The following is a 288358-nucleotide window of genomic DNA, read 5'->3' on the forward strand; positions in this document are numbered from 1 at the left end:
GTCTAGGGACGCCCCGTAAATCAGACGCGTCTTCGTTTGGTTAATCGCTCCTCTTCCATGATACACGGCGTTTCGCATTATTGCCAGTGACCTTGTTGAATGGAACAAGGTTGTATTTTTCTGTCCTTTTTTCATTCAACTGGGACTGTAATTCAAAACACACCAGATTCTTACCATTAAGCTGCCATCTGGCCAAATGTAAAATAAAGATCTGTTTAATGGCTACTGTCTTCCATATCTGTACTGGAGAGTCACCCCTCCCCAGTTTATCTTTGTTTAGTCACACTGTGGGATGGCACTACATGCAGGGGAGGCTCATCTATAGTTAGGCAGTGGGGGGGGGGGTCCCAAGTCCCTTGTCCTGCTGTGGAGGGTAACAGGGGTGATTGTAGGATTTGATCCTTAGGGTGGAAATACCCGCTTCCTCTCGGCAAATTTACTCATGGGGAACTTGGGAAGGGGGGACCCCAAGCAGGGGGTACGAAGACGTACAGGAAAACACTGGACAAACTGCTAACTGGTTTCAGGGGGGCCGACACGATAAACAGGAGGACTGAAGCTGCCCTAAACAGGGTCTCGAACCCCCTATGTGCGGCGACCGTACTGGGCTCACATTTCAGCACGTGCCGGATTGCCGCGGGTAACAATAATTCATTACCGACACAGCGCTCTGTCCGACGAGCAGAGAGTGAGAGTAAGCAATACTGGTTTAATTAGATTTCAGGATGACTCTGGGCTTTTAATACCGCAGCTCTTTAAACGAGAAGCTGGCCTGGCCAGCGCATACATCAGGAAACAAGCCACGCCCCCACAATGAAATCTGTATCCACAGCCGTGGGTGACTCCCGGACCCCACAGCCAGAGAGGGGGCGGCGGGAGCACTCCCCGGAAAGACATCGGCACCTGTGTCGTGTCGAAACCCCGGGAAAGGACAGACAGACCTCATGACCCAGCAGAGGAAGACGGTGAATGTGAAGGGACTGTACAGGCAGAGTAATGTAAAATGAATGTCAAATGCATAACTTACCGTGAGCCTGCAGGAGTGCACGTCGCGGTCCGGTCCTCATCTACAACTATTTCACATGGACACAGACCTTCTCAAAAGGTTATGTCTGTCGCATGCATAAATCAGACTCTGGTAATTTTTGTTATGAAGACATTGTTAGTAATTTATGAATTTTATCGATGTGCGCTCTAGCTAGGCTAATAAATACTGCTGGTTTTCCTTTGCTCATTAAGCCACAGGATGAAATGAAATCTGTCATTGTGGTTAAATTTGTGACCCTTCTACAAATCTGCTGCTGCAATCAAAAGGTTCTTTATACATTATACTACATACAAAGGGATATAACCTGCTTACACATCATTGATTAATTAGGGACGGTGAATTCGATATACAGGCAGTCCTCGGGTTAAGAAAGCCTGACTTACAGACAACTCGTACTTAAAACGAACCGCCATAAAGCCTATTTAAATATAATGGTTCATCAGCTTGAGGTAGAATACAGTACTGTATGTACTTTTATTATTACTGTATAAAAATAATTATTATGGGCTGTATTATTATTTTGCTTACTTACCTACAAGTCGACTTAAAGACAGAATGGATCTTGTTCATAACCGGGGGACCGCCTGCACTTCAAATCAGTTCTTATGGCATTTTATTTGACTTCTAAATGAATTCTATTGGCTTTAAGTCACTGTACTTGCAAAACAGTACTAATTACTTAAAAAATGCCAGTGTCTTTTCTAATCATTGTTTAGCAAAAACAATAAATTATACTGTATTACAGTTTAATGTTCAATATATAAGCATACCCTATTCATTTACTTACACAATTCCATATAAATTTACATTCTTGATTTGTTCTTTCACATAAAACAATGGGAAATTGATGTCCGATATATGTCGTTTCGTTATATCGTGCTTTTTAGGCACGTATCTGCAACGTTTCGAGGACCCCCCCCCCCCTCCCCACCCTCGGAGTTCATATGTTCTGCACACACAGATGAATTCCGTACTCAGCATGTCTGCATCGAGCAGTAGACACTTCGTGAGAGAAGCAGAGAAACCGTGACCCAAACCATCAGGTCGCTAAAGAACCAGTGACCTGTATCCGTCTCCTCATTGCATTGTATTGCCCTTGTTACTAATATTCCATTTCTGCGCTTTACCACCTCTGTGGTTTTTTTGTATGTCCCTCTCCCCACTGCATCACCTACTTATTGCTTATTTATTGTCTGCTTGTTCTTATATTGCACTGTCTTGTCACTGCACTGTCTGGCCTTTTATTGCGCTGATGTTTGTCCTACCCTCCCGCCCCTCCCCTGCAACTCTGCCATTCTGTGGAATTTCACCGCGTTCTTCCGAATACAAACGACCATAAAGCTTGAAACTTGACCAATGCAGACCTCCAGTCTTGACCAGTACTGATCCAAGGTGAATCTCACCTCCGGCGATCGGCTCGATTCTTCGGCAGCTTCACACTCTTACGCTGGTCAATTTGGTTCGGTTTAATTTACTGTGCCGCCCATTGGACTGGCTGGTGCTCTGGAGCTCAGCAAACACCAAAACCTCAGGAATAATGACCGCTACGGACAAACACTCAAAGAAAAAAACAAACGAGTTTAGTATCTCCATACTAATTATGGGCTCTCCTAAGGGATGGAATTCCGCAGGTTTTGGTGGACAGATACGCTGGTAGAAGTCTAAACTTCCGGAAAATTCCCTTGCAGCACATCTCTAAACATTAAATCGGTGCCGACGTGGATTCGTATGTGCGACATTGGGTCGGAAACAGATTTGAACAAGGACTGCACGTGTGCCACGACCAACATCAACCTGAGGGCACTGATTGCACAGAGCAGGTAGAGTTGAAGAGTTTATTGGAGAATGGAGAACATGAGAATATGAAAACATGGAAAGCATTAACCTCCAAGCAATCCACTGAATCCTCTCCACATCTAAATTAAACAACATCCTATCCCTATGTCCAACCAGGCCGAAACAGTTAGTGGCATTATAGTTAAATAAATACATTTTAAAAATGGTGTAGATGGAATCCTGTGCTTTATGGGCCACGTGGGTTATAAGAAATGAGTCGTACGCTAATGTTACGTTCTGGGTATATTAACCATGAACATCATCGTATCACTACAAGTAACAACCAAATTAAAAAATACCGATACTGAACAAATCTAAGCGGCCTCGTTAGATGGATTGGGGGAGAAGCTGACAGAACATCCATAAAACCAGCAATGGCTGACATCAAGGTTTTCATTTGGTTAATTTGATATATTTTTAAATCATTCATACACACATCCAGCCAAATCATTATTATAATCATTATTACTATCATTATAGTCGATCACTTTACGTGTTACTGTTATGTCACAAGATTCAGCGAGGCTCAGAGATACCTGACAGTTTTGATTTCCCAGTGAACATCACATTTTTCCATCCTTGTCTGTTTTCTGTGATCAGGTGCCTGTTCACTGGGCCAATCTAACATGACTAATGGCAAAACTCAACCCCCAAACCCACCCACCCACAATCCGGACTCCCCACATCGACGCTGGCGTCCCAATCCTAGCTAGCTATTGTAGAGATACACGGACACGGAGGGGCCTCACTGCCGAACCTCGATCAACAAATGACCCGAAAGAAAACAGAAAGGAAAGATCAGAAGGAATCCGAGAGAGCAGTATGGGGGGGGGCCTGTACGGCGTGGCGGGGGTCTAGAAGGAGTCCATGGCCTTGAACTCGCTCAGGGCCTGCACAGGCGAGATGTGCTTCTTCTGTGAGCCACGGCGCACCCGCATCTGGCACTCCTCGGGCTTCTCCCGCTTCACCAGCGGCTTCTTCTCGGGCACCTTCATCCGCCACGACACCACGGGCGAGTTGACCGCGGCTGTGCCGTACACCTTCTGGTACTTGGTCGACGCCACATAGGACGCCTTGACGGTCAGCACCACCGCGTTCATCAGGTTCTTGGCGGCCTGGATCAGGGAGGTGGCGCTGTCAAGCTGGTGGGGGGGACAAGACAAAATCAGAGACGAGCGTCACAGGCCGGACCGTTATTATCCGCTAACGTGCTAACGGCTCATTACTTAATAATAGTAGCAGTAGTATTAAGTAGTAATATTGCTGTTAGTGCTACTATTATTAGCGATATTAATAATAAAAACAATTGTAATTATTATTTCTCTTATCCATATTATTCTTCAAGGTAATAATGTATTAATGGTCCGGAGAATTAATATTTATACTGAGAAGAAAGAGAAGAATATGAATGAATTTCATTTTTTTCCCCCAACATCCCCGTTTAGTTTCTGTCGCCTTTTTTATTTGTTAGTCATTCAGACTCAAACTTAATTGTGGTTCCTGGTCTTGCCTCTCCTGGATCCCCGGTTAACTATCCACAGAACCTTAAATCCACCTCCCTGGGGGGGGGGTTTTACCAGTCTCCCACTAACTGTCTCGGTCTGGAAGCGGTCAGCTCAGCTTGGGCCACCTGCTGTTCTGAAGTCTTCTTCTGGCGCACCTGCTCGGGGGCGCCGTCACCGAGACGAAAGGGTAAAACGTCACGCTCGCCACACAGAGGTTTCTGCACATCCGTAATTAACACGTACGCCGGTCCTCTGTTTCCTCGTCTGCCTCCTCCTCTCTTGTTCCCGGACATTCCCCGGCGGAGCCTGTATCCCGAGCGGAGTCAGCTGGACGACATAATGGACTCCAGCCCCAGATGGTGAGCGGGAAGAAGAAAGCCCGTCACCCTCCAGGAAATCCGCGGACTCGGTAATCAAAATCAAATAAGCGACAGCGAATCCCGAGCGGAACGCGGGAGGGCATTAATGATACGATGGCGCCGGGCGGAGAGGAGGGGACCGCGCCGGGCCAGGGTCCAATTACAGAAGCTGGGATCCCTCGTTAATCCCAGGGCCGCCAAATTTGGCAGTGGTGCCAATTTAACGACCTGGGGGGAGTCCCTGGAATTCTGAGGCCACCGGTGACACCGTGAATGCCTTTTCCCCTCACCACCAACACGGAATAGGCCCCATGAACACGGCCCTGCCAACAGGCTTTCTGCCTGTCTCTGTCTCGTTGGGGGATATTCAGAAGCAACAGAAAAACAAAGTGAGGTGGGGGGGGGGCAGGGAGGAGCTTTTAGGTATTTTTAACAGGTTCTGCCAGGTGCCGCAGACTCGGAAGTCGCCGGATCTGAATCTGACAGCCGCTTCACACTCGAGCGCTGATTGTAACCCCTAGGAAAACACACTTGCCGCGCTAATTGAAAGCATGCACCAAGGGAGAGGTTATCATTCGTCAAACCCAGGTCATATGGGCGAGATATCGGCGCGTGCGGGGAGAAAAACCCTTTGAGGATACATATCAGCGCGGCGGAAACGCGAGACAACAAACATCTAACTGAAATCTATTTGAAATATGGACACAGTTTGAAGCTTTCGCTTTGCTGTGCCCCCCCCCCCCCCGGCTGGGTAATGATGTTCATGTGAGGGGAGGGGAGAGGGGGGGAGGCATGATCTCCTATCTTTGTGTGATGAAAGCACATGGAACAGCCCCCCCCCGCCCCATGATGATAAACACACAATGCCGGAAATTCCGGAATCAAATACGGCACATCACAGCATGTCGTACGCACTTCAACAGGCAACATTTTACACCTCTGCAGTGTTTTCTGTCAAATCCCAAATGATCCATGTTTACCCCAAAAAAAACAGATGGGGGATAATTCGTCAGAAGCCGGCCGGTCAAACGATGTTTACAAAGGGAGACGGACAAACAGAGAACTCTGGGTTCACCCAAAGGCTGTCTGTCTGCTGTGCGAGATTTGTGTAACTTTCAAAAAACAGACACTTTTGTGCTGTATCTGCTTAGAGGATGAAGCATAAAGCACATAAAGCACATGACAGGCTGTGTTCAAAACGCCACGATCTGAGGAGGTAACAGATGACGGAGAAAGTGCCAGTTCATCACAAACACACACAAGCGGCAAATTACAGATCCCAAATAATCTGAGCCATATGTCTACTGACCATGGGAGTGTACCCACGTGAACAACCATATGATCATGCGGAGAGCATGCGATCCCGAGCTGGGGCAGGAATCGAACCCCTAACCCTGGACATGTGAGGCCACAGTGCTGAAGCACCTGCCTGCTTCATTCTTTAAAGGGTAAATATATCATTAGCCGACTGGAGAAACGTGGGGAAAACCATGATATTTCTCTAAGAGACACATGTTGTTCTCAACGTGCCGTGGAGCTTCAGAGAAAGCGTTTCCAAGGAGATGCGTGGAGAAGGTGCTTCAGCTCCTGACTGGCGGAGCTGCCGCTGACAACCGTCAATAGCCCGCTAACCGCCGTCCCGGAATGGACGTACCGCGGTACGGGATGGAGGTACCGCGGTACGGGATGGCACCACGGCATGCACCACCTGAGCTGGAGTCCTGGTTCAGTCCCATGGAGGAGTGACATCATGGACATGACTTATGAACTGTAACATCGTGGGTGCAGCCTTCAGTCTGCTACCCTACACAGGGCGGCATGGAGACTCATCCATGGTCTTTGGTTTTGACCTTGACTACTATTTCTCCTCAGCCTGGGGGGGGGGGGGGGGGCTGGGCAGCCTGCTGACCTTGGGGCCCCCAGAGGTTCTTTTTTCTACCTGCTTGGGAGTTTTTGGTTCATCTCCTCCGTTGTCCAATGGCATTCGTTCTTTCATTTCGTTGTCTTTCCTTTTCCCTGTTTTTGTAATATTCTGTCTTAATGATGTTATAATGCATCACAGCACATGTAAAGCACCTGGGGGTGACTCAGTTGTGAAAGGCGCTATACAGAAATAAATTGAATTTAATTGAATTGAAAATTATTGTAGGATGAAGGGAGACTGGGAGAGTAATGGATGCGAGGAGCCGGGTAGGGGAATGAAGCAGTGCTGGTGTGAGTTTTTGGAATATTCTAAGAAACCAGAAAACCACATCCCACCAGCCAGTCATATGATCAGCCACACCATTATGAAATGCACAGAGAGCATGCTGTCACTTTATACGGTGGTAAGACATGCGGGCAAAGTGCTGTGCAATGCCAGTTATCCGTGAGGCGGCACTGTAGCAGAGCACACCACATAGTACTGTTCTGGTATACTATGGTTTGGCATACGTCAGTGCGATATGCACTGTAGCAGAGCACACCACATAGTACTGTTCTGGTATACTATGGTTTGGCATACTTCAGTGCGATATGCACTGTAGCAGAGCACACCACATAGTACTGTTCTGGTATACTATGGTTTGGCATACTTCAGTGCGATATGCACTGTAGCAGAGCACACCACATAGTACTGTTCTGGTATACTATGGTTTGGCGTACTTCAGTGCGATATGCACTGTAGCAGAGCACACCACATAGTACTGTTCTGGTATACTATGGTTTGGCATACCTCAGTGCGATATGCACTGTAGCAGAGCACACCACATAGTACTGTTCTGGTATACTATGGTTTGGCGTACTTCAGTGAGATATGCACTGTAGCATAGCACACCACATAGTACTGTTCTGGTATACTATGGTTTGGCATACTTCAGTGAGATATGCACTGTAGCAGAGCACACCACATAGTACTGTTCTGGTATACTATGGTTTGGCGTACTTCAGTGAGATATGCACTGTAGCATAGCACACCACATAGTACTGTTCTGGTATACTATGGTTTGGCATACTTCAGTGAGATATGCACTGTAGCAGAGCACACCACATAGTACTGTTCTGGTATACTATGGTTTGGCGTACTTCAGTGAGATATGCACTGTAGCAGAGCACACCACATAGTACTGTTCTGGTATACTATGGTTTGGCGTACTTCAGTGAGATATGCACTGTAGCATAGCACACCACATAGTACTGTTCTGGTATACTATGGTTTGGCATACTTCAGTGAGATATGCACTGTAGCAGAGCACACCACATAGTACTGTTCTGGTATACTATGGTTTGGCGTACTTCAGTGAGATATGCACTGTAGCAGAGCACACCACATAGTACTGTTCTGGTATACTATGGTTTGGCGTACTTCAGTGAGATATGCACTGTAGCAGAGCACACCACATAGTACTGTTCTGGTATACTATGGTTTGGCGTACTTCAGTGAGATATGCACTGTAGCAGAGCACACCACATGATACTGTTCTGGTATACTATGGTTTGGCGTACTTCAGTGAGATATGCACTGTAGCAGAGCACACCACATAGTACTGTTCTGGTATACTATGGTTTGGCGTACTTCAGTGAGATATGCACTGTAGCAGAGCACACCACATGATACTGTTCTGGTATACTATGGTTTGGCATACTTCAGTGCGATATGCACTGTAGCAGAGCACACCACATAGTACTGTTCTGGTATACTATGGTTTGGCGTACTTCAGTGCGATATGCACTGTAGCAGAGCACACCACATAGTACTGTTCTGGTATACTATGGTTTGGCGTACTTCAGTGAGATATGCACTGTAGCAGAGCACACCACATGATACTGTTCTGGTATACTATGGTTTGGCGTACTTCAGTGAGATATGCTCAGCAGCCACATCTTTTAAAAGAGATTTTGTGGACAAACAAGTCAAAAAGACATTGGCGGTGTGGTGGTACTTTTTGCAGTTTAAAGTCCGACACATTTATTAAACATAAGGATATGCCGAATTTATACTGATTACTGACTTTTGGGCGTCATAAAATGCCTCATTAATATTTTAGGCACACTACTAATCTGCTTAAATTGTGGGTGCAAGTAAATGTCCGTATAGCACCGAAAAGCTGGCGTCCAGACTTACGTGCTTATTGCATTTACACGATATGATATCGATGCGATATCGCCCAGCCCAACTCTGATGCCAGCTGGGAGGACCATTCTCTGGGCAGAAGGATGTGTTATCTTGTCTTTCCGAAGATCACTGCATGGAACATCCCTCAGTGCGCTCTTTCACTGGTAATCATGCTCGTCAAGAGTACAGCACTGTGGGTTAGAAGAATATAAGTGGCACCCCCGAACATCACCCACTGCATCCGACGAGACTGGGGGCTCGGGTGGGGGGGCTCCTTGCATAATCATGAGCAGGATTTGTGTGCCCTGAATGCATCTTTGGTTCTGGTATTGTTCTCCTTCCCTCCCCTCATCCCAGAACAAGCTGGACATTTGTTACAGGGGCTGGGGGGGGGCTGGGGGGGGTGGGGGTGCCGTCTACATGGGTCTTATTTCAATCACAAACTCGCCACAAGCATACCTAAAAAATAAAAAATTAATTTGGAAAAAAAAAATCCTCTCTCTCTCTCAGGCATACAAACCGTCATAATAAATTCACATCATGGTAATAAATTCACATCAACCTGCTTTTCCCCCCAGTCATCAAGCTTTTTGTTTATAATTTAGTCTTTGCTCATAGCCCAGGCATGTTCGGAATAACATTACCGGCACTTTCTTTCTCTCGCTTTCCGCGCGCTGTAATCAATCTAGAAATAAAATCATTTGTAACCACTTTCAAATTGCTCTGCCTGGCACCAAGTCTCCATCAGCGTCGCTCTTTAGACGCAGAGACGGATTGTTCGCCAGGGTCAAACATCATGAAGAACAACAATCACATGACATGAAATAAAAAAAAAAAAACACAGTCACAAAAAAATCTCAGAAAAACAAGACATCTCAGAAACGCACGAGCGCTAAATTGTGTTGTTTCTTGCAACAAGATTCTGCAATTTCAAGTTCTGAGAAAATTATAAGAATAATCATAAAAATAGTGCAGCACGCTCACGTTGATGGCGGATGGAGGCTTCCTATGTGTCAGACCAGGAAGGATGCATGGTGGCACACACACGTGTAAAGGGGCAGTCACATGTCACAGCGAAGCCGCCCATGTGTCAACCTGCTGTGATTTTAGACATGAGCAGGATGCAGGTCTACGAGCCCCGAGAATGTCACCCTCCTCCACCAGACATACATCCATCTATCCTGTCCCAGACACCCATCAGGCACCTTGCTAAACCTGAAAGTCACATGGTCAGTAGAGTGCTCACGCCCAGACAGGTGTGGCCTTACCTGTCTTTACCAGGAAAACTGGGGGAAGAGCGGGCGGATATTGCCCTGAACTGACTTGAAGGTCCCCAAAACAGCGAGGTGTGTAGAAGGAGCTTTTTGTAACGGAAATGGCAGCCGTAGCAGACACGGCGTCCAGCGGTTTGGCAGCGGAGGAGCCGTAAAGGGGACGGTGTTCGACTGCATTTGCCGGCTTGGCAGCCTTGAAGCCATAGCAGGGATGGTGTTTGGTGGTTCCGCGGGCGTGAAGCCATAGCAGGGGCAGCATCCGGCAGCTTGGCGGCCGTGAAGCTGTAACAGGGACCATGAAGCCGTAGCGGAGACGGCGCTCGGCCTCAGAGATGCAGCTGAAAGCAGGTGCCTCACTGTACAGGATAATTATCCAGGGTGCTCGTTAAGATCTGGTGGAACTGGCACCGAAGTTTGAACAAAAGATGCTTTGAAGTTTTAAAGAGAAGGAGACAGGGAGGGAAGGCGAAGCTGTGATTGGTGGGGGGGCAGGTTTTGACTCACTCGGCATTCTCGCCACGCTCCCACCTCCTCTCCAGCCTCCCACCGGAGCCAAACAATGACCCCCCCCCCCCAGCCAGGGAAACCCACTGCTCCTCTTGATAGCTCCACTCCATTGACCAGAGGAACACGTCCTCAATAAGCCCCCTGCTGGTCACACATATGATTTATATATAGAGGGTGGGGGCAGGTACTTCGGAGATGGCTGACTGGGGAGGTGACTGCCGGAAGCTCAGAGCCACAGTGTCACCACCCCCCTCCTGGTCACCTGCTCGTGATTTGGCCTGACAGGAGGGGGGCGCGACTGACCGAGGGAATTGCGGTGAGGTGTGAGACGGCCTGACACCATGGCCTGGGGGCCCGGTTACTGCAGGGGCACGTTCTGGGTCAGGGGGGTCAGGCAGCCATCTGACTTGGACTCCCAGGGCTGACATTCCCACTCGGGATGGGGGGGGAAGTCAGGGAGGGGCTCCACAGACAGCCAGTCCTACGTCCAGCCAAATGGGCCATTTAAAGCCCAAAGTGGTGTGTGAGATGGTATCAAGCGGGTCGCCTAAATGGTGGCATTAACGATATTCTCAGCAGGTCCCCATTCCAGAACACGCTAGGGATTTCGCCAGCAACCTGTCCACGCGCACCCAGTTACTGGGAAGGTCACGGCCATCCTTAACTACTGTTAAAAACGACGTGTCCTTTCACGTTAGCGGTGGCGGCAAACGCCTCGACGAATCCGTCAATACGCCCCAGCTCCTAGCGCTGGGGACGTTTACCGCCGCCGGAGCCTGCTGAAGGTCGAGGTCACGCTCGTTTACACAAACACGCTCGTCACAGCCCGAGCAAATGACTCGGTACCACAGAAGCTAAACAACAGTGAACGGTGAGAAGCTAACAGTCAAACTATTAAAGTTACACTTCAGTTAAAGTGCAACTGAACAGTTAAGTCAATGATTTTCTTTAAGAACTGATCAGCCTCGAAAGATGGGACTCAGATGTATGACCCTACTGTGTGTCTCAAACATACTCATCATGCAAGGGTATTTGTGAGTATATGAATATGTTATTTTCATTTTAAGTGGCTAAGTCTGACTACGAGGCTTTAAGGATGGAGGAGCTCAGAGAATAGCCATGTGTGACCTTTACTGTTCGTTCAATGATGTACTGGTCATCGGCCTTAATCCATACCGCCCCCCCCCCCACCCCCTGGCCCCCTAGAGGCTCAAACACACATCGATCCCTCGCTACTCCTACGCCGCCTGTCAATGGAGATTACCAGTCACGCTCTCCGGAGTCTGAGGCGAGATTACTGGCTCTCCTCTTCCCCAGCACTGATTAACCTGCCTCCGGTATGTACTGGAGGTGGGGGTGGGGGGGGGGGAGGAGGTTGCAAGACGGTGGGTATCCCTGCATAGGCAGTGTATCCTTTTCCTGGTTTTTGACATTGCAGCCTGTCTGTCGGCTCATCCTGACAGTCATTAGGAGAGTGACATTTTAACTTAACCCCCGTCCACCCCCCCCCAGCAGGCGGGCCCTTGAATGGGTTTTGAAAGCGATCCCCCAGTGTATCATCATTTACCGACTGTATATATAGCACCGCCCCCCCCCCCCCCCCCTTTTGTATGACCCGCGTGGCGCTTTTTGTCCGCCTGACAAACGCAGGAAACCAGGACGGGGAGGCTTCACGCCCAGTAAGATGCGCACAAGTCAGCGCGGCTGCCGATTACTGCCCGTTGCCACGGAGACGAGTGGCGTACCCACGATACCAAATCCAGGGTGTCACCTGAGTTCTTGTCAACTTTCCATGCCGACAAGCAGAGTGATGCAGACACCTGTGGAATCCCATCTGGCTTCCGGGTAGGACCGCATCCCCAACACCCCCCCGTCCGGGGGTGGTACGCGCCAACTTACCCCCGAGACGATGAGCTCTCCCCCGAGGTTCTGCACCTCGGCCTTCACTTTGCTGCAGATGTTCAGCTGGTGACAGTAGAGGGCAATCCGTTGCAGGTATGCCAGCAGGTCTTGCTTACAGGCCGAGTCGGGGCACTAGAAAAAAGAAGAGGAGCTGTTCATTAAATTACCTTTTAATTAACTGCTAATTATCAGCCCTTCCTACATTCCTACATACATGCTAAACGGGTTGAAGTCTTTAGCATTCAAAATGACCTTTAAATAAGGCATGGTGTGAATTTGGTACCAGCACTTCATAGGGCGGCGAGGATGCAGAGAGTGTAGACCCAAGATCTGTTTGGGGGCCATCTGTTAAAATCAGCAATTTGCGTACATCTGCGGACGTGGCGTGATGTTTCAAGCACCACGTTTAGGAGATGTGACTCTGAACGGGGTGATGGAGGCACCGAGGGTGTCGCTCAGAGCGGGCGGGACGTGAGCCAGGCTCCGCTCCGCATCGCAATGAGGCCGGCGGACCGGAAGAAGGGCGGGGGCCCAACCTGAGTCAGCGGACAGCTTTTGGATCAGCGTGTCGCCCTCAGACCACCGTGGCTAAACCCAAGATCCTCAGACAGCAGCCCCCGCAATTATGGAAAAAGCCCACTGCCGTAAAAGCGCTTTTTATGACTTTTTAATACTGCCATAAAAATAAGCACACCAATAAATAGAAAAGGAGAACAAATCAATATAGAAGTGAAAGGAATCTTGAGACCCTTTGTTCTTTTGTTCTACCATAGGGTGGATGAGACGTACCACTGGGGTAATGAAATCTGACCATGAAATTCAATTAAACTCCACAAAGTTACACCTCCTTTTTACTCTGTAATATTTTAGATGGGGTTCAATGTTAACCGTATGGAATGAGGCATTATGGGAAATGGAGTCCTGAGACAGGCTGCCATTTTGCCCAGCACTTCCTGTACTGTGCCGGCCTCCTACAGATTTCACCTGCAGCGCCACTCAGACTGCAGAAACAGAACAGCTGTCGTTGCAGTATTCGTGCAGCCCAAGGTGCCAAATGCAGCTTTTCTCCCTGTTCGATCAAATGAAGGCTCTGTCTGTCTGATGGTCTACGAGCTTCTCCTTCGGTCACGGTTGATCTGAGTGCCGCAGAGAAAGTTAAACAAAACTCAGCACAAAGTCCAGGCCCCGTAAGGAACAGTATGGGCTACCGTGTAATCCTTGTGGAGTGTGGAGGCCACTGCTCGTACGCAGTTCTGGACTCCTGAGAGACAGAGTGTTTCTGTTTAGATGCAGTACTTTCTGCCTATGACCTTGTGTCACGCCAAGCTGTCATACCTGATTGGTTCATTTTATCCTTCGATCTTGAGGTGCCTTATCAAGGCTGAGACAGAGTGTGTTTACAATGCATAAAGGAGCCCTCCCCCCCCACCTCCCCTCGTTAACCTCCTTGTTAGAAAACCTGAAGCTGCACTTCAACATTAGTTTTCATTTTTTAATTGAGTAAAAATATTACTTGGCTGTAGCTTAAAGTCGTCACTCATTCTGTGGTTCCTCTGCCTGTAATCATTCAGGTTGTGATGAGTAATATGATTACCGATGAGCGGCCAGCTCCACATTTACTTTAATAAATTAATTTCCGTAAACATAGAGACTTGGCACACCAACAAACATGTCCGACAGATTCCTGCATAGACTCCGCACTATAATACAGGCTATCTGACACTCCAAAGGACACAATCTACTTTGTTTTACTCGAGGAATGTCTGCTACGAACAACAAGGTTTGTCATGGCTCGGTGGTCTATGATTCACGTGGACAAGGACAGGAACAAAGACAGGAATCTCAATGCTTCTCAGTCAAGAACAAGATCTCAACTCTTCACATTTGACATCAAGAAAAATAACTCAACCAATAACATAACCTCAGCTCTTTTTAATCAAGAATAAGAACTAAACTTTTCACAACCAAGAACAAGATCTGTACTCTTCACAACCAAGAACAAGATCTCAACTCTTCTCTGATGGATTCTGTTTCTGATGGCAAGAATGATATGGAAATAATTCCAGAAACTATAAGATCACCCATAGGACTTTGTTTACCAACAACCTCTCCTTTCCTTGTGTATGTCCGACTATTTGCATGCAAGATGAAATCAGTGGTGGCCTTCGCTCTGTACCTGCAGGACAGGATTTAATGAGCTGAACTTGCTCAGAAAGAAATGCCCAAGCCCTCCCTCTGCATGAGCTCACAGCGTGCATGTGAGCTCGTCAAATGCAGCACGGGGAAGCAGAAGGACGTGAATATTCAAGTCAAGGAATCGGTTAACGCTTGAATTAAGAATGGCAAGCCACCTGTTCAATTCATTAAAGCAACTGTTGATTCTGTTCGGGACCCGCTGCTTTGCACTGCATCAGATTCCCACTGAAGCGATTCTGCACAATTCCGTGGATACGGTTCAGTAACTTCATAGCCCAATGTGGTGGGAGCATGTGTGCATGTGCCGTGTGTGTCTGTCCCTGTTTTTTCTCTCCCGAAAGCCTACTTCCTGCTTGATACCAAATTTCTCATTACTCAAAACCGGCAGGCTAATTTCAATATCAAACGAACTTCCTTGCTCGCAAGAAGAGATGGGGGCAAAAAGAAAACAACAAGCCAGGTCCTAATGAATCGATACCTCTTTGTGAATGGACATGATACTCGACTTATTAAATGTTGATGAAGCAAACAGGCTCCCCTTCGCAGATGACACATCATAGCCATCATCGCCACATACATCTCCCTCTTTTATTCAAGGGGCCAATTTGATTGACTAGATATTGAAAGAGGCCCATCAGCACATCGCAGAGGTGCCTCAGAGGGCCTAATTATATTAAAGATGGGCCCTATTTGAACTTGGGTTCACAGTTCCTGAGCGGGTTGTGAGGAGCTGGATAGCCTGTTTTCACATTGCTGCGGCACCTAGACCTTCAGAAAAATGTAAACAAATAAGCAAACAAAAATCTGGCATGGGTAACCCGGCTCTCCTGGAGTACCTTTGGAGCCCATTTGCGTAATAAAGACCTTTACCTGGTCAGCAACGGCACGGGCCAGTTTGTCCATCCTGGAGCCGGCCTCTGCGATCTTCTTGGCAGCATTGATTACGTCGGAGGAGTTCTTCAATGGACCTTTGCCCCTGTTACAGAAGCCCGGGAATGAAACTGATAGTTGGTGACCTTTGTTTACCAAGGATGAAGGGGTGACCTTTCATCAGCGACACTAAGACCCTATTACAAGATCCTATGGCATAGTGCCAGTACCTCATCACATGCCACGATTTATTTTCCCATCACCTTAGCGACGGCCCAATTATGGCCGATGATTGATTTGGCGTTACACTAGACAGAGCTATCTTAGGAAAATGTTCAGTGGGTAACATTTTTGCCTTGGTCTTTCTCAGTCCGGTATGGAACATCCCGGAACACACAGCCGATACCACATCAACCGACAGGCTGGCTGTCCTTGACTGACTAGCATTTATATATCTGTCAAGGTAATTGGTGTGTGCAGGCAATTTGCAGGAAAGGTCCATGTTCTGAAGACGAGGTAGTTATAAATCCAATAGATTGAACATCAAAGTTTGAAAACAGACGGGAAGTCAGAAGCGGCAGGCAAGTTAGGAACAGCAGACGGAGGTGGCTTGCGAGTAGATCAACACGAGGCCACCTCGGTGAATAATTTGAACAGTTTGTCAGGAGCAGCCATAGCGATGACACAGATTTCCCTGCTCACTGCAGCCTGCGTACCTGGTGAAGTCAGTCATCTCCATCATGATCATGCACATCTGCTTGGCTAGCACGATGATGTCGTTGCCGTTGTCGTCCCATTTGGCTACCTCGGCGTCCAGCTTGCATTTCTCTTGCCGGAAGCTCTCCACCTGTTCGGCGATCTTGGCCTTCTCCTCCTGAGGCAGCTGGGCCATGATGGCCTGGGATGGAGGGGAAGAGAGCGGGGGGTGCGCAGGAGGAGAGGGAGGGGGAGGGAGAAGGCGCGGAGGGAAAAGGGCAGCACGGATGGGAGGAGAGAGAGATGGCACAGAGGAAAGGATAGGGAGAAAGAGAGAGGTGTATAGAGGAAAAAATGGACAGTAGGAGAAAGGCAGGAAGGTGGTAGGAGAGGAATTTGAGAAAATAAAAGATGGAGAGAGGTGATGAATGGAGCAGGATCGAAAGAGAGGAGCGGCAGGATGATGTATACAGAAGGCAGGAAGGGTGGGAGAGAAGGGCAGATGGAGGGATGGAGGGGGGAGAGAGAACATGAATTGGGACAGCGAGCATTCCAGGAAATCCCTCTGCCCCCAAACTCTGCATCAAGGCCTATTAACATTGTTTAACCCATGGATACTCCACAAATTACTTCACGTTACTCATATACACGTGTAAGATGTGGCATATGCCTGGCCAGCAGGATAACGGTCCACAGACTGCAGAAATCACACCTTCAAGGTCATAAAATACTGTGGTGACCTACAAGATCCCATTTCTTTATAACTACAGGGAGTGAAAATATTTACATGTGGACCCTTAGAATGGTATCTCTTTGAAGTATAATACAGCTTCTTCAAAGAGCTTGGAATAAAGAGATAGATTTTTCCATTAATCAACCGGACACACACATGCTTAAAGACCAAAGTCTACGTTTCCATTTTGTCGCCAAGATGGATGAATTCTCTTCACGACGATCCGAAGCGCATCCAAGACTGAATAAATCTCTCAGGCAGGTCACAGACACATAAAAGTGTGCGAGGCAGGCGATGCAATGATGATTTAAACATTTTTACTTCAGCTTTATTGTTTAAAAGACAAAATAATGAGAGAGTTCAATACAATCCTCAGCTGAAATGTAATCCTGTCCAGAAAATTACAGAACATGAGCACACTCAAACAGAAGACTCCCCCCCACCACACACACACACACACACACAGCTCTCAGTCGGGGAATCCTCGCCCCACTCAGGCCGGATGGTCGGAGAGCAGGGGGTCGCAGGAGAACGGAGGGAAGAAGTGCGTCACCCCCTCCCCTGCCATTAAGAGGCGGGGGGACGCTCCCAAAGCTGCCCCTGTAGCCTTCCTGGAGAGGTGGGAGCGGGGGGTGCATTGCTATTATTATTATTATTCACGTTAACTGAGGCAATTGAGGCTATTTCCAAATTTGTGCTCGTTCCCACTATGGAGGAAGGGTGTTTTACGGGGGACGGGCTCGGTTTGGGCTGGCTTCGGGCTTGCAGCACAGCGCCACCTGCTGCCTGGCTCTGGCCGCCATCTGGCCGGGACTCAGCCCAAACGCCAGTGATAGCGTTTGCTCCTCACTTGTCCCCCTGCTTCCCGTGGCCCCCCTCCCTCAAGGTTAGCCCTCCGGTTTGCTGGCCACTCCCCCCCCCCCCCCGCCTGCCCCCAGCATGATCCCCCACCATCCGGCACAGCGAAATGGTAACTAGAGCAACAAGCTCCACGGTGACGGCTGCTGGCGTCCTGGTAACCGAGCAGCTGACCTTCCCGCTCGTATTAATCACTTCCCATCATGACTAGCCAAAAAAGGAGAGATTCACTGAGGACGCTGAGGATCCAGAAACTGCCTTTTAAACAGAGGGATGTTATTGGGGGCAGGGAACGACCGGGCAAGGGGTGATTAAGGCGTCACCAAAGCTGGTCCCCAAAAGCATTGCAGTCCCTGACACAGATTGCCACCATGTCACCAAATCAATTACTTGTTAATTACCAATTACAGAGCTTGTAATGACAAACATGAAAAGACAGGGGGAGCCAGAGAGGCCCGCTTAGCCCAAGCGTATAAATGAGGGTGACTCACAAACACACTGATATGACCCATTCCTACAATCCCCGAGCAAGATACGCGGGACAGCAAAGTTAAGAGAGGTCAGAAAAGTAAAGTGAGGAATCGAGAGGAGTCCGTCTATCCGATGGTGAAATTCGTCACGCGAGGCGTTAAAAAAGCGCTTCTGGAATTCACTTATCCCCAAAACCCTCCCTCGCTTTCCGATAACAACAAGAGCGGATGCCCGGTGTTTAATGCGGCCGCAAATCCTTCCTACATGCGGCGTGCTCGGCCGCGCGCGGCAGGATTAAGGCCCGCGTTGGGTTTCTCCCCGCGCCAAAAAGCGTCTCGAAACGGCTTTAATTTGTTTCATTCGAAATAAACGGGACAGTGGCTCCAGAGTTCAATTTTACAGCTGACTTCTCCCGTGGGGTTACCTCGGCGGGTTTTCAGTTCCGTGACGAGCACGTGGACCGCACTACGCACCAGGCGGGGGGAGGGGGGTTTGTCCTGTTCTTACTGATCGAGTCGTGGTCTTGTTAATGACTTGAAGCGGGGCGAGCTTTATGTTCCCAAATAATAGATCTGACAGGCAGAGTGGGAGAAGCCGACAGCGTGACGGAATTATTCAGGGACCCTCTTACGAGAGTCACCCCTGCGGACACACAGGGAATGCGGCGCGGCTGACGACAATGGCAGGACGCGGTGGGATCAGATCGGCTTAGAGGCCGATGGTGGTCACTGTAGCCACATCAGCCCCAAGTGCACCAAACCCTCCACACCGTCAGTCCGCTTCCTGCCATTGTGGGACATGGCTGTAGATCGTTCCACTATCTAGGCTATGCACCTGCACTTCCCTTCGGCCATGACTGCCCCCCCCCCCCCCCCAACAAATCTCCATCGACCTACATTTTTCCAAGCGGATGGTCCTGAGAGGGATCAGACAGCAGCACTGACCCCGGTTCTGCGTCCTGGCCCGCAGGCATAAAGACTTCCCTTTGTCCGTGTTTTTCAGGTCGGCAAGCCGACAAACGGGGGGGGGAGTACATCTGAGAAAAGGCAAGTGGGGGGTAATGAAGGGCAATTACTCATCCTTCTCCTCAGACGTGTGACATACATCACAGTACGTCTTCCACACCTGTTGGACTCCACCGTTGCATTGGGTGCACCTAATACTATTGGGCGAGCTTCCTTGGGGAGTCTCTGGACCCCTGTCGGACATAGAAGCGACAGTGCCAGTGCTTCTCTGACCGCTTTCCCAGGCATCACCCCACGTCGCCCTCTGCTGGCAGGGGTGGAAGATCACTCATTTCCTTGTCTCTGATAATCTCTTCAGATTTCTGATTCCCGGCAGAAGTTCACCTTGAGCTGGCAGCGCCGCACCACAGTTTCTGACCACAAAGCTGTGGTTCTGGGCCGGCCCAGCAGAACAACGAACATGTTCTTCTTTCGGGTCTCTGCGTACACAGCTTCTCTCAAACTTTGGGTCCATCACAGGCATGATAAGTTGACTGCTGCGTAGGTTCCCGAGCCAGACCCAGACCTCACTGACTATCCTTAATTCAGCCGGAACCTGCTACCATTCCTGTCCATGCCAACTGGCTCCGGGTTCAGCTCAATTTTCCGCTCAGTCTTTTCCATCCACGGTTCTTCCTCCTGGGGACTTTACAGCAGGGAAAGATAGCGAGAAATGGGGCCAGAACGGTCCCATTCTCCAACATGCCACCATTCATCCGGGCGTGGGGGCCTCCCGGCGAGCAGTGTGAGGCACTGATATCCTGCTAATGTCCCATAAGCAGACTAGCGATCTCAGTGGGGCACACCGAGCCAAATGACCAATTATATTACGCAATTACTCAAAAGGCATTCTGGGTAATGTCAAGGGGGGGAAGAGGCAATTGTTCTGCAGGTTTGGGAAATTAACATAATTGATGGTCTTATTGTTTCCAGTGGGTCATAATTTTGATGACGTAATGCATCCCACCCCTGGTTAACAGGATGTGACCTCTTTTGGGATATACTGTATATCACCCCTGGTTCAGGTAGTTACTGTTGGTACCCCGGGTTGGTTTGGAGCAGTCCAGGTGACATCTGTACTCACTCTGGCACTCTGCCCAGCGATCAGCTGATCGTCCTCCGTCTGGATGCTGGTACGACTCCGGGCATCGTAGTCCTCCTGCTCAAAGTCCGAGTCGTCCTCCAGCTCTTCCGGCGTCTGTTTGGGGGGGTGGAGTTAAAACATGGAATGGCTAATGACAGCTCCCTCATCAGGTCACTAAGGGAAACGAACAATAAACAGTAATGCATGGTTTTCATCCCGAAACCCAAGTAAACCTCAATCAACCTATTCTGGTTTGTGACAAACCTAAGAGACAAAGTAATAAACGATTAACCTGTATTTCTGCAAGTCTATTCTTGCTTTTCGTCATCTGCTTTTGGGTAAATGTAACATAGTGCTAAAAGCCCTCTAAAAATGAAAAATGATACATTTTCGTGTATGTTTTTGCCACGTCCTCAGAAAGCAAATGCTAACTGGGCTATTTTCATATCAGCCAGGAATTAACACGGCTACGTTCTCTGAATCAACAGGAAGCCGGAGATGGAACATAATCAGCATCAGAGCGGCGGCTGTCTGTCATCACCGCCAGAAACCGCCCCCCTCCAAGACTCTCTGGTGTCGTAGCTCTTAGAAGCTGTCCCAGATCCTCTGTTGAGAGCTGTCTCGAGTCTCCCGCACACACACACCCCTGGTGTGACAGCGGGGAGTGCACACACACACACACACACACACTTAAATGTTCCTCAGAGCTGGCAACCTCACTTTCTGCTGGGCCTTGTGTGTGCGTGCGTGCTGGGTATGTGTGCGTGCGTGCTGGGTGTGTGTGCGTGCGTGCTGGGTGTGTGTGTGCGTGTGTCTATGCCTCAAGAGGGAGTATGACCGTGAGGTAGTTCATCTTCAAATCAGGCCAGGTTCCACGGAGGGGGAGGGGGCAGGGTAGGCCTGGCCCACCCAATCACAACCTTGGCCCGCCTCCAGGTTCAGCAAACAGCAGCCAATCACTGATTTTACTTCTTAATTTTTGTAAACAGGAAGGAAGCAATCCAATTTGCTTAGAAGACAAATGTACTTTCACTCTTACACCTAAACACCGATCCCCGGAAAATCCTGTGACCCCCCCCAAAACCTTAGAGCTAGAGCCTCAGACAAAAAAACAACAAAAGGCAACATCAAAATCACACAGGAATAAAATCAGAAAAGTGAAAACAGGTCGGAGGCTGTTTGATCCTGGGGGGCGGTGGGGGTTGCCTTTGTGTGGGTTCTTATTACAAACCGGGTCTGAAGAACTGTCAGAGGACTCCATGAGATCCCCAGAGCACTGCATGGGCTATGTAGCATGCCGGGGTATACTGTACCTGCCATTCCCCATTCCCTTTCTAGAAGTTTACAAACAGGCTATTTAACTCCGCCTGATACACCATCCGTCATGGGGTCAACTGCGGGGTTGTTTTCAGCGTGAAGCTTCACGGGACAGAAATCATGGCATACCAAAGACCCCCTGTTATGCAGGCGGGCAGCTGGGGGCCTGGCATGGGGGGGGGGGGGCGAGGGTGATGAAGATGAGGGTGAGGTTCATGGGGCCTGTTCACCATTATTTACCAACATCAAATTATTTCTACGATTTGATTTCGCTGCCAAACTGGGAATGGTTCCAGAGGATTAATCTTCAATGAATGAATTACTGCTGCGGCGGCGGGGCGGAGGCCTGTGGGAGTCTGGGAAACGGAGGGGGGGGGAGGGTGCTGGCGCGGGTGTTTGGGCCTCCCCACGGGTCGCCTCTGGGTCCGGGCACAAACGGACCGACTCCATCCCCTGCGAGACCCATGGTGGGTAGGAGGGCGCTGGATGCCACACGTGGGATTGGCATTAGGGAGCGAGACGGATAATAAAGGCATACAGGACTGGGGGGGGGGCAGAATTCACACATTTAATAGGCGCTGCACTGGGAGCAGTATGGATATTACACGCATTATTGCATGCTTTATGCATATTGTATATTATGTATTGTATGTATTGTGGCTCTTCAGGGTTACATGCTGCAGGGAGGAGCGCATGCAAGTATTTCATTCTATTTGTACCTGTGCAAATGACAATGAAACTTTTGAATCCTTCAGTCCTATATAACGACATTTTATGTGCAAACACAAACATTGATTATCTGCCAAGGTGAATCCCTTTTGATTAGCATTTGCCAACAGTGTTGATTTTTGGTCATTTTTGCCTGCACATTTCGGTCATTTACCGTAGGACACCCAGATCACAAAGTAAAGCTCGTACGGGTACCCTTCTGTCCCGTGTCAGTCACGTTCACGTTCACGACCCCTGTCGCCTCACCCGAATCATGAGCACGGCCTTCCTGATGTCGCGCACGCCATCATAGACCAGGCGGGAGGCGTCGATGAACTCGTTCTCTTCGAATGGCTGCGGGGGGCTGGTGCTCAGGGCCTCGATCGCCACCTCCACCTGTTCGGCGAAGCGGGGCATCACTGCCGAAGGAGGAAGACAAATATTCAGGTTATCAGCCATTTCCTCACCCCCCCCCCACCCCCACCCCCGGCTGGATGCAACCAAGGCGATATGAGGCAGCCAGCCAAAGCTGTGTGTTGTATGGATGGATATTTCTCTCTAGGGGGACCTTGTCCCCAAAAAACGAGGGAATGCGATGACTTCACAGGGAATATACTCATTCCTGCCCTGGAGAATATTTCCACAGATAAAAAATAAAGAAGTGCCTTTCTATTGGGACAGTTTCTGATCTGCAGCAGGAGATCAGATGCCGTCATGTGACCCCCCCCCCACAACACGCGCACCCCCACGACCACCACCCCTGTGAAGTAAAACTCAACTGAGTCTGTCATCCCCATGGCCGCTGTACTCACATGATGCCCCATATTGCGTTGCCCTGACCCACATCTCCAACACTCACACCAGATTATCTAAACCTCAAGTCCGGGTTTTGCTGGAACCTCGAACCCCTGAACCGGACCGGGCAGATTTGAAGGCCTGTGCCTCTGAGGTTATTTGCTCAAGACGTGCCTGTCCGTGTGTGACCGCATGCAAAGGCGGGCACTGGGACCCAGGGGACGTGGCAAATCGGCTGACAGGGACAGGGAATGCTGGGAAATGCGGTGCAGTGGGACTCAAAGGCAATATAATAACGGAGGGAAAAAGACCTTGCCAACGTGAAGTAAGACTCAAAGGAGGAAGGGGGAACTAGGAACCAGCTTAATGAGGACTGGGAAGGTGGAATGCACCAGTGCTTTCCGCTGGGCATCCGAGACTCCCCCCCCACCATCCGCTTAACCCGCTCTCATTTATTTATTTCACTCTTTACTTTCAAACGCAAAGAAATCCAAATCAATTACTGGCTTTAAGATTTCCCAGTCAGAAGCAGAAGGTATATTACAAAGACATAAAAGCAGTCAAAATAACCAACCCCCCCCCCCGAAAAACATTTTAATCCACTTAGCCGAGCGGTGTAGAATAAGCTTCTGGGAATCACACAGAGGTGTTAAATAGGAATATTTAAATGTTCTCAAAGCCGGTAATGAGCATAGCTGCTGATGGTAACGAACAATTTCACTCAGGCCCGCTGAAAAATGACGAACGGAATGAAAGGCGACTGAGCCGGAATGGAGTTTCCTGGAGCCAGACTATAAATTTTCCGGTAAGTATGAGTATAACGTGTGTTTAAATCAACACAAGAAGAAAGAAAGTACTACCCAAGGCAAAGTAGGTAAATGAAAATGTGCCGTGTGTAAACACAGTCTGAAAGGAGACATACAACCTCCCCAGGACAAAAGATGGACAGGGGCTTAATAAAGTGCATGGGAATGAGCAGCGTGTTTATTAATTAATCATGGTAGGTTTACATGCGATAGTGGCATGATTTACACCAAATCAGCCCAGTACACACTAATCTTCTGACCAAGTGACGTTGACCGGGGTGGGGAGTCTGATCCATGGAGGGTTGGCGTGGATGTGGGATTTTGGGATGACCTCTCAGTCAGCCAATAATAAAGCTGGGGTTCTCAACTCCAGTCCTGGGGACCCACTGTCATTGGCTGATTGAGAGGTCATCCCAAAATCCCGCCCCCACAGCGGCCCTCCATGAATCAGGCTCCCCACCGCTGATGCAGACGAAAGTATATATTGGCGGGAAGGAAAATGGCAGCACTGACCTCTCCTTTAGAAAGTACACCAACACCCCCATCCCCCACCCCGCTCCAAAGTCACCACAGCCCCTCTTTGACCCACCTCCCCCCTCCAGATTAGCCATCGCTGTGATACACCATCAGAGATCCGGTTACACATGTATACCTCATTCTTGTAAGTTGAATCAGAGTCCAGTTTGAAACACCTTTGAAGTTCCAGGAAATTGTAAGGGGGGGGGGGGGGGTGAGTGTGGGGTAAAAAGCAATGAGAAGTGGGAATTTGCATGTCCGTTCGATATATGCATCATTAACCAGCTGGGTCCGGTTTCATGTTACAACCTTGAGGTTGGCCCTGGAACAAGGGATTCTCCCACTGAATAGATGGCTTTCAAAATATGCTTTGACACTAATGTTTGACCTGATCATTTATGCCGTCATTTACACTGTCAGAGGCGTTTAAAGGCCTTTATATTTCTGTAGGGAACAGGATCTGAGTACTCCATTATTCCTCATCAACGCCCTACCTCTGGGGGAGGGGGGGGGGATACAGACCCAGGAACTGGTGGGTAAAGCTCAGGTATCGTCATGGAGGTCATCTCAGATAGCTCTGGTCCACAAAGCACGGGCCTGCTCAGGATTCAGTGATGCCTTCACCAGAAGATCAGCCTCAACGAGGGGATGGGTGGCACTGGAGAAAGCAGCCATCGCCATTTTTTCGATTAGGCCATCTATCACCCCACCCCCCCTTTAAGATCAGCCTGCGCCTGGGGGGCTTCAGTAGTGACAGAAGATCTCAGCGGCAATCGGCCGTGACAGTAGGCCAGAATCGCCCTCACACCCAAGGTAGTGCCTTACAGTCAAGTGATTCTGCTTGATACCGCAGAACTGGAGTTATCTAGAAATATCTCATATTTTTCTGCCAACGCTCTTATTCCCAATAAAATCTTCACCCAACCCATCAAGGATGCTAATACAAGTCCTCAGCCCACTCAATCCTCATTGAAAATGGGTAATATATGAGGCTAACTCAATTGACATGGAGGCTGCGGTTGAATATTATGTCCTATGTCCTTCTCCTAACCAGATTTCTTTGACCTTGATGGAAAACATCATGAGGTGAAGGAAAGATATGAAGGAAAAGTCATAAGAACCTAAGAAAAGAGAGCCGCGGTGCTAAGAGAATCTGACCGCACTTACACTAGCAAAAGAGAACCGCGGTGCTAAGAGAATCTGACCGCACTTACATTAGCAAAAGAGAACCGCGGTGCTAAGAGAATCTGACCGCACTTACACTAGCAAAAGAAAACTGAAATATATTACTTCGCTACCAAGGTTGGAATTGAAATATCCTGGTCAGGAAGCCTGTGCATCTCAGGAGACAAGGCAGGGGGACAAATATGGCCGATTATCCTAAGTACGTGTCTAACATCAGCTCTCCTGACATTGGGAAGAAATCGGAGCAGCCAGAAGAAACTCACAAACAAGAAGAGACCAGGATTTGAGTCCCCGGATCCAGAATAGAGAGCCAGACTGAGCTCCAGCATGTTCATGGGACGTGATCACATCATTAATACCTATGTGGGTACAAGTCATGCTATTCACATTGCACGTCGCCACCCCCACCAGGTAAACCACCGAAATTTCACCCCACAGGTCACACGTCGTTCCTGGAGTTATGAATCTTGACAGTAGTAATCAGCGACCTGCTGGCACACATGTCACGCTGTTCTCATAGAAGCAGGAACATCTTGTACCGACCCAAAAAAATAATTAGAACGAATAAAACTCAGGGACACACTGATTAACTGCTATGTCCAGCTGAACACCAGTATAGCACCCGGACGACATCCCCTCGCCCCCCTGCCCCCACCCTATTGATGGTGTATGGTGAGATATGGACCCCAGCTGGAATTAATTGCACGGTCGAGTTCGCTAACGCCTTCAAAGACGCGCTGGCCCACACAATCACGGGGGACTTAATTGCTGCACTTAATTACTGCAATAAGAAAAAAAATTGATTTCCTGGCATGCTAAATATGGTAAAACATGGGGGGGCATTAGCCGTAGCGGAAGACGCCGGCAGGATGGGGGTCAGGCCTGGGACAGGGCTGTCACGCTTGCCTGGGGCCTGCCGCTCCATTTACGCCCCACTTTGAGTTTGTTGTTTCTTGCTTAAAAAAATATTAATTCTATCCATTTGTCAGGTGTTCACTTAACTAATTTTGATTATTACTGCTTCATCGATTCAGGAAGTAACTCAAGGTGTTTAATAAGAGGAGGTAAAATGCCCTTTGATAGAGTAAAATGCCCCTAGGGCTCATTTTCGAATATAAAACATGACTTTTAATCTTGATTAAATGTCCTGATATGGAAGTGTGTGCTTCTATGCAGTGGACAACACTTTTGGTCTGCACGGACAGGCGGTCCAGTTCCTGAGGGAGGGGGCAGATGGGTTAGGGGGCTGGACCGAGGGGCAGGCTGTTGTGTCTATACCCATTCCCCCAGAATGCCGGCTAATTACGCTCTGCCTACACGTCAGTCATGTGACTCATCGCACCTTTGTTTATACCATACAATCTGCCTCCGACTCTTTGCGCTGTATTGACTGTCTATCACCGTATCTAATGTGCCTTAACTAATTACACCGCTTCAGCTTCTCTGGCAGAAAATTAAAACTCACAGAAATAAAATTTGAGCAGACAGCGTAAAGGCGCGTGTTGCCTGGGAGAGATGCATCCATCACAGATATGAGACGTACAGTTATGGATGTGAATTATACAGGGCTGACTGCTGTAGATGCGTGAGGGGGCGGGGCAAGGGATGATGGGCAGGGCAAGGGGTGGAGTAAGGGGTGGACCTAGGTAGTGATTGACAGCCAGGCTCACCAGTCTCTGAGAGCAGCTTGAGTGACTCGAGCACGCGTTCTGTGTACACGCCCGGCTCGTAGTTCTCCATCTCGGCGTTGATGATGTGCACGACGCGGGCAGCGCGCCCGCGGATGGCGCCGGCCGTGCGGTCCAGCGTGTCCACGTCACCCTCCTGCAGAGCAATGACGCACTTGTTCACGTCCTCCAGGATGTGGTTCTCTGGGGGTGGAAGGCGAGAGAGCAGGATGGGTGCCGTACTCGGAACGAGGTAAAACTCAGAATGGAAACCTATACTTTTGACTCAAGGACATTATATAAGCTGGCATCCATTATCCACTTCACAGGCGTCTGGACAAGCCTAAGCCAGACTGACCAGCTTCGTGACTCACTGGGGCGATTGGGAAATGTAACACTTACAGTGAGGCCAATCAAAGGCCCGTTATGCTTAGCGGAGAATCTGCATAATCTCAACGTGAGGCTGTAGGTCTCCCATAACCAAGTTTATCTTCAACAGACACGTTTTGTTTAAGCAAACAGTACATATTTAGTATTCCAAGAAACCTCTGTCGGTTTCTTTACAAAGCTGAACTGGCCTTTATTTACGCAAAGGTGCAGAATAGCATCGTTTCCGAGAAACGATGAACGATAAACGCATCATAAAGACAGACGATCACGACGCTTTAACAAATGGGTACCTGAGACGGACAGGAAGTCGTCCACGGAAGTGATGTCATCCACAGCCTCGGTCAGGATGCGCACCTGCTTCTCCCATTGGTCCTTGAAGACGTCCATGTTGTCCTGTGCCACCTTGCTCTGTGGCCGTGCGGCCAAGGTCAGCGCCGCATTGATGACCTGAGGAGCGGGACCAGGGACCCACAGGAAGCTCAGCTTCAAGTGGCTTCATAAAGATCCTACTCTATTGGCCCTGAATCCCAAATCTAGAGAACTATTTCTGCAGTCCTAGATCCTACAACTACTCCATTGGTTATCTGGATAATGGCCTAGATATATGTCACAGCCTATAGCCTTTGGCCGAGAGGTACATCATGGCTTCTGGGGTTCTACTGTTTAAGACACGGGATTTTGTAAGATGTGGCCCATAAATATGGCCATAATTCAAACAGAGAGAACAACCTGCTTTAAATCAGTGAGTGACAGGGGTAGGGCACTTCAGGGACCAATCAGCTTTCAGCTGAGGCAAGTGGCCCTGTGGCCCCACCCTTGTATGTACTGGACTAGGGATAGGTTTGTGAGCCTGAATCCCTAAACAGATCAGTAGCTAAGAAGACGCAATAGCTCAACTGGGGTAGAGAGTGTAACTGCTTTCGTTTGCAGAAGAGGAATTTATACGCGGCATTTAGAGAATGTATAATGTTGGTGAAATGGGATTCGTCGATGGTGGCAGCAGTCGAAACAGCCCGGGATAACAGCGCTGAATGGGGGAAACTGGAGCAGTACTATTCCCAATCTGAGGGGGGACATTAACGCTAAAACGTGCTGCCGCGTTTTACTGCCCGCGTGCATTACCTGGTTTACGGTGCACACGGGTACCGTCATAAATCCCGTCCACGCCAGAATGATGACCTAGCATTGTGCAAAACTACAGCAGTCAGCTTGTGAAGTCAAGATGGGCGCCACGTGATCAAGCAAGCTGTTCTGCCATCAGAAACGGCCAGCGCCCCCTGGTGTCTGAGGTGCGGAACTGGCCGATTCGCAGGATGCACGGTGTTCAAAGCTTCTGAACTACAAACGGGCAAGATGGGGATTTGGGCGATTTAACATCGGCGCATGTTCATTATCATTTCAAACAGGCGGCTTTCATTGCCCGGTGTGTATGCGTGTGTGTGTGTGTGTGTGTGTGTGTGTGTTCCCCCAATGGCACTTTGGAGGACAAAGCCGAAATCGCCCATTGTTTAAATTCATTCAGGGCCGGACATGAAAGTCGCTCCAGTGCTTTGCTGAGCTACATAAGAAAGATATGGAAAGAAACTCTTCAGCTCAAGGTGGGGGGGGGGGGGGTTAAGAGGATGGAGCTTGCAGAGGATGGGATAACAGAGAATGTCGACTACAGAGGGTGGGGCCAGTAGAGGATGGGGTTATAGAGAATGTAACCTACAGAGGGGGATATGATATGATATGATATAACTTTATTGTCAAACACGAGTCTGAAAATTTTCTTGCGTTACAGCAGTTCTACTTGTGGCATCACAAAAAAAACACTTAAAAACACAAATAGATACATTTAACATACCATCACAAGGATCCATTCAATATACATTTAGTCTTGAATTACTGTAAGTTCCATAATTGGTTTTAGGATTGACTGATGCACAAGACAGAGCTTCAGTCTATGAAATTGTGGAACTCTGTATCTCTGGTTTGATGTGAGCGCAAACAGAGCATACTGAAATGCAGAGCAGCTGTGCACACTATGGTTAAGGTTAGGGCTGGGTAGGGGTTAAGGTTCTCTTTGTAGGGATTAGGGTTTTGCCCACAGAAATGTCCCCACAAAGATATGAACACAGGCTTGTGTGTGTGTGTGTCTCTGTCTGTGTGTCCACATACCTGGGGGCACAGGCTGTCGATCTGGGTGGCGGCCATGCGGACCAGCTTCACACCTTCCTCGTTGTTGGAGATGGAGCAAGCGAGGTTGGCTACCTGGGGAGGGAAATCAGGGGTTAGACGGTGTGGCATGGGGGGGGGGGTATCCTGCAATTCACACACAATCATCATTCCTTTACACTTTCCTTTCCTTAATTACCCACACTTTTTAGGTCTCGACAGCAACCCCCCCCCCCCAACACAATGTCCCATGCTGCAATCGAACTGGAATTACTGGGGCAGCATATGGGCCGCGGGTCACGCTCGTTTGCTCAAGCTCTCGGGTGTGGACCCGTCCCCTCGCCACCAACCCGCCCCCCCGCCGCCGAACCGCCCCCTCGCCGCCGACCCGCCCCCCCGCCGCCGACCCGCCCCCCCGCCATAGACCCGCCCCCTCGCCGCCGAAACGCCCACCCGCCGCCGACCCGCCCCCCTGCCGCCGACCCGCCCCCTCGCCGCCGACCCGCCCCCTCGCCGCCGACCCGCCCCCTCGCCGCCGACACGCCCCCCTCTCCACTAACGCTCCCGTTTAAAATAGAGCTGCACTTTTGAATTATTCAAATCACGCAAAGTATAATTTAAATTTCCAACTGGACAATGTCAAGGACGCATTAAAATGGAACGACGGTACTTATTTTTGAAAATTTCTTACAAGAGAAAAAAACGAGAGAACACGTGGTGAAGATGGCAGAGGGGCACACGGGGCAGTGGTAATTCAGATGCGTTGGTATAAGAAAGAGGGCCTCTTGTCACCGTGGTAACAAGTCTCGGAACACCGCCCACCCGTCTGCCCCCTGGCTTTGACTGACCGCCTCATTTCCACTCTATATCCATCCATCCACAGCATTTCATACATCACTCCCCGGTCCTAGGCAGCTCTCTCATCAGTGTTCAACATCAAGATCTCTTTCTGTTCATTAGTGGGTGGCTTACATCATTAGCCGGGTTAACTAATGCAAAAAAAAGAAAACGGCTCCGCTGTCTAACGAAGCAATGAGATGCCCCCCCCCCATGCCAAATGGAGCACCTCTCCAGCAAATTTGTGTTGGCTTTTGTCACTAGAACAGGGGTGTCAAACTCCAATCTGGGGGGCCAGAGCCCTGCACAGTTTTGGGTTCACCCTCATTTAACACACCTGATTCAACTCCTTGTACTAATTACCACACAGCTCTTCAGCTGAACCATTTGTGGTGGAACAGGGAAAGAACTAAGCTACACAGGGCTCCGGCCCCCCAGGACTGGAGTTTGACATCCCTGCACTAAACCATTGGCCCCGCCTCCAAATGCCATGCTCTGCCGCAAATTGCTCCTCCTACAGTGATATACATGCACTTATTGGCTGGTACAGCTGTCCATCAGAGGGATCATGGGGGACGGCTCACTGTTGGAAGTGACAAGTGCAGGGCATGAACCATGACCACCACCCGATCACCCTGGTGACCCCACTCAGGATAAGCGGTTACGGGGATGGATATTAACTTACGACGACATGCATGAACTGGTGGAATTCCTTTAGACCGAAATATTTATGTTTACATGAAATTAAGTCTAAAACGCAGAAGAGCATGCAGAACAGAGAAGGTAAATAGCTCTGCTCCACAAAGTCAGGTGTTCCTCCGAGTGTGAGACTAACTTAGAGAGGCTTTTGTCAAAGCAGAAATGTCTGTCTGTGTCTGTGACAGCTGTGGGGTTCTTAATGATGCCTCGTCCCTCCTCCACAAGTGAGCTTCCTCTCGGGGACAGGAAGGGCCTCGCCCAACTGTGACACAGCCCCCACCTGCCTGCCTGTCGGACACCTTCTCTGGGACACCGTGACACGCGGTGTGGGTGAATGCCCGCCACCCCACGGCGGGGCTCGATATGTTGCCATGACGACCGTCAACATCCACTGGGACACCGAACCATGAGACAGCTTTGCCAATCGGAGCTTCTCATTTTCCATGAGGAAAACTAAAACTCCTAGACTGCTGCTCCTCCCCTACTCTCTGTAGTGGAAATTATTATTCATGCTCAGCTCAGTTTTTACCCAAAACCAAATATTCATCTCTTAGAGGGCGCTGTGATGCATAATAATAGCAAGTAAAAAAAAAATTGATTGCGGTTTCAATAACCGCTGAGAAAAAATGATGACGAGTCCAAATTCTTGCAGATTTACCATGTAGCTTGTATCCTTACAGTATTACACCAAAATGGTGCTGTTTGTACTGTGTAAAGCTTAGGCCAAATGTAAAAGTACCGCTTTCATTATCGAAAACATCACATGCCAGTCTGAATCATTGCTTACTCAACTGTAAGCCAAAAATAGATCCTGAACTGATACAGAAACCGGTTATTCACTTCCAGAGATGAAGAAATCCAAACATGTTTTATAACGTGCTTTTAAATATGTTTTATACAGTTAAATTGTGATAAACTGTGATGTTCCTGCCTGGGAGTGTTGGTAAGACACTTCCCCATGTAGGTGAGCTCTACCAATGGGCGGTCTGAAGCGGGCCTAGGGCTCCACAAGCCTGGCCAGTGCCTGGCATGCAAGGATAAATCAGGCCCAGGCTCTTGGAGCTGAATCACACCAGGGCAGGGGCTGCTAGCACGGCCACTGTGATTAAGTGGGGAACGTGGAGGAAAATGGCTACTATTTCTCCCGGCGGGGAAACGGTCGATTCTGTCAATGGCGCTAAGCTGCTAAGTGGACGGACTGGAGTCCGCGGCTGAAGGTGCACAAAGCTAATACCTCTTGTGCTAGCGGGGGAGAGTGAGTGTGCGCCTGATTCCGCTCAGCGCTGCCTCACTTGGGGCCCTGGCGGGGGTACCGTGCCCCTACTGACGGGTCTCCAGCCCTCCCCCTGGAAGATAAAGATAGCCGGGGGCCTCCTGGGATGCCACCCTCCCCTTACTGCTGGGGCTGCCCCACGTCTGCCCAGACTCATAATGCCGTTTTTAGCGCCCTTGCTGCAAAGTCCTTAGCGCAGTCAGAGTTCACTGACGCTCTCCAAGCAGCAGCACGTCGTCACTTTTTACCCGCCGCAGAAATCCCATGGATCTGGCGAATAGAACAGGAACAAAACCGATTTCCCCTCTCGCGCTGTCTGGTGCTCAGGGTACAGGCCGGCCCTGCCGAATATCTATCATGCAATTTGAGGAGAAACACGGATTCGGAATACCGTACTGTATGTCTCTGATGTCTGCCTCTGCTAGTGGGCTTCAGCCCGTGATGTCACATCCTGGCGACTGCAAAACAGGGATCCTATCAAAGCCTGTACTGGAAGTCCCGCCCTTGGGAAGCCATCCGCCAGCTCCATCACTGGTCACATGACATCAGAGGTCACATGTCAGTTCTAGCACAGGTCACATGTGAGCTTCATAAAAGTTTACATGTCAAATGCACCACCAACCAAACCTCAATACCAAGACCGGTCATGCTAACTAGCCTCCCAATAATGAACTTGTGGCGCAATGACTCATGGGACTGGTCTCACTTGGCAAGCATGCAAGGACTCATGTATCCTTGATATTTGGGGCAGGGCAAGAATGACATCTGTTTTGTTTTTTTTTCACCATCCTCAGTTCTTCTGTTCTTGAATATTGGGACTGGTCTTCGCCAATGGAAGATGACATAAAACTAGTTTACGAGAACACAAGTGCAGTCAAGTGTGCTTACTGAGAAATACCCCGAATGTCAGTTTCACCACAAGTCACATGTCAGCACTGCCTCAGGTCACATAACCAGCCTCTTTACTTTTTATCTTCCAGGCTCTGAATTCTCCTGTTTTCATTTTCGAGCAGGTTAGTTTCCCCGGACGCCCCTGTTATTCCTTGCGACTCTGAAAGACACTTCATACTTGTCATACTCCCGAGCCTCTAGGTTTTGCTTAACAGACACAGAAAGAACCACTGTTCCATCAGCCACGCCCCTATGTTTTGTTAGCCACGCCCCAATGTTCAATCAGCCACGCCCATATGTTCTGTTAGCCACGCCCCCATGTTCCATCAGCCACGCCCCTATGTTATGTTAGTCACGCCCCCATGTTCCATCAGCCACGCCCTTGCATTAAATCAGTCACGCCCCATGTTCCGTGAGCCACCCTGCATTCTATCAGCCACATCCCTGCATTCCATCAGCCATGCCCCAAAGTTCTGTTTAGCCATGTCCCCATGATCCGTGAGCCACACTCCTGCATTCTATCAGCCACATCCCTGTGTTCCATCAGCCACGCCCCTAAGTTCTGTTTAGCCACGCCCCCATTTTCAGAGAGCCACACCCCTGCATTCCATCAGCCACGCCCCCATGCTCCATGAGCCACACCCCTGCGTTCCATCAGCCACACCCCTATGTTCCATGAGCCACACCCATGCGTTCCATCAGCCACACCCCTATGTTCCATGAGCCACACCCATGCGTTCCATCAGCCACACCCCTATGTTCCGTGAGCCATTCCCCTGCGTTCTATCAGCCACATCCCTGCATTCCATCAGCCATACCCCTGTGTTCCGTGAGCCACTTTCCTGTGTTCCACTAGCCTAGGCCCTGTGTTCCAACAGCCACACCTCTCCATTCCAGCAGCAAGGCTCCTTGCATTTCCCATGGAGTGCGAATCGATGGAGCTTCTACAGGCGGTTTAACCGCAAGACTTGGCTCCCCTGGGACAGTCAGATGTTTCCTTTGTCTCAGGTCAGCTCCACCACAGGTCACAGGTCAGCTCAGCCATAGATATCCGTGAGCCAGGGGGCCATAGGTCGCTCCACAGGATGCTTTCCTTCGGAGATACTCACACCCTAGGAGACACAGACCACTCTACGCTGTGGAGGCATAATCGAGTTGCAAGTTTATTACAGCAGATCAGGCCCGATGGCCGCCGTGAGCGCTCAGGCTAGTGACGGGCCCCCCCCCCCCACTTGTGGCTACGTGTCCAGTCACCTTCACTCCTTTGTCCTCCAGCTGCCAGCAGTGTGACTCCGGCTTGCACCCCCTGCCACCCCAAAGAGACGTGGAGGGGTGGCTATGGATACTGATTGATGTGCTAGGTGATTAAAGAAATAAATAAAGGCAGGTGCCTCTTTGGGAGGGTGTGGCCGTGCCCGAAAAGGTGAGAGCCCAAGCCGCAGGCCGGCCGGCCGTGGACAGACGAGATGGGATGAGACAGCAGATCAGGCCACTTCAACTGAGGCGCCGAAATGTCTGTGAAGCACACGGAACACGCGTGTGGTATTTAACACGCCTCGCCTGAGGGGTACCGTGCCGTAACAGGGAGCTGGACACTGTTTCTTGCTCCGGCAACGGCCTCGCTGAGTCACCTTGGCAACCGCTCTGGAACCAGAGCGCCCGCCCGGCCGTGTCAGGAGGCTCTGTAGCTCTTAGTTATTTACACGGTGTCAGGGCTGACGTGCACGGCCCGCCTCAGCTCCGGGGGGAGGCTCGGGGCCGGGCCGGACACGGCTTAGCGCACTGCAGCATGACAGGGAGTGGGGCAGGGACCGCTAAATACTGATGGGGGGGGGGGGAGGAGCGGGGAGAGCGTGCAGCTCCTGACATGCACAAACACTCACACAGACACAGAGATGCCAGCACAGGATCGACGCACTGAAAACATGCAGCAAACACACACAGACACAGAAACGCCAGCACAGGATCGACGCACTGAAACACACACACCAAAAAACATGCACACAGACACCAGCACACGATCAACAACAGGTCCCACACACAACAAACACACAGACATATACACACCAGCACAGGATCGACGCACTGAAACACACACACAAACACACAGACACCAGCATGGGATCAACAGACTAAAAACACGCGGCAAACACACGCAGCCACAGAGATGTCAGCACGGGATCAACGCACTGAACACACACACAACCAAACACACGCACCAAAAAACATGCACACAGACACCAGCACACGATCAACAGCATGTCACTCACACACAAACACTCAAAGACACACACACACACAGACACAGGTTACCATTATCCCTCTTCTCCAGACTGCTGCCAGATGTACCTCATTCATACTCTCGTTTCGCCGCGCCCCCCCGCCTTTCATTCCCGTATTTCAGAATCCCACCCCCAATCCCTGAATGCGACATGCAGAGAGTGCGTTGCCAAGCGCACATCGTGAGAGCGCTGTTTACATACACGGCGGGATGCCATGCCGCGTACCGCTCCCTGGCCCGTCCGCCCCGTGAATAATCACGCGTAATTATAATTACACGCGATTGTCCGCCAGAGCCGGCTGAAGAAGGGCCCCTCCTCACGTTCGGGGCTCGTGGCTGCACGGTTCTGCCCCCGGGGCCTACTTATCGGCTCCGTATGGGGGCGTGAGGGGGGGGCATCAGAAAGGGGGCATTAGACAGTGTGAGAAGTTGGCAGCTTTCATTTTGACCTTGATGGGCGAGGGAAAAGGGGGGGAGGGATTAACTCTGTGTGAAGCAAGATCTGTCGATACTGGGGTGCATGCGGGCGTGGGAAGGTGGGCGGAGCCTCCGGCGGGCCGTAACTCTGGATGGAACAATGGCATGAAACGTACACGGGAGGGGGTGTGGGCGACATTGACGCCACGGGGGCGTGGCACGCTTTGCAGAGCACGCATGCATCAGCAGGGACCACCTACTCTCCTGAAACGCCCACTCCATCCCTGCTGGGTATCGATCTACACCCCCTGCAGCTGTGAGTTGAGCACTTCTGTTTGCCAGTGTGACACTATTATTAAAAGGGACGGGGGGAGGGGGCGGGTGTTTAGCTTAAACGAATATTTATCCATCCCGAGGCTTCTCAAAATTACCATCTGAATAAAACAACCGCGGCAATAACAGCTTTTATCTGTGATTCATTTTAAAACGTTTGATGGTGGAATGTCACAGGGCACATTGTTTTTTTGGCTCCTAAAAGCCAGCATGGGGGGACGGCATGATTTTCGGGGAGGCCGCAGACCTCATTTATGGCACGCCGGAAACGGAACAATTTGGCTGCCTGGTTACTCGGGTACCCCCTCCTCGGAGTCCGGGAGGGAGAGAGAGAGGGAGAGAGGGGACAGGGTCTTCCCCCAGTCTATGCATGGCCGCTCGCTGTTAGGAAAGCAGGTCAAATAAAATGAGGTAATTAGCCCCTCCCACAATTCCGTGGCATACCCACTTTCTTGTGCGTGATACCACTTCTGGTCTTGTAGTCTGGTCTCCTCAATTGTAGAGCACGTAATATACATAAGGAATGCTTGCTGGACATTATGGTCCTGAACGGAAACAGCTATGAATAAATAAAGTGTTACATATTATTATTATTATTCTACCTATACACTCCTTCGGTTTAGTAAGGAACACCGGGAATAACTCCGCCCCTCGGGGGGTAGGTTTGGCTGTGCCCTAGGGGTATCAACCCCCCCACCTCCCCGATAATAGATGAGTGTTCCCGGCTAAAGGTTGTGGGTTGTCAGCACTTAATTTCCTGACCTTTATACCATGGAAGGTGGAGAGGGGGAAAAAAAAAGTTGCTTCAGATTCATTAGAGCCTAATTCTCTGGAGGATCTAATGAGCGTCAGCAAGCTGGAGCTGAGGAACCTCCTCCCAGCTGGCGCCGTCCAGTTCGATGCTCCCCTGCATCCGACTTGTTCTGAGGACGTCTGCGGAAGACGTAGAGCATCCAGGTTTGGAAGCAAATCAACTCGGCTCCACACTCCGTTTCTGACGCTGCCTCCACCTCCCAAAATAAACGGATCCGAGGCGGTCCAGCTCTGAGCCTCCGCAGCCTCCCAGGACCGAGCGTTTGGGTCGGTGGCGGAATCCGCACAACGGGGAGCGGCTCTAATAGCTAATCGAGTCTGTACGCCGTTTCTGCTGATCCACATGCTGTGAAAATCACACAGCCACAAGGCCGCAATTACCCCAGTGCACGTGTGGGCATCCTGTCCGCTGTCCTTTTCTCCGCAAAAAGGACCTCGAGCCAGACCACGGTGCCAAACCGTAGGCGGACCCGCAAACGGAATCCAAAACAGCACCCCGTAATCAGACCTAACTGCTCCATTAACCGGACATATATAACATTTGTCCAAGGTCCACAATTAACAATTAGGGCCCGATTCAGAACGTTTTTCACGTGGGATTTCTCTCCGTGCAAAGATAAACTATCAATTCTGTGTCCAATTAATTTCGTAATTAGTTCAATTAAGCCGTGGTGGAAGATCGTTAACTCTTTGGGCGGCAGCGCGGGAATACCTCAAGGAGAGTAATATTCAAAGCTGTGAGATACAGTGATGACCAAATGCCGTAATGAAAGCTCACAGCATATTGATATATGGCTATATTCGGCATATGCCTCCTATAAGACACCTTTCCAGTTTAGCGACCACGCTCAGGTCCCGATATAATTTACCGCCGCCTCAGAATGTCAGCTCTCTCTGTGCAGCGGGAACAAACAGCAGCGGCAAACAAGCTGGTATTTACAACCTGACCTTGCAGAAAGTGCCTCGCTAGAGGACAAGCAAGACAAGAAGTGCACCGCCTTAAAGCTCCAGAGAGGGGCAGCACCGGCATCAGAGCTGGGACACCCGACATGACCCGACGGGGTAAACTGGGAAGGTTAACTTTAATTGGGGCTCCATGAGGATGCTATCTGTCTCTGCTTCCCTGGCACGTCGAACGAGTCAATTCACTTTGTGGAGACTACAGCGAGGATAAGTTTCGCCATGAGGCCAAACCTAATTCTTTTTCTCGTTTACTGGTAATGGGGGACTCCAAGGGGGGCGCGTGAGGGACAGTTTCCGAAGGCCGCAACCAATAATTCAAGGTTTCCTTGGAGATAAGGACTCCTGGAAAGGAAGAAGATAAAGGCTCCTCAGAAAGGGAGAAAGGAAACCAGCAGTTCCTGAAACAGAACACAAGATTATCAAGTGTGCCTTTACACCAAGACCCCCTACAGACCAAAGAAGCAGAACCAATTTAATCGAATATTATCTAAGGTATCATCTAGCTATCATCTCTCAACTGCTGTATCAGTGCAGGGCCTGTTATATCATGCCAGCATTTCCCTAAAAATGCAAAATAAATAAATAAATAAAATAAACTTCACCGAAAGTTACAGATCAGTAATTACCAAGTAAAGCTAGCTGTGGAAAGTCACTGCAATCCTTAACGTCATCCAAGGACACGCTGGTCAACCACTTCCTTGGAATCCTTGACTCTTTCTCCAAACCCCGTAAAAGCGCTTGTATACGTTTTACAAACCAGCCCTGTGTCAATATGAGTTCCATTCATTCTAAAGAAATGAATCCATTTCTGCTAAACAAAGGTGCTAGTTCGCACTGATACATCGTAAATAACAATCCCCCGCTGTGTCAGGGAAAGCCATTACGACATCATCAATGAAGCAACCAATAACATGTCCCGGTACAGTAAATGCACGGAAGCATGCGCTCTCGAAACCTATTACAGTCCTACACAATCGCGAGTATTTCTCAGCGAATATACCGCCTTTGGCTTAGAGCCATTACATACACAGGCCGGCATCAAGTGCTTAAAAAAGACCAGGACGTATCCCACAGTAGCCATCTACCTTTGGAGAGGCAGAAGCCTCTATTTTCATGAATCTATTTATTATACACGAATTTCCTATTTGACTGTTTTCCTCAGCTAGGATCCTTGAGCATTTTAAGCCATAAAAAAAAATCAATGACGCAGACAGCCCCTCCCTCTCTGTGGCTCACCGAACTTCAGACTGCAGCAGATAGGACCCAGAGCTTCGGAAATGACTAGGGAGGTGGGCAACGCCAGTGACGGAGAACCGGGTACCTTTCAAGGACGAGTCCGATTCTGTGTCAGCGGATACAGGAGAGGGGGTGGCAGGGGATGAGATGTGGGGGGGGCGGGCTTGAATGTGCCGTGATCTCCCCCCCCCTCTCCAGTGGCATAGAGCGAAGGAGGGCGTTCATGGGAAATCAACAGGACGCAGTGGGGGGGGGGTAACGGATCAGCGATGAACAAACAAGAAATTACGGGTGGGAGGAAATGGCAGCTGCAGAGGAGAGCCCCCCCGACGGACGAAACTTGATTTATTTCTAGAAAGAGCATAAGTCACTAAAGGTTAAACGCAGCCAGGAATCTCAGGCACGGCGTTATACCCGCTGCCTTCGCGCTGTTTGGGTCTCCGGGACACCTCCCGCATCTTGCTTCCTTTTGCAGGCTGGTGTGGGGGGGGGGGGGGGGGGGGAGAGCTTCCTGGTCAGCAGTGTCTGCTGGGTTCGAGACGTTTTGGCCAGAAGGGATGGAATTAGGTGATCAAAAAGACCAGAATTAAATTCTGATATTTCTGTGCCCCGCTGACCTTCCTTGGCAAGTAAAATCAGGACCAGAGCCATGGAGTGTGAATGTGGCCTTCAGATGCATCTGTCCTCCACAGTAATCATTATAATGGAGACTACTGTCATATCAGTATTATTTGTCTGTTCTTTGTATTTCACTTTTATTTACATTTCATATACAGCCTATTCATGTTCCTCGCCTCGGGCTAAACTCCCCCACATCACGCAAGGTAATGTGCTAGGCTCATCTGCTTAGTCTACCTCGCTCACGAGGAAATGCGTTGCATTTAAATTACAAGCGTAAAAAAGCTTAACTGCCGCCACCGCCGATGGAGACGGGGGGGCGGGAGCACAGCCACGGGACGGAAACCCAGGTGCCGGCTAAGGGGGCCCACGCAGCAGAACAGTGCGGCACGTTAGTGTAGCCGTCCACGGAAGTGCCTTTCTGATGTCGTCTATGATGGGACGTCGCTGTGATGCCCCCCCCCCCACACACACACACCGCCCCTGGCTGCTACGGTGTGCGGAAAGGAGCGCCAAAAAACAAATAGCGGACAGGAGAAGCGGGTGACGCAGGGATGCGGCGTGGGCGGGCAGCAAAATTGCAAAATCATATCGACGGAGGCTGAGTCATCTGTGGCTCCCTGGAAGCGGACTGATAACTCAGTGGGACCATTAATCTAATAATCCGACGGGCGAGACGGGCCACGCTGCCGATTCCGCACACACACTCCCCCGACTTCCTGGGCACCCAGCGGGGCAGCGTGGTCGGCCAGGCCGGTCACCATGACGACCAGGCGACTCCACCCCCCCTCCCTCTATTTAAGGTAGATTAATGAGACATAAATCCGATGTGCCAAACACACATCTTCACCTTGAGAGTGGATTACATGCGATTAACATCGGCGAGGCTGGTTTAGACGCGCGTCAGCCGGCAGGAACTCTCCGACGGACGGCGGAAAAATGGGGAATCCTGCTGGCCGGCCGGCTGATGTGACGGACAGACCTTTTGGGCCCCCGGATGGCGCCATGTCACCGCTCCAGCAGAACGCCGGCATGTGCATGTTCACCCACAGTGGGTCCACCTGAGTCACTGGGGTGTGACTCTGCCATCGCGACCCTGAAGAGGAATCTCACACTATTTTCACAGCGTTTTCACCCATTTACAGAAGCAGTATGTATATCCATACTGACATCCACAGAATGATACTCCGGATAATATCCTAAGCTGCCTATTGACTGTGTCTCTCTGAATAACCGACACATATATATATAAAGATGTTGCTAAAGCCTTCTGTCTTTTAAAGAATCACCCTGCATGTGTAACGATGGCTAATAGACCAGCGCTCTGGCCCCCGGCGTACCTGCACTGCATGGGTGTGAATAAATGACTATTTCAAAGGAATCCACATGTGCTCTGTAGAAAAAAAATAATAAAAAGAGGCATATTTAAGTGCCAGCGCAGGCCAAACGTAGGTGTTCCTGCACTCAGAGCATCCCCCAAAGCTGATGTAAGAGGTTTACATTAAGCAGGCTGTCAGCCAGTTAGGTGAAGGTGGCAGTTCTGGCCCTTTCCTACTGTACGGTAGGGGTTCTTAGTCCTGTTCCCGTTCTGGAGGTGGGGGGGGGGGGGGGGGATTTTGTACTAATGCACTGACATCCGGCCCAGGGTGCTCCCCCGTCTGGGACAGACTACAGAAGCATACATCCCAGATTCCGGATTCCTTGAAGAGAAAACAGATCAGAAAAACTCGGGTACTCCACAGCGCCCCCCTGTGGTCATAAGGGGACATGATGCTCCGCCCATACAATGCAGTTTGGTCTAAGTTCTGCACCAAGCAGTGCGAAAGAGCCTCAGCGCCACAGGCTGGCCACCACCCCCACATCTCCAACCACCTTGGAAATGTCACTGATCGAGACGCTTCTGCCTGGTATGAGGGAATGCAAGGTCCTAGAACTCTCCTTCTATACAGCAAGTCTTCCTGCCTAACACGCCAAGACAGTTACTCACAGGAAAAGGCTCTTGTTCATCATAAGGAGAGCTGTAAATTTTATATTAAGCCAGCTAATTAAAGGAACACGAGGTATGAGTGGCCTATCCTGTTGCGGATTGGCTGTCGGTGCTGTCCGTCAAGCGCATCTGTGCGAGGGGGCGGGCTTTAAGGCTGCAGTCCTAAATTAGTGTCCTTGGGAGGAACACTAGTTCGATTAGTCACCCAGGGAACTATGGAACCAGCAGCAGGATGCGGGAATAACTCGGCTGTTTACGTGAGTGCATACCTCCATTGTCTCAGCACGATGCTGTGGACGCCGTGATCGGCGAGAAAAAGGGTCTGTGTTTAACTCGGGACGGGGGGTCAATCCTGCCAATTACTGCAAGGGACAAAAAAAACATAAGGGGAAAAGTGTGCCTATTTTCAGGCCAGCGCAAGTGGGCTCGTCCTGGTCCATCAATCATGAAGAAATTCACATCTGTTCCAGTTTATACGGCCAATATATCAGACATAATGGGCCACATCTAAAACACCACATCCAGAGCTCAATTTGGGGGAATATTATCATTCATTCACCAGCGGAGCAGCATATGTCGGGGGGATGTGTAAACATCGCCCTTTGATCCCGGCAGCTTTTACCCACTGCTGCTGTGGAGAGGGGGATTGGGGGGGAGGGGGGGCTGTGGATTATAGGACTCAGCCATGGGTGACAGAAGATACATGAGGCCAGGGGGTAACTGCATCGTCATCACGTATATTCATGGCTCCGAGCTCATCACGTTCGATAATCTCTTCGGAAAGCCTGAGTCTGTTGGCGACAGAGGTGGGAAATTCAGGTCCAGACCAAGTTTTTGTTTAAACCAGCCAGCTGAGTACTCTGTCACTGTGACTCTTTATACTCAACTGGTTGGTTGAAACCAAATCTCAGTCTGGATTTTCACTCTCTGGACCTGAACTAACAACCTCTGGTTGGTGGCCATTTAAAATGACGTCTGTTCTGAGCAGGGTTGCGGGGCGGTGTCTGGCTCAGTAGGATAGGTTGCTGTTGCTCTGGACAAGAGGGTCACTAGTTCAAATCCCTGAATCTGCAGACTCATGTCACCGTTGAAGCTCTTAACGCAAACTGCTCCTGGGACTGGTGGGTCCAGTTCTGTCAGCTGTACGTCACTAAATAAATGTAACACAGATGACAGGTTCCAGAACCTGACTGACTTTTCGTTCCTCATCAAACTGACGTTAGAAGCTTTCGAGGCAACCATCCTGGTTTCTACTGAGTGGCATCCAGTTTACAGTTAATTCGGGGACAGAGGGGGTCTTTGGGAAGATGGATGACGACAAGGAACTGACAGCCCAGCATGATGTTTTAACGGGGAAAAGACCAACTGTCAAGCGGGCAGGACGCTGGCATGGCGGCAGCCATGGGCTTATGGCAGGCAGTACAGTGTCTGACATTTCTCAGCCTGCCTGTCCCTTCGAGGGCCCCCACTTAACGAAGAGTGATCTCTCTGCAATGACGAAGTCTGGGTAGGTGGGGGGGGGGGCACAGGAGAGGAGGGCAGGGGGAGGACAAATACCCCTGAAATATTAAGGCGAAGGGGGCAAATTCTGGTGACGCTGTTACGTTTCCAACCTGAGAGCAGCTGTGGTATTTTTCAGGTGACTTGACCCCGGGATAAATTACTCCTCGCATTTAATAAGCTATCTCCGGCAGAATCACCACTCCTCAGCACTGTGCCATCGGGCTAATTAATCAAGGAGCCTCCCAGCCACCGTCGCCTTGTTAAATCCCGTACCCGCACCCCGGTAAAAAGCCCGGCCCTAATTAGGAGAGATGATCTCTTCCCAGTAATGAGAATTGATGGATATTCTTATGGTCTGTGCGCCATTCTCTCCTCCTTTCTATCTCGTCCACCCCAAGTGCAAATCACCCCCTTATATTAAAAAAAACGGAAAATGAAACGGGGGCTGATTAATGGACTAATTTCCAGGGGATTTAACTAGACGACGACAGCCCACTTCACCTCTAAAGCTTTCTGATGATTAGATTTAGGCTGTGTCAGTAAGTCAAAACCGCTTTAAAGACACGAAATAAGCCCCTCCCCCCCCAAGCCCTTCTAAACTCGGGAAAATCTCACATTTAAGTCCAGCTGCAGCTCAGGTTTCTCTGTGCTGATCCTCCCGCCAATTTCGGTGTGGCTAAGCGACACACAGCACGAGAAGCTGAAACATGACCGCGGAAACGCACGTAAGTGGATTAGGGTGATGAGGGATCGGCGTGTCGTTACCCATTTAACGCAATGCTGAGAGTCAGGTGTTAGAGCGTCACCCGTATTTCTCTCGTGACCGTGCCGCAGTCAGCAACGTGTGCACGGTTACTAATGGACCGCCGTGTGCATGCATACTATTCATTTTTATACCCACCCTGAGAGAAACATATTCATAGCACGTACACATTACATCGTATCTTTCATCCACCATGTTTAGTCTGTTTAGCTCAGGTAATATACAGTAGTTGGACCATACATAACTCTTCTGGAAAGGCAACCTTCTATGAAACAATTAATACTGACTTATTTAAATATTCAGTTAAATTTTCTGATGTCCCAAGCAACCAGTATCGTCAAGCCCTAAACACTTTTTTCTAAGAGTATCCCTGGCCAATTTGTCATTTTCCCCCCCCCCATTTCACAAGGGACGTTGGTGCCAGGCTAAATTATTTGACATCTGGGATGAAAGTGAAGAAAATGAAATGTGCAAACAAAAAAAAATCCCATCTATCGACACAATAAATCATACAAATGCTCAGAATATGAGCCAATGCACAGTAAAAAAAATTACTGAAGGGAGTTTGAGACAAACATAAATAAACGGAACTTCTAAAATTTGAAATCAGTGTAATCACCCGACCCAGAGGGTCATTTGCCAAGGTCTTAATATTCACCACACACAGCTGAAGACTTTTATCTCCGTGGACTTTGGGAAGACTATCAAACATTGGGTTATATACTGTAGCCTTTAGATAACGATCAAACACCTTATGATCGGCCGTGGTTTCAAGGGTGGTGTGGTGAGTGGGTAGAGGTGGGTTGGGGCGGTACGTGACTGGGGGGGGGGGGGGGGGGTACACACACAGGCTTTGCGGAAGCCGATGCAGAGCTCTGAAGGAGCTAATTTTCTCTGGGCCGACGAGAGGGTCGTGGCAAACAAAGGTGGCAAAGTCAGTTGAAATCCTGAAGGACGCATGTAACACTACAAAAGTAGTTTGTGTTACTGTAACAAATAATGTGATTCTCTAAAAACACTTTTTCGCACTGGAACACGTAAGGCAAAACCCACAAGTATGGAAGAAAAAAAATTCCAGAAGCATCGAAAGGTACAAGAGCACGAATTCCAAAGTTACCCCCAAACCCCAGATTGAACCCTAACTCAAACCCTAAGTAGGACTTGAAGATTTTAAATCATCTGCCTTTACAGAGAGACTGTTAGTATCTCACTGCAGTGTGCATATTCTATCATACACAGCAAACCTCTTTAACCACCTCAAAAGAAAACAACCGAAAGAGTATACTGTTATTTTTTGTTATCTTATAGAGCTATATTTTTTTAAAATAAGGGAATTGGTTTGATCGCACTGTTCAGTAATTTGCAAAATAGCCTGAACCCACATGAAAAAGAATCGTGGATTGTGGTCCCGCCTTAAACAATTCGGGATATTTTTCCCGTATCGTCCATCCCTCACCCTAACATTACCCCTAACCCTAACCCTAACCCTAATACCATCCCTAACTCCAGCTGATCACATGACCAAGGGAGCGGACAGGACCACAGTGACACACCTGCTTTCTGAATAAATTCCAAATTCAAATCACCACACCCTGGATTCATCTGCTGTTTTGCTAACGAGAGCTAATCCGTACTTCTTAAACACCCCAAAAGACCTACTGCTCCTGTGCCATCGCACCATCGCAGTTCTCTCTTGTACCCCTGAGCACATCGCTAAATGCGAGTCGCTTCACTAAAATATTCAGCTGCACAAACGAGTCCAGAGTACAATTAGTCGCTGAGCTAGGCGACCCAACACCTGACCGGGAATGGCTAACATTCTGCACAGGGCGTTAACACGGCCCAGCGTACGAATTAGCACCGGGTCGAATATGGGCAAGGAGTAGAGAGTGTGAGGGGCGAGAGCAGCGGACGACTCTCCACACCGCCGTTGCTTCGGGGTGTCGCAGACGTGCTGCAGCCGCGCTACAGGTAGTGCACGCTAAACAGGGGCCCACGGGCACCACTTACTGGACGTAAAGTGAGCTTAATCACTGACACGGGGCTCTCGTGATAAAAAACGCGCCGCGACAGCGCCGCGCGGCCACCTGGAGCGCACTGCGAGTGGTACAGTCCGTGTACGCGGGGTTTCAGAAGTGGCACGGGAAAAGTGGGTCATGTTTTTCAACAGGACAACGGCTCCGCCCAGTCTGGACCTAAGCCGATGACGCTTAAAAACACAGAGGCGGCCACACGGGCTCGGGGGGGAGGGTTAGACCCCAGCCTCCGGGAGCTTCCTTGGACTGTCACCTGCTTCAAGTCGTCCCCACACTGACCCCGGAACAGCCTCCGGCACCTGGGTTCACCTCCAGTGGCAGCCGGGATGCAGACGGCCTCTCCTCCAGCTCTGATGACTTCATTTCTATCGCTCACACGTGGGAGGGGCGCAGGACGCAGACGGCGGGCTTGCCATAAATCCACTGGTGAGATTTTAATGAGGCTTGGGCAGCAGATTAATTTTCCATTCAATATTTTTAACCAAGTAACAGAACCAACAGAACCAAACACGCAGTAAGACCCGAAGGTTTTACACCTGGAAGGCGGGGTCCGTAGCACATAAATCACTACTATTGGCTGACCTTCCGCAGCCACTGGATGACCTCACCGCTATTTAAATATGGAGACTTAAACAAAGCAGCCCCTAAACTGGAGAGATGTGCCCATATAATGGAAAGAATTGAAACACATTAAATTATTTTTAAATATGAATATTATTTTCTTCTGTGGCACGGTGGCTGACTGGGCAGCACTGAAGGGTTTGGGGTTCGATTCTCGCCTCTAGCTATGTGGTGAAGTCTGCACATCCTTTATCCAGGTTTCCTCCCACAATCTACAAGGAAACGGTCAGGCAGGCTGATGTCCCAAACCTGTGCTCCGCTTGTGTGTGTCCTGCAAAGCCGTGGGCCCCGTACGTCCTATGATAGGCTCCAGGCGTACTGCGATGCTCTACAGGATAAGCAGTATGGAAAATTAATGGATGTTCTGTTCCTCCTGTCAAAGAAAAGGCCCTGGTGATGCCAGCAGGAAATCCACGGTGAGGCGGAAGTGAGGCCTCCTGCTCCAGGCAGTGTCCAGAGCAGCAGCGGAGGCGCACAGGGGTGGGAATGCTGGAGGAGCGCCCCCTGCAGGTCTGGCAGGGAACAGCGGGGAGAGTTTGGCACTGTATTTCCTCCCTGGCTGGCAGCTTTTTCGCTGTGTTCCGCTTCTCGGTTTGGTGTCATTGTGAGAGAACCCGTAGCTTTTAGAGGGCTCTTAAATAAGCAATTCATGACATGCAGAACCCACATTCTTAGAAAAACTGCTCTTTCAAAACTAGCAAGTCACTGAATAATACTGATATACTGGGATACTTTTTTGGTTCAGGGTTATATGACCATAAAACCTAACTGTGGTGCCCTTTTATAACGTGGACCATGCGAGTACAGTATGGATGCTGATTAGGGACAAACTGCATTGTTAAATCAGCTTTGCTGATTGAGAGGAGACTAATACCAGACTACAGAAGAGTAATTAGTGATTAACCAACAATCAAGAATCCGCATCCATATTCCATGAGTGTTTATTACGCTGTCTAATTAGTATGAGAGTAAAAATTGTACACTAGGTTCTAGCTTTTGGGCCGCTAAACGTTTCTCATCATACAAATTGAGTTTTAGGCAAAAAAGCAGAACACTTCTGACCACGCCAAACCGCTGTAAGAGTCTACATGAGGATGCAAAAGATGCCAAGTACAGAAATTAAACTCACAGTTCCAAAACAATGAGGAGAAAAATAAAACGTGGCAGTAGCTTTAGGGCTAATTCCGCAGACGTGTGGTGTAATGAGTTTGAACGAGCAGAGTGCGCACGGTGTTACACAGCAAAGGGGGCTTGTTGGGGGGCTTGGCGCCCGGGGCCACGGAGCTGTGTCAGCCTCCCCCCCCCCCTTTGTCTCACTTAATCTCCCATAATCCACTTAGCCCGCTATCTTAGAAACATGGCAGGGATTCCTACAGCGCGACGCCGCCCTGGCCTGCCTGTCACCGGGCCTCTAGGGGGCGCCCTGGATTTGCCTCCGCTGTTGAGTGAGTCTGCCCCACTAGATAAAACCCACAAACTACAGTGTCAGAAAGACACCCCCCCCCCGCCCCCACCTTCTGGTGCTGGGGGCAGTTCCACCAAAACCATGTAGAAGAGCGCCTCCGTTGGCCGCAAGGGGCAAGTCGCTGTGACTCCACGGACCACGGAACGCATACAAAGGGACCCAGGATATAAATCAGGCTTTTATTAAATAAAGTTTTATCTGTTTGACTGAGATTATTTGTAGGATTTTTTTTCCGTGATTGTTCATCACTGCAATCTTAAAGACGCTCCACACTTTTCCCGGACTCTGCACCCCAGGTTGTGAGGCCCATGCACGATACCGCGTCACATGCCGATCCCTAGCCGTGCGGCTCCGTGTTTAATTACGCATCGACGCGGGGGACGGAAGGCGCACGCCGGCCTCCTCCAGCTCCGCGCATCCCGATGCGAGGAAAATCACTGTGACCTGCCGCTCCTCCCGTGGACGCTCCGGAATGTCATAAGGGACGGTTGTCCCGTTAAAAGGACGGCCCACTAACGCCGACCTGCACTCCCAAAACAGCCCCCTCACTTGATTATCCAGGAGATTACCTGAGGGCCTTTGCACAACTGACATTCATTCGATTCCCGCTTGATCAACAGCTCTATTTGCAGTACCGCCACCACCGATCGCTACGGGACATCATCCCCATCGCCAGACACCACTTCAGACCTCCCTGGTCATATATAATGTAAAAAATAACCACGGAGACCACGGACTGGAGCTGTGCCGCTGAGCATGCCGGGAAAACGGGCGAGCTCTCAAAGAGGACGCTACGCATCTCTTTCATTCCCTGTCATTCTCACACATGGCTATTTCAGAAGCAACCTGTCAAATAAGCGGCACTGTTCTCGTGTTCTGACCACCCTGCCACCTGCTGCCAAAAAAAAAGTACTGCGGCAACAGAAAGGGGTCTTCCATAAAAGGAACAGCGCTTCCCATCATGCCTTGGGGGAGCGCCGGATCATGCTCTGGCAGCAGGTGTCGAAGCGGCCGCCTCAGTAAACATGGCTGAACAGGCCTCGCTCAGAGTACACAGATCGGGCTTTAACGGCTAACCGTCAGCATACTGGATGATAAAAGGCTTAAGATGGACTGTGGGAATGGGCAGGCTCTGAGTCTGAGTCTAGTCAGCAATGCCAGCATATCTGCTAAACTGATCTTCGTCATCATCTCGGATTGTCGAGTACTTCACAGCCGATCATCTTTCGTAAGTTTATATAAAATTAGGCAACGTATAATTTTTTTACCCGGTGTTCAAAAAATAAAACACCAGAAGACATCTCTGGCTCGCTTGACACACAAATTATTAGCAAATCCTAAGCTGTATCGACCCACCTGTGCTACATCACACAGCAATCACCATAAAGCACCGTCACACACACCTCCACGATGAGAGGGCTCCCGCCCGGAGCTCTCTGACGTCTCCGCGAAAGACGCGTCTACGTGTCCGGAAAAAGCGTTATCTCTGCGCTTTTCCAACGTACCCATTAGCATGGATAAAAATAAAACCCCACTTCAAAGGTCACTGCTCCTCGTGACATGCTTCCAATTATTCCCGTTAGCATAACAAGAACTAAAACCGTCCTTTGGGGTGAGGGGACATAATGTATCAAAGCCCCACCCCCTCCAAAACCTCCAGCACATGCGATTTCCTCGGAGACTCATAACTCTGGTGAGAAGGGACCAGTCAGCTCAGAGGTCTGGGTCATTACAAATAGACTTGTTCCAACAGCAATCCATCCATCGCCCATGTTCCAGAACACTCCGTAATGCACTCACCACAGGGAGATATTTACTGCCCTGCCTGGACCACTGTCAGGCAGCCCGAAGGCCAGGTCGATATCCGTTATGTACAAATCGCTAGCGCTCTAGCATAAGCTTTGGCAGTATTTATTTAGTGTATTTATTTTATTCGTTTTTTCATTCAGAGTACTATTCTGAGTAAGCTCATTGCCACTGTTATATATTATAGTTTATTAATGAACAGATGCAAGTTTCTTTTTCATAAGCTGTAAGGTGGCATTTCAGAAGAATAAATTGACTTATTTGTGTAACTTGTTTAGGCGTCAGCTAGAGACATCAATCAAAATTTCACAAGTGTCGCCACTTATTTCGGGACTGATAACTGAATCAAAGTGAGAGCAGGTGGTGGACGAAGAGAACACCCCCCCCCCCACACACACCCGCCATGCCATTCCACGAGAATCGCTTTAAAGCCCTTCGAAAACGCAGACCAGACGCAAAATGCCAGCCAAACGTCTCTCCTTATTTTCTTTGAGGATCTGTCTCTGTTAGCAACATTTTCCTTCCCACCAAGATGCAGAGAGAGTCTGGAGCATTACCCTAAGACTGGCCCAATACTAACGACGAACTCCACAGAACCTGCAGGACTTTGATTTCCCTAGAAAATGGACAGAAAATAAACGCTTTACACCCCAGGGAAGAAAAAAGGACAGAAAATAGGAACCCGGAAACAGAGCTCTGTGGGACACCTACTAATACAGAATTAAAAACTGATCATTCGTGCCGGCATGCTGTTTTCTCTTAAAATAATTTCCATGAAAATTGCCCTGACGTTTCCACCAAATAATTTTCTCTAATAGTTTAAAGTGCAACGTTTGGAATTCAAGTTTTTAAGATTAACATTAGGAGCCATGGGGGTGGGGGCATTTATTCACAGCATCTGGGGGCAGACAGGCCCCAAAGATGAGGAGAAAAAATGGACGTGAAAGGTATTCCAGAATAAGAAGACTACTGAATGCAATGAAAACATGCAGACGAAAAAAAGTGTCTGTTAATTCAGATGAAATGTGTAGTTTAAAATGCAGGAGAAATTTTTTGCTGAACGTCACTGCCAAACTGTTATAACACATTTCAGAGTCTCAGAACCTTTATAAAAATTCCTCTGGAGTTTATACAAAACATATTTAATCAATAAGACAATGACAACTAAACTGTTTAATGAGGAATAAAAGATAAAAGTGTGGCTGGAACACCTGTCTGAAGAACCGCTACTCCTAGAGGTTCCAAGCCAGTGTCGGTAGCCCTGAATTTCCTTCAAGACAGGAAGCTATTCCTAACATCTCCCCAGAGCAGAGCCGCTGGGAGGAACGGCTCAATGTCAGAAGCGTGACGAGGAGTATTTGGAGAAGGGCCACGTTGCCGAGGGGCTGTCCTTTTATGGGATATCATAGGCAGATGATGGATATCCGGATGGCATGCGGGAGCCTGCAGTTCCAATCCGACTTCCGCTAATTAAGGTCATCCGGATGGCGCCGTAAATATTTTCCTCCTGAGCGGTACGGTGGCCGGCCCGTTGATTTTCTGCCTAGCTATCTTCTCCAAGCCTATAAAGTAATCTCTTCGGTAATTAGCGGCTTCCTCACCCCCATCAGGCGGCAATAAAGAGAATCGAAAGAGAAAACCTGCGGCCCTGCTGAAGAAGCCCGCCGCACCGGCCTGCGCAAGAGAGGCCCGAAATCCGAGGGCCGCAGAGTGGGACAAACAAACCGAGCAAAGTCATCTTGACCCGAGTGTGCTTGCAGGTCCGGGAGAACCAGGGCAGGGCAGCGAGTCCATTCATGCGTAGGGTAGGAACAACGGAGCACGGCCCCGCGGCGGTCACCGTCCTAGACCCTGCCCTCTCCCCACGACCCAAAGGACTGCTCAGAAGCCCCAGAAATGGCACCCCCACTGGTTCCCTGGCCAAATATGGGTTTTCTTGACCCGTGAGGTGCTACTGACCTCCAGCCAAATTGGCTGCTGCTCTTGCAGGGATCGTGAAATCATGTCATAAAAACCGTATCATAACTTCACTGGAGGCTCTCCCACTATACCGCCAATAAACCGGCACTCCCGAGCCAGGATATTTTTGAGATGAAGGGTCCCCCCTGAATGCATGTGTACACAGAGTCTATATGTTGACTTCCATTTTTGTCCAGGGAACCTGCTATCTCCCCCTGTCATGTGACACCATCACCCCCAGTCATGATGTGTCAGGATCTTTCCATAAGTATAATTCAGGTGCTATCTGTCTGCAGACATGACTACACACATACCATCTATTAATTTAATTTAATTATTATTATTATTATTTGTATTAATTTGGTGATCAGTGGTCATTGTTAACACACCACAGCACACAGTGCGCAACAACGAAATGTGTCCTCTGCATTTAACCCATATGTGACAATGTGACATAGCAGGGGGCAGCTAATTCAGCGCCCGGGGAGCAGTGCTTGGGGACGGTACCTTGCTCAGGGTACCTCAGCGGTGCCTTGCTGGTCGGGGATTCGAACCTGCAATCTTTCAATTACAAGTGCGCTTCCCTAACCATCAAGCCTCCACTGCCATATTATTTATATATTTTCTTAGCATTCCTTTTTAGAATTATCTGTTTGTGTCCTGTGTACATTTTTTTTTTAATTTTCACTAGTTACTTGTCTGCTCTACGTGTTCTTTCACTTTGTCTTGTCTTGCAATATATGCATATCTGTCTGCACTTAATGTACCTTGCTCCAGTCTGCATCAGAATTTCCCCCTCAGATCAATAAAGTTCATCGCATCTATGAAACGGTTTAAGCCCTTTGAATACATGTACAAAAACAACACCGCCATAAACAACATTTAGGTTATTCCAAAATCTGAACTGATCAAGCGGCAAAGGATGCAAATTAATTATTCAGCGATGATTTGCGGTTTCGGAGCTCCGAGTTTTCGTTAAAAAGAAGAACAAAGCCCTGTCTTGCCTACGTGCCTGCGCTTTTGCTCCCAGGCCACAAGCAAACCCTCCTACGCCCACGTGATGCTACTCGCTACACGATGACACGAGACTCCACAGGAACGTTGCGGCTGCCACTCAATTGGAGCCGCTCAACCGCTCGCAAAGCACAGGAATGGCGGACTCCACTGCCTCCATTTTTAGCTGTCTGCCACATCACTCTTGGGTAAGCGCTAAGCATTTAGCAAATGAAATGCAAAGCAAATGCGATGTCTCATCACAGGCAGAGGCCTCACGCCCAGAGTGGGGACAGGGTACCATCAGACTGAAGAAGACCAAAGGATGGGGAGCTGATTTGCCAAATGGGTGGGAGTCCGACTGGATGGAGATGGTAAAGAAGGAGCTTAAAACGATTAGACTGAGCAGGAAACCTCAGGTGGAGGTGCAACCAAAATAAGGCCAAACCAGAGAGCGTTCAAAATAAAACCACACACCCAAAGAATAGCACCCAAAGACAGAAAACCTCTCATACCATCTCAAACACAGATATTCATATCACAATGCTAATATCCTACCTCCACCAACTTGTTGGCATGCTCGCGGAACACCTGCGCATACTCCTTGACCTCCTTCTCATTGCCACTCTTGGCTGCCTCGATGAGGACCAGCAGTGGAACGTTGGTCTCCAGGAAGGAGTCTGAGATGTGATCCATCACCGCCTTCCGCAGCTGCAAAGGAAGCAGAGAATGTGGGGGTTAACAGACCCAAAACCCATCCCTGCATAGTATCACCAGCGTACTCCATCTGCAAACAGAGATCGCCTCATGAAGCTCGTTTAACCGCATGATAAACAAACCCGTCTTTATTGGCCAGCAAGAGGCTAAACGTTTACTGAACCCTAAGCTGAGGCTGTTTCACAAACTTGGCCCCTCATCAAACCTGACCTAAAATTTACGGGCCATTCTTACATATATTAACATACATTACATTTACAGATACAGATACATTGCCTTGGCCCAAACTGATCAGGCCAGGATTAAAATTGGTATCGCCCTGTCTCTAGGGAAAGGTTCCTTTCAACGTTTATGGTTATAGGTTAGCGGAGCAACAGCCTGGCTGCGTTTCATCAACGCAGGAGACCTAACTCACCAGACACTGACCACAAGGGAGAATAGGCAGGGGGGAGGGGCTAGACGTTCCACGGTGAGGAGGGGTCAAGCGACGAGCCCATTCATTTGCTGTGCCTTACTACCTGTAATACAAAACTAGCTTCTACATTCCATCTTGGCCCAGACCCTGATGCCACAGCCCAAACCCCGTCTTCGCCCATCCTAAAACCTGCCGTTTGACGTCCCCAACCGGCCCACGCATCATGTCGTTCTGTCCGGCGTCCCACCCCGGTGCGAGTCTCACGCGGCCTTTTCAAGTCGTCAAGAGGCGGGGGCTCAATCGCCCTGCTGCAGTCTGAGTCAACGGCGTCCGTGGGAGCGGCTGCATTCTAGCTCCCGCTAATGCACTACGAGACGTTACGTTAAGATTTCCCTGTTGCTATTAGAAAAAAAGCCGACAGACAGGAGGATGAGGAAATAATGGATGACTGAAGGGTAACCGTTCCTAACCTGTAATAATTACCTGCCAGTCAACCGCACCGCGGAGATCACCTTTTATGACTAACCAAAGGCTACCAGACTAGTTTATTGACCCAGATTTCAGGAGACAGTTATTTCATCACAAACTGAATATAACAATACACAGTAACACTATGTGTTTACCTTCTTACAGTCTCTATTAGCGATTTATAAAAGTAAATCAAAATTTACTGCAGGAATCTTTATGCTGTGAGTTTAACAAACTATATTTTAATGTTAGCTGCTCTGATCAATTACAAAAAAATCATGCGGCCCATTTTCTCAATTACAACAAAGCATTTTGTGTAAGACGGAACTTTCCAGAACAAACCTAATTGGAGTTAGACTGCAGAGTCGTTGAGGAGCAGGAAGGCGGCACGCAGTGTGGAGCCACCCCCCGCCTCCTCAAGCACCCACACGTGCCGGCGTTTCGTCTGGCGCGCTGCGCAGGCCAAAGAGCCTCCGTGGCAATCTGCACAGCCCAAACGCCGTAATATGACTTACCTCCGCTCCCTAAGAGCCCAAACCCCTCTCCGCCACTGCAAATAGCGGTTTGCCAAACAGAAACACTGATTAGAAGATGGGGAGGGGGGACTCCTCTTAAATTGCTTTTGAGACACTCACAACATCCAATCCAATCTGCCAATAAGGTCCGTTTTTTTTCCCACTCGTTAATTTATTTACTTATTTAGCTTTCTAATTGTAATCCAGATGGTGAGTTCATGCAACAAGAATGCGTGAGTGTAGGACTATTAGGGAATAATTATTATGCAAACAAAACAGCTCAGTGACACAGTCACGTCTGTTTGCGCGTCGCACTTAGTCGAAGGCGACAGAACCATTATCCTGCAGGTAATTGAAGGACTTTCCCGATCTCCAAAAATGAGATTAGGAAATATTTTGCAAATTTGATTTTAAGGGTAAAGAATTGTTTCTTCTTTCCTTCTGCCTTTCTATCTATCTATCTGAAATGAAACACCTGCTTGAAACACAGAAACAGATGTCTGGAGATACTGTCACCTGCCTGCCACTCGGCTCTTAACAGGACACGGAGCGTCAAACCCGTCAACCGTCAACATCAGGCTCAGAAGCATCTTGGGCAGATCACGGAGCCCTGCGGGCACCCGGGCAAATCTGTCTCTGCGACATCTGTTTGCTTTAAAGTGAATGAAATGAATATATGAAAAAAACATTCCATTAAATGGAGGGAGATCCTATTATGTCATAAGGAAGCGTGGTTCCGAAATCTCCCCTCATTCCGGTTTTCGGCTTCACACGGGTAGTGGGGGATGCCGCCCTGCATGACGTCGGCATCTGTAGGAAGGCCCAGGGTTCGAGCACTCTGTCTCACCTGGGGCTTTCAGGATTCCCCTGTGGGTTTGTGTGCGGGTGTAATGTTAAGGTGCACATGGGGAATCACAGAATCCAGGCCCCCACATCAAAGGCCAAAGATATCAGTTTGGTAGACTGGTAACTTAGAACTGACACAAGGGTGATCCTGGAGTTCACCTGTCCCCCTCATGCTCACGGAATGCTAACACGAGGAAAAATGGCATCCGCCTAGCGTAACTCAGGCTTAAGTGTTTACGGTAACACTTTACTTAAGGCCTTGTTCTTAGTAATTTATAAGCACATTCATAATGCATTATAATACATTCATAAAGCATGGCTAAAACTATTTATATAAAGGCATAACACATCACAGCCATGTTTATTATGCATTATGAATGCCTTATGAAGCTTTCATCTATAATGCACTATAGATAGCTTCATAATGCAGTACAAAGCATCCTAGATGCTTATACCAACAATTATAATGCCTTATATAGGTTTCTATAGTGCATTATAGATGAGAGCTTTATAAAGCATTCATAATGCATAATGTCATATGCATAATTCATAATGTCTTTTGAGAAATATTTATAACCATGTTTATAATGCTTTATGAATGCATTATTATTTGTTATGAATGTGCTTATAAATTACTAAGAACATGGCCTTAAGTGTTACTGTGTTTTCTTGTTCAAAATAACAATTCCGAGAATCATATTGCAATAATATTTTGCAGAAACTTTGGTCCTTCTTATCATGATTTTGGAAACACATAACATTTTATTCTTAAGATATTTATACGTTGACTTAACACTTTAATAATAGTAGCACTTTATTTTTTAAATCCTCTAGGCATAGAGCAAGGGACCGGGGGCGACAGATGCTGCACGTCCAGCGGTGAACGTTCAAGACCTCTGCACCACAGCGTTGTCACAAGCCACTTTGACCTTAATTATGCTTAACGAAGTCGCACAAAGAGAGGGAGGCGGGGAGAAAGCAGAAAAACACACAAGCTGCTAAGCAGAATGTGCAATTCCATATGCATTTTGGACACCAAGCTGACGTAATTAAGCCAGGGGTTAATGAACACATTACATGAAGGCGACCATGAGCACGGGCTGTATGGACGGTCTGGAGGACCCTGACGGGCTGGTGTGGGGGCGGATCCGTATTTGGGAGAGCATTCGCGCCAAGACTCCGAAGGATATTAGCTCAGCCTCTTCAGCCAATTCCTCCCAATTAGTCTTCTTCTGCTGGAAGAGCTATTTCAATGCCTCTCCTAACTGACGTCTTACCCCCGTCATCATCACGGGGCATTTATACCTCTGTCCGCAACCCCACAACCAAAAAAAAATCTCATCAAGGAGTTGTGAGTAGGCCTGGTGAACAGTAGCTTGTCAAAACTCTGGGTCAGTCCTGACAAATGGCGGCATTAAGGTAAAACTAAAACAACATTCTAAAAAACAAAATAAAATTTAAAAACACGAAAGAAACTTGAAGCGTCTGACGGCAGCAATCGTTTCGAAAACACGCCGACACCTAATAATTAACGCAAATTAAAATAGCTAGAAATTAGTCACTGGATTAACATACAATTACGCGTCATGTGTGACAGAGATGAAGAAGGGCAGCGGTTTGAAAGAGAGATGGCGGGTGATGATCCACCCCTTGAGTGTCTGCCTTTATTTTCCATGTCTCCCAGATCCAGCGTGATAATAGTTTGTAACCATCGAGCTTCAGGGAACAAAAAAAAAACTAGAATAATAATAATTATTGAAAAAAAGCATCCCACGAAACCCAGAGCGGACTGGCTGGTTAATCATTCTGTCTTTGTGTTAATGGGTTTGCGCCGAGCATTGTGCCAAACAGCGCAACCGATGCACCTACGCGCAGAGCAGCAGGCGAGAGTGACTCTCTCCATGTGTTTTAATTAAAGTTCCCACTCGTCAGCGTAGCCAGGAATGTCAGTCGTGCAGTTTGATGCGTGCAAATCAATAGCCCTCCTGCGAATTTTAAACTGAAACACTTCACTGGCAAATAACACTTTTCACAGTTGCAAATTTATTATGCACTTTTTAAGCATATGAAATGTATATAATACCAACAATGACAATAATAACTGCAAATTATTGCAACAATGTCACTACAATGGTCTTGGATTATTTTTCGCTGCTCTGATATATGCCATGTTTTTATTCAGTTTGACAGGCTCTGTTTCAAAACTGGTGCAAAAGTTTTAATTCCGGAAACTTCCATCTACCCAGCTGTCCTCCTGTCCCCATTGTTGAATATTTTCATCCCTTGAATTACTTTCGTTCAGTTGGGCTAGACTGCAAATACTCAAACTGGCTCTAATTATTTTCCCAGGGCAAGAAATTAAATGCAATATTTTTTCATTTTAATATGACACATGTTTTAATTGCGTCCACTGTCAGATGGTCCACTACAGTACAAACCAGCTATTTTTAAAGCCCATGTAAGACTCCAGTAAGCTTCAGGATTGGCACTGAAGTAGGTATAAATAAGTTCACTGACATTTATTGGGCACGTAAATTTTAATTAAGCAACCACATGGGAACGGGTGGGGCCCACAAACTCTCACAGATGGTTGCTGAAGGAGTTTCCTCAACACTAGTAAGGAAAGATGAGCAGTTTGTGTCGCCGAGCTGCATCTGGGGTCTAAAAATGTTGTCATACTGTCCACTTTTACCATGATAACCATGTTCCCATAAATAAGAGCATCAGACTAAAGAAATGTAACACGTAAAGGAACTCAAAAAATACAAAAAATAAGATGTATCTGAAATAAAGCTATGAATGCCGGCATCCATTCAGGTGGTTAGGAGACGTGTGCTATCAGCGCTTTAAAAGCTAAACGGCCTGGAACGCAAGATGACACAAGTGCCCCGGAAACACTGACCTGGAAATGGATCCGAAGCGACGGTCCGAATTACTGGAGAAATTAAGTCCGCAGAGGAGTAAATCAAGGTCATTAAATGCTTTTCATTTCCTTTTTAACCACTTTACAGTACCATAAAACCCAAGAACCTGCTCAATAAGCGTCTCGTTGAATTTTATACTCCGGTAGATAATGAAATAAACGTTGACGGAGGATTAAAACAGCCCCCGACTCTAGAATTCATAAACAGTACACATGCCGAGTCCGGTTAGCGCTTTACAAACGCCGGTCAAACTGGTTTGGCTCTGGAGATGTGATGAAATCCGTGTCGATGAATCCTGTGCTTGAGATTGATTATGTAAGAACTGCTTTCTGTCGCCTCTTGCCCAGATCAAATACGCACAGCCTGAATCCCAATCCTCCCTGGTTTGGTCGTTCCAACACCCTGTTGTGCCGACACCAAGATGGCCACCTTCTGTTTCCCTCCCCCATGTTTTCTCTGCCCTCTGAAGTTCACCCTTTCTCCCATCCCGATGTCACACGGTACTTTTCATTGTCTTGCTATTACATTCTGGAGCCAGGTCACAGAACAACATGTGCCTATAGGGCGTGACGACTGGGGTGTTCAGGTTAGAGTCTGCGATTCCCGACAGTGAGTGCACGACAACTACCGTTCTTAGGGAGCGGATGCTGGTTTGGCTCAAAAAAAAACAAACCCCAATGATGCCGGACTGCCTGCCTTGGCCCCGCTCCCAGGGGAACAAGGGCTGGCCACCAAGGGCGACATCAGCGGTGGGGGTGATGGATCTCGCAGCTGTGGCTTGCAGGGATTGATCTATGTTAGCGCTCGCCTTCAATTATTTCAAATTCAAGCCTCTTACATTAACCCCCCTCCCAGTGATCCATTCACAAATCCTCATATGGCTCAGTTTCCATCTTGTGTATATTAAGCAGCCTTAAATATGGAACACCGTCAAACACCGGGAAGAGTTAGAAGAAAAACGTGACGCTAAACCGAACCAGCTACAGAGATGTGGCGATGTGTTGGGTTAACTTGAGGCTGGCGAGACTCTGGTTTTGGCGTAACAGAAGAGGTGGGCACCTGCGAAGACAAACAGGCCGCTGCCCGATATGACTCCGTGTTTGCCTTGAGTAGATTTCGGAACGACGACAATCTGCGGGGGCGAAGAACAGAGGAATGTTTGCCGGCTCTTCCATTAACGGGAACTACGTCACAGGCCAAGTCCGTTCTTCCAGAAAGTATGTGTCCCCACGCGGATGTCACCCTTCGCAAGTTGAAAAGGAGACACGCTGGCGATCACGACCAGGGCTGCGCCGACCCCAAAGAACACAGTGGAAAGTATTCACTGGAGGATGATGGGAATATCAAATGTGAGTTTACCCAGCACTTTCAGGGAGCTGGAGCTGCTTTTGCATGTGTGTGACAGTGCTGTTTGTCTTCATCTCTAACTGCATTGGGTCAATGTAATCTGTCCTTTAGTGGATGGTGCCCTGACCGGTAAACATACACTGGAGAGAAGTGCCAGTGAATGCAGCCTCGAGCTTCCAGGGAGATGGAGCTGTTTAGCTGTAGTTAACTTCAATTTCATTACATTACATTGCTTCTCCTCCTGTATTTCCGGCCCTACGGACAACATCGCCACATTAATAATAGAACAAAAGCAGTCAAGGAAGTCTGACTTACATTGTCAGACATGAGAGATTTTTAAGCGTGAGAAAACAAGTTTGCCAAGCAAGCAGCATCATTAGCGCCGTAATTAAGCATCAGATTAGTCTCAAGCTCCGAGGAGGGGATCCAGCTACTGGCTTTTCACACCGATAGCATGCTAATATTAGCATGCTAAGAGCACCCGCTAATCAGGAATTTCAAGTCCGTGGCAAAACCAACAAGACGTCTTCAGGAAGAACGGTTCCAAGTACTTTCTTCTATATGGTAAACCAACACCCACTGAAAGTATAAACAAATTATATAGGCTGGATTAACCATTTGCCCAGTTTATCCCATTGTGAAATATGGATAAACTCAGGGGTTAAGCCAGTTAGCAATATTAAAGAACGATGATCCAACCTGACGTGGGTTTTGAAGGCAAATTTATCAATGCTACCACCTTTTAATGTTCAGAAATCTCCAGTAGCTCCTGGTTCCTGGAATTAAACTGCACGTATATACCAAACATTACTGTAGCAAGATTATAGTGCCATTCTACATCTGTATACTGCAAGTCAGCAGGCTGTCTGTTAGTCAGAGGACGTGGACACACCTGTCTGCGAAGGTCCCGTGTCTTCTTCGTCATCTTGTCTATGGCGGTGTTCAGAGGGTCGCCCTTCTCCTTCCGGCCCGTCTATTGGGACAGAGAGAGAAGCAATGTCACACGCTGACCCACACGGGCACCATTGCTGCCCACACGGGTCACACACATGTACGTGATCCAGAAAGCGGTGTCCATATCGCCTCCGGCGAAACCCAGGCTCCAGATGCTAAATAACTGTGAAGGAATGAAAGTAATGAATACGGTCCTGGCTTATCTTGGCGTGCGTGTGTGTGGTTTAGTGGTATATTCTTTGCTTAAATGATACAACAGTAAAAGAAGGTGATCTATCAACTGGCTCACCGTGGGAGTAGGATTTCAGTGCTAATGAGTATTTTTTAAGTGCTGCAGTAAGGACTGTCACTAAGGCGATGCGATTAATAAAATAAATAACTAAATAAAAACATGCTTCACAATTACAGCAGTTCACAGACTGATTTTCACGGCGCTCCAAAGACATGCATCACTCCGTGAAGACAAGCATTTTAATCGTGTACGAAATTATCTTGTAATTACCATTCTGATTGGTAATAAATCTAATCTCATGAATAATGGAGTTATCTCAATATCACATTTAGCATTATACTTGATGGTAATATTGTCAATCATTTATTAAATGTGATTGACATTATTATTGTTTGATCATGCCGATTAACATAATTGTGGCGCTTTTTAAATAGACATTTGCACAACAAACTCAGAGGATATATTTACTGACGATGCACACAAATGTACTATGTACGCCAATTTTTTTTTTAATGAGTCATTTGGCATTGCTGTTAGCCTACAGGGCTTCTGTTCTCAAATGCTGAACAATATCCGTCCATTTTTATGTCAGTTTGATATAACAAACCAGATCTGGCTGGTCAAGATCCACAGCACTGCGTGCCAGAAGCTTCCGTGAGGCCAAGGGCTGCCATTAGCAATAAGAGGGAGAATAAATTGATAGCTAAGCTAAAGACAAGCATATTACGAGCAAATGTGACGGACGAGAGCAATGTTACTCACGATGTGCTGACGGGGTAAAGACACGCTCGTGCTGATTGGTCATGTACCTTATAATGAGACTGCTTACCGTAGCGGTCGTTACGCCGAGGCCATTAATATTTCCAAAGCGGCCTTCTAATTACCCCGCGCCCCTTTAATTTCCAGAATGGCCCTCTGAACACTTTGAAGAAGGTGATGAAAGCCATTCTAACCTTTATTTTGACTCCCAAATAGAAACTTGTAATTAAATTTGTGTATGAATTAGTTTTTTTTTTTCCCCCCCTGCACTGGGAAGCGCAATTAGCTGGGAGATTTATGTTCAGGTTTCAATGGGACGGGGTTATGAGGTCACCCCTCACCTGGTGTTCTGCCGCTCAGGCTCAGAGAGGGCAGCCGATGCCCCAGTTACTCTTCTCTCTGGGGGGTGGGACTCATCAGTGAGACCCCCAGCACTACGCTGAGAGCAGTGGAGCGAGAGGATCGGGTGATGGCACGATCTTGGGGGAAAAGGCCTCGGGCGCTCGATGGGAAAGCGATCAGGTAGGGGTGGGTGGGGGGGAGTACTGACAGGAAGTGGCTTCTACACACACTGAAAAACCATACATCCATAAATCCAGATTGGGAAGGTCGATGAAGACAGTTCAAAGGCCCCCATCGCCCGAATGACACCTGTTCCACCGTCTACTCAGGCAGAGACAGTTACTGAAAAGTACAGCCATTACTCCACTCAGAGAGCTGAGCTCCTCGAACATGGCCGCGCTGAATGATGACATCACTGCCGACACAGTTGAGGCTAGAGGCCAATGAGTCGAGGCTTTGTGCCGGCCTGAGTCGCCTACCCTCCCGGTCATGCTGGAAAATAGCATCCGCCCCATTGAATAAATGACATCTAACGCTAAAATACCAAAATTGCAGCCCTCCTGCGGCTGAAATTTCAAGAAGACATGACAATAAACCTGCGTTCGCCTCACAGCAGATGGTGCTGGGCGCCTTTTATACGTAGGTCTAAAGATATGTGTATGCAAAAATCAAAATTTAGATTGTGTCGTCCGCTGTTACCTTCTCAGGTTAACGTTTTCTGTCACTCCAAATGTGTCTGTCGCTATCAGGCCATAAACGTTATTGTTTCCCATTAGCTTGGATATTGCCTCTCATCAAAACAGAAACACCCCGCAGAACCCTTGCATGGCGTTCCCAAGTAAACACGCAGCGACACATTTGCACCTGCTTGCCGTAATCTAGCCTGTATTTGTAGGGAGGTCTGGGGGGTTGTTCCTCTCTCAGCAGAAGGTGAAGGACAGTAATCAGGGCCATAGCCTTTAGGATGTAGTTACAGCAAATTAGCACGAGACCTTTGGAGGAGATTTTTCTTCAGGGGAAGGCTGGAGATGGTAATAAGCGCTAACGTTAAGGAAGGCAATCTGGATATTTTAGCAAGCACTAATGTTAATGATGGCTATTTGGAGATGTTAGCAAGCGCTAATCTTAAGGAATGTTATCTGGAGATTTTAGCAAGTGCAAATTTAAGTGAACGCTATTGGGAAATGTTAGCAAGCACTAACATTAATGGATGCTATCTGGAGATGTTAGCAAGCACTAACGCTGATGAATGCAACCTGAAGATGTTAGCAGGCGCTAAAGTTAATGAAGGCTATCTGAAGACGTTAGCAAGCGCTAACATTACTCTACATTACGTGGCTTGCCAGTAGTTCCTCATACCCAAAGTCACTTGTAAGGCTTCTAGTTTAATATCATACGCATTTACACAGCAGGGTACTGGCCCTGGTGTACACATCTGGACAATCACTCCTGAAGTCTGGTTAAACGCCCTCTTCAAGCACATAGCAGAAAGGACCTCTGGGAATGGGGATATTATCTTGGGTACACGCTATGAATTCCCATGCCTGGCAGTCTAGTGACCATATCGTTATGCTACTGTAGAGCAGGGACACCCTGTACCGTGTGGCGCAGGCTGACGCCAGAGGAAGCACAGTATGAATGGCGGCAGGGCTGAGGATAGGGTGCCATAATTCATGCCCCCCGAATGCTGGTATGTCACTAATACTCTTAGGGGAGCATTAAGTAGCGTCTTACTCAAACAGAATACTGCTGGAGGCAGAGCAAGGTGACCAGCAAAGTTTGTTTTGATTTGTTTCACCTGTCCCCCGTTCTCCCTGTATATATCGTGGTGTTCAGTCTGACCTGAATGTTAACACATTGCCTGTCTTTCATTTTCCCCATCCTGCCGAAACAGCGATTTCACATCTGTGGTCCCGGGAAAGCTACCTTTTTTTTGCTTCCTTCCCACGTCCATCCACCCCCAGAAAAGCAGAAGGAAGACTAAAACAAAGTTCGGGTCTGTCCTGGAGCGATGCGGTTCGCTTCGCCAAGCCTTGCTGGGCCGTCCCACGCCACAGAAACCCCCCCCAGGTCCTTATAGGCAGCGTGGAGCTCGAATTCGGATCCGTTTGTTTACATGCGCTGTGGGCGAGGCCGGGCTGAGAGCAGAGCTTTCTGCAGCCCCAAAAGAGATTCACAGCCGGACGCGCTGACCGCGCAGTCAGGGGCTTAGCTAACATGTCCCACAAAAAGCGAGCCTTCTCATCTGACCCACTGTGCTTGGGGAAGTCCTGTCGGCTTGGGTCAGGTCAAGGGGATTCAGAAGGAACCACAGAGCTGGGACAGGTGTAGGGTCTCTCTCAACGCCATTACTGCCACAACTGGCAAGACTCCGCCTTCCTAGTACAGTCTCCTCAGTTTTGGCATCGGCGGTATTCCGCTTTCCCAAACGAGCCATTCATCACTATAAAATACTGCTGTCACTGGTGTGTATCAGTGTGGTGCACTTTTTTCTGGGGTAGGGGGTGCATCACTTCTTGCTGAACAGGGTCGAGCACGAGGGTCACCAAAAAGGCACGTCCTGAACAGCCACCGACAAGATTGGCTGGTCAGGCCGGAGTCTCCCAAACCCTCTGCGTTCAGTTACTGCTCCCGCAAAAACAATTCAGTTTCGTTTACCTACAGCGACAAATGACCTTTTGCTGCCGTGGCGACTGCCACCCGTGTCACCGTGTAATGGCCCCCGCGCGCGAGTTACCAAGGCGCTGGGCTGTTTGTTACGCCGAGGCTGAGTGCCGTGGCCCGTTCTGTCTGTGAATTGCTAATGCCGCCTAGAAATCGGTGCCCTTATGGCGCGATAAAAAACCCAGGCAAATGGGTGGAACAGCACATGGGGAGCAGGGAGCCCTGCCCCCCCCCCCCCCCCCGACGCTTTATTGAACAAACAGTCACACAGCAACAGTCCCTAAAAAGATACAGTCTGTGGGTCTGCCCGCTATCTCTGCTGCTGATCAATGTGTTAAGTGATATCAATGGCAGCACCCTGTCAATTTGATTAGCATTAGGACGAGAGGCACGATTACCGAGGGGGGGGGCATCAACACCATCAGCCCCCAGGCAGCTCCAGGGTGAGGGGAGGGGGTAAGAGCATTGCTGGGAGGATGGAAACTGAGAGCAGGTTTACAGTACACGACAAGGAGCAGATCCTAATTAAGATAGAGCTCAGCTGTGCTGGCTGAACCACTCTGATGCGGGAGGTGCTTTCTGGAAGGCTGGGCGCAGGCTGAGATTGGGCAGCTAGGCCAGGCCACAGCCAGGATGTCGCGGGTTCAAGTCCCGAAGAGAGGCATGCCTCTGCCGCAACGAATAGGATATCAGGTGATAAACAGATCAGCGCAAATATAATAACCAACAGCAAGAGTTATTCAGAGGACAGTTTAGCCCGGGATTAGGCGCTCAGTTCCATGAGTTGGACATGTGACACCTCCCATCGGCGCGCGCGATTGGCCAGAGTCCCTGTTCTCCTTTCTGTCTGAAACCCCCTGACAGCTGGCCAAGCGCATCAGACTCGCCTGCGTTTTTATGCACAAGCCAAGAACCCAAAAAAAAGCATGTCGAGACGGTCTCTAAGGAATCCACACACACACAAAAATCAAGACAAAAACTTTTCCCTAAGTGGATGCAAATTCAGAACTCATATGCAGATTAGCCTTACAGCTAAAAGCAATTAAATCTAATGAACAATAACAACAAAACAAAGACATTTGTTATCTGTTACAAAATACACCTAGTAACAACAGCAATGTATTTTATGTAAAAAGGTCAAATACACGCCACTTTACGATTACAATAAAAAAATCAATAAGATGCCTGATTAATAAAAGGAATTGTGGGTAGTGTTGAGGGACAGCTGTAATTGAACCGCGATGAGGCTCGCCGGGGCTGTATACCAGCTCGGGCATATTTAAATGTGCTGAGTTAATATTTACAGTGCCCCGGTCTTGGGGGCAGATTAGCTGTGAGAGTAGATGAGATGAGCGACAGATTCTGCTGAAGGTCTAACCCACCCGCTTTCCAGACTCCCACAAGCCTCCATTTGCCCCCCATGGGGAGTGGCATGTATTCCCCTGAGCAGTGACACGCTGATCCAGGCAGGGTGACAGAGGTAATTAAAGTACAATTAGAGGGATCACACAGAGCTTTACACACGGCGGCCACAAGCGCACACCCCACGTGGGGGCCCTCTTCCCCATGAACGCCCAGGTCGTCGCATCGATCACGAGCGTTAAGGGAGGGAAACCGTCAGCAATCCTGGGATGTCATTTAATCACTAGCTACTGGGCGCTCTGAAGCTGGTTTATTCTCCTACTCTACAGAAAGTGTGGCCCCCGCCTGTCCGCCTGCACCCCCAACCCTTCCCCAGCTCCGTCCCTGACGCCAGCGCGGCCCCTGCAGACTCTCGAGCACCCGTCGGGAGTGGGCGGATGCCCACAGGCCCTGTCTCTGATGTTCGCAGGCCGACGTGCGGCCCGCCAGCCTGCCGACTCACGCTATTCCTACCAAACGCGGCGGGCCTTTCTGTCAAGATGTGCCAGACGCCATGCCGGGAAAATTTAAACAGGTAACTCCACCTGCAAGAATCCTAAAATTAAGCTGCATGCGCACAGCTATAACACCAGCTATATACAGTCAGACATAGTGTTAATATTATATCTATATAAAGGTATAACATACTGACATCTGCACACATCACAGCAGATGCTGCAACATCTCCTGAAGCTGAAGTGGTCTGGACCAGCCACTGATTTGCCACATATAACCCGCACATATAACCATGTAACCCCCACCCTATACTTCATTCACATATAACCTACACCCTACATTTAATCTACACATAACCTGCACCCAAGATTTCATAAACATATAACCTAAACCCTAACCTTCCCCCAAACATAACCTGCATCCTTCATTTCATCCGTAACCTCCTGAGACCCCACCCATTCATTTATGTCCATTGCAGTGGACATTTTATTTTTGCATCTATCTTTTCACTAATGTTAGGAAACGTATTTATTCCTGTCGTGCACTAAAGAGGACATGCTGTGAAATTAAAAATAAAAATAAATTTGAAAAAAATCTAAATTGTAAGATGTCTTATTTCCTCCAAAGTCAAATAACCTAAAATTGAAGGACACTTTTTTCCTTGGGTCTCAGGAGGATATATATATATAACCTACACCCCACATTTCATCCGCATATAACCTACACCCCACATATAACCTATACCCTACATTAATACCCACCTACACCCTAAACTTCACACATATATACCATCAACCCTAAACTTCACCCAAATATAACCTGCACCCTACATTTCATCCGCATATTATAACCTACACTGTACATTTCATCCACATAAAACACCCCACACTTCACCAATATAACACCCAGTAACTTTTGCACCTCTTCCTGTCCCAAGCTGTGATCACAGGACCTGTTCCAGACCTGCATGCCATGGCAGAGGGTAGAACAGCAAAGGCATTCAGTCACATGGGTACAGAGGCGCGGGCGAGGGTTTGCGACTCACTCACTGACCGCCGTTAGCACAGCGATGGCGGGAGGCGGGCAGATCTTTCAGACTCATCTCTTTATTTGCCTACTTACACATTCATTCACCTTCTGCAAAACAGAACTGAGAACCTACACGTTGGGGGGGAAAGGCTGCCGGAAGATGCCACCCCCCTCGGCGACTCAGACAAATCGGACAGGCACCCCCCGAGGGTACTGGAAGCCGCGTGCATGTACTGTTAACCGGAGTGGACCACTGAGTCCCCAGGGGGGGGGCATCCAAAACTAGACTCCCGCCCCCTCGCCTTTGGAAGATCACAATTGAAGGCCCTGAATCTCTGTCACGACTTTGAAGTTCAGCGGCTTGTAAGAAATGGTCAGATTCTCTCCGGAGTGGAGAATGCTGGTTGTGTGCTTGTCTGTTTGGAAACATTCATACCCCTCGGCCACTGCAGGGTGAGCAGCTTAACCACAAAAGTCAGGGTTTAGCAGCAAACCGCTCTGCTGGAAATGGGCCCCACCCCCGTTTACCGCACGCATTGAACGACCCCGCATTGGACAAACCCCGGCGGAGCGGCCGTCACTAATGGCGCCGGCTGCCTCCATTGGAGTCTCCGTGTTGGAGAAATCCGGGCACAAGCCGCAGATGGCGTTCGGAAGGGTGAGATCGCCGGAAATTGCTCCGAGGTCTCCTGGACCCTCTGTGCGAGATAACGGACGTTTCTCCCCACAACTATCATCCGACGAGGCGTCCAGATCCTGACCAGACTCTAATCCCAACACTTCAGAAAAATATGGGGGGGGGGTGGCTGGGTGGATTGGACCACTGCTAGAAGAATAGAACCAGGAGCCAAACGCAATTTCAGTCTTGGCATAGAAGAGGTTCTACTAAGAGAGAGACGCCGACACAGTGCTGTGTCTGTCTGGGGGGGGGGGCGAATCATTCATTAAATCGGCTCCTCCATCAGCCGCTGGAACAGCCTGCTGGGTCCATCAACATCTGCCCAGAGGTTAGGCCCTAAAGCAGCTGACCCGTAGCTGGGGGCGCATGTCTGCAGGGTGTAAAAATGAGGGGGGGGGGAACCCTGTAATAAAGCGAGCTCCTCACAGGCCAAGAAAACGTCAAGCCAGGAAAAGGAGAAAACAGAGAACCCTGGCCGACTGCTGGCGGGCTCTACGAGAAGCTTCCCATCTTCTCACGCAGCCCCCCCGTACAGACGGCCCGCTTAGCCAGGAGCCACCTGTTGCCTGTGGGCCCTCGTCCGTTTGCCGAAATGGAGCCGTTCTCCTAATCTCCCTGCCGTCGCTGTTGCGCCAAGATTCCGTTGGTGGAGACCATGGAAATGTGACCAAGGGCGTGGATTATTGTTGCTTACAGGGTGGGTATGACAAACAGAAACACATGGTAAGAGGCCAGGAGACGGGACTTTTATGGCTGAATGAGAGTTGTTCACAGTTGTTTCTGGGTGAACTATTCAATCTACAAGATGGCCGCCGTTATCTTATTTATCTTCTGACCGCGGAGAAGCAGTGTGTCGTGAGGGCAGAAAGCACAGAGAAAGCATTTATGTGTTAATTTCAGCAGCATGGATTTCAAAGGGGATGCTCTGAGGCGAGGGGCGTGACATTTTAGAATGGGACGGGCTCACAAAAATGGGGGGAGGGGCATCAGAGGTGTGCGAGTGTGCGAGTGTGCGTGCGCTCTGTCCACTGGCTGTGATAATTGCTGTTTGTCAGGCCCGCTGACGGCCAGCGCAGCTCCACTGAGAGGTAGCTGAACTTGACATTTCCACCCACTGGAAATTTACAATTCAATGCTGGATACTGCTTTGCACAGCCAGACCCTGCAGTCCAAGTGACAGGCGAAGGAGTGAATGTTCCCTGACCTGCTCCCGCCCTGCACGCACACACACACACACACACACACAGTCGGGTATGTTTTTGGGGACCGCTCATTCATTTGTATGGGAAAAATGCTAATGCTAACTATGACAACCTTAACCCCTACCCAGCCCTAAGCATAACCATAAGTAACCAAACAAAATGCAAGAGTTTTTGCATTTTTAGTTTTTTCATTGCAGTCACGGATTTACATAAAAGGAATCTGGTCATTTGGTCCTCACAAGGTAAGGTATACCTGGACCATGCACGCACACACACACATGCATGCACAAGCACTCTCAAGCACGGACTGACACGGACCTACAAACATGTACACAAACACCCACATGCAGGAAGGCACAGGTATGTCTTTTGTGGGTTTTGTGTATGAGGCTACAGGTTAACGTGCCATTTCTGGCTGCCAGCAGGGGGCAGTGCGGTTAAAGCCCCCCCCATTTCCAGCTGTGGCTTTGATGCCACGTGAGTTTCCAGACACCATGGAGGAGGCAGGGACATGTGGTTGATGACACAGCGACGACAAGCACCTCCCCTATTCTCAGCTCCGCCCCACGCCCCACCTCAGAAGGCGTTACCCTCTCAGGCAAGTCTGGCTCCCCGGCTGCCATGGCAACCACATCTTGTTTATTCTGTGAGTTATTTACTTTGCAGGCAAACCCATCCGTGGGCAGCATTGACAAAACACCCCCCTCCCCCCAGTCTGCATGACGGGTGACCTTCTCCGGTGTCCAGACCGCCCGCCATATACCCCCCCCCCCACCACAACTCCAACATCGGACGAGGAATTCGGCCCCCACCTGCTGGGAAACAGCCTGCCGTCACGTCACCCTTAGCCTTGTTGCTGCTCTCCGATATTTTAATTCACAAAAAAGCCAGTGCTCTGGAGAGCCTCCATCGAATGCAACGCCCCCCCTCCCCCCCACCGCATTATCTCACTGCGCTCGTTGCTGACCCATTAATGAGACCGCTCCATTCCGCCGTAAAGCACTTTGCTGAGCTCCTAATTTAAACCCCACTCGTCCGATAAAGCGTTCAAATAATGGATCTCTAATCAGATGGCAATTAATTACCGCACCCAAAAGCCCCCCAGAGACCCCCCCCCCCCCCGTCCCCACCTCAGGTGACACAGCAAAGGACCCAGAGGGGACAGTGACAGACACTCGGGCATCTGGACACGGGGTGCGGCGCCGTGTGAAGGTAGAGCCGTCACGAGCTCTCGCGGCGTGAGCTAAGCAGGTCGACAGGGAGCATCTGTGTCTGTGAGGGACGTTGTCGTGGCTGACTGGCCGCACCGAGCCGCCGGGCCCACGCCGCTCTGCACTGTCAGGTGTTATTTGCGTTTCATCTTCTGCCTAATTGATGGCGTCGTTAAGCGCACGGCTTTGCACATGCGTGGCACGTCCACCTTGCCAGCCCGCCACTAACCCCACCCCCATTCCTTCGCGGCCAGTTTGATGAAAGAACATGTCACTCAAGGATTATTCCTGGGCCGGTGGTGTGGGTAAGGAACCGCTTCTGCACGGTAAAGCTTCCTGGCCCGAGTCTCGCCACCCGTTCAGGTACCAGGATGACCCAAGCAGGTCCATTAGAGAAACTCTGACAGAAGAGTCATCCTGTTTATAGTGAAGTAGAGGGGGGAGGCTGGAGATGACCTTGGTGCAGTTGTCCCATAATTAAGGTAATGTGGGTCCTCGAGGGGATGTGGGCCCACGTCAGCGCTCGCATCCCGACCCAATCAAAGCTCTCAAAAATTGTCAAGAGGGCTCCTTCAGCAGATCCTGCTTGAGGACAGTGTTTAGTACCTGTTGCTGAGAGAAAGCATTTAGCACCTGCTGCTGGGAAACATCTTAGTAACTGTTACAAGGAAACAGCACTAAGTATCTGTTGTTGGATTTAAGGTAGTCTGGGGAAAACTGTGGTACCTTAAATTCGACAAGTTACCCCGATAAGCCAGTAACCCCACTTTGTAGTACAGGCCACCGGTTCTGGGTGATATCGCTTAGTGTCTGTTGCCGGGAGACAGCACTTAGTGCCTGTTGCTAGAAAATAGCACTTTGTACTTGTTGCTGGGAAATAGCATTTACTACCTGCTTCTGGGAGATACATCGTAGTACCTATCGCTGGGAGATTGCGCTTAGTACCCGTTTCTGGAAGATACATCTTAGTACCTGCTGCTGGGAGACAGGTCTTGGGATATGTTGCTGGGACACTGATCTCAGTACCCATCGCTGGGAGTCCTGCTGCTGTGGAACACATCCCGACCCAATTGTCAAGTGGGCTCCCTCAGCAGATCCTGCTTGAGGACAGTGCTTAGTACCTGTTGCCAGGAGACAGCGCTTAGTACCTGTTGCCAGGAGACAGTGCTCATCACCTGTTGCTGAGAGAAAGCACTTGCTGCTGGGAAACATCTTGGTAACTGCTGCTAGAAAACAGCACTAAGTACCTGGTTTTAGGTGATGGAGCTTAGTACGTGTTGCTGGGAGATTGTGTTTAGTACCTGTTTCTGGGAGATACATCTTTGTACCTGTTTTTGGGAGACAGGTCTTGGTATCTGTTGCTGGGACACTGATCTCAGTACCCATCGCCGGGAGACCTGCTGTTATGGGACAGTAACCGACTCCTGGAAAACAGGTCTTGGTACCTGTTGCTGAGAGACAGATCTTAATATCTGTTGCTATGGGACAGCTCTTAGTATATGTTGCCATGGTTACAGCTCTTGCTTTCTGATCCCCATGGACTTAGTACCAACTGGCACGGTTTATGTCCTGTCAGCACTGCACTGTCCATTTAGCACACAGGACCCTGCACTTTAAAACCTAATGTAGCAGAAAACTTTACGGAGATATTTAATAGGCTATTGATCAGAATATCCAATGTAAACAAAGAGAAACACACACACACACGTACACACACCGCGGTAACAAATCATCAGCGTGGGGTGGTCTCCCATCAGTCCCAGTTCCTGGCCTGGCTTGAGGGACACGTAATCCCCATCTAGATAGAAATGAAAAACAATTCCTCAGTGAGGCAATTACTCTGACAGCAGTGGACTGAGCAGAAGCGAGGCGTTACCCCGCAACATCGTACCTAAAATAACCGAGTTCATTCAGCGCCAGCGTTTCTAACAGACATCTGCAGTCGTCCGAAGGGGAAAAGTGCAGCCTTTTATGGTGGAGTGAAAACAAGGACAGGCAGCGTGCCACAGACAGCAGCCGAGAGCTTCGGGATATAAACACAGCACAGGACTCCTTGGGGTCTGGGAACAAACCATGCACACCGCCCCCTATGTGTGGGCTGAGAGTTGGGAGGCTGTGTCACCTGTGTGTTTGTTTTTCTGTTTGTGGGGCCGTGAATGGAAAGCCCCCCCACCAATTCCCCAAAGTGTATTTGCTCTCATTAGTTCTACCAAGCTGACTGATCAGGCCCATTTGTTTAATTCGTGTGGGTTTCCAGCTTCAGACACACTTCTACTGGTTTCTTCATCTGCGGTGAAGTGCTTTCACGTCCTCGTAAAATCCTGTCCCCCACCAACTCACTGTATCCGCTCAAATGGGTAAATGGTGACCTAATGAGATGCCCCACATCCAGCGTGGGTGGAGAATAATGCATTCAGAAGCTTCCAAAAGAATATCTTGGGAACATCACAGAAAGGAACATCACAGAAAGGAACATCATGGGAAGGAACATCACAGGAAGGAACATCATGGGAAGGAACATCACAGGAAGGAACATCACAGAAAGGAACATCATGGGAAGGAACATCATGGGAAGGAACATCACAGGAAGGAACATCACAGAAAGGAACATCATGGGAAGGAACATCACAGGAAGGAACATCACAGAAAGGAACATCACGGAAAGGAACATCACAGGAAGGAACATCAAGGGAAGGAACATCACAGGAAGGAACATCACAGAAAATCATCATGGGAAGGAATATCATACAAAGGAGCATTGTATGAAGGAAAATCAAGGGAAGGAACATCACAAGAAGGAACATGACGGGAATCTTTGAGCTGTTCCTGGCTTACGAAGGGACTCTTTTTTCAAAGCTGTGATCAGACTCTGCAAGGCTCAAAACAGACACATTTCCCAGAGACCCCTGCACCTGCGGTGGCCAGCAGCAAACACCCACAGGGTGAGATGTCATTTCAGGGGCATGGTCAGGAAACAAAGACCAATCATGAGACATGGAGACGGAGTCCCTGTCTTGGCCGGTTTGGCCCAAGAAACCAGGATGAGTCGCGTCATACTGACCCGACACGGAGGTAATCATTGGTGGCAGGAGCAGGCAGTTGACAAAACCACAGAAACCGGCGAAGTAGCATAACTGTGTTAGTGAAAGACGTGGTGTTCTTCTGTGTCTCCGTTCCCGCCGATGCCGCTGGGTTTTTAACACCTCCGACGGCCTCTGAAAAAGTCTGACAATAAAGCGGTACATGGGGTTTCTACAGCAGAGCCAGGTCTGTCCACAAACTCCTAACAGCCTCACACACACACGCACACACACACACACACCTTCTCACACATTCACAGCACATCTCAGTCTTCAGTTAATATCCATCAATCTTCCTGCATTCTCAATGCAGGTCCTAAAAACCCTAGATAACGTATTCATACATACAGACACAGTCAACGCAAAGCCGCGCTCACACGCCGCGCTGTCCGATCCCACTCCCACTCCCGATAATCGCACGGCGCATAAAACGTTTTTTTTTTTGGCCACTAGCTGAATATTAATGCATATTAACAGGGAATGGGGGGATTCTATCTGTGACGAGGCCATGTGGCTAGATATCGAAGGCATGTTTCAATTCATTATAGAAAGAGAGAGACTGAGAGAGAGAGTGAGAGAGCCAGAGAGGGAAGGTGTTGGAGTGGTGGACGGGGGGGGGGGGAGCATGCATCAGTCCTGTGCTCCATTAAAGCTTCAGCTTAAGCCCCGCCCACCCTCCTGAATATGGAAATGTGTGAGACACAGAGAGACCGAATGGCAAAGAGAGAGAAAAGCAGTGAGGCGGGCGGATGAGAGAGAGAGAGAGCGAGCGAGCGAGAGAGAGGGAGAGCGAGCGAGAGCCCAGGCGCAATCGTGAGCGGCTTACGACACTCAGTGAACAGAAGGGTCTTCTGCAGGCGAGCCGAAGCGCCCGTCTGCTGCGAAAGGACCCCAGCGTCTCCCCTCGCCAGCCAGCCGGCCGCGGATGCCGGGGCCCGGAGACCCAGGGGAGACGACAAGCGGCCGCCGCCGCCACAGGAGAGAGCGGCAGCGGAACCGGGGAACCACCGGGATAAGAAGCCTTCGGAGATCCAGACAAGGGGGAGATACCCTTCATATCGATACATGAATGCACAGCCTGACACACATCTGATTCGCCTCCTCGTCGCGGAGCCGAACAGTGCCGAGCGACCCTTTGGATTAGACGCCGCGCCTCTCGAGTCCCGGACAGAGAGCTGGGCTGACACGCCACCTTCCGAAGTCTTCAAAAATATATATATATAGAGGGAGTGGGGGGAGAGACAGAGCGGGGGGGGGAAGAGTTCCATATTTCCGAGGGATTTGGTTTTTTTTGTTTCCTCCACCCTTCTTTCTCTCTTTCTTTCTTTCTTTCTTCCAGGGGGATTTTTTTTTTTCATCCTCTGTGGGACCATCGCAGCAGTCACTGCGGAGGAGCGGTGCGAGAGAGAGAGAGAGAGGGAGTGAGAGAGAGAGAAAGAGCGAGGGAGGGAGATAGAGAGTGAAAGAGCGAGGGAGAGAGAGAGCGAGCGGAGCGCTCCGACTCCGATGCAGTGAGGGGAACTTGCACTTCCTAACAGCCCACTGAAAGGCCACTTGGATTCTGCCCCTATCCAGGGCTCTTTCAAGCGGCTAAAACTAAGACATTGTACCCCTGCCAAGATCGGGTGTCCGCTGAAAAGCGGGGCCTTATGGGGGGGGGGAGGTCCCACTGAATCCATTCCACAGTGGGGTCTTTCTGAGATCCATACATAATTAGCGGCATCACAAAGAGATCGGCTAAATAGGGGCTGTCACTCGCTGCGAAGGGGGTGAGTAGGAATCCTTTGAGACGGAGCTGGCTCGCGGGGGACAGCGTCTCGGCATCGCTTGCCTCCGAATCGCCGCGATTATCGAACATGAGCCCCGCAACTGGCCTTTCATCGCCGCCGACTCTTTTATTTTTGTTGTGCCAGGATTCCTGATCGCGATAAGTAAACAAACAAAGCACGTCCGAGGAAGGGCGAGAGAGAGAGAGAGAGAGAGAGAGAGAGGGGGAAAGAGAGAGGGAGGGAGAGAGAGAGAGAGCAATAGAGACCGGGAGAGAGAAAGAGAGAGAGGTTTTCGCCTGGGAGTTTACACAATACAATGTAATATCTGAAAGATTCAATGGACTTTTTCTCCGCTACATCCAGGGATATTCATGCTAATGGATTTCCTCCTGATTGGTCTCTGTCAGAAGTGGCCACTGCGGACACCGGCTGGATTGATACTGTGCTCGCTGGGGATCTTACTGGAAGCGGTCCCCATGGCGGGGGGCGTCTGTCCGCGGCTGTGCCGCTGCGACAGCAAGCTGCTGTACTGCGAGGGGCTCAATCTGACGGACGTGCCGCGCAATCTGAGCGGCGCCGCGGGCCTGTCGCTGCGCGAGAATGCGCTAGCGGAGCTGCGTGAGGGCCACTTTGTCGGCCTACAGCAGCTCACATGGCTCTACCTGGACCACAATGCCATCGAGAGTGTGGAGGAGGATGCCTTTGACAAGCTGCGGCGCGTCAAGGAGCTTGACCTGAGCGCCAATCGCATCGAGAGCCTGGCCAACGGGACGTTCCGGCCCATGCCCAACCTGCGCATCCTGGACCTATCGTACAATAAGCTGCAGGCCCTAGAGCCGGACCTTTTCCACGGCCTCAGGAAGCTGACCAACCTGCATCTACGCTACAATGCCCTCAAGTTCGTGCCAGTACGTATCTTCCAGGATTGCCGGAGCCTGCAGTTCCTGGACCTGGGCTACAACCAGCTGCAGAGTCTGGCGCGTAACTCATTCGCCGGGCTGTTCAAGCTCACTGAGCTGCACTTGGAGCACAACGAGCTGGTCAAGGTCAACCTGGCCCACTTCCCACGGCTCATCTCGCTGCGTGCGCTCTACATGCGACGCAACAGGGCCACCATCGTGGTGAGCACGCTAGAGTGGACCTGGCACTTCCTGGAGAAGATCGACTTCTCGGGGAACGAAATCGAGTACATCGAACCGCATGTCTTCGAGAGCGTGCCCAATCTGCGGTCGCTGCAACTCGACTCCAACCGGCTGACCTACGTGGACCAGCGCATCCTGGACTCCTGGTCGTCACTACATAGCGTCACACTGTCGGGGAACCAGTGGGAGTGTGGCCGCAATGTCTGTGCCCTGGCCTCGTGGCTGAGCGCCTTCCGGGGCCAGCGGGACAGCGGACTACTGTGCGCCAGCCCGGACACGGCTCAGGGCGAGGACGTACTGGATGCCGTCTACGCGTTCCAGCTGTGCGAGGACCGTGGCGACGCTGCCACCACCAGGGCCCACGCCGTCACCAAGGACAGAACCCGGGGCCCCGCCTACGGAGGCCCCACCGGCGGCCCGTATGACCTGCAGGAGACGGAGAGCAGCGAGGTGTCTACACGCTCATTCACCGTGACGGAGGCCACTGACGACCTGGACAGCACCATGCAGATCCACAAGGTGGTGACTGGCACCATGGCACTGATCTTTTCCTTCCTGATCGTGGTGCTCATGCTCTACGTGTCCTGGAAGTGCTTCCCGGCCGGAGTGCGGCAGCTCCGGCAATGTCTCGGCGGCCAGCGGCGTCAACAGAAGCAGAAACAGACCATGCAGCAGATGGCTGCCATGGCCGCGCCGGAATACTATGTCGACTACAAGCCCAACCACATCGAGGGCGCCCTGGTCATCATCAACGAGTACGGCTCCTGCACCTGCCAGCAGCAGCCGTCCCGGGAGTGCGAGGTGTGACTGCCCCCGGGGGCCTGGAGGACCAACTGGAAAACCGTGCCGCAGCTGCTCTCCAGAGAACCGATCGGGACTGTGACGGGGTGTGTGGGGAGGGAGGGCGGGTGTTTGTGGGGACGTGAGGTGAAGGGAATGGGTCGGAAAGGCGGGGGTGGAGGAGGAGGAGGAGGAGGAGGGGGGAGTTCACTGCTGATTAACAACCCACAGGCTGATTCAGGGACCTTCTGAATCGCTAAGGAGAAGCGCTGGCTTGTACAGAGGCTACTCACCCAGAGTGGATATTTGAGCTTTAATGTGTCTTCATACTTCAGGATACTCAAAGGACTGCTGATCACAGTTTGTATTGTGGTATAAACAAAATTAAAGAAAGCAGGGGGAGAATGAAGTCTGTGTAAAATATGTAAAAGAAATATAGAGGTTGGAGAGATGAACAAAAAAAAAATGCAAGCTATTCTATTTCTTTTGTAAATTAAAAATGTTTAAATAAATGAATTGCTATTCACAGTGCCCGAGAGTGGAGATTCTGGAAGCATAAGGGAGGCCTTTGGGAATGCTGGGGAGTATCTGGGAGCGTGTGAGAGAGCCTTGGGCGCATTCGGAGCAGGTGGACATTGGCGTAGAGTTAGGGCAGCGGCGGACAGAATGATTTTACGGAAAGACGGCACGCTGGGTCTCTTTAAATGTGACGCTTGTCTTGTTTATCGTTCCTTGAAGAGGAGAGGAGGGGGGTCCGGGGTGCTGCGTGGGGGGGGGGGGGGGGGTTGCTTTTTCCGCTGGCTGAACAGATCACATTAGCAGATGTAATAAATTCGAGCTCCTGCGCTGTGGTCAGCTCGGCACAGTCCGTGGAACCCGTCCCCCTCCAGTTTCAACTAAATCAGCACCTCAGGATCAGAGCGTGAAGGAGGCCCTGCTCGGTCTCCGTGCTAAAAAGCCCGATCACGTCTGGTCAGCGATGCTCGCTGTAATCGCCGGGCTCGGCCGAAAAGAAGGCGACGGCTGCTCTCTAGCGTCCTGCCGTCGAGTGCAGAGAGAGAAAGGGGTTAGATCTGCTGGGTCCCAGAGAACACACACCCTTGCAGGCACGCACACACACACACACATACATAGACACACACAGACTCGCTTTGCCGACTCCAGGAGAAACAGTGCTTGGTAACACTGTCTATCTGTCTCCGCTCTGATTGCTGCGTCTCGCCTGCTAAGGTTATTACCGTGAGGCTGTTTGTTTAGGAGGACGGCGCGTGTGTCCCGGTGTGTGCGCATGTTTGACGTGCGTCTGACTGCATGTGTCATCCAGTCACAAGGCCATCGGCTTGCTCTCGCGCTCTGATTAAGCGAGCGCCTGCGATTCCGAGCAGAACGTACGAATGGCGGCGCACCGTGTCAGGGGTGCGTCACGCACCGTGAATCTAAATTACTGCGGCGCATTTGAGGAGAGGGCGCAGTCCGTGCCTGTGCGCCGGGGACAGGGCCAAACACGCGTGTGCATGTCAAAGATGAGACAGGGAAGGGGTTAGGGGTAGTGACACAGCCTTGTGGCACTCTTTTCCACTTTTGATCAGCGAAGCTTTTGTTATGCACCTTTTTTGGGCCTCAGGTAGCAAAACCCCCAGACAAAGTGAAACGACAACAACTAACACAGACAACTCATCAGATTCGTTTTCACTCTCTCAGAAAGTGTTACGGTGTTTGTGCCCCGTGTGACTCGCCGTGTGCAGGGTTATACGGCCCAGCAGTTTGCCGCGGGTCGAGATCAAGTCCCGTTATCCAGAGAATCGCTCCAGGGATCTGAACCAGCCTCCGGGCTATGAGATTGAAACCTTACCTACATGCCAGGATGGATCTCGTCTGCTGTTCTTCCTAATTGCTAAAATGCTGGTTGTGCCCCCCCCGTTAAATTATGACTCTTTCCTGTTTTTGCCAATGTCTTATATGACTTACGGCCTGCTGTTTCTTGTGTGCCACGTGCCAGACCGGGTCCCGCACTGCCCAACCCCCCACAGCGGGACCCCCACCCCGATCACGTGATCCCGCCGTCAAGCAGACAGCCTTCCGATGGAACAAGCAGCTTCCGCGTAAAGTAGCATTAACGAGGGCGCAGATTGCGGCAGCTCCGGAACGCTCGATAACGACGGCTGATTGCCGGCTGAATGGTGGAAAATTACCGAAGCGTTTGCTTTTCATGAGTCTTAGGGTGGGGGGGGGGGCACTGAGGCTGACTGAGACGGGAAAAACACAGATGGTTTATTTACCGTTTGCGCCTGATATTGACATTTCATCTAATTAGCAAAATGCTAGGCTCCCGTCTTGTTTGCGACACGTTACATTTAAAGCAGGATGCCGACTTTCTGACACCGGGGCTCGTGTCTGTAATCAGATCTGTAGACGCGTGATTGGCTCATTATGTTTCAGCCGTCCTGGTAGCTGCCGGAGGCTTGCGGCCTGGGCGGCACGTGTACCCGTGTCACGGTGGAGGGGACGTGGGAAGCGTCGGGTTTCTGGCGGCACCGGTGGGGGGTATTTACGACCCCGGGAAACAGCAAGCCCGACCTCAGTACTGCCAACTCTGCCTTCTGTTCCCACGGCGATTTGGTGACGGGCCTTTGCAGACCTGTGTCCTGGATGTGGCTCGCAGAGACCCACCGGGGGCCACATGGCTGATATATATAATAATTAAGTCGGTTAATTGATTAACCTGGCTTCCTGAATGTAATATCGATCGAATCCCCCACAGTGCTCGCTCCTTCCTGTCACACATTAATAATAAAGCAGTACCCGCTCATAATTAGATATTCCGTTAAACCATAATCATGGTATGGGGGGCAGTAAGGGGGGGGCTCTGATAAACGACTGCAGCAGAAAAGGTCCCAGAACATCCGGGATTATTTATCTCCCAGCCTCCCCCATCGCCTTGGATGCCCCCCTAGCTGGCTCATGATCATGTGCCAGTTTTCGTGGCAGGGGGGCTTGGGGGGATAATTCTGGGTTCTGACTGTGACAGGAGAGGTTAAGGGGCTGGAGTCGGAGAGTCAGAGTTATGAGGCGATTTGGTTGCAGTGGCGTGGCGTGCCCCCCCCCCCCCCCCCGCCATAACATGTGATACTAGACCAGCCAGTCTGGGGAGACAAAGAATGGTGATGATCAAGAAAGGAAACTGCAGAGATAAAAAGAAGAGAAGAGAGGGGAGTCCAGACCGTCACCACGGAAGCGTCTCCGAGCCGACGGGAGCATTCCGGCCTCACTGGGAACGCCGGCAATTTGCACCCGCCAGCATGTAACATTGTGGGGTCTGTTCCAGAGTATTAAAGGGAGCTGAATAAGTGCGGCTGGGAGGGGGGGGGGGGGGTGCTGTAATCGCACACCTCACAGACGGTACTAGTGACCGGTGCAAACGACGACGCCGTCCCGTCCTCCTGGGCGGAGCACACGCGCAGATTGGACCCCGGGGAAGATTCACGGCCAGGAGAGAGAACGCCAGCGCCCCCCTAGGCCGCACCATCAGACGGGCGCGTAGAGAGACACCTGCAAGCGTTTAAGCAAACAGCACCGTGTTGGGGACGATAAATCCGACAAATGGCTTTCGATTAAGTCTCCCTGAGTGAAGGTGATGCGACGGAAGGCATAGTTAGCACTTTTTATCTGTTTTGCCTGGAAATACGATTTATTATTCAGGCAAATAAATTGATACAGATATCTATCTCCTAGTTCAACCGTGGATCAAAAGGTATCTTAGAATTTCCATTTTCTAGGGTCCATTTCTGGACTGTTTGGAGGGAAACAGGTGAGCAACAATGGCACGGGCAGTAAGAACTGACGCTCGCATCCCAGTGGTTAAAAATCCAGTTCCCTAAATAATACAGCACAATTTAGCCAATCCACGGCAGGTGTTTACTGGCTCGACGGTCTCTCTTTCACTGCAACAAGCCGTAAGACTCCCAAATGACCCGATTAACAGCGACCGACACGTGTGACCCCAGTAAATGGTAAACATGATCTGTTAATTAAATCACAGCATGGATGAGGCAGAAAGCAAGCCCGTGTTTGACCTCCAAACGGTCTACAAAAGGAAAAAAAACTCTCAGAAAATTGCCGGTACTTACACGCACCGCGTGAAAAATGGCTGACTGGGAGGAAAAGACCCAGTACAACCTGAGAGAGATGAGATACGTAGCAGAACCTTCACGTACTTCCTCTCTGTGCCAAACGTGGTTTTGAACGAGGGCAGCCACATTCACACCTGTGAAAAAGGGGATGTTACTCAGATCCACTCGAGAAACTAACCGGCGCGAAGCGTGACTCACCGTCCACGTTGAGAGTCCCAGTGTAGCTGCCGGACAATGAAACGCGACGACATGCAAACCCCTTTGTGGCCAGCAGGGGGTGCAGTGGAGCATGGAGGCAGGCTACAGGTCAGGGCAAGACCAGCGAAAGCCAGCAAGTCGGCACAGTTCTGGCGTGCGCGGCAGGCGCCGCTGACGGGGGGGTGACAGAGCGGTGGCGCCAGCTCATGTCCTCTGTGAGCCGGCTGATTACATTCACCGCGCCACGCAGAGATCTATAAACACGGATGAGGCAGGGGCCCCACACTGTGAATAATGGGCGACCGCAGGACGGCGCTGCACTTCTTCTCCTCCCAACCAAAATGGGGGGAGTTCCAATAGCGCCCCCTGTAGCACAGCTGTAAGCGAAGCAGGCCTGCCGCATCTGGCACCCCTAAGCCGTTCCAAAATCGAGACTGGGACTCGTGATCGGCGCCAAGAGCCCAGACCAAGCAGGATGGGGGGGGGAGGGGGGGCATTATTCACAAAAAGCACCTTTTGAAGCAAATGCTAACTGCTACGTAGATTAGCAGGGGGGCCTGCCCCCCTCCCCCACATTCACACACATTTGTCTCTCTCACACACACACGTAAACAGAGCGCCGATTCCTGCTGGGGGAGGGCTCTGCCACTAAGGGGGTTTGGTGGTGCAAAAACGGAAATGTTATCTGTCATTCACACAGACAGCGGACATAGGGGTGAAAATGAGAGCAGCCACATTTCGACGAGAAGACAGAGTCCCATTTGTGAGTGGGAATGAGGAATTCTGGGAAACGGTGAGTCAGGCCGGGCCCCCGCAGTGACCCCCCGGTCGCTTTCTGGCTCCTCAGATGAGGCACATTTGGCGGCTTCGGCCGACGAGGCGCCACGCGGCCCTGCGGCCCCCTCCACCCCCACCCCGCCGCCGCCCCACTCCCAGCCCCGAATACCGCTCGGCTCGCTAGTGACACCTGTGGCGAAGTTTGGCGAAGGCGACTTCCGAAAATAAATAAAGATAATAAAAATACACATATAAAAGCGCACCCTTCCTGACAGCTATGGCGCTAAATTTACAGCACTAAAGGGGCGTCGTGAAGGATCTTGTGAATCATCCCGCGAGAGTGACAAAAAAGAAACTTTTTCCCAAACAACAGAACAATTTAGCTTCTCAGCCAAGGCTTGGCTAATGACAGGCGCATTGAGAGAACAAACATTTCGCCACAAATGGCTCTGTAACACCTCTTCAGACAATTGTGCAAAAAGGAGAAAAAAAAAAAGTTAACAGGATTTGCATGATCAACTGGTGTCCGGGACTGTTGGAGGGATTCGTCATCTGGTTAACAGGGGGCCTGTCTGCAGACCTTTCTCCGTGAATTAGCATCTGACGTGCCTAGCGAGGCCGCCATTCGCATATTAACTACAAAGCCGACGCAACGGATGTATCTGAGCGTATGTCGTGGAGGATGCATTTGCCGCGTGAGATCGGTGTCCTCTGCAGTGGCAGGCAGCAGCGCCGTAGGATGGAGTAGCCACCCCGAAGTTGTCGATTACCGAGGAAAGACCCTGGAATTGAACGCAAAGACATGGGCACCAGACTGCACCCGCAGCCCAAGTGGCACCAAAGACACACGACTAGAAGGTCGGCACCGAATGCACAGCCAGCCTCGGTGCCACGGGGGGAGTGGGGTGCTTCTCTGCAACCCATGTTTGGGTCAGGTGTGTTAGCATTAGCGCTCTCCGCTAAATCTCACATGAGCCAACAAAATAAACAGAAACAGCAACCCCCCCCCCCCCCCCACACGGGAAGCTGTCAGACATACCTACACACAGCGGCACACATATAAACCTGCACTACTATGGAGATCACGGCAGTTTCATGCAGGTATGGAGCCATACAGACACACGACACAAACCCCAGTTACTTGAGGCGGCCATTTTCTCTTGATTTCTGAACAGCCAGCGCCGGGAAGGCGACATGGACACGACGCTGTCTGACAGATGTTAAATCGCTCGTTTGTATATCCGTTTTTTTTTTCCCGTTTTCGAGCACAAAAACCGAAGGTCATCTCGCAGGAGGTGGAGGGGCCCCCCCCAGCATCCCGTCCCAGCGGCATCGCGGCCAGGAGAAGCCAGAAGGCTGCTAAGTCAAATCCCAGCCGAGGGACGCCTGTTGTACCTTAGAAGCACACTGTGATCACTTCGGTGAGATGTGCTTGTCCCTACGCAGGGGAAATGTAAGTACCAGCAAAAGCTGCGTAAATAAAGAATAACCACAGGCTTCAGCAGAGCAACGCGTCGCGTCTGACAGTGCGTTTCCAGTCCAGAAGGCCGCTCTGTGAGACACTCATGCTGTCAGCTCCGATGATGGATTAGGACCCAGACTCCCTGCGTTACAGCCAGCACCAGTCACACTGAACACTATAAACACAGGTGTAGCTCCACCATTCCACCCATATCTAGCTCCTCTGAGGCAAACACAGACTTCCTCTCCTTAGAAGTGTTAACGGTTCTGCGAGGTAACTGCTGGGTCAAACGGCTACATGCAGTAAACGCTTAATCATCGCTTGCTAATATGCGGTGACAAGTCACATGACCTCCTGCAGCGTCATGACAACTGTGATCCATTGGAAGGGGGGCAGGGGGAGCCAGGGGACCGGCTGTAGTGCATTAAATCAGCCCACACTGATGCTGCATAATATTTCCTTTAATCAAGTATGAAAGGTTGGCAGTATGTAACTGTAGGGGGAGTAATGTTACTGTGGGAGGGAATAATATTACTGTATGAGGGAGTAATTTTACTGTAAGAGGGTTATGGGATTGCTGGAGGTATGTACTGTAGAAGGGGTGGTTAAGGACACAAACCTACACTATATGGACAAATGTACTGGGACACTTACCCATAGCACCTACAGGAACGTTCATGACATCCCATCGTAAACCCATAGGCATCAATATGGAGCTGGTCCCCCCTTTGCAGCTATAACAGCTGCCACTCTTCTGGAAGGGATTTCCACAAGATTTCAGAGTGTGGCTGTGGGAATTTTTGCCCATTCATCCAGGAGAGCATCTGTGAGGTCAGTCACTGATGTTGGACGTGAAGGCCTGGCTCACAATCTCCATTCTAGTTCATCCCAAAGGTGTTTGATAGAGTTGAAGTCAGGGCTCTGTGCGGATCAGTCAAGTTCTTCCACACCAAACTCACCCAGCCATGTCTTTATGGACCTTGCTTTGTGCACTGGGGCACAGTCATGCGGTAACAGAAACATGCTGTAACAGAAACATGCTGTAACAGAAACTGTTCCCAACAAAGTTGCAAGTATAGAATTGTCCAATATGAGTTGCCTTCACTGGACCTAAGGGGCCTAACCCCATACCATCATATCCCTCCTCCATCAAACTTTACAATTGGCATAATGCAGTCAGGCAGGTAACGTTCTCCTGGCATCTGCCAAACCCAGACTCACCCATCAGACTGCCAGTCAGAGAAGCGCGATTCATCACTGCTCCATACACAAGTGGTGATGTGCTTTACGCCTCTCCATCTGACGCTTGGCACTGCGCTTGGTGATGTGAGGCTTGCATGCAGCTGCTCGGCCATGGAAGCCCATTCCATGAAGCTCCCAGTGCAGTTTTTGTGCTGGAGTTAATGCCAGAGGAAGTTTGGAACTCTGCAGTTATTGAGTCAACTTTTACGCACTGTACGCCTCAGCACTCGGCGACCCCGCTCTGTTACTTTATCGCTTCATGACTGAGTTTCTGTTCTTTCTAAACACTTCCATTTTGCAATAATACCACTTACACTTGACTGTGGAATATCGAGCAGGGAAGAAATTTCACAAACTGATTTATTGCAAAGGTGGCATCCTATGACAGCACCATGCTTGAATTCACTGAGCTCTTCCGAACGACCCATTCTATCACAAAAGTTTGCGAACCTGACTTCAATGATTAAGAGGTGTATCCCAATGTTGTGTCCACACAGTGTATAACCTGAAGATTAAGGATGGGCCTACTGTTGTACCTTTAACCAAGGAGCTTAACTTTCCAGCAGAAGCTTCCAGATGTGTGAATGGTAAGATGCTACAGGTCAGCTAAATGCTAAAGCCTAGCGACACCGAGATTCATAGCAAAGAAGCGACTCCATAAAACAGGATAAACAGACAACTAATAATCAGGAAAGGGGCTCGACAGTGACGATGATGCGTCATAAAACCATGGAGGGATTCTGTCCCCCACGTCCCCAGGGCCTTGGTACAGGACCCCATTATCCAGCACAATTATGAACAAAATTAATCATTCAATCACATTTTTAATACCCAGCCCATCTTCCCTGCACACAAAAAATTACATCATAAAAGCCATTTAATTAAATTGAACTGTAATTCAATAAGTGTAATCGTTCACAAAATTAAAACAAAAAATATTTCATCCGAAAGCCCCAACCCTGTCTGATAAGTGTAATAATTCTGTGTGGCCTGGCCATGGGGGGGGGGGGGATGGGTCATTCATGTTGTCGGCTTTACCTCCTTTATCACAAGAAGGTCATCTAACTTCTCAGTAAGCAGTAAAACTCCCCTAGAGGAAAGCTTCACTGCTGGGAAGTGGGTTTGACACCTCTGCATGCTGTGGTCTGGTTCAGCCAGTCATACTGTAGATGGTAAACAGGGCAATCAAACCCAAATCCATTCATGTTTATGGGCATAACCCTAACCTTAAGTATGACAGCTTTAACCCCTACCCAGCCCTAACCTTAACTATAAGTAACCAAACGAAATACAAGACTTATGGCATTTTCAGTTTTTTGATTGCAGTCACAGATAAACTAATAGATTATAAAATTGAGGTTTATACTGTAAGGACCTGAAAAATGTCCCCACAAAAATGTCCGCCATAAGAGCGCCTGACATCTGGGGAGATGATGTCCGAGTTAACCTCTTCTAACAGGTTTTACCACAATGTGACAAATACAACCCCCCCCCCCACACACACACAGGCAGTTTTACAGACACCTTTCCAATACTCCTGTAAGCGGAGGTTCCCTCTATAGGACCCCCACTACAAAATGGAAATCAAGATCGGATGGAGCAGTTTGGGTTTTCCCAGGTGAGGGCTGTGCCGCAACAGCGCCAGTTTTTCAATGCGTTCTGTTATTATTATTTTTCTTTTGTGGGGACTCGAGAGCACCCCGCCCCGCCCTACAGCACAGAAACACATGTGTACACGACAGCATGCATACACAGGAATATGCAAACATAGACGCAAGCGCATGCAGACATGCGGGGTTGCCCTGACAGATTCAGAACCCTCCCAGCAGGTGAGAACCCTCCCCCCCACCCTCAGTACTCTATCAAGAGCCGTGCCTCCGCAACCCCCCAACCAGCGATGCTTCCTCGCATCTGCTTCCACCCCCCACAATGGGAGTAATATCCTGTCCCTCCCGTGCTAATGAAGAACTGCTCGGGGGGTGAGGGACGGGGGCCAAGAATAGCCCACAATGCAGGGTCTCCAGATGTGCCGAGGCAGCTGAGAGATGCAGCACCCTCACTGCGTCTGTATCCCCATCCTGGCACTCACTGCACTCCCTCCGAGGCTAACTGCACTGGTTTCAAAACTCACTGCACTCCCTCTGAAGCTCACTGTGCTCCCTCTGAAGCTAACGGCACTCCCTCCAAAACTCACTGCACCTATTCCAAAGCTCACTGTCACACAAGGCCCACTGCATTCCCTCCAAAGCTCTCGGCACACCTTCCAATGCTCACCGTGATGGTTCTAAAGCTCGATGCATCAGAGCTGCCGCTAACTGCACTGATACCAACGATGCAGTGAATGGCGCTTTAAGCGACACACTCATCAATGCAGTGACCGAGGCAGTGACCGGCACACTGGCCGACGCACTGACTTGTAAAATGATCAACACTCCAATGGACCCAGGCGTAAAATAAACGCCTCTGCGGGGACAGTGATCCGCACAGATATTACGTGGGCGGCATGAAGCCGCTCGCTGGCATTTTCACAGTTATGTAAATCCACAGCTAATCTACGCACTCTGCTGACCCTTTCTCCCCTGCTGGCCAAATAAAGAAAAGCATTAAAATCTCTTTTTTTAAAGAAGAAATTAGAAAATAAGCCTGTATGAATCTGTACCGTGCCAAGTCCCAGGCTGAGCTAGACCAGTGTTTCTCATACTGGTCCTCGGGGAGTCCCTGACCATCCATGTTCTTACTCCCTCCCAACTCCCAGAGTCAGGGAAAGACTTTTGGATTATTTAGTTGTTTTTCAGAGTGCCGTGAACCTCTCCACACAGCAGAAGACACAGAGCAAGGACGGAAACACCTTAACAGCAACCGGAAGGACGTGCACTCGGACTAGATAGACGGGTGGAGAAGGTATGAGACCATGAAATTAGAGATGGAGAAATCTGTCCCAGCGATGTCCCATGATTCATCATAAGCAAATTATCTGCATGAAAAAATGTACAACAAACATTTTAATAATTAACAGCACAAAGAGACATGCAGGCATTTTCTTCCAAGATTAATAACTACTGACAACCTTTCAATATTTAGACATGTAGAGAGATAATGAAAAGCTGGAATGTTCTTGGTTCCCAAGGTGATCATATGGACCACAATTCCCAGCATGCACTGCACCGTGATGAACCCCTTCGAAGATGATCTCCGAGTTAACCTCTGCTAACCAACGCAGACGGGACTTGAGTGCCCAACGCAAACACGACACCTCTCAAAAATCAGTCCCGTTTAACTCGTTAAAGAGTCCAGATGACAGCTTAATGGAGATTCTCCAACAGCTCAGAGCTCTCTAAACTTTTTATGTGATACAAAGGAGCATGTAAAAACATTACTGCTAATTGCCGTAAGTGCGAAGAGACATCAGGGACTGGCATGCGTGGGGGACTCCCCTCGGTATATTCGGAGATGAGGGAGCGTCGGTGCCGGTCGGAGCCCAGACACCAAAAATCCCCCCCCCCCACATCCATGGGCCATGGTTTCCAGAAGCAGTGGAAGCTAAAAGCAGCAACTAAACATGAAAGGAGTCCCAGAAAGCAGACGCCCACATCCCACCCGGCTGGACTACTGTAGCCCTGGCCTGAACCGAGGACCCATCTTCGATAGCTGCTGGTATTTACGACACTCTTTCTGACGCCGTTTGGGAGATTAAAACCTGGACGGGGGAAGGGGGGCTTAGCATGCTGAGTCAGCAAGCGGGTGACATCGCAGTACAACGTCAGCTGGAAGTTGGCCGCTCCAGGCCCCTAATAAGGTTTCCCGGGAGATTAATTCTCATTACCTCGCACTAGAAAAAAGGCAGGCGAATACAGTGGATGCCTATACTAAATCAACGGACTTTTCATTTCCGGGTCCTCGCATTCCTTCCAAAAAAAAAAAAAAACACCCAGGAATCAGAATTTTCCTGGCCAAGGAGGAATTAACTTGGCGCTTCCTTTGCCTGTGAAGAAAGCATGTTTTTTTTCCTGGCACGATCAGAGCCGTGAAAAGGAACGCGGGCATTGGGCGCCCACCTGCGTACAGCGGGATCCGCGGAGCGGATTCGCATGGGCCAGCTACATTCTCCCAGACGCACCTCCGCTGCTTCTGCAGCAGCCGCCCTGCGCTCTCTCCGGCTTCCGGCGCTTCCGAGGAATAACTAAGCATTTCGAGCTTTGATATGTAAATAAGAATCCATCCCTAATTTGACAGCTCTATTGGTAATTATTCGTGTCGGAGTCACATTTTAGGACAGCAATACAGGTTTGTGCCTCTGACGCGAGACTGTGGCCTAATTCTGACCTTTTTCAACACCCGGTGGGTGTGGAAGTGTCAAGTTTTACAGTATGGCACATTCCCACAAGGCCCCGCCCACAACAGGTGGAGAACAGAGAACAGACTAAATGGTCTAAAACGACCCAAGCTGGTCCTCGCTCACACGGAGATGGTCTGTGTCCTTAATTCACCGAACGTGTTCTATTCCACCGGAAGGGAACCTCAGGATACGGACAGAAGGTGCCGGGTGACATCATCGCCGGCCCGACATACGGCACAAACCGTAATAATAGTGCTTATTGTGACAATAACCAAGGAGGGGGAGGGGGGCAGATACGCTACTGCTGGTTCAGGTTCCAACAATAACACAGGCACCCTCCCGAGCCAAGCTGAGCCCCCAGGACCCAAAAGGAGCGCATACAGGGTATGAATATATTATGTCACCTAAAGGGGAGCTTTCAAAGAGGTCTGTCAGTGCATAGAACGAGGTTTGTAATAATCCCGGTCGCTCCCGAACTCTATCGCTCCCCGCTGGTGGAGAGGAGATTGAGGTTGCCGCTGATTGACACGCTTGTGCTAAGTCCCATTATAGATTAAATTTGCGATCTCATTTATGGAAATGGTTAAGCCCCGGAAATGCAATTACTATCACTAAATCGTTTCGTCGGTCTTCTCCCTTGACTCCTTCAAATGGTTGGGGTCAGCAGGGCCATTTCGCCAAGGGGTGCGAATGCTGGTGGGGGGGGGGGGTTGAGTGGTTTCCGCAAATCTCATCACGGCGGATGGGGCCCGGCGGATGGTCTCTGCGTGACCGCCAGTATCGCGGGACACCCATCTGGGTCGTAATAATAAAAATGACGATAAAAATAACAGCGCAAAACAAACCGAAAGCTTTTATCAGGGGCAAAGCAGACAAAAGCTGGGCACCAGTGGGTAGCCCTGCCGTCCGTGGGCAGGCCAGGCTCATCAGCCGCGGCACTGCACACTCGCACCTGCATTCGCGGCCCCCGGGAGAGCCGGGGGCGACACAAAGCCATCTGAGACCCCCCGACAGAGACCTCGGCATTGGCCGGCTCATACCGGGGACACCGGGATCATTATCTCGGCGGGAATTCCCGTTTTTTCTACCATCTCGGTCGCCCAATTAGCAGGCGCCGCCGCTTCCTGGTGGCAGGATGCCGACGGCCAGTCCCTTGTTTTGCAAATTTACATACAGGGTTTCATTTGCACCGGAGGTTGTTAGCCACAGTGCATCACTTACACCAAATGTTGGGGGAGGATCAGGAGCCAGTCAGGTTCATTAGGATTCCTGTGTAACTGAGTATGTTTCTAAGTGGGTGTGAGGCCGGCTACGACCTCCCGTGGGATTGGCTGGCCAGCTCTGACCTCCCACAGGATTGGCTGGCTGGCTCCATCCTGGCGCAGGATTGGCTGGCTGGCTCAAACCTCCTGCAGGGTTGGCTGGCCCACTTTGTCCTCCCGTGGGACTGACTGTCACACGACTCGTGACGTATTAGGACAGAAGGAAGACACGGGGAACCGATCGAGACTTCTTAGGAACATCAAGTCAACGCATCCAGCCAGACTGAATCGACTGAAAGTGCCGCTTCTATCATCCCTTGGTGGAAATAACAGAGCCAGTATTGTCCATGAGAGAGGGGTTGGACCCATCTTCCGCTAATCAGACGTAGTACTACATGCTAATTCCACTGCACCCCTGTTCAGAGGTGGAACTGCGCTGCGCAGGTGCTCGATCCAGACCAGCTCCTCCTCAATCTGTGCCAAATAACCCAGCTTTGGCTTAAAAGTTCCCTTCAGAAAAAAAAGGCGTCATAATAATCAAAGAGTTTCTACTCTAATACCTGCCGACGTATGAAAACGGTATCCAGTGACAGAGACATCAGGCAACGCACGCGGCCCCTGGGGTTTATGCACGCCGGAGCATCGCACACGCAGCTTAATTGCAGCGTAATTACAGCTCCGTCCCGCGCGGCCGTTACTTCATGCCTGCCTCCTGTTCTTCAGCACCACCTAAGCCCCTGGTTTGAGAGCAAAGCTGCAAATCATACACATTGACCATACACGCCTGCAAGAAGCACCTTCTCTTGGGAGGTTCCAGACGCTGAAGGAACAGGGTGTTTGATAATGGTTTGGTGCTGCATGTTTGTCTGTGTTGGGGGGTACTTTTGATTGTCTCTATATTCATGTGTATAGCTGAGGGGCCATGAAGACATCGAATTGGCTGGATGACATTCCCCACCCCCCTTGGGTAATCCCCCCACACCCTCAGAAACTGCCACCATATTGTCTTTCTGGTGGAGCGTGAAATCGGCAAAAGGTTTCCCACAAAGCATTTGATATTCAAGGAAAAATAAGAGTGGGGGGGGGAGGGGGGGGTTGACGGCAGAAAACCAATGAGGCTCAGCGGAGCCATCGGGGACGCGGCAGAATGAGGCAGGAATAAACGATTTGAGGAAGAAACGCCATCCGGCAGGGGCAAAACTAACAGTCAGACAGACAGAAACCAAGCTTGGAAAATCTGACGACCGTGGGCACCAATCACAAGGGGGCAGAGACGGACAGATGAGTTATGGACACATGGTGGCAGGGGGCGGAGAAGTGAGTACCACCATGGAAATGGGGTACGCCATGATGACTATGGTAAAGCACACTCACCACAGAAGAAACAGGGCATCATTTAAGCCCATGGGAGTTTTACTTACACAAAAATGTTCTGAGGGCAGAATGAAAACTGATTGATTATCTCTCTAAGCCAATCAGATCTTGGTCAGATGACAGACCAACCAATCAGACCTCTTCAGACCCGCCTCCTCTACAATCTGATTGGTTATATCATTCAACCAATCATTTTTTATTCTGTCCTCAGAACATTTTTGTGTACATAAACCTCTCACGATCATCGTTTACACATCCATCTATGAGTAAAGTTTTTAGAATGAGATCCGAACACATCCTGGATCCAATCCACGGTGGACCTTTGGGTGAAGTCACCTCAGCCAAAACAAAATCATTACAGCTAGGAATACCTACTTTATAAAAGGAAAAAATCTATATATACATTATTCTCATGATAACTAACTTCAAAACACCAAATGTGAAATAAAATTAAGAGTGGAGGATTAATGATTTGCATCGTTAACGTATTTAAGGTGCAATGTCAAAAATGAAAAATAATTCACAATGTAAACAGCAGCTCTTAACTATACACAGACTGCCATACAGCGTTTTAAGCAATTAACACAGACCTGTAAAGAGTGTATTTGTTATGCCTCTCCGTTTATTTAATTAATGCTTTAATTATACTTTCCCATAGTCAGTACATTACTTACTTTGTCTAATAGTTTCTGTGAGGGTCACGTATGAACACAGGCTTCATTTCTGAGCGATGTATAAACATTTGCCGTTTTTTTCCGCTATCCTGCCTCTGAAACTCAGCGGGATTATTTGCCTGCCAAGACTCGGTCTAATTAATGAACGCCGGTTAGTTAAACGACTTTCAAAGAGTGTCAGGAGGTGGAGTTATTAAGCAAAATGAAAAGAGACGCCGCGAGATTCGCGGTTTCTAATCCCCTGGCCAGCGTTTTTAAATAATAGGTCTACCTTTTATATTATAATGCGGACTGATGCCCGACCGTTTTAAACTCGAGTTCAGACGAAGGCAGACACAAAGACAGACTTTCTATCCGAAAGGCATACTTTATGTCCTAAAAGGCTGCTGATCCCTGTCATCTTCGCCAGTCTGTCTAACACCATGTCCTGCTTTTACAGCGATCACAGCTCCAACTTTTTTACGGGTCCCCATCACGAAAAGCCCGTAAAAAGATCATATCAAACTGACCTCGTAAATCGTAAATCACTAATACGGGGACGTTTAACACAGCTCCCCTAATTTCGTTCTGCTATATATATTTTTGCTTGTGTGCCGAATAAGAAAAAAAAAGCGGTTGTTCATGTAGCGTTATACTCCGGGCTGTTTAACAGCCGTATTTACAAAATGCTGGGGTTTTAGTATAATCCCTGTAATAAAGCCACCTATGATGCACAAAAGCTACGTCGGGACAGTAAATACAATGGAGAAGATGCGTCCGTTTTCATTCAATGTCCGGAGACTAGTGACTGTTCGTCGTGTCCAAATGCCCCGCCAATCCCCGTCCCACACACACTTTACACCGACACCACTCTTTAATTGTCTTGTCAGTTAAACAAAGCAGATCGGTCCCGTCTGTCCAGGAAATAAAAGGGGGGTGCGCGCGCCTCAAACGCAATGGAAAGGGACGCTTCTCCCCCAAGTGTATGAGACCTTTTCCGACAGCACTCAGAGTGATCGGTAATGAGCTCGTTAAAGTCCATGGTTGTAATTTCCTGGAGAGATCCTCGGCAGAGTAACACGCACGACTTCATAAACTTTTATGCGTCCACTTCCATGGGACCGCAATCAATCCCGGTAGCGGACACGTAAGGGGGAGATTAAAGCAAGCAAATTAAATAATGGTGAAGGAGGGAATCTAATAATCTAATTAATTAACACGATGATACCGCGTACTGCAGATTAACATTTTGCACAAAAAAAGAAGCTCGCATGCCGTTGTATAATTGTCAAATATTGGAGACATGAATAGCACTCTTTAGGACGTTCCAACACATACAAAACATATATTTTAATACCTAATGACGGCGTAGCAATTTGCAGTCGAAAGATAAAAACGAGCCTTTTGATCAATTTTTGTAAGCCTCTTTCAGTTGCGGCATGGCCAAATGTAAATATAAAGCATGCATTTGAGATATAGCGCGAGTAATTCTGATTAATGAGAGCACCTTGGACCCCCGTTTAATCTTGTAATATGTCCCTGGGCGAAACCGGCTTCCTTCTAATGCTTAGCTGTGCAAAACAAACACTTCTGCTTTTAACAGCGAATAGCGTGTAACTACATGCAAGTAAAGCGGATCCATATCATCGATTAACCCAAATAATGCGAACGACTACAGAAAGGAAATATAAAGCGTAATTCTGAGTTTAGTGCTGCTTTCATGTCCCGGTCACCTCAAACTAGGCGCGTACAGCACTACCGGGGGAGGGATGGGGGCTCCATGACTCACTGCAGCTTTTTATTTACATTTTCCCCGGTACAGCCGTGCCTCTCCGCCTGTTTGACTGGATTTATGGGAGGCTGCCAGGCAGCACCGGCCAGAACATACAGATACACAAACACGCAGAGAGGCACCGCAAAGCCACTCCGCTCGGGGTATTTAACAGCTATTTACTGTTGTCTTGGACAGAATTGTCGGTGCAGTTTTGGGACGGAAATGTAACAGGACAACGGCGTCCAGTCGCTCAAGACAAATGACAAACACAATAACCGTTTAATGCTACCAGTACTTAACAATTACACAAATTAGCGACAGCACAGGCAAAAACCATTTGAGCGGCTTAATGCGATTCTGGAAATGTTTCATGGGTCGTTAAGTCTTTTTTTTTTGGCCATGGGGAGTTCGGGGGAGGAGGGTTATAAAAGGGGGCGCTCGACCAAATCTGATGTGATTTGATTTCCTATAAATTAGGGCAAGGCCGACTTTATTTTTTGTGCAAATTCAGGGACAAGCGTTGACCCAGAGGTAAGGCTGAAGATTAAAATCCTCAGATCAGCCCTCTAAGTGGGGCATAAACTCGGACGGGTATGGCACAGCCTGGCTAACGGATCGGCTGTTTGTCGCCAACTCCTCTGATCCACACTCAAAGGCCCATATCTCTTTCCTGTCACACCCCTGCAGCTTCTCCACTCCCACCTGACTTAGCATCCTTAACAGCTAATGGGAGTGATCCTGGATATTAACAGCCAATAGGAGTGGTTCTGGAGATTTACAGCCAATAGGAGTGGTCCTGGAGATTAAAACACGAACACGAACCTGGGATATTGTACCAGCACCTGCCAGGTAAACGGATGCAAAAGGCTGCCTGTGACACAGCGAGGTCTCATTAAAGCTTGCTCCATGGTCATGTGATCTGGCAGGCCAATCGGAGCGGTTAACTGACTCCGGGGCACAGCACGCCTAGGCAAAATGACAAACCTCCCGTAGAGTCTAAACTGTATATTTTGCTAATTAGGGAAAGGCGTTTAATTGCTGAAAAAGGCTCGACTTGGCCTCAGGCCTTTCATTTCCTGACCGAGGCGGACCATTTCACCGAAAACAAAGACTGAAACCATATAATCGGCACATATACCCGTTTACATTATCTAATCTATGCGCATTTAGTAAAGCATAAATTGACATATTATCTATCACCTATCTGACATTAGTGCCAATAAAACGAGCGGGAAATTAACCAAGCAAACCGTTACGTTAGCTTCCAGCTGCCGGGAAGCGTGACCTTTTCCATGAAAAATCATGTGACGCACCCGCCCGCCTTATAACCGCCCTTCGGCGGGACCTTGTGGTGACACAGTCCTTGAGGTTTAGTTGTGCCTAAAATAGATATGGCACAGCCAACCGTCTCCGTAATGCATGCCATGTATGAATACGACAGCGCGCTCATTCATATCTGATCCGGCGGGACGACCTCCGCTGCAGAGATTCGGGTCGGTGCCGCAGCCACAGGCTCGAAGGACACGTCAGAGCCGGCCGGCCTGATCTCTGTGAAACCTGAATGGCGCCGCCAATCTGCTTGGTACTCCACCACATCAAAGGGCCCACTTGAGCCACGGCCAACGCCACGGCGGTGCTCAAGCCGCCGTCCGTCCATCATGGAAATAAAGCGATTTACCATTCAGGCCCATCGCAGGGCCTTAAACAAGAAGCGGGCCAGCCCAGCGTGCTCCCAGAAGAACCACTCGAACGATAGCGTTTCACTTTCATCACGCTCACAAAAGAAGAAGGATCCGGAAAGTGCCGCCGTTCTCAGAATAATACTCTCTGCGAGGATTTTAAGTCGCAGACAATGTGGGTTGCCAGATACAGTTACAGACTCCACCGATGCCACGCTCTTGGGCCTTTATTTTATTTTTCTTCTCCACCATCATACTTAACACCCACTCGTCCATTTTAAACCAAAAGAGCCGCTCGTGTACCGGGCCCCGGCGGAGATCGGCGTGCCGGTAGCCAGGAAATAAATCCCGTCTAAAGGCAGAGGATGGGGAATTAGATATGAGGTGACATGGTGCATCGCGGGGGGGGCGAGCTTTGGTGCCACGGTAGTGCCTGGGTTTGTGTCGGCCAGCAGAGTGTATGTCAGCACGTGTGAGGGTGCGGGGGGGGGGTGGGGGGGGAGCAGGGGTGTAGGATGGCTGGGATTGTCATGCCAGAAAACGGCCACGACTCCAAGAGACCGAGCAAGGAGACAATGCCTCAGTTGACGTCAATTACAATGCGATTACGATTGTCCACAGGGGGGGTAAACAGCCCCGCCGCTTTCCCGGACACGCCCACCAACACGCTCACATGCAGTTTATACTCAGCCACGCCTTATCACAGAGATAAGGAGACCAAAAATTAGACAGCAGCCAGTATGGATGGCTTTGTCACTGGGCTGCGTTGCTAATCATCTTGTCACGGAGAATCAAGAGGACTGGAAAGACTGCATGTAAATTCAGACCAGCTCAATGCATTTGGGTTTCCTGGTGCTTTGGCGGGAAACAAAAGCAATAAAAAAAAAAGTCACAATGAAGCGCTCCGTGTCCTAGCACTAATCGCATGCAGATATTAATGAGCTGTGCTGTAATTACACACGAGCACCGCCCATGCGCTTTGGAGTTTGTTTAGGGCGTCTTTTGAAGTGCCGGATGAGTGTTGCAACCCGGCCGTAATCCACGTGAAACCGCTCTTAGCATGGGGGGGGGGGGGGGGATCACAGTGCCTCTCAATGGATTTTGTCAAAAGAGGACAGGGGACAAAACTCAGCAGAGTTCAATTATCAACAGGAAAAAAACACGATCACACACCAGATACCGGTTAGATAAAGTGACTGGTCTGCAGCGCCCTCTGCAGTTTGGATGACCAGACGCCTTTGCATATAGCCACTTAGCACATTCTGCTATCAAAACCAGCTATGCATTGATAGGGATAGATACGCAGATCTGGGCAAGTTCATTTGCTTGGCTGATTATTCAGCTATTCACATGGGGAAACACGGCCTACAATTTGGCTATGTGCATATATATAGGCCTTTCCTGCTGTAATGTTTGCATTTAGATGCCTCTGATTACTTAGTATCGAATAGTTAATTTACAAATAAGAGCACTTGTAGTATTCATTTATCCAGCTCTAGAAATAATTAATAGTAATTAATAAGTAAAAAGGGAAAACACAGCCGACTCTAAGATCATCTTTCTACAGTCCGATTCTCATCTGATTACTTCTTTCATTACTATTCAATGCACATGTAGCCATCCGTAATGTTGCCTAGGAATTTAAGACTTCACAGTGGCAATAACACACGCACGGTGCAGTGACTCTCCTGCTGTTTACAACAACAGCTGTGTAGTGCAGTGACTTTCCAGCTGTGTACAATAACAGGTGTACAGTGCAGTGATTCTCCAGTTGTGTGCAGTAACACAAGCAGTCGAACGTGAACAGCTCTCCACACACTTAATTCCCAGCATCCTCTCACACAAGTGGACAAACATCCAGTTATAGCTCAGAAGCTTTTCAAACAGGTGATGAAAAACCCAATTCTGTCCAACACACCTCTGCTTTTTGTGTTTTAACACTGATGGGGAAATGTGATGCATTGTCACCTTTGTTTTCAATCCCCAATAACATGAAATACAACAAAAAAATACATGCGTATTGGAGTCAACAAAAGTAATAGAAAGTGTTCCTTTTTAATGAAAATGTGCATTAAATGCACCAGCCAGACCTACCGGCTCAGAGACCTTTTGGTTGGCATGCATTTTTAAAGCTACACCTTGAGTTCATTGATATTCTTTACAACTTAACCTGCCACATCGGACAAAAGGTTGATTTTCCAAGACGGTGGCAATGAATAGGCAGGTTATCGGACAGACTCCAGCTAAAATCACATCATCGCTAATTCAATCCAGCCTCCCATCTGAGGTCTATTGAGATGCTCTGCACATCAGACACTGAACACCAGGCTGGGGGCCACTGGAGAAGGGAGACCCACTCAGCAGCAGGGTCACATAGTCAACCCACCCCAATCAAACAATGAGACTGACAGTCATGTTCACATCCCTTTACTAAAACATGATAAACATTTACTTTCTCACCCAATTTATGCTGGAAAACTTATTAAACACGGTAATTTGAAGTGCTTCTTAAAAGTACATCCCACATTTGTTTGTAAAACTGTGTGTATGTGCCATAAATGTTAAGTACGAAAGGCAGAAAAATCCATCTAAAAGCTCAAGATTCAGCCCAGACTCTACTGTTGGATGTTTCCTAATCTAGAGCAAGATGGGCAGGTCCAAGTCAATGATTACAGCAAGGATAACTGACAGGTGCTGGTCAATAATCACAGCAAGGAGAACTGACAGTTGATGGTCAATAATCACGGCAAGGAGAACTGACAGGTGATGGTCAATGATTAGAGCAAAGAGAACCAACAGGGGTGAGTCAACAATTATAGCAAAGAGAAACAACAGCTCTTGGTCAGTGATTACAGATAGGATACCCAACAGGTCAGAGTCAACGATTACAGCAAGGAGAACCTAAGGTCTAGGTCAAAGATTATGACAAGGATTCCCAACAGGTCAGAGTCAACAATTACAGCAAGGGGAACCTATAGGTCTAGGTCAAACTTTATGACAAGGATTCCCAACAGATCAGAGTCAACAATTACAGCAAGGGGAACCTATAGGTCTAGGTCAAAGATTATGACAAGGATTCCCAACAGGTCAGAGTCAACAATTACAGCAAGGGGAACCTATAGGTCTACGTCAAAGATTATGACAAGGATTCCCAATAGATCAGAGTCAACAATTACAGCATGGATACCGAACAGGTAAGAGTCAATAATAATGAGCCTTTAAAAATTGCTTTATTGCAAAAATCCTGCCTCACTTCTGACCACAGGCTTAAAAAATTCCTCTGTGGCAATGAAATCCAACAGCGCTGCTGCTTTTTTTGTTGCCTCAGTTTCAGCTGGATTCTGACACTTGCATCACCGTAAACTGAACTTCCAGATGAACCTTTTGCAGGGAAATGGAGGTGAGCTGAAGATCATCCCAGAGAAGCTGAGGGAGCAGCCATATGTTTACAAGGCCGGCCAGGACGGATCGACGACACGACAGAGTGGACGCGCCTCACGCAACCGGCGCGGCAAGCAGCCGGTCGTTACCAAAGATGCATAGATTAACCATTGGATCGATTAATGGCTACCCAGTAATGGAAGCTATGTGCGTGAAGGACACGGTTTCAGCACTCAGATGCCAGGACTCCGACGGCACACGAGAATGAAGGCACGATAAATTAAGTCAAGCCGGGAAAGTCTATGGGCAAACTCCACTCAGCTTTTCCGGAAGACTCTCTCAGGAAGGCCCCAAACAACATCCCTTTAGTGGTAACAGACAAAAATGAGGTGCTCTCCGCAGACTTTCATGTAACCGCAACTGTAAACATCTCAGTACCAAATGCATCCTTTATTCTGCAAAGCAGCCGAAGACTTCTGACGCAAATCTACTGTCTCGGTGTTTCCCAGAAGCACTTCATGCATCTTAGAAGCTCTGCTCGTTCTCGGCGAAACATTCATCATCGGACTGATCGCCGTGCCGTTGCCATGGGCACACACCGGCATTCTCTAGTCAGCTCCCATGTGTCGGGAGTACGAGGCAAATCCCCTGCAGTAGACGGAGCACCGGAGTGAGGTCCTCGCATCAAAAAAAACACACTAAATTAGAATCATGCATCCTCGCATACAAAATGGGAAATCTTCCAGGCAAAATCCATACTCATATCAAACACCAGCAGCATCAGACCATAAGTCAGTTTCCCGCTGCTTAGGATATACACCAAAGATCTTAGTATGTGCATCAAAACCTCGATTTACACACCAGAAATCTAGATTCTGTCATCCTCTTTACACTGAAAAACTGGTTTGACTTAAATGCTTCAACTTAAGGGACTTAATCAGTGCTCGCTTTGGGGATGAAGTCACCTGGCAGGCTGTACATCCCATGTTTCCGCGTGTGTAGCTACATGGGGTTGCATCAGTGAGCGTGTCTGTGCGTAGGTGAGTGTGTGTCTCAGTGCGTGCCGGTCTCTGTGTAGGTGTGGCGTGTTGAGGGAGAGAGAGAAAGAGAGAGAGAGAGAGGCCAAATCAAATTCCAACAAAAGCTCAGTTCTTCAGATGGCTCCGAGTTCCTCGGAAGTCTGTGAGAGAACCTCAACCTAGGCGGACGAGTCCTTCAACAACAGGCCAGGCAGAGCGGCACAGAGAGAATAATAAATGGAACACGGTTTCACGGGCTCGGGATGAGCGATGAGATGAAACGGTGTGCGGGCCGCCGCATCGCGCACGCCTGGCTCGAACAGGCTTCCTCCGTGATTAATTCACTTTGGGAGAATGGGGACGGGGTGGTGGGGGGGGGCTCATTTGGATTGGGGGCTGACACCAGAGCAGAGAAAAGTGTACACTGGAGTCTTTGTCATGCCTTTGGCATTTCATTTTTTTTTTTTTTTTTGGGGGGGGGGGGTATGTTCACGCATTCCTTTGAGTCGCAAAAAGACAAAAAAAGACTCTGCAGTGACATTCAGCGCCCTGCTGACCGTAGAGGGAAGATCATGGCTGGTTTCACGTGCGCAGACATAGCCACAGCCCGCTTGTGTCTGTTTCTGCTCCGTCAACAGCAAAATAAATGGAAAACCGTATGAAGAGAACTCTCAACGACCTGAGCAGACAGCGCAGACGCCTCACTAGGTCTGCTTTTTTTCTTTTTTGTAACTGCAATCATGCGCCGACGAGTGAAGCACGAGTGTAAGTCGCCTCGCTCAAGGCTAAATTGATCTTGGCGCATAATGCCGAGAATCGTGGCGTGGAAAGCCCATCGAGCAGCTGAATTTGCCCAAAGCTGGCCACTTAGACATATTGGCCCGACTCTAACTCTGAGCCACTCTTCACCGAAGCGCCTTCCAGTTTTTGGAGGACGTCCAGGGCAATTAAAAATGATTTCGACTCGAAGCGTGCTTCCAAATATTTGCAAGGCCCACACATTCGTGGCCAAATTCGTTGAGTCGCTGCCTCCTCTTTTGTTTGAAGCGATTCGCACGTCCGTGCCTGTCCGGAAGTGATTCCGCATCGCGCGACACAGCACCACCGCCATCGTTACACGACTTATTCAGTCGGTCGCCATCACAGCTGTTCCCTTCCATGCATGATTGTCCTAAAATGCAGGGGGGGGATTTACAGTGTTCTGAGGTCACTGGCCTGGCTGCCATTACAAACAGGGAAGGCAGCAAACTGTTTTGGTGCAGCATTGGCGGTTTCGTCCCGCCTCCCTACCAGGACGCTACAGGGTAAATCCACACAAAAACAACCTCAAGCCCCCCCCCCCCCCGACACACACAGCCCCCTCCACTGGATTTGGCTATAAGCTGTATCTCATACTCTAAATAAAGACACGGTTTCAGATGCTCAGTCAGAGGCCGGGTGGGAAGTGCCACTACTTAGATGTTTTCCAAAAAAATGCTACTTTGAGCAAATAAATAAATAAAGGCACCCGGGAGGCAGAGTAAACAGCGACTCCGATGAGGCGCGTACGCCCCCCCTTTCCATCTGCCTAATTACAAGCTGACAGAGTCCTGAGACGAGTTCCGTGTTTATCTATGCGCCCGTGCTCTCCGCCGCGGCACGCCAAGAGCGCGCTCGCTCCCTCTTTGTCTGCGGCAGGACGCAGGCAGATGGCTAGACAATGACTACCATATACTTTTGATGCAACACCGTGCGATGCATCCAGCAGATCATCATCCCCCCCCCCCCCTCCACCAGCCCACAGACACACCTCTGTGTGAATTATTTGCACTTGGTGACACTAGAGGGGAGGCGTCCATTAACGTTTGTTAGAATCCAGCTTATCGTTAACGCGTCTGCAACACCTCGGAGCTTTGCGAACGTCGGTTAAACTGCCGTCTCCGACAGGGACCCCTATGTGTGCAGGTTAAACGAAAATGACACCAAAGAGCAATCGGGGGGGGGGGAGGGGGGGGGTTGCATAGACGGTCAGTCAGCTGGTCAGTCCTGCTGTCAGGATCCTTTGACTTCTAACTTATTCACGTTGGATACAACTTTTCCAACTTCATTTATTCAAACTTGGGGATATTCTGGGGATTTAAAAAAAGAGATTTTCATATTTGCTCTGTTTTTTTTGTTTTTGTTAAGACCCACCCTTAACAGATGTGTTTTGATTTCCTGAGACGATAACTTTGGAAGTGGTTAGGGTTACTGACGACAGAGGGTGGGGGCATGAGTCTGGGGATGGGGGGCAGATAGGAGGAGAAGAGGAAGCGATTCTTTACGGCTGATTACCTGCCAGCAGGGAGTCCACCGGGCCGCATTCCTCAAACATCCTGACCATAAGCGCTGACCATAAGAGTTTGGTATACGCAACCCCCCCTCCCGGCCAGCGTGCTGACACCCACAACCTCGGCGATTCATCAGGGCCCATCATAAAGCTAATGCAATTCGGAGCGTGCTGGCCTGGTCCCAGAGCCGCGCGTCGCACCTCCCATCCATTAGCCAGAATTTTACGCGGAAGGAGGGAGCAAGTGGCGGCGGAAAAGGCCCAGATGCAGGCTAGGAATCATGGTGCTGCTTTCTTTTTTCCCCAAAACAGACAAGTGCAAAAAGCAGCAGTACATACATCACTGCCCTGAGAGCCACCCACCAAGAGCTAGCATTTAACGTTAAATACCGACACATTAAACGTTAAATATGATTTATGTAATGTTAAATATCGACACATTAAACGTTAAATATGATTTATGTAACATTATATACAAAACATTAAAAGTTAAATATGATTAATTTAATGTTAAATACTGAAACTTTTAATGTTAAATACCAGTGCATCTAATGTTAAACATCAAAACATTTAACGTTACACAACTCCTTCTAACGTTAAAGAAATATTTAATGTTAAATACAAATAAATCTAACATTAAATATTGATAAAACTAATATTAAATACTGATGAATCTAATGCTAAAATGTATCTAATGTTAAATATCAATGCATTTCCCGTTAAAGAAGAATTTAGCATGAAATTCCAATGCATCTAACATTAAATACTGATGAATGTAACATTAAATATTGAAGCATTTGACATTAAATACTAATACATTTAACATTAGATACCAGTCATTAACCATACGCTCCATGTAACACTCCCCACTGCATACAGTATCGGTGGCAGATATACAAGTCCTGCCCAAATCAGGGAATCTCATCTCACACCTTCATGTGAAGCAGGAAACGTGTGACCAGGAAAAGTTCAGTCCGCCGAATCAGTTACCACTCGCCTATCAAATCGCTGTCAACTGAGTGATACAGGGGCGGCATCACCCCCGGAATCTGCTACTCCGTCCAGCCTGAAAACCAGCACTATTTTCCAAGTCTAGGAGAACAAAAACTTCTTTTTCATCCACAGGACCCTAGAAAGGCTACGGATTACCTTGCAAAGATGAAACGGGAAACTCACCGAAGGACAGTGAAGTTGTTATACGACAGACTGGCAAAAATCCCAGACTGGAAGTTTTTAAAAGGACAAAAAAAGGAAAAACAACAAAGAATTAGATCAACAGAGGATAAGGCCAAGCAGCCTTTGATTGCTATTTGTTTAATTCTTCATAACTCGATTGGCAACCAGAATTGAATGTGAACGATTGGAGACAGTGAGGCTAGCTGCCGTCAAGACCACTCAAGTCTGGACGAGAAGATGCAAGATTTACTCTACTCATTAGGGATTCGTTTTTGTTTTCATTTTCCTCTCAATTTCTTGTATGGGAGCCGCTAATCTTCTGGAACTTTCCACCCGCAGGGTTTCACATGAGGGGAAAAATTACATATTTAAATGGCCAGTCACTGACAGGAAGTGCCGTTTTTGAAACAGAGGTCACGCAAGACACCAGAGGATGCCATAGGCCACTGTCAAGCTGTTATTTATCTGGGTTTATTGATCAAGATGCCGGCATGCTGTTGTGTAATTATCTGTCTGGTAATACAGAGATGGAGGCCATCTTGGCAAGGGCAGCAACTAAAGTTGGGCCAAGCGGAAGATTAAATCAAGCCGGAAGCCATGCCGCCCACTTGCCTGCCATGTGCCGAGGTCACAGAGACTCACCGGTGTCGGCGTTAGCTCCATGCTAATCAGAGCTAGCTCCATTTTTTGCGGTGTAGGTTCACAGGAGGGGAAACGATGCAGGATATTGCCGAGTGTCAGACGCAATCGTCGACACGCATCCATATTGCATGAGATAGAGGGACGCGCCTTTATGTGGAACAGCAGCAATTTATGCAAATGACTCCTGAACTGTACATGTGGTGTTTCACCCAAATTACACAGCGGTCATAAAAATAACACAAACAACAACAATTGTAAATAACGGTTGTTAACATGGGTTGTACTAGAGGCAACCGTCCAGGAAACACTGCACAGATATGAGATGACTGACTGGAAATTACAACCTTCAGGGTGGGAAGCAGGTGGGAGGTGCTGATTGGTTGGAAAAATGGGATTATGGGAACCGTAAGCCACCAACAACAGCCACCATGCATCGGAAGGCCCTCCTGGGGAGCCTAAAGCCCGAGCTTAAGGCAACGAGACAGTAGTCCTGTTCAAAAATTCACCAAGGAAAATGATGACCTTTAAGGAAAAAGCAGGGGCCAGGCTCTCGAGTTGAACCCCCCTCCACACCCCCCAAGTGAGAGGTGATGACGTTCAATTTTGAAAAAGAGGGCACTCGAATGGCAGAGGGGGAGGGGGCTGCCTGGTGACACTGACGGAGTGCAGGACGTTAGATGGGAGGAGGCTGGAAATACTCAAAGCCCCCCCTCAGCCGTGAAAGCGCCTGTGTGGATATGGGGTTGGGGTTGGGGTTGGGGTTGGGGGTGGGGTAGACTTGTAGTCAAGACCGCCTAAACCAAGACCAAGACACTACCAAGACCAGAGGGTATCGAGACCAAGAAAAGACCAAGACTAAGACCAAGACAGACCGAGTCAAAACCAAGACTCCCTTAACTTTTGTGTGCTGTTGAGGACTGACATGACGGGTACTGACTGGTCCCAAAGTCATCTGACAAAACAGCTAACATTTCCAACAACTGTCTAAAGAATGGGAAATATGTAACTGATTTCAACTATACTTAATTTGTAGATGAAATTGTAACATCAAATTGAATACAATTATAAACGTGAAATTGCATCATGTCCCATTGTAGTAGTATTAGCCAAATGACACTGTATGATATCAACTTCCCTGAAATGGATTAGGTCTGTTAAGTCAACACAACGTGATATACAGATGTTATTTTAAAGTCAATGGTCACATTTATTTAGTCAAACAATACCATTTTAAGCAAAATACTGTAATCAAACAATATAAAGACATGCGCACACGTCACATGAATACAAATGCAAACTACAAATACTATATACCAATACAAACTGCACATCAAATTGTGCATTAATAAGAATAAGGACAAGTGCGTAAAAGATTCTGACATCTTGCTGACATCTTAATAATAATGTTGCATTATCGAACGTTACGTTGTGTGTCATGGACACTTTTTGCTCCAAATCTCCCAACCACTATGTCGAGACTGTCAAGACTGAGGGATCCGAGACCAAGACAAAACCAAGACCAAGACCGGTCTCAAGACATCCAACTCTAGGGTGGGGGTGTGGATATGGGGAGGGAGGGGGGGGGTTGTGGGGGTGTGGATGGGGCGGCATAGTGGAGTATCTGCTAGGAAACATGATGATGGCACTCCCTCCCCCATCCCGGCAGGGAGCCCGGTGCCCACAGCACTCCAACACAACCGTGCGTTGATGAGGCCCCTTGGCCATGTCATGACACAATCAGACCCTGGTGTGGTAATTACCAGGTACTATGCTCTGCTTTCAGTCACCCTGGGCTGGACAGACCACACGTCTCGTTCCAAGGAGGCATATAGACCTGGATGCAAGGCCCCCAGCTCACCTCTTAGGGCCCTTAACTGAACCCCCCAATTATCGCTGCTCTGAAACCCTTCCTGTTACCATCCAAGGACTTTTGAGTGCTTCTGGACCTTGATTGGTGGGTTAGGGAGGATATTATACCTAACTTGTCCTGGGGTTAACATGCCTGGTGCTGTCTGACCAATAGCAAGGCTCGGATGCACTGCAGGGCTTGTTCTATTATCTTCTCATCGATTGAAGTTGAGGAAAATACGTCTGGCATCAGATAGCGCCACCGAAGCAAGGACGCTAACAATCAAGGGTGAAAACATGACGGAGCCCCGGCTGATTCTGACCACCTTCAAAGAATGGTCACCTGACAGCACGTATAGAAGCTGGGGACCAACAGGCTCAGAAAGACAGCGGGGAGACAATCACTCTGTCCCTTAAACACAGTTCCCCCACTACATCGCTGCCAACGCCTCAAAGGTGTGAAACAGACTGGGCTCCTTCATCTGACTCCCATCAGGCACTGCAGGGCGACTGCTCTGACAGCTGAGAGACAGGCTGGCAGATGCACGAGGATCGAACAATCAGTGTGTTGGATACACACGCAAACAAACACATGTCCGGACAGCAGCAAAAACGGAGCCGCCCCCCATGTGGGCGAGGAGCCAAGGTCAGTTTGAAGTTTTGCCCATGTCGAGAGGTTCCTTCTGGCTTCTGGCGACGAGCTGACAGGTGGAGGAGTGGTTTGCTTAGCGAAGACCTTATCAGGCGTGTGAAAAGGTCATGGCTGGCGATTAATGGGCAGCATGTGCCTGCCATTCTGGGGTCCTTAACACTTGGACGCCTACTTTGCAAATGGTGTCCGTGGCGGTCCAGTCTCCCCACCCTGACACAGTGCGAGCCTAATGCGACTGGTTCATGCCGAAGACACCGTCAAGTCAGCGAGAGACCAGGCTGGCCGATCCCAAACCTCCTGCTCATGGGAGTTATACTTACACAAAAATGTTCTGAGGGCAGAACAAAAAAATGATTGGTTCAGAGAGATAACCAGTCAGATTGTAGAGGAGGTAGGTCCAAGCAACTAGAGAAGGAGGGACCAAGACATCTGATTGGTTGGTACCACCTCCTCTAGTTGTTTGGACCCACCCCCTCTATAATCTTATTGGTTATCTCTCTGAACCAATTATTTGTTTTGTTCTGCCCTCGAAACATTCTTGTGTAAGTAAAACTCCCACAAGCAAACCTTCCCCGGAGACAGACATCTCCACGAAAAGCCAGATGGCAAATTCCCAGTGCAATCAATTGACAGCATCAACAGGAGACCAAACCACTTGTCACATTTCACCTGGGAGAATTACCGACACAGCCATCTTCCCAACCAATCAGAGTGCGGTGGCTTGTATAACCATACCATCTCGCACTATTCAGATTCGGCCTCCGCTCGAGCTTCTGCCCTTTCGTAATGGATGTATGCTCTCAGGACAGCAGAAAGTTCTGGAGCTGTCGGCACAACAGTCCCTGGAGGTATTTACCAGGCATAGCGATGCGGCACCCAGCACCCACAGCGGCATCTGTGGCATGCGCCGCTTCTGCTCCAGGTTTTAATTCTTCAAACCAATCAACCAGGACATTTCGGGAAAAACAAAAAACAAAAACAATTTCGAAGAATGCCAAGGATTTGACAGCCGCCGTCTCCCCCCCTCACGATCACAGGGCTTTTCCATTCAGCTAATCAGATCAATTAGAAACTCAGAACCATGTTCCACCGCGATGCTTATAGTTCACCAGCTGATTCTGAGCATCGACAGACGCGCTCATTCGGTCGTGAGGGACTGATAAAGGAGCTGACGGGGTGTAATCAAACCCACAACCGAAACTTTTCCGCACCCTTAATTGAATACGCTCTCGTCTGCCATCACCGAGCAGAACCCTATCTGCCCGCCTTCGAACCAAACCAGAGGGCTGGCTGAGATGTTTACGTGTTTGAATGTCATCCAGAGTACGCCTTGTGCCTGGAAGAGCATCCGAGTTTTCCGAAGCAGACACCGGTCTGTTTTCCAAAATGCCGGTCACATTCAGCATAGCCGAGCAAAGACTTCCCCCGTTAAATGCTGCCCTGAAAATAGCGTTAGCGCTTCCGGTAACCTTCTGCAGATACTCAAGCTTAAAATGTCTGTGTTTTTATAATGTATCGCCAGATAAGTACTGATATATGAGCAGATCCAATTAATTAGAAGAAATAAAATGAATCTAACTCTGTGCCCACAGTAATTCATGGCAGAAAACTGACTGGGGCATTCCAAATGCGCTTGTAGGGAATGGAAACCCGAGGCTCCGCCCCTCTGCCCCAGCACCCTGCAGCTCCCCCTAGAGGGGACACCATGTTGGCTTCGGTCTGGTTGTGACTCAGCCCACTCTTTCAAGGATGGCACTTTCTGTTGCGTTCAGACGCCGAGTCGACCATGACAGCATGTGAAAATAGCAGAGTACATTTCTGCATAAACACACTCCGTCATGTAAGCATTTGAGGACTTGCACCAATACAAATCCAAGGCAAAAACATCATGGGGGTAAATTCCTATATATAGTCTCAATTTATGGGAGTTGACCTCAAATAGCACAGCATCATGGGTATGTCTCAGTTTAGCATGTGGTGGGTCTGCACATCACACACATATATATGTCAGAAAGCTGGGACTTACCTAGTGGGGCATCCATGGGATGTTTGGCAGAGCAGGAAGAAAAAAAACAAGAAAAAAAAAACATAAAATTAGTATTCAAGGGATCAAGCTCATTACTTTGTCATTTTAAAGGGGTTCTTTCAAGCCCCTGAAATATTGTAATGGACAGTTTGCTTGGAAGGACTGGGAGCTGGTGGATCTGATGGCCGAGAGGAGGGTGTGTGTGTGTGTGTGTGTGTGTGTGTGTGTGTGCATCTCAGTGAGCAGTATAACGACCTAATTAAACAAAGTTCAAACGCAGCACCAGCATGTCCCCCAGCTCCCCGCCTGATGTGTAGGACAGGGCTACACGCTGAGAATGGGCCAGCAGAATGAAACACCTGTCCATCTCAAACCCCCCTGCCACCACCTGACCCCTGCTTCCCCCCCCCCCGCCCCGCAGACCCGACGCTGCAGCTCGGGTCAATGGTGTCCCCGGCAGGCTTGGCGGCGATCGATGCCCGATCCGCCGCAGTTTGAAATTGATCCCGACGGCCCAGAGGAATCGAAGAAGCTGGGCTGAAATCCAGAACACGCGGGCTGGTGTCCCTGTGACCCCCCTTCGGTCCCCTTCCACAGACTCCGGGTCTGACGTGCGCCACAGGGAGAGCTTTCTGGCACGTTCCAGTGCCGTGCTTTATCTGAAGGCTGAGAGGGGCTTCTGTGACTTGGACCTATACCCCAGGGCGAGCCAGTTCCTGCCATTAGTACCACACTGCAAGCCCGGTCAACAGTCAAGGCCGCAGTTCCAGCTCTCAGCACACAGACACCCACCAAAAAGTGCCAGTCCACCGCCTTCCCACGATTCTTTTCACCGGGGGCCGTTGCCAAGGAAACCAAAACTTTGGAGCATTCTGGGCCGCTCAGGGATGGCAGGAAGGTTTTTTAAGCCATACACTTAAGTAGACAAGCTTAATTGTTCTGATTTTCCTATCTCTGGGATTTTTTCCTTCATTATTTTTAATTATTACTTTTAGAGCGGAATTCATCCTGGTCGCCACGGCTGCCAGGCTAGCGGGGAGGCACTGGGGGTGAGCGAGATTTATCTTAAATTTGTTTAAGAATGCCTCCAGAGCTTGCAAAAAGGTCGTTAATGATAAATACTATTTAAATGCCCAGTCCCCAAGGGGCTTCCTTGCACTGTTTAGCCAGACATTTTATTCAAAGTGATTTACATAGCTCTCAACCCACAGAGACACGGATCAACAGCACGGTTTTTATGTACTCGGGGAATTAGGGTCAAGCACCTTCTGTAAGGGTAGGGCTGAGGTGTCCCTCGCTGGGTATGACCTTTCCTTCATCCCGGACACAAGTACAGTTTTTAACACTTATTACTATTTATCAAATAATCAGCTATGACTTGGAATGCCTCTCAGGAAAATGTCAGATAAATATCGTTTGTCGTGACTCTGAGTACCTCTCAAGATACTGCCTGTCACGTCTCCGAGTTTCTTTCAGGATAATGTCTGATGAATACTGTCTGCTGTGACTCTGAGTACCTCTCGAGATACTGTCTGCTGTGACTCTGAGTACCTCTCAAGGTACTGTGTGTCATGACTCGGAATACCTCTAAGGATAATATCTGATATAGACTGCCATGACATGGAGTAATTTTTAGGATAACGTCTGATAATTATGTCTGTCATTTCACCGAGTACCTCTCAAAATACTGTCAGTCATGACAGTATTTCTCAGAACACAGTTAGTCTGATCAGCGTTTACTCTGCACAAAAATAACACGCAGATGCTGACAAGCCTTTTTTATTGCCTACATTTTATATACAGTATCTTACCCATTGTTGTACTCATCCCTTCTTTGCTACTGGACAAAGAAATTTCGCCCCCTCCCCCATGGGGATCGATAAAGTTCCATCTTATATAACAATAGCTGCCTGAGCCTGCAGGAAGTACACACGGGCACACGCTACACGCATGTACACGCACGGGCTACGATGGAACACGCGCACGTCCGCCCCCGTCTGCACATGAACGGAAAGCGCCAGCATAGTGTCTGCATGCGAGCGAAGGAGAGGAAGAGAGCGAAGATCCGGCAGAGGAGGACCCAGACTGACAAGCGCCTGGCGGCCCCCTGCCGTGGGTTTATACCGAGACATGAGCGTTTATTCCAGAGCCATAGACTGGGTTGGGTCGGGTCAGGCCTGTCACGGCCTTCAGGCTTGGACATGCCGGAGAACAGGCCCGGCTCAAGTCACCAGCAGGGGCGCCGTGAGCCTCTGAACTGCCCCTAAAATAATCCGGCTCCGACGGCACGTTGGCACACTGGAGTCAGACATCGAGGCGTATCGTTAGTCTGCCTAGTGACACACCCGGCGCTATTCAAAACGGCAAATGTCTAGACGGCGTCAGAATGTAAAAGTAAGAGACATAATTAGGGAACTGCAGAATAACCCAGATTTATGTCGGGAACTTGCGCAACGTCAAGAAGTTACATAATATAAATACGTTGGAAATTTATATAATATGAAGTGAGTTCATGTAAATTCTCCTATATTGTACAAGTAATTATTTCAGCACTTTAATGGAAAAGACCTATGCAACTTTCCCTCATTGCAATTTGACTTTCGTTTATTCCGCTGTCATCATTTTCCTGGTTAGAGAGCAATACAGTCACCGCTGAGAAATGTATAGAAGAAGGTGTTCCGTTCAACCAGAAGGGGGCACTATACCTCCTAAACCACCCTCCCTTCATCCCCTTAAATTTTCCATTCCTTAAGTGTTTTATACTCAGGCTTTTCCCCTTCAATGTCACTAATAAACTCGCAAAACACTGGACCTATATTAGCGTGTCCTTTGTGGATAAATTCATTATTAGAAGTCAGTCACTTTCGCTGCATTGCAGAGCGAAAAGGAGCGTCTGGTGTGGCAGTCCATACAGGGGAAAAACACACACACACACACATCCGGAAAGGTCCGCAGTCTGCCGGCACGTTACTGGCCAGAATAACCTGCCAGGAATGCGGCCGCAGATGTCCTGAACGCCGGAGATAAGCTGCACATACTCACTCGCTTCCTTCTCCTCCGCCATGAATACAGTTCTTTTTTTTTAAACTGTTATTCCACATTTTTCTGGAGCAAAGAAGCAGGGGCCGGTCGACGGCACAGCATGGCACGCTTATCACCGGCTGCTAGCGGGCCTGCCGTTCCTCATCACCCCTGGTACATCGGTGGTCACATCTTAATTTCCAGTCGTCAAGCGGATGGGCAGACCTGTTGCTAATCTCGCTTCAATTAAGCAGAGCCAGCCAGAGTGGAGTGAAGTGGAAATCGAGGAGATAAAACACACATGCTGAAGGGAGCGTGACCCCCCCCACGGTCTCCACACCGCACCTCCTGCTACTCTAAGATATGCTAAGATAAGCTAAGCTATGGTAAGCCAAGCATTCCTGGTTCCTCACACAAAGCCTGGTTTTCGGATACCGGGATTATCCCCGAATCTTTCTCTCTGCCGCAGCAGGATCGGCCGACCCCTTTCCCGCTGTGAACTGGCAGAGACGCGACATGTGACGTACGTTTATCTTTCCGCTCGGTCGAGCTTTTCAGTCTAAAGCGGCTTTCTGTGAACTGTACCCATCCGACCAATGAGTACATTTACTGAAGGAAACTCGTCTTCGGGGTCCAATAGGAGTTCTCCTCTCACATTTCGAACCTTGGACTTTACCATGACATGCCGAGGCATGTAACTACCCAATACATCCAAGAGTAAATGAAAACTGAGGCCCCCACCACCCCCACCATCCCCCAAGTCTGTGAGAGACAAACTGGTGTGATGGTCGCCTCTGTTCACCTCGCAACAGGGACCCATAATCCGGTTAGCCGTGCAGCAGCGTTGCGCCGCTCTGTTTATTTGCGGTCGATGCGGTATCTTGGGGCTCGCACACGGGTAGCGTTGCCTTCTAATCTGAGCTTCACGGCCCGGGGGAGTGAAATGAATAAGGGAGAATCAGAAGGCGGTAATAAGGCCTTAAACGTAGAGAGTCCGGCTGAGGCACAGCCGCTCGCTGGCACATCTGCAGCAAGAAACCCCACTCCAAAGCGGCCGTAATCTAATTTTCCCCGGGAATCGAGTATCAAAAACAAACAAATTAGAAAGAAAGGAGATAATGAACCTAATTAATAAAATCACAAAAGTAAATCGGTTTGAAATGAGCGAATGGGGGTAACGGAGGAGGCGTCCCTCCTCACGGTAGAGCGGCTCAAGGAGATCTTGCCGTAGGCGTTGCCGGCAACCACATGCCGGGCCTGCTGGACCATCAATGACATTTCCCAGCATTCTGGGAGTCATGGACCAGGAAGCAGGGCTTACCCTGAAATACCCCGGGTTTGGCTGTTGGGTAAGTAGCAGAAGGGAGGTCTGACTCTGTGACGGGAGGGCTTTTGGAACCGATGGCCCGCCACTCTCACGTGTGCGATTTGACGCAACAGCTGCCCCATGTGATTCATCCATCCTTCCCTTCGCTGGACGCAATCCAGCGGGGATGATGAAAAAAGTGCTGCGATGTTCATGCACACCAGTGGGAGGGGGTCATCTTCCCAAAATGACCTTTAATCGTGCCCTTCATCCAGCCCAAACAGTGGCGTTACGCCGGATTTAGAGAGAGAGACACAATTACCTGGTGCTATAGAAGGAAACCTCGGCTCGATAAATCTTTATTGTGAACAAACATGACTTCGCGATCGCTGACACCGCTCCGCTGGGCCACTTGCCGGCTGCTTTAAAGGCTATATGGGGCTTCGGCCCCATCATTGTTTATTAAAGGGGCTCGGGATGGGGACTTGAGGAACCCCACCCCTTCTGGGATCAGGAGTCTCCTTCAACACGCTGCCAGCACATGTCCAGTAAGATGGGGATGTGGTCAGAGGGTAGGCAGAGTCACGCACTACAAAATGAAGATCTGCTTCATCTCTTGGCCCCGGACCACAACGCCTGTCTTCTCTTATTGTGTCTCCCCTAAACATTGCTGTTCCCTCCACCCATCCCTGCATCCTGAGGTCCCATTTGCATGTCCTGACGGCATGTCGTATCACACATTCACAAAGAAACACCCCCCTGCTGGCCGCATCCTCACGTCTGCGCTAAAGAAAAAATATTGTTCTTCAGTTAACGCTAACTGGAGTTAATTCGTAAACAAACCCGTTCACGTCAACACTTCCTCATTAATCAAATATTTTTGGCCCCGGCCACACAAATAAGCAGTATCTTACTAATGACGGCACAGGCGTGCGTGACTACGGAGGGAAATGGAAAGTAAGAAATGGATGCGTGACACTAATTACAAACCCACCGCTCTCAATGACAATAAATAATAAAAAAAATAAAAGAATGCGAAGAGGCAAAATGCGGCTCTCGATAAGTCTGACTGAAAACATGAGAAGGAAATGACATCCCCCCCCCCGCTGACGCCCCACTGACTGGAAGGCTGATAAAGACAGAACGAGAGGATAAAGACTGTGACGGGAGAGGCAGGCGTCTTCAATCAAAGTGGACTGCTGTTTATAATTGAATTTCACTCTAATTCCTCTGTTTTCATTTTGTTGGACTGCCTTTTTGCCAAGATGCACGATGCAGATAAAAACCTGTAGCGTAAGTGTAGTCTAAGGGCTTGAGTCCCTGAAGGCCAATCCCCCCCCCCCCCCCCCCGGTCAGTTCCTCCTCGACCTTCACCTGTGAGCCAGCAACTTCCCGTCTGTAATTCCAAGTCACTGCTGCCTGGAATGGCCCACCCCCACGGCAACAGGGAGATCTCAGTACCCCGCCCGGAGAATGCCAAATTCAGAATCCGAGCACCATTCTCAAGGCAATGAGAATCCAGCTTTTGAGGGACATTTGCTACTCTGGACCGAGATGCCGAGATCCAACAACCTCATGGATTGGCTGTTGGCTCCAATCCCCTTCTACCCCAACGCCCACTCTGATGTCCCAGATTTCAAAGGTGTTCTGGCTCTTTTGGCCACCCTCCACTCTGTGAGCCCCAAGTTTACGGCACAAAGGCGCGCCGTCGAGCGAGCGTTTGAAGGCGTTTCGGCGACAGGGCACAGATGCTCAGGAGAAACGTCCGCATCCCGGCAGCTCGGGGCAGAGAGGAAGCAGATGCATCACTGCCAAGTCGCTCAAAAAACAACAAAGCGCTGGCTGGGGGAGGCGCTGGCGCCGAGAGCTCAGAGTGGTGGTGCCAGATGCACCCTTAATGATGGATCCCATCAGCCGCCACCCCCAATGGATCCCGGAGAAGCAAACAGCTGGCGGAAGATGGGAAGAATGGCAGACCCGGAAGGGGTGACACGGGGAGAATGTGGCGTCATGTGACCCGGAGAGAGAGGAGCGATTCGGGCTAAAGGCGATGAAACGAGAACATTTAATATCATCCTTCTGATTTAAAAGTGAGCTTACCTAATCCTGCTCCTCTCCGCCCCCCCCCTCAAACCCGTCCTGAGAAAGATTACCGGCTGAAACCAAGACCTGACAACCATGGGCTGCAGAAGCCCGCTTTGGACGCGTGGCTGCCGCCCTGGTGGACAGGCAGGGTAATTGGGTCGCTCAGAGCAAGGTCCGCAGTCACAGAGAGCAGGACATCAAACAGAGCCTCTGTCTCTCCTTCACAGAAAATCAAGGTCACAGAACAAAAAAAAATAAAATCGCGGACCCAAAAAAACCAGGTATTGAACGCACACGAGAAAGCTATCGTTATCTTCATGGGGGGCTAAAAGCTCCAGGGGGCTGATGGGGGTGGGTCAGGTTGGGGGGGCAGAAAATGCATCTTTACAGCAGTGGCACGAAGTTATAAACTGGCAAGTGTGTCGTTCGCGCTCAAGGTCTCACACCCTTATCCTGAGTGAACGAGTCTGGGCTGTGTGAGCCAAAGCATTACTATTCTGGGGTGGGGATTTGGGAGTAAGAAAGAAAAATCACAGACCCTATAATTCATCACAATAAGTAGGAGACAGAGGTGCAAAATGCAATTTGCCAGAATTAAGAAAATAAAGTGAATGGAAAAAAAAACACTGATAATTGGAGTCCCTAAAAATAAAAATAGCGTGGTGGATGATGATGATGATGATGATGATGATGATGGATGACCTGCCGACCACTCCTGGGCCATTTCTGGGTTGGCGTCCCCGCAAACATCCTGGCCCGTCGAACCCACGCCTGTGCCCCCGGGTGGATGTACTCGAACCCGGGCCTTCACAGAGTCACGCCTCTAAGCCTGAAACGGGATGCAGGTATTAAAGCTAACTCGAGTATGCTGTATTTCCTCGCCCCTTAAGAGGTGTGAATGACGGCGTTTACCTGCCTGGGGACGATAACTCACCGGGAACCAATAACATGCCCCTTTGGGGCAAGAGATTCTGTCGGCTGCCGCACTCTGGCCTGATTCATTTTGCTAAAACGTCACCCCCCAACATAGGAGAGCCAAAACCTTAACCGATGGGAAGGTCATAAAGCTGGCCTTCTTTGGACAGGCCGGAAGTCCCAGCGACTCACGCAACATCAGTCATGTGGAACCGAAGACCCATAAAGGGGCTTTTATAACGAGGCCGGCATCTGGCCCGTAATTACTGCCGGGACAGCAGCGCGCCGGCCAATCAGAGCGCGACAGAGGTGGGGACGGCTCACAAGGAAGGCTGACGCACACAGGTCGCCAGGCGAGAGGGTGGGGGGTTACTGTATGCCAGGGGGGGTGGGGTGCAAGCCGGTGTGAAATGCACAGACGTAGCAGCTGGTCAGGGGTTTTGCTTCAGTGCCTCAGGTGGGCAGAGTCGCACCTGTGTGCCTACCACCCGGGGCAGGTGAGAGAGAGTGGGTGTTGACAGGCTGATTCTGGGGGGGCCTCCAGGTGAGATTTACAGAGGGAGCTGGGTGAGAGGGAAGGCCCGGGACTCAAGCCCGGAATCTTCTGCTGGGTACAAGGAGACAGCAGCTGTGGACCCGGGATCATAGGTCCATATTCCCGGAATGCCAGAGTCCGACACCACCATTATCCCGCCGTTTATGCCGCTATATCCACCCGGAGCCAGGGAAGATTCAAACTGGCCGGGTCGTCAGAGCGTGAGGAACCACGGGAAGGCAATGGGGGGGGGGGGGGGGGGCTCTTACCGCCAGACAAATTCAGCATTTCCACATCAAATACTGATCAGCTGCAGCAGAGAATTCAGATTTATCTTCCTCCGCTAACGCGTCTAAAGCGCGCGAACGCCGTGTCCAGGTGACGGCATGGGCTACGCAGTCACCCCCGCGGAGGGGCGGGGCCGTGCGACAGGGGGGATCACGTGGCGGGAATACCACGCAGCCGGGGGCACAGGGACCGCGTAGCAGGACTGTCAGCACGGATCACAGTGCCCTCCACCCTGCCGAGGGCACACATCTTTAGTAACAGAGAACACCTGGACTGACGATCGAAAGGTCCTCCATGTCCCAAGCCCCCACCACGAGGCATGCAGATTAATAAGCAGGTTTAAAGCATGAGCTCAGACAGATTTGAGGGATATGGCAGCCAGGTGCATAAAAGGTCACCCAGCATCATGATGTAATGACCTGGCCACAGTCAGCCTGTAGGTGACCTCAGGGCAGGATTCTGGAACGGTCCAGGGTGGGTGCTGATCCGTGACTGTCCTTCGAATGTCACATCTCGCTGCGTAGTGGGGGGGGGGGCACAGTCTGCCGCGTAACCAGGCGGGTTGCCCCAGTCAAGGGGGGGGGAAACTGAGGGCGATGGCGAATGGATTTAAATTCCATGTTTCTTATTTCACACCCAGCAGAGCTGATTTTCTGAGGTCTCGCTCGCATTTGTTGTGACAAAGTGTCGACGACCCCTCCGTCCATCACCCACCTGCATCTGCTTTGTTTCTGCCCCATCGCCACCCCTGCCCCATCTGCCAACCCCCCCCCCCCCCCCAATGCCATACACTCCCCATCCCAATTCTCTACAATCAGCCCTGTTTTCAGTTGACACCCAATACCAAGAGGGTTTTGCTCATCCTCCTCAAGTCTGGGACTCTTCCTCCGCCTCTAATCCCGGCTGGTTCTCCCATCCCTGCACCGTGGATAATCTCCTGAAGGGTCGGCCTGTGCTCGGGACTCAACGCTGCGCCCTCCCAGCAGAGAATAACCAAAGCTAGTGGAACCAGAGGAAGCTAGTGGCTTTTCACATCTGGTGGGATGAGACATTTTGGGCCTTTCCACTGCTTCGGTGTCAACAAATTCACCCAGTAACCAGGATAGTCCAGATCACGATCCCCTCTATTGGTTACGATATGTAATCACCCACGATGAAGTGTGTGGCTGGGCCAGCTGATCAGAGAGATTCCAAGGAGTGTCTTCAATGCGTATTAAGAAGAGCGAAAAGGCGTTTTCTGCATTTATACCAGCCTGACACCCACTGCTGTCGGAACATTAGTGGGTTTCCTGAGCACTCAGAGTGCCCAATCACACCTGAAAAATAGACAGACAGCAAATCGAGGTTCATAGACACTGCAGGATAATCTGATCGCACTCTTCCACTGGCATACAGTAACCGACCCGTACCCAAGCCGTACCGCAAAGAGAAACTACACAGCAAAATTGGTAGTGTTGATTTGAGTTAATTTTCCTGGTGTTACCTATTTAGAATTAACAAGTGTTGATTTGTGAGTTATTTTAACAATTTCAGTGATAAGAAAGCTCTGTAGCTGGGGTTAATTCAGTGGGTCAATTCCCAACACTCATTTGGAGTTCATTTCTACATCCGGTTTTTTCGCGCTCTTGGGAAAGAAGAGCCCGCCAGAAGTTTGGTGTCGAGATCTATTAAGTTGAGGTAAGAAACACAAAGGACTATTTAATTAATTAATTAATTAATTAATTTTTCAAATTATGAAATATGTTAAATTATTAATAAGAATGTTATTTACCGAAAGCGTGTAACATTTTGCCATGTGGAATGCGTACTGTTTGGTAAATGCCAGGATTCGTTAGCCTATAGTAAAACTGACCGTCTTTCAATAGTTAATATTTTAACCTACAGCGAAAATATTTAACTGATTAACCATGAATACCATATGAAAAAATTCTAGCTTGTATTGTTTGCCTATTACATGAAAAGAGGGAGGGGTGTTCTCGTAGAAAAAAAAAATAGACGTTAGAGTTTGAATTACTGGTAGTTGTTGGCAGCTAGTTGTAAGGTGCTCTTGAGGTAAAATGCTAGCCCATTCACGTAGCCTAAAGGGACATTCTTGTCACGATCATATTCTGTTAAAATGGTAAGAATTGCATGTGAATACTTTAAGGAGCACTGAATTCACACAAAACGCTAAACGTTTACGTTAATAATCGTAAGTAGCAAGGGAAATGTGAAATTCTTTAGCTTGACACAGACTAGCATGTCAAATGAAAAATAAGCTAACAGTATACAGCCTACATAGACAGATATGTTCATGTGTCAGAATGCACTTATCTACAAAGCGTACAACAGAAGGTTGTAAATAGATTATCATGCTGACATGATAGCCAACTTAAGGTGGATCATTTTCCACGAAGTACCGTGTAACCGTGATACCATGTTAACAGTACACTATTAGACTAGGTTAAACGCATTGTATGCTATATTTATTAAATATTTGTGACGAGGAATCACCATTGTCGTTTTTTTGTGGATGAAGATCTCAAATAAGGGGAGAAAGACCATTGTGTTCACAAAGTTCAGCAGTTCAAATGTTGTTCTTGAACATATAGCACTTAACCATCCCCTTCTATTTTCTTCACCAGGACATGTTGCTAAAAGTGAAGTACCTCAGTGTAAAGAAATATATCAAATTGCATGAAGGCTTCACTTATTTAGAATTTATCAGTGAAGGTAAGATATCCTTAGAGGTTGAGCATAATATGTTGTCCATGTATCAGCTCCAGTAATTGTTGCTGCAGAGTCATTTAATATATTCTACTTTCTTTAAAGATGGGGAAGTGCAGAGTTACTGAGCCACTATGCATTATTATTATACTGCTCTTAATAAATACCTGCCTGAAATATATAAATAAAAAAAAGATTGTTGTTCAGTTACTCTGTTTGAGGTGACTTTATGGTTATATTCTATCTCTCTACAGCCAAAAGCAAGTTCGGACTTCCTGATGATGCTCAATTGGACATTTTTGATGAAACTGACACAGCAGTTGATGAAGACATTTTTCTTGAGTTAGTGGAGGCCCATCCAGACCTATGTCTCACAGTATGTGAAAGGATTCTAGGTAAGGAAGATACATTTGTTACAAAAATGTACATTGTCAGTGTATAGCCCAGTTAATGCAGATCCAAGTTTTTGCTACTTGATACCAATGATATTGACCTTTATTTATGCAATGGACAGAGTTGGGTCATATTTGTGTAAAATGTTTGAACATGAATGTGGCCAAAACAGTAATGAAAGTTAACAAAATGATCTTTTGTAAAGATTTTTCTCCCTTAGCTCATTCAACACCATCTTCCTCGGATACAGTATCATCCCTCACGGATACTATATCACTTTCATCAAATGACAATGACCTAAGGGAACAGGACATTCCTGCAGGCTGCAGTAGATCCAGCAAAGAAGGCAGTTCTGCGTCTGAGGCTGCAAAAGAGGTAGAGTTGGGAGTAGAAAATATTTTGTGTAGTTTTGAGTTGACACCATATAAAATTGTCATTTTTCCCTGCAATTTTTATGTGCAAGGCATGGTATGTGGTATGTGTATGTGTGGTATGTATTGGTATGTATTGGTGTATTGGTATGTGTTTTCTCTTTACATAATAGAGAGAATCGAAAACTTGAAAACTTTTTTTCCCCTTTCATATGAGCAGGTTGAAAATGCCCTGAAAAGGAAGCCTGGCGGAGAGGATATTCTGGAAGAATACAAGGCAGAAAAATCACTGAGACACCGCACCCGGAGACAGCTAGTTAACATATTGGCTAGTGATATGACTGAGAGACATGGGTAAGAATAATAGTATAAGAAATGTAATGAAGGGCCAATTTCTGTATTCTTGTAACGTATAGTGTAATGTAAAACTGATTCAACATTGACGGCTGTCTTCTCTATAGCAGGATTCCCTCCCGTCAGCAAAGGGAGAAGTACGCCCTTGGAATTATTACTCTCTTTCCTGCATTGAAGGATCCCTTTTCTCCAAAGGGCTATGTAAGTGTTTCAGCTAATTGTAAGGTTCAAGTTCATAAGTAAGATTTTCTATTTGATGGGGACTACTAATATATTGTAATTAAACTGCATTTTAAGTTGTGATGTATTTTAAGTCAATGTTGTTCAAGATGAGAAATAGCAATCGATAATGCATCTGCATCTAACATCTGCATGTGCTGTAAGAACATATTTTCTGTTTTATTTATTATCTGAGTCTGAATGATGTTTTATTTTTAAAAAATGACCGGATTCCCTCTGTTACATCCATCACACTTGTCTCGGTCACGTGATACGTTGCTCGGTCACGTGATACGTAAAGCTATCAAAATGAGTAAAAAATGAGTAAAGACCGGTCCGTGAAAATATTTTCTGGCATTAAACCGGTCCATGGCCCAAAAAAGGTTGGGGACCACTGCCTTAAATAATCAAATGTTTTGAGCTTTGAAAAAAAAAATTTATTGTCCGGCTGCCTGATCGGTTCCGCGCATGCGCGCTACGAAAGCCGCCATGTTGCTGCTCGATTCTGCGCATGCACAGACCTGTAACCCAACCTTAACCTACTACACGCATGCGCGGAACCAATCGGGCAGCCGGTCCAGCGCACAGTTCCGCTGCACTGCGGGCTAGTAAATTAAACGAAGCCTCGATGCAAAAAAAATAAATCGAAGCTTTTTACTAATTGAATTACTCGATTAATCATTTCAGCCCTAATTTGGTGTTTATTTTCTTTGCCTAAATATAACAGGAGCATTTCTACGATGGGGTGAGGGGCACTGGTTATTTAGCCTGGCGCCTCAAGACCATGTCCAGGTCTACAACCAAACGTCCAGTCAAGGAAATCTCAGTGCCTCAAGAACAAGGGCCAAAGCGCCGGAGATCACCAACCACACTGCCTCAACAACTTGACGGAGATGCCTGCAAGGAAGCCATTTCATTTCTGGTTCACTCTCCTGATGAAGCAAGTGTATTTCAGAAGATGAAAATGACGTTCCAACACCGCCAGGACCTGTTGCATGACCCACAAAGAACTGCAGATGTTTTCAAAACATTTCCACGCTTTTTGGATGTCAAAGGACTCGTAAGTTATATATTTGTGACTTAAATGTTGTTCTCACTTAGAAGGTAGCAGTAAAATATGAGATCATTGGACATTCCGGTCTCCTGGTATATTCTATATTGGTCAAAATCAATGCTGAACCCTGGCTTTGCTTGTGTATGATCAACAGGTCAATCAAGACTTCATCCTGCTGTTTGGTGCTGAAACAGCCTCCAAGTTGCTTGAGAAGTGGGACACATCAATCAAGCCAAAGGTTATCAAAGAGGCAAAACATCTGACTCAGTCAGCTGACCTCTGCCGTCTGCTAAAGGCTGCAGAGAAACTCACGGGGAATGATGAAAATGGTAAGAGCATGCTTGTTTGATGTAACTAATATTGATTTATAATTTTTCATAATGTAATTCATCTTATAAATTCCACCCTAAACAGACTGGGACAGTGACATGGCTTCCCTGCTGCTGCTTCTTCATCTTTTGCCACCCACAGCTGGACGAAAGAGGAGAGCCAAAATAAGTCCAAGTGATGCAACAGATAAAATGGTGCACTTTCACAAGGTAAACGTTGCCTTGTTTTTTAAATCCTTAAAGACACTCTTTTAGCACTTGTTTTTTCTCTCCATGTGAAATCTTTTTGACTTACTACTAACTTACAACTATGTACTAAGGCCCATGATGTCAAACTAAATGTGTGGTTTATACCCAGCATTACTGAAAAGTATATATTTTTATTTCATTGGTTTTTAGTCATGCTGCAGCATTGATGACCACCTGAAAGAAGGAGATGGTAAACAACCATATATTCTCGCTGTTGGCCGAACCCAGAGCAGGATCGACACCTTCTACATCGCAGTGGACAAACAACTCATCCCCTGCCAAGCCACCAGCTCCTTGAGTGCTTTTGACGAACTTTTCAAAACCCACTACGTGCTCAACTTATCTTACGATGAATCACTGGTACATCTCTACAGTTTTGTGCAGACTACCATATTCAACATTGATGCTACCTCAACAGATGAGTCACCACGTGTTCGTGAGTTACGTGCAAAAATTTTGAATGAGAACAATGTATAAATGTTTTATCTGTCAAGCTCTGCATGTCAACAGTCAGGCTTTGATCAGTCATTTGCGACTAGGCCACAGTTTTTATCCAAGCACCAAATTTAAGTTAGGTTGTTCTCAAGAAAGTTGTGGGCGTCAGTTCACTACATATGCTGGTTTAAAAAAACATTTAAATAGTGTTCATGCTGAAGATTGTTGTCAAAGTGGTGATGCAGAAACCTCAGAGTCAGTTCAGGATGATTTTAACAGTTTACAGGATAAAGATATAGAGGTTGATGAAACAAATGTCATACAGGCTGGGTGTTCTGAAAACAATGGATCAGGTCAAAGAATAGAAGAAAAAACTAAAGCCATTTGTACTACAATTGTTGGTAAACTCAGTGGTAGTGATTTGGCGAATAGTTTTGTGTCATCACTTGTTTATGATTTGGAAGAATTTGCTGATGGACTGCACTGTCAGTTTAAGCATAAAGTGCTGTCCGTTGTGCCAGTAGATAATCCTATTAGATCTACTTTGGAAAAATGTCTTGAGACTTTTGACAACCCAGTTGAGAGCTTTGATACTGAAGCTAAAAGAAAGACATATTTTAGTGAAAAATGGGGAATTGTGGAGCCAGTAGAAAAGACTTTAGGAATGCGTTATGATACAAGGTTAAATAAAAAGACAGGCACTTATGACCAGGTACCAGTGAAAGATACTTTTGTGTACATTCCAATTTTGGAAACAATCAAATTTATATGTCGCAATTCTTATATTTGCGAGCTGCTTGCTAAACCATGTGTACCAAAAGCAGATAGATATGAAGACTTCTGTGATGGAAGTTATTTCAAGTCTCATCCATTGTTTTCAAAACATCAAACCTCTTTGCAAATTCAACTTTATTACGACGACTTTGAGACTGCAAATCCACTAGGTTCCAAACGTGGTGTTCACAAAATTGGTGCAATCTACTTTGTCCTCAGAAATCTGCCTCCAAAGTTAAATACTGCATTGATGAACATCCATTTGGTTGCATTGTTTCATGCAGAAGATGTGAAAAAATATGGCTTTGATCCTATTTTACAGCCTCTGATTGATGACATAAAACTATTGGAATGTCATGGCATTGATTTACCTTTCTCATCTGAAAAGGTCCATGGCACAATATGTCAGATAACTGGGGACAATTTGGGGATGCATGCAATTTTGGGTTTTATAGAGTCTTTCAGTGGACGTTACTTTTGTCGCTTATGTTTAATTGCAAAAGATGATTCTCAGAGTGTGTATACTGAGGATGATCCAAAGATAATCTTACGAGGGAAAGAGCTTTTTGAAATGCACTGCAGTGAGTTGCAATCTGATCCTCAAAAGCTGCATGTTTATGGTTTAAAAAAGAATTCAACACTGAACAGTCTACAATTCTTTCATGTTAGCCAAAATTTTTCGTTGGACATCATGCATGACATTCTCGAAGGGGTGGCACAGTATGAGTTAAATTTGCTGTTGGAATATCTGTCAGAATTTTTTTTGCCAAAACCTGCTCTTTTGTCACGGATTTATGCTTTTGACTATGGCTACATAGAGCGCAAAAATCGCCCAACAAGGGTGAACTTGGACAGTAGTGGCAATAGTATAGGCCTCAACTCCATTCAGACTCTCTGTCTTATAAGAAACATTCCTTTAATTTTTGGTGACATTGTGCCAGAAGGAAATCAGAACTGGACCTTACTTTTGCTTTTACTGCAAATCATTAACATCATATTCTCTCCGTCTGTTACATTTGGCATGACTGTGCATCTAAAGCATTTAATAATGGAACACCATGACTTGTTCAAACAGTTGTATCCAGGTAGGAACATGATTCCTAAACATCACTTTATGTTGCACTACCCAGCCTGCATCAGAAAAATTGGGCCATTACTACATGTATGGAGTATGAGAGGTGAGGCTAAACATAGAGTATTTAAAGACACCCTTAAAAACTTTAAGAACATCACTGTGTCACTTGCCAAAAAACACCAAACGTCAATCGCATACAAGTGGGAGACATGTCTTTTAAACCATGTTGAATATGGACCCTTGAAATTATTTAATGTTGACAATGAAGAAAATAGTACAATGATAACCCAATGTTCATCTTTTGTTCCAGAAGACACCTTCACTGCTAATTGGGTCAATATTAATGGGACTGAATACAGAGCAGGATTGGTCATTTGCTGTGGGTCTAAACATGAGATGCCTTTATTTTCTCGGATAAAAACAATAGTTTTGGTTAATAGTGTCACCTTCTTCATAGTTAACAAACTTGTGGTTGAAAACTTCAGTGAACATTACCATGCTTATAGAGTGTTTGAAACTGATGAAAAAAATATTGTTAAACCTGACTCTATTGAGATATACAAGCCTTTTGACCTACAAAATGCTTATGGTGGTGGCGATGGACTGTACATTGTGCCATTATTTTCTTTGTAAATGTACAAATGTTCCATGGTGCTTGGAAAATAACCTATATTAAAATGGCAAGATGTATATCTTTGTTTCTTTCCTTCATCGGGTAGGATGATCTAAAACATGCACTCAATATAACACATTAGTCATAATTACAGATCAATGTGTTGTAGTATAAGACCCTACATTCCAGATTAGAGCACTGCTGTGTCATAAAAAAAAAAAATGTTAAACTGTAAATGTTAGAGTAACACTCAAAAATGAAATATAATACACAATCCAGTGTGAAAATGAATTTTTGAAAATGTTAGTTCATAACATCCATAGTGTTATTTATAACACCCATAGTGAAAAAGTTAACTGTAATCAGTGTTAAAGAGAACACTTAAAAGTTTCCTAAACAACACCATAAATGTTATAAAATAACACTCCCAGTGAAAATGGTTAACATTGTACAGTGTGGAAATTGACACTGCTGGGTGTTATATCTTAACACTACAATGTAGTTAAAATGTTAACACTTTGCAAAGTGTTGATTTAACTCAAAACCAGTGAGAATTATATAAACTCTGGAATAGTGTTGAATTTAACACTGTGCGAGTTGATATAACACTGGTGATTTTGCTGTGTAGTTACTGGGCGGTTCCAGCTCGCTTTGGTTTTCCACTGCAGAAGGGTGCCTCAGTAAAGGCGTTGCCGAATTTGGAGAGCGACTGCGACGTAAAACTGAGATGCATCTATACTGTCCACACGGTCTACATCATGATTTATTACTATTATTTTTATTATTTTATTATGTTCATTATGTTTCTGCTTGCATGTCTGTGAGAATTGCTGTTATATTAGCATGAAATGTTAGCGGAATTAGCATTCGCTTGTGTGAATTAGCATTACTGATCCATTCGGCTCAGCTGTTCTACAGTACTTTTTTAAGTAGAAGGTTGGAAATTTTCAAATTCCGAGTCATCACGAATGTATTAATACATTGCAATGTGCGAAACTACTAATAATTAATAATATATAGAATATGCCATTTTTTCCTTCAGATAATCCAAGCTTATGGATGCAGATCACTGGTATATCCGTGCATTTCAATTAGTCATATGGTGGTAATGCAACCAGCTGGGTTTGGTCACGCTTTCTAACTGGGCCGTGTTGTGTAGCGTACGGCTGGGTACGGCATGCATACTTTGCAATGGAAAATCATTGGTTTGTGGCTCGGTTCCTGGTAGCAGTGGAAAAGCGTCATAAAGGTTCAAGGGTCACTACGGTGTCATGGGGGAACCCAAGTACGTGTTAATTCCCTTACACAAGCCTGAGAGCTTTTGCTGGAGGTAGGCCACGCCCTGCTCGCGGCAACGGTCTCAATTCCACATTCCCATTCTGCTGACTTGGGCTCCCTGTCAACCCCCCGGCGCCCCCCACTGGCTGCTCTCCAAACAGCGTAGTTCTCCCTCTGAGAATGGCTGGCAGGACACTAAATCTTTCCCTTCTCCCACTTGGCTGCACCCCCGCTGATTAACCTCTACCTCCAAGAGGCCACCTTGTCGGTGGGAGCAGCGTGTGGGGAGCAAGAGCATTGGGGTTGCACACCTTCAGTCTAAGAGGCCTGCCTACGGCACACGAAACAAAGCAGGCCAGATTCTGGGCAACAGAAGCCGAAGACAGGACGGATTGGCCATGAAATGTTAACGGGCACTTTGTGTTGGGGGGGGGGGGGGGTCCCCCGTCATGTGACTGCCGGGGGGGGCGGGAGTAAAGCATGGGAGCATTTTTGCTCTTCACTCGAACACAGACAGTGGTGCTTATACTGCGTTCCATTGACCTCGGAGGTCAGAATTCAGAGCTGGTAATGACATCACACCCAAGTTAACCGCGTTCCCGTACAACAAGTCGGAACACCAGGAACACCAGTTCTACCCAGGTTCATTGTTAGCCACTGTTAGCAATACCAGTCAGTTATTTTGCACATACAAACACTGTACGCCATGTCCACAGATAGCAGTTGGACAGTACTCTGTGTATGACCAATTTAATGAGAAACAAATACGACATAAGTGCTAATAAACAATATATAACTACAGCCTTCACTTCTGTTGATGAATGGTGCGGCCATCTTGAATTGTGAGGTTGTGTAGATTCTCCGACTTTCCGTCGCAATTCCGACTAGGAACTCAGACTGATGAATTCAAATGTAACGCAGCATTAGCATCATGCAGAGGGAGTTGCCCGTCTCCTTGAGCTCTGATCCCGGGAATCTGTAAAAACTAATGTGAGGAGTGTCAGACAGCTCCCGATCTCCGATCAATGCACCGTCTCCAGAATATTCCAGAAAATAGCTTAGGTTGCTTATACAGGATGACAGGAGATTACGAAAATGGACCGACGGACATGGACTGGAATTCGGACACAAGTTACGGCAGAATCTCAACTAAGTCCAATAAACTACATGTTTGCTTCTATTTGGGAGGTTTTTTTTAATACTTTTGAATATGAACCACAAAAAAGCAAAAATATGATGCTCCATTGCTATTTTGAAAACATTGTCTCCAGCCCCCCCCCCCAAAAGCGATGGGGAATTTGACGGCAGCCTGTCGCGAGCGAGCGCCCAAACATACCCCACTTTCGTCAGACAAGCCACGCATCTAAATATACCCCTAAAGTAAAGCCCAACATTGCGCCCCCTGGAAATGGGGGCCTGGCTCCGCTCACTTCAAAACCCAAACATGGCGCTATCGAGTTCAGAAGGCACCGTATAGCATCGAAAGCTAAAATAGTTAGGCAGCCAATTTGGGTTCGTGAGACGCTGATGGAAATCAATCAAAGCGTAGCAGCCGGATTCTTCAGGAGCAGCCAATGAGGCCCACGATTCTTGTCAAAGAGCTCATGCAACATGATCCTCACCTCTTCAAGGTAATGCCCGACTGAGGGGGGGGGGGGGTGTGAGAGTGAAGGGGGGGGGGGGGGGGTTTGGGAAGATGGTGTGGGTGTGGTAGGATCAGCAGAGTCAGCAATCTTGGCCCGATCTCATATAGAGGGATGAAAAGTGAATATTACGAGGGTGGCCCATTAGAAGAGAGGAAAGAAAAACAGAAATAGAGGAGAAAAGAAACAAATGACATCATCGACATGGCGAGAACCGCTGGCCGGTTACAGAGCGCCGTTACCCGGGGGGATTTGGGGTTCAGGTCCAGAATGAAAGCATGCAGGCGGAAAGCGTGTATCTATCTTTGTTTTTTTACATTAATGACACTCCCACGCAAGCTGACGCGGTTCGGCGGGCCTGGGCAAACGGGGGAGGGCTCGGCACCCTTAAGATGAACCGGGATCCTTCTATTATTGGGAAATAGAGCGGCTTAATTTATGGCAGAGCGACCCGCGTTCCCTCGACACCGCGCCGGAACCCGCCGCGCTCATTTGCATATCCGCATACATAATCGACAGGCCTGTTATGTAAAGTTTGTTTGTCAGTCATGCAGCCATGTTTTTAAAGCAAAGGGGTAAACAGACGCCTCTCACTGCTTTTGGATAGAACGACTCCCGACGTCGGGCCTCGCGGGCCTGCCGGGATCACGGGTAGGAGTGACGAATTCCCTGCGGGACACAGATCCACGGAAGTGGCGGTGGGGGTCGGATGAATCCTCGTAGTACTTGAGTGGGGTTTAATGAGGTGTGCTGCCTCTCCAATGACACCCCGGACTATGGGCCCATAACTCCACCATCAAGGCCCGATACTCTGCTTACAATGCATGTTTCGGTTAAGCAACGTTTAGTTTAAGAGCAGTTTTTAAAGGGCCGGTCCAATCAGGGCAGAGCACACATCATACTACTGGTGAGTCACATGACCAGCCTGTAATAAACCAGTTACGGTTTATCGCCTCCGTGCAGGTCCCCACCACAGCGAAAAGCACGTCCACTCCACAGTGCCCCCCGCAGGGGACATGGAGGGGCTGGCAAATCCCAGAAAGGGCATCCCCTTCTCAGCACTGAGCGCAAAATCACCAGTGTCAACTGGGGGACAGATTCTGTAACAGTTGGGGGGGGGGGTCGCACTCCAGTCGAGCGTACACTCCGGTAAACTTGGCCCCGACCGCTCGCCGCGTGTCGTACAAATCCACATCAGCTCGTGCAAGCTGCGTTACCATGGCACCCGATCCGCCGCCGCTCAGCCAGCGCGAACGCCACGTGTTTGACCAAGGATTTCCTCGGCAAGGAAGACAGAGAAACAGAAAAGTATGACTCTGGGGCCACACTTTCCGTGACAAGGCATTGTTGGACATGCTTTGCTGCAAACGACCACAGACAGAAATTGGCTTCATAATCCCCCCCAAGAAGCGAAAGAGTGTCTGTAGCAGTAATGAACTGGGCTGGTTCTTTGCCGTCAGACAGCATCATTGAGAGGAGTGAAGACTGTAGACGCAGCGCTGATTAATTACTGGATGCATTGCTTGGACTGTGTAACATGGTCTCTCCATTTTGCCAGGGATTCAGGGCCAAGGTGAAGCTGTGGAAACGGTCGCCGAGAATCAGAGCAGCGCACCGCTGGGTCAAGGTCAGACGCGATTGCTCAGCCCATCCTCCAGGGGGCGCACTTGAAAAGGCACTTTCACCCGATTCCTATGATTTGCACATGCAGTAAGGCGAGGCAGTGTGTTTCTTATAGACATGGTACGCTGGTGTGGGAAGCGAGGGGTGGGGGGGGGGGCAGAGGGAACTGCAGTAACTGGGTGTGTTTGCCTGGTAAACAGGGCTCATTTCAAAGCCCGGGAGATATTTTATATAAAGAATAAGTGCCTTAAAAGCTTATTCAAACACATTCAGAGAAGAGCAGAAAAATAAATAAATGTTAACTTTATTTAAGTAAGGGAACAAACAGGAAGTTGCCCGCTGGGTGTTTAGCTTCATATTCAGCGTCTGATTTTCATTTTAATTAATGGGTTTAGGCAAACGAGCACCTGCAGCCGGGACCTGACCAAAGCACCGGCGGCATTTTTGGAGTCCCCTACCCCCGCGGCGGTCACGTTTGTGCGTCAGCGCTCCTACACAGTATGCTTTGACACAAGTGTTACAAAAAAAAAAAAAACAAAAGGCAAAATAATTCATGAGGCTGTGCACCCCGAGGCGTTGAATTATAAAGCGTGAGTCGCACTGGGCAGGCCGCTGGGAAGCCATTTTAAAAGTACACGCAATATGAGATTCTCGCACAGCCGATTGGGAGCCTCCCCAAATGGCCACACATCACGACAAACTCGTCACATCACACCAACCCGGAGCCACACGTCACCGATTTGTGACTAAGGAAGAAGTACGGGAATCTCTGCCTGCATCCCCGGACGGCCCGGCCAGGCCCCGGCCCACGCTTGGGGGGGCCGGGTTAAAGACGCACTCAGCAAATACGTCGGAAGCCATTAGTCAGACGCTGGTGTGGGTGTGACAGAACTGCTGATTGGTCTGCTGCCATGGTGTTAAATTCTACAGTAAGAAAACACCCCCCCCCCGCATGGTAACTGTACTGTAACGGCACGGCAACGGCAGCGTTAATCCAGCACCATAGTCATAACCAAACCAAAGAAAAGGAGGTACTGTAAAGCCCACCTCTCTGATACCCCAGCCAATAGAACGCTGTCAAACAGGAGTGACGGCTGCATCGTCCAATACAAGAGCACCGTACAGAAATGACCGATAAAACGGGGCCCTGACTGGCCTGAGATTAATGTTTAATGCACCATGAACATCAAGTACACCCCCACACCCTCCTCACTGTCAGCCCCCTACTTCCACAGCTCCTCAACACAAACACCCAAAGCGACCGGCGAGCGAATCTCGCCGCCAGATTAGGGGAGAAATTTAATTAAACGACCCCTTGAGTAATTACGATATGCCGAAAAATGCTTCGTGATCCTCGAGAGCTTCTAAAAAAATAATTCATTAAAAATATGGAACAAGCGGGAGGGGCAGGAGGGAGGGTAGAGTCGGCCAGCAACAATAAAGAGTTTAATTTGACACGGGGGGATGGTGCGGTTAGGCCAGATGTGGCGAGATCGAAAAGATCGGGAAAAAAAACACAAATTAAGTAAATACCCACATGAATAATGGACTGCAGTTACAAGCAAGAAAGCATTATTATGTAAAATGTTAATCTTGCAAGCATTATGAGGTCTCCCCTTCTAATATATTAATACTCCAAACAAAGTATTTTTTTTTAATCCCCTTTCATTACCGGAACGTGCCAGCTATGTTGTCACCACAGCCGGATGAGCCGGCAGTCGCCCCGGCTGCTCCGCCATGGATCCACGCGGCACGTGGAGGGAGCATCCTGCCGCGACAGGCACAACGCCTCACTAATATTATTTAATACAACGGCGCACTTTTTCATTTTAATCCCCCCTCCCCCTCCCCCAAAAAATGCTGAAATAAGATTTAGCAGGTTTATGCTAATGCCGCTAATGCTATTAGACGCGCGACTGCACGCCAGCGGACGGAAACAACGCCGCTCCGTTCGCCTCTCGCGCTCTGACTTCACGCAGACATTGCGACGGGGTGTTCATATCCGCCAGGGAAGGAAACCAATGCCATATCGCAATATCCAGAGTCGACGGATGCCAGTGCGGGGGCGGGGCTTCCACTCAAATTTGCGCACAATTTGAAAATCGCAGAAAAGGGGACAATCTGATACCTATGGGTGAGAATCCGGGGACTTTGTGAGTTTGTTGGGGAAAAGGATTTGCCGTTTTCTAGGCTGTGAATAGTCCGCGTGACCAAAAGGCAAGCCGGGGAACGAAAATGGCAAAGCTTTTTATGAAATTAAACGTTTCGGAAAGCAGGGGTGCCGGACTTTGATGTTGCAATTTGGAAAATGCGCCGACCACCACGTTTCTCCCCTCCGCGCAACTAGCGAACACTCCTCTGTCATTATGAGAAGTCTCCAGTGTGTCTCCGTAACAACGCAGCAAGGTGAAGTGGTTTTTGTTTTGTGCTTTTCATTTCAGCATTAGCTGGGTGAAAAAAAGCGTGAAATCCGTCTGTCACAGATATGCAGAGGAGATCAAACTGAAATTTCACCGCGACGGTGACTCACCGCGCTTCGCAGCCGGTCAGGGGCCCTCACGGCACAACACAGAAACCTCGTTTTCAAAAATAAATAATGTTTAATATCCATTTGAAAAAAATAAAAAATCCCCATCCTGCGTGGGTCTCACCGCATTTCGGTAATGAGCCGCTGAGAGACGGCGACCCTGCGGAGTTTCGGCGACACCGCAACTCACGGTCCCCCTCATCCCAGATGCGAGGAGCGAAAGAAGATTCTAGAAAGCATACTTGCTCACCGGCCCGTGGTCCGTGTCGACCCGCAGCCCCCCACACCTCTACTGGAGGCCGCGAGTTACAATTTATGTTGGTAAATTTTCATTCTCTTCCTCCTGTCGCACCTGGTGTCTGAAGAGCAGGGAAATGTTTGGCCACTTTAAGGCCCTGGGAGATGGATTGCTCTTCCGAAATAAGAGCTTTTCTCATATTGTTTCACGGCTAAGGCTTCTGCTGACGCAGAACTCTACAAATTTATAGGCCCGTCCTTCTCCGGGGGGGGTGTGGGGTATGTTCAAGCAGTTTGGGTGATACGGGTGGGAGGGGGGTCAGCTTTCTGACCTGCGGCAGAAGAATCACGCGGGCCACTTTCGGGGAGGGCGGTAACTACAGCAATCCTCATAACCCATCCTCAACTCTACCCCTCACGCTTCTTTCCATCGTTCCCCCCCCCCCCCACTCATGAATAAGAAAGGTTAGCAGTCAGGATATAGGACGTCCTCCTGAATTACGGCCTGATATCGAACCGCACCTATTCAGCATGATCAACCAATTTTAAGGTGCAAATTGACTTTCTCGCAAACACTCTGGTGGGGGTGGGGGGGGGGGTGCCAGACCCACGGCAGGGGCTCTATAGTGAGGGGAGAGTCATCATCCTATGATCTCTAACGCCGCATATCAATCAGTAAAAACAGAAAATGCAGGCGATTTCAACCAGGTCATGCCACCAGAGTAAACATTCAAACAAAAACGGCCTTAATTAGCGACGGACTCAAAGCAAAGCGCGCATTTTGAAGCGAGTTTAATCATGTTGCAATGTTAATTAATGCATTTCGCTGAGTTGTAATGATTGCTGCTGAAAACATAGAGAAATGGCCACTAAATTCAGATGCTGAAGGAGAACCAAAATAGAGATGCCAATGTTTTTTTTCCCAGCATAGCACTTAGTACATATTTCTGTATTATAATGGAGAAGCAAGGCAATTAATACACAGAAAGACTTTAGAGAGGTCAATATTTCATGATTATATTGCATTTCCGTGTTTAGATTTCAGTCTGTGTTTTATGAAATTTAAGCATCACAATTACAGAAACAAGTTATTTTAGCGCTCAACCAGAGTGTAATTCCCTCACCCAGTAAGATCACAGTGCCTTCATTTTCCTCCCTCGCTTAATGAGAGTATAGTGTCCTCATTCCACTTCTCTCAACCAATCAGATCATAGATCCTTTACTCATCTTCCCTCACAGAATCAGTGGCGTCACATTCCTCTAGACCAATTCGATGCCTTCATCCCCCTTCTCTCACCCAAACAGAGCGTAGTGTTTTTATTCCCTTCCCTCAACCGATCAGGACGCAGTGCTATCAAATTCCTTAAATGACAAAATCTGAGTGAACCACATGGGTAAACCAGCACCGCAGTAATAATATCAATATCACGCAGGAATCGCCGAGGAGCGAACAAATGGGGTTGTGACCCTCGGAACGGCAGACTGAATGTGCCCCCCCCCCCCCCCCCACAGAAGAAGTCACACGGAGGTCGGTGGGTAATCTACCTGACCCAGTGCAGCTCCTCTCATATCCTCCACAATAAAAAATGGCTCCTGATCAATATTGCATGCAGTGGGCGGGAGCCTCGGTTGGCACTTCCTGGTGCGGAAGCGCCGGATCTTCAAAGGCCCGTCAAGATCAAAGCCCCCTAACGTTTTCATGTAGGGTCCCTTGGTGAGCCAGTCAACAGCCCCCCCACCCCCCCACCCCCCAATTCTCTATGCATAGTTACGTTACCGAGATGAATGAAAAGGCTGGACATCCAAGAGAGGAGCAGAAGCAGGACAGGAGCGGAAGGCAGCTGCGACTCGGCCCCCCCCCCACCCCAGCTCCCCCAATGAGGTAAAAGCCGTGATATCCACCACCGGATTATCCAGGAGGCCCTGTGAACTGGAAAGCGACTAAAGAGGCCCGCTTCATTCCGGCATCCATCAGCCGACCGGCACTCAGTACGGAAAAGCAGAGCTGAAAACTGAGACAGTGAAGGCTTAGGTGTCATGTCGTTTAAGTTTATCAAGAAAGACTATTTACAGGGTAGGCTTATGTACCCCTGGCCCCTGAACAAGGCATCCCCCGTCTCACGCTCTCTGTCTTCTGGGATAAGCTCCAGGCCTGCCACAACTCTGTACTGGATAAGCGGCAATGGATGGATGGATGGATCTAAGACAGTGGAAGGGATACCCCTTCTGTGTGTGGGGGGGACGCACTATACCCTGAACTCCCCGCTCTTTGAATCGAGGCAACTGCTTCATGCCTCGAGAGACATCAACCATGCTCTTAGCTTAATGTCTGAGGAGTGTTCTGGTCCTCTCAGGCCACAGTGCTATGATCATCCCGCAGACATGGGTGGGGCGTCTCAGGAACGACCCCTCGGGGTATGACCGCAAGCTCGATGTGACCTGAGGAGTCCGTACCCCCGTGTCTCATTAGTCAGAGCGAGGCCGTCACACCGGTACACCTGTCTCGGCGAGTTTTATCAGGCTTGAAATGAGGCCCGAATTTGGACCGCCCTGGCACCTGACATCAGCCATATTGCCACGACAAGGGGGGCGTGATATATATAGAGGAAGGGTAAATAGACTCATGTGGCCCTGACTGACAGGTCACTGACTTACTTTGTATTAATCGCACGTTGTTGAGGTCCTCGATGGGGGCCGGGGCTGCTGAGCGATCAGCCTGGGGATTTTGGGTATGGCTGCACAGAGAAGCCCGGGAAGCTGTGGTCAGCTTGGCCTGCGAATCGTGAACAGGCATCACTCTCCCTGGTAAGGATACAGTGCTCCTCAGTGGACATGAACAGCAGGGCTTGAAATGGGCTTACCCCACCAACCCTCTGTCAGCTTGGGGACAAGGGAGAGGTCACAGCCCTACCTCCTTACACCCTGTTGACTCATCGGAATAAAGGAGCCCAAATTCCTCTTGAGATAGAAGGATACCAACAATGGAAAAATCTGACAGGACAGTCCTCCGGGGGACACCGGCTGGCTCACAGGGCTGGAATGGATACTGCCCCTGCTTTTAGGTTTTCTTTTAATTTCCATCTTCCAGGCTCTGTGTTTGCTTAGGGGTCCAACTCCCTGAGCCGGCAGATCTAGGCATAAAGTAGCCGGCAGGCTTGATGTGTTTCTTCTTGAATTACCTTTTCTTGGAGGCTATGAATCTCTAGAGGTTGGACAAGGTTTGACGAAGGCCACTTCATAGTGAAAAACCTGAACGGAGCCGACCGGCGATATGGGACCGTGCGGTCCTCTTGGTGCTGCAGCCGTCCTTTCACTCTGTAAAGGTCAGCGGCGTGGCTGTTCGCCTTTCTCGCGGTGAGCGGACCGTAACCATGGCCTTCAAGACCCTCATTTACAGTCCATGCCGTCAGCATACACAGTTTGTTGAGTCTGAAGGCTGTTGCGGCTCGTTCTTTCAGTCCTGCTGAACTGTGCCGCATGATTCGTATGCCGACCTACCAGTTGTCTTCAAGGGACCCTTCACACTCAACAGAACTGCTGTCCTTTTGAAGGACGACAGCTTCTTCTTCAGATACTCCCAAGTTTCTCATTCACCTACATACTTCGTAACTCAGTCTCGCAAAATCGCATGTGTCCTCTGCATCTTGCCGTCCTTCGTAGTGCCGGCAAGTCACAGAAGACCCGACTCCCCTTCTTCCTTTCCGTCCGCTTGACAGTCGGAGGTGGCCGCGTTCGGTGTTAGAGGCCGTCACCATTACCATGCCGTGTTGCCAGGCATTCTGGGAAGCACAGAGGAGGCGGGGCTCCTTTGTTGTGCCACGGAGCGGCTAGGCCCTCACACCTGACGCCACATCTTGTCCCAATTTTGGATAGTCGAGATGAAAAGAAGATGGAGTCATCACTCCCTTCACGTTTCTCTGGAGTAAGATATAGAGCTGTCACGCTGAACTCAGAGGACGAGGGGGAAGATGTGAAAAGCGAAAAAAGAACACATAAAACTTTTATTTTTCGCTTGCGGTTCCTAACATGCTCTGGCTCTTTATTTAGCTTGGATTTGCACCACGTCCCACGGTTTGAAATCAAATTCGAAATCTCGGGTCTGAGAAGTGTCAGTAATGTGGCTTCAGGGAGCGGCAGCGGCCCGCGAGAGACCGCGCCGTCTTCTACGCCCGACGCCAGAACCCCTCGTCAGGAGGCGAGGCCCTGCCTGACGCAGAGACGTCTGCCCGCTCGCGAGCAATCGAGTTGGAAACCAGACTTTGCGAGAGGAATACTAAAGCGTTTGTCATCCCGTGGAAGATTTCTAAGGCGGCGTGCATGATAGCATGGCAGGCTGTAGTCTCCGAGCAGCGAACGCTTTGTGTTTAGCCTTAGTGGCATAGATAGTGGCTGTGTGTAATCTCTTAGCTTTGTACGCCTTGTGTTTATTCTTTATAATGCTGATAGTAAGACAGGGTGTACTCTCCGAGCCGCGTAATTTAGCCCGATCAGTTCATCTTTATTACAGAATGTTTTATAGTCCCTATTTCTCCAAGCCATGCCAAGTTGACCCGTTGAACCCAACTGGTCCCAACCTGCTTTCATTGGTTTTCATCAATCTTACGAAATTCTCCAGTTTCGCCTGGCCATTTTATCTGGCAAATGAGAGCAAAAGGGTGGGAGAAAGGTCAAGCATCTAGCCCAGTGGGTATAAATGTTTGGATGTTGGGTACCAAGGGACACGCTTCAGGACAGAGGTTCCCGTGGGCAGTATTGATGTTTAACGAGCTCTGCGAGTGCTCGATCTTCCAGCCGTCTTCGTTGGAGCGCCAAGCCTCATTAGTAGTTTACATTAGGCCCAACATTTCGATTACTACCCCCCCCCCTTCCCCGACATTTCCCAAGCGAAAGCTAATTGTCTCCCACAAAAGGAATGTGAAACTAGGAGTGGGAAAAGTGTGCAAAATTGAAATTAAAACAGCACCAAAGCAGAACATGATAACGAGCATCGCAACGTTCTGTTTTATGACTAAATCCTTCAACATCCCTCAACTGATATGTTGCCCAGAGAAAATGTTAATTTAACCTGATTTCGGATCTGGAGGTTTCTCACACTCAGTACCTTGCTGATGGAGGCTACAACAGGCCCCTGGGATCTTTAGGTCTGTGTCTTTAACTGCCTTTAGGTCTGTGTCTTTAACTATCACATTATCTGCTGCCCTCCATGCCTTATGGGGTTCACGTACAGGTTTTTGAGGTTAACTTGGTTACCATTTGTATGCTCCTGTGAGCTTATTTTAACGAGCAGCTAAAGCTGTTTCCATGGTAGCATCGAATACCTCTAACGTTGACCATATTTGTCGTAGCATGCCATCTGTTTTTTTCTTTTCTTTTTGTTTACCGTGGGGCTGTCAGAGCCGAGAGGAGACTCGCTTTCATGGACTCGTCCTCATTAGGATCGCACCACACTGCGGCCCAGAAATTGCGCATTTTAGAAGCAGCCTGAGTCACAGTTCTTCCGGTTGTTTCTTTCTCGGTGGTGCGGGGCGACTATGACCGTGGCACGTGTGATGAATGGTGGGGGGCGGGGGCTGATTACGGCGAGAGCCAGGGCTGGATGAGGTTTACGGGAGGGACTAGGCGACCTGAGTGATAAAGGCAGCGTACATCACTTTGCTTTCTTTGAGCTTTTTGCAGTGGTCATTCACCATGGATGCACCGTCTGGTTGACACTTGTTTCTCCTGTCATTCTAGAAGGTGGAACGGGAGGACAGTGAAAAGGTCTCATGGAGATACGCTAATGAGCTCATGAATAATGGAAGAGGCGGGCTGCGGGTCACCGCCGGCTCCACTGGGATTTCTTTATTTATTTGCTTTGTTGTTGTTTTTATTTGTTTTCATTTGGGGCCGTTTGGTTGGTAGTACATGGCTGTGTTCTGGATGGGGAGATGGTAAATGAATGTGATATGCGATGCGGGCTGGGCACCCTTAATATTGTGCCCTAAGCGGTCTCCCTGAAGATTGGAAAGGACAGAAGCAGCTTTATGCCACATCTTGTCGTACAACGGGCGCTGAGAAGGTTAAACAACGCTGGTCTTCAGCCTTTTCTTTTGCCCTGAGTGGACAGCGCATGCTTGGGCTGTCAACAGCCACTGTCTGAACAAGTCGGCCTGCATCCCCCCCTTTATCCTGATGGAGCCATTTGTGCGTGATACCTCTGAATGGTGCTTCTGTTTTTGTGTAATTAAGCGATGATATCTAGCTTTTTAAGAAAGTACTCGCTGAAGGCCACCTGCGTCAATGAGGGCAGTTATTGTCATTACTAAGTTTAAACTCTAATTTATCAAATGCTCTCAATATGTCGGTAGACTAAAAAAGAGCCTTGTTCTTTTTGTGGTCTTTATGGCTAAGCTCTGCCGCATATAAATTGTAAAAACATATTTAATAGCTGTGCTATGATTCACGTTTCTTAGGTGTTATTCTACTTGAGTATTCTCCCTGACTTTCAGCCTTCACCTGGATGAAGTTGCAAAGCTACAAACCCCCATCCCCCCATACACACGTGGACACATACATAACCGCAAAACCGCAACAATCAGCCACAGCTCCTCCAGCAGCCTCCAGAAGGGCATCGTGGAGGTGACGTGTCCCTTTATACGCTTTATTTATATTCTGAGTCTTACAGACACATCGTTGCTTCCTTTAGGGTCCCTACACACAATGTCCCTGGATATGGCTTGACACCGAGTTTAGTTCACAGGAGTAAATAGTGAGGACAAGGTCATCGACTCGGGGTGTCAAAGGCAGGTCCGGAGGGGACAGCCTGCATGTGATTTGAGTTCCGGCCAACGCACTTCACTTAAATGGGCCAATTAGCATTTATGTCTGCCAATTACCCATAATCCACTGCGGTAGCTTCGGTCTTTCCTTGAGTGCGGCATAGAAGCATAATCTTCAGGCTCTGTTTTATCCATTTTTAATAATGTCAATTATTATTTTAATGCTATTTTAAATTTAACGCGATGCCTGTGGCACTTTCGGTGTCGGTCATGATAAATAGAAAAGTCTTCACAATTCTTTTTATTTTTTTTTAAGTTACTTTTTTTTAAAAAACCCTAATTATTAATTAATTAACCTGAGGAAAGCACGGCCCCTGATTGGCTGGCAGGGCCCTGTTCAGGCATCAGTGGAATTTGCCAGCTACCGAGAGGAATAGACAGAATTTATAATTCCGTAGATTCGGGCATGGGACAGAAAGGGCGGATGCCCTCTACCATTGAGTCAATGCATTTCAAGCTCGACTGAGTATGTTAAACAAGAGGGAAAAATGTAGCGATACCACTGATTGACTTCCTAATGCCCTAATGTGTGCAATCTAAATTAAAGTCCCCAAGTCTTCCATGGGCCCTTATCTCTGAGCCAGGAAGCAGGCATCTGTTCTGGGAAGGTTTCGGTTCGTGACCAGGAGCAGAGCTAAAGGTACTGTATAGAGCTGTCAAAATTACCGCTGGATGTCTAAACTTATAGTACCAGACATATACCTCAGGTAGCTTTGTAGCTTTGTAGCTGCCCTGTGAGCATAACATTATGACCAATGTGTTTTTTATAGATAGCTACAAGGGCCTGCTTAACCTGTGTTAAAGATATGGTGACCTGATGGAAACTGGGTGCTTTCGGTATTCAGTGATTAATATAAACTTTTCTCTCCTCTCTTCTTGCATTTTTCCATGTCCTGACACCTCTCCCGGTTGTTCAAATAACAGATGAGTGTTTCTCTTCACAGTTTCTCATTGTTACTCGTGGTTCACATGTTCAGTTTCTGCATGTGATGTGTCTAAAACTCTGTGACTCTGCGTGCTGCAGAGAAACAGCATGACCCTGACATTTGAACCCTGACCCTAACAAGGGGATCGCTGTATATATAACAATATATTGGTTACCACTGAAATCAGAATCCCTTTCCAAAACTTCTATGCCTAAAGTAAAGGTTGTTCTGAGTTGCCATGTTGAGCTGAACATGTCCTGCCGGCTGCCATTCGTATTCAGCACCTCACTTGGTCCAGCAGAATAACCAGACCTTCCCCAGACTGCAGACCTCTCCCTGTGAGTAGAATTAATGCCAGTATGTTCCACAGATTTCCTCGTTTGCTGTGGGTCTGGGGTGCCCAGCTGTGGGTCACTTCTTGCAGCCCTTTCATTCTGAGGATGATCTTGAGGGAGGGTTAGTAGGAAAGCAGTTTGGGGTGTAGGCTTACTGGGGTACACCTCCTAGGAATGGTAATGGGCATGTGTCAAGTGGCCAAAGCATGCATAGGAATGATCAAGTTACCAGATTGGAGTGTAAACAGTGAAGGTTGAGCTAGCGGGTCTGATTATGCATGATGAAGGTCGAGCTAGCGGGGTAGAATGTGCACAGCTAAGGTTGAGCTAGCGGGTTGAAGTGTGAACAGCAAAGGTCGAGGTAGTGGGATGGGTCATGCATGGTGAGAGTCAAGCTAGCGGGTCAGCTCGTGCACGGTAAGGGTCGACCTACCGGGTCAGAGCGTGCACTGTGAAGGTCAACTTAGTGGATCGGAGGGTGCACCGTGAAGGTTGAGTTACCAAGTCAGAGTGTGTACTGCGAAGGTTGACCTAGAGAGTTGGAGCGTGCACTGTGAAGGTCACCCTAGTTCAGGGGTGCCCAACTCCAGTCCTGGGGGGCCGGAGCCCTGCACATTTTTGGGTTTCCCCTCATTTAACACACCTGATTCAACGGCGTGTGCTAATTACCACACAGCTCTTGAGCTGAATCATTTATGGTGGAACAGGGAAAGAACTAAGCTACACAGGGCTCCGGCCCTCCAGGACTGGAGTTGGGCACCCCTGCCCTAGTGGGTCGGAGCGTGCACAGCAAAGGTCGCGCTAGCAAAGTGGATTATGTATGGCTGAACGTTAAGCTGGCAGGTCTGAGCATGTACCTCGAAGTTTGAGCTAGTAGGTTTGAGCGTGAAAGTTGAGCTAATGCAGGAGGAATGGTCCATGTCCATCGTACTGTATAATCGTCCATGTGAGCCCTTTGTCTAGTCCCAACCACCTGTGACGGTCAACAAAGATCGGTGAACTTGTTGTAGCAGAGTTTATTTACCCAACCTTTTAGCTACTTTAGGAAGCTGAAATTTTAACAAAGCAATTACCCGGGTCATCAGCCATCATCCGGGTCATCAGCCGTTTAAGTTGGGAACCTCATTTTGCTGTACTTGCTTGGCTTATACTGTGGCACAGTCAACAAACATGAAAAAAAACTGATTTTTTCAGTATGTTCCCTAATCTTTTGTAAAACCTTGAGGGTTTTAACCAAACACAGAGAGATGAAACAGAATAAAATCCCAGCAAACTGGCCACTTGGAAGATCTCTGGCTGTTTTGGCTCATTCGGCGTAGTCTCTCCATCACACCATGTTGCTGGGCTTACTGTTGCTTGTCCGTGGTGGTGGAGGAGACATGGAGGACCCCCTGCTCCTCAAGGAGCCCCTCCTCACGTCTGAGTAAAAGCTGCCGGCACTCTCCAGCCCCTCGGACCCCTTGGGGCACCAGCTAGCATAGCGACTAAGGAACCGAGCCGGGCGCCAACAGAAGGTTCCGCTGTCGTACCTTTGTTAAGGGGATTTGTACTGATTGCTTCAGTAACTTTAAATAAGTTATTAAAAATGGTAAGCCGCATAGCTTATTCCAGAGAAGCTAACCGCTAATCTAGTAACTGGCAGATCCCAAATCCTGTGCTCCTGTTTTCTTTATTTATTTAGAAAACCATGGTATTACAATGCTGCCTTTGTGCAAATAATGTTGTTTTCTGTCTCACAGCATCAGCCAAGCTTAAGCTGCATAATAAACAAATATTTTATAGTGAAGACAAAAGGCTCAGATGAATCCGGTTTCGTATCAAGCCTGGATGGGTGATATTACCGCTAATCGCGGTGCCGACGAATGCCGCGTCGTCACGCTGAAATCGCTTCCGGATGAGTCACACGGGTGGTTATGCCACATTTCGGCATAAACGGAATGATCAACTGTCAGAATTTACGTTAGAGCCATCGCATTGGAGGCTGCTGGGGGAGGGGGGGGGGCTGGGGGAGGGGGGGGGGGGCTGGGGGGTGCAGTGGCTTGTGCCAGCGGTGATATCACACCTCTTTCTGTACGGTGGAGGTTTTCCAGCCTGCCTGCATCGAATGCAATTCAGCTTGCTTGATATGCTGAGCCTTTAATGACTCGTTGATTATGGTCCTCTGATAGGCTCCGTGGTTTGCCGAGATTTAAACAATTACATGCAAACGAACGTCAGTAGGTACACAGCGGGGCGGGGGGGGGGTCAGTTGGGTATTCAGGGCCAGCGTTCTCCACAGGTCACCGACCACGCAAATGTATCCAAGCAAGCGAAATGCAACGCAAACACCAAATGCACTCAGTGTGTAGCTTATGTGAATAAGGTGGATGCTGTTTGGTGTAGTTAATGTGATGAATGGCTTATGAATCCTTGCGATAGGGAGCCTACATTCACATATTTTCTCGATTTGTTTTCCTTGCATTAATTAGGGAAACTATAAAAATGTTATGACTAAGAAAGAAGGCAGAGAGTAGAAGATGCACACATTAGGGCATCTATACCTAAAGTGTATCATAGGGTTTCAAAATCCCTCAGGTACTGATCCGGGGATTTTATCCTTCACATGATGTCATCCCTGTTGTACTTTCTGCTCTAGTTACATCTCTATGTATGCAGCACATATAACATGCATGTCACATGTCCTTCCACAGTATCGGGACCCGTTCGGGCAAGAGTGAGCTGCTTATTCACTCCTAGGAGAGCTGCTGTCAGGGTTTGGACCGATTTATGGATTATTATGTAACTAACACATGTCATTAGCAGGTGAATTGAGAGTTAAGGACCAAAGGAGAAAACATTGTGGGGGGGGGGGGAATTTCTGGGGACAGTTTATTTTAGCACACTCATGTGTTCTATCGCACTTAATTGCCCCTGGGACTCCATAGCCTTATGTTAAATGCCAATCTTAATGCCTGTGATTAGGAGTTCCTATATTAGGGGATCATCAAAATTTTCTTAATTCATAAATTCTTTTTTAAAATCACAATGTGATACTGATGTAACCGGTGTAATATATAACATTAAGGGCAGCAAGGTCATTAAATATTCAATGAAATGTTCAATTGTGAAGATCGAACTTGGTGGAAGTTGCGTACAATATTAATATCTTGAATAAGACCAGAGAATAGTAGTGACAGATTGGTTTAATTGATGGGATTCATAAAAGGTCAGTGAGCACTAGTAGCATTTGGATTAGTTCAGAGATCCGGAGAACAGAGGGGTGGGACCTGTCTTCTCATTGGGCCAACGCCAATCGATGTCCCGCCCCTAATCCCTGATGCTCCGCCCACCTTTCACGAAGAATCACAGGCAGCAAAGCGGAAAACAGACAACTATCTGCGACAGCTGATAACTGCACAAATGTTATGTAGGTGTTACAGAAATATTCTCGGTCTCATCCAACTATCAGATGGGTCGTTATGTTGGAATGGAGAAAAGTCTACATGCAAGACGCCCTGGTGGTGGACTCCTGTGTCGCTGCAACACTGTGGGATACTGGTGAGCATGGAGATCCAAACTCGTCCCGAGAACTGAGACACTTTCTGGAAACCACACTCACCTATTCTGGACACCTCTCAGGACAAACCAAACAGTGCCATCAGCCAATTAGTGAAGCTAGCGAAGAAAGCCCTAACTCCTCTCACCCTCACTGAGCAGCGAGGCCCCCTGCTGACCAGCAACAGTAACAGTTTCAGTGTTTGTTTGTTTGTTTATTACCTTTTGGTAAAGGATAACATAAAAGATTCTGCTTGAAAAATTAGGTAAAATTAAGAGGAATGATATCACAGACAGAGTAAAAAATATTGTCCCCTACTGACATATTTGAGTGCATGTGTGGTCATGTGTGTGTGTGTGTGTGTGTGTGTGGTCCAGATATACCTTACCTTGCGGGGACCAAATGTCCCCACAACATGACGGTTGCCTGTTTTTTTGACTTTATGGTGTCCTAGTCAGTTTTCTAAAAACTCTTGTATTTTGTTTGGTTACTTACGGTTAAGGTTAAGGTTATGGCTGGGTAGGGGTTAAGGGCATCATGTTGGGATTAGAGTTTTCCCCACAGAAATGAATGAAGAGTCCCCAGATAGACATAACTGCAAACCTGTGTGTAAAAGAGCAAATGGACAGACCAGCACATTCATATTTCAGCCTGTACGTCTTTTCCTCAGAAGATGAACAAAGTGGAGTTTTGTTCGCCGGCCAGCCAAACGAATGTGAGAGAGGCAGAAGCAGAACAAGCCCCTGGGGTGAACCATGGCAGGCAGGGGCAGGGGTGTCCGGTCGGCCCACTTCTGCCCATATCCTTTTTAATTTTCAGGCTCTCGGTTAACACTCCTGCTGGCTAGAAGCGGCCAGAGCACAACATGCGAGTGTGATGGCCGAGGCCTAATTACAGCGCGAACACAACCCGACGTCCCACGCTTTTTTTTTCTTCTCCATGATATGACCAATCGTTTCTTTTCCATCTTGAAAGAAGCTGACGTCCCTTTTGTTGTCGTTTTCCAGGACGCCGCAAGCTACTCGGTGGTAAACCTGAGCCGAAAGACTTCGGGGGTTTATTTATCAAGCCATCAACGCGGTCGCCGGGAACTAAAAAAGCATTCCGGCGATACAGAAGAAATCGAAGGTGTTCGAAGGTCTGGAAGAATCTCTTCACAGAGGAGTGACAAAAGGGCTGCAGTGTTGAGAATCCAAGAGAACAGCTTGTTTTGATCCCGGCGAAGGTTCACACGGACATCTCCGCTGCACTCCTGGGTTCCCACAGCACATGATCACCCATCTCCACTTCCTGTTTTCATTTTATCCGGCTCAGGGGTGAGATTGGAGCCACCCCCCCCCCCCCCCCAAGAAATGTGAGCCAGAACCGAGCAGTACAACAAGGGTGTAAGTAGAGGGAGAGGGTTATAACAAACGCCGATTTATGAGGGTGAACATTTTTTTTTTGGGGGGGAGGGGGATTACCTTCTGGACATCGGGGCAGCAACCATCACCCCTGACCCTCAGGGGCTCCCTTGATGGCAGAGAGCCGCCACTCAGGGCAGATTAAACTTGGGAAGGTGAGAAACGAGGGTTCCAGGAAGGTGAGGTCGTGCCTTAACGCCTGACTAGCTGTGCCAGCCTGAGCGCATGAAGGAGCCGGGCGCTAAAGGTCAGGATGCCCGGCGGGTATGTACGCGCCAGCCCGTAGGCCGCGGACCCCCCACCCGACTATCTGAATCTCCACCCACAGCCCCACCCCAAACCAGGCCTCCATGCTTCGCTTTTCGAAACATCGAACAACAACAAGGAGAAATTCCATATGGTCGGAGCGCGGGGAGCCGGCCGGACACTCGCTCCGGGTCCGGAGGGCAACGGGAGCCACTGCAATGGCTCCAACTAGGTCCCGAGACCTGCCGTCCAAATCCACTATGACAGTGACGTCATCTCTTGGGAGTCATGGCAACGGAGGATCGGTAACCCCGGGCAAGGGGGGGGGCTGATGTATGGACAACAGTGCTGCCGGTCATCATACATCGGCTTCTAAAGTTACTGCGAGACCATCTGTCCCCCACACACACACACACACACACACACATGTAGGGTAAACATATCCTTATGGGGACCGCTCATTCATTTCAATGGGAAAAATGCTAACGCTAACTATGACAGCCTTAACCCCCACCCTGCCCTAACCATAACCATAAGTAACCTAACAAAATACAAGAGTTTTTGCATTTTTAGTTTTTTCATAGCAGTCACCGATGTTTATAAAATAAACAAATGGATATTTAAAAAAATGGATATTTATCACGTTATGGGGACATTATGTCCCCATAAGGATAGGTAAACCCGCTCACATACACACACACACACACATACTGTACACACACACACACACACACACACAAACACAGTCTGCAACCCCCGCAATGGGCCAGAACACTGCACTCTGTCGATAACTGGCTGGCCTAATGGATCCTCTCTTGATTCTCCAGCAGCTCCCCAGGTTCCGCTGGGTTTAAACCAGCCGGTGACTGACAGCTCTCACTAATCCCGCCTCCCCAAACGCTCACATGTCTTTTTATGGGCAGGCGGGTCAGTCTGAGCGACCCAAACCCAGCCACGCAGTCGTCTTACGGGGAAACTCCAGACTCATCTCGACCGTTCTTTCCATCCAGGCTGCGCACCGCTGTCTGGCGACATTTCATAAGCCTGTGGGGGGCGCCGCTCAGCTATCCTTCCTTTGTCACCCACCCCTGTGTTTTAACTAGCCCCTTCAGACACCTTTGCGTCCCACAGAGACCCATTACAGCTTTTAGTGAAGCAGATACCTGCTTGGGTGGGGGAACTAAAAATAGACCCTGACCGGCGAGGATCCACGTGCAGGACACCGGTTCCATGGAAACCGGCAAAGGCTTGGGCCCCCCCTCCGAATCAGGATCACTGTACTGGTTTTGCCCACAGTTCCCGGGCCTTGTGGGTCACTTTGCCGCGCGGCACAGCTGCCTGCGGCCTCGCCGTCACTTCACGGTGTGCGAGTGCCACGCCCCCCCCCCCCCCCCCCCGTCCTTTACCTGCCAGCCACGTCTTTATTTATTCCCCGTCATTCGCCCATATTCAGCTTTATTCACGGCCTGTGAACGCGGTACCGCTCTCCTGTCTCGCACTGTGAAGATTTAATAAGCCTCTAATACATTATGACCGCTCATGACACTCCTACAGACATTTCCAGGTTTGCAGTCCTCTCTCTCTTTCTCCCTCCCTCTTTCACTCTCTCTTTCTGTATCCTTCTATCTCCCTCTCCCAACCTCCTTTCTCTCCCTCTATTTCCCTTTCTCTTCCTCTGTTTTCTCATTCCCTCTTTTCTGATCCCTATCCCTCATTCCTGCTCTCACCTGCCCTATCACCCTCGTTCTCCTCTATCCATCTTTCCTCCTCCTCTCCCCCCTTCTCTCTTCATCTCTCCCTTCCTCTATTCCGCGCACGCAAACAGCCGTCCGCACAGACTCAGAGAGCGGCCACATGACCTCGACTCGGAGGCCTATTTCTACCTGTTGCGGTGCATTCTGGGAAATGATCGATGGGGACGACGGGCACGTCAGCGATCACCCGCGATCGCTAATGAGGGAGCGGCTCTGTGATTGATCAGCCGATGACCGGCATTAATTCCCCCTGTCTGTTGTTCTGTTTTGCCTGCATTTCATCTCCTCAGATCCAAACGCCCCCCCCCCCTGCCTCACACCTTCACCACTAAATGGAAGCATCTATAATGACACAATGAAGGAGGTTAAAAAAGACAGAAAAAGCAGAGCAGCTGCGTTTTTCTCAGCGTTGTGGTTCCTGCAAGCAGCCGCTCTGACGGCGGACATTTGCTAAGATTACAGAACGCTGCGCACCCTGCGGATGCGAATCCCGCCATAAGCCACCGACTGAAGTAACAGCAGAGTCGACAGGGAACCAAATTATACATATTTAATTGGATCTGGTTTTTAATAGACAAACTCTCTGGTTTTCTTAATTCCACGCCGGCTCTGCATTTGCTCCGTCCCCCTCTGACTATGTGGGCAGGATCGCTGATTAATTAAAAACAGTCCATTTCCCAGCTGCAGGACTCGCTGTCTGATAGCGCTAATGAAGCTAACGTAGCAGTTAATGCGATCGGACACAGACGCTTTGGGGACGGCCTATCCGCTGCCGCCGTGAGCCGGCAGAGCGTGTGCGAGCTGCACTCCGGACTAATGCGACAGCCCCCGCCCCCGCTGCGGCTGGGTTTGGCCAGAGTGCCCAAGAAAAAAAGAGTGGGGGGGCAAAGGACGTAAAACGCCGGGCATCTCGGTTTCTGTGCGACGCAGAGCCTAGGAGCTGTGCAATGGGATTGCTTATAATTAAAGTAGGAATGAAACACTGTGCCTGCATGGGGAGTGAAAGCCCAGCTGGGGGCGCTGTGGCGCACGCCGCGGCCTCCATGAGCCAGGCGTGCAGCCACTTACAGGTCAGGGCTCTTACTTTCACCCAAAAGCATATATAAATGAGAATTTCCCCCCTCCCCCGGCACCCTCGCCAGCTAGCGGTGGAAATTGATTCAGTCAATTTCCGGCCCCCGTCGCACTCAGGGGACAAAAGGCAGGGTAAGGCTGGCGTTGCAGGGTGGGGGGGGACGGGGGGTGGGGGGCTCTTGAATCTTGACCGCCGGCTCGATCAGTCGCCGCACCGGTACACATGGACACTGTGAAGATCGCCATGGAGATCATCATCTACATCTGCGTAAAGTCAGCCTGGGGGGGGTCACAGGAGGGCTCCCCGCCCCCCATCCCAACATCAAGCTCAGGTCTCTCTCAGCCGAAAGCTGCTCCTCTACCAAAGAGGGGGCCGTGCTCCCCTCCCTGCCTCCTTCCTGCTGCCATTTTGGGTCGTCTCACTGTCCCACTCCCCCACCCCCACAGCACCTGCACTTTCAAAACATCTTTTTTTGGAAATGCACCAGCGCCCCTGTACCTGCAGAGCCCTTCAAAAAAATGCCCCCCCCCCCCACTAGAAAGGAGGGCACCCAGTCTCCACCCCATCTGCATGAGCCCTGTCTGCAAGCACCTTGTCTGCACACCCTGACTGCAAATGCCGCATCTGCACATGCACCATCTGCAGGAGCCCCATCTGCACACATTCTGACTGCATGCAAGGTGTTTCCCAAATATCACAGCCAATTAAATAGCCTCATTAGCTAAGAAATCCGCTACCTGGAATGACGGCCAGATCCGGATTTGTTCGGATCTGGCCGTAAAACGAGGTCGCTGGACCGCGGTGTCGAGAGCAGCTACATAATAATGCTCAGCGAACTCACTGATCACTTAATAATTTAATAATTGTGGAAAACATAGTCTTTAACCTGTATCCGTACTATCTTCCTATTATGCAGCTAAATTAATGTCTTTTCATTCTCTGCAGTAATCACAATGAACTTCGTAATTACCTGTAAGCGAAAGTCTGCCTCTTTAAGAGGGATGGGCCTGTCTGTTCCACAGTCACACGCCCACTTCCTGTTTAATACCTGCTGATGCACCTCCCTCTTATGGGCTTTGAATCTGCGTGGGAGGGGTCCGGCCGTGATTTTCTGTCAGGCCCGCAGGGGCCACCCGCACGAGTTGGCGGTGTAGACCACGGTGTTCCCGCGATTTGTCTAATGCCGGGGGTGGAAATGGACCACTTTTCCTTCACGACTGAGACACCTCAGGGTATTGGGGGAGGTGGTTATCGTCCAGCTCTTTAGGCCTGGGGGGGACAAACCCAGCACCAGCACACCAGGGACCGAACCAGAATAAAAGCCGCAGATCCAGACACTATACAGATCCATGCATGCCCCCCCCAACGGCAAACACGAAACCTTGGCAGATCTAAGCTCACTTTTCCCTTAGGTGAGACGTGGGGGGGGTGGGGGTGTTCATCCATACCCACTGTAAACAAGCCCCCCCCCCACCTCCTTCACTTCTCTGACTGAAATCCCGTCTGGCTCTAAGGCAGCGAGGCGAATCTGCCCGAAATCAAAAGTAAAAGCTTTTCTTTCAGCACTGCGCCACAGAGCGACATGGAGCCCCGCCCCTGAGGAACCGAGAGCAAGTCTGGCCGAGAGCCAACACCGCGCCGGTGACCTTTCTGAGACCGCGTCAGCCCGGACCCTTTCAACTACGCGGCAGGGCGATTGGACCAAACCCAGAGCCGCAACCTCAGGAGCGGGGGCTCGCTGGGTCCTCTGAGCGATGGAGACCAGAGGTTCCAGAGGCCAGGCATACATGGGACAGATGAGAGCTGGGGGGGGAGGGGGGTCTTCACCTCCAGGAGGCTGATTACCATGAAGGGAGGGTAACGGAATCCCCGCCTGCAATCTGGCAGAAGGACACTGGAGGGTAACCGGCTGTAAGACATGCCTCGTGTGTCCGGGCGGCCGCAGAAATGGCACGAAAGAGCCGTGTTTAATTGTGTGCACTGGACGGGCAGCGCCACCACCTCCCAATGCGAGAAGTCAGGGATTACTGGGGGGACGGAGGCTTCCGGATGTCACAAATCCGGGCTGGAAAGAGAGTTTCCAGTGAGGGAAGCCCAACCCTGAAGCGTGATCCCTAATCACCTGACCCAAGTGTGACCCTTAATCACCTGACCCTGCCCTGCAACCCCTAATCACCTGATCCAACAGTGGACCCCTAATCACATGACCCAGCAATGTGACCTCTAATCACATGACCCAACAGTGTGATTCCTAATCACATGACCCAGCAGTGTGATTCCTAACCACATGACCCAGCATTGTGACAGCCCCCTCCCCCCCGCCCCCAAACACCTGACCCAGCCCTCCAGTGCGGCCCCTAATCACCTTAATATGCAACAAAAATTTCAGGATGTAAAGACGACCAAGGATAATCTAGTAATGGCCACAGTCCAACAATCTGCTCACTCAGATGTGCTGTTCATCTAAAGGGTCACATGACCCTATACAGGCCTCCAATGCCACACCCACCCAGCCAGGCCTCCAAGGTACAGGGGCATAGATAGCCTGGCAAATTCTGAGGGCCCAGCACCTGACAGGGACCCTTCAATATGCAAAAATACACATAAAATTTATCAAGGGTGACAGAGGGCCTCTCCCTGTGGGCGATAAAGAAGCCCGACCATTAACGCTTTAATTGTGGACTTAACAAACAATTAAGAGGATCGATGCAGAGCACTTGTAAAAACGTCACCCAGGGCAACCATTGTGGGGAAAAGCAGCCATCCCAGGGCAAAAATGATCTGAGCTAAGAGAGCTCTGGGACCCAAGAAAACGGAGCCATTGAGGAAAAAGGCCTTGTAACTGATTTAATAAACTGCTGGTTAAGCCAAGGGCTTTTGGGCCAATTCACTGGACACCCCTGGAGTGTGGCTCTGCCCCAAGGTGATTCAGATGGACTCGTCAGACATTCACGGGACATCACCCGCTGATCTGTGCATTTAGGTCGCCTGAGGCCATATGATCTTGGGACTGAAGATCCCAAACCCAGTGTCCGTTGTACTCCTAACCCTGCCAGGCTGTAACCCTTAAACAAAGCAGCACACTGCATCAATTACCGCGTCAGGTATGGCAACAGGCGGGTGGGGCATGGGACAGGCGTTCCGTCAAGGGCGCCAGCTGAAGCTTCAGCTCAGAGCAGATTTTAGCTGCCCGTATCTGGGGCCATGAAAAACCTTTAGCAGAAAGGATGGACGTGCTGTGGCTTCCACTAGCCAGTTTGCTCGCTCCATCTCCCTGACACCCTAACCCCCCTTCCCCCAAAGCATTTATTCTGAAACAGTACGAAGTACATCACCAGCTCGTAATTAGGACTCGCTCCCACTGAACCAGGCATAAACACAAGGCGAGACGTATGAAAACAGCACTCCGACCTCAGGCGGTTTCTCAAACCCCATCACGGCAGGTCATGCTCATAAACGGGCTTCCGATTAACCGAAGGGCTGCTTCCGGGCTTGGCGTGCGCCAAGCCATCGCGGGCCGTTCCCGTTACTCGGAGGCCAGCTCCCGACCCTGCCGACACCGTGAAAACCACCATGAACTCCACCCCCTCTCCCCCACCGCCGAGGCAACGATAATGACAGGCCATTGCTGATATCTGTAAACATATTCCCTGTCCTTAAAGTCGGGCAGGTACAATAAAACAGACCTGCTAAAGGCACGTGCTATTACCCAAGAAGAATAAAGATGCTTATTCCCACAACTCCGCACTTTCAGGAGAGAGTGATTATGCCCTTAATCATGCTCGGAAAAAGACGAAGCCGGGGATTTAAGGGTTTCTCGCTACCTCTGTACTTCTGGCCTCAGAGGAAACAACTGCCGATTTTCCAGATGCCAGTGGGCGAGGACATGTTACACAGGTAAGGTGCATGATTTTAGATGAGCAATGTAAGAGTGCGTCTGAAATCGCATACTTGTTTGCTACGCAGTAGGCGAAATATAGTAAGCAACATGAGTAGTATGGATGAGACAGTATGCAAACGGTATCTGGATGACACATTTTGCGAAATTCCAAAGTGTACAGATGATGGACGGTACGCTGTCCCACAAGGCCACTGGAGTTGCAACCAGAGACAAAGAGCATTTCTTGCTCAGAAATGTATGTCAAGGACGTACCGGCCCTATAAAAAATGTCAGTAGAAAACAATACCCAAGTTGACTCAAAAATGTATTTTTTTTGTTGATAACAGCTTTTAACTTTTTCAGGGGTCAAGCTGTCATTGGATAAACATCCGGGTCAGGTAATATGCAAGACGGCAACTGGAGTGTGTCCGAGTGCATGCATACTGTTCTCATGAATACATAAAGTATGGACTTCAATAAAGATCGAGTAGTAGGCTTCGGTACCTACTGTGTAAGTATTTTATTTTTGGTGCGCCCTAAGAGTGGACTCAAACTTCACAGACATGAAACTTCTGAGAGCACGTAACGCGTAACACGCTGTAAAATGCAGCTGTTTTTGTGGTACCTGGCTGGAGAGAATAGATCATCACCGACTGAGCGAAATGTCAGACATGCTTTTAAAGCAGCGGGCAGCCTGCAGATTAGCGCATCACGTCGGTAACCGGCATCGGACGCTGACTGATGCACGCCTCGGGGTATCGTTCCGACATGTCGCTAATGCGAGGAAAGTTCACTGTATTGGGAGACCGTGAGCTGGCACGTGTGTGCGTGCGTACATCAGAAGACGTGAGGGACAGCGTGTGTATCTACGCAGACTGAAGCTACAAAACCCTGCTTTAAAAAACTCACTTGTTCACCAAAAGGCTTCATACTGTATATGGGCAGTCTAAATTTACTTAAGGGTATACGTCACTTCCTTAAACTATCACAGATATTTTTTCACGTTACTCCATATTTGCGGAAGTCAGTTTTACATCACCCCAAAATTTACAGGTACCATCCAATACACCCAACCCAATCACATTGTGTCTGGCTATAGTCATTCACCAATTAAGTTATTTAATTAAGTGAGCTGATGGTAAAATTTACAAACACGTGGAGTGGCTGAGGTGCCCCTGAGGAGAGGTTTGTACCTGAAGCGGTGACTTTTTGGAGAACAGAAGATATTCAGGCTTTATCGTATTACTATTTACTTGTATATATTATGTTAAACAGCATTATTTCTCGAGTAAGCATACACTTATAGCGCAGATAAACAGCTTTAAACCTCATTTTCTTAGGCCTTAAGCTTCTGCACAGGACAGCATTTCAGATCACCCGAAACGCAAACTAAGCAAAAAGCAGCAGATAATTAACATTGGTGACACTGAACTGACACCCCAACTTCAGGCGGACCGGGTCCATCTGTCGGCAGTTATTGTAGCACACAGCACTTCTGTGCCGGGATATTTGCTCTTTGTCTGGACCACGGTGATCCATATCGCCATTAACTGCCGAGACGTTTGTGTCGGGGGCATCTGAATATCCATACAGCATTAGCGTCGAAAGGAAGATGCACGACCAGCAGACGGGAACCCCAGGAAAAATGCACAAACCAGACGATTCAACAGATTGATGACTTTGTCACTGGATTTCACGATGAACATGGGTCTTTAGAGGTTAAGAGAAATCAAATCCAGAGCCCCCCCAGACAGAAGTCAGTTGGCTGGTAAGAGACGCAGGACGTCAGAGGGCCAACAAACGATCTTATGGGGGGAGGTCGATTTTATTAACTGTATGTAGAGCTGTGTGAAGAACTAAATAGCACACTGTACAAGGAAGGAGGAACTTGTCCAGCCCAGTAGGCTTGGAGACGGATCGCAGAAGAAAAGGAGAACCATGACAGCCAAAATTACAACCTCATTTTTCTCTTGTTCCCATGCAGTCCTCCCGCAGATAGTGGGCGCACTGCTTCTAGGTCATAGGCCTGCTCTGTGTTTTTCCTCACACCTTTCAGGCTAATATAGCAACTAGTGTATTTTGAGGTCTCCACATGGACATAGGTGTCTCTGAATTCCATGCCTCGCATCCACGGTTATGCCAGTCGAACCCGCGATCTGGCGGACACTTGGAAGTCTCACGACTGACTGACTTAGAGGCCATCATGTGGCATTTGCCGCTCGGAGGGATGGACAGAAAAGGGCAAGTTGAAGTGGAAGGCTGCCCAGCGTCGCATCGCTAGCGATGGGAGACGACTGTCATTGGTACCACCAGTATTGTGGCTTCCCATCGAGACTGTCCCATGTAGCTGAAACCAAGCAGCCTGAGGTGGTCCCCTTAATGTTCTGGAGAACATTACAGTCGACCACCATGGTTCTGGAGGAATGCCAGTCCTGGCCTGCCTATAATCAGCACTCTGGCCTTTAATCAGGACTCTGGCTAAAAGGTAGTAAATGTAGCTCTGGAATGGTCACAAGGTATTTGTCCTTTATGTTAAAAGCATCTTCTGGATAATTTCACTTAATTAATCGTAGATCTATAAGCTACTATAGTCAGGATAAATCAGAAGTGACTGTGTAAGGTCACTGGCGAGATTCATTAAAATCTAAACGTGATGTTCCGTGACCCCCACGGCTTCCGAAAGTGCCACGACAGGGCACATCTGTCAAGCTTCAGAGTGACATTTAGCGAGGATGCCAGGCACGGCCTTCCTGCTCGACCCATAAAGACCCGCGGGGTCAGAGGGGACCATCTGGCAGTGACACCCCGTCCTGCGGGGGGTGCTGTGCCTGTAGTTCCCCTGCTGAAATAGATACCAACTCAGCCAAGGGCTAAACCCCCCCCTTTCCTGAATCAGGAGTAGCTGCAATTCAGACAACAACCAATTATCCTGGCCGGGCCGGTTTTCGAGCAGGTGTACGGCAAGTCTCTCAAGCGTAATGAGCGCTTCCGTGGGTAACGACACAGCTCTACCTGTGAAGGTTCAAAAAGTCGGCCCCATTAGAAGAAGGGGGGACGCCGTGCCTGGGTATTGTAACATCCGATAGCAGCATTTTGTTCGAAGATTCAAAAATATCCATGCTGTCCGTGCTCGGTTCCGAGCCTAGGCAAACCTACATCAGCTCCCAGTGCCGCCTCATTCTCGCCCTCATTCTTTCTTTACAAACATGTTTCAGATGGAGCTCAGGACAGAGGTCACCACCAGACAGCCTCGCAGTCAACGGAACCGGAATCATTAGCAACAGCGCATAACAATCAGTGCGGCGCATGTAGGCTCGGGACAGAGGATGTGAAAACGACGAGAGACGGGAGGCCCAATCGAACAGATTTGCGGCGACGCCAAATCAGTCTTCCGATCTCAGAGCAATCCCCCTGAGGCTGTCCCATGATTCACCGCGATATTGAGGAGGTAATATGCCGTACGGTGTGACAAATGAGGAACAGAATCACTTCAAAAACACCGGGGAACCGCTGGGCGGCACACGCACGCGGATCCTCTTTCCGCTTTTATTTCTTCCCGTTGGGTTTTATATCCAGTCCGGATTTATCGATCTGACAAAGGAGGAAATGACTTGACGCTCAAAGAGGCGGAGAAGTTCCCCAGCTCGCCACTGTGAGATCCTTCAGGATGCCCTGGCACCCGTGGTGAAGGCAGTAACTCTCCCCAGGGCATCGGCCGCCAGGTAATAGGCCAACTTTCATTCTTAATTTTCCTCAGCCAAGTTTATGATTCCTGAGCATCCTGTGTGTGGGTGTGGGTGGGGGGTGGGGCAGGGTGTGTAACCTACCAATCAGCAGTTTCCAGGGGAATACAGAGGAGGCCTGAAACAAAGACTCACGTTTTCAGAAGCACCGCACGTCGGGGCGGATCGCGAATTTTACAGTCACCCCCTCAGCATGTCAACATGGCTGTGTTTACACCGGAGCCTTCCGTAGAGGGAAAATAAACCAGTAAAATGGTTTATTTAATAAAACAAAACACTACCGTAATGTGTTTTTAGAAGGGCAGGTCAAATCAATGCTAATTCTCAGCTTAAAACACCGACTGCTCAAATTGTAACTTCGAAATGTCACAAAGAACTTGTGCAGGTGGATGTTCAGTCATGAGTAACACTCTGTCATCTCTTTAATACACATGGGGCTAGTTCACGTCGATGTCCGTGAAGAAAATCTATACACCATTATAAAGCCACTTGGTAAATTGTACTCCATTTAAGCAATAATACCATTTTTAAAAAGGTCATCAACCTATTAACTGGCAAAATATGGCTTCTGCTCCTCCATGTCCCCCCCAACCCCCTTCTGTCTCCCTGGGCTGTTTATAAACACGGCCATACCCATGAAAACCATTTTATGGCTTATTCCCAGTTGAAGTAATCGCTTTATTACCGGCACTCAAATGAGTTTTGGTTGGTTATTATGGTGCTAGTGAATATAATGAAATTTTATTCAGTCGCAGAGCAACAATATAACAATAAAAACGAAATACGAAATCGATATATAACAGGGCCGCACCATTTACTGTGAATAAGCATTTCTGTGGATGTGCTGCAGGTGAGCGTGCGGTTAGCGCTCCTGGGCTACTATAACGCAGCGAGCGTCGGGCTTGAGGGACCGAGGAATCCTATCCCGGGTCACGTGGAGTAAAACGAAACGAACAAACAAAAGGAGACAACGCGCAGCAGAAACAGACCGGCTGATCTTTAAAAAAAAAAAGCCTTGCAGAGAGTTCACGGGCGTAACTGCGAACCCTGGGTCCTGCAGCTTTGGCCTACAGCCGTCAGTAAAACACGTTTCCCTGAGCACTTACTTTGAGACTTCAGGATTTAGGGTTAATGGGGTTATTTTACAAGGCTAGGGGGGGACTGAAAATACTCCATACTTTTACTAACTTAATTGTCTGTTCACCACCATCCGGTCAGTCAGGTAAACCAGTGGGGCCTTAATGTCACCACAATGGTGGGGGGGTTAATCCACGGTGTTTACCCAGCTTTCTAAAAACACCAGGGTAGCGTTCCACAAAGCAGGATTTTTCTTGCTTAGCTGGATAATTTGTTGGATTTAAGGTAGTCTGGGCTAAATGTAAGTGAACAAAGATGAAGTCCATCTGGTTCAGACTACCTTAAATCTGACAAGTTATCCAGTTAAGCAAGAAATCCTGCTTCGTGGAATACCCCCCTGAAGGATGTAGAATGATGTGTGTAAGTCAAGATGGTCAGACACCAGGTATTTACACTTTCACACCTTTTATATAAATACATACGCTAATATACTTCAGCCTATGGCCCTTTCTCAGGCTCTCTGTCTTTTCCGCCACTTTAGCGCAAGTTTTGAACACTCCATTCGCAACGCATTTGGTAGATAATATCCACTGCCTTTTTTGTGGGTCACCATAGTTACCAGAGACCAGAAACTGGCCATGATATATATACACAATCTCTCACCATGGCGACGACAGGCCAGCAGGCAGTGTCGGTGGCTAAGGTAGCGCAATGACGTGGGGGGCAGGGCAGGAGAGGCCTATCTCAGCACCCACGTCGCACTTTCTTAGCACGTTGCATTTTAGCAGATGTTCGTTGCCCGGCGGCGACTGTCGGAAATCAAGGTTTAACAATCACTGTTGACGTGCCACACATCTCGATCCCAGAACGCAACACTGTACCGCCGCCTCCACTGTCTGTATTTTGGTGACCAGTTAGCGGCTAGCGTCGGCTAGGAGGCCCGCCCTGCGCAGACGACCTTCTCCGGGCGCGCTATCGATCGCAGGCGTCGGCCTTTTGTGCGCCTCGCCCCCGCCGTCCCTCCTGCTGTCTCCAATGCTTGTTTTAAATCCCCCCCCCTCCTTTCGCAAGCTCCTTTACGGAGTCATTAGCAGCAAAGGCACCCTCATGCCAACACATCAGAAAGCAGAACCAAAGGGCCACATTTAGACCTCAAATTGGGGGGTTACTGCGAGTCACCCTCCCACCTTCACACACAGACACACAGACACACACACAAGCTAGAACAAACGGCGACCTCACACCGCACCACGTTAATGAACAGTCCTACGGTTAGCCATGATTACATTTTAAATAACGTGACTTTAAAGACAGAAAGTCTGGGGCAAGTCACCCCAGGTACAGCAAGATTTACATCCTAATACCACATTAAACACTGAACATGGAAGTAATTTTCAGTGTGTGTGTGTGTGGGGGGGGGGGGGGGGGATCAGGGGAAGGAAGATAAATATCACGCTAAGACATGTACCTTTAAAATCAGCCGCAAAGCCCATGATAAACATTATGAAAAGACAATTAATTTCCAGCCACGGATGATTAAAAAGGGGTGCTAATTATTTTGAATTTAGTTCTAATTTCCCTGAAAGCAATTGTTTTCGATTTCTTCGAAGTGGTTCCGCTAAACATGGGAGAGTCACACGCTTACAGCTTAAGTTATTCCAGCCGAAGAAACAATTTAATCGTGAATTTCTATTTTAACCACTCGCCTAAGTACCCCTGTTAAGTTGAATAATGCCCTGCGTTTCTCCAGCCTACGCAGAAACGGGATAAAACAAAGAAAATGATAATGTTATATATAGGTGATGAAATAGCAGGCTGTTGTCTGCAGCCTGCTCTCACTTCCAGCTGCAAACGTAGAACAAACCGGAATAAATCAGATTACTGCTGATGCTATGGCTATATTCTCGAGCTACAGGCCTGCATTCAGCAGAGTGCTAATGTTTCTGTTAATGTGCGATGTTCTGCAATGTTCACCATTAAATAAATTGTTTTAATTAGCTCCTCATTTGCCAAACATGCAAAAAAAAAATAAAAAGCTTACAGCCCAGGCGGAGGGATGGGGAGCAACGTTCGCTCACTGCAGCCGAATCACCGAGCTCCGCAGTTCGTATCCCTCCGCCTCCCCATCCACACTTCCCAGCCCTTTTTCTCTCCTTTATTTAGCTTATACCTTCATCCGGGGTGGCGAAGAATGTTCTGGAAGGATGCAGGCTTACACGAGGCCGACGGGTGGAAATAAAACCCTCAGGAAGACCATGACAGAAGTTGCCAGCATCCTCGATACGGCAGAGGAGGAGGTGGGCGTGCCCAGCAGAGGACTTGGCCTAGTTCCCCGTGGTCTCTCATTGGTCACGGCCAGCCTGGGATGCACTTACCCCCCTCACCCCTAACCCCAGCCATCCACTGACCAATCAGATGTCGAGGTGCGTAACCCAGGAAATTGGCCTCATGTTCATTGCTAAGGGTCTATTAGGACCTGGTTGAGGATCCATCACCGAAGACCCATTGTGTCCTGACCCAGAATAACCAAGTAATTACTGTTAACAGCAAAATGTCTAGCAATAAAGCAACACCTTAACCACTCATTTGTATTCATGGTAAATTACATCTGCGTACAGCATTGCTAAATTGGACACATTAGACCGATTGTTAGCTAAATATATGCTTTTGTTTAAGGTTATAACTGTTAAGCTTAAAATAGCGTATTAACAAGACAGTGAAGCCTAATGACCTCACCTCTGCGGAATAAACATCTCGAACCTTTCACCCCCCACAGCTGGGCCCTTCATCACTCACGCGACTCCACGGACACACCAGCAGGACATCTGAGTGTGTCGGCACAGTGGAGAATCACATTAAAGTGTCATGTGCCCTCTAGAGGACGGGGGGGTATATCGCAGTCACTGACATCAGTGACAGAGACACTAAAAACGCCCCTGGCTGCCAGATCTGGACTGGGAGAACCTTCTGGAAGCATCTTCTTCACCCCAATCGTGGCGCTGTGATCCGTCAGTCGGCGTCAACGGTGACCCCCTGCGGCAGCGGGATTAGTGCGACTAGCGTTGCCGTGTGACGTTAAAACTGAGATTTACACGTTAGCGCGTCTCGGTGGCTCGGCACGCGTACCGGCGCCGCAGGCCCGCGGGTTTTTCCCAGTGTTCCCCTGGCGATTAGCTAATCAGCTCCAGCTGTCTCTGTCCTGGATGGAAAACAACGTCTCCTGGTGGCAGGTAAAATAAGCAGCTCACTGGAAGGCGGCCCAGTCGGTAAACGATTCACACCTGCATAAGCGGGTGACAGCAGTCCGTGGTTCTTCTATCTAAGCGGTGACTTTAATTAGCAGACTGAGTGCTGAGGGCTCAACGAGAAGGTGGACGTGAGTCTGACCCCCGGCGTAGACCGCCGCCGTACCGCCAGTCATCACGGGGCTGTCCCGACCCCCTGAGTCACCTCCGACCTGCTGTGTCGGACTCCGGGGCACGGAAAATAAAACAGGGGAAAAGGTAGTCAGCTTGATGGGCAGCTGAGGGTGACAGCACTCCCTGTGCGCATGTTAGCCTGTGGCAGACCGCCTTCCTGGTGCGGGGGGGGCTCACGAAGCATGCAGTAGCAGGAAATAAACACCGGTACGACCCCTGCCTCCACAGCGGTTACGAATCCACTTCCAGGAGGACAAAGCTCCCCGCGGAGGCTCCATTCGGTCAAGTCCGAGGAAGATCTTAGTCCCCCCTCCCCGACCCAGGAGGGAGATCTCCCATCAATACCCCGCCTCTCCTGGGGGCCCCACGCTGGCCTCGGACGCTGTCCAACCCTTGAAGGAACATTATTGATGAGACGCCGTTCCTGCTTAGTGCCTGATGGGGACGGGTGACAAATCGAGGTCACGCTCCCGTCTGTTATGACAGGACCGTACATCACGCCAGAAAGAGAGTCGGATGGGTCGTGAGGTACTGTAGGTCTCAGTTGTGGTCCTGTGATCAACAAGCTAAATTTCACTTAGCATAAAGTGTGTGCATTGGCAGGCAGTCACTTCACAGTGATTTACCACCACTTTTTACCAGAGAGGGTCAAATTCAAACTATCCGCTTTACGAAATATGTCCCAAATATATCATTTCCTAATATGACTCGATTAAAAGAAGGTGAATAAGTGTTTATTAAAGCAAGGGTGCATCATTTCAGCCATTTTGTCAAACAAGACACGTGTGCCAACGAATTCCCTTTGCATGTAAACGTTGATTTTGATATCTGACCCATGATCCCTGATTCCCCCCACAAAACACTGGTTAATTCATCATCTCTATATGGCCTCATTATCCCCCCCACCCACAAAACCTGCACACTGTGACTCTAGCAACCTGATCTTTCATACATTCAAGCACCTCCCCTCCACCCCCCACCAGAATCGACCAACTTCAGGCAGCTGCCATCTCCAATCTCCCCTCTGTACCTTTTACAGGCCAGACACTAAAAGAAAAAAAAAAAAAGAAAATGGCCGTAGCGGCTATCAGATGGGAAGGTGAAGGACCACTTCCCAAGGAGAGGGGGGGAGGCGATGTGAGAGACAGACAAGCACGGCTGTCCTGATAAGGGGTCTTCGTTGGGGAGTCTGCTCTGTCGCCCATAACAAGGCTCGCTCCCGCCTTTGGCTGTATTCATCACGCCGACACGGATGGTGCAATCGCCACGGTAACCGGCTCCTTCCATCCTTGCCGCCTTCAGCGGCCCGAGTGTCCCAACGTCTCAGGAACCACCCCAGAAAGCCCAGGGGGCAGGTTTGAAGAGCGATATGTGGGTTTTCAACAGGCCTGAGTTTCCAAGGGGTAGAATTGAGCAAAAAGGAAAAGCAAACGGACCTTAATCTCCATATAAATCCCAGATGTGTCGGGGGGGCAGGCTTTGTCATTTAATGCCTCTGTTCTTCATTCCAGAACTATCAAATCAGAGTGATGGTCGCTCAGAGATATGAGATGTAGGTAACTGAATGTGAGGTGGCATGATGGGGTGGGGGGGGAAGGGGGGCTCTGAATTTCAGCTGCCACCTGCAATGAACAAGAGGGGAGGTGAGAGTTTGACATATGAGTGCAACTGCCGTCGCTGTTCCCTGCTTTGGTCTGACGGGGGCAACGTTTGATGCATTGCAATGTCACCCTCACCTTGTAAAATGATCGCGCCAATAGGTACCTTTCTGGTTAATGGTTTGCACCAATAATCAAGCTGCACTCTGGCAAATTTGAAGCAGATGATTATGGGAAATCTGGCCATCTCAGGTGAGGGGCCCTGCTCTTGGGGCGCGGTGACAGACCTTGGACTTATCCGAATCCCCAGTGTGTCAGGTAGACCACCCCCCCCACCCGACAACATACACGACACCACGCGTGTGCACGGCCCACCCACGACGCTGACACACACACATCACACTTAATGCACTTAGAGGCCGAGGCCTTGGATTTATGCCTGCCCACATAATGCGATTACGTTTCATTCCGCAGTGTAATCCACCTATCAATGTCAATCACGTTAGTCGGCTCGGCGACAGTCACCGGCAGACCTGGGAGGCGGGGCCCCCGACCTTCCCGTAACGCAATCGCCTGCCAGGTCTGAACGTTTATTACGTTAATACGTCTCCGGTTAATTCCATCTCATCTCCCAATATGACTCTGTCGAAAAAACACAATTAGACCCTAATTTATCCGATCACCTGGATGGGAAACGCATCGTGGCTGGTCTGCCTGACAGAACCGTGGCCCATCTGTGCCATACCGAGGCGTTCCGGAACATTCTAATGGACGTCTCCTTGTCTGGTTGGGTTATGGGCTGCAGAGCAGCAGCGCATTCTGCCGTGCCCTGTGGATTTGCTGGCTCTGTGCAGATGTTAACGGACAGACCAAAATGTGAAACTAAAAGTGGTGTGATTTTCTTTACCACATACAATCTGTATCATGGGAGAATTTTTAAAAATCTGAAATCATCTCTAACTTATGTTCAAAGACGGAATCATTAAGAGGCGAGCGGCACCATTGCCTGGGAGGACGGCACGCTCCAAGGGGGGGAATCGGAAGTCCATCTCCGCTCTCATCACCCACACATAACAAAAAGAGCCAAGGAGCCACGCAGACAGGGGGGCGACAGGGTGACTCATTATTATTTCAGGGACTATTTTATTTTCCTGATTACTGCAGACTTCTAGCATGAGAACCAAATTAATGGGAATGATAAACTCCACTCTGCTCCCGGTTCGGCTGAATTATCCTGGGGGGGGGGACGCAGAACAGGACTTGTCGATAGTCTTTGAGGAATGGTGCTCCAGGCCTCCCAGGATTCTGCCCGTTTCATGACGGGAGGAATCACACAGCTCTAAGTCTTTAGACAGGAGACACGTCACACAATTCACAATCAGCCCGTCCGGGAGAAACCAAACACCTTCACATGAATCATCTCCACAGATAGATGGTGGACATGCGAGCATGTTCACAAGTACCTTATACCTCTGACCCCCGACCTTTGCCTTCCTTCGAGCACTCCCATTGGCTCTACATTTTCTATTGATTTTTTATTGCCCTTCAGTAGATTAATGGACGACTAGCTTGTGATTTTAAACAACTTAGCCTTTATATCCCCGCATCTTCTGTTTGATTCATTTGTACATGTGTTCATGTAGCTCAAGCAGAGCACTGCCCTAATAACCGAAAGGTTGTGGGTTCAAATCCCAGGGAGCACACATAGATTTTAACCCTTCCCTGTAATGTAAAATGCGATAGGTAAAAAAAATACCAGGTAACTAATGTAATGGTTGTGTTACTCAAATCATTCATCTTCAGTGCCAACAGCAGACACCTCCCAGGTTGACGCCATCTGACGAAGATCCAGTTCCTTAACCACTGCGCCTCCTGCTGGACTAACTCTCCACCGTTCAAAATCGGCTCGCAGCTGACGTAGATCAATAACCAGGTCTGCTCCCCAGGTCGGCAGTAGCCCACCCACCCCCACCCCCATACCGGCCGTTTGGGGATGATGGCGTCAGCTCTGGCCGAGCTGAACATCAGGAGTCAGTGTGAAACGTGCTGGGCTGTTGACAGATGGGAAGGGTGGGGGGGGCCGCAGGGGAGTGGGTGATTTATGGCCAAGCATGGGGTGTTTAGCGCCGGGCGTTTAGCCGCGCCGTCTGGACGCCCCCCCCCCCCCCCCCCGATGGGGGATGAGATGGGCTCACCTCAGCCACACAGGGATCTTTTATTTATTGATGTCGCCGGGCAGTATGAGCGCACATGACATCAGCACATTTTCACCTGGGGAGTAGGGGGCTGTTTGTTCATCTCTGGCTACAATATCAGCGACGTAATACCGTCCTCCGAAGGGGGTGGACGTTGAGGTTTTACGGCTTACTGATAAACAGAGCCGAAAGACATTAAAAAAGCCTCTTTCATACGTTTCCACACACTGTAGCGCTTTTTTTAACGCCGATTTCCAGTTATGGTTTCGGATACTTGGTCCCGATCGATTCCGACGGAGTGATTTTTAGTTTCCGAGCAGCCGATGCCAATGCGACCTTGTTAAAAGTAACAATCGAGCGAGTCGGTCATCCATCTGAATTCAGCTCGCTGGATAACCTCAGAGTCTGACTTCTGGATCAATCCAGAAGTTCCTAAAGCTGGTGAGGGTGAACGCCGGCAGCCTGAGAGACGGACCGTCTGGCTCCCGCTAACAGAAAAACAAAGACGAGTTCACCTCGCGGGCTTGCGGCAGCCGTGGGGCTCACTGGATTGAAGTCGACACCCCCTGCGGGTCACTGCGCTCTGGTGAACAAATACACAAATCCCAGCACCCCCCACCTCTGACAGGGGGTCCCCTGCACCTGTTCGTCCCCCAGAAAAGCGGCTTTTCCACGCCCCAGGCTCCACTGAACCCCACCGACGCGGTGTGTCGAAATTCACTATGAGCCAAAACCTAACATGGCGCACGTGACCCTCCTCCAGTCCTCTGCTGCAGGGAATAACGGGCGGATAACCGACAGCGTCGCCGTGGACTCGGAACCGCTAATGCTAACCGACAGCCAGGCAGAAACGGCGCCATAATGAGCGGCGCAGGCGGCGTGACGGTGTGACATTAATTAGCTCTTCCTGTCTGCCGCCTGGCAAGAGGGAGTCTCATTCCGCACTGCCGGACGGCTTCCCCAAACACGGAGGGGAGAAATGCTCTGGACTGAGGTTTCACGGAGCCGTTACGTTCAATTAGAGGAGAAGGAATATCTCATGGGGTGTTAAAATATGATGAGGGTGCCAACAGGTGTAGAGGAGTCCAGTCATTACTCGAAAAATATGTTTACTCCTATACACGGTACTGTGCAAAAGTCTTAGTAAGTCAAAGAAAATGATGAAATGATCGTCATGTTGGTCGTCATGTTGGTGTAAATCTATGATGTCTGTGCCAGCTTTGCCATTTCCAAACCTTATCTAAGCCACCCTAATATTTACAGCGTCCATCTAATACACCCATGTACTCTCCGACTCTATCACTACCCCACTTCACATAGCTCATGAATACCTCGCTGACTTTTTAAAAAGATTCAAACTAATGAGTTAATTGAGCTGAATGTGAAATGTACCAAATCCATGGGATGGCTGGGGTGCCCCTGAGGAGAGGGTCTGGGAACTGAAGCGCTGTTCATCTAGCCGTCCAACTAGATATCGGTGACTTTTTGGAGAATGGAGGAAATTCTTGTTAGTTTCTGTCGTGTTACTCTTCATTGTCATATGTTCTAATGTAAAATTGTGTTCTGAGCACATATACCATTACTACCCAGATAAATAGCTGGGTAAATTTCCTTTGACTGACTATGATATATATAAATATATGTATACACACACATACTTATACATACATATACGGGCATGGATTTGAACAGCTGACAGTCCTCTGCTTGTTTCTGTTCATTTCTCCTTTATTTTTGGATGGCTGTACCAGCCCTATACAGCACAGCGCCCCCTTCCTGTCACCACCCACCTGTGATGCCCGGCACCCACTTCAAGACTTGAATGCCCCTCCCCCGTCGCTACCAGAGCATGGACGGACACCCTGGGTGTTTGATCACTGCCTTGCCCTATAAATAAACGAGTGGGGTCACCCCCCCCCCCCCCATCTCGAATGAACACCCCCACGCTCGCATAGCCACGTCATCGCAGGATGGCCCCCAAGGCGTGGCGCCGGCGCAAACCTGTCCCCGCCACTGGGGGGGCACAAGTCTAGACACGGTATAACCCCCCCTGGATCCGCCATTAGCAAAGCCGGCTTTCCATCAGGTCAGAAGGACGCTGAGCTCCACACTCTGATGCTAATGCACAGTTGCTAATTTTGGATACTGACACACAACATTAAAGAGCAGCGCTGACCTCCCCACCGCCCCCCCACCCCAAATCCTGTTTACCATACACGTAGTAAGGTGCCACCCCCCCCCCCCCCACCCGAATCCACACCCCACGATGCATTACACTGCCGATCATTTGATATATGGCTCTGTCCGCCTGCCGTGACTAAATCAGCCAATGGCGATGATTCAGCGCCAGCGGGAGCCGTCACCAATCACAGCCCGGCGTGCACAGGACACATATGGACACCTCACTGTCACTTGGAGCTAATTTATCGCCAGCAGCCACATTGATTAACCTTGTGTGCCCCCCCACCCCAAAGAGAAGCCTGAATGATTGAGACACAAGTGGAAGAAAATAAAATATAAAAATCAAAGAGGGGGGGCACCCCCACTGGAGGCCTGAGATGGGTTGATCGAGCCCTGCGTGAATCCCACAGAGTGGCCCCTTTAAGACGGCAGGCCACTGTAGCGGCCGTTAGCGTGTTAGCGTGCGCAACTCCGCCATCGACCCCCGCAGCCGCTTCGGTGTTTGGTCTTGCCATTTTTCCAAATATAGTACATTCTCCCTCTCTTTTCAGCGGGGTTCTCTAAAGGCAACCATCCCTCCGCGTACGGGACTGGGGCAGGGGGACGAGAGCAAACACCAGCAGCCCGGGTTCGAGGCTGGACCAAAGCCCCTTGAGGCATAGTGGGCATCATACGGGATATTAGCATGTGATTAGTAATGCCCCCCCTCCAAGAAACTCACCTCTGAATCCCTCAACCGCAGTGCACTCCCCCAGTACACCACCCAGTTAGCTTCCTCCTCCCAGTGCACCCCCTACCAGTGTGATCCCTCCCCTCCAGTGCACTGCCTGCCAGTACACCCCCCAGTGCATGCCCCCCACCAGTGCACTGAGATGCATACACCCCCCCCCCCCACACTAAGTGAGTGTAACTGTTCCATAGAAGCTCTCTCATGGCTTGACATCAAGTTTCTGTCTGCTTCCACAGAAACATATTTCAGGCTTTTGTCACGATTCGCTTTTAAACCTTAATGAGAATAACGGAACAAATGTTTCCGACAGACCTGCAGCAACTGGCAGCAGCAGACGAGCCTCTTGTAAATCGCATTTCCTGGGCGTGTCCCTTTCGTTTTCTCCCAGCTGGCGCCAGTGAACCTCACGTGACATCATCCATCTGGATCTCTCACTTCATTGGGCGATCCTGACCCTCCTCCCTCATCTGAACGCTTCTCTTTTTGTACCCCAACAACTATGGGGGCGACACTGTCTACTACACCATCAACACATAGCACCCCCTAGTGGAAGGGGCCTTCAATAACAATTGGCAACCAACCACTCGCATATAAAGCCAAATCTCTCATGTTCTGAGTCCCCCCCCACCCCCCCCCCCCCACCTCTCCCACCCCTTGACATCTTCTATTTGTTAGGGCTCTGGTATGCTGATGCTGTACAAATTTGCTGTACGTCCCAAGGGAATCTCGAAGATCAACACACTCTGAATTAAAGTCGCGTAAGCTCTCCAGCTAATGAGAGAGCCTAGAGAAGGCGCCGTTTGTCACAGGAAACGTCACTAGATGACAGGGTATCCAGACGCCCGTCTTCGTTAACCTACATGCAAGTCCCCCCCCCCAGCACAATAGTCCCAGAGCGTGAAGTCAGGCTGGAAGAACGTCTCAAGGGGACCAAGGAGCGAAAGCGACGGCAATGTGAGGGAACCGCACATGAGGATGAGCCCAAGAACCGTCACGCTGGAGCGGCTTAGGGTTCGAGGTGGGGGTAGGGGGTGGGTTTACTCACGTTGTTCATGTACTCGCTGAGCAGATCCTGCAGTGCCTGCCGCACCGCGTTGCACTCGGCCACGATGCGCTCGCGCCGGTCGTCGCGGGTGCAGGACGAGTCGGCCATGAGGGCGGCGCCGCTGATGATGCTCTCCAGGCGCTCCTCCAGCGACGGGCGGAACCGGGCCTCGCTGAAGGTCAGCGGGTCCAGGATGATCTTGTTCTGAGGTGGGAGAGAGAGAGGTGAGGGTAAGGTCACCAGCGGGAGGCTGGATTTGAGCCCCGAAGGGCGTGAAGTTCCAGTGCGGGGCTCATACAGAGGTTATTACCCCTCCTTGGGCTTGGGGAAGAGTGTGAGACGGCCTCCTGAGAGGGAACATGCCACAGAAAGCGACAGACAAAAAAAAAAAACAAGCAAAGCACAGAGGGCAACATCAGAGCAGAGGCAAGCACCCGAGCAGCACGCATACAGAACCAAAAAAGTGACATCTGGCAGCCGAGGCAGGCGGGCGGAGATTCCCGGGGTGACCTTTCAGTGTGCTTTCTGGGCCTGACACAAGGGGGCGCCAGCTCCCGCAGTCCGTCTGCTCGGGAAGCAGACCGAGAACCCGTCTTTTACTGCACACAGTGCCACAAAATAGAGCTTTTATGAGTTGCACCGCGGAGTGGGAATTAGCATATTGATGGTGGAGGTGTTACGTTTTACGAGGGTACAGTTTAAATATCCCGTCCTCAGCAGGGCGTGGGCCGGTGAGGCCGTGTCGAAATTGGCCCCGTTTATTGGTGGGGGGGTATGATACTCCGGGGGTGCATCAGTGTTTGGGGGGGGGGGACTAAAAGAGAACATGACTGCGGTGAAATGGCCGGTGAACACGGCAGGGAGTGGTACAGCGTGTTTCCAGCATGGACATGGCGGGGGGACATTTACGGGGAAACGACCCAGACGTGCCCTCAGAACTGAAACCTGTTTACTAGCTTCTCAGAGGCGATAAATGGGACACGCTAAGTGGGGGGGGGGGGGGCATAGAGGCAGCTGTCACATGGTTCCCCCCCCCACCAGTCGAGTCTGAGCTAGCAGTTTGAATCACATTTTCTCAAAAAGCATTTTCCCCAAACGTCCGTCCAGAAAAGGACAGCAGGGGCAAGTATGCCGTGGTGGTTTGGGGGGGGGCGCTTTGCCTATCAAGAGTGGGGTGAGATGGGGGTGGGAGGTTTCGCACAGATGAGGAATGAAAGTGCCAGTCAGGAGAGGTGTGATCCCGGACGGGCGACACATTTCTAAGGGTGTGGAGGACAGACAAGGCGGGACGGGGGAATGGGCCGGCATGAGGGGGGGGCTGTCAGCAGCCTGTTCTTTCAGGGCGTCTGATTTCAGCACTGAGGCATCGTCTGCGGGGGGGGGACAGACACACAGCCAGTCGCCCCCTGAGGCCCCCTGGCGCAGATTCTGGGCCCTGAGTGAGCCCCTCTAAAAGCCTGGACGGGTCAGGCGGGCATCAGCCACAAGGAGATATGTGACCTTCCTCCCTCCCCCCCAGCTCCCCCCCCTGCTGCTCCGGGGGTCCCCTCCCTCCCGTCTCTGCTCCGTTTCCCGTTGACTCCGCCCAGAACCGGCATTGCATCCATCTGAGACTCTGGGGCCAGCAGTCTATCCGTCTGAGGGTGGCGGCCCAGTTCAGCGGCCTCCTGCAGGCAGACTCAAGGAAGCGGAGAACTGGGCTTGTGGGGGGGGTGGTACCCTAATGTCACCCTTAATCTGAAGAGCGCTTATTTATTTACGTTTGATGAGGCGGTCACGGCGGGGAGTCCGCCTCCCCACGCCCCCGCCTGCAGCCCGCGAGGTCACAGCATTCGGGTCACGCGTTTCCACAGCAACGTCGGCAACCAGTGACCTCCGGTGGTAAATGTATTTTTTAGCACGCTGTTTTTCTGTGTTTTTTTAATGGTTTTTTTTTTTTTATGCCGGCGGAAGCATCACTGTATGTGAACCTCATGGAGCGTGACAGGCAGCTGGGGGGCTGGGGGTCTGCTGGCAGGGTCTCAGTTCCATTGATCAATCGCAGAAGGTCCGACGGGCCGTGTTGGGTCGCCCTCCACCTTAAGGAGATCTGAAGTCTGTTCAGGCTCCTTTTCGAACACGAACGCCCCAGACACCGAGAGACGGCCGCTCTGCGGTGCCGCTAACCCCCCCCGGCATGTTCGCTCCGACTTTATCTGTCTCTTTGTTTGTCTGCCTGTTTATTTACCAGATGCAGAGATTTGAGCAGCTTAGATATTCATGCCCATTCATACCGACGACTATTTAATGGGGCGATGAGACAGCGCACCCCCCCCCCCCCCCCCCGCCCCTGGAAAAAAATAAAAAATGCAGATAGTCCATCACATGGAACCTGACTATTGCCATCTCTCGCTGGGCTCCATGCTGATACGGAACATTCTGAGAACATGCACAGACTCCTTGTCCCTCCGAACCCAGCACCCCCCTCCCACCTGCTCCCGGCTTCACATGCCTCGAATCGCCTCAGCCCCCGATAATTCACTCGGGAAGACCTGCATGCGCCGCACCCACCCCCGGGGAAGTCTCGACATGCAGGGAGGTGGGAAACAAGGGAAGCGGTAAATTACTATGAAGGACCAGCCGGTGACACCGCAGCGGGACCCCTCCATTCACAGGCCGCTCTCTCTCCGGATCAAGGGGCTGCCCAAAGATCCCCCCCCATTACTGGCCAAGAAGTAGGGTGGGGGGCATGATTGAAAGGATGACCCCCTCCCCCAGTCCAAGCGGTCCTCTGGAGGGGCAGCGCGGCAGCATCAGTCACATGACAGCTTATTAAGGCTATCAGTAAACAGAGCACACACCCCCACCCTGTCAGTAACACCCGGTTTGTAACCCCGTTACAGAACATCTCTTTTAATATTTATACTTCTTCTATATTATTTTTCTCGCCAGAAGCAATGCCTTTCTGCTTTGAGTGAAAACCTGAGCGAACTATATCAGGACCCCCTGCTTCTTCACAACAGCAAAGCATTGTGGGAGCGTGACATTCCCACCGCGAGCGTGTGTGTGGAACAGCCTGCCAACCAAAGAAACCCCCCTCAATAAGCTACAGTCCACAAGCTTCTGCCTGCCTGTTCATCCCAGCAGCTTCAGACGGGTGGGAGGGTTACCAAGAGCATGCCGTCCTCGGCCTTGATCGACCCGGGCTCGGCGATTCGCAAGCTATCTATGCGTTTACAATAGGCGAGTGACGAGGAACACAGTACACACAGGGGGGCGTCCTGAGTCACATGGAAACGCCCGCGAATTAGCATGCGGGATAATGGATGGTGGATTTCGTTTTGTTTCCTTAAAGGAAGCGGGTATTGAATGAGCTCAGCAGATGTTCTCAGATGTTCTACATGCTTGGCTGGACACATATGGGGAGACAGAGACAGAGAGATGGAGAGAAAATAGGAGCATTCAAATAACACATCAAATAAGATCATTTATTTTATTCGGTCCATGGTGTTTCGCCCCCTGCAGGCCAGCACTTGAACAACCTGGAACAGACTCTGCATAAATAGCTCAACTGGTATCGAAAACAGAAGCATCAGTAAAGAGCTGGAACCCAGATCCTGACACTATGGGAGCTGCACACCCCAACGATGGCTAGATCTTTGTAGGGGGAGGTCCGTCACACTCTCTCAGGTAAAGCTGAGCATTTCGGAGGAACCGAAGCCTCTATTCCTTACCCACAATCCCCGGCCGGCGATCAGCAGGCACCCAGAACTCCTCTCTCACCTTCCCATCTCGCCCCTCCCTTTGCCCTACGGGTCCAAGCTGGAGTCGGCTCTCGAATCCGCCCCTGACATCACCGACAGCACAGAGATCCCTCAGAAAAAGTGCGAATGTACTGAGAGGAGGTGGAGAACCGAGATACACGGCACAGAGGGGCACAGGACCCGGCTGTGTTTGGGGGGCTGTGTGTGTGTGTGTGTGTGTGTGTGTGTGTGTGTGTGTGTGTGTGTGTGTGTGTTTGTTGGTTTCCGCAAATACACAAATGCTTTTCAGTCTGGTGATTTTTCAATATAATGCCCTCTTCTGTGAAAGATTTTTTTTTTTATCTGTCTCCATATGTTCGTCGGGGTGTAATTTAGAGGCGCATTTATTGCACATAAAAGCATTATGACCGAATCCCCGTGAAGACAGATATGGTGACACAAATACACACACACACACGATCACACACACACACACACACACGATCACACCCACAAACAAACACACACACACTCACGTTCACACCCACACCCACACGTTCACACCCACACACACACACACACGTTCACACCCACACACACAGAGTTATCAGTTCACACACACTGAGCAGTTTCCAAACACACAATCTCACAATGTTCTCGGTAACTCAGCTGGAGGTAGGCACCCCCCCCCCCCCCCGACACACACCTACACACACACACATACAAACCAACACACACACACAAACCAACACACACACAAACACCTCCTGACACTTGAGGCAGATATGTAAACTGTAGCCTGATACAGCTCAAAGAAACCTGCCCCCCCCCCCATCACCTTGCCCCCTTACAGCCCCCAAGGATGTAAAGAGGAGGTCCGGTGTCCCCCCCCCAGAGCCCCCCAGCCTGCTGTCTCTGCACTCTCCGGATGGGGTTACCAGGTTACCAGGGCGACTGCGCTATCGGGCCGCAAATCACGGTGTTTAAAGATCTTCTTCTTGTGCGCCGTCTCAGCTTTCCCGACACCTCGGCCTGAAGCGTGTCCACACGCTGTGCCCCGCGGCTGCGGCACGTCGAGCACGCAGCACGCACGCCAACCGGGCCCATCTCACAATTGCGATAGACGGGCTGCCAATACTGTATTACAAGATAAGCAACAGTCCAGGAACTTCAGCGTTTTCAGAGTTCAGGACCTTGAAAAACTCAAAACACAAAGAGAGTGCATAATAAGGACCTTCCGAGCAGCTTTAGCCTATGCCGGGGAAACGCGTTCCCATCCGAGACGGCAGAACCAGGTAAGCATATTAACCCAGCATCTCCTGCTGGTAAATCATTAACAGAGCACCAGATTCCAGGAACCCTCCCCCCCCCCCCCCCACACACACACACATACTGCTTTCCCAGACTACAGGAATAAAAAAATTGGGGGAAGAGGCAGGAAATGAGAACCATAAACAGAGTAATTATAATAATAGCAAGTGTGACAGGAAGTTAGAAGCCATACTGGGGTAAAACACATGTCTGTGCAGGATTACTGGATAGCGGATCACCAGGCAGTGGATCAGCAGAGAGTAGATCACCGTATAGTTGATCACTGGAAAGCAGATCACCAGATAGCGGATCACCAGGCAGTGGATCAACAGAGAGTAGATCACCAGATAGCGGACCACTGGAATAGCAGATCACTGGATAGTTGATCACTGGAAAGCAGATCACCAGATAGCGGATCACCAGGCAAGTGGATCAACAGAGAGTAGATCACCAGATAGTGGACCACTGGATAGGAGATCACCAGATAGCGGACCACTGGATATGAGATCACCATATGGCAGATCACCAGACAACAGACCACCAGATAGCAGACCACCGGACTGACCTACTAGGTCTGCCACACGGAGGCGGCGGCAAAGGCAAGACCAAGAGCTGCACCAGTGCAGCAGGTGGCACGGGGGTGGGTCCTTGTCGTGTACCCCCCCCCCACCCCATCCCCGGTGCAGTACAGATGCCAACGAATGATTATGTATCTGCTGGCTAACGAGCCATAAGTGTGGGCTGCAGGATGGGGCGACTTAAATGAGGACTGTGATTGACATGTCACTGCCCCCGGCTCACACCCCCATCCAGCCCCCCCTCTGGCGGACAGTAACCTTGTGACCGGGAACACCACAATTCACTCAGGGAAACCCTTTCGAATCCGCCTCCATCGGCACCTCGAACCCGGGAGCACGGCATTCTCCAACCCTTCCCGCTTTAAATCTGCCGCAGGGGCACCGGGGTGGGGTGGGGCAGTGATATATGGCCCCCCTCCACAGTCTTTGCCTTTAACCGCTGACATCAGATTTACAGCACAGTGATGGATGGCACGGATCAATCGCCAGGGGGCAGAAGAGAGGCTTCCCCGCAGTCAGAGAGGGAGCGTTACTCCAGCACGGCGCCCCCTTTGGGGTACTCTCATCACCCCCAGGCCGAGACATCAATGCCACGCCGATGGGGCCCCGCAGACCCCGGCGCTAACGTGCTAATGGTCCGTTAGCAGGGCCACTGGCCTTGGGCAGCTTCGGGCATGGATAAATGTCCAAGTTTTTTCTACCTTCTGGGAAGGGGGGACTTAATTAGGAGAACGCTTCAGCTGTATTTTTCAGACAGGGGGAAGAGGTGACATCTGCAGTAGCATCCGGCCATGTCAGAGTGCTGAGGGAGAGCTGAAATGGATGGGGTTAGGCTCACCGTCGCAGTACATAACCACGGCCCCTAGGGGTCACCGCTGAGACCAGGGGGGCCGAATTGTAGACTCTGCTGCCTGAACTACGGCCGAAACCAAAGCCAGCGAGTCCCCTGTGGGGCAGGGGGAGCATGTGCACTCAGGCGAAGATCCATCGGTTAGTCATCCTGGAGGAGAAGTGAGTAAAATTAGAGTAAAATTAAGGGGAAATCCTTAGTATCACAGGAAGACCTAGCCTGTCCACCAAGAGGAAATCTAAAATTCATTTACCGGAAAAAAAATACAAAAGAAAAGGACTTACATATGTCCGGATCCATAATCACAAATAATTTATGTACCAGCGGCGAGGACGCAGACAGCTTTAATAAATTATGGGGTGTGGTTTATTAGGTCTGTAATAAGCCGCTCAGACGAGCTCTCAGCAACACACGGAATGAGGATTCCCCGTCCGTAACGGAGATTAAAGCCATCGCATTAGTGGCAGCGTTCCACCCGCGACACAGTGGCCACGATAAACCGCCTCTCCAGCTGGGGGCGCTCTCCATGACATTAAGGGAAGTCACCTACTGGCTAAGTGGCCACTGCTATTGACGCATCACTGGGCAGGGAAATTCAGCGACCCCCGCGGACAGGTATTCAGGACCAAGGGAAACGGCTGCATTGTTAAAAGTAATGTCGTTGAAATTCGTTTTTTTTCCCATGACTTCGACCAAGATAAGCATTTGGAAGACAGATGGATGGAAACCTGCCTTTGTTGGGTAAGCCAAGCACTGGGTTACTGGTTTAACAGGGTAATACTGAGCTAGATAGCTGGAGCGAAATGGCTGCTGGTTCAGATCCGAGGTTGAGAAGTGCTGTTGTACCGTAAGTCGACCGTGTTAGCCAGCAGCGGTGTAACGCCAGGATCGGGAGCAAGACGGCGTATCTCCTGGCGGAGAAGCCCTGGCCATCTCTCCCAGCACCCCGCATTGTCCTCCGCTGACAGCTTAATGAAGCTGCTGAGATACCGACCTTCCGACGTTTCAATTACCAGCTCTAACAGCAGAACTGAGGCCAGCATGGGCCGTTCTGGGCCCGGCCGCTCTCCGCGGATGGGATCTCTGTCCCTTAAAACGGGACAAAACGAACAATAAGACCAATAATAACAGACGCTCGCATCATTTGGTCTCCTCCCGTCGGCAAACGTGCGGCGCCGTTACGAGAGCACCCCCGCCCCGGTCCACACAATAAGAAAATCGATACTCATCACGGCAACGCGGCCCACGTCTGATTTAGGTGCCAATTTGGATGCGACCCAACAGCGGCACAATGCAACGCAGGATCGCGGGAAGCGCATTCTCATTTCTCCCCGAGTGGATTCTGGGAGAAGGCGGGCTGCAGTGAGACACGGGAGAGCGAGACGAACGGGCCTGGATCGATGCTCCCTGGCTACTGACATCACAAGATGGCCGCACCACATCCAACCCACCAGGAAATGAGGTACGCGAAAACGGCAAAAGTGCAGGCCAGGGTACCACAAAGCCCATTTCCAGGACACAATACAGGCTGAAAACGGCTCCGACCTCAGCACCTACTGGGAAAATCATTGATCGTACGCATCTGTACCCGGGCGACTCAGAAAGGAGCTCTGAGAGCTGACAGACCCAAACCCCAATATACATATGGTGTATGTCTGTTTGTCTGTCTGCTCTGGTCCCGGTATACATTACATTGTGGGGACCAAATGTCCCCAATGTGATAAAAAACCTGTTATTTTTCCAATCCTCACAAGGGGAAATTCAATATTTAAAAATCTGTGACTGCAATCAAATAACTAAAAATGCCAAAAGACTTATGATTTGTTTGGTTACTTCTGGTTAAGGTTAGGGCTGGGTAGGGGTTAAGGCTGTCATTGTTGGGATTAGGGTTTTTCCCCATGTAAATGAATGGGTGGTCCCCACAAAGATACCTTATCTGTGTGTGTGTGTGTGTGTGTGCGTGCGTGCGGAATCTTTTCTATTTGTCCTCCATTTCACGATTCTGCTCCACGTTCACAGCACTGCAGCACCAGCGTAGGGTGACGGTCAGCATTTTGAGATATTGTGATACATGTCGTATTTAGTCATACACATACCTACAGATTATGACGTAGGTGTGAATGCATATTCTCCTCTTTTGTACGCTTCTTAAAGAAAACGTGCTGAACGGCGACTCTTCGGGGGGGGGGGCGTGTCGGCTAAATGGCCAAGCCTCTCATACTCCCCGAGGCTGAAGCAGACCCTCCGGGCCACACCGGTATTCGCAGATAAAAATAAACTGCCCTGCGTGGGTTAGACGTAATAAGCGCTAATTTCTAAGGCCGAGCAGAGCGCCGTCGCTCAGAGAGAAACATGCACGGTGAGCCGAATGCAAACAGATCACAGCTCAACTGCAGGAGCACAGCCCTCCCCTGAACTCACTCTCTCCGTCCCTCTACCTCCATCACGCTCTCTCTCTCTTCTCTCACACCCTCTCCTTTTTTAATTCAACCCTGTCCCTCTTTCAATCCGTCTATCTTTCTTCCTGAATCTTTGGCTTCTCTTCTTCCTCTGTGTTGTACTCGTTTTTCTTTAAATCTCACACCTTCTCTCCCTCTCACTTCCTGAATCTCCCTCTCTTCCCTAATCTCCCATTCTCCTTCCCTCTCTTCTTGAATCTCACTCTCTCCTCCTCCTCTCTTCCAGTCTCCCTCTCTCCATCCCTCTCTCTCTTCCTGAATCTCCCCCTCTCCCACTCCCTGAATCAACCACTCATCGTCTCTTTCTCTCCATCCCTCTCCCTCGCTTCCTGAATCTCCATCTCCCTCTCTCTCCCTGAATCTCCCTCTCTCCCTCCCTCTTTTCATCCCACCCTCCCTCTCTTCCTGAATCTCCCTCCCTCTCCTCCCACTCTCTTCCTGAGTCTCCCTCTCCCTGAATCTCCCTCTCTCTCCTTCCCTCTTCCTTAATCTCCCTCTCTCCCTCCCTCTTTTCATCCCACCCTCCCTCTCTTCCTGAATCGCCCACTCCTCCGCCCACTCTTTCCCCCTCTCTGCCTCTCTCACTCTGTCCCCCTTCCCCTCCTCCCATCCACTGGTGCCCCCCCCCTCCCCCCATGTCGGACTAGCAACTCTGACCCACTACGGCGCAGTTGGTGAAGTGCCGCACCAGTAGAATGCTGCTCGTGGGCGACCCCGGTCCGATTGCTTTCTGGACTAAGCGGCCTGTCACCGGCACACAGTGGGCCAGCGGAATGAGGGACAGTGGCAGAGGACATGGAGGTGACACGCTCCCTAGGCATCACACAAAGCCAGTGCGCAGTGGTGCATTCTGGGGGACCGTCAGCGTGAGACAGGTGGACCCAGGACACACCACACCGGTGCAATAAACAGTCATCTCAAAAACATGCATCCATCCATCTTTCATGTGGCCTGGGTGAAGGGAATCCTGGGAAGCAGCCAGCCCGTGGGGGAGCCCGTCCCAGACACACAACCCCACCCCCCTGCTGGGGCAGAGCTGCCGACCATGACCAGCTCGGAGAGCCGGGACTCTCGTTAGGCTGCTGCAGAAAATGCCTCCGCAGGTGACGCTAATTACCGCCCTCTGTTCCCTGGTATTTTTGTCATCTTTCATTATTTACTTTCATGCTTTATTCACACTGCACTGACAGAGGCATTAGTCCTGGCCGAACGCGACGTTTAGTCCCAACTCGGCTCCAGCATCGCCAGCATAATTAAGGCAACAGCCACCGCTGGGGGGCTGCTTCGGAGGGAGAGAGGACGCCAAAGGGGAGAAGGTTCCGGAGAGGCTTGAGCCCCGCAGTCAGTAACAAGGCATAGAGGTGTCCAGCCGCAGCCTGGGAGCCGCTCATGCAGCTCTGCAACACACGTCCTAAGTGAGGCCAGGCGGGTGTTTGGGGCACGAGCGCCCCCTGCAGGCTGGCGGTGAAACCTGCGCTGCCTTGCCAGGTACCTAGTGTGTCATGAGAAGGCTGCCACAGCAGGGGGTCGAGCCCAAAAAGTGCTATAAAAATACACGTGTAGGAGGGGACACGAATTAGCGCTGATAAATTTAGCATTTGGAGGCCGATGCCGGTTCAGGGGACCCTGCTGTCATTTCACCCCACAGCATCGCATTTTACACTGAGACCTGAATAATAATGATGGTTCTTGGGGGGGGGGGGGGGGCTGCCTTGTCGAATGATCCTAGTTTGTGTAACAAAAACCGCAAACAGCTATTAGGTCCCACCCACCCCCAGTTTTAGGCCACACCCACTTCATTGAGCCCCCACCCCCCTAACTGTCATGGGTTTCTTGAGAGACGTACGTCCCTATGGGAGTGTGTGAAAATTAACGGGCGCACCCCTCATCCTTTGCTCACTGCTCCCCCCCCGCCAGCCAAACCCTTATTTTCCATTCCGAATCGCCTCCATGAACAGGGGGCCATCACTCTCGGACCGGCCGCTCCCGCCGTCTCCCGCACCCCTCACGTAAAACCGGGCGGACGCCTGGTGTCGAGCGGAGCGTGACGCCAGAGGAGACACGTCAAATTGCATCGGAGAGACATCAGCCGCATCTGGCACTCGCCCAGCCAGACAGGAGACGCCCAATCGCGTCGCCGCCGACGGATGCACCTGCGGCTGCTCCGATCATAGCGGGGGAGGGTCCGTGGAGATACGGGGGGGGCCGCATCACCAGAACACAAGCTTCTGGCCCACTCAACAAGCCTCGACACTATGGCCAGGAAGGCTGAGCCGGACCTGCACTGGAGAGGAGTTCCGTCCGCAGCAGTCACGTGACTCAGGGAATGCGGCAGAGGGTGGATTTCCCGACGATAAGGACTCTCCGCGGCTCCCGCTCTGGGAAAGCGTACCAGCACCCCGCCCGCTCCATCTGCGCCCGCATCCAGATTGATTAACCCGACAGAACGTGCAGCCTTAAAAAGCCGACGCACACAACAAAAGAAAAGGAACGTCTTAAGAGCTTCTGAAGAACAGATGTTTAACAGCGGCAACCTGGAGGTAAACTTTAAGCAAAGCCTCGGGACTAGAGAAAAGTGCTTTGTTTCTATAAAGTACTTTATACAAGGGCAAAAAAGGCAAAGACTTCAAGGTATAGAGCAGTTTCTTATGCAACACTACCCCCTGCTGGCTGAGGGTTGTCACTGCAGCACGGCCAGCTGGGGATTTGAAGTGCCGGTACATTAAAAAGGACCTGAACGGGAGTGATCCAAACCCGCAGCTGCACTGATAGGGTTCAGCAGGATCTGACAGGAGAACGACAATTTGCAAACCCAGTTCTGACATATTAATAGGTACCCTCCAAATCCGGAGGAGCGATACCATTTTCCCCGCCTCAGCTGAAAGGCGGTCAAATCTAATTTGCCGCTGGAACGCCGTCAGAAGCTCTCGGCGTAATCGGAGGGAAGAGGGGGCGGCTATCCGCAGAAAGCCAGACTCCCCGCTGCGTAGAGGCCGTCTCAGCTAATGGAAAGCGGAGCAGGAGATGGGCGGCCAGCCGACGGGTCGGAACCGGACACGGTGTGGCGCTCGCTAAAAGGAACCGGCGCCCATCGCGATCACGCCACATCTGTCACAGCTTCCTCGCATTCTGGCTGTGACATCAGTCCAACAGCCAGTACCACATTATCCATTTGACCACCTCCGACCACAAAACAAGGCTATGTGCCCAGGGGTATAGGAACGTGCCCCCCCCCCCAAATATTTCATTTGCCTTCATGCACCTTCCCAATAAACAGACCTTGGTATTTAAATGATACCATGATACCTACGCCATTCTATATGTACCCCCGGGGGCAATACGAGGCAATCTGTCGCTGGGAGTAGATTCCCCCATGAGGCGCTGCTTTTCCGACTCCCCCCCCCCATCTGATCAGGGTCCCTCCATCACACCTGCGGGGGCCATCTGTTCCCCAGCCTGCGCAGACTGTCCCAAACACATGCCACAGAGTCACTGGTGTGATGGACAGGCAGCTGCAGGACCCCTGGCAGATAGGTCCGCCCCCAATGGGGGGGGGGGGGGGCGGGGTGTGAGCTGGCGATGACTCCAGACAAACCGGCATCTGGACCTCCCTCTTTCCCTGGTCAAAATTTCCGACAGGAAGCCACACACCATCCATATTTCTCCCGGCCTGTTTACCGCCAACTCTCCCCGTCCAGAGTAACTCTCCCCGTCCAGAGTAACTCTCCCCGTCCAGAGTATCTCTCCCCATCCAGAGTATCTCTCCCCGCCCAGAGTATCTCTCCCCGTCCAGAGTAACTCTCCCCATCCAGAGTAACTCTCCCCATCCAGAGTAACTCTCCCCGCCCAGAGTATCTCTCCCCGTCCAGAGTAACTCTCCTCATCCAGAGTAACTCTCCCCATCCAGAGTAACTCTCCCCATCCAGAGTAACTCTCCCCGTCCAGAGTATCTCTCCTCGTCCAGAGTAACTCTCCCCGTCCAGAGTAACTTTCCCCGCCCAGAGTATCTCTCCCCAAGTAACTTCTAATGACCTCTGCCAAATTTCTCTCTCAGCCAAAGTCTCCCCCGCAGGAGTACCTGCGCTTTCAGACGGACCTGGGAAGCTCTCCGGGGACCCCCCCCCGGGTCAGACACGCAGCCGCACGCCACTGCGGAGGGGGGCAAGGGAGCGGGATGATGGATGACAGAGACATTGCGTGTGTGTCATGTGCGTGTGTGTGCGTGATGAAATGGCAGCTCTGTGCCGCCTCCCTCTCCATCTTCCCGAAATGGAGGCGACAGGATCACCGCCCTCAGCCACGGGCGTGGATTAAATACCAAACACGCACCCTGTCCCGCCCGCACGCTGCACACGTACACGGCTCTGAGAATAACCATGGAGGGGGTGCAATAAACCCCACTTTTTGGGAAGAAAGCTCCATGGGACACAGACCGGCAACGTACCAAACGCGGGCAAGAGCCGTGCAAACCCGCGGCCCATTGGGGACCGCCGACGGGATTCCGGAAGATTCCGGAAGAAGACAAATCGATACAGACCGCACCGAGATTTAATTTATTCAACATATACAGTCCTGAATACTAATGCATTCAATTAAGCAACCAAGAGCTTAGAAACATAGTTTAGCTTGCATAAAACAAACGTGAAATCCATACAAGATGGGAACCTTAAGAAACAAAGAATGTCAAGATCGTGTTGATTGACTATGGTAAAAACCTGAAACGTAATACATGCTATGTAACCACACATGTGACAAGGTCACAGCTACTAAACAGAGACCATGGGGGGGGGGGGGGGGGGGGGGTTGCAAGCACTTAAGGTGTTCTGGAGGAGATCTTGAAGAGCTAATGTGCACATTGGCTGTGCTGACCAGTGCGCCACTTAAACAGGATGGACAGGAGATGCATTAAGATGGTTCTGCTAGGCTGAATATTTGAAAAAAGCTTTTTCAGCAACAAGGTAACAAATGAGTCGGACTCCTAGGTTGTCCATCCCGGCTGGTTTGGCCCAAATCACATCTCGGGCTTCACTGGCTACTGCAGGATTAAACCAGGCCGTGATTGACGCTTCCAAAGCTTAATTTCTCACGGCGCTAATTCGATATGCATTCCCATCGCTTCCAGTCAGATTAACGTGGAAAACACAGTAAATCATAGTAAATGGGCACGGACTGCGTGCAGACGCGGGGCAGATTTACGGGCGCTGTCTGCCGCATTCAGGAGCCGGGCCTCAAAAAGATTTAAAGTGTGAGATTAGCTCTAATTTTCTTATATCAATTTAAGGCAGCTGCTCAGTTAATTTCCCCCACTAAACGGTTTCCATTTTATAAACTGGGAATGGTGGTCAATCATCCTGTGATATAGAGAGGGAAGAGGGGTTAGCGTCTGTTTTTATCTGTTTATGGAAGCATGGAGCCCATCACTGCAGACAACATTTTCGCCAAAATTTCCAGCAGCTGTTACACATAGACCAATATATCCATACACAGCTCTGCCCCTGGGACTGGCCCCTATCCATCCATCCATCCATCCATCTTCCTAACCTACTGATGCAGTAGAGGCTTACAGAGAGCTTGGGGTCAAATTCCAGGCACCACAAGGGACACTCTGTGAGACACACTTTTGTATATAGGACATTTAGCTATCGATCCGCCGTCATCCATCAATCCATCCATCTTATCCAATAGGGTTACACATACTTCTAAACGCACCCGAATTCACCAGCACCATCTTGGGAAAGATATCCTACCACTCCCCACCCCAATACACACACACAAAGACACTGTAGATCTAAATTCCTCATACAGTATTTGCTTCCTTGACCTCAAATCCCTAAAATAATGATTCCCCAATTCTGGTTCTGGGGGGCCAGAATCCAGCATAGTTTGTAGATATCCCTGCTCAAACACACCTGCTAAACCTGGCAATTAGCTGATTTAGATGTGTTTGAGCAGGGAAATCTGTGAAAGGTGCAGGATTCTAGCACTGCCCTAACCCGTTATTCTTACTAGTCACACCCACAGATTTTTTTCTATTTGCTGCTGGGACCAGCAAAGACACGAGGATCCCCGCAGCAGAGACACGAGGATCCCCCCGCAGCAGAGACACGAGGATCCCCGCAGCAGAGAATGAGGGACCCTGCAGCAGAGACACGAGTAGGGCTGGGTACCTAACTTTGGTACTTTTGTGGTACCGACCGAAATGCTCCAATCCTATCGAGGATCGTAAAATTACGATTATTTCCTTTTGCTGCCAAATTCCGATACCCAAATCTCAGCGCCTGTGAGCTAATAAGCCTGCATCACACTTGTGTAAAGATCTAAAGTCTCTGATAATTGGCTGCCTAACGTAACATTTCAGGGACACATCACTGAGGCCGGAAGAAAAACTTGTGCCCGGAGACAACTTGTGAACTGGTTCGCGTGTGTGTACGTTATCATTTTTGTTTGTCGTGTAAAAAATGCCTAAGAAATCAAGGCTCCACAGGATTCCAGGCTGTCATTTTTGGAGGCTTTGCGACTAAATTTTATAATTAGGCACCCAAGTGACTTGCACATACGTCTCTCATTTATACCCCCCCCCCCATATAGTGGCTGACCACATCGACGTATATCACATGAGACATCCGCAGACAGTGGGAATTGGTGTGTATGTGTATGCATGTGTGTGTGTGTGTGTGTGTGTGTGTGTGTGTGTGTGTGTGTGAACGAGATCATCGGAACTCAGTCTGATTCACTTCCTCAGAGTACTGTGGAGGCATTTGCAGCAATAAACTTGCTGATTGCTTCATCGCAAGCACCGGCGCTATAATGGAATTTACGCGAAAATGCAGAAAAAAGACAAGTTGATGGAAATATTTTTGTACCTCAATTCAACTGAATACCTTTTGCCTGTGTCTCCAGCCGGTGCCGGCGGTGAAACGAAATGATTTGTGGGATAACGTTACATCGTTTTTTATTCTGTGGAAAATGAACGATCGATCTGCTGGACAGATTTATTTATGAATTATAAACATGTTGTGAGTTGTATAAGTAAAATCAGGGCTAGAACACCGGCTGTGTCCCATAATGATCACGATTGTGTCCATAGTAACTAACCAATAACTAACGAAACGACTTGTTCAAATAAAAGATTAGCGCTGTAATGTTTCACGTATTCTTGTTTTTGTTGAAATTCATTTTAAAACATATTGATATCGAAAATGTTTGAACTATGCCCAGCCCTAGATGCGAGGGTCCCCGCAAGCAGATTGTCTTACACAGAGAGGCACTGCAACGCCGAGGTGGGGGCTGTGAGGGGGGCACTTAAGGTGAGTTATCAATGGAGAGAATCCCCAGGCCTGGACACAGGTCTCTGCTTAATATTTGCTGAAAACTTTTCCTGATTAACATGGGAGGGATGGCAACCCAACTGCCTAGGGCTGTACCAGACTCAGAATTTTGAGAATCAAATCGGAATTGGCTGTTCAATAAGAATATTTGACTCTTTTTCCCCTTCATATAGACTATCTGGCAATTATAAAATCCATTAGCATGAGTTTCAGTGATTTCGACAGTGCGCTGCGGCTCGGTGTGGCTCGAGCGCTACATCGCTTCCAAGTTATGTTTATGGATATGTTGGGGAAGATGACACAGGCGGCCCACATGCAAATCTGTTTAAATGAAGGTCTTCAGCCTAATTTCTTCGGTGAAACACGTGAAGTGCGTGTGTCCTTCCTAAGCACATGGAGTTCGGTCGCACAATTGCGCGGGGCAATGAATGCAGAACCACCAGTTAATTACTTTGAAATTATATTTGTTATTTCGATGTTAAATTACTGCCACTTTAGGTCTCTTTCGTTCTATCCATGCCATGTACAGCACAGTACTGAACATCTTTAGAAGTCAAGCACACCTTAATTTAAGTAAAACTGCAGTGATATCCTACCCGATTCTACGCCTGTGAATATCCTGCCAGCTTGGTATCGAATTCACAGAGGGTGAATAAGAGGTAGATGAGATTTCTGTTTGCAGCGATTCATTCTCTCCTCTAGCGCTTGAATTTCATGTCCCAAGTTAAGGATTAATTAATTTAGGCTGTTTGGTTTTTACAGACGCGTTTCGCCACTAAGCAATCATTACAGTGGTTAGACGCCGAAGATGGCTTACTGCCAAAATCCCTCCGTCATTTGATATACTTCCAATAAATGAATGAGCGTATTCGCTTGCGCGTATGTTTTTCTCTTTGTTAAGTCTTTATTTAACTTGCACCCAAAGAGATCAAGCTGAATTCAAATTGAATGCGCCCACTCACCTATAGGTGCATAGACTAGTAACCACAGTCTCGCATATGGAACGCAATTCAGAGAGCCTATAACACAAAGCCGGTTGCACACAAAATTTCTGTTATTTATGACAGTCGTAACAGGTCTGAGACTGAAAATTCCAATCGTCGACTTCCAGGGGGCAGCCCAAAAATAACCGCCAGCAGGAAGTGAGGGAAACAGCATTTTTAACGCTGGAAATATCAGCCGATATCAACAGAACACAATACAATTCCGACACAAAGAATACCAACCAGGGGCAAGGGGAAGGAGGGCAGGTAAAACTAATCAGAGACTGACGAAACTCTTCCCTTTGCTCGGCACAGAAGCCCCCATCAAGAAGCTAAATAATAAAAAAACATATTCATGAATGTTCCGGAAGCCCCTCTGGGTTACTTCTGGTGAGGACGTGAGAACATTCCGGATTGAAGGGCATGATGGGCCAGGCTGCCTGGGAAGGGGGGAGGGGTCAGAGCATCATACAGCCGAACCCCTCTTCCTTCCTGGGAGGAAGACCCCCATCCCACGCTCCATCAGCTTCATCGGTGATCACGATAAAAAACGAACAGGCTCTGATCGGGTCATTCTTAATCTAATCTTAACATACAAACGTGGAACAAATCACTTAAGCTTCAGGAAGACTCATAAAATGGTAGCATATTTTTTGGAAGAATTTTTCTTGCCACAATCATATTAGTTTTAATACAATATGATGCCGTTTTCGTTTGCGAGTTTTGGCTACTTAGTCAATCAAGAGAAATCAGAGAAAAAGCCTTAATTGTCGGGCATGTGACCCTCGCTTGTGGTGTCACCACCCACTTGCCCTCCCCGATACCACCTGTACGGCACAGCCAGTTTCCGAGGCTACTGTGGGTCACCCAAAATACCACACCGCGCCGCCCTCTCCCCATTATAGAGACGGACAGACCCAGTCAGTTCCAGCCCATCGACTTGCCAGCCGTCGGCCCCACATGGGATTTTGAATGGCGCTCCATGGTGGGAATCACATCCCAGCACACATCCCTGTCTGTCAAAGCTGCGCTGGCAGAGGAGGTCTGCTTCAGCTCATTTAACGCTGCCTTACTCCCAAGATTAAATTATCTGTCACTTTTGTTATGTAGTAGCAGCTCGCGATTTTCCAGAGCCAAGATTTGCCAGAAAAAAAATAAGAAACCGAGCAGCTGAGCACAAAAGACATTTTTAGCTGAGCTGAGCTGGGAAATATTATCCACCAGAGGCATCCGTTTGTAATTCCCTCTTTCCCCACTAGAGGTCACTCCTGCGTAGATATTAGCAGTGGACACTTGATTGGCTGCATGGAATCATAGAAATTTTTCTGCTGTTTTATCCCTTAGAGATCAATGATAAAGCCACCGAGTTAGACAGAGATGAAAGTGTCCAAACCAGCATGAGAATCCAAAGAAAACCTCAATGTAACTGGAATAATTGCCTTTTTAGAGGTTTTAAGGAGACATCGCCATCACAAGGTGTTATCAGGTCTGCAGGAAAGGTCAGCGCCCGCGGTTCGCGGCTCAGCCGACTCGGACTAAGACCCTCCCTAACTCCAGAGTGAGGAAGCATCTTGGCCAGAGCACTCCCACCCTGACCTCTGAAAAAGTCTGGGCTCCATAGAAAGCAGCACCGTCTTCCTGGTCAACAACCAACCCGAACAGCTTCCAGTCCATCAAATCCAGAGAAAGCCAGCTTTTTAAGAGCTCCCACTTTTGTACAGCGTTATGATGCGGAGCAGAAGCAAACGTACCAAGACAAGCTTGATTTCAGATTCTGCAGACATTTACTTTCATGAATCACACAAGAGGATCACGACAGATTTATTTCCTGATCAATACCCTGAGCAAGTACCCTTTAGTGCAGTTCTTCCCCATGTCCAATATAGTTTTGCCTGTTTCTGATGCAGTTTTATCCTTGTCAGATACAGATCCATCTATGTCTAATACACTCTTCGTGTTCAATAATGTATAACAATCCCAGCATGCACTGGGGCCTGGATAATAACATAAGCGGCATAAATGAAATGTCAGTGGAACCTAAAACACAATCGAAAAAGTGTTGGGCAATTGAACACAAGCGCTGAAGGGAACCCCTAGAGGATAAGGGCACATTAAAGGTCCCACATGATCTACACACTTCTGATGGCTCTTCATGCTGGTGTTAGTTTTGTGCCAGAAGTTCAGATGTATTAAATGTTCCCTGGAGCAGCATCACTCAGGAAACCGTTTGGGCTCCACGACCATTAAGACAGCAGATTCTGTTTTCTGTTTTTTTATACATCGTATTTATCACACCAGTTTCCAAATAATAATAAAAAATCTCACATCTAAGGCCTTGAAACTCCTGTGGCAAATCGAAAGTCCAAAGAAATTTAATTATTAATTTTTGGAAAAATAACACTGCATAGTAGTCAAATCCTCCAGGCAATTGGTAGTAAACAATTCAGGTCAAGCGTGTATCTTTCATAAAGTTGAGTTCAACAGACCATTCCTACACTGTCTAGAGAACATGAAGATTTCCCTCTGGCTCCCATTGATGAAATATGGATTGCTTGTGTTTCTACTAATAGCCACTAGATGTCACTATTGGTGCATTTCAGCCATTTAACTTGAACACTGGCAAGCTTTTGATGTGTTTCCCCGTCTGCTCTCTTCTGATTGAGGATTTTCACAGAGAATATAAATAATTTCACTTTTCCATGTTTCATGCCAATAGAACACAGTATCAGTTTACACAACGATACAAAGCCAATCTTTTGTTTCCTCTGTATGTAATTTAGTAGCTGTCTACACAAAAGCTGTAACAATCGGGATGAGATCTGTCCAATAAAATCGGTTCAGCATGAATATTACTATCCAATCGCATGCTGTAAACATGAAGTGCTCTGCCTAATCCATTATGTTGAATGTGGTCTCATGGCTAATCACATACTCTGTACATGACAATTACTGTCCAATCAGATCCTCTCAATACGGGTGGGTCCTGCCCACTCCTGCTGTGATTGGATGCTGAAATTGCACGTAGTGAGCAGCACCCATGCAGCCAGCAGGCAGGATGGTAGCCACTGAGCGCAGCTGTAAGGAATTCGGAGAACCACAGGGCAGTGAACTCACGACACTGGCAGCTCTGTTTAGCAGCTGAGCGTAGCTGGGAACGGATGCGCTACAGGGGGCATGGGAAACAGACGGGAGTGACTGGTGGGGAGGGTAAGGAGGTGTCACTTCACAGGGGACACTCACGTCGAATTCGTTGAGGGCGGCCGCCAGCTCCCCGATCCCGGTGTGGCCATGCTTCTCGTCAGTGGGGGAGGCGGCCTGCGCTGCCCCAGCCACGCCCCCCAAAGCTTCCTGCACCTGCTTGAAGACGTAGTCGCGGTTGGCGCGGGTGGCGGCCACGTCGGGGTGCCGCAGGAAGGCCTGCGACGCCGTGTACAACATGGTGGCATTCTTCTTCAGGGCCCCACGGGCTGCCGCCATCTCGTCACGGCACTGGGGGTCCTTCAGCTCCTGGGGTGGGGGATGGTGGGGTGGGGGGGGGGGGGGGGGCAGAGAAAAGAGGGAGGCGTTTAGCTTCAATCAGTCAAACTGTACGACACTCAAACATACTTGCTTAACATTAAACAAGTGAATATCAAAAGACCGCCTCTGCCAATATGGTAACAGCTAAAGGTAATTATCACACCCACTGCAGGGAAGGCAAGTGAATAAGACTCCTGGGAAAAAAAAAATGCTTGTAATTGCATAAAAGCTCCAACCGCAAAGTGCCGCAGCTGGACGCCGCTTCACTGCCCATTGTGTCTATCTGAGCAGATGATGGGAAGCCTCAAAGTGCCTGGGGTTTGTTTAGGTGCGGCGGCGAGCTCACTGCAGCATGCACAGCTAACGAGCGCTGAAAAATGGGGCCGTTATAATAATTTACATTTGGTGCAGAGAAAATCACAGGCAACACATTCAAATTAAAGTCCAGGGAGCATGTGTTTTGTTTTGAAATATCTTCGCAATTGGCACAGTCTGGATGGCGGGAGGGGAACAATGCCTAGTCAGAGCCCACCCCCTCACCTGCTGGCGGCGAGCCGCCACGTAGTTCAGCTTCACCATCTCTCTCCCGAACTCCTTGAAGCGGTTCGCCAGGTCCTGCTCATTGGTGGCGCTCTTGACCGCCTCCAGGGCCTCTTCTACCTGCCCAAACACACAGAGATATAAACAGCGGCAGTGTTCACCATCACTCAAACCATGTGTCTACATGGGACCCCTGAGGTTTGGAGACCCCCAGCTAGCCACAAAGAGTCACTGCATTGGGTGGGCGGGGGATTGGGGCTGAAGTGACTTTTTAAATGGGGTCCTGAGAAGCAACAAACCGGGCGCTGGATACAACAAGAGAATGACCTCAATGCCTCCTGCTTCACGAAGCTCAGCTCTGAAGCAGAGGGAGCTGCCCCAGTGGGATGAGGTCTCTTCGGAAGTGGTCATCTTTCACAGAAGCTCAAGACCACATGTCCATGGAGAGTGGGCAGATGCAGCCCCAAGAATTTATGAAGCAGTCAAATGAGTAGCAGGAGGAAAACAAACAGCACAGCATTTTTCGCCCTCCCTCTCGTGCTACTGTCGTCACGGCAACAGCACAATGAGCCACAGACGTCCGAGGAGTCCTTTGGAAAACTGCTCACGGTTTGGAATAATCTATACTTCAGCAATGACGGATTAAATAAGAGTAATTAAATTAGTAAGAGGAGGAGCTGGAAAAAACTAGAACATGATTTATTTTGGCGAGGCGTTCCCCATGGTGCCATCCTCAGCCCACATGCAATATATGGGATCAGCAGGCTGTCCGTGCATCTGAACTGAAAATGTTCTCTTCGTAGAATTCAGTGATCCCCCACAGCCCTCTTCAGCACCATGAGAAGTACCGACCTCAGCCTTAATCCCGAGTCTTTTTCTCTAAGTGATATACATGTGCAAATGGGCTTCTTCTGGCAGCGAGAGAGAGAGAGAGAGTCATAGCTACATCCAGCAGCTGTGGAGGTCAGAGAAGAGATGCTGTCAGAGGAGGACAGCGGGGTCCTGAAGCTGAGGAGTAGGCGTCCTCTGACTGTAATGGCCCCCCATCACCTGCGGGGGCAGACAGCCACTCGGGTAGCCAAGAGCAGGAGGCACAGCAGCTCTGTGACAAGCATCAATTTGAGACAATCTTCTGCACGGACAATTGGCCTAATGGAGGTGCGCTACCCCCTGCACAAGTGGCAGGAAAACTGTGCTTCTGGTGGGGGTCAAAGGTCAGCATGTCCGTTATTGGAATTGGCACAAAGGGTGTTAACTGGAGAGCCAGTCATTGACCGATAGACACAGCAAAAATACCAATCCATCACTGGTAGAAAAACCTTCATCCACTTGTGCTGCTAGAACTACCACAAAGTTGACCTCAACAAACTCTCCAGCCTGGGAATCGGGAACTAAGCTAATCAAAGCATCCCAACAGAAAAGTGCTACTATGTCTGTGCTAAATTACTAATGCACCGCGCAGGCCCCACTCGGACGCCAGGCCCGATCCAGCAGGTTTCATAGCAACACAAACCCAAACCAGACGGTAACCGGGGCAACATTTCTGTTCTAGGACGGCCCGTTCCATTCATTGTACTGCTGTAACCAGTCACTAAGGATCAAGACCGGTTTCAGTCATAAAGCTATGACTGGACCCAGTCCACAAGCAACTGGGTTTCACACTTTCCTGCTTCTGCCAGCCTCCGTTTGGTGTGGGTGCGAGTTTTCAGGATGACCTCTCAATCAGCCAATAACAGACAGTGCCCAGGATTGGAGTTGAGAACCACTGTTTTATTACTGGCTGATGGAGAGATCCCAAAAACCCACACCCACACCGGCTATCAATGGATCAGCTTCCCCACCCCTACTCTATGGGGACTACCTCTCCTGGTTTGGGGAAAAGGATTCAACAGCAGTTATCAGTCTCATAGAGTCACAAACAGCCAACTACCTGGTGTATGGTCATATCATATCATATCATATCATATCATATCAGGGTACAGATATGGGTGACTGACAGAAAATAGAGGGCATAAATGTAGTCTGCCATAACACTTATACAAATACAGTAAATATTAATAAATCAATAATTTCACAAGTAGATAATGTGACCAGAATGACAGACAGGCAGGACACAGTACGACAGAGATGGAAATTCCAGCAGAAAGATTCAACTGGGATCAAAGAGGTTCTTGGACAGTAGAACCAGTGTATGTGCGCAGTTCAATCACAATGTAGACTAGTTCATTCTAGCTGGGACCATCTGGTGAGTCCCCTGGACAATGGTGCCAGCTCTCGGCCGGAATTCCCCACTGTGGCGCGATTTAGTATGGATACCCGGCGAGCGGGAGGAACGTACGATCTTCAGGTGGGCCAGCAGCCTCATGACGTCGGCCATGTCGGCGAGGATGAGCAGGCGCGTGACGGCGGACAGGAGGGCACGGGCGGCCCGCACCATGGTGCCACGCTTCACCGAGGAGCAGGGATCGTCGGCAAACTCCGAGGACGCCACACGCATGGTGTCACCTGTGGAAAGGGGACGGGGGTTAACCACGTTCACGATTAAACAGTGCCACAGTGCCTGAGCGACGCTAAGCTAAAGCCGCCGTTTCTCACAGTTCCAGTAGGTGGTGCCATTCTGACCCGGCTTAACAGCACTTCAGCCTCTGCACGCTCCATCTGTCAGGCCTGTTCACGGCCCGCGGTCCTCGGGACACGGCGCGACATAGATACGCTCCGACGGTTCAGTGATTTCAGAGAGGGAGCTGATTCCAGGTCAGTTGCCACGTGCCAGCATGCAAGATCCGGCTCTGGATAACAGCAAATCAAACATGAAAAAGAGGACCAGCTCTGAGTGCTGCTGTCCACCCCCCAGAAGCGGTGACGCGATACTGTCATCTCTAATGACTCAGAACGCCACACGTATGGACCCGAGAGCCGGGCCGGCCCACCGCTGTCAGAACCAAGCGCCAAACAAGACCAAAGTGTGCCATGACAAGACAGGGCCGTTATTTCATTTTTTCCTTATTAAGTTGGTTTGTTTGTTGCAGTCCTATGGATCCAGTTGGACGCTACCCATGATGCACTGGGAGAAACAAAGGCATCTTTCTGTCAGGTCCTCTGCAGGCCATTTTTTTTATATACCATCTTTAACCTCCACTGTACAAAGGCTGGCTTGTCACCAGGTTACCCCATACAGAGAGGCTCACTCTGGCATCTTTTTAAAGATGCGGGGGCAGGAAGAGGTAAGCCCGCCCCCAGCTTCAAGACGCTCCGCACAGCTGCCACACAATGGCCCTGCCCTCTGTATGACCAGAGGAGAGGGCAAGTGACTCTTTTTCACTCCCAAAGGGCACCAGCCATTGAACCTTCGAACGAGATTTTGCTTGGGCTGAGGGTAGCAGTAGTTTTCACTTTTTTAGCGAGTCTCACTGGCTTTTAATCATGTCAGTTTGACGTTTGCCTGTCTACCCCGAATGGGGTCACCAGCTGCCTGCTCACACACAGGGACATCCCAGCTCAGGAAGCAGCCCAGGTTGTGGCAACAGCCGGAGCTCGCGCGGTTAAGCCCAATGCTAGTCCAACCCGGAGAGCGTGCTCCCTCTCGCCGTCCACCGACAGTGGAGGGAAAATGCCATCACCGCCGGCAACGGCTAAGTCCTCTCCCTTGTGCTTACCAGGCTGATCATTCAGTAAATTTGACAGAATATAAATCAGGCCGAGGCAGAGAGAGAGAGAGAGAGGGAGAGAGAGAGAGAGAGAGGGAGAGAGAGAAAGAGAGAGAGAGAGATACAGCAAAAGCACAACTCTGGCATCAACCCCTGCACTGGGACAAGCTAGGAGCTAATTCTGGGAATTTTTCGTTTAATGAACGTTAATCATTAATATGAAGTCTCTGTCACATGAGCCCATTGAATGTGTTCCACAAAACAATAGCAACTGGTCCCTTTGGTTTGGTAGGACCTATGACTACCCTTTGGGCTGTTTGATGACCCTCAACGTTTCACCGCCCATCACGGTAACAATGATGTAATCCCTGCAGCTCCACCAGGGTGAGCTGTAGCACGGGTGTGACCATGTGACTAGCACACGCTGCCCCAAACACTACCGGATTGACGGATCTCTGCACTTACTCGTCATCCCTGGGGTCAGCACACATGCTGGTTGAAGTGGAAAGCCACCCCCACCCCCACCCCCACCCCTTTGCTCTCTAGCTCCCGTGTGCCTCTAAAGGAGAATCATATCCCCCGGGGTGATGAAAAGGCAGCTCCTCTCCTCTCCTCTTGCAGACCACCATCCCCCCTTGCACACCCCCTCCCCCTTGTGGACCCCCCCCCCCCCACACACACACACACGAGGCACCACCCCACTCCAGCTGCTTCAGCATTAGCTGTGTTTTTTTTTCTGGACAATGAGCAGGTTAATCTCGCATGACTCACTAAACATCGATAATGACAAGAACCTGAGTTCAGCAGTGCTGGAGAGACCGGGGGGGGGGGGGATGGGGGGATTTTAGCGGATTCGCGCGTCAGCACTAATGGCTGCGGGGGGGCACCCCGCCTCCAGCCACCCGCCGCTTTCCCATCCATCATTCCAGCCGCAGCTTCCCATTGATCCCAGGAAGAGGGGAATCGCCAACAGAGTGGGCTAGACCTTCAACGGGTCATGGACCAAGTCACAGGGACTGCGGTGTGCCGGGTGCCTGGTGACAGATCCAACCACACCTGGGGGACGATTCTGAGAAACCGGGAAGGCCAGGGGAATCATGGGAAATATCTAAAGGGGAGGAAAAAAATTTAATTCCCACCAATAGGAAGATTATCAAAAGGAACCAAATACTGGCAACTAACGTATGATAATGTAGTCAACAGATTGTCCTGATTTTGTGAGCCCACAGACCACGCAGCATGAAATGACCACCTCATTTAATTAAACAAATCTAACCACATACACCACACTCCGCTAACACACCTATTAACACGCAGCGGCTACCCAATAATGGAGCGGACCTCGACGCCCACGCCAAGCTGCGTCCGCCAGTCCTGAGCGCCTCACAGCTTCCTACAGTACAGACCGGCCCAGATTCACACCATCTGCCCACCGCTGTGCCCGGGGGAGGGGCCCCAGTGCTCCTCCAAAGCTGCAAGCCAGCACATTTCCCGAGCTGGTCTCTCCAGCTTCATTAATAATTGAACCACCCCCCACCAAACCCCCCATCACATAGTTATTAGAGCTGCCCGAGACTGATAGCTGACCCAGTTCGGCAATTAAGGGTTCTGGATTCAAATGAAAAGGTTCCGGGTCAGGCCAGGACATAGGAGAACGTGAGCGGACCTCTGAATCGGGAAGATGAATATGTTTTCACATATAAGACACTCCCTGCTTACTAAAGAGGGCCGTGGTGAAAGTACCGTGTTTTTATCATGTAGATGCTAACGATCGTTAGCTAGCTAGTAAGGTAGCTCATTGTTTCTTTGCGCCTGGAATTAGTACGGCGACACGGGAGGGTGACACGTCAGCCGGGGGCGGAGCATGGGAGGGTGACACGTCAGCCGGGGGCGGAGCTCGAGCCCCATGGATGGTCACATTACTGAAGGCGTAGGGCGAGCGGGCTGCAGAGCTCACCTTGCTTGCGTACGTCCTCCACGGCGGCGATCAGCTCGTCCTTCAGGTCCTGGCTGTCTTTGGCGATCTGCTCCCCCTTCTCCAGGAAGTTCTGCGTGGCCTGCTCCACGGATACAGCCAGCACATGGGCCTTCTTGGAGCGCCCTTTCTTCTTGCTGGAGGGACCTTTGTTGCTGGTGTTCACCAGTGTGGTCACCTGCAGTGAAGGAGGGGCGGGGATCTGTGAGTCATCATGCCCTCTATACCTGCCCCCAACCCACAAACTCACCCCAGTATTTACTGATGCCACCCCTCAGCCGGTCTGTCAGCCACACAAGCCACTCCTGGGCTGTGCAATTCCAGGGGTTTTACGGAAAGGTTGGCTCATTTCCAAAAATAAACCAGAGCCTTTCAATTTTTTAACGACCCCTCACATTTGTACATTCTGATCGCATCTGAATAAACGGTTCAACTTAGAAAACCACCGATCGATCTGTCGGCACACCCCTATCCCTGATGTCTGACCGGTCCGTGACATATTTGTATTTTTTTTTATGGAAAAAAAGAAAAGCAAATGAATGATGCCTTCCGGAAATAAATGATTACCCTCCTTTGCATTATTGATTGAACATCCGAGATCCAGATAAGGCGGAAATCCGATCAGCCGTAAGTGGGAATTAACATGTTATAGACCATTAACCACAGTAATAACCAGTAACAGTCACTCCTGTGTGTCCCCGCAAAGCAGCCAATAAGCACAAGGGGGCGACGTGGAGAGGCCACTGGCGAGAGGTGGGCGTGACCTCGAGCTACGAACAGGGGCAAACAGGGGGGCCCCAAGCTGCTTGGCAGAACTCTTTGGGGGGGGGGGGTACTCTCAGCTGGGGGAGGTTAAAGCCTGCCGTAAGCATAAAGGGTACACCAGTGTAGTGTAGCATGTGTCTGTGTGCTCATGTATATATTTCACAATGTGATAAAAACCTGTTATTTTGACCATTTTTTCAGTTCCAAGGGGAAACTCAATTTCATAAAAATGTGCGGCTGCAGTCAAAAAACTAAAAAATGCCAAAAGACTTTTTTATGCTTATTTTGTATGGTTACTTATGGTTAAGGTTTGGGCTTGAGTTAAGGTGCACGGGTGTCAAACTCCACTCCTGGGGGGGCCAGAGCCCTGCACATTTTTGGGTCTCCCTCGATTCAACTCCTTGTGCTAATTACCACACAGCTCTTCAGCTGAAGCATTTGTGGTGGAACAGGGGAAGAACTAAGCTACATACTGTAGGGCTCCGGCCCCCCAGGACTGCAGTTTGACACCCCTGGACTGCAGCATGAAGGAAATGAGGCCATGTGGGAGCTCCTTCAGGACAGCTGGAAAAGCATCCCAGGAGGCCACCTCATGAAACTGGTGTAGAGGAGACAGTAGGGTCAGCCAGTCCCTGGGGCTGTTGCGGTTAAAGGCCTTGCTGAAGGGCTCAAAGGTGGCATCACTCTGCCAGCCTTGGGATTTGAACCAGCAACCTTCTGAGTCCCAACCCACAGAGCTGCCCCCCCACTTTTTTTTTTGTTTAATAATTTAAGTTTTTGGTCAGTGTATAATTCCATATATGTCATTTTGTAGTTTTGATGTCTTTATAATTATTCTAAAATGTAGAGTATAATACAAACAAAGCTTTTTATGGGTAGGTCTGTCCAATCTTTTTACTAGTACTGTATTTTTTTAGTACTGTGTGTGTGTGTGTGTGTGTATGTGTGCATGTATGTGTGTGTTTGTGTGTGTGTGCATGTGTGTGTGTGTCTGTGTGTGTGCATGTATGTGTGTGTGTCTGTGTGTGTCTGTGTGTGTGTGTGTGTGTGCATGTATGTGTGTGTGTCCGTGTATGTGCGTCTGTGTGTGTGTGTGCATGTATGTGTGTGTGTGTGTGTGTGTGTGTGTGGGTGTGTGTGTGATCTTCATCTCCTGCTTTACACACAGCCAGAGACCCCCTGGCTTGCTGATGGATCTTGACTATGACCAATTTACACCCTGCTTTTACTACTCCAGCCTCATTTGTGTTGTGAAAGGCGCTATATAGAAATAAACTAAATTGAACTGAACTACTGTCTTAAACTCACACCAAGCGACAGCGTTAAGCAGGAACACCTAGCCCTAACCTCTCCCCCACCGCCACCACAGACAGTGGCTTCCCCATAACGACGCCTCAGTGTCAGGCCACCACCATGGCATTGGGGGGGGGGCGTAAATAAAGAGGTGGACAAAATAACCGAAATAACGAGGAATGAATATCCGGCATCCCGCAGACCGCCGGCGCTTCGGCGATTACGACCCCACGTCCCCGCTCGCCGCGTTTCGGATAATGCATGACATCGGACGAGACGTGTTCGCGATAATCACAGGCATCCGCCATCTTCGCAAAGTGACACCTGGAGGCTTCTTTATTTACATCCCACACCCCCGTCGGATTGCTCTCGGTGTACAGGCCGCCCACGCGGCCCCGAATGTTTGCCGGAGAATGTCACGCGTTCCTAACCGCACCGGGCCTGTCGGAATCTCCGTGGAGAAACGGAGGGAGAACGGGTTCTCAAAAAGGAGGGGATTTGTTAGGGGACGAGGACAGAATGAGAGGAAATAGCGATGTAGGCCTGCTTAGTACACACAGGGACACATTCTGCTACCCACACAGAAAATACATTCCTCATCCTTTAATGGATTCATTAAACATCCACACGGCATCCTTACAGACGGAGGCCAGCGAGGCGGGTCAGGGAACGCTGGAGGGAAACGGGGGGGGGGGGACGCGTGACAAACGAGCGGTGTCTAAATGAGCGATGCTTCCGGAAGGCGGCAGCGTCAGCGCGGGCTGGGACTGGCGGTCGAAGGGCAGCCTCGCGCTTTGGCAGTTGGGGCCCCCGGCGAGGGGGGATGTTTACACACAGCAGCGACAGGACGGGCGAGGCGGCGAGAGCGAGCGGGGCGGACGCGAGGGAGGGGGCTGAGAAACGGCTCCGTCGATGGGTTTTTTTTTCGAAATACCGCGGTAAAAGGGCCTGCATCATTAATGCTACTCCATCGCCCCCTGTCTGTGGATTAATTGCACCCTCGTCAGAGATTAATCTCGCCGGTGAGAGGGCCTGGAACCGAGTCCACCCCCCTCCCGCTGACCATTATTTTCAGGAATCGCCATAGGATGAAAACTTCCTTTCAAGTCCGCTCATTTTCAGAGACCAAGATCGCCATCTTCGCCCGGATCCGTCTCTGAGCCGCTTTAAACGTCGCCCGAGATGAATTCAATTTATTTCAAGCATGAGTGCCTCTCTTCTCCATGCCCCCCTATGACCCCCCACCCTCCAGAGGGTCTTGTGTTGTGAGCCTGAGATAATTCGCCATTACTGTCCCTAAAAAGACGTTTCTCACACCTAGCCGACGGCAGGCAAATTAACGGGAATATGAGTTTGCTATGTTTATTTCCCTCCCAATCGTTCAAAATTTATTTAAAAACTCCTTGTGGCCTCTTCTCATCTTCCTGTGTTTGCAAACCTCTTCTCAGAGGGGATGGGGGAGGCTTGAGAAGATGCCATAAACGTTATTGTTGTTGTTGTCGATGGCGATATTAGTGTGATTTCTGGAGAAGACCAGAAGGGGGAGCCGCCTGTGCGCTGCTCCCGGCTCCCAGACTCGTGGACAAGGTTCCTCACCCAGGTTTCGCTTGTTAATGCCCCTCGTTTACCCGTCGGCTCGTTAGGGAATTAAACGGCGAGGAGATTTGGCCCCCGTCTCCATGGGAACCGTGCCAGTTGAGCCCGGGAGCGTCAGCAGCTCTTCACACCGTGGCATGGGGCTGGCCGCCGCACACACACACGCACACACACACACACACACACACACGCGCGCACAAACACACCGAATATGCCGTTTGACATGTTACCACGTATGAATGTCACGTCGCCATGGAGACGCCCATCAAACTGGCATACCAATGATGGACAGCAATGCAAATGTCAAGTAAGGGTGCGGGAGGAAGGACCCAGAGCCGCGGGCCGTCCACTAGGCCGCCAGACGGTAGTCTGTGTCCCCAGACGGTAGTCTGTGTCCCCTTCACTGCACCAGCCTATTCACTTCTACTTCCAGTCTCTTTCCGGATCCTCCAAACCGAAAACATCCCCAGCTATAAAACGATCGCACATCGATCACGCTCCGGACGCCGCCGCATTCTGACAATACGTTAAATAAAAGCAGAAATTAACATGACAGAGGAGAGCGAAGAGAGCCCGGCAAATGCTAAATAATAAATGAAGAGTAACCACTCTGCCAGTCATCGTCCCCCATCCCTGCTAAGAACCCAGGGTGCGGCACCGCTTCACCTTCGCCCCCTGCTGGGCATGCCTGGAATAACTGAATCAGCTTCACCAATCAGAAATATGACATCAGGGACCCCCTTGGGTCTGGAACCTATACAACCTGTCACAGTCCCCCACCCCCCACACCCAGTTCTGCACCTGCCCATCCCAGCACACCCCTACCTTCCTCACCAGGGATCCACCTGATTAATAGTGAAGATCACAGTAAGGGGTGAATATGACAGAGAGCCTTTTCTGAAGGTGGATCGCAGCATAAACAGGCAGATAGAGGATCACGGCCCATTCAGCCTCTCATGGCCGGGTAAAGGATCACAGCCCCTAAGATCTCAAAACAGAGGATGTGCTTACAATGCTGTATTTGACACACACACACACAAAGACACAAACCTACACACACACACACACACACAGACACACACGCACATGTCGAGTAAACATCCTTATGGGGACCGCTCATTCTTTTCTATGGGAAAAATACTAACACTAACTATGACAGCCTTAATCCCTACCCAGCCCTAACCATAACCATAAGTATCCAAAAATACAATAGTTTTTAGATTTTTAGTTTTTTCATAGCAGGCACCGATTTTTATAAAATAGAGTATAAACGGATATTTATCACGTTATGGGGACATTGTGTCCCCATAAGGATAGGTATACCCACTCGCCTGCACACACACACACACACGCCCTGCAGGAAACCTCCCTGTGCTCACGTCCCACCCCCCCATTTCACATGCTTCCAGCACTGCTCTTATTTATAGGTTGCTTAGGATAAATCGTGATGGCAAACATCCACCCATCTTCTCTATAACCGCTTATCCAGGAGAGCTGCGTTGGACCCAGGAAGCTCAAGGCGTGAGGCTCTGTGGACAGGAAGTCGCTGTGCGGCAAACGAAAGTTCCCCCCCATCCCCTGATGTGTGCTCGCCTGGTCAGGCGGCCACCCACGGCACACCTCAGCTGATCTCGCTGCCTTCATGAACGCCCCTCCCTTGTCTCCGGTTTTGCCTCTCATACAATAAGACAGCATCACCTCCAGCAGGGGGCACTGTGGACCCCATACTGAGGAATACCTAGTTCCTTGGCAACTGTGCCACCTGTGGTTTCCAAGTCTTAAGAAGACAAGCCTGGTAAAGGCAGCGGCATAGCTGGCACGGTTGCCGGGCTGTGACCGTGATGGGGCGGGGGAGGGGCAGGCTAGGGATCTGTCGCATGACTGCGCGGGTGGCTTGAGCCGACCCTTCCTGACAGCCTGACGTTCCTCTCGGTCCGTACACGCGGGCACACACACGCACGCGCGCCCGCACACCGCGGAGATGGGCACATGTTAAATTAGGTATGAAGCGGCTGCCTCGTTAGTCCCTGGGTAACGACATCTGAGAGCGAAAAGCCAGCCTCCATCCTCTGCCCGGGTCTAATTTTAGAGAGGGCGGGCGCCGGCAGGTTTCAGATCAGAGGGAACCATCCCTCACAGCTCCCCCCTCCCCCCCCACCCCTCCCACCGTCGGAGCACTTCTCCAAAAAGCCTCCCCCCTCTTCCAAAGCCTCGTGTTGTCAGGGAGAACTCTACTGAAAGAGCCGCCTCGGATTCGTCTCCATCTGCCGGCGGTCGTCGGGAAGCCGCCATCGTCGACGGCCGAATTCGACTTCGTTCGGCTCGAATCCGCTGAATTTGCTCTCCGTCTCCACTCATGCGGGCTGAACCGGGTTTCTGGCACGTCGCGCACGGAAAATGCCGCTCGGGGTCCAAAGTCAGGGCGTCCGTTGGCAGCGGATCCCCCAACAGCGTCCCACCATCATGGGCCAAGACTAATCCTGAGCCCCAGTTGGCGTTAGCCGTGTTGTAATCCCATACATAGTGTAAATCTTGGCCACGGTCAGCCTCGGCAAGGTCCCCAGTGGAGTGACTGGTATTCCCTCGTAGCCCGTAGAAGTCCAACATGTCAACCGGGTGGTGGTTCAACTACATGGGGGGGCGGGGGGGGCTGTAAACGAATAAACATCTCTGGCCTCAGTTTGTCCTTGGACCCTTTGAGCAACAGGAAGAGACCAATGAGGGGACTCGATGATAAATGGGGTTTTAAATGACCGATTATAGGACACCTTGATGATTACCTTAGAAAGGCCAATAAGGAGAGCCTTTGATGAACATCTATTACATAGTCTTGATGACAAAGCTGTGCTTGAAAGCCCAATACAGTGACCCATGATAAACACGTTTGAAAGACCAATGGGCACTCAAGGGCACTCAATGACAAACAGAGCCTTTGAAAGACCAATAATAAGTACAAGTTTTACTAATCAACAAAGTGTGATAGACCCAATATTTTATTGCCTAACAGGCTCCAAGAGTCTGGCATATTTAATGGTTCCTTGGATGGCCAAGTTTATTCCATCCTTTTTAAAATATTTTTGTCACGAAAATGAACGACAAGACATCTATAGCCAGAGCTCCCCCAGAGGGCTGGAATCCCGCTTCCCCCATGCTTTATTCCATGCTGGGTAGATGGGGGGGGGACTGGGGGGAGTCGCATACAGATGCAATTTTTGCATTTGAAAAGACCCGAATTTGACAGGGGGACATTTTTGAAGGCACCACTATGAATATATACTGTGACAGAAAAGGCTGTCCGACCAGACCAATAAAATCATTGAATATTGGGAAGTCTCAGCCTGACTGGACCAATCGGCAGGCTGAATAATGGAAAGACTCATCATGACCAGACCAATCAATAGGCTGAATGCACAGCATCTAAAACCAGGAAAACTTGATTTAGCCAAGCAAATCAACTGCCTCGGTCCACTTTAATTGGTATTAGCCTGTTGCCTTTATCTAAAGCAAACTCATTTAAATTACTGCGGACCTCCTAGGAAGCATCAGATACCTTATTATTAAGTGCTAAGTGTGAAATTGAGTTTGAGAGAGCTGCGGAGTTGACATAAAAACAAGGTCCCACGGTGTCATGGCCCCCTCTCCCAGGAGGCATGGCAAATTGAAAACAACCCCGCGGGCCGGCATAGCCGTCCTCACCTATTCAGCGCCGAACTCGAAGTCCAAAAAGAGGAGGGGAAAAAAAGAATGCTGAGGTTGTTTGCGGGTAAGGAAGTCTGATTCAGCTCCTCACAAGAAAATGAATAATTTCACGCGGCCCCCGTCTGAGAGCACTTCATCGTTTTGGGAAAGGGAAGTACTCAGCTTTTCTTTAAAAAGTGCCAGGTTCGAGCAGGGCTGTGAGGTTCACCAGAAACTGTCTCCCCAAGGGATTTATTAAACACAACCTGATGGGCCTGACTGAAAACGGGCAGCATCTGGACACGCACAGCGTGGGTGGCTCTCGCAAGCCATGTCACCCAAGAGGAGTCATACCTTTCCCCTGAGCAAAGCATTGTGGGAAACGGTGGGTTGGGCAGAGGAAGGCCAGAGTGGCCACATGATTTGGCATAAACATTGCAAAGAACAATATTAAAAAGTGTAAAACATGCCGACAGAGGACAGCCGGAGCGGGAGTTGGCTGTGATGATACAGAGAAAAGCGAACTCTCACCTGTGAAGAAGGCGATTACATTTAAAAAAGTCTTGGCAGATTCTCACGGAGCAACCCGCCCTGTGACGATGACGTAATCCGACTCGAGGTACCCATGACAAAGAGAACAGATAAACAACGCAATGAATGTGGTCACCGTCACCCGGCCACGTCGGGACATCAAGGATAGATATCTGCGGTGAACTCCACTCCTCATATAGTCCACAAATTTAATCCAGCGGCTTCCATCAAATCAGAGGCGATTATTATGGTGTCAGGCATTGCGGATTCCCCCCCGGCAGTGTCAGGCCGCGCACGCAAATAACCAGCTGCGACGCGTCTGCATCAAGGAAACGAGTTTCACTTCGCGGTTTAATTTACTCGGTCGGCGAAATTATTTTAGCAGCAATAACTCTGCGGCAAGAGCGGCTTCGCTCTTTATTAACGCCGCGTGAGTGAAGAACGGTTTCAGCAGCGAGCCGCGTAACTTTAACTAACCATAAAATAACCCCCCCCCCCACCCCGAACTGGCAGGCAGGAGGCCCTGTCAGAAAGTTAAAGGAATCTAGTTATCAATAAGAAATAAAAGCAAAAGAAGATGAAAAATAGACAGAGAGGGAGCAACCCTCTTCCCACAAGAGACAGACTTGTAGGGGTCACGGAGAAGCCATTAGGACCATCGTCAAGCTGTGGGTCATGTGACACTGGCACGCCACACGACGTCACATGCAGCAGAGACGGTACGACGAGCCGAGCCAGCGCGCACACAGACATGCGACAGACGCATTCACACATCAAATTCCCAGGCAGAAGAGAGCGTGCATGATCAGGTGGTTCTAGGGGGGGGGGGGGGTCGTTCTCGTTCATGGGACGAGCTTCAAAGTGGTGCCGGCAGGCGGGGTGTGACGAGTGAGAGGGGGAAAGAACAAGAAATGGAGGCTAGGGGAGGGGGAGCACAGGGTTCGACACAAGCTTAACTGAGCTTCGTCACGTCGGAGGCCTACTTTAAATAAGATCTTAATAAGGCAACACTACAGAGTATGCGGCGCTTCTTGTATAAACTCAAACAGCCCCATACCCCTGGTTGGGGTATGTCAGTTACCCCCCCCATTAGCAATCCGCTAAGGGAAACATCTGGAAATATGTCCTTTTTGATTACAGACACATTTTTAAGGTTGCCTGCTCCCTATGAAGTATACTCATACACAGCTCCGGAAGGTCCCAGAAGGATCCAGGATGTACGAGCGGGAAGCCCAAGGGTGCGTTCTGGGATTGGTTCTATTCCCAGCCTCCACCGCCCAGCCATACAGAAAGGCTGCTGTTGTAGTAACACATTTCGCCCACTGGGAGGCACAACTGCTTGCCCCATCCTACCATTTTTTTTGGCCACTTATGCGGTCTCACCACAGCAGCCGCTCTGAGCGACGTGTTACCCGCGATACCCCATCCGGCCTTTTCATCGTGTCACGCTGGTGGGAGGCAGGACGCCATCATCCACGTGCACGACACCCGGGGACGGAAAGCGAGGCGAAATCCACATCCCTCCGAGCTACGAGGGGGAAAACAGCGAGCGCACAGCCACAGAGGGTAACTATAGCAACACGGACCAAACGCCAGCACTAAAAGAGACAAAAATGTTCAGATGGTATCAGAGCCACCTGGTGACCCGGGAGATCGTTTTGGAGTCCATTCCCAAACACATCACCAATAAGCTGAGGCAAGAAGCGAGCGCAGCCAATTAGTGCCCATGATGGAGGCGGGGTCTCAGATGAACCAATGAGGAGCTTGGGAATCGTATGCCATGAAAGCCTCAAAGACCGTGACAAAGAAACAGGGGCAAGTCGAAATTCAGAGATCGCCGCGATGATTCAAATAGGAAACACAAAGGAAAACGGAGAGGCATGAATTACATCAGCGTGTCATCAGAGAGAGATAATGAGATTCCGACCAATTTCACAGTCAGCAGGGGCTGTCCGAATCACCTTTTCCGGACTGAAGTTTAATTAAGAGCAGAACGTGATGCCCAGGACGCGGTCACAGAGCCGGGCTGATCTCCATCTGACCGCCAAGACGCCTCTCCATCAACCAATCAGTGACTGCCCCCTCCACCCCTCCCCCACACCCATAACAGGTTTCCAATGCGGCAGTTAACGGACAATCTGATTGGAAATTCTTACCCCTCTTGGGGGGGGGGGGGGAGCAGATGGATCACCCATATTGCCTTACAATATCATCTTCCCTCACTAAATGGTCCATCCAGCTTATGGTGTAGAGGTCAATAAGCTGACGTCCGAACACTGTGGTGTTTCTATGGGAACACGTACAACTCGCAGGCCTGGAGCGGAACGAGGGAGCTTGATAACGAAGTTACTGCTGGCCCTTCGGAGACGCTAGATGAATCTTGATAAGAGCGCGGCGTGGCGGCCCCAGGACACGCACCGCCCTTGAATCTGCCTTTATGCTGAGGGGCGGCAGTGACAGTCACGCACGCGGGAGGTTTAACGGCACGTGTCGACGGAGCCTTTCCGGCGCCGCGGGGGGAATCATCCCGGCATCTCTCTGACGAATACATGTGGAGGAGAGCATTTTCAAAACGCTGCCCCCACTGTCACGCAATAACCGTCACACCCTTGTATCCCCCGGCCTAGATTTGGGGGGGGGGGGGGGGGCACGATTGGACGGGTGAGAATCATACTTCTGTCTGAACTGTGCTTTGCAGCCTCAATATGACCCCACTCGCGATTCCCCCAGTCCCCGAGTACCACCTTTCAGCCAATAGCTCGCTTAATCAGAGCCTAGATTTTGCAATCCCACAATCCCCGGCTGTGTAACCTGACACCATGTTCCTTAAAGCTCAGGATGGGACGCGCCTCCGACAGCAAGCTTGCCGGAAGTCATACGGAATGAAAAAGCCGGTCCTGAATTGGCTCACTAAGTGATCTGTTTCGTTTAGCAGGCTGCCAAAGCTAGGAAGGGTTTTCAAATGAGTCAGCCATCCACGGTTACTCTCCCACGGCTTGCTATCAAGCATCAACATATCTGAATGTAACTGCATTTGGTACAGTACATGTGATCAAAACAGACACAAGATTTCAGGAACAGAAGAATCACCTTTGGAGTGCTTCGTGATTGTTCAGTTTGCTGACTGATTGATTGATGTTCCTTGGTTGCCATGGCGGGCAAGACCTGGCAGGATGACGAGAGGAATACAGATCTTCCTTCAGGTGGGGTTTCTGTGACATGGTGGGAAGTGCTCAAGCAGAACCACCATGACCACAGGGGGGGGACAGAGACGTAGGATGGTGAGTGATGCGTCTCACCCTGTCTCACCCTGGCCCACCCAAAACCAGCGGCCTGCTCTCATTCAGCACGCTGACGATACTCCTTCACAGGATGTGTTTACCAACCAAATTCTTACTGCTGAAGCATAAAAGTTCATAGTCTACAGTAGTGTAGCATATTTTACAGGGAGATGAGCTGCTGTTGGGAAAACTGAACCGACACTGCAGGCATCTTTATAAGACTTCAGGTGTCAGCTCCGAGCCAAGAAAAACAGCTTCATTCCTGCCAAAAGACTCCTCTAATCAGCTGGACTGTCAATTTCACTTTAATCTAAAGCCGTTAAGAAGCTCCACCGTACGAATAACACCCGTTCCCCCACGTGGGATTGGAACAGATACTGGAAACAAGGCCAGACAGGGTGTGTTTGTGAGGTTAACACCATACAGCAGAGATTCACAGGTTAATGGGGTCCGTCCAGTCACCGGCTTGGGATGTAAACACATGACTAAAGACTGTACAAATGACTGTACCAGGTGCCAACAGGCTCTACGTTGGAACCCACTGACAAAGACCAAACTTCATAGTACGCCTTAAGTTTTGAGAACCTAAAAAGTGAATTAAATCAGTCTCACATAGAGGTAATGAGAGCTAATGGCTCAGTGCTAACAGCTGAGTGCTAATGGGCAACAATCACTTCTACACAAAAGAGGTGCTCATCACAATCAGGCTGAATTTCAGTGCCTGACAGGAGTGCCTGAGCAGACGGGATGAATTGAGTCAATGTTGTCGGCGATGGAAAGCATTCAGCCCCCGTCGGAGACCTGGATGGAACCTGGCGCCTAAAAATATAATTGTGAAAATGTTTCATTCTGAGTCTCGCTCATGGGACAGCAGAGTCAAAAGTGCGAGGTTCGACAAACACCCATGAATTTCAACTATCAGCTGTTTCGTGTGCCCGTCACAGCAGAGCACCACAGAACCAAGGTCCGTAAGCCTGGAGAACCAGTCCGCCTAATCCATCAAGCTCAACTGAGTCCTTCTCAGTCAACCACTAGCAGGACAGCTATGCAAACATAAGCTCACAACTTCATATTCTGGACAAGCCACTGCTTTGTCTGGCAGTAAGGGCGTATGTAGTTCCCAGAAACCATAAACACCAGCAAACTTAATCCCTGTCCTCTATTGGCTGGTCTGCCTGGCAGCCTTTGGATGCCTTAAATACCAGTTAAACAAGAAGCCGTGGATAGGCCTCCTTAGATACCTCAGCGGTAAGCAGGTTTGCTTTCATAAGAACACCCCCCCCCCCCAATCCCACAAGCTCCCGTTTGCATCTGCCAGCCAGGTGAGCCAGCAGAAGAGCTCAAGCCGCGTGTGACTCACCAACTTGCAACACCCCTCAGTGCCAGAGACTCGTGAATTTCACCTGCGTTGACCGGCTAACGTCGTTTTCAGAACCAAATTCACAAATTCACAACGGATTAGGAAAGCGTGAGCCCTGACACATGTACGGCCCAAACCCGGAGTACGTGGAGGGGACCAAATGAGCGCTAGCTGATGCTAATTCCTCGTGTTCCCTCTACTCTACGGAAACGTGACAGATATAAAAACAGGGATAGCAGGCAAAATGACAACCAGCGGCTAATTTAATCTCGAGCCTTGATACCCCAAGACCATAAGGACCCATCCTGCCGTCAAAGGGGACCCCCCTTGTAGCAAGGAAGCCCTGCAATAAGACCCGGAAGGGAATCAATACTCATTTGACAAGTCATACAAAGAAAATGGAACGTGGCGTTTACTTTGGCCTGAATCAATGCCATGACGTTTCTAAACGTTTGCCGAAACGCCCACAACCCGCTCCATTTTGGTATCATATGGGTCTTTCATAGACCTGTCTAACAAACTGGAAATCATTAACCCCAACCAAAAAAAAAATAATAAACACACTTATTACGGGCATATCAATAACATGACATCCCTTGAACACCAGCGAATCAATGTTGCTGCACAAGAGAGAGCCAGCAGCATCTACATTCATAACGGAGCCGGGACTCTTTTCAGGAAGCGCGTGAAAAGCCATTAGCCTCTGTCATCACGGACGATTGCGCTGCCTTTTCTGAACATCCTTTATACACGGCCATGCACAAACAGTGACAGATCCTGTCTTACCAACATTGAGAGCAGGATTGTTTTGTAAATGTAATGTCATGATGAGAAGCTACTCTTATCTCTCTCCTCTCCAGCTATGTTCACCCTTCGCCAACAGCTGGGGTTAAACACAGCTCAGAGATACTAGGGATGTCCCAATCCACTCTTTTTGGTACACCGATCCAATCCAATCAATATTTATATATACTGAAAAAATGATTGGTTCAGGGAGATAACTAGGGGTGTCACGAGATCTCACGATAGTACAACATGATGAGATTTCTCGTCGAAATGAAAAGCGGTCTGGCGAAGGCGCGGAAAATCAGCTGCTGTTAGCATATAAGAGACCCCCAGACACTTTTAAATCTTTTTTATGGCAGCTTTTTATGTACCCAGCAGAAAATATAAACGGCGAAAGGGTGACAGACAAAACACGAACCTTCTGTAAGCATTGTAGGAAAATAACGCCGTACACAGCGGCTAACGCTACTACAACGCAAAGGCATTTGCAGCACCATCATAGCTCTTTACTTATATCCACGGCACCGGTGGAGAAAACATTAAAAGGCCAGACAAACGCTTACAAATACGTTTGCACCCCAGCTTTCACAGTCAAGTGCCAGAGCCACTTCAATAACGAAGGATATCGGCGTTTTCATTGCAGCCGACATGAGACTATTTTCTGAAGTAGAAAATCCAGGGTTTCGGCGACTCCTCAACACATTAGAACCAAAACATGTTCTGTCTTTCAAATTAATCAAATAAAGGCTGCTGCTTTCCAGTAATATATTTCCTCTTTGAAGTTTTCCTTAAAATATTGTTAAAATATCGTCTCGTCTCATTCGCGTGAACTCAATATCATGTCTCGTCTAGTCTCGTGGGCCGAGTATATCGTTATACCCCTAGATATAACCCACCTCCTCTAGTTGCTAGGACGTACCTCCTCTACAATCTGATAACAGATATTCAATCTGTTATCTTTCTGAACCAATCATTGTCCCTTCTGCCCTCAGAACATTTTTGTGCAAGTAAAACTCCAACATACTTTCTGCAATTGCCTAATTAGATTTGCGATATTAAACAACGCTCTGTTGCTAACTCCTCTTGAAAGGACAGCATTGCAAACATTGCAGGTAGCTATTTTGAGTTTCCAGTACTAAGAATTTTCACACAGCTGACATCTCAATAGGTTTTACTTTCAAGAAATGCACTTCAGGCTTACTGAAACATGTGACAGAACCTTACAATCTGCAATCTGCGAGGAATTAAATAGATTGGGCTGTGGTAGCCAATACTGATCAATTAAAAATCAGCCCTGATTCCCATCTTCAATAGCGGCTCGGCAAATCAGTGAAAGATGCAACAGCCCCCCACATAGATAAAGCATTGGGACACACCTTAATCATTGAATTCAGGCGTTTCATTCAGACCCATTGCCACCAGTTTATATAATCAAGCCCTTTGCCATGCAGTCCAATTTACAAACATCTGTGAAAGAATGAGTTGTTCTGAAGAGCTCAGTGAATTTAAACGTGTTGCTGTCATAGGATGCCACCTTTGCAATAAGTCAATTTATGAAATTGCTTCCCTGCTAGATATTCTACGGTCAGCTGTAAGTGGTATTATTGCATAGTGGAAATGATAAGGAGCAACAGAAACTCAGCCACAAAGTGACCGACCGTGTAAAGTAACAGAGCGGAGTCGAGTGCTGAGGCGCGTAGTGTGTTAAAGTCGCCAAAGCCCCATTGACTCAACAACTGCAGAGTTCCAGACACAACCTCAGCACAAAAATTGCACTGGGAGCTTCATGGAATGGGCTTCCATGGCCGAGCAGATGCATGCAAGCCTCACATCACCAGCCACAATGCCAAGCGTCGGATGGAGAGGCGTAAAGCACGTCACCACTGGTGTATGGAGCAGTAGAAACATGTTCTGTAGAGTGATGAATCACACGTCTCTGTCTGGTAGTGTGATGGACTAGTCTGGGTTTGGCGGATGCCAGGAGGATATTACTTGCCTGACTGCATTGCACCAACTGTAAAGTTTGATGGAGGAGGGATAATGGTATGGGGTTGTGTTTCAGGGGTTGAGCTTGGCCCCTTAGTTCCAGTGAAGTGAACCCTTAATGCTTCAGCATACCAATACATTTTGGACAATTCCATGCTTCCAAATTTGTGGGAACAGCTTGGGGAAGGTCCTTTTCCGTTCCAGTATGACTGTGCCCCAGTGAACAAATCAAGGTCCATAAAAACATGGTTGGGTGAGTTTGATTTGGACGAACTTGACTGGCCCACACAGAGCCCTGACCTCAACCCTACTGAACACCCTTGAGATGAACTGCAATAGATGTTGTAAGCCAAGCCTTCACACACGTCCAACATCAATGCCAATCAATGGCATTGACATCAATGCTCTTCTGGATGAATGGGCAAAAAGTCCCACAGACACAGTCCAAAATATTATGGAAAGCTCAGAAGATCCCAGAAGAGTGGCAGCTGTTATACTGTAGCTGCAAAGGCGACCAACTCCATATTGATGCCTATGGATTCAGATTGGGATGTCAAAAGTTCCTGTAGATGTAATGGCCAGGTGTCCCAATACTTTTGTCCATATAGTTTATGTCCACCACCAAGTCGTCTCCAGAGCTCACTCTTCAATGCTTGCCCTGACCTCGAACGCTTGTCCATTATACACCCAACTGATGAATCTCGTGACTGTCAGGTATCGACTCAAATAGGCAGAGGATAGGAGCATTGGTGAGATATTGGTATGAGGGAGGACATTTCCAGCGCTAGAGGAGATTACATCATCTCCAGTCAAAGGGAAAAGTTCAGCGGGTAAAGAGCAATACAGTCTGATAGACTGGAATTTTACAAAGGTTCTTGAATTATGTCAGAACGTAAATCCATACCCCCACACAAACAGTGTATAGCATATCCACACACAAACGGTGTATAAATATCCATACACAGTGTATAGGAGCCTGACTTTTGGGTTTAAATCCCTGCAATGGGTCCAATAGCATTTAGCTGAAGGTGAATTTCCTTACAAAGACTCTTATGTGCTTAAAGGTTGCTTCAGGCCAGCTGTAGCTAAGTGACTAAATAAGAGCGTAAATGTTTTCTGTATCAGAAACGGCCCATCTCACCTGATCGATACGGCTCTGAAATTGACTCGGGGTGCTCCCAGAGTGCAGACCTCCGTCGTAATCATTCGCCTGCTCATCATCTATTCATTCTAATGGCCTTGTGCATTAGTGGCTTTAACGTGTGCTACGTAATTCCGGGTAACGTTAACGTCTTCCAGAGAGATGGTGGGGGTGTCATGGGGCTGGGACTGGGACTTTAGAGGGGTAAAGGGATTAATCTTTGTATCTGTCCATTGATGATGTCTCAGTAGCTGACAGTCCCCATCCAAGACTGCTGGAGAGTTCCACAGCTCCACGATTCACAGCTCCGCTGGAGCAAACCAATCAGATTGTGTTTTTATGTCACATGATTTGGAAAATGGAAACCGTATTCGACTTCGGAGGCCTGCTGAAAAGCCAAAAGTATTGTGCATTTATGTCACATACATTTGTCTAATGTGGTTTGAGCGTGGTTAGGAGTTGAAAATAAAAGTGCTTTGTCTGTTCAATGAATAATGAGCAGTATTAAAATGCAGGAGCAACAATTAAGCAGCTTCAAAGTTAGTGCCTTTTTGAAACCAGTATTATAGTATTTTTCCACAAAAATTTCCACTTAATATAAATGCAGTCTAACGTTATCATATGGCTTCTTTAGAGTTATGGTTATCGTCTTTAAAAACATACTTGTTTTCAATCTTGCATTTTTGTTGCTTCTTCAGTATGGTTCTGTATTCCTGATCATAACATTAGTAACAGTTTTCAAAAAATCATCTGTGTAAATGATATTTCTGTCGGAACAAAAATTGTATGCTTTGTAACGGAATACTTGTACCAGCTTTTAATGTGACAGCGAATTTTCCATTTAAGAATGAATTTTCCTCAGTGGCATTATTTGGTGTGCGCAATGAAAGTCAAAGCTGAAATTTGATTGGCTTGTCAATGGAGAGAGCCGTACAGTATTGTGCAATTTGATTGGTTCCTCCAGTGGAGCTGTGAATTGCGGAGGCGTGGATCTCTGCAGCTGGACCCTTCTCAGAGCATGGCCCATCACTGAGGACTGGACAGCACTGGATCGGGCCTGCTGCTAGGTAACTGGGCTGCTGTATACATCACGGTGCTGGAGGAGACAGCCTGCTGATTTCACATTCGGCGTTCTGAGTCCGTCCGGCCTTCTGTGATACTATCTGGTCCTCGATGTAGCAGAACAGCCAAATGTGGCAGGAGGTGCCGATTCTACGGAGCCCGCCAGAAAAAAAAAAATACTCAGTGGAAAGATTACACATCAAAAGTCACCTTCCACCGTGATCTCAGCAAAACCACTAATTCAGAGGGAACAGAATCACCCCCACCCCCAACTCTACAGTCCAGCTCACCAGGGGGGCATTCAAGAAAGGAGATTAGAGCGAGTCCTTGAGTAAAAATCCACAACGCTTGAAAAGTCACTCTGGAGCCTCCACAGGTACAACACTCCCCAGGACAATACCCCCCAGGAAAGGCACGCTGACAGCCCATTGGCTGGTAAGAGCTCCTCTCTCAGGATTAAGTTTCATATTCCGTTTTTATTACAATTTACCGCAGCTTACACTTCAAAGGTTCAGAATGGCTTTGCCTGGTGAGATTCAGCTCCTGATCCCTGCTGCTTAACCGCAACCCAACACATCACGGTCCCCGTCACCGCAGAGCAGCGGGACGTCTTCAGCCAGCTAATATCTATCGCTCGTTTGGTAGCCAATCATTAACGGGCGGCTCCCAGTAGACCGGAAATTTCTCTCCGTGCAGATCGAAGTTGACCACCACCAGCTCTCGTACCACTAAATGAAAAAAAAAGCATATTCTCCACCTCCCGCCTCATGCCAAATGATGACTTGCCCCCCCAAAGGGGCGAACCAAGAGAAATCACATGACACCCGTGTGGAAGGAAACACGGCTTCTTGCTTTAGCGCGAGGGCACAACAAAGAGCCACGACTTTCCTCATAAACCACTCAAATGGTCAAGCAGGCTTCCTGTCCTCCATATCCAGCTCCATCTGCACGTGTCAGAGGCGTCTGAGAGCATTTTAAAAACTGGAAATCTACCTGTGGGGAAAAAAAACACACACACACACACACACACACACACACACACACGATCCTGCCGCTTGCGTGGGCAGTTTTTAGAACAGCGGTGTTTATTTCTCGCACGTTACGGCAGATGAGACGAAGCGGAAAAACAGAAGAGTGTGGAAGCTGGTCCCAGGGCATGTGACGCCGTCTGTACTGAGCTGGCTTGGAGAGACCGAGCGAGAGAGAGCGGCATGAAAGACGGCGTCTGCCACGTGCCTGAGCAGACCTTACAGTCTTTCACAGAAACTCCAAAAATATAAAAACAAGCACACTAGAAAGCAGTAAACTTTCTTCTCCTTCAGCTTCCATCAAAGATGGAGGATCACTGTTAAGTCACAGCAGGGCCACGAAGAGGTCATCCGCCATCGTTTCTGGAGGCCACGCAGTGACACGACTACACCATTAGCGGGAAGACGATATCTAATGCCCGCCTGTTCGCTGTTTAACGACTAACGCAAGCCGTCCGTATAACTGCAGCTCGCACATGACACCGGCGGACAGGCCGCACCGTGTTCGCTCATGCCGATTGGCTGAAAATGGCGGGAAACGTTCCGTTTTCACCCTCCGCTGGCGCTCACTGGTGGAAGAAAAGGACATTTCTTGTGACAGACGGCGCAGGAGTTTGGCAATTAAATTCCCCCCTGAGTTCCGCTAAAATCGCTGGGTTCGTGATTAAGTTAGGCCCCGTCTGATTGGACGGCCTCTGGGGACGCGCATCTGGAACCCGCCTCTTGTGAGACACCAACGTCTCCACCAACGTTATCACCAACCGCAAGACGGCCACGCCCCCAGTTATTCACTGGCATCACCAGAACCTGTCTGTTTAACACAGGAAACCTATCAACCCCTCACTGAAATCTTCGGCCGTGGTAAATAACCTGGAGCAGCCGCAGGCCCTCCGTTACAGAAGCCCCAACTGTCAAGTGTTTTCCGCTTTTGTTTGTTGGATCCTCTAATCCTTTAAAACCTTTAAGATGCCAAGCAAACACATCACTCCTAAATGCAAACCGCTAAAAAAAAAACTAAAATGAAACAGCTCATACAGGAATGCATGACGACGTCAGATTAAACGTCTGTTCCCTGGTAGGAAGCCATGAATCGCAATTGACGTTCCCAGACTGACGCCGCGCCTAATCGCCTTTTGTGCCGTTTCTGTGGCTGCCGTTAATCGACTTTAGCGGGAGACCGACATGAGACGCGGGGAGTCATCGGCGCCTCACATGCCAATAGACGACATTTGTGAATTTACAATCAGACTGCAGTGCACCCCGCTTGCCAGCAGGGGGCGCACATGTCTCCCCAGGGAGTGAACATCCTCTTGTGCTTTGGAGGCAGACAATTTATCATGAAGTCACCGAGACTAGTGAGGGCCTCGTAAATCTGTCCAAAAAATAAGCAAAAAATGTAAGAAATAGGAACTGGGAACACTGCCACACCCAAGAAGACACACCACCAGGGGGCAACATAAACCTCCAAAACTGACATCAGCTTTGCCAAAGGGGGGTGCACAGGGACTCCACTAGCCCTCCAGAGCAACTCAGGCATCGGTGTGCATCCCCCAGCGCTCCAAATCATTCAGAAAAAGTCCCATGCATGGCCCCCAGCCAAAACCACCCTGGCATGGTTCAGGCAGAGAGCCGCAGGCCCCCCCTCAGGGATGCCAGGCTCCAACGCCCGCTAACGCACGCTGTGCGATTTACTGATCCCTGCTGATCAAAGGCTCCGCGCCAAAGCGGGAGACGTCACTCTGTTCCCGGGGGGCCGTGCTCTGTCGCCGGCGTTCAGGAGGGCAGTGCAGGGCACGGGGGGGGGACAGATATGACAGGCCAGGAGAATCCAGCCGACCTCCATGCAAACGGATTTACTCTTAAACCGGGATGGGGGTGGGTCAGATCAGACATGCAAGATGATCAGAACAGACCCCAGACTGCAGCCCAGCCCCCCCCCCCAGAGACCCCAGGGGACCATGACCCCACCATAGTGGAGTCACACATCAATAAGAGTCACATATGGGGAACATGGAGCCCCTCAGATATAACCTCCCCCCACCAGCTGAAAACGTAAGATAGAGGGGGTGCCGGTCATTAATCTGAGAGCGCCGTTCAGTGACAGCTCGGGCAGGGGGGTGGGGGGGGGGGGGGGCGGGGGCGGAACTGACGCATCACGTCCTGCCATCTGCACACGCATGGCCGTCTGCTGCGTGGTGGCATTGCGGGGCAATGCAGGTGACCCCGCCCCCTCACAAAAGCGGGGGGTGGGGGGGGGGCATCAAAGGCTTGCGTCCGGTCCTCCATGAGGCCAGCTCCAGAAATTAGATGCCCAGTCGGTGATTCAGAGCCACCGGGTCACAAGGTGCTTAGTAACCCCCCCACCGCCCAACTCGACAAATGGTATCGTTGGGGACCTACCCACCCCCACTCAGCAAAATCTCCCTATTACTCACAAACTACCACTGTTGCCAGGTATGGTCACACCCCAGGACTCTTCCTGTACGAATGGGATATTATCCTTAACTAACTAACTAACAATTTTGTTTTATTTGTAACAGTTTTTCCCAATCAGAAAGCTGGATAAGTACCAAACTAAGCCCGACCCGGAGAGAGGTAGGCCGCTTCTAGAGGAGGGATCATCAGTCGGCCGTGTGGCTTTAGCCTGAGCGGCCAAGTATAAATAACCCAGGAACTCGACAAAGCCCATTACCGTCCATTAGCCATGCGACGGAAAGCACCGCCGACGCGAGCCCACAGCGTGCATGAGTACATACAGTGTTATAAGCGTAACACAGCTATATACTCCTATAATGGACAGCACAGAGGTGATTTAAGGTGGAACTGACAGCGCAGCATGGAGGTGATTTAAGGTGGAACTCAAATTAAAGCGCGGAGGTGATTTAAGGTGGAACTGATATTTCAGCACGGAGGTGATTTAAGGTGGAACTGACATGACAGCACAGAGTTAAGGTGGAACTGACGTTACAGCATGGAGCAGATTTAAGGTGGAACTGATATTAGGTTAGTGTAGTCATTGCAAGAATATGCCTAGTTTTTGCAATAAGCAGCATAAAATGAATTGGCTGGGTCTGACTCTGTGATGCCCCCCAATGACACAGACGAAAGGGAAGAGTCTGATGAAGGGAAGAAGAGAGAGAGAGAGAGACAGAGAACTGCTTGCTTCAGGGTCACCAGGCCCCAGGTCCGGAGGAGGTGGCAGTAGCTGCCTCAGAAATGTGACACAAAGAGGTACAGAGGCGGCCATTAATTCACCAACGATGAAGGCCCTCAAACAGGGACACTCACTATTACCCGCGCCTCCACCCTTCAGGTCAAAGTGCCCCACTGCTGGGAAAGATGGGCCCCACTAAAGCGGGTGGGCAGCACCGGGTGGGGGGGGGGGGGGGGGTTGGTGTGGCAGGGGGAATAAAAGGAAACCTACATGAGGGAAACAAAAACCTATGAAATCAGCAAAGCGAAGGGCCAGTAAGGAACACCGAATACTGAATAATGACTTAACAAAAATGCTTATACTCCAGGTGGTTATCCAACTGACCTCTGAATCTGTAATCAGCATTGATGCTGGTTCGACCAGGGGCCTCCACGCCGGCCAGGAGACCGCTGTGAGATTAAAAACCAGTAGCACGGATCTCGAACCTTCCACGTCAGAATATCAGCGGAACACCGCTCTCTCCTTCACCTTCCGGCCTTGATATCCCCCCCAGTGCAGCGAGGAGCATCGCGGGAGCAGGAAACCTGCCAGTGGACCATGTGTGGAGCTCTCAGACAAGCCCCCCCACCAGCACCACCACCACACACACTACAAGACAGAAGTATATATATATATATATATATATATGTGTGTATTCCGGACCCAGCTCCCAAGAAAACTCTGGGTCATCAGCCTCGAGAAATTCCCCTGTGAGTCGAGGCTGTGACTGCACCAGAACACTCTGACAGCCTCCCCCACCCCCTACCACACCCCCCATGCTTCCCCCACCCCTCTGTGTCACCACAAGTCACAGAAACCCGACAGGCAGAAAATCCAAGTGTCTCGTATCACTCCCCGTAAAAAACACCCAGAAGAACTTTCTGATGAAAAGAAAAATCGATTTCTTTTTTTCCCCCAGACTCATTTGATTAATGCCGGGACACCCTTTCTGCTCGCGGAACCATCCGGAAGCCCCGTCCAGCCGGCGGCCAGCCAGGAGACAGTGAGGTGCGAGATCCCAGCAAGACACCACATAGAATGAAACTCAGGTGTCTGTTCTTGCATTATTTACTCAGAAATTCATGTCAACTTTTGTCATCGATGCATATTTTCGAATATGCATCGATGCTTATTAACTGAAATCTCATCCGTGTTCATGATTTTATGAGGAATGCAGAAGGGCCCAGCGTAGATGTTCACCAACAAACATTTAGTTACCAACTCTAGGCTACTAAACTACCGCCGGAAAATGAACAGATAGAGTCTGACCGAACAGGAACCAAAAAAAACAGGACAGACATAAGGCCAGGCATCTCGACGGCAATAAGAGCGCTAGAAGCCTTGGAGAAACGGGTACCGGCCAGACTGCCAGGGTGCCCCCCCCCCCGCCCCGCCGCCGCCCACAGCCCTGAAGGTGGTTACCATGACAACAGTAGCCAGAGGGGTGCCAGCTGGGCAAAGCCAATGCCGACAGCCCAGACCAGTCACATCGGACTCAGGCATCTGAAAGGGAAGCAGCACCAATAGGTGACCCCAAATGTCAGCCCAAAATGTCACCTTTCAACACACGCCTGCTGACATTTGGTTCCATCCCCAAGACGGGAATTACTCAGCGATGCCCACAAATGGGTCCGGTCAAACATAATCCAATCGGGATGTTTATTAAGCTTTAATTTGCATTACGATAACAGCCCCACCCCTTTACTCGAACCCGTGCCTTCTGGTTTCTTTTTCACCACCCCCTCTGCTGCCCTCTGATGGATGCAGAAGGTTTCTCCGTTCCTCCGAACATGAAAGAAAAGCCTTGGGCAGTGCCTTTGAGACGAACCCATCTCCAGACAGCGTGCACACAGGCTTTCGCGGCGTCCGCTTCACTCACCCACATCTACGTAAACATCTCCCGAATCGCTTTTCAATACCCGAACGAGCCGGCCGATCCAGCCGACTGGTCCCCAACCTCACATTGTTCACCGACACAAAGTAAAACTCACGCCTGAAAAGCCCTACTACCAGAGAGCGAGACCGCCCTCTTCTCCCCGGGGGTCCGCGTCGATACCAGAGCTTAAGTCCCACTTCTTTCAACACTATGAATGGCCGCTAGTTCCAAATAGGCCGTTTTGTTAGTCTGATCCCAGAACGGCAGATAACATAATATCATCTCATCCCAAAGTATCAGAGAAGTTTTTTCGTATGATCCCAGTACAGAAAAAAGTTCATAATAATCGGATCCCAAGGAAACAAAGAGCCCGCGTTCATCTGATCGCGGAGCAGTGCTCCTTCTGAGTGGCGCGCTCATAAGAAATCAAACAAAAATCAGCAAAGAGGATAAAAGCACACAAGAACTGTATGGTCACAAAAAGACGTTCATCTTCCGCTGTATGGAAATATTTTGTATGCCATAGAGATGATATTAAGCAAAAGCTAGTGGTTTGTCGGGACCGCTATGTGTCTTGGCACAAACACCACCAGCTTATTTGACATACTTTGTTGGTAGCTCTGGTTCTATTTGGCTATATACATAATTCTCAACTCTTAAATGTCACAAAAACATCAAATATCATTCAGCCCAATATGTTCATATATAATAATTAGGATTTTATGGTTATGTACCATATTATGCAAGATGATTATTTTGACATAGAGGAATCGCAGAAAGCAAATTAAGCAAAATGATTTAAAGTCAAAGTGATGACAGGGACAGGCTAGGCTACTCCAAGAGGCTAAATGATACGTATCTATGCAAGCCTTGCATTATTGGGTGAGTCCGTCAAACATGAAAGTCGTCTTTAAGATGAATTTGCATTGCAGTCCTGATGTGGTGATGCTGACAGACTGCGTTTTCATTCACATTAAATGTGAAGTGCTTTCACCTTCATCGTATATGCATCATCTTCATTCTGCCATATTGGCTAGTAATCAATAATGAAAATTTTAATCGATGCTTTTTAATAATCAAGTAATCGAGATTATTTGAGCAATCATGACAGATCTACTTTTGTGCTGCTGAGAGGTGACACTGCTCATCGAAAGTCCAAAACTGAAGGGCTAGACGGGAGTGAGGAATAAGAGCCAGCAGAGTATAACTACCAAGGGCCAGACGGGAGTGACGAGTAAGAGCCAGCTGAGTATAACTACCAAGGGCCAGACGGGAGTGACGAGTAAGAGCCAGCTGAGTATAACTACCAAGGGCCAGACGGGAGTGACGAGTAAGAGCCAGCTGAGTATAACTACTAAGGGCCAGACGGGAGTGACGAGTAAGAGCCAGCTGAGTATAACTACCAAGGGCCAGACGGGAGTGACGAATAAGAGCCAGCTGAGTATAACTACCAAGGGCCAGACGGGAGTGACGAATAAGAGCCAGCTGAGTATAACTACCAAGGGCCAGACGGGAGTGACGAGTAAGAGCCAGCTGAGTATAACTACCAAGGGCCAGACGGGAGTGACGAATAAGAGCCAGCTGAGTATAACTACCAAGGGCCAGACGGGAGTGACGAATAAGAGCCAGCTGAGTATAACTACCAAGGGCCAGACGGGAGTGACGAGTAAGAGCCAGCTGAGTATAACTACCAAGGGCCAGAAGGGAATGACGAATAAGAGCCAGCTGAGTATAACTACCAAGGGCCAGAAGGGAATGACGAATAAGAGCCAGCTGAGTATAACTACCAAGGGCCAGACGGGAGTGAGGAATAAGAGCCAGCTGAGTATAACTGCCAAGGGCCAGACGGGAGTGACGAATAAGAGCCAGCAGAGTATAACTACCAAGGGCCAGAAGGGAGTGACGAATAAGAGCCAGCTGAGTATAACTACCAAGGGCCAGACGGGAGTGACGAATAAGAGCCAGCTGAGCATAACTACCAAGGGCCAGAAGGGAATGACGAATAAGAGCCAGCTGAGCATAACTACCAAGGGCCAGAAGGGAATGATGAATAAGAGCCAGCTGAGTATAACTACCAAGGGCCAGAAGGGAATGACGAATAAGAGCCAGCTGAGTATAACTGCCAAGGGCCAGACGGGAGTGACGAGTAAGAGCCAGCTGAGTATAACTGCCAAGGGCCAGACGGGAGTGACGAGTAAGAGCCAGCTGAGTATAACTACCAAGGGCCAGAAGGGAGTGACGAATAAGAGCCAGCTGAGCATAACTACCAAGGGCCAGACGGGAGTGACGAATAAGAGCCAGCTGAGCATAACTACCAAGGGCCAGAAGGGAATGACGAATAAGAGCCAGCTGAGCATAACTACCAAGGGCCAGAAGGGAATGACGAATAAGAGCCAGCTGAGTATAACTACCAAGGGCCAGAAGGGAATGACGAATAAGAGCCAGCTGAGTATAACTACCAAGGGCCAGAAGGGAGTGACGAGTAAGAGCCAGCTGAGTATAACTGCCAAGGGCCAGACGGGAGTGACGAGTAAGAGCCAGCTGAGTATAACTACCAAGGGCCAGAAGGGAATGACGATTAAGAACCAGCTGAGTATAACTACCAAGGCCCAGAAGGGAATGACGAATAAGAGCCAGCTGAGTATAACTACCAAGGGCCAGACGGGAGTGGCGAATAAGAGCCAGCTGAGTATAACTACCAAGGGCCAGACGGGAGTGGCGAATAAGAGCCAGCTGAGTATAACTACCAAGGGCCAGACGGGAATGACGAATAAGAGCCAGCTGAGTATAACTGCCAAGGGCCAGAAGGGAATGACGAATAAGAGCCAGCTGAGTATAACTGCCAAGGGCCAGAAGGGAATGACGAATAAGAGCCAGCTGAGTATAACTACCAAGGGCCAGAAGGGAGTGACGAGTAAGAGCCAGCTGAGTATAACTGCCAAGGGCCAGACGGGAGTGACGAGTAAGAGCCAGCTGAGTATAACTACCAAGGGCCAGAAGGGAGTGACGAGTAAGAGCCAGCTGAGTATAACTACCAAGGGCCAGACGGGAGTGACGAGTAAGAACCAGCTGAGTATAACTACCAAGGCCCAGAAGGGAATGACGAATAAGAGCCAGCTGAGTATAACTACCAAGGGCCAGACGGGAGTGACGAGTAAGAGCCAGCTGAGTATAACTACCAAGGGCCAGACGGGAGTGACGAGTAAGAGCCAGCTGAGTATAACTACCAAGGGCCAGACGGGAGTGACGAGTAAGAGCCAGCTGAGTATAACTACCAAGGGCCAGACGGGAGTGACGAGTAAGAGCCAGCTGAGTATAACTACCAAGGGCCAGACGGGAGTGACGAATAACAGCTGGCTGGGTATAACTAAGCTGGGTGAAAATGGTTAACTGCTACGATAATTTCAGGAGACAGAAATTGGAAAATCAAACGTTAAAGAATATAGGAATCAACCTGCAAATGGAATATAATGGAATATAATTAACGCAAGCACAATAGATTTTCAGCCACAAATTACTGACAAACAACTGTGAAGATTATGTGTTACTTTGAGCAAATTGGCAAGACTGATTTAAACTTCTGTGTAGAATCTACGCCACAAGTAACCACATATTTTAAGCCACAGTCTACAGTGTAGCCTGTCACTACAGGTGGCAGGGTATGACATAAGCTACCGTGTCGGGTACGTGGCTAACTATAGCATAGATTCTATAGAGAAGTATACATTAGCCTTCAAAAAGACCATAGTAAGCAGGGCTAATCCCACATTACAGATCCAGCTCACACAGACCACAGCAGTAAGACACAGGAGTCGGGGGACACTGACAAGCCCCCCCCACCTACATCCGCGCACAGTACATTTCCATTACGGGTGAAGGCCTCAGATGATCCATCTCGTGGGCTGGCGGGCAGCAGAGTGCGGAAGGCCGACATGGCCCTCTTTGCCGTGATAAGGGAGGGGGCCGAAATGCTGCGCTGGGCAGGAACGCCACGTGACACGTCGCATCAATCACCGCCAAGCTCGTGGTGCGAATGCCTCGCTCCCGCGCCTCAACGGAGTATCTTATCCCGCTCCCCCAAAGATTGTCTTCGCATCTCAAGCCATTTCACAAAGCCAGAATGCTTCCCCGACACATTACAGCAAGCAAGAAAAATGACTGAAAGTTGCCGGGACTCATTTCCCAGAATGCCGAGCGATATTTAATTTGAATGGTCCCTGACAGATCTCTTGGTATAGCTGCTAAGCAATGAGAAACTGCGTAAAGTAGACAGATTGACACACACACGCACGCAGAAGCAGACAGGCAGAACAAATTTGGAAAGTAATTCTGCTCACCGGCATAAACCTAAGGACACACTGCCCTACATTAAAAGTCTGATTCAGAAGTTCTCTCTTGCAGGTAACCATGATGGTGTCCGTTCCCAGACATTAAAAAGCTCAGATCGCTGACGGTTCAGAAACAGAATGCTTGTCAGTAAAACGCACTCGGTGCGTCCGCCTGTTCCCAGACAGCCGGGTGCTTGTTGAGGGTGAAAAGGGAGTTTTTACCGTCGTATTATTTATATATTGCTGCATATATTCCTGTTCATATCTTAATAAGCACAAAACGCACCCATGGTTGCCAGCGGAGACGGACCCCGGCAAACATCTCTGCGGCCTGTCCAGCGATGGCAACACACCAAACCAGGACTCCTCGCGGACAGCGGTAAACCTCTGGCAAGGGATGGCAGCAATTATCCCACGGCACCCCCCCCCCCACCAGGCCGGCTGGGAATTACGTGCCCGTTCAATCGACAAGACTGCAGATCTGGCGCCCGCAGGGCATCACCCCGTTTGGCAGCCACAAACACCCATTTTCCTGTGACACGCCCCAATAGGCGCCAACTCGCTGTCCCCATCCTGCCCATGTGATCCAGCGGGACAGAACCTCGACGGCTCAACCCGGGCCCAAAGTCCGGGTCGTCAACTCCGGCAGCACATTAAAGTCTCAATAACCATTCGGAGGCAAGGTTACGCTGCATAAATACAGCACCTTACAGCGTGTTCACAAGATGATGAGAAGCACCGCATAGTTATGGGATCATAACCAGTGAAGCTGTATTATTCTGCATGCCATAACCCCCACAAACATAAACACATGCCATCCAAGCAGCTAGAACCAATTCCGGAATAATTACTTATGTAAGAGTCTCACCCGAGGGGCAGAGTGATGCTCGAACCCGCGTTTAGCGGGATGAGGACATCCCCCCCCCCCCCCCCCCCCCCACTGCTCGTCAACCGTACAGAATGCCACTTATCAAGGCTACCGGGTCCCTTGCCTTACCCTGGTGACATTTCAGAAGCGTGCTTCACCGTGACAGTGACTGTGGCAATTTTCCTGGAGATTATCACCAAGAGCGCTGCCTGTCACTTCGGAGGCTAGCTACTCAGACCCGAAAACCCATTTCATTTAAAAAGAACAAATGCACAAATGTACGAAAACGGTGGCTCCGTGCTCTCTGAGTCTGTATCTCGGCTCTCGGCTAATTACCTTAATTACCCCGCTAAAATACAGCAGCCCAAATGTGGCCATAAAAACTGCCAATGATCTTCCAGCATTTTCAGCCAGCTGTCAGTTAGAAATTACCTACTTTATCCCATAGTAATATTTCCCTCCCCTGACCCCACTCCATCCAATAGACATCTTTTCCCTAGAGAGTGACAGATGGAGCGGCCAATTCGTGACTCACCTGGGTGACCAACGGTTCCAGAAGCCTCTCCACGGTCAGGGTTCGAATCTCCAGACTCTTGGGGTCCCATTTCAGCAGGATGGGGGACGTGGCGGTCGTCATGGTTTCCTGCCGAAAGAGAGAGAGAGGGACATTTGCCTGAAGAATGACAAACGGGTGTTTGTTTCGCTGCAAAAAGCAATCTCTTATTTTAATGTTTCCAGGGGTCTTAAGAGAGGAGATTCATGCTCCATAAAGACCGGAGAAGAGGTATTAGGAAACATTAAACTTAATGGATGGCATTAAAGGAGTCGTTTTATAGCTCCACTGCTTGATAATTGACAGGCCTGCTTTTTTGCCTCGCGGCGACGTGAACACAAGAGGCATGCGGAACGCGGTAACACACCGACAGCACGTCACCAGCGCATGCCAAAGCAAAGGTTCCCAGACCTCTGTCTGTGGACAAGACCTGACTGCCGGTTAATGTGTGACCCAGACCAGAGAGGCACCGGGGGTAGGGGGAGGCTAGGCTGGGTGGGTACGGGTGAAGTAGCAGAAGCGCTGATCCAATTCACGCCATCCCTCGTCCTTCCAGCCAGTTGTGGTGTTTTTTTCCACCACAAAAATCTTGTATATGCTTCAGGCCACCAACACTCTCTACACTGGGGGGGCAAAGTGATTTTTTTTTAAGTGGAGCCCCAGAAACAACACCCCCATCTCTGCTGACAGCCCGTGCTAATTTGACAACAAAAACCAGGCACCGGTTAGACGGCTCTGCACTTGGGTATCCCTCAGTCGTAAGACCCCCCTGACCAGCTCTGACCAACGAGAGTCACGTGGGTGTCACCCACAGCATGGTACTCCTCGATAGAACACTGTGACCTGTCTGAGCGGAGCCGGCACTGCCGTGTCACCGGCACGAAGGGGCTTGCCGGACCTGACCCAGAGCGACCTGACACAGCTCGTCCTCTCCCAACAGCCACTTTCCGCTTATCCAAAATCTTGTCTCCTTACCCGGGCGGTGGAACGGCGCTCCGTTTTCACACGACGACGCGCGTGAGGGGAATAAATTGGAGAGCAAGATTTGTTTGAACGCGGATGACGCACGGCAGTCCATACGGAGGTGCGGATCTCAGCGTGAGTCTGACAGAGGACAGGATATAGAACAAATCACCGCGCCGGCGTTGGACTCGCAACACCGAGGCGTGTTACTCAAACACTGCAGACATTAATCCCACATTTGCTGGGCTGCTGAAGACCTGAGCTGCTTGAGAGAAGGCCTTCTGTGGCACGTCGTATTTCCGTTTGATAAACAGCCATTTTTCTCAATGGAATGCTCGGAATTTTAATGGCAGTCCTCATAACCAGCTGTGCACCCACAGAAATCAGAAAATACAGGATTGCACCAGCTGTGCACCAGGTCAAAGGTGTCACTCACTTCCTGTCTGGGCCTCACAGGTCACTTCCACCTGAACCAGAAGAGGGCGCTAGCTGCAAAAGCCCTGTACAACTGACGCAGGATGCTGATCCGATGATAATCCCGTCCTAAACACCCGTCGTAAAAGGAAAAATTGACAGCTACTGACAATGTTGGAGAGGTGGGCGGGACGAGTGGCAGTAATTTGCTGGAAGCTTCTCATCCTCGCAGCGGAAAAGCACATTGTGAGAGAAGACAAAAGAAAAACAAGCCAAAGACGACGTTTACTGGCTGAGAGCGAATCTTACTAGAAGAAAATGACATTTTAAGCATTCCAATGCGCAGTCACAATCATAACATTACTGCGGGTACATTCAGATATTATTATTTCAGCTTCCTTTCAAAAAATATAACATTTAAAATTAATCTCAGTTTCCAAACCAGTTTTGACATCGTCAGCGTTCAGGAGGAAATCCCACATTCCCGAGATTCCTGACAGCATGTGTGTCTGTCTACGTGGGGAGGAGGTCTGCGGTCGCCATGGCAACCCACCTCTCTGGTGTAGAGAGGCTCGAGGGCCACAAAGCCCCAGATGGGTCCTGACGTCCACAGACTGCACCCTCGGGGCAGGAAGTGAGAAGCCCGGACAGGAAATTGCGGACCATGTGACCCAATACCATACTGATGCACAATAAAGTCATCGCCGGACCAACAGCGGGAACTGAAACCCTCTGGCTGTACCTCTGGCTCTGGCTGTTAAGGCGGTATGAGGATGTTTTGGGCGGCTTGCTCGTCCTTAAGCACAGACGACCTTTCCACGGGCGATGGATTTCCGCATTACAGACCGTCGCATTTTTTACACGCCTGTTCGGAATTTTCCCCGTACCGCCGGTGTCCAGTCCGCCGCTCCCCGCCTCAGCCTCGAGCAGGAAGCAGAGCCACACAGGAATGAACCTGTCCGCCGCATGCTTGCCCCCCCCCCCCGGCGAGGAGCTGTGTCTCTCTTATCTGAGCCGTCCGGCTGCTGCCTGTCCGGTTCTGCTCCACATCCGTGGCCCATTCGGTGCTGGCAGCAGTTATTGTTTACTTTTCTTTTATCACCTATCCACACACAGATTGGTTTCGATCCGCCGGGCAAGTCGCTCCGTCACCCGTCTGTAGGAACTGCTGGCAGAATCGCCGGCGTTTACCGAAACCGCGAGTCCGCCGTCCTTTGTGCGAGACCTCCCACACTTGTTTGTTTTAGGATTTTCGGCCTGCGGGGAGCGGGAGCGGAACCCGTGACTGCAGAAGCCACGAGGCGACGGCGTGGCGTCTCAGGGATGGCAACTGCACACTCGCGGATCGCTGATGTGCGTCAGTCATGATCAGATAAAGCAGAGGCCTTATCGTGCTCTGATGGTCACTAATATAATAATAACACAATGTTACAGGACAGAGGAAGCCGCTGGGTTGAAACAGAAGCTGGGCTGAAGAGAGAGGACCAAGGCCAGGCATGATGGAACACTGCCGACAGAGATGACAGAAGATGGATCTCATCCAAAGCTCCCCTTTGTCAGCGGCTCTGTGACCCCACCCCACCCCGCATCTTCTGCTACCCAGCTACCTGCTAGCCACCATCTGAAGTGACTTTTTCAGTCAGACCCCAGAAACAACAAACCCACCCTTAGCCGATTAGAACCCCAGAACACAATCTGACAAAACCGCTGCATCCTCGTTATGTTTGTCAGTGACCTCGCATGTCCGTCGGGTTGTAAGCAAAACCTACGTCTGCCGGATCAAACGTCAGCCCGAATGACATTCGGAGACCAGGCAGACTCTCCCGACACCCTGACTCATAAGGCAGACGTGCAGGCGAGCGCGTGAACCAAGCCGGCGGGATTTAGCCGCCCCCTCTGTCACTGGGCCGCCTTATCGCAGACAGTGCAGCGGCGAGGTGGGTTATCCTGAGCAAGGACGGGCTCCCGACGCCCAACGCCCACGGCTAATTTACTTCATGAAACTTTAACCAGGGAGCGTAACGCACAGAGGAGTGCAGAGATGGGAGGAGAGGTGGGGTCCCAGCAGACCCCAAACAGGCTTAAGAGCTCGGCAGTAAAAACAGACAGGATTAGCGAAAAGAAAAAAAAAAAACACGTTTTTTAAAGGTCTAATTTCGGGACCCGTAACAGCACAAAATTCCAACACCTTAGATCAGACTGAAAAGGCAAATTCAAGCTCATTTAAAGCACTGTCACAATGGGCGAAGTGAGATGGGCGGGATTAACATGTCGGCCAATTACTGCCTACTTTAAACCCACAGCAGCCAATGGGTGTTGGGATTAACGACCCTGTGACTGACAGCTGTCCAGTAATCCCACCCACCATGGGTATCTTCATAGTTTTTTCCCCCCCAAACACTTTCCCATGCACAAGCGAATAACCTGCCGCAAGCTCCCTCTATATAAGAGGACTGTCCATCCCCACCCCATCACCCCCCCCCCCCTTGTTATCTTGGATCCCACCTTCTTAGGGGGGAGGCAGGGGGGGTTAGAGACAGCCTGAAAAAGAAAAAAGAAACAAAAAGCCACCCGCATCACAACAACAGGCAGAGGTCGCCACAGACAAGCGCAGATGAGACAGCAGATTAGCGTCTGCGGTGCACCGTGCTTTTAGCGCCTCCCCGCCATGTTATTTGCCCTACAGACCCCCCACCTTTTATCGCAGCAGACTGGCACTGGGACCCGCTGGCCCACCCCGAGGGCCAAATCACTTCTCTCTCTCTCTCTCTCTCTCTATGCCGGAGCTCCTCAACCATCCGGAAGCAAACTCGCCAAAAGAACATAGTGGAAAAGGCTGCAGCACGGGATACTGTGTGTGGGGCCATGGGGGGTCTTTCATAGGCGTTTTAAACACCACTGTTATTTTCCTGCCCCCCCCCCCTTTTTTTTTTCCAGAACACACGCAGCATGGAAAATTACCAACTGAGGCTTTGAATGGAAGAGGAACGGTTGAGCAGGGGCCGGGGCGCCCCCGCAAACACGAACGTGTGGACGCTGATATTTTTCACTCCGGTCCATTTTACAGTCGACAGCAGAAGAGCTACAGCTACTCAGCTTTACACTGATGCCACCATCAGGCCCTTAACCTATAAAGCATCACTGCTCTGTTCAGAAAGAGTCGAGAGGTGAGTGACTGTGGAGGCCCCGTGTGCGAGTTTAGCTGTGGATGATAGCATGTTGTGCTAACAAATTTTCACACTTACTGTGGTAGCGTCTGTAGCTGGAAAATAATGAGCGACTTGAGGCTCATCTGTTTAACTCTTCTCTCCTTCCCATGCAGTGACTCTCCAAGATAGTCCTCCTCCTGGACTTTGATTCCGTCAGCCTTTGATTCTCCCAGGTATTGTCAATTCAGTTCAATTTATTTATATAGCACATTTTCACAACAGTACATTATTTCAAGGCGCTTTACATTATCCCCACCCAAAGATCCCCGATAGTAAGGCAGATGCGATAGTGTAAAGGACAAACTCCCTGGTAAGAAGAGTCCGTTCCCTTGACCTTGATTTTGGTGGGCTTAGACTCTCCCACGCAGTGACTCCCCTGGGTAGTGTCCTTTCCTCGGACCTAGACTCTCCCAAGTGACTCTCCCAGGCATAGTCCTGGACCTTTTCTCCGTTAAGCTTCGACTCTCTGAAGCAGCGACTCCCCCAGATAGCGTCCTTTCCTCAGACCTTGACTCTCCCAAGCAGTGACTCTCCCAGGCATAGTCCTGGACCTTTACTCCGTTAAGCTTCGACTCTCTGAAGCAGCGACTCCCCCAGATAGCGTGCTTTCCTCAGACCTTGACTCTCCCAAGCAGTGACTCTCCCAGGCATAGTCCTGGACCTTTACTCCGTTAAGCTTCGACTCTCTGAAGCAGCGACTCCCCCAGTCAGTGTCCTTTCCTCAGACCTAGACTCGGCCAAGCAGTGACTCTCCCAGGCATAGTCCTGGACCTTTACTCCGTTAAGCTTCGACTCTCTGAAGCAGCGACTCCCCCAGATAGCGTCCTCTCCCCGGACCTCGACTCTCCCAAACAGTGACTCTCTCTCAGCAGGCGGTCTCTCCCCAAGTACCCCCCTCTGCTAACAGCGCCTAACACCCAGTCCTGTTTGCACATCCCTCCCGCTCCCCAATCTCAGCTCCTCGTAAGCTGTGACACGCCAAAATGAGGCCCCGACCCCGGAGCCCGGGGGAGGAAGGAGGCAGAGATAAGGTTGAGCGAGCCAGAGGAAAGGCCTCATTCCCCGTCAGACCCTCCATTTCCTGCGGAGATTAACCTTTGGCGGCACCGATTCTGTCGTCCACCTGGGAACTCATGAAGTTAAATAGGCCTTTTCTCCTACCACTAATCTTCCGTGCGAGTTCACGGAGACGAAACAAATTCCCACCCAGTGCACCGACTGCAAATAAGGGTCGGCGTTCGTTCCGGTGTTTTCCCCAAAGCCCTGAGCCGCTCAAACCCCAAGCCAGCTGCCCCCATCTCTGCCCCCAGTCCAGGCGGGCGCCAACAGCGGGCCCAGCCATTAGCGGCCCAATTATCCACACCTGCCACAAGCCGCTGGCAAACCCACCGGCAATATGCTTCCCGAATGGAAACCCAGAGAAGGTTCTGTCTGGCTTCTGTTGCTGGCTTTTTGCCTTCACCACCAGGGGGCGCTAAGTGAAGTTGAAGGAGTGTTGGTGCGTCCTGTTCATCAGCTCGTTTGTGTGTCAATGCGTTAAAAATCCCCCCCCCGAGGTCTCTCTCCTGACCAACACAATTTACTACCCACATGGGCCTCATCCAAAAGAGAAAACCCTGATGTGTCTGATGCTGCTGCCCCCCCCCCACCAGCCGCCCCCCCCCATTGCATTCATCTCCCGGCTCCTACAGCTCCGTTGATTTATCACCCTCCCAAAGTAACGGGAACAGGCCGAGGTACCCAGCGGGGTGACGATATCACCTCGCCATTGGATGTGCCACATGCCGTGCTGCAGGGTGGGACACAGGTGCGGGGAGGGGGGGGGCAGCACGGGGGTTCCTTGCGTTTATCTTGTTGTCATGCTACATCGCTTTGCCTGGATAGCTGTTTGCGGCACGCGGCACACGACCCTCTCCGTCGCACACACATTTACCTCGCCTCGGATCCCTAAGTGCCAGGCCACCTGCTGTCCGCGCCGTGAAACATATAAACTAGCAGGCTCAGATATCAAACACTACAAACGGACTCCAAGCAAAGGCCGGATCTGCAGAAAACCAGGCGAATGCTGCCTGACGGTATAAAGTCCAGCGGGGGGGGCGGGGTGGACACACCTCAGGACTCGCCCTCGGGGACGACCTGAATGTCTGATCGGCCCTGCGGCTGATTTTCGAATCCACAGGCGGTTAGAGGCCGACCCTGAGGCGCCACCGCAAATCAGGCACTACGCAGGTCAGTCCCCTCCATCCCGGCTCTTAAGCTTCCGCTCGGGAATAATCGGCGGGCTGACAGAGATGCAAACAGGGCCGCCTTGCCGTGTGGGCTTGCAGGCCTCCCAGACCATTAACAATGAGCTTCTTTGTTTTCGTGCACAATTAGACCACAGCTACAGCCCTACGAACACGTAAGACAAAGGCTCCTAACACCATCCTCAGACAAGGCGGCCTGGAAGGATAATCAGTTAACTGGAGATTAACGAGCACCATGGTTACGCCTGCTCATTGGCCGGCTCTTAGGCGCCGTGACGCATCCCCCGACTGACATTTCGAAACATTGTCAAGTCATGCAGTTATTTAGCCTGACAATCTGATTTCGCCATCTTCTTCCCCCTGAAGAACATCGCTCACATACCCGTTAAGCTCTGAGGGTTAACGCAGCAGGTTTACGGAGATTAACTGGGTACACAGATTGAGGTTAATGCCCTCAACAGGATACAGAAATGGAAAACAGGGTCACAAACGGGCCCCGCGATGCGCCGTTCCACAACAACCTCCTGACTGCTCCTTCTGTTGCTCCTGATCTCCACAGTCCCTCCAGACCTAGCTAGCGTGGAAGGAACCATCTCACTCCTCGATCACACTGAAAGGCAGGGGTGGGCAATCTGATCCGCAAAGGGCCGGTGCGTATGCAGGTTTCTGGGATAACCTTTAAGTCAGCTGTTCAAATCCAGGTGTGAGGACTCTTCAGCCAATCAGTCCTCCAATTAGCAATCTAATTAGGGAGCTGCAGCGAAAACCTGCATACACAGCGGCCCCTTCTGGATAAGATTGCCCACCTCTGGTGTAAGGAGTCACGCTACGTCCAGAAGGCACAGCTACTCCTCGTCACACTCCATTCGCACGAAAAGGACAGCAAGCTGTTTGTCAGCCGACCAGCAGGGGGTGCTAATGTGCCAATACCACCAAGAGGCCCCTGGCCAGATGGCACAGCGCCCACCCTGCTGTGTATATCCCAGTCACCTTCAGACAATCACCCAGCCTGCCAATGGGAGAGCCGCCTGCCTGATCAAGCACTAGGCCAGAAAGTGTCTAAGCTTGTCCATCACGTCACTGATAGGAGTGGCATGTATTTCAACCAATCACGTTCAACCTTACATGAATCCAAGGGAGGAGCCTACCCAACAAGTAGCCAATCCCATTAATGAGCAGGCAAACTAGAAATGATCTGACTCTAAGACTCTGACTGCCATTTCCGAAATCCCATTACAAAACGGAAAGGCAACGGCAATTAGAATAAAATTACATGCTGCCGCTGTTATATTTTGTCATTATATTTCCGTATAAAACGACCGCATTAACATTTTAATTAAATATTCCTCTGGGGGTGTCCTGCTACAGCCTACAGGAAACAGGTCACTGAAGCAGCAGCCCACTTCCTGTCGGTGTATTTTTACATCGCCTGGGGGGGCATTGGTGGGCTGAGGGGGCCAGAAAGGATCCTGGGTGAACTGTGCATCACCTGCACGAGGAAAGTGAACAAGAGATGGTGAGTGGTAGTGCAGTGATGCGGAAATTGTGACAGATACTGATATGTTTCTGTCTAAGATTACCGATAAAGATGCCGTTGAGGTTACTTTGTAAGATCCCGTGAATGTGTGCAGCAGTCACATCATATATCGCAGGCAGCGCCGACTTCGGAGACTGTAGACAGGTTCTAGGTGCTAAATGCGGCAACAAAACCTAACGAAAGGAAACGACTGATTGTCCAGTGCAACCATCTCCATTATTTTAGTGGTTGTGCGTTTAGCAACGGTGCTGTTAACTTTGACTATCGACTAAAGTCAAATAATTGGCCGGCAGTACAACCAAAATTAGCACATCGGCCCAAAATCGATGTCTTGATTTGTAACGAACATCGGAACGATACCGATTTCTTAGCCGATATATTGTGCATCTCCAATACAGGATGTACAGGCTTCTCCCAAGTTCTGGGCAAACATTAATAAGACACTAAGAGCGGCTATATTCCAATCTACGCTTTGACAGACGCATTTCCTGCACAGGGCCGGATGACATCAGCTTTACCGGCACGCTACTCACAATTTCACGAAACCTGACCCCCCCCTGGGGGCATCCCGCTGAAATGCAACAAAGCAGCGCGCATTTCCCAGAGAGAGACTCACGCTAAGTGCAACGTCCTACAGAGCTTAGCTGCAGGCTCCTTGGTTCCTTTATACAACCAAAGATGCCAACGGAACCGAAAGCAAGGCTCTCTTCGTATTAGAATTCATCAGACATCTACGCGCGAGGATGTTCCGGAAAAATCTAAGAACCGTCCCGACACGAGCGGTAAATCCGTCGGAACCTCGAGAGGGATGATTCCGTTTCTTTAAGGCAGGCGTTAAAGACTGCGCATCCGTGAAGCTGACAGGCAGGCTCAGGGAGCAGCTCGGTGACGGCAAGCATTTGGAAAACAAAAAAAAGATAACATTTCTAATGCCACAAACAAACGAGGACGGACGTCCAGCAGATAGAGGAACCGCGCGCAAACAATGATGCTTCCAGCCTACCAATAGCCGGCCTGTCGTTTTTAAGATTGGTCACGGGACGAATTCACAAGCTGTTTATAACCCCGGCGGAGGATGTTGCATGGAATCATTTCACGCTGCCATCTTAATGACAACATTTAAAGACAAAATCCCATTAAAGAAGGGTGTTTCAGGTAGTAAACACGACGCATAAAATTCCACGCGACAGGCAATGTGCAGCGCATCACTTTTTTGGGAAATAAAAGCACGTTTGTCATCGTAGGAAAAAGCAAATATCACAGTCCTATAATTACCGGCCGCCGAAAGAGCTTCACTTGCGTCTTGTAAGAACGAGACGCTCGGCAAGCCGTCCGGGAGGCTGGAACAGCAGAGCGACGTCTCCAGCGTCGACTCGTAGGAGGTCTCCAACATATGCTCACCATTCCACTTCTATTAATGGGCGACCTTCACCGCAAACGCCTGTTTACCTCGTCCAGGGAGCTAACTATTTCTGCGTGCCTTTGGTACCTTTTCTAGAAGTATCTTTCGTCTTCTTCTTATTTCACGAAGTAAACATAGCGCCGTACGCTCACCTCCGGCTTCCCTCAGCTTGGATCACGCTGCTCGTGGCTTTAGCGTTTACCGTCAGCAGCCAGCCAGCCCACATGGCACTGCAAGTGCCAATCAAGCACTAATTGACGTGTCTTCTGAAATTCGCCCGTACTCGAGACCCAGGGCCCGGGGAGGAGCTCGAATGGATCCACGTGCCTCAATCAGGGCAGTTTCAAACCGATATGCTGACATTTTGGCGCCTTTCTGCATGTCTGCGGCCTCATTACAGATGTAAGGCACTGATGTTGTGAATCCGGCAGTGAAATCCACCCGTCGCTATTTCGTCCCATTTCGTAAAAACGTCCCATTACATCGCAGCTCTGACAAGGCTGTCACCGCAGCTACAGGAACGGGAAACTAATGGCGGTATTTTCCCCCAGACCTCCGCCGTTTCCCGCGACGCCCGTGTCTCCGGTGGCGACGCCGGCAGCCCGTCGCTTCCCTTTCGGCTGGTGGAGCCCCCGCCTGCCACACTTTAAGCACGTCCGCAGCCGCTCGGAGAAGCTCCGGGCAACCGGCCCGCGTGGCGGAAGACTCCGGAGAGGCGCACCGCGCACAAGAGAGGGTAGAGGGAATGAGAGACGGGCACGGGGAGGCGGGGGGGCCCAATGCGGCACCCAGTGGAAGCGCCGGCGTGAACTCGCCTCGGAAAACACTGGAGGAAAAATAACCATAACAAGCAGTAAATACAAAAGTGACAGTAAATAGTGAAAAGGAGGTTACTTTGGGAAAACTGGCAATAATCAAAACACAGCCAAGAGGCAGGCGTGACCCCCATCGCAGTCACTGGAAAGGATGCTGGCTATGTTTGGGCTCCTCTCTGGTTATGGGGGGACGACCCGCCAGCAACAACGTGTTCTCAGATCTCCTCAGGGAGAAATCGATAAACGGAAAAGTCAAGACGGCCACAGGGGGGCGCCACTTGCCTCAGGGATCCAGTCGGAGGGGGTGCTCCCACCCTTTCGGGGGCAGAGCGGCCCCTGCAAAGCCACCAGGCCGCAAATCGCGGTTGCATGCCCCCTGGCCGCAGAAGAAAGCCGGCACCTTAATTGCGGTAATCCGCGCCGGTCTGAGCTCTGAAGCCGCCTCATGCGACGGCGAGCGCAGTACTTCACAGCGAGCCGCTAAACCGCGCCACGTTCAATCACACGCGCCGGCACCATGGTCGGCAGCTCTCACACCTTCCGCCAGCCTTGCCAAGACCCCACACGGGCCTGCCAGCAGGGGGCCCCGCTGGTCAGACGCCCATCAGCATTGATATGCTATGCAAGCTAAGAACACACTTTCCGGTTTTCACTGCAATCCCAAAACTGCAGGCCTTGCTTAACATTTATTTATTTTATGTATTTAGCAGCAATGACATAAAATTGAAAGAAGCCAATCGGGGTTAATGGCCCAACATTGACATCACTCGGCTGACCCTGGGATTTGAGCCAGCGACCTTCTGGTCACAGACACTAAACCACTGAGCCACGCCGCCCCCCACCTTAACTACATACATGAGTTCCATGTGCAGTAACACCGCACTCCAAATTAAAAGACTCCAAACCCAGCTGTGTCGGACCAGGATATTCGGTACATTTCCTGTCTGTTCTGGCTCAAGCCCAGAACTCCGGAAGAAACAGTGCAGTTACAGGAGCAGGAGTGACATTTTGGTAACGCCGCACTTTCGCACACGGCGCGCGGCACCCCCTGACAGACTTGCGTTAATAAGCAGCCGTTAGTCAGCATCCCTGGGGAAAGGCCCTACACCTCCCTCGGAGAATTTAAACCCTCCATCCTCATTCTCTATTTTCATTTATTTTGCTTATGAAGTTAAAAAAAAAAAATCCCTCCCCCTCATGTTCCTTACAAACATCAGAGCTGGAAATGAGATTCAGAGCACAAGTGCAGCGTCCATGAACTTCGTTAAAGGTCCGCTGTTTCCCTGGGGGGTCAGTGGGAGTCAGAACAGCTGTCCGTCCAGCTCTTGGGTCACATGACAGCCCCCCGCCCCCACCTGGTAGCAGCATGGGGTCCGCATGGGGTAGAGTGACAAGTCCTCACATCTACCGAGGTGACGGTGTGACACAGAAGGTGAAAATAAAGCCTGGAGTTTGTTTTTTTTTCCCCCCGCCCAGTTTGGTTTTGTCGGTTCCTACCGAAGCCCCAAGAGCAATAGAAAACACCGCCCACCAATCCTTACCACAAAAAAAAACCATTTTCCAAAGAATCCCATTAACAATTCAACCTTCAGTCTAGATCAATAATCTCTTTAGAGCTTTGAAATAAGAATTATCACAGCTGTTGTGCAGAATCTCATACAAATGTCCAGCAGCCGTGTTTCCAGGACGTCGTCTGGCTGAAAGCTATTTTAAAAAGGGTTTTAATCATTTTCCCTGTGGTGCTACCTGTGTAGCCTTTTCTAAACCTGAGACCTTAATCAATGAGCTTTCATGTTAATGATAACCTACATAAAGTGGTTATGTTTGACCCTCAGTGCGTTTATCTGGAATTAGACAGGCACCGGACACGGTTCAGTCTGAATTCATAACACAGCCTAAAACAACAGGACTGAAAGGCCAAGGTTGACTCATAATGACAGACATTAAGGGTGTTTGACAGGAGCTGTCTTCCTGTAACTCACCCGAATGGGCCTACCATCACCAGCCATTAACCAAACCCTAAAAGCCAACATCCAAGAGGAGATATTTAACCCAGAAAAAAACATCCCCCGCAACAGGACAGCCAAGGTTTTTCTGCATCTGGCATTAAAAGAAAGGCTGGTTTATTGATCAATGTGGTCCAGTACCACAACATGAACCAGAAGATCCTGCTGGGCAGTAAACTGATCTCAACCGGAAAGCCCAGGGTGTCTCTGATGTTCTGATCTTATCCATCATAGACTTCCTGACCCATCCTTACTGAAGTCTGGTACTATAAGCTCACTTTGAAATGAATTAATACAGGATTCTCAATTTAACTAGAGCTGCATTCTGGAAACACAGGTATGGATTACATTTAGCATTTTTTAAACAATTCCAATGACTACATTACATTTATTTAACAGACACTTTTATCCAAAACAACATACATTTTTTGAGACAGCAGCATCCATCCAAACCTTGGTTTGGGAGTTAAGGACCTTATTCAGGGGCCAAAGGTTGAAACCACTCTACCAACCTTGGAATTTGAACCAGCAACCTGCCTACCATAGGATTTGAACCAACAACCTGCCTACCATAGGATTTGAACCAACAACCTGCTGACGGTGGGATCTGAACCAGCAACCTTCTGATCACCGCTATGGTGTCCTCACCTGCTAAGCCACACAGACATTCTGAAAAAAAATGCATGATTCATATTATTCTGACTGTCGCTACATCATTTAAAGGAAAAATATCCTTGAGGGTATATGGTGTTATTTTGACATGAAGCACCAGCCATATTAAAATATGGAACAGGCAAAGGGACGCGCAGGCTATGGTCAAGCAGGCATCTGTGACAGCATTCCCCCTAAAGTAAAGGGAAACAGCACTGTGGGATCGGCACCAAGTGCTCACCGGCGCCCTCCCATCTGCCGCGGAGCACGTTTGGTCACTGCACCGTCAGCCGCTTCTCCTAAGACAGCACCTGGAGACTCAAAGGCGCCGTTTCTGTCGTCGGGAGCAATACACCCAACGAACGGCCCTTCATCTCGACACTGCCGTCAGCGGGCCGGAGAAACAGCCTCGATTCTGAGAGTGCCGGCCTTGCAGGAGATAACTTAATGGCTAGGAGACACTCCCTCGCGGACAGAAGGTTGCAGGGTCACGCTTTTCAGGACGCCCGTCATTCCGGCCTAGAGCAAGGTGCCGACTCTGACCTGTATCGGGGAAATACCCAGCTCTGTAAATCAGACTCAGCGGCAGTAAGACGGCATAAATAAAACAGGCCTCTAAGCATCAGAATAATTATTATTATTACTGCTATTTTTAAAACCACATTGCCCTGGTGCAGAAGAGTGAACACAGGGTTGTTTACTTCTTAAAGCAAGCGTGGGGCAGGGGGGTTAGTTACCCTCTTGATGTGACATTTAGGAGAGGCGGGGGGGGGGGGCAGAGCTCTGAGGAATCTCCATAGGAGCAACCAAGAGTCCAGGGAAGATAACCCCCCCACCACACACACACACACACACGCCAAATCCTAAATACGACTCCGCTGACCCCTGTGCCTCTACGGATTCCAGCCGCCCTCCAAAATAGATGTGAGACATCCCACATCAGTAAAGTCATTAGCTGCCCCATACTTTCCCAGTGAACTGGCAAGCGCCCCGCCTCTTTGCACGCTGGTGTGTGCCAGCACCGGACCTGCAGGACAGTACGGAGCCACGGAGCGAGAGACAGCTATTCAGGGCTACTCACACCCTGGGAGCACTACGCTCTGGAAAGAGCGCCTTTGCGTTATTAACGGAATTATAATTTCCCGTTAATCGTTTCATAAAACCATTACTGCTACAAAAAAAAAACGCGTTATAAACTGTGAGCGGTGAGCATTCAAACGCGAACACGTTTCTCTCTCCACTCGGATTTTAAGCGACTTTAAAATAACACTAATGCATTGGACAGAGAAAGCTGAAACACCCGAAGCGCTGTACCGTAGGCGATTCATATCGCACCTGCGTGATTTTAAACATCTAAACGCAATTTCCTTTTGCTTGTTGAAGGCAATCCGTAATCCGCGAGAGGATCCATTAGGCTCTGTGATAGAAGGAAATTATTCCAGTAGATTCACGCATGTGAATCTGTATATATAATGCTTATATACCTGTGTATAACGCACACACTTTATATTATATTATATTATATTATATTATATTATATTATATTATATATAAAGGGAATACCGTTTTTGGTACAGTACACACACAGACACACAAACGCATATTATATATACACACTATACCAAAAACTACATTAACTTTTACTATAATGTAAAGTGGTACAAAATATATACGTGAAAACTGTCATATGCATGCATGCAAAGGCCTACATAGTGTATTCTGAATGAGCAGAATTGACATGCCTGGATACAAGCGGACAATCTCCAAATGTAGAATTTTACAATATCTCCGGATGTTCGCTGATCGAGGTATGTCCCCCCAGCCGATCAGCCCGTCTGGGGCGGTTTTGTTCAAGCGCATCGTCTTTGTTTTCCCCCTTATCTTGCCCCCCCCACCCCCCAACCCCGTACTGCACCGAGGTGCCTGAGGGATCAAGCTGCAGCCCCAGAGGTAAAGCCCACGCTCACCCGGCCCCCTCCCTGGTACCGACGTGGTGCGGTCACTGTCACACCGAAAACTTTTAAGGCAGCCGCTCGTCCTCCTTGTCCCGTCTGTACCGGACGCACGTGCACCGGGACCTCCGCGCGCGCTAATAAGATGACTAAGTTCACTGATTGACGAACGCGTGGCCAACAAACTAGTCCCGGTGACTCGCACAGCGTGCACGGAGAAGTGACACAGAGAAGTGACACGGAGAGCTGCGCCGGGACACCATTAGCTACATTACAAATAGATGCAACCCGACACGCGTCCTGCTGCAATCATTCATACCGGGTACCGTGCACCGTGCAGCAACACTGGCTTAACAAAAACACTCAGCTGAGCCTTAAACGATGTTAACACCTCCGGTGAATCCGAAATGAAACATAACCGAACAGCACCAGCCCCGCGGCAGCTACGGCTGCTAGACAAAGAATAACGGGACACCATGCCCAACGAGCCGGCCGGGAGAGGGGAAGCGTCCCGTCGTGGCAGGGTCTCTCCAAAAAGAAAAAGGCATCAAATGCACGCAAAAAGCAATGCATCCGTGCATGCAGCCATTGTTGTGAGGTTTTCCGATTAGGGACTGTGACCACTCCGGCGGTCCGCTTTACACCTGCTACCGCGGCCGCCTGGGTAGCACCGGCTCCCAGCAAATCACATCCACGGCGAGCCGAGCAGCTTTAAGATGGATCCAGCGACCCGCTCGTGTCAATGCAGCTCCCACGGTCCGACTCACCTCGTCCGGCAGCTCTCCCGCTAAACAAAAGGGCTTTTTTTGGTGCTTGGCTTATCTGCCCCCCTCCTTGGACGCCGTCCTCTCTGCCGCTTTCTTCGGCGCTCAGCTCCGCCCGATCCGTCCGCGGCGCATCTGAATGAAGCCCCACACGCCTCCCGCTCGGTATCTAGGAAATGCTCTCCCACCCCCCACCCCCGGCCAAATAAAGACCCCTCCCACTAAAAGGCGACAGCGGCGGGGACAGGTGCTGAGCACGGAGCTGTCAAAAAGGGACGGGCGCCGCCGCAGGGCCGCGCATGCGCAGTGTGCCGCCATGCAGTCATCCCCAGATTATAAAAATGCCGCTTAATATTAACAAACAACTACTCTTTAACGTTGGAGAGCGAGCCAGGAAAGTTGTTTTTTTTCTTCTTTTTGTATATCCACCTTAATCGTTTCATCTCAACGTTGCAACAGAAAATACCTAGAATAATGAATATGTAAGAAATTACGGCTATAAATCCCTGATGATAAAAAATAAAAACAAAAGCGCCAAAACCCTAACATTGATTTGATAATATTTTTCCTACAATTAGTAGCTCGGTTATGGCGTGTGGGAAATTATTGTTACAGCGGCCACCGCGGTTTGCATTAGCAAAGCGCCAGACTCGTTATGCCAGTGACGAGTCGCGCGCGAAGGCGATGACAGGGACTCACTTAGTCAATTCAAAGCCACAAGAATATATTAAAAATCAGCAGCTGCCATTTTATGTACGAGCAGACTAAAAGTGCTGAACAGAGAGAAAGAAAAACTAGGCCTTATGGTGCAGATTCATATCACTTAAATAATGGGGAGAACTCGTAAAATTTGCTGTAAAAGACGCATAATTAACAGTGTGTCATTAATCTTAGCGTGCCACGATGGGAGCACTCTTTATGAAACTAACAACTTTTCTGCTGTAATTTATATTCTTAAGCAGTACATCTTCTAGCCTACCCAGTACAATAAGTGTTTAATCCGAATATCGTTAAACCAGAAATTCACATGCAACTGGATTTACTCAACCATATCTGGAAGCCTATATAATTTAGTGTCTTTAGTGCTAAAAAGAGTGTAACGTATCCTACTCTGATGTAAAATATACGGTACAGTTACATCGTCACATTGATCTCTCCGGTAGTAAAATGTGACATTTCTGAATTTATGGCTTAGGGATTGTGGTTAGATGAATGTCCAATAGGCCTAAACCAGCCCGTAATTTCTCTGTCATTTCTTCAAATTCATGTGTATATCCAGATAAATGTGTAGAAGCAGCTATTTCATTGGCAGATCTGTAAAATGTCACTTATTCGCGGTCATGATGGGAGACGCACATGGTGGCCAGTCAGGTTCCCCCAATAAGGGCCAGTTCTCTTCAAAACGTTCATACCGCTCAAAGGCACGAGGCAGACAGGTACTGTACTGGGGGCATCGGCAGCACTGAGGCAGCTTTTGAAATGCGCGTCAATCATTTCCTACTTTTTTTGCGGGGGGCACCTTCCCAAAGGGGATTATTTCAGTCTTCAAGGGCCCCGTCTTCACTTCAGAGGACCAACGTCCGGATGAGCCCCACAAAGCGACCTGAATGCTCCGCACTGACGCTTTGCGCGCGCAGGTTCACTGCTACATTTTCCGCTTTTATTCTAATCGGATTTAGGATATATCCATATGCGTCATAGCTGCATAATGCAACGTTTCTTAATGTTGCGGGACAGTTTTGCTTGTTTTTGATGTTTGTTCTTTACTTTATAAATGCTCACATTTTCGCTGATACGACACATTTTACTGCCTGATTTTAGTATGAGAATGACAGGTAGCCTAATTACCCCAAGCATATTGAGAATAGTTGTAAATTGGTAGTAGTGAGCGGTCAGTGTGCAGACGGTTCGGGTTATTCGGTTCCCTGCGGTTGGCTACCATTATGTGGCCAGCCAAGCAACGCTTCATGACACTTAAAATATAAATTAAGAAAGAAAAACTCACTCAGAGGCTGGGCGACCTGTCAGGCACAGCTGTCACATTATGGTGTCGCCGTGACACTGCAGCCCCGACATTATGCAGAAAATTCCCGGGGTTTAAAAGTTTTCCTAGCCAAAAAAATGTTGGAATAAGTCGTTGCATTGGCGCGATGTCGCGTTTGAAACAGACAGTGATATTTCAATTTCACAGCAGGGCTCTCAGCGGAACCTTCATCAGCAATCTAAGTGAAATCCGTTTATTTAAAACTCATCACTCTTCCTGAGTCATCACTGAAGGATCTAGCTTAATTTTTAGCTTGCCAAATTGGTCAGGGAGGCATGGTAGGTTCCAGATAATTTAAACACCGCAAGCCTAGGGCCAACAAAGCATTAGAAGAAACTGATAACCTCATGAGACTTGTAAACAGTTCATGTACTGGTGTTTGTGCATTCAAATAAAACAGATTCCTTGAAGCGACAGTGTATTGTATTGACACGGACTTTCTGTTTGTTTGCCTCTGCAAAGAATTAATGGCTGTTCAGCTAGGGGTGCTCATAATTCTAGTGACACCAGGGCCCTAACGTTAAAAAACTACCAGCCTATCTGATCAGAGCTGGGGGCTCGGTCGAATCTTACTTGCACAAAAATGTTCTGAGGGCAGAAGGAAACATGATTGGTTCAGAGAGATAACCAATCAGATTGTAGGGGAGGTGGGTCCAACCAACTAGAGGAAGCAGGACCAACCAATCAGTTATCTTGGTCCCGCCTCTCCTAGTACCTTGAACCCACCTCATCTACAAGCCGATTAGCTACTTCTTTGAACCAATCATTTTTCCTTCTGCCCTCGGGACGTTTTTGTGTAAGCAAAATGCCCAAGAGTGAGATGCCCGGAGATTATCAATGAGACACCTTCTGATTCTCACTACCTGTATATCGCAACATTTGTTTTGATTAAATGTGTATGCAGCTGTGAGTTGTTCACCACAGGTAAATTGTCTGCTGTCGAATTTAAGTGTTTTCCAGCTTTTGGGAAAGTTTTTAATTGGGGCTCTGCCAACCTAATTTTTAGCGCAGGATATCAGATTTCATGACTCGCTTACGTTTCACGGACCTCTGAGAAGTTATGCTTCTTGGAAAAACCGGACTAATAGTTTGATTTGGCACCAAATGGCAGTTGTAAGTTATTCCAAACTGTAGTTAGAATGTGTGTGACAAAGTAAATATTGCAAATAGCAAAAATCTCATCTGAAAGCAATGGACCAAGGTGGAATCTATCTCCCTCAAACTGAAGACCTGTGTAACTGAATAATAAAATTTCTGCTTGGTGTAATTTCTATGCTCCATTAATTTTGAGAGGTGCTTGTATAAACTTTTTTCCCAAACACTCCGCCATTATACATTGCATTTGATCGAAAACACTTTCAAATATCTATTTTGGGTGTTCATTTTTCGATGGGAAAAAAAGGTTGATTCAATTTAAATTTTAGGTTCCCACATCTTAGGAGATGGGCCGGGAGGAGCTGAGCTGAGTACGACATATTTGAGAAAACAGAAATTGAAATATATTTTAAATATAATATTCTCCTGATGAGTCCATCATGACACACAAGGGCATTTGCGACTGATCTCCTACACGAACAGTTTGTTTATTACATTGCCATCTCACAAACTGAGTCAAGGGATTATTGTATTTGGTTTTTTTTAGGGGGGGGGGCAGTTCTCACCTCAGTCAGGATTATCTCAGCCCCCCCACCGCCCAGGAGCCTTTGGTCTCCTCCAGTGGGCTACCTATCAGTCAGGTGGGTTCATGTTTTTTTATTAAAGTCATGCATATATAAACAGGAAGCTATTTGCGATGGTTTGTTTGTGGTGTGTATTTTGCCAGGGATATTTACAGCTACAGATTTGGTGGTAAAATTCAGCTAAAATATCATTTAGCATTTTTTTAAATCCAAGCAGTCTGCTATTTACTTGGATGTAGTGCGATCGGTGCCGTGGTTCTCTCTGTCACTGGGTGTAAAGGGGTTAACAGCAGAACCCAAACACAGATTTAAACCTCAGAACAATCATGTTCTCTTATTACCAGCCACCCTGCTGCCATAATTAATTCTCCTATATTTATCCTGTGTTGTCATAGCATTACTAAGCATGACGGAGTCCTTGTAGATGATGTAGATCTGATTACAGATCAACTATAACTGGCCGCTGCATCAGACACATCTGACAGAAGCCGACGGATCTCTCAGCCGCTGCACACAATCCGGCGTCTGCTGGTTCGAGGAGGTCAGTGGACATAGGTCCAGGGCCCCCACCCTGGGGCCCCCGGGCACCAAAAAAGGTAATCTTTTAGTGGACCGCTGGCACAGTTAGTGACAGAAGTCCCCTGATGGACCGGCACAAGTAAAGCATCTCGCGAGGAACAGAAACATACCCTGCATTAACCCATCAAACTCAAACACCATTTGAAATTCCCTTGATCCATTAAAGCCCTCTTACGTTTATTTCATTAGCATTTGCTTTTATCTTAAAATTGAGCAATCATCGTTAAAAAAAAAGGGGACATAAAACTGAGAAAGCAGACAGTCCCTAGAGCAATTGAGGGTTAAGGGTCTATGGTTCAGGGCCCTAACAGTGACATCACCCAGCCAATTCTAGGATTCGAACTGGCGACCATCCAATCATGAGGTCCCAATCCAGAGTGCTACACAACATCACCTTTAGTTATGTAAGCATGGTACAAACAGTATCAGGTTTTTAAATGATCGTCCTACATATTCGACGACTTGCGCGCCTTGCTTTATGACATCATAGGTCTGTGGGGACGTTCATCGGTTATGTACCAAAGAGCAGGCCCAGCACAGGCAGAAGGGAATTCGCTAACTTGCAGCTGAAACATCACAAACAGAAAATTACACTCCTCATGAGCTGAGGGCCGCAGGGATTGGAAGCCCCATTAGCAGCACTAATTCAGTTTGGGCCCCGTCTCTCTCTGCCACTCTCCTGGGTAATATAATGCTTGTCAAAGAAAAAGACAAACATGAAAAAGAGACTTAATTTGAAATATGAAAAAGCGCGCTGGATTGGAGGTGTCTGCTCAGATTATGAATTCCATTCAATCGCTTTCCGGTGACTCAAAATTAAAAACTCGTTAGCCCCGCACATTCTTTCAAATTCGGGAAAACACACAGCTTCCGTTATTACTTATAAAAGGCCTCCTGGGGTTCCTGCAAAGGGAAGCATCGAAAAACATGGCGATATTAATTGCACACCTTGGACAATGGGCATATTCCTCTCCCTTCTCTTCCCTTTTCATCGAGCAGTCAGAGCTTTGACCGCCAGTGGGTTGGTCACGCTCCACAAAAGTGGCCATATTCGCTGGAAAGTCACAAAAATCTCCAAAATTCCCGTGGTGATGAAAATTCCACCAAGCAGGCACATCAGGATGGGTTTTTTTGTGACGTTATGATTTCCATGTCACAGAGTCACTTTTGTGAGCTTCATATTTTACCATTTAGGCCAGAGTGAGGTGGCATTTGTGAGCTTGGGTCAATCAGGGTGACATAAATCAAACAATCTCAGGTGTGTAGCTGTGAGTTACTTAAATGATATAACACCATTTCACCGCTAAATGTCAGAAATCTACCAAGTAACTATACCAATATTCACTTTAACTGGGTCCACCCAGAGGCGGGTTTCATTTTTTTGGGGGTCCCATTGAAAAAGATCCTGCCCCTCACTAATGTAGTGACTGTTTGTGGCCAACAGAGGGCCCCCAAACAAGCAAGGGTTGTGTGGAGCAGGCGCGGAGGCAGAGGGTGGCCGGGGGGGGCCGTGGCCACCCCCCGCCGAACCCCGGCCACCCTATTGGCCCCCCCTGGTCTGACCACAGCCATCCATGCAACCACCCGCGCGACGCGGAACCTTTTTTGTACTGCCACAGCAATGCCGGACACTTTTGTGTGCGCACATCCTGGTACCGCCAGTGGAGTGGAGTTCTTTTACTGTCATTGAGTGGAGCGGATATATTTCTATGAGTGGAGTGGAGTGGAGCGGAGAGGAGTCCAATACCACTGGCGGGAATTTGAAAATGCGACGGAACAACAAATAATTACAGGTAATCTTGTTTAAACACTATTAATCTAATACAAAAGAAAAGATAGTAAAAGTATAAGCATTTTCTAACTTCTTTATGCCTCGGTGAATTCGTAATTAAACTGTTTAGTAAGCTACATGAGGCAAAAAAAGAGAAAAAAATAAAATTATGTCACATTTGTCATTCCAACTAAAGTCTGACTACTTTTTGAATAATTTGTTGATAGTTCTAATTTATGCCACCCCCAAAATGATCACATAATCATCCTGGCCACCCCACAGAAAATTTCCTGGCTCCGCCACTGGTGTGGAGGTAAATTATCTATTGAGTTTTGGGTAATTCTTCTGGCATCCTGCCTCTAGCCATCGGGTTCATTGCATCAAGATGGAGAAAATGACGCCTCATGAACCATTTGCTGTATTTTTTGACCCCACTAGATGGTGCTCTCTGTTCAAAAACGATTCCTTAAGCAAAAAGCATTGAATATGCAAGTGGGACACAGAAGACAGGCTAATCATTGGGAAAGGGAATGATGGTCAGCTGGCCTGAAGGCATCGCCACCCTCCCCAGATTAAATAATCCAGCGGGTCATGCAATAACAAATTCAGAATGGCAGCTGGGGGCTGCTAATTGGATTATAAATCCTGGACAACTGCACAGAAGAGCCCCCGAATTAATCTCCCGTTTGGAAGGGGATTTATCACACAATTTGGTCCTTCGGGGGGTGGATGGGAACTTATCACCGTTGGGTAATCAAGGACCAAAATGACCACTAGAGATAAACTTAAACAGTTTCTGATGATCGATAGTACGTAGCTTTAGTCCAGAATTCACTGGGCAAGTATTGCTTTCATTTTAATTTTCAATCTTAGATGAACTGTAGCTACCAAAGTAAGCAGATATATGTTGCAGAGCCTCAGGGCCGTCAAATTCCCCGAACCACGAGGCTGACTGCAAATGCCCCGTGATGGAAAACGCCAGTCTTTGTTTAGCGTTCAAGAATGGAAGTGTTACTGTTTTGCCGAGGACAGGATGGACATTTACCAGCAGACCTGCTTGAAGTCTGAAGGCTTCAGGAAGGAACGGTAAAGTGCACATTCAGCATCACGTTGCAGAATAACGCCTTTGAGGCGGTCGACTCCTCTCCTAGGAGCAGTCCAAGCACGCTCGCCGGCACGGCCAGCCATTGGGATTCATGCGCTGTCACAGTATAAAAGACCCTCGTAGGCAAAAATTGGTCACTCTGGGATTCTACTGAGCCTCAGAAGATGAATGATAAATTAAATAAGGCTCATGACTAAATGCAAAAAAAGAGAATCATTTAGGTTGTGTCAGCGTGAAATTTTGGAGGGAAAGAGGGAGCTTTACCTCTTGATCTTCAGGTCAGGCAGAGCGAGGGGCAGCCAGAGCTTGACCTCTGACCTTTCTCCTCATGCGGATAGACTGTGATTCGACCACAGTGTTGCCAATTTTCTGTTGACAAATCATATTTGTGGATGGCAAATTGGGGGGCGGAGTTATGTCAAAACATGATTGACATTTAGAACCAGAACCACGTGTTGTCAGTCACCTATCCATGTGGGCCATCTGTTCACCTGCTCTGTAGGATGTCAATAAAAAGTCAGCGTAGACATGAGCAAGCAACGCACGTTTCAGAAGGTGAGAGAATGAGGCGCAGAGAAGTCAGTGTGACAAACTGAAGCCAGCATCGTCCTGCAGAGCCCTTCTTAACAATGGATTAGATTATATTATCTGCCACCGAGCTCAATGCTGTAGATTGTCTCACCATAACAATGTGCTGAGGCTAGATTCAGAGGCGGTCTGAGGTGAGTGGGGGGGGCCATTTCTCTCCCCTGCAGCTCCATTTTCCCTGTCAGGAATGAATGTGAACCCCCCCCCAGCTGCCACCATTTTGCATTTTAAAGAGTAGAATCCTAGATGACTGCAGGGACTTTGGACACCTCAGTCTCATCTCCTTCTCCAAGGCCCGGGGTATCAATATTTCAGGAGCTCCCGTCTCTGCCTCAGCCTCAACAATCTGTCGGACTCAGAGCATCTGTGTTTAATTAACATCTGTATTTCAGGAGATAAGAAACAAAGCAAATCTGGTGATACCTGCCAGAGAACACGGAGAAGAGAATTCTACCTCGTCATTCCTGTTCTTTTTAAAGAAACGCAGATTTAGGTCATTGACATTCACCAGCATCAGTGAAATATTCGTATAGCAAGAGTCACGTCCATTTAACGTACTATTATTATTATTCACACTGACGACTGAACTACATGCTCAGTCGTCCTTCAATGGTACAAGATTAGCAGCTGAATCAGAGACTGAACTTGCAACCCCTGCAGTCATAACTTTAGAATAATGCATATTTATCCCAATCTGTGTTTTTTTTTGGATTAGATTTTCCATTCCTGGTTTTTCACTAACTTTGTCTGTTCATACGGAGCCTCATACAACAGCACAGATGCACCATGTGGACATGCAGTCCCCAACCGCTATGCCCCCTTGTGGCCATGTCATGCCTGTGCAGTCTGTCAAGTGCACAGTGGTTCCTAGAGTTAACGTCATCACCCCCCCCCTCCCCCCAGAATACCATCCTAAACCACATACATCAGTCTATGCACACACACATGCCTATCTCCAGGAATCAGTCCCCAGGAGTCACACAGTAAATGATTAATGTCACGCACTCACTTTGGAGCGGCAAGCAGGGGACATACATAATAAAATGGCACAGGCGGCCAATCTGTGTGCCCACTTGCTTTTTACAGAAAGGCATAGTCTCGGTACTAGCTCCACCCCCCAAGCCTGTCGACGCCCCTTTTTTTCAGGGTGAAGCAAAGGTGAACCTGTCATCATTCTTTGGAGTCGGGAAAACAAAAACGGCTTTGGAAAAACCGTCCCGCTCTCCTGCAGATCGGCACATTTGCCAGGGTGTCCGTATGGCATCTGACAACTAAGTAGGTCCAGGGATTCCTCGATCACGACACCACTCCTGCCTCTCCGTTCATGCGAGGGCCGACCGACGTCAGAATCCGGAATGGAAACAGGTAGCGTCTCCACAGAGAGGGGGCCGTGGATCATCCATGCACAGTGGTCCTCTCCCAGGACACTTTCAACTTCTGAAGAAAGCAGAGGCCTCCCAGTGAGCTCCTGTTTTTCGACAGCGCCATCTTGCCGGTCCCTCCCGGCTCCGGTGACTCAAACACAGCAGTGAATGCTTCAGGAATCTTTGAATTTCTGTTTTCCATCTCCTTAAAATGGCTCCTCTTCCCGTAGATGGAACACTAGCCTTTACCCAGCTGGTGTCAGTCTTCAAAACATAAATAAATAGATAAATAAATTTAAATGAAGTTTAACAAAAAGTAACAAACGGTCAATGACCGTTAATGCCGGTATAATAGATTACCAGGAATGGCTCGGCTTTTCCACCAGCGCCCTCTGCCATAGTTTCAGAATAAGTGATTCTTGTTTTTACTGTTATAAAGTGGCACATAAACACTTGATAGTTTTATAAATCTTCTAGATGTTTTATCATTCCTCCAACACAGCAGCAGACATTTATTACTGATTTAGTCGACCAAAACACTCCACCAGGGGGCGCCTCGCCCCACGCCTCCAGGGTCAGGGGTTCGACTTCTGTCCCTGATAACTGCGACTGGTATATAATGACATCATTAACACGGCACAGAAACGCAAACTGCCACTTAATTGATATTTTCCCTCCTAACGCGGCCAGGGCGTTGGTCCATCTTCACGTCTCCGTCGACACCGAGTTCTGCTCGCTTGTATCGCGGACAGTGGATCATAACAAGGATTCTGCAGAAAGGAAAATCCCACCTTTTTGCACAGATGGCACAGAATTCCCAGAGCAAAGGTACCATCTCTGTGTTTCTCTGCTCTTTAATGTGTCAGCATGTGTGGGTGTATTTTTGGAGGGCGGCTAACCCCTGCCAAACTACCCCCCTGCTCCCAAAAGAGGCCACCCTATCACTCCCGGCACTCTGACCCACATCTGGGAACCAGGTAGCAGGCGTTCGGGTACAGCGCTGCTCGTGTTTTTCCGTCATTCCCACCTCCTGTATCCGTAATTGCCGCTACTTCTGCTAACATTTTCCAGAAACCTCGCCATTCCCCTTAGCCCATCTGCTGATTTCCTGACCTCAGCACAACTCCGGATGGCTTTCAGAAGCGAGCTGAGCCCCTTAAATCCGATCCGTGACGATTCACCGCTGGTCGCAAGGACCGCAGGAGGGATGGCAGAGACCTCACGCTCTCTCCAGACCACTTCACGTGTCATTTCCTGTTAGCGTCGCAGACACCAATGAGATTACAGGATGGATGCCTGATTATGCCCTATTTCAGGGCAATCTTCTTCCTTCCACCCCAGTCTGACCTCGGATTTCAGAATTCCACCTGTGCCGAGTTCCATTACGCTATTTTGCATTTAGAAAAAAAAACCAAATACCTTCATCTTGTTATTATACTGCAAACAGTTATCACCTTTAATTCAAGGATGCAGTTTTCCCAGGAAAATGTCTTCATGAAGAGAAACAAATAACCACTCGTTCCGTCACCCATTTCCCACACTACATCAAGAGAAAAGAAACAAATTCTGAGGTAAATAGTGGGAAATAAAGAATCAATCAGTGGGAAGCTACGAAAGTCCTTGGTGTCTGAAGGTTGTGAAGACCTGCATGCATCTCCAGTGAAGCAGTGCTTCGGAAGCATCCATTCGCTCCCCTTCTCCACACTGCACCTGCAGAAGTACACCCTTCCTGCTGGTCTTTACATCTCCTGTGGTTCATAGCTGGCAAGTGGTCAAGTTCCATCCATTTGGACTCAGTATGTTGTTGATTCAAGTCCATCAACGGGGCTGAACCATTCCAGTCAACTGCACAAGTGGGTAGAATAGGATAACAGGTTTCCTAGACTTGTTAGGCTAGAGCAGTGGGACTCATTTGAGCCCCACCCCCACCTTGCCCTGGTCTAATTTTAACCAGTTCTTTACCATCCCCCCCAAACACACACACACACACACAATAACCTGCCCATTGTTTTTTTAGTTCCCAGCATGAACATACCTAACATCCAACACCTTTTCCAATAAAAGCTTATGGGAGAACTGGACTCAGCACAGGCCTGTCCAGTAAGCGCCTCACATCCTGAAGTATTATTACCTCTGCCGACGCAGTCAGAGAGGAAATCTCATTTGGGGCGCGGCACAGAGTCATTTACAGTGGCCCACATGACCGCCGCGATACGGGCAGACGCCGGAGCTTACGGAATCGCCCGTCCGCCGTGCGTATAGCAGCCCTTCCAGCGATAAAGCCAGAAGGTGAATATGGCGAGATCCACAGGGAGTACGGGCTAACAGAGACAGGCTTGGGCGGTAGGGCTGGCGGGGTCCCATCCACAGCCATGCTTAATAGCACAAAATCACAACCCCCCACCTCAAAACATGTCCAGCCTCCCACCTGCAACATGTAACATGCGTGACCTCATTACACGACCTCCCAATGCTGACCTCGGGGAGTAAGACATGATGTCATCAATGTGAGACATCCCCAGGCCTGAAAACCAGATAAAACATCTGCTAACAGCCCATCATGTCTGACCACCGGGGGGCGTGGTGGGTATCTGATTCACACTAACACGCCAGGTTCACTAAATGCCTGCTGAAGTTTCCGTCGTCATGGCTATTCACATTCAAAATGTCCAAAACAAACCTTTTGCTGGCCACACTCGATTTGGCCTCCATCCGCGTGCTACACCTTCTATCACTACGCATACGTGATTTCATCAGAGTTTCTCTTCCGGCTACATGTTTAGCGGCATCCCTGGGGACAGAAGTCATTTCATGAAAATGAGTAACATACCGGTAGAAAACAATCAGCCATTTTTAAATGCAACCTGGAGCCTCAAACAATGCGTGTGATTTGCAGGGACGCTGGCGGGCATTCGTTTCAAAATCTGCAATTTTTTGTGAGAACGTCAAATCAAAACGTAAAGCCCACAAAAAAAAGCTAAAGCTGCACACGGACCCACCCACGCAGCGTAAACGCGTTCAGTCATGCTGTTCGCGGGGACAGAATCACCTTGCAGGGGGAATCTTGAGAAATTGATGGAGAAACTACATTTCGTCCACACCTATAGCGTCCCCTTCAAGAAGTACTACTGCTGTAATTTTTGCCTGCTAAACATCGCGATAAGCTTCTGACGTCCTGGACGGCTCGCATCTGTATGGCGAGATGCTCTTCCTTCACAAATAAACAAGACATTCGTATACAGATCTCATAAACTGTGAGGGCTCCAGCTTTCTGCTTCTGACCCAGCGGTATATCAGCCACAAATCAGCCACAACCATGTTTATTAAAACACTCAGATTAATGAAGCTCCAATCTCAGGGAAACACACCGGAATTAGATGCTGGAGGGCAGCAGCCGGGCAGCGTGACGACGAGACGAGTCCACAGGCGGTAACGTCAGGTGTAGACAGACTACTTCACGTTACGCCTTACTGGCCAAAAACTTTCTAGAAGATTCTGCTCAGCCGGCGCCGATATGTAAATGCCACCTGCATTTTGACCTGCTGCTGCCTCTTTTCTTTGTCGTCTCTGCCCTGCAGTGCCGCACCACCTGAGCAAACTTCTCCTGTAGCTCCAGGTGAATTCCTACAGTAAGCCAATGCACGGCTCACTCTCCCTCGAAAGGCACGAAATGGCAATGCTAGGCGGAGGACGAGCAGCAGGGGGCGCCTCTCCCACCATCATGGCAAGGTGTTGACCGAACGCTCATCCCACTTTGAGGATGGGACGATAGGCTCTCCACAGGCCCGGGAATGATGCCAAAGTCCCGTTATCATTCCAAAAACGTTGATTTAGCGCTTTAACCTAAAATTTAACTGTTACACTCATCCATCCATTTCTTGTAACCGCTTTTCCTATTCAGGGTCGTGGGGGGGGTCCAGTCACAGGCAAGGCAGGGAACAGCCCAGGATGGGGTGCCAACCCATCACAGGGCACACTCACACACCATTCACACCTACGGGCAGGTTGGTAACTAATTATTTTCAGCATGTTTTTGGACTGTGGCGGGAAATTAGAGTACCCGGAGGAAGCCCCACGACGACACGGGGAGAACATGCAAACTCCACACGCATGGAGCCATGATGGAGACTCAAGCCCAGGTCCCAGGGGTGTGAGGCAACAGTGCCCCCAATTTTACCCCTTTATAAGATATTTAACTGCGCTCAGAGTACCGCGACAGGGTCAAGCCCACATCTGTCCTGGCAAAGCCAGCCCTCTTTGGACGCTAATGCTAACTCTGAAGTCCGCACGCTGGTGCGCTCACAGCATAATCCTCATCAGAACTAACTAGCGGCGCCCGCTAACACAGCAGCTGAGCTAACAGCTAACTGAACACCATCCGGAGGGGGTGGGGGTGGGGGTGGCACGGTCAGAGACTTTGGGCCCTTGGGCACCTCCTTCATTTGCATCTCCATCAAGCCAGACATCTAACGAGCAGCACAGCTTAAAAACACAATAACGTGACAATACTAACAGCGAGGCATCCATGCCTACTGATCATACGGCCCCTGCAGCGACACATACCGTCATGCTATCGCTGTTTTTTACCCAACCCCCTGGGGGCGCTCTGTTGCTCATAAAATATACAGACACCTATAAAACACAAGTATGACTTTGTGGCAATTAATTTTTAATGGTATCATTGTAAAGCTGAAGTAGGGAGGGAGATTTTATTGATGACCTAGGTAACGGCAGCCTTCGGATGGCGCTGTAGTGCCGTTTTGAGACAGTATTAATATACAGATAATAGAGAGTTTAAAGGGATGAGGGAAAGAATCTGTGTGGACTGGACTGATGGTGTTCAACGGTGTTGGGCTCAGCATAAGGACTCACGGCCTCATCCGGTGATGAGCAGTGATGAGCATTGGGGACCAGACAGGCGTGTCGGGTTAGGGATGAGTCACCAGCTCTAATAAAATGGGAAGAGTGCCCCCTGCTGTCAGAACCAGCATGAGGCAATGTTTGGATACATCTGATTGAAGACTATAAACAGCACAGGATTGGGGGGCGCAGAGATGCTAATACAGTCGTACAGGTACCTTACAGTCCAGTATACAGCCCAAGATGGGGCTTGTGGCCACACGACACTCACCAGTCGCCTAATGGGTTGAGCGGCCATGACGGGATGGGGGGGGGTTTATCTCGCCCCAATTTCCATTCCATAGGGAGCAAATAAAACCTGTATCTTCACGAATGAGTATGAAGAGGGGCACAGGAGAGGCCATAAATCCGGCCCGCGGCATTAATGGACTGGCTGTCCTCCCCCATTTCCCCTCCCACAGCCAGATTTGGTGTAGATTTAGGACACAGCCACCTGCTGACTGCCCCATCACCCATGAAGCCCCCGCTTCAGGATTTGCGTGTCACGCAGACAGACACACGCTGTACATGTGTGTCACATAGAAGTGTGAGGGACCAGCAAGCAGACACAGGGGCACAGAACGTGTTACTAACCCAAACTTTACTGAAAATCCAAAAATGATCAAAATACAAAAGAAAATCCAACAAAGGAAAATCCTGGGCCCAATAAAATGAGGTTAACCAAACAGAATGAAACTAAAATTAAAGCATAACATAACTCAACCTACACTGAACATAACTGACCTCATAAATAACACACTGGGGAAACATATATACTGGGTGATCAGTCCAGCCACACACACACACGGAGGAAACACTACCATAACATTTACACTTACATGCCGAAAAACCCATAAACCCCATAACATATTTAGTCCATCAAATTATACCAACAATTTTATAAAGAAAAACTAAATAAAAAATGTTGACTAGAATATAATAAACAATTATACCAAAACCCAACTCCCCATCCCCCTACTGTGGGCACCTGTTGGTACTGCCGATGGGAATTTAAAGGGAATCCTGATAATCTAGGCTGTTTGACCGTTGGACCGAAAAAATGCATGCACCAATTACAGTTGTTTCACTCCTCCAGGTAACTACAACTTAAGGAGATAAACACATGAATGTTGACACAACCGTACCTTGTTAAATGAACATCCTGACAAATAAAATTGATTACATGTATAAATGCATATAAATGAAACCTGGGCAAAACATATTCCAGTAGTACTTGTGCATGTGGGTCAAGGCGGGGTTACCATATTACCTGGCTATTACAGGCAGACACACACGGTGCATGTGTGTCACACAGACAGACACACGCGGTGCATGTGTATCACACGGACAGACGTACGCGGTACATGTGTATCACACGGACAGACACACGCTGTGCATGTGTATCACACAGACAGACATACGCGGTACATGTGTATCACACGGACAGTCTGTGTGTAATGTGTGTAGTTAAATCGCTTTTCTCACCTGCGTCCTTGAATCGCACTCAGAAGAAATTATGTATAAAACGATAAAAATATGATTAAAATTGTAAATAATCAGTAGCTCTGCCCATCCTGTTACGTTCTGTGTTCTGACCCATGGGGGTTAGGGTTAGGGTTAGGGTCGTGCTTGCTCCTCGCTTGGCCAGTCAGGCTCCCGTCGTTACCTGTCTGCTCAGATCCGCTCCTGTCACATCCCAGCTCTGCTCATTTCCCCCCACTTCTCGTTCCTAGAGCTCTGATTATTCTTCGAAGATAGCAAAACATATTACAGACAGACACACGCTGTGCATGTGTATCACACAGACAGACACACACTGTGCATGTGTATCACACAGACAGACACACGCGGTACATGTGTATCACACGGACAGTCTGTGTGTAATGTGTGTAGTTAAATCGCTTTTCTCACCTGCGTCCTTGAATCGCACTCAGAAGAAATTATGTATAAAACGATAAAAATATGATTAAAATTGTAAATAATCAGTAGCTCTGCCCATCCTGCTACGTTCTGTGTTCTGACCCATGGGGGTTAGGGTTAGGGTTAGGGTCACGCTTGCTCCTCGCTTGGCCAGTCAGGCTCCCGTCGTTACCCGTCTGCTCAGATCCGCTCCTGTCACATCCCAGCTCTGCTCATTTCCCCCCACTTCTTGTTCCTAGAGCTCTGATTATTCTTCGAAGATAGCAAAACATTTTAACTGGAATCCCAAGATTTACATTCACCCTTATTTGATTTACTCATCCATTTATCTATATTTGGACCTTTTAAAATCTTTGCTAAATGCTTGAAATCCTTCACAGGAAGAATCCCTGTGTCTTGGCGACATGAGAAATCCAGGGATTATGGGTAGGCACAAGGAAAGTTTGCGTTCGTGTTTGTCCAGCCCTGAACATCGATCCATCCAGGCGTGAGGAACCCAGCGGAAAAGCGGCGGCTCTGTTTCTGGTGCCGGGCTGGGGAGCTCAGGAGCTGGAGTCCTGGGGGGGGGTCACAGACACTGGCACAGAGACACAGATGCCCGAGGGCCAAGAGAGATGAAACGGGGCCAAAAAAATATGGCCGAAAGCCGGTGGATGGAGGGGGAGGACAGCGGGTTTTGTCTCCTTTGAAGCTTTAGAGACGAAAGACCCCCCCCCCCCCCCGTCAGGCGCTCCCAGAGCGACCTCACCGGGGTCTTCAGGGGCACGACGGGACAGCATTCAGTGAGAGCCAACCCCCACCCCCCCCACCCGGATGGGCCGCATCAAAGCACGCAGCCTCGTGGTGTGGGCGAGCCGACGTGAGGCATCCTTAATCATCAATCAAATCGGTCAGGAAGAAGCATGCAGACCGGAATCATCTGGAGACACAGGAAGGGGGGGCGGCAGACAAGGCAAGCCGTTGTTTAATCTCCATAGCAAATTCCGCCCGGTATAGCGCGAGCCGCACAATTAGCGGGGCGCTAATGAACCAACGATCAATACAGGAGGAGGTGCCCAGGATGAGCAGAACATTCTCCCTGAGCTACATACAGCAAATTAAACACGGGGGGGGGGGGGGGGGTGTCTCACAGCCCTCAGGGATACAGTGATTTTTTTTGTCCCACCATCTCTGTGTCAATAACTAATTTCCAAAGAGGATTCACCACCGCCGCCGATCCCATGGATGTGATGCAAGCCGTCTTGTCGTCTCGTCCTCCTCAGGCTGCCTGATGCGTTTCAGAGGAAGTGTGACCAGCGGCGTTCCTTCAGGACACCCCCCGTGAGCGTGCGTGCACTTGTGCGCTTGAGGAAGTGACAATTGCGCAGATCTCACTGAGAACAAAGGTGAAAATAAGCCACAGAGCTTGGGGAGGCCCATCTGTATGCTAACAAGATGCTCGTTTTACTCTGCTGGGGGGTGGGGGGGGGACTGTGGACATGCAGTGCCTGAGGTCTCACGGCAACGTGACCATCAGTGAGCGTTTAGGCATGCTGGCCTTAATTAGCTGCTCATGTTTGATAAGGTCACCGGGAAATCCATTAAAGGCACGTCCGGTGTTTCCAGGAGGCTGGAATGTTTAACTCCATGTGGCTTCGAATCAGCGCTACACAGCCTGGTGACACTAACAGAAAGGTCAGCATTAATCACGCACGCTCTCGTGCAACAGCGAGGCGTGCTAACATATGCACATATGCAGCTCAAAGCATGTAGACAAAATCTATTGTTTATAATGACGATTGGGTCACCGTCCATTATTAATTGATACTAGTGTATAAGATTCATTCTTTGACATTACTTAATAACTTGGTTTTTAAGGATCTGGTACCTTCAGTTTTGCCCTTTTCATTTTGGAAAAACCACAAAGTTACCTGTAATAGAAAACATGGCCCGTTCATACTGTACAGGAAACAGACTGAGTGTCTCTCTACTGCCCCCTGGCAAACACAAAGTGTAATGCAGTCTAGCAGGTAGCAGGTGTTCAACGAATGTGCTATACACATTGCGTGAGCCCCGATGTGTTAGCATCCTGCTGTATTTTACTAAATGCTGTTGGGACACGTTTAGAGAAAATGACCCCACCAAGTCAGTAACAGATGTTGTGGGGGCATCCCAAACAATAAAAAAACAACACGTTTCCCTACAACTTCACCTGCCTGAAGTGCCAAAATTTGGTCTGTATTAATGTGGTTCAGAATCATTAAATGCAAGTCAGTTAGATGCTCCCACAAATACAGAAGTAGAAATGTGAGTGCCTGTGGTGGGGGGGTGGGGGGTGTTTCACTAGCTCGAGGCAGCTTTACGAAGCCATAAACATCGTTGGAGCTCCAGACCGTAAACTAATGGGTGACCCCCCCCCCCCCGAGACTTCTTTAAAAGAGAAGTCATGAGGGCAAATGCCCCCCCCACACAACTCACACAGGTACATAATTAATGCATGTAATGTGCATTTAAAGGCTGCAGCAGCGATTCTATCTGTGAAAGCAAAATGACCGGCCACAACACGACGGCCCCCGGACCTAAGGAACCCACCTGCCCCCAGACAAGGGGCCAGTCGGACTCAAAAGGCTTTCCTCGTCCCCGTCAGAAGATCATCCAAAGACTTTCTTGTTAGAACTTCCCCGCAATCACCACGCCACCTGCTGGTGCCCTCAGCTCTGATGTCTGGCACTCATCATCCGCGTTGCGGTCTGGCATCGCCACGCTTCAGCTCTCAGACCGAAGGGTTTTCTAAAGACTCCTGCTGACCTATGAAGCTTTCTTCTCTTGTCCAGTTGGAGGTACTTGTCGGCTTTGATGGCATCGACCCGGGAGCTGGCTGGACTCATCAGTCGTCATGTGTTAACTTTCCATAACTTTCCATATGTGGATGATGACAATGTGCGTCCGCTGAACAGGTCCTGCCATTCTGCAGGTATTTCATCCAAATCTTAAACCATCCCTAAGCAAACAGCCGCCTTGGCAAGCTTCAGGCATCTTTGTGTGGAACACAAAATTCCCACCAGATAACGGAGATCGATCCCCTTCTGTGCCTGCCTTCCGCATCAGAGGCACATTCATATGCGACCCCGAGAACACAATCACCCTGGAAATGCGCAATTAAGCCTCGCTTCGTTAATCGGCTGAACCGACGCACCCCCTGTTCTCATCAGTGGTGGTTACTCCGTCGGCAAGTGGGAAGCGTCGCTGATTTACATTTCGGCGTGAACAAGAATTAGTTCAGAAGAATGTTTTTTATTTCATCATATTTCCAACAATACTGGACCACAGATGTCACAGGAAACCACAGCAAAGTTAGCTTGGATTTTTCTACTAGGGCATCCGTACAAAAAGTTGTACTTGAGTGTTCTCTACATTCACCTTTTGCATTAACAACTTCATAGACTGTTTTACCCAAAGTGATACGATTGGAGATTAAAGAACAGGGTCAACCAATCCCAGGGATTATTGGGGGTTATGGGCTTTGTTCAAGGTCCCAGCAGTAAAGTCCAGTTACCTTTGATTCAAGCCCATAAGACCAAAAGTGAAATCACTCTGCCAACCACAGGATTTAAACCAGCAACTTTCTGATCATTGGCACAGCATCCCAACCCACATAAAACTGGACAGTCTATTGCCGCATCTATTCTTAATCATATTTAATGAGAGCAATGAGTTTCTACTTTCAAATTTGTCCTGGTCTTAATCAGTCCTTAAGTAATTAATGTTACCTTTAATCATTCTTCTTCACCCACTTTTGATCCAGTCAGAAAAAGTCAAGCTCTTTGGAGCGACAGACAGGAGACATCAGTCATGACACCTGGGTGGGTTAGGGAACCAACGCTGAGTAATAGGAGCTGTAGAAGAACGCGACAGTGCAGAAAGTTATTCACCAAAAGCTCACTTTGGCATCTTTGTAATCTTACTCGAACACATGTGACAAGGTTCCTCTCAGAATACCTTCAGCCCACAAGTAGGCTGACTCCCAACTTTCAGGGTGCCAGGTTTGATGTCCAAATAGCTTCTTACCGACATTTTTTCCTGTAAACTTAAAAGCAAATGAGGAATTAACTGTCAGGGCAGAAAGAAGCAAATCGCTAGAAGAAAAAAAAACCGCGCAAAAGTTATTTCCTTGTCAGGGTCCGGAAAGAGTCTCCAATAAGGAAGTCGTTACGATTAGCAGCATATGATACTGGAGCCACAACAGCATCCTGCGCTAATTGATTGTCTTTTTGTTCATTAATTAGACACTAAGCTGTGAATATTAGTACCTCATTACACTGTTGACAGCATGAAATTATGTGTAAGCTTCCGAATCGCACAAACCTGGAAATTACAGGTTTTTACAGCAATAGATTAAACGCACACTGCGTTAATGGATATGCAATCCTGCTTTAAAGAGCACAATAATGGAAAGGCGCGGGCTGATCATAATAAGCAATTTTCACACGTCCTGTTTGACCAGCAGGCGAAGGTGAGTTTTCACTAGAAAATTCACTTGTCCTTGTCCCTGATGCTACATTTACGAGCCTGTCGGAGCTCCTCGAGAACGTGGGGGTGATGCTGTCCCTGCAAAGAAGGCGATTCCATTAGTAATAAAAGTAAAAAACCCAAATGACTCCTTCAAATTAGTTTTATGGGCCTTACTATTTAACTGAAGTCGAACAATAAAGACTGATCTCCTCTCGCATCGCCCTGAAAACTGACAGCGCGGTTTATCCATAACAGTGTGGCACTGCGAACAATGGTTTGGACCTTGCAGATATATATATATATATATATATATATAAATTATTATGATAGGCTTGTGTTTGTGGTACCAGTTAATGGGGCTCTCGGGTCGACAGGCCTACATTGCCGTATCTAAGAGAAAATCACGTCACCCTGGCAGCTCCAATAAAGTGTTATCTGCCCCAATATTTAGCTGGTTTAGGCATATATACTTACAATTTACGTTTTCCGAACCGAAGACGTCAAACCAGCTAAATACTTTGGCTGGGGAGGTCTGCATTTTAATGCCCTGGCATGCGTTTTATTTCTACGAAAGCATAGACCCATTTTGCATGTTAAATCGCGATTTAAATGCGTTCCCTCCTGCGTCACATTTGCATGCTTGCTGCGGTCAAGCACTTAACGATTGAACACCAGATGACTCGCTGCCTTTCCTCTTCAACGCCACCCCGCCCCCAATCTTCCAGTATTCGCTCATTCATTCACAGACGCAATTATGCATCCGGTAATATCCTAGACGCCGGTATGCGAAAAGGCTAAGTGCGTGATTGCTAATGACCGCCCCCTGCGGGAGAAACTCGTTTTATTACGCCATTTGATGCGGGCTACTGGTTGGCTTTGGATATCAAGGTGCGGCAGTTCTGTTCGAAGTAGTCTGGTGCCGGCTATCAGGGGGGAGGGGGGAACACAACCTGAGGATGTGCAAAGAAAGACATTCTCTTGCACACCGACAGCACCTAGAATTATGTAAAGCAAAATACCTTAATAGCTCCATGGGGACGCATTATTTTATGTGTAAAATCTGCAGAATATGAAAAGCTGATTGTGGTATATGTATAATTTGCATATTCATTCAAGAATATTGAACCGGCTCCCTTACTGAGAACAGACCTACTGGGAGTTAAAGTTTATATTATTTCTGCGCAATTACATTGATGTACCACTAGATGGAAGAAGAGCACCACAAAAGCTGCAAATCACGGGCGCGCATCTCCTAAAATGAGGAGAATGAGGATGAAACTGAAAAATTACAATCAATTAAGAGGGCGGTTGAGATGAAAAGGCAGCATAACGCCAAAATCTTATCGGTCATATCACTACATCATTGATAAGAATCTCTTGTTTATTAAATATGTTCCTTTTCAGTAGTTACAACATTGGCCCTTAATATGTAACAGTGAAAATTGCTCAAATTTAATCAGACTGGTCTACAGAGAGAAAGCATTTTTTTTACAATGGTTACAGGATATATTTTTTTTTTACAATGGTTATGATATATATTGGACTTGCTATCTTACCAGGTACCTTTGGTGTGAACATTGTAATTAATATGATTACATTACAGAGTGAGATGTGTGTGTGAAATCGCCTTGGCGATTGCCCTCATGTTTAAGTGGTGATTACTGAATCTGTGCACCCCTGCCTGTTACTGTGGACCTGTCCTTGTGTGCAGAGACATCCTGCTGTTACGGACACCAAAGCCTCATGAAATGCTTGCTGAGAGACACGGATAATGGCCTGCGCAAGCGAAAAAAACGAGCTGTTAAGTATTAATGTGGTTTAATGGCATCGATGTAGAAGAAGCAGCCATTTCACTGGCCCGCTTTACTGTAAGTGCCGTCTCCAGGGGCAACCAGAATAGCAAGAGACACCCAGCCACCTTCGGCCAATCACAGGCTGGGGAGAGTTACGACCCGCGGTGGGCCAGAATTGGTTGCTGCTTCACAGATTCGGGCTCTGCTGCTCTTGGTTTTTGTTACAGTTATGCAATGCGGTGTAAAGAAAGGCAGCTTTTTTTATGATTCCAATTGCAGGAATATTGATGACTATTTGGGGTGCAAATGGAACGTCAAATTGGCTTCTGTAGCCCAGTGGCACAAACCTTCAATATTATTTTTTATATTTAATCTATACATTCTGATGGATGCACTGCTAAAGAAATTTGTTTAGTAACCTTTTATTTTATGTTATTTTATGTTGATTTACAATGAAAGGGACCTATGAGAGTTGGACATCCTTGACTCAGCAAAGTCGTTAGCGACTGGCTAACTCAGAAAGCTGCGATTAGCAGCAGAAGTTTCCTCATCGGGGCCGCTGGGTGCCTTACGGTCATTAATAAACCCTGAAGCGCACCCCCGCCCCTGCACACAGCTAGCACAAACAAACCCAGGGCGGTTGGGGCAGCGGGGGGGCAGTGAGAGGTAGAATCGCAGGATCATGCTGAGTCAGCACTGAGACATGACCGACCCGCTGACTTGAGCCCCGAGAATGTGGGGGGGGGGGGGCAGAGGACAGGAAGGAGTCCCTCAAACGTCAGCTGAACTTCAAGAGCTTCTGGTGGGGGCGGGAAGTCACATCCCATGATGCACCAGTAGCAGAGCCTGTGGACCCCCCCTCTCCAGATAGCTCCAGTCGACCGGAGTAACAGCTCTGCAGGTTCTCATTACTGCCAGATTTATACCAAATACCAGGGGAGGTAACTTATCATCCAGATAATTACCCCAAGCATGTGAAATATAATCAGAGTAGGTCAGGACCCAACAGGGCCTGGGGTGTAGCTCTTACAGACCAAGGTTTGCTGACTTCTGAACCCCAAAAGCCAGCTTCTCTGATGATGTCACCTCCCTGGAGTCAGGGTGAGATTTGACCAGTTCCCTGAAGAGATGGGCTCGATGGAGTGAGCCAACCACGCCATGCTGTCGACTCGCCGAAGACACGGTCGACCGTGTTTGATCCATGGGCTCTGTGCTCAAAGGCAACATTACAGCCCGTGGATTAAGGGACTGTTGACAACTGGCACTTTCTGTAAAATTCTCTGCTTTCATTCAGAATTGATTAAAACTAATACGGTGTTGTCAGTAGTCCTCCCCAAAATGACACAAAACACCATGGGGCTTACCTTTCAATTATATAATAATAGTCAGCCAGTTATGGCTGTTTCTGTACACTGACAGGAGGTAATTACGGCTGTTGTTTTTGCATTGGTCAAGTGCTACGCTAAGCTACGCTACACTATTCTATACTATGCTACGTTACGCTATTTGACGCTATCCTATGCTATGCTACGCTACGCTATTCAGTGCTATGCTATGCTAAGGTGCTGTACAATTTCTCACCAGTCAAACAGCCCTCATGCTGAATATTAAATATAGTGGAGAAGGTGCGATTGCCGTGTGAGTCATCGATTACCCCCAAGCATCCTCATCTTCACTCTTCCCAGGTGAGCTCACGTTCACCCATGTGGTTAAAGTATTTGTAGCGTATTTTAGCTGAATCTGCATCGCTTTGAAACCATACCACAGGCACCCGTCAGTTTAGCCTCGTGGTTTATCCTGTCATTTGTGAGGAAATGCATTTTGGATACCGAGACAGAAGCCATGAGAGGCAGTCGAGGTAAAAACTCTATTTAGCAGATAAGAACAGACACGGCCCAGTGGGAGTCGGCTCTGGCGCTAATGTGTGATAGCAGCTTTGAGCAGCGACTCCCACTAGTAGCATCACAGACCCATAAATGAATCATTGTCTGGCACGTGCTAATCGATCAGTGTCGTCCAAAAGGTTCTCATCCTTCCTTTGAGGGAAAATAAAAGGTTGTCGATCCCTTCCAGCTACAGTCAAACTGAGGACAGGTCACCTTTACGGTCTGAAGACGATTGTACTCAAATCTATAGAAAGAGGCCTCTTTTTGTATCACTACTTTAGTGTTTAGTGTTTTACTGAAACAGCTGTGGTTTCTTACTTTGTGCGAAGACACGCTCTTAGATTTAAATAACATATTTTATTTGTTATTGCCTTTTAACAGTATGTGTGAGAGACAGAGGTCAATAAAAGCTTCACACAAAAGTAAGTCATGCGTGTCACATCATTGCCACTAGGGGGCAGCAGAGAGCCCATCAGCTTCAGGCTCACTGCTGATAAGGGGCAAATTCAACGCGTATCTCTCTGTTAGAATTAGTACAAGGTTTCTGCAAGCTGGCCTCAGGAGGCAGCCCTCCATCCTGTAAACATCAGGCACCCTGTGTATTACGGGAAAAAAGTAAAGCGTCATCTAAATCTTTGATTAAATTGAAATTCCTACTTTCTTGAACATCTGCCCTTTGTCCCTGTTGTATGTAAGCATCACCTGCCTAACAGAAGCAAGCAGGCCGCGGGGAATAAATCTGAGGCAGACCATATGCTCGAGAGACATGCTCCTCATTGCAAGCGTGCTCTTTCACCCTTTTTGGTCGACGTTTTTTTTGCCCTCCCCCTCAAACTGTGGACGCACACCCTGGCTGCGGTGATGTGGAACAAAAACTCTTTAGACTCTGGACTCTGCAGGTCCAGACTGGACTGAAATCTCCACAAGAACAAGCCGTGATCAGAGGCCTTCTAAACTTTAGAAGAAGGTTCCCCCACAGTTACAGTACATAAACACACTGCAGGGACTGTGGGAACAAGCCAGCTCCCGCCTTCCTCGCAACTGGTTTATTAATGGTGGAACATTGATTCTTGATCTCCTCTGGCACCCCCCACAGGAGACAGATTGAAATGCAGCATGAATTCAGTTGTAGGAGTACAGCGCTCAAAGACATGAAGACACGTACTTTGTACCCTGGAAAAAAACTGACAGCTCTTGACTGATCTTGCTGTTCTGATATATAAAAAAGACTCTACATCAAAGTGGATATTGGCATGTGCTAAATCTGGGCATCTCCACGCAGAGGCAGTCAAACCAGATGTCAGAGATATGTGTCTGCCAATGAAAAAAGGCTTCAAGAAAAAAATGAATGAATAGATAAACACAAACATGAAATTCTAAGCTGTGTTGCTAAGCCAATCCGAAGTCTCTCTTCGGTCTCTCTAAAGGACAGACTGAAAAAATGCAAACCAGACCCATGTATCAAAGGTCACTGGACACTTGTGTGATGGAATGGAAATGAACATTCATGGTTTGCTTTAGAAACAAATCAGCATAGCACTAAAGGATACTCTGTGACAAACAGCTGGTGATATAGTGTGGATTTAAAGATCAGGGAGCTCTGCTTTTGAAGAGGGCAGCCGTGGTCCTGCCTTCCTGCCTTGCCAGTTCTTGAAGAAGGTCTCTAGGGTTGCGGTTGTGGCTCAGTGTGGCCCAGCATAGCTTTTTTTCAAGTTCTCATCTGAGTCACAAAAAAAATGCACAATGAAGATTTAACACAAACACAGTTACACAGCAATACAAAGTTGAGTTGGGATAAAAATCCAGAAGAAAACCTCTGAGGTCCCAAGCATCTAGAGGGTGAGGATGCTCCCCATTTTGTGCTGGAACACAGCAATGATGCAGTAATTGATGCAGCATGCGAGGAATGTCTTCTAGATATGGAATCATGTGACATTGCATGATGCTATTTCCCCATGTTGTGCAAAGGACTGCTAACCAATGCGGGACGTTTCATACCCCGAGTTTCCTGGGACAGGCCCCAGACTAACCCTGACCTATCCTGCGTAAGTATTTATGGAATATGGATGGATGGATGTTTTGCCTGAAGACGTTTCTTCATTAAGCCGATGAGCACTCGTCACTCGGATACGGAGTTGCCCCCTGGATACCGAATCAGGCACAATCAGATGGTATAAATTGCCCGAGTTGTGACTGCCTGCCCTCTAAGCTGGTACAGCTCCGCTTTCAGAGCGAACAGGACCATGTCTTCTTGTTGTTTTGCTTTCGGTGAACTAAGACCTCAGCTTGTTGAGTGCCGGTAGATTAATTGAACGTTATTTATAGATTTGGAAGCTTGACTTTAGAGAAACACACAAAATAAGAAATGACACAATCTCTCATTTCAAAGATATTTGGATACGTTCCCTTCTAGAAGACAGCATGTTCTTGCTCCGCTCATATCTTTGCCTATGACCTTCTTGTATAGTCTTATAACTTAATAAATTAAATGCTCTCTAACAGGACAGAGAGGCACATTCAGAACACAGTCGAGAGAATATAATATGTGTTCTATTCCATATGCAGCGCACACTCTTGTCTTCAGCGATGCACTGAGCGAGACTCAATTGTTTCGTGGTGTTTCTTAGACTCCAGCGATGGATGAGCAGAGGATAGCCAATGAAAGCATTTAGCTCTCTGGCGCCATCTTCTGCCTGAGAAGAAAAGCATCGTTGTTCAAGAAACAGTCCATCTCTTCCCAGTTACACCACGATTAATGTCAACCCTCCCAGGTCACTGATGACTGTCTCACTGAAAAGGTGTCACTTTTCCGATACTGGGTGCCCTGTGTTTGCATTTTGCACATAGATTTAGTTCATACTAGATACTAACACAGCTCTTAGGGTTATATATATCATACTAAGCAGCTTCTAACAGAGTTTTCTATAGAGTTTTCTATATAGAGTTTTCTACAATGCTGACGGACACTTGTTACTGGGCATTCGCTGGCGGCCCTGCCTGTCTGCACTGACACCTTGACAGCTGTTTGCTTGTGATGCATTATCACCCTCACTTTTACATCGCTCTGGACAAAAGTACCTGCTGAATAAACAAATGTACCGTAAATGTTCGGGGGTAATTTCGGAATAAAGCAGAACAAAGACACGACTCAGACACTCGCGCCTCATGGAATTGCCAAACAGACAAAGACTCTGGCAATAGCGTAGATGAAGGAGCTGAACAAAACCCTGGTGGAACATCTTTGGATCCTTCAGCTGATACCACCTTCTTGTTAGCGACTAAGTAGAACCTTGCGGGCGTCATCTTCCTGTTTCCATGGATTTCCTGAGTAATCGTCCTGGGAGTCGCTCATAATCCCACCTCACTGAATACCGACACGATGCTCAAATATCTCTTCAGTATCACCTCTGATGGGCAGTCAAGGGCACTGCATGTCTTATTAAGCTGCTGAATTCTGATTGGATGTCAGATTACAGTGGGCGTGGTCCCTCTGCGTCCCTGTGGCTTTCCTAACACAAGACAGGTAAATGCTATAATTTATAACCGCATAAGAGTACAAATTATGCACTGCCGAAGTATAGGTTAAAAATATATATCTGCCCAACAGAATAATGTATAAACCTGAACACTCTGGAATGCAAATGAGGAATTTATCATCCCTAATTAAGTGCACAAAGTTATGCCCCCACAGCCCAAACGCTGTCAGTGGAGATTGAAGTCTTCCCAGGTCATTTGCATGACAGCAATTATGCGTGGGCACAATTAATTACTCAGGTCCCTTTAGCGAAGCTGTTTGCTATGACAAGAGGCCGTCTGCCCACGCCGGAGTCGGAGCAGCCCACACCGGGTGGGGGCGGGGGGAGTTCACCTTTCCAGGAGCCCAGTCCATCATGGTCTCTAATGAGCACTGGTTAGGACAGCACACTGCCTCCCCCCACGCCCAGCATCCTCCTACTGATTCGGGGAATCAGCTAAACTGGTTTCCACCGAGCAGCTTGGCAGCTTCCCTCGAATTTACCAGCAAAACATTGTTGCCTTGGAATTAAGAATTCCAAATATAATCATACAATGCATGAGGGATCGAGTGAACCTGTCAAGGCAGACTGAATAAAACTGATGCTGGATGTATTACTGCTCAGCCGTCCAATCGCGGTGCCCCCTTGTGTCATGTGATGTCACGGGCTAATCATATCTTCACAGCCACAGCTGCTAATGCACACAGCCTTGACCTGAGAGTGTTACCCTTCAGAGCTGGCACACTCTTTGTCTAACACAAGGCCACACCATACTGGTCATGAATAAATGCGCATCTTGATTGAGTATCAGGGATCCGTGTGGCTATTTTTCTAGGGTCAAAATAACAAGTTATGTTTTAGCCAAGAAATTCTTCCAACGCATCTCTGAAAGGGGATTCAGGGGCGTCAAACTCTGCGCTATTTGTTGCAGGTGTTGTGAACGTGTAGCACGTGTCCTGGAACAACTGGGCTGAATCATCAGTGTCCCGCTTTGCCAAAATCAACACCCCCCCCCCCCCCCGCCCCCCCGCCTTGTTAAAAATGGACTCTCTCCCCTCAGCCTCCAAGGTATCTCTGCTATGTCTTCACCATGGATGCCGAGACAGAGGCTGCATCCATCATCGGTCCCGGGTCTGGCCCAGGGGGGGCAAGGTGAGAACAACAATATGCTCATTAAAACGTTCTGGGGACGTATCCGTCTGCTGGACGCCTGATTTACTCGTGTGCCCTGGCTGACCCCATTCCCAAGTGCCATTTCCCCATTCTCGTTAATGGAATCCTTCTAGAATTCCGATTTATCTGGAGGAAGGCTTCTGCCCCCCCAGAGGAGCTAAACACCTCCAGGTGTAGGACAGTAGCTTCTTCCTCCGTCAGAACTGAGCAGTAATTGCTCCCTCACTCAAACCTTGAACACTGGAGGTATGAGAGGCACTTAATCTGAAAACCTTTGCTGAGCGATCAGCTCCACGAGCACGCTGAAACTTACCCTGAATCACAAGTGGAAATAAAGAACCTGATGAATAAAAACGATCAATATTTATGTTTATTCATATAAACTTCAGCTATACCACCAGCTACTGAAAGTACCAGCGATGAAATCAGCTCAGTGTTTGCGGTTAATGTTTACGGCTGCTACTGTTTTCAGTTTCACGCTAAATTAGCGATGTTTTACGAGTCGATATTTCTGCTTCGGATTTTCATTCCATAGAAAGGAAGTTTCCCGGGGAAGACGGTGGTGGTAGAATATCGTATGGCTACTCCATGCCTTCGTAAACACACATCTTTCGCTGGCAAATTATAAGAGGCATCTTGTAGTTTTTAAAGACATAAATCACAGCTAAACCTGTGATTTATTACATAGAATACATTGTGGCAGTATTTAATCACTTCATTGATAGAATTCAACAAAAACCACACACACACAAACTATGCCACCTAACTCACACTGCAAATAAATTATCTTGAAATAATGCACTAATTGAAACGAATGAATTCACGTTGTTATGATGGATGGTGTTTGGTTCGGGGCAGGCGTTCGGAACGCAGTGACCCGTGCTACGCACTCTCGCATGATGGTCTGCTGAAAGTTGCTGTGTACTTAGGTTTGAAGTGAAATCACTCAGAGCTCCTGGCAATCTGGATGGAGACGTGGAGGATTGCAGGCAGCACGAATCCATATCAGAGCGCCTCAGTAAGAAGGAGAGCTGAATGAAGTACCAGGGACTTTAAAAATGGGCTCTGCGTTGTTTCATAAAGCGGAGTGATACCGTGACAGGGAGTCTTTGGAGTCAGAATTACACGGGACCGTAATTTGTTCTCTTTTATAGACCTCCAATCTATAAAAGTAAAAGGTCAATCTGACGGGCGGATTATTTATAGTAAAGTTCCTGCACGGAGGACTGAAAAACCAAGGAAGCGATACGATGATCATTTTGGATAAAGGAACAACCTGGGTGCAAGGTAGCGAGAACCCTTCCCAGCAGCAGTGTTCCGGCGTGCTTCTGCAGGTTCTCCATTTCAGCCCGTAGTAGGAACAGGCCCAAAAGGGCTGTGTAGAGGTTCTGTCATTAGGAGGGGCACCTTGAGAATGGTCTAGCAGCAGAAATGGAGATGTAATGGAAGGACACCCCCATGCAGGACATGTCAGGTGCAGGAGGAGCTAAGAAGCTGAGCTTTAGACCCAAAACATCTGGAGATCCTTATAGCAGAATTGAATTTTCCTGGAGACACCTGACTTGTGACACTGTCCAGCAGTGACTGCAGGTTTCCCAACACAATCATCCTCCCCAGTGCATTTAGAGACCCTTCCTCCAGAATCTGGACCATCCGACTCTGCTGACAGCTGTGGTGAAAGGACCCTGGTTCCATTAATAATTACACTTGCAATCAGTGATCCACTCTATTTTCCAGGAGTCCTTTTCAGTGCCTGAAGGGATGAGGTTATATATAATATTCTGTATTGTGAGGTATAACATTATGTTCTCTCCATTCTGACTAACTGTGTTTGTATTATCAAGATATCCTGCCTACCCTTCTGCCCGCGACGTCTCCGCTACCTGTGGCGTCTCTCCTGCCCGCTCGCCCTTCTGCCCGCGACGTCTCCGCTACCTGTGGCGTCTCTCCTGCCCGCTCGCCCTTCTGCCCGCGACGTCTCCGCTACTTTGCCATCCTGTTCATTTGGCTTCCTCTGCCGGCCCCTGCAGGATGGGCTCCCCCTTTGAATCTGGTTCCTCCCAAGGTTTCTTCCTTCTAGGGGGTTTTTCCTTGCCACTGTCACCTGGCTTGCTCACTGGGGGCTTTGGGCAGGGATGATGTAAAGCGCTTTGAGACAATGGAATGTTATCTTATAAAAATGTACTATGCATTACATGTAATCTGATTATGTGGGATTATGGCCTAAGCACCCATAACACTTATGGCACTCACTTTCTGTGAATTTTCTCACACTTAAGATTCACAAGTTTGAAACATGGGTGGTGGGTTCTCAGTTCTATACTTCTATACTCCAAGTGACAGGCGTGCAAAGGGCTGTATGGAATGCTTGAGGTGCTCTCAGTGAACGACCTGGGTAGTGAAATGACGAAGCACGGTGGATGGACAACCTGCCTTCAGCAGATACTCAGGGGGGGCTTTGGAAGCATGCTGTGAGTGTTCTGTACGAGGGCGGGGGGGAACGGTTCCTTCCTTCCCCAGCAGGGTTTTCAAAGTGTGTGTTTTGTTCCAGTTGCAATCCGCTGAAGGCGTTCTGTGCGCTCGAGTGACTCAAGACGTAAATATCTGAATCATTAAAAAAATTGACTTCATGGTAACAATTGGCTAATAGCTCCTTATGGGAAATCTAAATATATAAAAACAGGATTCCAACAAAAACCTCATCCAAAAGGGCCCAGAAGGAGCCATCTCTGCTGGCCAACATCACACTGCTCGTTACAGTATAGTACATCCTGATCTGTGGGGGTTGTCGGTGTTTTACTGAAAATGAGACCCGGAGAATCTGTAAAGTTGCACCTATTTCCAGGTATCCTGTTCCAAGCTGTGCTTCCTCTCCAATTGCATCTATTTCCAGGTATCCTGTTCCACATGTGCTTGTTCCCCATTTTCATCACTTTCAGGGTATCCTGTTCTACATCTCTTCTTGTTCCCCATTTACTCCTGCATCTGGGAGTCCAGTTGCAGAGTTGTGTTTGTTTGACAGGTGGGGGCAGCTCTCTGTGTGGGTTATGCCGACTGCGACAGCCTCTCGTCATCACAAGGATCTGATCTCCGTCAATGCTGATAAGAAATCTCAATATAAAACCCAAAATGAAACTCAATAGATATGGATCAGGACAAATCCCTGCTCCAGTCACCACTCACCAGATTAGTGTGTAGCTAAACTGTTCATGCACATACACCTACATTTACTCACACTAACTAGCCACAGTGTAACAGTTTATTTATTCTGTGCCTGTTGAGTTTTATCATGGGAGAGTAACTGGTGAATTTACAGCATTACGTCGATCTCTCATCAAAGCTTAACATTCTATTGTTGTTTACTGACAGACAAACAGAGGAGTTATCACAGAATTACACATTTCTCTGCTCAAAAGCATAATTAAATGAGAACCATTCAGCTCCCCGTTTCCTCATTTGAGGGGATTTTCATGCACAACAACTGTACGGGTACGACGTGACCTTTCATAGAACAAAATGGGAGGTGGCTTAACCTCTTGGCCTCATCTAGATGGCCCCCCTGATTGGTAGAGGTGTTGAGTCACCATAAGACCAACAGTGATGTCAGTGACGATGCTACAGGGAGAGTCTGCAGGTATCCATTTGGTTCCTGGGTCACTGCTGGTAACGAACTCTAAATATGGAGTCAACGGACAAGGAGTCAAATTTCAGGAGAGGCTTTTGTGAGGAGTCCAGCGCTGGGACTCTTTTCACGAGTCTGAGCCTCGCTACCGTCACTAGCTTTCTGCTGAGAAGCTGTCAGGAGTGATATAAGATTCGGAATATATTACACTCTCATTCACGCTTTTTCCCATCGTACAGCACAGTGACGTGTCTACGAGATGATTTATGATGAATATTTGAGTCCATCCATCAGTTTCCAGCACTTTCTTTTTAAGATTCGACACAACTTCAATGATCTGGTGGCCATTGTGTAAGACACAGGACATGTGACAGAACACGCAACAGGACACGCCCAGGACTGGACCCCCAGGACATCACAGAGCCACTAAAATATCTCCCTATTCATCAGCAGCCGATGACACTATAATTAGATAGTCCTCATATAGGTGTAACTCAGCGGTAGGTAAAATGTGAAGCCCCTAATCATCATAAAAAAGAGCCAGTCCTGTGGTGGAATTACTCCCACTTAATGTCATGCGAAACCTTATAAATGCTTCCCCAAAAGGAAATGGACGCCAGCGGTAGATTGTGTACGTGACAAGCTTTCCCCATTAAAAATGTCAACTGAAGGTGCTTCAGAAAAACGATCGATTCGCAGAAGCAGTAATGTCATGACGTTTCCTACCATGTACCGGGCTTCAATAGAAATGAAGAGCCCCGTTTGCATAAATAAGGTCCTCAGGTTTTCATCCGTCAGCAGTCAGGTTCCGATGTTCTCAACGGGCAGGTTGAGGACAGCCTCAAATGACAGTAATAGGAGCCCCCCCCCGAATGGCCAGGCAGGTTTTGCTTGTCACCGTGTCAGTGGCAGCACCCCTGGATGTCGGGAGAGCCGTGACTCACCTTCAAAGGAGTGGTTGTTTGTCTACAGGCAGCGGGGAGGACGGACACAGCCAGCAACCGGGGTCCTGACAAGCCCTCAAACAGGACTGCCCTTCCAAAATGTGGCAGGTACGTAATATTACCGACGGGAGGCGACCAGGTCAGCCTGTGGGTTCATATCCTCACCGAGATTCTACTTCTTTGAACTTGGAGCCACTTAAAAAAAAAGAATAAAAATGTAAATTTGAGCTAAAGTCACCCTTAATAACAGTGAACACCAAAATACCGAGGAGGATAATGGAAAAATAGTTGGAAAGAGCAGAATGTTGTCATTCAGAAACTTTCTTTAACATGGAAACAAGTCTGATAAGGGTTGCGTAACTCTCTGCGGCCATTTCCGAAAGCAACAACGAAATCGGGCTGCAAATTACAAAAGGGAGACATATCCCAGGACGAGGAAATAAAATACTGCGGCCGCGAGAACAAATTAGTGTTTGGGAAAAGAGGCGGGGAGATGAAAGGACCCGTGGTCTGGCAGCCATGCTGAGCAGGCAGGGCGAGAAAGGAGAGGATGACATGGCAGCTGCCCCAGGAGATGGTGCATGTCACCTGGTGACCTGGCCATGGAGGGAAGGAGACATCAGGTTTGTTCTATAGGGGGGGTGGGGGGGCGCATCTCTGGGTAAGATTGTCAGGTGATCAGATCTGATGTCATGCTGTATTACACCCGTCCCAGGATCCCAGTGGTTGGGTAAGAATGGGTTGTTTTTCTTCCCAGCAGAAGAAGCCTTAGCGATCACAGCCCTGTAAGCTCATTCTCTGCTCCTCACTGAGCTCTCTGGGATTTCCACCCCCACTGATTAATTTCCACTTCAGGCTGGCCAAAAGGGCAGCTTTTGTGTGCCAGTGCTGTTCCTATGGCACCCCATTCTGAAAAGGACAGTTTCCCCATATATGCTCAGGCCCCTGTCACATGACCGTCTGCCATTTTCACATGCAGGTGAAGACCTTCTCGTCCCTCGTTTTCCAGAAGACCACAAGAAAAGCTGTCGTCAGGCCCCTGGCCCTGAAGGCATGTGGACAGGAGGGCGCGATGACATCACAAATGTAATTATGCTTGAAATGAAACGAAAACATCAAACCTTTCTGACAGCATCTGCCCATGCAGCCGCAAACTCAGAAAGACTGTCAGTCACTCTCTGCATTATTTCATTTTATTTTTGTTTACTAGACATTTTGTTTTGCTTCTAGACTTTTTGACTAGAAATAACACATCAACCAGTCATGAACGCTGCATGATAATAGGATTATCCCTTTAATCGTCACATGAAAGGCGACTGCCGTTTCCATCAAACGTGGAGCGTTCGTTATTCCCGGGGCCTGCGGGAGCGATTCGTATCACATAAAGGCAGATTAAATGAGTAGGGTGATCTGGGACAGCCTTTAATTAGTGTAATTACAGAGGCAAAGGAGTTAATCAGCACAATCAGAGGGAGATGTCCCGTTTGATGGTGCGCTAATCAACGCGGGTCCATCGTTATGTCACATAGAACGGCGCTCCTCAGTAGGAAAATGTCAGCTCAGGAAATACTGGGGGCAGAAATGCAGGGAGTTCGGGTCTCCTGATGAGCAATGTAGGCGTACGTGGTCGATGTCGCCCCGCTCAGAACGGCAGAACAATGATGTGGAAAGTAACACACACTCAACAGAGTTTATCATCCGTAGAAGAGGAAACCTTGCAGAAATGTTTTTGGGCGGATGAGGAGACTTACGGCCTGAGGCGGATTCTCTATAATCATTTTTACCCGTGTAAACTTCTTCAGATATACTGCAGTAGGGATTTTTTGCAACAGACCAGAAACCTAAAGGCTCTATCTCTTCAAAGGCGTCAAGTAGCCACTGGACACACACAAACACACACACACACACACACACCCTTCCCCGCCCTAACCTTAACCATAAGCAACTAAATAGCATTTTTACTTTTTTGATTGCAATCACAGATTTTTATAAAATTGAATTTCCCCTTGTGGGGGTCGAAAAACAGGTTTTTATCTCATTGTGGAGACATTTGGTCCCCACAATGTAATGTATACCAGGACTCCACACACACACACACACACACATACACACAGTCACACAAAACCTTTCCCAGGCCCCTGCCGAGTCACAGAGTGCCTGAGTCAGACTCCGCAGTTCTCTGCCTCGAGGCGGGGCTGTTCAGTACCCTGATGTTCTGCTGACTGGATGTCCCTAAGGAGTAGGTTACACACACCATCACATAAAACAGGCTGCACTTTCTGTTTATTCCACGGGCAGTGATATTAGAGGTTTATTCCTTCTGAACAATCTTTACATGGGTGACTTTTATACCCAGCAATCGTCCCTGATGCACTTCGATGAATTCTGATGGAGGAACTTCACAGTCACCATAGCGAGTCGAGGAGAGAGGGCCCTAAGACGTTAAACACAATCACAAAAACATCCAAGCGTTTTACTCACTTCTTTGCTGAAGGTTCTTGTGCCTTAATTTAGCTGCTGTTATCTGTGAATTTGTGTAACGTCCCCAGTGGACTGCTGAGTTGATTTTTTTTATTTTTATTTCATTACCGTTTCATTCCCACCACCCTGTTCCAATCCTCTGCCACCCCGCTTTGCGTACGGAACGTTCTTAGACTTCTAGGTGAACCAGGGCAAACTGAAACAGCAACCACGTACGGCAGCGGGGCAGCTGAGGCAATCGTCCCAGGGTGGATTAAGCAAAGTCGCCGAGATCTCCTGTTTATACTCAAAAGGGGAAACAATTTCTTGGCCAAACTGAATCCCAGTTACAGAGCTGAAAATGTCCCAGACCAACTCAATGTGAAAGATCAAGCTGAGTTTCTAAATTACTAAAAAAGCAACACTTAAAAAAAAACCTCTTTTTACTTTAAAATGATGTTTGTCATGTTCCACGACTTGAGTGGTGTGTGAAATTGGGATCATGATTGATCCCTTAGTGGTTTAGCTTTTTAATCACGACGGAACCAGCCCCAAGCTCACGTCCTGGCCCTGACTTAACAAGGCACTCAAAGACAAAGATTGGGGATTACAGAGACAGGTTAACAGGGTCATATACGCACATCACTCACAGTTATGCAGGTCTTGCGTCACTTCGGAGCTGCCCAGAAGGTAACGCTGAGAACGCCGTGGTTCTTTTCAGAAGAATGATGATGGCTATTTGGAACACGATGGGCCTGCCAAATTAGATCTGATCATTTTATAATATTGCAGATTTCAGAGTAATATGCTATTGATTACATTTAAAAATCAATAACCAGCGCCTCCCCCCCCGCCGCCTTTTCTTTGTGCACATTCTAACACACTGCTAGCTGATTGAGCTGCGTAGTTCAGGTCCAGAGAGTTAAAGTCGACTGGTTGGTTGAAACAAAATCTTGGTCTGGATTTTTACTTTCTGGATCTGGAATTTCCACCTCGACCATGGTGTGGAAAATATGAATAATTCAGAGCATTAAGCTGGGAGGGTGCAAGAATGTGGACTGTCTGAAAGGAGGTTGGGAGGGAGTAAAAATATGAACTGTCTGATAGGAAGTAATCAACTGGTTGGTTGAAACAAAATGTTGATCTGGAGTTTTACTCTCTGGACCTGAATTACCCACCTCTGCTTGCTGACTCACTCCCCCAATGTTTAAAGGTCCCCTGCTGGCCAGAAACAGTCACTACATCAGAGGGGGTCCCACACGCAGCAAAGTCACCCCTGGGCCCAGGATTGTTATGTCTTCCCACATCACGAGGAACACGAGGTCTGCAGCTTAGCAGACGGTAAAATCACTGCAGGACCGTCGCCCAGCTTGCGTGGCGGATTAAATATCGAGGGAGCCATTCCATGTGAAACTCTGCAGGCCAGACAGGACCTTTCTGAATTTCTGATTGGATGGAGACCGTTTCTGGGTTTGTATAGTTGTCCTGATTCACCCTCCCTCCCCCCAATGATCAGCCAGGCACCATCCCACTGAATCGCACGCCGAGAATCGAGCAGGTAGCAGATAGCGGCGTTTGATCTGACGTGTAAACGCCGCGGGCATTGGGTCCTGGCTGCCGGCAGGATGGATGCCAGCCAAGCCGCCACGGATCACGGTTCGAGACGGAGCAACGGTGCAGGTGTACAGATCCGGCTAAATCCCTTTAAGCTTCCACGGACGCCCACCTCCCAGCCATTGGAAAACCAGCCTTCAGAAAACCGAAGGCATTTCTCTACGAAAACGTCGGGAAATAGGTGACTGACTAAAAGAAAAACACTTCCCTTTCCTTCACTTATGTAACTGTTTCTGTTTTTTTACTAAACCTACTTGTTTAATGGACAGTCCTGAACATATCTGTTTATAAGTTTGCCAGAAAGCTGTTATGGCTTCCCGTCACTCCTGGTTGTTGCTGCTTGTGGGGATCAGTGTAAATAGCAAATTGACATGAATCTGGAGTTTTGTTAATAAATACCGGTCTTACATAGGCCTCTAGGTCAGAGATAGCAAATCGATCCGTGTATCATTACAGCCCCAGGGTCTTAAGTAAGATCAGAAAATGGTAGTCCTGCATCCTGGGCATGATCTGAAATATGGTCTGCCGCGACTGGAATGCACTCTGAAAGATGGTTCTCAGATGCTTTGACGTGACCTTTAACCCCACCTCCCACAAGCTGGGCTGTCCCATCGCGGCGTGAAAACAGGGGGAGGCGGCATTGCACTTTAGACCTATTCACCAGTGCAAACAAACTCAGACATCCCCACTGAGTGTGGGTATTCTCCCACGGAAGGGTTTTCCGTAGAGAAACACAGCGCCTCTTAGACATTTGGGAATTAGAATGCATAAAGCAGAATAATGATGAGGAACACCCGTTTGCTCAGTCGCAGTGGGAAGAGCGAGAGGGACGACTAATCAGGCGAAAGTGGCACTTAAGCTCAGGATGGGGTCCATTTTAAAAAGGGCCGAGGAGAAACATCTGCAGGTGTTATGCTTAACGAAGCGTCCATGGATAAAGCTGAGAGTTCAGAGTGTGAAAAGGGGCTTTTTGGATATTTAAAAGCTCACAGCACACATGATGCTGCTATCAAAACCCCTCATCCAGCAAAGTCGACTCAAGGTTAGTCACTGATGCGCTCAGATCAGATAAATTCCTCCCTGTTCCAGTAAATGATTCAATAGGCGCACACACACACACACACACACGCACACACACACACAGAGCACACATACACACATACACACACACACACACACACACAGAGCACACATACACACACACACACACACGCACACACACACACACACACAGCACACACACACACATACACACACACAGCACACACACACACACACACACACAGCACACACACACACACAGCACATACACAGAGCACACACACATACACACACATTAATAGACAGACGCACACACATACGCACAGACACATACAGATGTTTGCATTCATATCTTTGTGGGGACTCTCCATTGATTTCTATGGGCATTACCCAAATGTCATCAATGACAATCTTAACCCCTTCCCAGCCTTAACCTTAACCATAAATAACCAAATAAAATACAAGACTTTTGGCATGTTTATTCTTTTGATTACAGTCACAGATTTTTATAAATTTGGGTTCTCCCTTGTGGGGACTGGAAAAATGGTCCCCACAGTGGTTGCCACATTGTGGGGACATTTGGTCCCCTCAATGTAATATATATATGACACGCACATACACACACACACACACACCCTCCCACCACACGGGGCAACAGTGAGCACCATCTGCTCGCTGTGGCCTTGGGATGCCCACTACATTGCTCGCTCGGCTGTTCTGTAAAAGCAACAGTCCTGAGCAGGAGGACCCTCTGCAGTGCCCCCTCCAGTTTTCTTGCCACAAAGTAGATTGAGATAGGCGTGTTACTGTGGTACCCAATTTACCCAGTCCCCTCCTTAGCTGGCATTCAGGAACACCCAATCAGGACCCAGTAACAGTGTCCCATTGTGTAACTTTGGCCCTTCCAAACCAACCGACATACAACAAAAACAAATGCTCCAGAATTCACAGTAATTAAAACCTGGAAATTCTCAGGATTGTGGCGTCGGGCTGAAGCCCGGCCATCCCGCCTTGTATTCATCTGTCTTTCACTGGTGGTCTGGCGGACATCCCACAGCAGACGAGGCGTCAGGCTAGCGCAGCGGAGAGCCGGTCGCGGTTCTCTGAGCCTGAGGCCTCCTTCGTCTTCGATAAGACCTGTCAGCCTCTATCTGTCTGTTTTTCTGTTTTGAGGAGTGTGGATTAACTTATATTTCCATTTGTCGTGTTGTGTGTTTATCTGAAAGCGAGTCCGTGTCAGAAACTCGAGAACGCGGCGTTCCCTGGACTGTTATCTGGACTGGCTGTGCCGTGAGTTCTGAAGCGTCTTCCGGCAGCCTGCGAGTGTCGGCACAATGCGGCGACTTAAGCAGAGACGGAGGGGGGCTTGATTAAACACTCCTCCACTGTGGCTGCATCTTAAGAACCGCTGCATTTAAGGTGTTTTTATGAACGAGAAAAACGCCGCGAGGAATGGAGTGTGATTAAAGGGGAATGGAATTGAGGAAAAGAACATCAAGGCAGAGAAATGAACTGAATTACGTACATGCGGGCGAGGGAGCCAATCTGAGCAGAATAATGAAGACATGGAGGACTGCGATCTCAGAAACGGAACGGCGACCCAGTGTGGGTCACCGTTTTCAGGAGCGACAGGAACCGCAAGCCTGGCTCTCGCCCATAACTGAGCAGAACCACGGAGATGCAGATATGCGGTACTGTCGAAGGAGGGGTGGGGGGGGGGTGCAGAACTTGGTGCACAAAACCTCAAATGAAAGCCTGACAATTAAACAACCTCGGAAAGGAATCCTGATTTCTTACAAACAGCAGTTAGTGGACGGCTTTTAGTGCGTCGAACATGAAGCGCAGGGACTCACTAGAGCACCTCAATCTGTTCTAGTAAATTCTGCAATTTGCTGTAGCACGAAAAGAGCACGATGGGCCAAACTACTGAAAGCGCGCTGCCCCCCCCCCCCTCACCAAAGCCCTGCGTCAGAAAATGCACCTACACCTACGTAAAGCTAAGCCCCCCCTACCCTGACGCCCTCCAACAACCTCACACCTACGCCCCTGTAAATCGATTCCTTGGCGGGGGGGGCGCAGTGTGGGGGAGGCACTTTATTCATCAGTCTCTTTTAATCACGCGCCTGGACACCCAGTGGAAGCTGAGCCCACATGCCATCAGCCCGTCTCCGGGGGAATGGACAGCATCTCAGGTTCGATCCCCGCACCACGTGGGCCAGCAGAGCTCGCACGCTGAGCTGGGAGAGTATCCAATCAATTCACGCCATTCAGTACCAGTCAAAATCAAAGTCTGTCTGTCTGTCTGTCTGTCCAGTGGCATAGAGAGACACCCACGAGAGAGAGTTTGATATTGGTGGGGACACATTTTAATAATTTAAATTAAAAGGTCTATTTTTTGGGGGGGAGGGGGGGTTACGGAATCCCCACTTGGGGGTACCCCATCCCCACTGCTCTCGGTCTATTTAAATAATCACATGACACAAGTGAAAAGAGATTATTGTAGCGTAATATTAAATGCTTTGCTTTCGGCTTTTTTGCTTGACAGGGTTAAAATAATAAACCAAAGCAACCACGATGCAGCCTTTCAACCGAACTTTCAAAGTAACTAAGAATCATTTCTTCAGAAAAGACTCTTACTTTTGATGAACGGTTGATTTTTAAATGATCAGTACGTTCACTGCTTGCCTATTACAGGAAACTCGTATATGAAATCAGTTAAATCATTCTTCCAAAAAAACACAAATTGAATAAGTTTGCTGCATTAACCTCTGTTTCTAGTCTATTATTAAACGAAGCGTGTGTGTTTTTTGAGACTTTCTGTACTGAAAGGTAAAAAATAGACTAAAATAATACCTGACATTAGCCTTACGGTTCCATAAATAACTGCTAGCCTTGGTCTATTTTTGGAAAACCTCTCACTCATTCCCAGTACAGCACTGACTGCACACCATTATAACCTGAAGTCGAGTTCACTTCTCCATTTGTACTCCTTTGTGAATGTCTCAGGCAGACATTAAAATAATTTCAAATTCCTTATTATTGCAGGAATACATCAATATCTGTACAGTAATTTAGCTCTGCAGACGTCTCTGAATAATGTAGCCTCTTGAAAAACAATGACTTTGACACCTGGTGCCCCTTTGCAATCAGATTTAGTCCCACTAGACTGAACCAGGTTCATTAATAAAGTACACTGGCTTTATTTTATATTCTTCTTGTTTAACTTGGATTATTGTTAGCCATGTCCGACACCGTCGTCAGTCTCTGAAAGCGATAATCGAGATTTGTTTGCAAGGTTTTCCTTTGTAGCCCTCGTAGTCCAGATTCATAGCAGATCTGGACAAAAATCCTGTGATTATGTATGGCAAGTCGTTCGAGGGCCTGTTCCCCGGCCATCGTGATTAACGTCCAAAGGAACGATTAAAAATAATCATTGAAAAATTGTCACTGACTAAGAAAACATCCATCATTTAATCATTTCTTTGGAGCGTGTTTGCCCCGGTTACGCCAGAACCACCGACGCCCCAACTGTGTTTTTTGTGCTTGGGGGTTTCGTTCGTCCTTTAAAGCTGCTTGACCCCCGCTTGTCACCCCGTTCAGTGGCTGTAAAGGACAGGATGTGGGGGGGAGGGACATATGTTTGGGTCATCTTGTGTAACCGGCGGAGTTCTCACAGGCCAAAGCAGACCACTGCTCTTCTCCGCGTCCTCGGGCCTTTCTGGAAACGATTCAGGACTTGATCGTTGCTCTGTTGCTGCTCCCAAAGATCCATAATCATACAGAAGAGTTATAATCAGTCACAAACAAAGCTGACAGCTCGGCCGTTTGGTGCAATAACACCAATGATTCGTGGCCCCAGTCCAGTTACTGCTGTCCAGATGGCGGTTCTGGAGACTTAATTTGACCCCTTTGGGTTCCTCCACTTCAGGGAGGAAAAAAAACAGATACAGCACAAATAAGCGAAACCTATTATGCAGAAATATCATTTTTCACTCAAGTAATTCTATTGTAATGGAATTAAAAATATTTTTATACCATAAAAACATGAACCAAACGCTGACCAGCAACTACAGCCTGTTCCGTGTCCTTACATTGCGGCCAATTTGCCAATCGCGTCTCTGAACATAAGCATGTGGGTCTGCAGCCAATCAGATCCCCAGGCCAACTTTTTTCCAAGGCTGCTCTACAGGCGAGGCGATTTTACGGTGATGAAACTGGGATTAAAGCCCCTTGATCCAAAGTACAGCAGCAGCAGCCCTCCAGAGACCAGGACTGGCAGGTCGATGATGGATGATCGTTTAACCACCAGGCTACATGCTAACCCCAGCCCGTATGAAGATTATACAGGGAATGGCAGGACACAGAGTTGGGAAAGTCTCCCCTCTACTCGAATTGTATTGCCAGCTCATCCATCTTCTTGGTCTGCAGAACACAGGGCCTCGAACCTGGGATCACAGGGATGAAAACGGAGGCTGTAGCCCTCCCAGCGCTACAATTTCAGCATCCTGGAAACATGGTTGCTAAGTATGGTCGCAATCTATTGCGTGGGATTCTGTTTTCTTCTCTTAAACTGCAAATAATGGTGAACCCTGCAGCGGATCAAATAAATCCCAAAATCGCTTCTGGGACGGAAAATTTACTTCTGATTGCCTGAAGGATCCTCCTGTTTCCGAACACTGTGGAGCGAATCTGTTGGTGCACGTTTGATCCTAGGGAAAGGGTCATCAGGCATCTGACCCCTACAGGCCTCGCTCTCAGAGCAGGCCGACCCGCCGCAACTGAAGCTCTCGCGGCGGGTAACAAGCCCCAAGACTCCCCAACCCCCGATTGACCGCACATAACCCATTAATCATGCTGCGTTTTGACAGCCACATCATTATTTGAACACTGGTTTGTGTACCCCGTCTGCCATTTTATCGCTTAACAGGAGAGATTACGTTTTACAAAGACCGCAAGGACACACTTTTTCCCTTTTTCAAGCTTCAAAAAAAAATTCTCAGGCAAAAAAATAATATGTCTTGGCTCAGGCCGGTAAAGCAGTCTCGGAAATAAGATTAATTTGTTTCAATCTTACATATCGACCGATATTAGTATAACAGCAATGTAAAATGAATCACACATATGTGGAGGGAGACGGAATTCTGGTCCGCAAAGCTTAACAAATAGGAAATAGATTTGCGCCGTGATTTGAACAGACCCAGGGAACCCCCCACCTACACATTAGGGTCCTGTCCTAATCCTCCACAGAAACTTCTAGAAGAGAGCATCCTGACTGATCCAATCGTCTATATACAGTGCTGATACAGTATATGGCCAGCATTCCTTTTGGGTTATGGTTGCTTGATTAAAAGCGAAGCACGTGCAGGACCGTTACACAGAGGCGTTAGGTCCATTTGCATACATCCCATAATAATGGCACAGCACTTACTAACATTCAGTTGCTGAATTAAAAGTTTTTACCAAGGAAACATGCTTTTTACACATTTATATAGCATCATCTACTGGAACAGGTCGGTTCAGCACTTTTCTCAAAGGTACAACAGCAGACCCCTCTTTTTGCTACTCTTAAAGTCATCCATCCATCCATCAAACATCTATTCAACCATCTATCCATCATGCATCAATCACCTATCCAATCATCCATCCATCCATCCATCCATCAATCATCTATCCAGCCATCCATCCATCAATCATCTATCCATCCATCATCCATCAATCATCCATCCATGCATCAATCATCCATCCATCCATCAATCACCTATCCATCCATCCATCCATCCATCCATCAATCATCTATCCATCCATCCATCCATCCATCAATCATCTATCCATCCATCGTCCATCATCTATCCATCCATCCATCCATCCATCAATCATCCATCCATCCATCCATCCATCAATCATCCATCCATCCATCCATCCATCCATCAATCATCTATCCATCTATCCATCAATCATCTATCCATCAATCATCCATCCACGTGTAGGTCTCTGGGGGCCTGGAGCCTCTCAGGCAGCAGAAGGCAGGGCCACACTCTGAACAGGATGCCACTCCTGCACAGTCAACTTAAATAAGTAAATCCATAAACAAAATTATCAATGCATTTATTCTCTAAAACCTTTTGCCTAACATTCATTCATCCAATTTCTATCTGCTTATCCTGCTCGGGGTTACAGAAGGGCCTGGATCCAGTCCCAAGCAGCCCGGGGTGAGGTCTCAACCTGGACAGGATGCTGGCTTTAGAGCGACCTAATGAATATTACATGATCTTCAGGTAAGATGGACACAGACTACAGATAGCCATCTGACACCACGCAGGAACACTGGTCAGCAAGAAACATATGCATAATTAAAATTTCACCAAACGACAAAGCAAAACAAGACTAAAAAGGGAATCACGGATTAAATTAAATTATTCTGCATAATTAAGCAAAATTGTTGAGATTACATTAGGCTGAGACTTTGCTTTGTTTTAATGTAATGACTTTTCCATCATTTAAAATTACATTTTTGCGAATAGATCTATCCATCTTCCAGAAACGTATCCCGCACATCACATTAAGCTACATGTCTTTTTTCTTTGGTGCAATTTAATATTATGAAAAAGTAATGCTTGATATTTTAAAATGTCCATCTATCTTCTGACCACTTACCCTGGACGGGGTCATAGGGGTGACCAGCACTGTGGACACAGCATAGGGGGAAGAAGCAAACTGTACAGGGGTGCGATTAAGACCCTCGACCCGATAGGGGTAAGGCAACAGCGCCTACTACTGACCCACCGTTCTGCCCGTTACAAATTATAAATCAGATGGTTTAGCAACTTAAATATGTTACTTAATTTGTGCGTATTAAGATGGAACTTAGGCACGGTTACAGAATGAAAAAATGGTTTAAGGATTGAGTCATTTATTTTTACATTGGGAATTATACCGCATATGTACATGTTCATATTTGGAAATTCATAACGGAGGATTTTCTGCGAAATCACCCGGTTATTATTTCAAAAATTGTCGGGCTTAAAATAGCGGCGGCCGGTCGCGGCGCTGAATAAATGATGATGAATGCGCAGCGCAACAGAGCCAGCGGCGGTGTGATCCGCGTCTCCGCGTCTCCGCACCGCTGCCCGCCGCCTCGGAGCGCTCCAGCGCGGCTGCTTCGCGTTAGACACGGTACGGTGTCACACTCACTTTTCGAGGGGGGGTGCGACCGGTGACTACGTTAGCAAAGGCACGTACGAAAAGGACCGAAATAACACATCTTAATAATTAAAAACGTGCCGCTGTTCCTGGACCCTGAGCTTTAAGACTCATGGCTCACATCTTGAAAGGAGGGTTTTGA

At 49.0% G+C, this 288358-nt stretch overlaps 3 protein-coding genes and 1 long non-coding RNA gene across 13 annotated transcripts; 2 read left to right on the plus strand and 2 right to left on the minus strand.

Moving 5' to 3' along the window:
* Positions 1-2869: 2869 nt before the first annotated feature.
* ctnna2 (catenin (cadherin-associated protein), alpha 2) lies at positions 2870-242707 on the minus strand. Of its 8 annotated transcripts, none has more exons than XM_023799332.2 (18): positions 242532-242707; positions 226552-226659; positions 197227-197422; positions 193961-194127; positions 191623-191742; positions 190804-191070; positions 170333-170536; positions 61596-61676; positions 54030-54182; positions 29981-30073; positions 28111-28267; positions 27434-27634; positions 22729-22880; positions 20437-20550; positions 16307-16488; positions 15591-15696; positions 12522-12656; positions 2870-4026 (listed from the first exon to the last, which is right to left on the minus strand). In XM_023799332.2, the coding sequence occupies exons 2-18, from the start codon at positions 226651-226653 to the stop codon at positions 3739-3741; spliced, it is 2718 nt and encodes a 905-aa protein (XP_023655100.1). In that variant the 5' UTR covers positions 226654-226659; positions 242532-242707; the 3' UTR covers positions 2870-3738. The 8 variants fall into 8 exon arrangements, with proteins under 8 accessions (XP_023655100.1, XP_023655102.1, XP_023655103.1 ...); XM_023799334.2 differs by lacking the exon at positions 242532-242707 and adding an exon at positions 241780-241911; XM_023799335.2 differs by lacking the exon at positions 242532-242707 and adding an exon at positions 241555-241679.
* On the plus strand, positions 75519-78934 carry lrrtm1 (leucine rich repeat transmembrane neuronal 1). The gene has a single exon (XM_023799336.2). The coding sequence runs from the start codon at positions 76853-76855 to the stop codon at positions 78428-78430; it is 1578 nt and encodes a 525-aa protein (XP_023655104.1). The 5' UTR covers positions 75519-76852; the 3' UTR covers positions 78431-78934.
* On the plus strand, positions 119952-127141 carry LOC140582987 (uncharacterized). 3 transcript variants are annotated; one of them, XM_072707544.1, is made up of 10 exons: positions 119952-120169; positions 121117-121204; positions 121453-121593; positions 121797-121966; positions 122183-122316; positions 122424-122517; positions 123263-123595; positions 123744-123918; positions 124004-124128; positions 124318-127141. In XM_072707544.1, the coding sequence occupies exons 2-10, from the start codon at positions 121120-121122 to the stop codon at positions 124642-124644; spliced, it is 1584 nt and encodes a 527-aa protein (XP_072563645.1). In that variant the 5' UTR covers positions 119952-120169; positions 121117-121119; the 3' UTR covers positions 124645-127141. The 3 variants fall into 3 exon arrangements, with proteins under 3 accessions (XP_072563645.1, XP_072563644.1, XP_072563643.1); XM_072707543.1 differs by lacking the exon at positions 119952-120169 and adding an exon at positions 120180-120611 and having other exon boundaries at positions 122427-122517; XM_072707542.1 differs by lacking the exon at positions 119952-120169 and adding an exon at positions 120181-120611.
* Positions 242708-261815: 19108 nt separating the features above from the next.
* Positions 261816-263629, minus strand: LOC111837256 (uncharacterized). The gene is made up of 3 exons (XR_002836612.2): positions 263443-263629; positions 262456-262543; positions 261816-262352 (listed from the first exon to the last, which is right to left on the minus strand). It is a non-coding gene; the product is annotated as an uncharacterized lncRNA (long non-coding RNA).
* Between the last annotated feature and the right edge of the window lie 24729 nt (positions 263630-288358).

This window comes from Paramormyrops kingsleyae, chromosome 25 (genome assembly GCF_048594095.1).
Source record: "Paramormyrops kingsleyae isolate MSU_618 chromosome 25, PKINGS_0.4, whole genome shotgun sequence".
NCBI lineage: Eukaryota > Metazoa > Chordata > Actinopteri > Osteoglossiformes > Mormyridae > Paramormyrops > Paramormyrops kingsleyae.

Excerpts from the sequence above, each read along its gene's own strand:
- lrrtm1 (XM_023799336.2), top strand. The coding sequence starts at position 76,853 with ATGCTAATGGATTTCCTCCTGATTGGTCTCTGTCAGAAGTGGCCACTG.
- LOC140582987 (XM_072707542.1), top strand. Across the intron at positions 122,317-122,423 it reads GATATGACTGAGAGACATGG|CAGGATTCCCTCCCGTCAGC; the intron begins GTAAGAATAATA and ends TCTTCTCTATAG. Across the intron at positions 123,919-124,003 it reads CACGGGGAATGATGAAAATG|ACTGGGACAGTGACATGGCT; the intron begins GTAAGAGCATGC and ends CACCCTAAACAG.
- ctnna2 (XM_023799331.2), bottom strand. The coding sequence starts at position 236,342 with ATGGTGAGCATATGTTGGAGACCTCCTACGAGTCGACGCTGGAGACGT. Across the intron at positions 226,660-236,213 it reads TGAAGCTCTTTCGGCGGCCG|GAAACCATGACGACCGCCAC; the intron begins GTAATTATAGGA and ends CTCTTTCGGCAG. Across the intron at positions 194,128-197,226 it reads GGAGGACGTACGCAAGCAAG|GTGACACCATGCGTGTGGCG; the intron begins GTGAGCTCTGCA and ends CCCTTTCCACAG.